The sequence below is a fragment of the Anguilla rostrata genome, chromosome 9 (genome assembly GCF_018555375.3).
Source record: "Anguilla rostrata isolate EN2019 chromosome 9, ASM1855537v3, whole genome shotgun sequence".
Lineage (NCBI taxonomy): Eukaryota > Metazoa > Chordata > Actinopteri > Anguilliformes > Anguillidae > Anguilla > Anguilla rostrata.
The window spans coordinates 28,893,417-29,099,422 of record NC_057941.1 but is presented as its reverse complement, the minus strand read 5'-3'; the positions used below and the strand labels follow the sequence as shown (position 1 = coordinate 29,099,422).

The 206,006-nt window shown below is 41.3% G+C and overlaps 5 protein-coding genes and 3 long non-coding RNA genes across 10 annotated transcripts; 4 read left to right on the top strand and 4 right to left on the bottom strand.

The window, feature by feature from the left end:
* The first annotated feature begins 318 nt into the window (after window positions 1-318).
* On the top strand, window positions 319-18,787 carry LOC135263524 (RAC-beta serine/threonine-protein kinase-like). The gene is made up of 14 exons (XM_064351653.1): window positions 319-727; window positions 4,239-4,428; window positions 4,925-5,053; window positions 6,437-6,548; window positions 7,828-7,978; window positions 9,636-9,767; window positions 10,183-10,248; window positions 10,792-10,860; window positions 11,138-11,260; window positions 11,626-11,754; window positions 12,271-12,485; window positions 12,876-12,963; window positions 14,469-14,571; window positions 15,010-18,787. Exons 2-14 carry the CDS (start codon window positions 4,383-4,385, stop codon window positions 15,087-15,089), a joined length of 1,443 nt encoding a protein of 480 aa, XP_064207723.1. The 5' UTR covers window positions 319-727; window positions 4,239-4,382; the 3' UTR covers window positions 15,090-18,787.
* Window positions 18,788-19,725: 938 nt separating this feature from the next.
* Window positions 19,726-25,965, bottom strand: si:ch211-266i6.3 (cytoskeleton-associated protein 2). Of its 2 annotated transcripts, none has more exons than XM_064351651.1 (7): window positions 25,787-25,965; window positions 24,159-24,271; window positions 23,161-24,044; window positions 22,619-22,985; window positions 22,150-22,210; window positions 21,652-21,925; window positions 19,726-20,983 (listed from the first exon to the last, which is right to left on the bottom strand). In XM_064351651.1, exons 1-7 carry the CDS (start codon window positions 25,815-25,817, stop codon window positions 20,701-20,703), a joined length of 2,013 nt encoding a protein of 670 aa, XP_064207721.1. In that variant the 5' UTR covers window positions 25,818-25,965; the 3' UTR covers window positions 19,726-20,700. The 2 variants fall into 2 exon arrangements, with proteins under 2 accessions (XP_064207721.1, XP_064207722.1); XM_064351652.1 differs by lacking the exon at window positions 25,787-25,965 and adding an exon at window positions 25,076-25,375.
* A 124-nt stretch (window positions 25,966-26,089) lies between these two features.
* On the top strand, window positions 26,090-35,923 carry LOC135263526 (NHL repeat-containing protein 3-like). Of its 2 annotated transcripts, none has more exons than XM_064351661.1 (7): window positions 26,090-26,221; window positions 28,533-28,688; window positions 31,059-31,209; window positions 31,771-31,971; window positions 32,297-32,388; window positions 33,054-33,166; window positions 34,351-35,923. In XM_064351661.1, the coding sequence occupies exons 1-7, from the start codon at window positions 26,213-26,215 to the stop codon at window positions 34,595-34,597; spliced, it is 969 nt and encodes a 322-aa protein (XP_064207731.1). In that variant the 5' UTR covers window positions 26,090-26,212; the 3' UTR covers window positions 34,598-35,923. The 2 variants fall into 2 exon arrangements, with proteins under 2 accessions (XP_064207731.1, XP_064207730.1); XM_064351660.1 differs by lacking the exon at window positions 26,090-26,221 and adding an exon at window positions 28,024-28,204.
* A 10,850-nt stretch (window positions 35,924-46,773) lies between these two features.
* On the bottom strand, window positions 46,774-90,098 carry LOC135263521 (LHFPL tetraspan subfamily member 6 protein-like). The gene is made up of 4 exons (XM_064351648.1): window positions 89,702-90,098; window positions 88,438-88,962; window positions 52,041-52,139; window positions 46,774-47,653 (listed from the first exon to the last, which is right to left on the bottom strand). Exons 2-4 carry the CDS (start codon window positions 88,820-88,822, stop codon window positions 47,535-47,537), a joined length of 603 nt encoding a protein of 200 aa, XP_064207718.1. The 5' UTR covers window positions 88,823-88,962; window positions 89,702-90,098; the 3' UTR covers window positions 46,774-47,534.
* On the top strand, window positions 90,095-114,584 carry LOC135263522 (uncharacterized). The gene is made up of 3 exons (XR_010332483.1): window positions 90,095-90,233; window positions 112,169-112,240; window positions 112,982-114,584. It is a non-coding gene; the product is annotated as an uncharacterized LOC135263522 (long non-coding RNA).
* A 1,447-nt stretch (window positions 114,585-116,031) lies between these two features.
* Window positions 116,032-118,057, top strand: LOC135262405 (uncharacterized). Its single transcript, XR_010332216.1, has 3 exons — window positions 116,032-116,304; window positions 116,534-116,626; window positions 116,947-118,057. It is a non-coding gene; the product is annotated as an uncharacterized LOC135262405 (long non-coding RNA).
* A 39,587-nt stretch (window positions 118,058-157,644) lies between these two features.
* On the bottom strand, window positions 157,645-157,984 carry LOC135262404 (uncharacterized). Its single transcript, XR_010332215.1, has 2 exons — window positions 157,783-157,984; window positions 157,645-157,747 (listed from the first exon to the last, which is right to left on the bottom strand). It is a non-coding gene; the product is annotated as an uncharacterized LOC135262404 (long non-coding RNA).
* A 681-nt stretch (window positions 157,985-158,665) lies between these two features.
* On the bottom strand, window positions 158,666-205,466 carry LOC135263520 (forkhead box protein O1-A-like). Its single transcript, XM_064351647.1, has 4 exons — window positions 204,465-205,466; window positions 164,920-165,111; window positions 163,474-164,748; window positions 158,666-162,549 (listed from the first exon to the last, which is right to left on the bottom strand). The coding sequence occupies exons 1-3, from the start codon at window positions 205,047-205,049 to the stop codon at window positions 163,513-163,515; spliced, it is 2,013 nt and encodes a 670-aa protein (XP_064207717.1). The 5' UTR covers window positions 205,050-205,466; the 3' UTR covers window positions 158,666-162,549; window positions 163,474-163,512.
* Window positions 205,467-206,006: the final 540 nt, after the last annotated feature.

Here is a 206,006-nt window from a genome sequence, read left to right as displayed (position 1 = left end):
AGCTTGCGGAATATAAAAATGTATCTGTGCCGCTACCTAGAGGAAGAAGCGATGCGAAGAGTCACAACTTGGTGGACTTTTTGCCCTTGAGTTCCTCTTTTTGGGAGTGTGAGACATATTTTCATGAATTATTCATTAGCAATTTCTACGTCGTCAATAAAATTTTCTGATACGACAATATGTTGCGGATACCCGGCCTATGTTGGGATCCATAGCCTTGCAAACTAGCATGTCCACCTTGTTGTATAGTGCAACATCTTTGGCCACAATCAAATCCAGAGTGTCTACAATTATTACGTCATTTCCGTCTGGGGCTCCTGCGGAGTTCCTTTTTGAATGTTAGGCATTGAACTGGGCCTGCTCATCATACTAACTGCAATGGTGACACGGGAGAGGGGAGTGAAGGAGTAGTTCAAGAGAGGCGAAAACAATTATAGCATCTATACAGGAAAAAACTCTACATTGTTGTCGGACATCTTATTTGAGAATCAACAGAACCACAGTTAAAAGGGAGACGGGAGTAATTAACCGATTGGCGAGCAAGATATATACTATATGCAAACACACGGCAGTGGACAGAAAAACAGGCACAGCGGGCACTTGCTTGTTGTCTTTTTGGGACTGTTCGATTACTGCAGGGTTCAGTATACCAGTTTGGAGAACAAAATAACGACCAACGCCTACTGAGTGTGTAGCAGAGCTCAGTGGATTCCCTAGGATCCCAAAGGTAAGGGGCGCCTTGAACTGTGGCCGCAGAATTTCGTTAGTGAAATTGGCACGCTAGCTGGCTAACGTTAGCTACGTTGCGCGAGGAAAGTGACTGCGGATCCTTGGTGCTGTTATTTATTGTCGTGTGTGGAAATGTGTGCGTATTAACCTTTGAATTACCGTGGATTTAGAGTAGGATGTTGAGGAAGAACGAGTGCATTCAGTTTATTTTTAAATGATAGCTAATCTATGACAAGAGATTTACCACTAGTTAACTAGCTAGCTGGTATGTGTAACTAGCTATATTATTGATGGTGTTAAAAAGGGGGAGGTAGCGCAAGCAGGCAGTATTTTAGGCGAACATTTGAAGGCTAACGCTAGCTTGTTGCTGCTGCTGCTTGTTAACTTTGAGTAGACTAAAGACTAGTTTATTTATACTAGTTAGTTTCGTGCTCGTGTTTATATTTTAGTACGCAAACCCAATGTCTAACCTCCCCCTCCCCCACCGGCCCGGGTTCTCTCAAATAACAACAGTAACCTTTGGCATAGGTGCGATTATCGACCTGGGTCACTGTTCTCTGCGAATGCGCAGTCCGTTCATTAGTTAACGTTAGAGCTAGCATGCTACGTGCATGGCTAACTCCAAAGTAAGTACAAAAAAGCTCCAAACTAAGAACGTTAGCTAGCTGACGTTAGCGAATGCATTCACTGTTGCACGCTATGCATTAACGTTTGCTAACTTATATTGCAAGCCATTTTTATTCATCGTTGTATTCGTTGGTGCTAGCCGTGCACCTTTACTTAATGACTTTAGTTATCCAACTAACGTCAATATAGCAGTATAGCTAGCTAACAAAGCTGCAAAACAAACATCCATCCAGTTCATTAGGTTGCTAACGTCAGTGAACTCGATGCCCTGAAGTAAACACGTGTTTGCTTAGACTGAAAAGCAGTGTTATGTAACAACAGGTAGCTAATAGCCATTAGACTAATTAGGACGTCAACCATGTTTAAAGAACCCCGCGTACTAACAAATTGACTGATTTTAACTCCAATTGTGTAGCTACTTAGTGATCGCTTCATGAATTCATTCAGTTAGGGGTGACCAACCATATATTTGCAAGTATATATCCGTGATATCACAGGTTAATATGTTATTCCAAGTCTAAGTAATTGCCCTTTTTAGTTTGTAGATTCCGTCCGAATGCATAATTACAAACTCTGTAAACAGCTTGATCGTGTAAGACCAGAGACACGGTTCTTTCACGCCGACCCTGCATCTCGGCTTGGTGTTTTTAAAACATTCCTGTACCATTCAATTATGACAATAAAACTCAATGTTAGAAGTTGAATGTTTATTCACCGCAATGTCTTTGCAGCTGCCGTAGCTCATAGCTATTTCATCCTGTTTATCTTGCAGCCCCAATCCAATCAGTCAACATACTGGTTACTACAAAACCACACTGATATTCTGGCTGACAATTACTAATTTATTTGACAGCTAGACATTACAATACATTAATTCAGCAGAATAATCTTGTCTTGCTGTATAGGAGAACAACTAGGTGTGCACCTGATTCATTTGAGCAATTATGTCATACGCAGCTAGCCGCTTTCCCAGACCAGTGAGAAAACATGCAATATTGCTATACCATATTTCAAGTTAACTGTTCTTGATTAGTATAGCTGTCTGTGTGCATCCAAATACACCATCCATAACCGTCATTAGCTAGCTAGTTTTCAAGGTGGGTACGGATAGATAGTAACATTGTGCCTTATGGGCTGCATTGGTGCTTGTGTAGTTCCACATAGTAGCCCTAACAACACAGAGGGAGTAGACAAAACAATTATTTGTTCATCTCAAAGGCATACATATCCTAGTTATAAGGATTAGCTCAGTGTCTCTTGGATGTGCACAGTGTCATGCTTCACCAAATCAGAAGATTAGAAGATCTGTCTGTATCACTCCCTAGCTATGTGCCATTACTGTATGTGTAAGTACATCCACATTTTGGCTTTTGTCAGCTTCTCTTATCCAGAGAGACTTGCACTGCTTAAATTCTTTTTCTTTTTTTCATGGAATCCATTTATACAGCTGGAAATATACTGAAGCTGTGCAGGTTAAGTACCTTTCTCAGGGGTACGATGGCAGTGCCCCACCTGTGAATCGACCCTATCGTGGTGTTTTTATGTCAGAGAGAGAGAGTGTGTTCTTCGTTTTGCAGTTGTGCAATGGCCAGGCTGATCATAAGGTGCGGATTTAGCCTGGTATAATCCAGTGCCCCAAGCATCGGAGTGGCCTGGGCTGGGGGGACCCGGTTGGGCACTCCCTCCTCCTGACCCCGGGGACGAGATGGTGCACTCAGGGAACGAGAACGGCCACAGGGAAGCACACTGGACATTTCACATAGAAATGGGGAATGGCCTAAGAATGTGGGATAGGGAAGACTGCAGTGACTACGGGGGAAGAGGCAGGGGAGCATGTTACATTCGTATAGCACTGAGGCTGACTGGACTGGCATCTACACCTAGCCAGTGTGAAATGTATATATGCAGCTGAACAGGGGATCAAAGCTACTGCTGAGAACTTCTTCATTTGTCTGTTGTTCAAAACTGTCATTAAAAAAATCCTTTCTTATAATGATCAGCATTTGCTAAAATACAATTGTTTTTACTTGATCCAACCATTTAAAATGTGTATGCTTATGAATGATATCTAAACAACTCATTGAAGTTGAATGGTTCGCAGTGCACAGCCTATTTCTGCTCAGTTCCCTGTCAGAGAAGCTCAGAAAAGCAGTAGTGTGCTACCTCAGCGGTTTGAGCAGTGGAAGTTATATTGGTGTTAATTTGACTGATGTCAAAACAGCATGTTCCTATGTCGACGCGTTCAGATGCCATTGGGGTCAGCTGATCTTTTGCTGGACTTGAACCTGTTGCAGCCCTGTTGGTACCAAGTCTGTTACAAAGCTGAAGGCAAATCTCAGGGAGAGCGCAGCCTCAGACGCCCCGAAAAGATCCTGCTAACAACCCCTGAACCTCTCCGCCCCCTTTTTGTCCCACCAGGGCAGATTGCTGGTTATAACTGCCTTTTGTGATGGTCCTGCCCCTGCCTCTTCATGTTCTTTCAATGAGTCTGCTTGTAGCTGCTGAACAGCTGAAAATGCCATTCTCATATTGCCTCCTCTGTAGGTGTTTCCCATCAATCAGGATTCTGCCTAAACACATAAAAAACACATGGTCTGCAGGTTCTTGTTTAAACCTAAAATACAGCATGTACTTAGACTAAAGAAATCAGGTGAGGTGAGTTAACTGTGTGGTCGACTGCTTTAATTGATCAATGTGCTGAGTAAAAACAAAAACCAACAGACCCTGCAGCACTTCAGGACCTGGGTTGGCCACCCCTGCCCTAGCCACTGTCATCAGCTTTACGTGCTGTGCATGCGTGCATGTGCGTCTCAACACTTATGCAGTTACCTGTAACAGCTGTTGTTTTTCTCTTTCTCTCACCCCCCCCCCCCCCACTCCAGGTGTTGTCAGGTATTGTCAGCTGTGTCTGCCACCTGACCCTCCCCTCTCCTTGCCCCTTGCTTCACAGCTGCTCCGCCTCCCTCCTCCCATAGCCCCTCCCCTCCCCCTCCCCTTCCCCGACCCCTACGACTTCCCGCCCCAGCATGAACGAGGTCAGCGTCGTCAGAGAGGGATGGCTCCACAAGAGGGGTGAGGATGGAATCGCCTGTTTGTGCGACCTGGCTTTTAGGGTTGTGCTTGGTGTTCTCTGGAATGATCACTATGTATCCTGGGATGGGATTGCTCTACTTCTGAATGCCAAAAGATTTCTTAACTTTGAACATTTTCAGTTTTCATTTAAAAGTCAGTTAATTGTTTTTTTTTTAGTTTTTGAAATTGGTACTCTTCTCATCAGTATCCCAGGGCACTGTGCAGTTAAAAGCAGGTAGCAGAAAGCACAGGCCAGGCACAAATGCATCAACTCTATAAAGTTTATAAATTTTTTCCATTGGTTTTGGGGGGAAAAAAAACCAAGAAACGCATCTCATTTCTACTCTTAAAACCATCACAACAGCAGTGAGTGAATGTGAGTCTTTGTGTGTTTGAGTGCATCTGTCTTGTCTATGTGCGAGCACATGCATGTGGGTGCACACTTCTGTGTTCTCGCTATGAAAAGGCCTTATTAACCCCAGTGTTCCTGTTGTAGGTGAATACATTAAGACCTGGAGGCCTCGTTACTTCATCCTGAAGAGCGATGGCTCCTTCATCGGCTACAAAGAGAAGCCGGAGACATCCGACCTCAGCCTGCCTCCTCTTAACAATTTCTCCGTGGCAGGTCAGTCCATCTGTGGCAGTCAGGGGCTCAGCTAATGGCTGGCCTGCGCACATATTTAATCCTCATGTTTCTACTTAAATTTATTGTGATGGTAATCTCATTTTGGTGTAGCGTGATTTGTTTTTGGAAGTTATCGTTTCCACACGTGGCAAATTTGCAATTGTGATACACTCTCATCAGGTGTTTCACCACTTCACATCATAGACAATGAATTTGCAGTGAACCGCGGGCGCTTGAAGGAGGGAAACTAGGAAATAACTCTTGAGATGATTTTTAAAATGAGAACATTGTTTACATGCCAAATGACTGCTGTTTGCTTGCATTCTAATGAAACTCCTCTGAAATTTCTCCTAATAACCTCAAGCTCTTGCCCTCATATGTTCAAATCTCTCAAACGGACAGTCTGATCACTGCATGATTGACTGTTCCATCTTAGGGTACCTCCAAAATGTTGTGATATTAAAGTCCTTTAAAGTCCATTACCGGACCTGTACAAGGGCTTTCGATACAGCTGGCTACACCCTTTTAATTAAGCGATTAAGGCATGTTGGCTTAGGGCAGGGATTTCAAACACAAATCCTGGAGGACTGCTGTCTACTGCTTTTCAATGTTTTCCTGCACTTAAGCGCTCAATTTAAGTCATTGATTGACTCTGAGTCTGCCCACCTTTTTCCAAGACCTAAATTAGCTGCTACCTGAAATAAATCACAAAAACCAGCTGAGACTGCAGCCCTCCATTACTGGAGACCCCTGAGCCCCCTTAGGGTCTGCAGCATCAAACTGATTTTCCACTTACCTATCTCGCATAACTGAATGTGTGTATATAGATGGACTTGGGTCCCTACAGATGGGGGTCCCTCAAGGCTTCACCCTTGGTCCAACATTATTTATTATTTATAAACATTATTTATTATTTATTATATTGTTATCAACAGTCCCGCTTAAGCTTTACATAATTCCAATTATAATATCCACTTGTGTGCAGATGGCATCATTTTTAGACACCGTAATGTGCATTGATTTTCTTTACTGTGCATGTTAGCTGTGTGTATTTGCAAGTCACCATTTTTTCTTTTTCCTTTTTTTTTCTTTGCTGGTGGTAAAACAAGGTCTTAATACATTCGTATGAATGTGTTGTAGTGGGTTTGAAATACTGTGGTTTCCTTTGGGAGGACATTCGTACATGTATAGACTGTTGATTCTAAAATTGTAAACAAAAACAAAAATAGCAGATTAGAGTGAGGATGCAGATGTACTGTACATACACTTTTCATATTAGGGGGGGCAGAGTTTTTCCCAGCCATGTTCAGTAGTAATCTGTGTGTATCTTTGGAGCTCTGTCTTGCTCATTATCCCGCTCTGGGTGTTTGTGTCCCACCTCAGAGTGCCAGCTAATGAAGACAGAGCGACCGAGGCCCAACACCTTTGTCATCCGCTGCCTGCAGTGGACCACCGTCATCGAGCGCACCTTCCACGTGGAGAACAATGAGGAGAGGTGGGCAGGGACGAGCCAGAGCTGCGCATGCTTAAATGCCCGTACTTCTTATGTAATCCAGGTTGTTCACAGGTCTGTAGGGTTGCCACCTGCAGATCAACCTGAACTTGATTGTAGTTTACAGCTCGACCTGTTGAGTGTATTATAAGTTGATACTGATTTAATAATTGTATTTTTATTTTTTATTTTTTGCAACAAGATTTATTTTATTTTATTTTAGGGCATTTGCCCTACTTTATTACTTTATTTAATTTTTATTAAGGACAATGAGCTGAGTTAGCTATTTGTTAGTAGAAGAAAAATATACTGGGTGCTCTCTGGTAAACCAGAGTATGCGAAAAAATATATATAGTATAGTAGGTGCTCTTAGAACATAGGGAACAAACGGATTACATTACATTACATTACAGGCATTTGGCAGACGCTCTTATCCAGAGCGATGTACAACAAAGTGTATAACCATAACCAGGAACAAGTATGACGAAACCCCTAGAGAGAAGTACCGGTCCAAGTACAGGGAACAACCGCATAGTTCAACTTGGACCCTGATGGTTAAACTGATTAACACTAACAACGAGAACGGCAACAACGCAATCTATGGAAAAATAAAAATAAATAAATATACAAGTAGTCGTTAAGACAGGCGCATCAACTAAGTCACCTATGAAACAGCTGCCTAGTTACAACCCTAATAAGTCAAGTTAATAAGTTAAGTAATAAGTTAATAAGTCCAAAAAGAACTAAAAAGCGTTCTAGGTACTCATAGTAATCCAAAGAGGAGAGCAGGAAAAAGGTAAAGTTAAAAAGCATTTATTATAATGGCTAAATGATCTCTACCTTGTTTTTCCATTGGATACACTGTCTACATAGGTAAGGCCTCACCTGTTTGCCACATATGCCCTGATGAATATCGGTTCTCGATCGAAATATGTTGGCTTTTTAGTGTATTTAGCCATTATAATAAAGGCTTTTTAACTTTACCCTTTTCCTGCTCTCCTCATTGGATTACTATATGAGTGCCTAGAATGCTCTTTAGTTCTTTTTGGACTTATTTTTCTTTTGGCTATTTGTTAATTTACCCTGAGTCCTCTGGCTTGCATATTCAGAAATATTCTGTCCAAACACTAGTGGCCTCCAGAGACATTTAGAATCTGAACATCAGAATTTACTGATGGGAAAAAAAAAGCCACACATCCATACAGCTGGGTGTTGGCTGGGTCTTCCGTACTCCTGTCGCCGAGGGTCTGAGCTTCTCTCTCTCTCCTGACCTCTCTCTCAGGGAGGAGTGGATGCGGGCGATCCAGGCGGTGACGAATGGCCTGAAGACACGGGAGGAGGAGGAGCCCATGGACATTAAGTTCGGCTCGCCCAGCGACTGCAGCGGCATGGAGGAGATGGAGGTGGCCATGTCCAAGTCTCGCTCCAAAGTGGTCAGTGCCCTTTGACCTCCCTTTCTCTGTTGGCCTGCTTCCTCTGAGCCGTTGTGATTACTTAAAGGGGCGGTTCACCCAAAAATGAAATGACGTTATGTTTCAACTTATGTAACCATTGAGCGTTTCACTGGGATTCGATGAGTTTTCTATATATCCACTGCAGCTCACCTGTTACAATGGATACAACAATGTCTTAAACCGGTGTTGGGACTGCGCCACAGAATACTGGCTTGCTTTGGTTGGGGTGTTTGTGTGGATATACAGTCAGTTAGCTTTCTTCAGTAGAAAGTAGTTTTTGATGAAACCGTGCACTAAATGGTCTGTGCATGTTCGGGAGTAACCGTGTCATCATATATTTGCCAAGAGACGTTGCTGTTGAGTTTTTTTATGTTAATTTTGACGCGTTAAACACCCCAAAAACCGTATCAGGTTGAGCTGCAGCAGATATATATTAAACTCGTCAAATCTCAGTGAAACTATCTGGATGGATAGCTGGCATGACACTGGGTAAGTGGAAACATAACTTTATTTAATTTTTGGGTGAACTGCCCCTTTAAATAATTTTGGTTGCCTCCCAAAAAGTGGTTTGGCTTGTACTGCTTTTGCCAGGTTTATACTGGCGAGGTATAAGCCTGGCAAGTAAGGATAGTGTAACTTGGATGCAAGTATGCAAGTTTTTACCGTAGTGGCAAAAGAAGCAATTTTCATCATCTTGTTAATCAAAATCAAAATGCAACTGATATAACTGACATATTAGGAAAATACTCACCGAGAACACTCATATTACCAGCGAACGCCCCATACTGGTCCTTGTATGGAGAATGAGTGATAAATGTACAACAACCTGATGGCAGACCATGGATTTAGGAATTGACAATATTGGAAATTAAGGTAGAATGTTTGCTTTCCAGGAAGGAATTTATGTTCCAATTTTGCTCACGCAATCACACAATGCAGCTACAGTATGTTCTTTGTGCAATGTCTCATGCACATGCAAGAATTGTTGTGAGGGTAGATTCAGTAAGGTATTTATTAAAGAAATTGTGACAGATGCGAGTGGTCTTACGTAAGACTGATATAACATTTTGTGAGCTTTATCGTGTTGCTGCTAATGTTCACAATAGAGCCGTGGTGAAGGATTTCTTTAATTTTACTGGGTCCTGACCCGACAAACTGGAGGAAAGTCTTACTCAGAAAATTGACTCTGTCTCCTGTTCACCCGTGACCGACCTGACGTGGAAAAATGCCGGAACATTTGCCGGTTAAGATGCGTGTGCGAAAGGACTTTTTATTGCTTTGGACGGCCGTTGACAAATTCCTTTTCTTTGGCTTGGGCCCTGAGGAGGCTGGTGGCTCTGCGGGAGCAGGTTGTTTGCTCGCTCTGTGTCACTGCTCGTACCACTGACCATTCGCTCCACCGAGATGGAGAGGCTTCAGCACGTGCCGAAATGTATCACTCGCACTGATGGCCTTCTCTTTTTAAGCATTTACGCTCTAACGGCTATTCAAAATACAAATTCAGGAGACCGAAACGCAAGTTTTGCTTGCTGACTCTCATTCTCTGGTAGATGCAGATTTATCATGGTCACTTACATTGATTGAGATATTTGATTGATTGAAAAATGTGCATACTCTTTCCCCCCCTCCCCCCTAGACGATGAGCGACTTTGACTACCTGAAGCTCCTGGGGAAGGGCACCTTTGGAAAGGTGATCCTGGTGAAGGAGAAGGCCACGGGGATGTACTACGCCATGAAGATCCTGCGCAAGGAGGTCATCATTGCAAAGGTATGGATGCGCCATGTTCTGTGATATGCCGAAATGACAGGCTGAAACCTGGGTGTTATGGCAGAGTTTGTTTATATGGTTCATGTTTTATTATAGGTGTACATTAGCACATGTAAAATCTCCAGTCAGGCAGGAGTCTCAAACTCCGGTCCTGGAGTGCTCAGACTTCTGCAGGTTTAGGCCTTGGGAACACGGTATGCGGACCCTTGAGCCAATCGGTGATTTAAATTTAGCGCTTAAGTGTGGAAACGTGTCCAAAGTCAGCAGACGCTGCTCTCCAGGACCTGAGTCTGCGGTCCTATATGAGGTCCAGTTGTGCTCGGATGAAGCCAGCTGTCACCCGCTAAAGCTGGTTGGCTCGTTTTTTGATATCTGACCTCTGACCTTCTCTGTGACCGCGTGTGGTTCTCCACAGGACGAGGTGGCCCATACAGTGACAGAAAGCAGGGTCCTGCAGAACACCAGGCACCCCTTCCTCACGGTGAGCCCCTATTCCACCACCACCCTACCGCCCTATCTTTGTCTACCTTTCCCTTAGGTTTAGATATTAATCTGTGATTTATTTTACAAAATGAGTTCCTTCAGCACAGATAATACACACAACACTAGAGGCAATATAAATTATACATACCACATGCTGCACACACACTTCAAACAACGCATTGTGGGATATTAAAATGAATTTTAAGACTCTTCTTACTATAACGGCTTACAAATGTTGTAATAAGGTATATTCCTGCTATACAAAGTGTAATCTTAATATGTCATGGCATAAGAGAAGAGAATTCTTATATATAACTGCTGTAATCATCTGTGTTTGATGAACCTGCCTTGTCAAAGGTATAGTTCCCTGATGCTTGTTGGAATAAAGCATTATATATGGCGATCATCTCTCCGACCTGATAATTGCTTTTCCACGACAGAACATAAAGCTCTATAAATTCACTGTTGTACATTTTTCACTCTTGTAATGACAAGGGTATTGGTGATGATGGTGATTTTATTTTGTCTCTTGCATATACAGACACTAAAACATGCTTTTCAAACGCATGATCGGCTGTGCTTTGTGATGGAATACGCCAATGGAGGAGAGGTAAGTGCTGCAGAACTCAAATTCCCATAGTCACTCACATGCACATACACACACACACACACACACACCCATACATGGTTTCCTGATTGAAAATCCTCATCTCGCTCCAAATTTTCCCCTCTCCTTCTCTCTCTTGCTGGCTTTCCCTCTTCCCCCTTCTCTCCTTCAATCTCTTCTCTTTCCCTTCTGTTCCATCTCACGCTCTTGCTCTCACTCTCTCCATCTCTCCCCTCCTGCTCTCGCTCCCTTTCTTTTTCCGCCACCTCTCTTTCCCCAGCTGTTTTTCCACCTTTCCCGGGAGCGTGTGTTCACGGAGGACCGGGCCCGTTTCTATGGCGCCGAGATCGTGTCGGCATTGGAGTACCTGCACTCGCGGGACGTGGTGTACAGGGATCTGAAGGTGCTAAATTCTTCTGTTGCTCTGCACGAGCATGCATAGGAATGCATAAGCATATGAAAGAGGACATAAGCAAGCATAAGCATGCATTGGAATGCATAAGCATATGAAACAAGACATACGTAAGCATAAGAATACATAAGCATACACAGGAATACATAGCAACAAGAATGCAGTTCCATTCATGGAGGGCTGGTGTATATGAAAGTTTTCGTTTGCACAAATTCTCCTGTTCCATATGGCTGTGTACACCAATGGCTGTTTATTTGTACTTTATTCCTCAGTACAATGTTTGTGATGACAACAGCTGTCATTAATGAGCATATAAATCATTAAATGAATAATCTCTCTCTCTCACTCTCTCTCAGCTGGAGAACCTCATGCTGGATAAAGACGGCCATATTAAGATCACAGATTTCGGCCTGTGTAAAGAGGGCATCACTGATGGTGCCACCATGAAGACCTTCTGTGGCACACCTGAGTACCTGGCACCTGAGGTACAGTTACAGAGCAAACACATTAGGAAGAGAGGTCACATTGGGGTAAAAAGGGGTTTCGAAGTAAAGGGCTTTTCAGGAAGAATCTGAACCAGGGGGGAGGATGTGCAGTTGCTACTGGATGGAAGGAGTTCAGTTGGTGCTGGTGGGAAGGTATTCATTTGGTACTGGATGGAAGGTGTTCATTTGGTGCTTTATGGAAGGTGTTCATTTGGTGCTGGATGGAAGGTGTTCATTTGGTGCTGGATAGAAGGTGTTCATTTGGTGCTGGATGGAAGGTGTTCATTTGTTGCTGGTGGGAAGGTGTACAATAGCTGCTGGATGGAAGGTGTTCAGTAGCTGCTGGAGGGAAGGTGTACAGTAGCTGCTGGAGGGAAGATGTTCAGTAGGTGTGGATTGGAGTTTGGAGTTAAAACTGCAGACACTATTTCCCTCCAGGACTGGAGTTTGTTGTCCCTGTCTGCATCTTTACCCCTGGCCCTGTTAAACATCCTCACGCCTCTCTCTCTGTCGCAGGTGCTGGAGGATAACGACTATGGGCGGGCGGTGGACTGGTGGGGGCTGGGCGTGGTCATGTACGAGATGATGTGCGGCCGGCTGCCTTTCTACAACCAGGACCACGAGCGGCTGTTCGAGCTCATCCTGATGGAGGAGATCCGCTTCCCCCGAAACCTCTCCCCAGAGGCCAAGGCCCTGCTGGCCGGCCTGCTCAAGAAGGACCCCAAGCAGAGGTGAGAGAGAATGCGCTGGATCTCGCTCGCCCGCACTCCCTGCTGGTGGTGTTCAGGAGCTGTGCTCTGTTTCTCTTATCCAGAGAAACTTACCCACGTGGGAAAACATCAATATTAGTCTCAGGAATAAAGTGTGATATCATAAAAAAACTACAGAACTGCATTAATAATCAACAAGTGATATGTTAGCACTGATCGTTTGTAACAACAGAAATTGCCATGGGACAGATGAACTAACAGCGCTGTACACAAAGCATTATCCCCAAAAGGAAAAGCAAAGAATGAACGACAGGATGTGTGAAGGGGTCAGGGGAGCCATGGTCCAGTCTGCAGTGGGGGGGGGAGGATTTAGGGTTTGCAGACGGTGACCCGTGTGTCCTCCTCCTGCAGGCTCGGAGGGGGTCCTGACGATGCCAAAGACGTGATGACACACAAGTTCTTCACCGCCATCAACTGGCAGGATGTTCTGCAGAGAAAGGTGAGGAACGCAGGGTGGACCGGGCTGGTGGTGTTGCTTCATAGTGCTGCTATAGTCATAAAAAATATTTTATTGCAATATACTTCTAATATATTCCATTGCTGTAAGCCCTCACTGTGTCCATAAAGTTGAGCAGATGAGCACAGGTGTGTGAAGGAGAAAGCGCTCAAGGTTCTGTTCTTCCTTACTGTTCCTTAGTTTTACAGCTATTGTCAGAACTGACTTGAGCTTACATTAAGGAAAATATATATTTGAATTGTTGCGTCCAGATTCCTTGTAAATTAGCAGGAGTCTTTCATTCATTCATATAGTTTATTGCAAGTTAACATAGTACCACTTCAACTCGTTACAAGCAAGTTGATGTAACTGATGTACCTCATACAGAGATTATAGCTATTGCCAATTTCCAACTCCTGTCCCTAGTTAGGCTTTTAATAAGAAAAAAGAAATACAAAAACATACAATTATACAACATTATTTAAAGAAGAAAAAAAATCAAATCATGAAGTAATTAAACATGCATACAGCTCTGATTTTGCTTCAGCCAGCCTTTAACATTTTTATTTAAAACTTTAATATCTTGAGTTAAGTTTATCTCAGTTGGCAGCATATTCCACAATTGAGAGCCCTTTATGGAAAAAGCTGACTGCCCAAAGGAGGTCTTATGGCGTGCGATTTTACAATTGCCACTTGCTGTGCCCCTAGCGATCCTACTACTATTTTGCCTGCTTATTAACTTGCATAAAATATCAAGTTTTGTAAACATTTATAAATCAATTTAACGTACAAAAATTAAGAAATTATCAAAACTGAGCAAATTATACTGCTTCAATATGTGACAGTGATGCCATCTCATGGGTTTTTTATCCATTATTTTTAAGGCTTGGTTATACTAAGATGCAATAGGCTTAATTGTAGCCAAAGATGCTTGGCTCCACTCTAACACAATAAGACGTGTGAAAAAGTCATTGCATGCATATACAGCTGTGCTGCTTTAATTGGTATATGGTGTCTAATTAGTTTGAAGCAATTTAGATTGCTTTTTACTGTCTTTGAAATCTTTTTGACGTGTTTGTCAAATTTGAGTTTGGGGTCTAGAACTATACCTAAAAATTTGAATTCATTCATCTCATTTTCCTCTCCCTGTATTGTCACTCTGAGTTTTTCTGATTGTAGTGTTTTTTTGATGGAAAAGCACATGGAGACTGTCTTTTTCAGGTTCAGAGTGAGCTTATTTCAGTAAAGCCGCTGATATACCCCATTCATATATGAAGATAATATCTCAGTTGCCTCACTTGATGTCTTAGCTGATGCATATATGACTGTATCGTCTGCATAAAGCTGACAACCAGCCCCTGGACAACTTTCAGACAGGTCGTTGATGTAAAGGCTGAAGATCAACGGGCCCAGGATTGAGCCTTGAGGAGAGAGGAGTTGTGGGACATGGAGTTTTCAGGCCGCGTTGGCGTCATGCTGTCTGACCCGTCTGTCTTTCCCTCCTCCAGCTGATCCCGCCCTTCAAGCCCCAGGTGACCTCAGAGACGGACACGCGCTACTTTGATGACGAGTTCACAGCACAGACCATCACCGTCACGCCGCCAGACAAGTGTGAGTGCGCACGCATACGTACATACTTGCAGCCACGAGCCACCCCCACTGCGGCCATTTTTAAACTTGGTTGTCAAGCTGTCCAGGAACGAAAGATTTAAGTGAATATTTTCGTGTTTCAGAGCTCTTTCATTTAGCTTCATAGTTTAGAAGCTGTTCTTCGTTTTATTTTATGTATACCTGACTGTTTGTCTGCCTTTCTCTATTTTATTTATTTATTTATTTTCACAATCCATGCACTATAACATAAAATTGAATTTGGGTTGTCAATTGCATACAGGCTTTTAAATTTTTGTGGGCAGTAACTAGTGAGCCAGGCACTGCAGGTGGCTCTGCTTGAGTTTTTTGGACTGCGTGTTTCTGTACGGGTGTGTGTATGGGCATGTGTGTGAGCATTAGTGACGAGCCAGGCGGATCTGCTGTGTCCTTGTGTTACAGATGACAGCCTGGACTGTGAGGACCCGGATCAGAGGACACACTTCCCCCAGTTCTCCTACTCCGCCAGCATACGGGAGTGACGCTGTCTCTCACAAAGCACTCTTGTACACTCGCACTCACACCAAGACACAAAAGCAGGGCAAACAGGGCAGACACAGACGGAAGCAGAACCCGCAGGCCGACAGACAGCCAACCTCATCCGGGAGCGAAGTGCCTTGACTGGCAGCTGTCACTCTGCTCTGCCCCGCCCACAGTCCCGCCCACAGACCCAGCTTTCACACTACACCCACAGCACACATAGGAGCCATAGCACTTGAACACACACGCCTACACTCGTCCTCCCAGAGACTGCAGGAGGAAAAACCCTTCTTTAAAGCAAAAAAAAAAAACTTTAATTCTTGTTTTTAACAAAAAAAAGAAAGAAATGAAAAAAAGTATTTTTAAATTGTTTTTCCCTCTGATTGTTATGGTTTTAAAAGCCATATTTCTGCAATTTTTATAAGTGCTCTTTCTGGAAATAGCTGTTACCAATAGTATTGATCTGTTGTGAATGACAGGTTGAGAGAAAAGGGAGGGGCTAGAAGAACGAGAGGGGGAACATGGTGGCCATTTCTCTTCCCACTGTGTGTGCATGCGTGTGTGTGTGAAAGAGCGCAAGTGTGTGCTTGTGTGTGTGTTTCATATACTCTGTGTGTAAGAACAAGAGTATGTATGCGTGCGTCTGTTTTTGATTTTGTCCATCAGTTAATCTTGAGGGGGACACGGCCACACAGATGTGTGTAGTTCGCTTTATTGGAGGTGGAAAAAAGTCCTTTAAATTTGCTGGGAGCTTTGTGCTAGGAATCATCTTGTTGAATTGTTTCTGTGTTTGCCCACAGACAGCAAAGTGGTCAGTTAACATACAGTGCCTTCTGAAAGTATTCAGACCCATTCTCTTTTTCCACATTTTGTTACGTTACAGCCTTATAAAATGGATTAAATTGATTTATCATCAATCTACACACAATACCCCATAATGACAAAGCAAAAACAGGTTTTTAGAATTTTTAGCAAATGTATTAAAAATAAAAAACAAATCACATTTACATAAGTATTCAGACCCTTTACTCAGTACTTAGTTGAGGCACCTTTGGCAGCGATTACAGCTTCGAGTCTTCTTGGGTATGACACTACAAGCTTGGCACACCTGTATTTGGGGTATTTCTCCCATTCTTCTCTGCAGATCCTCTCAAGCTCTGTCAAGTTGGATGGTGAGTGTTGCTGCACAGCTATTTTTCGGTCTCCAGAGATTTTCGATCGGGTTCAAGTCAGTACTCTGGCTGGGCCACTCAAGGACATTCACATACTTGTCCCAAAGCCACTCCTGCGTTGTCTTGGCTGTGTGCTTAGGCTCAGTGTCCTGTTGGAAGGTGAACCTTTGCCCCAGTCTGAGGTCCTGAGCGCTCTGGCGCAGGTTTTCATCGAGGATTTCTCTGTACATTGCTCCGTTCATCTTTCCCTCGATCCTGACTAGTCTCCCAGCTCCTGCTGCTGAAAAACATCCCCACAGCATGATGCTGCCACCACCATGCTTCACCGTAGGGATGGTAATGGCAAGGTGATGAGCGGTGCCTGGTTTCCTCCAGACGTGACACTTGGCATTGTGGCCAAAGAGTTCAATCTTGGTTTCATCAGACCAGATAATCTTGTTTCTCATGGTCTGAGAGTCCTTTAGGTGACTTTTGGTGAACTCCAAGCAGACTGTCATGTGCCTTTTACTGAGTGGCTTCCTTCTGGCCTGATTGGTGGAGTGCTGCAGAGATGGTTGTCCTTCTGGAAGGTTCTCCCATCTCCACAGAGGAACTCTGGAGCTCTGTCAGAGTGGCCATTGGGTTCTTGGTCACCTCCCAGACCAAGGCCCCTCTCCCCCGATTGCTCAGTTTGGCCGGGTGGCCAGTTCTAGGAAGAGTCCTGGTGGTTCCAAACTTCTTCCATTTAAGAATGATGAAGGTCACTGTGTTCTTCAATGCTGCAGAAATTTGTTGTACCCTTCCCCAGCTCTACCTCGACACAGTCCTGTCTCTGAGGTCTACGGACAATTCCTTCGACTTCATGGCTTGGTTTTTTCTCTGACATGCACTTTCAACTGTGGGACCTTACATAGACAGGTGTGTGCCTTTCCAAATCATGTTCAATCAATTGAATTTACCACAGGTGAACTCCAATCAAGTTGTAGAAACATCTCAAGTGTGATCAATGGAAACAGGATGCACCTGAGCTCAATTTTGAGTGTCATAGCAAAGGGTCTGAATACTTATGTAATTGTGATATTTCTGTTTTTTATTTTTAATAAATTTGCAGATATTTCTAAAAACCTGTTTTCGCTTTGTCATTATGGGGTATTGTGTGTAGATTGATGAGAATAAAAATTAATTTAATTCGTTTTATAGTAAGGCTGTAACGTAACAAAATGTGGAAAAAGTGAAGGGGTCTGAATACTTTCCGAAGGCACTGTACTTTACTTGGTGTCCAGCTTCAGTGAAATAATGCGATGAGATCACAGATGTTACTTTTATAATGATCATCAACATCATGACTCAATGGTGGAATGTTCTATGAAATCATGTTTTCACTACACATTTGGCTACGAAGGTGTGAAAGTTGTTTAATCTTTCTTTGACGCACCTCTGGGCGTGGTCACTGACGTGTAGTTTTTATTTTTAAAATTTTTGCCTTTTGAAAATGGGCAGAAATCTTAATGAACATTCTAATATTTTTTTCATAATTTTGTTTTGTTTTGATTGTCTTGTTTCCTCCCCCCCGTTCCACACCCCCCGCCTGCCTGAACTCGTCTCCTCCTCCCATTGAAACTTTGGATGAAAAGATTTAGACTCATTTAAAAAATATATAGAATATATTAAAACCATATTTTTTGTTTTGAGTTTTTATTTTTATGCCATCCCTGTGTTATCATTTATTTCACATTTGGTTGCATCAGTACGTATGTGAGACTGTGTGTAAGCGTGTGTGTGTTTACAGACGGGGAGGAGAGAATGTGTGTCAGGTGATGGAGGTGTTATGTGACACAGCCCATGGGAATGGGCAAAAATGTCTGGAAGAAAAGAGGAAAACTGCACGTGTCTGGCAGACATGCGCAAGAACATAAAATGGGAACCTTTGTGTCATCTCAGGAATATGCCGGAACATTTTCCCCCTGTCCTGTTACCACAGCAATTCGGGTGCGGCAAAAGTGGGAACGGGGCGCCTCTGACCTTCAGCCACCTTGTGCAGCAGGTTCCTGCCCGAGCTCAGTCCTTGGACCTCTCTGGGAATGCAGAATCACCATACGGTGCGACTGAGAAATATTATGTGTCAGTTTCTAGAAAGGCCACCAGGTGGTGCCAAACCCGTCGTGAAAGGAGCTCATGCCTTGATCTTTGGCTGTCTTCAGTTCTTCTGTCACCAAACTCTGGATGAGAAGAATTGACAGAAAAACCATGAAGCAAATCAATTTCTTAGTGTAATGTGAATACAAAATGGATTGAAGCAGATCTGCTTTTTCTTATAGCTTTATTATATAGAATTGTTTTATGTGACATTCAGCCATTACAATTTCTCCCTGTACTTTATTTTTTTTTTTTTTGGGGGGGGGGGGGGGTGGTCATCATCGAGGGAGTACTTGTGGAAGATGCTTGCAAGCATTAAGTTTTACTGTAGCTGGTATCTTTCCTGTAACATGGCAAATGTAGACATTGCTATTATGGGGATGATTTACCAAGTAAAAATATTCATAGACTGGTTTGTGTGTGGTTACTTTTAAAATGGTCTCATTGTTCTACATATTCTTCATGATTTTCCTCAGCCACATTTACTTAATTGGAGTGTTATTCTGTGGATAGATGATGCGTGTGCTTCTCAGCTTAACGTTAGGTACCAAATCAACAAATTCAAATAGGAGTTGAAATAACTTTTTTAAAGGAGTAGCAAGTTAGCGCATATAAAAAACGTGCACACAATTTTGCATAGTTGTCTGATGTAATGAAATATGTGAACATGCTACAAAACAATTTCAGTTTGTTGTGACCAATGAACTGGGTGTTACGGCTGCTTGTTCATTTTAACAGCTGACTGCTCAATGTGATTTCGAAGCAAAAGAAGTTGAATTTGAATCGATGGTGATGGGAAGTCACCTGAATTTGCACAGGGGCGTTGAACCTGTCAAAATCGCAAGTAGCTCAGACAAATACTCTGCACAGCATAGGAAAGTGATAAACGAACAAGAAACTGGTTAGCTTGAAGGCCAGTCATTCAAATAATTTGGACAAGCTTTAATATTTGAACCATTGTCATGTAGAGTCAAATTCATATTGCCGCAATGTACTGACCACAGCTTAACCAAATAGGCAAATCTAGGACTGCTAACAGTCTCATTCCTGAGGCAACATCCTGTGAGTCACTCATTTGAATTTCATTATTTCCATCGTGGTATGAAAATAATGAAGCACAAATGAGTGACTCCATCTTAGCACAAGCGTCTATAATCACCAGCCACTTCATTAGGTACACCTGCTCATTAACGCAAATAACTTTTGATAACTTTTTTCATTAAACCATTAAAGTTTTGTTCCCTCAGGATCCCTTTATCTAATATTAAATCTAAAGCCTAATCACAGTTTAAAAAGACAATTAGAAACCAACATGCAAAACATTTACAATAAAACCTCACAAAAGTAGAAGCTGGGTTGAACATTTTATTAGTACAAATGTAGCTTACTGCTGACAGGTTCACCGATAATCTTTTTAAGTGTCTCTCATATGCAGCACTGAATGCACTTACATGCAAACTGGAAATATTTTGCACTTCCAGACATCCTTCAACAGAAGAGGGGGACTACCCTTCACTTTACATACACACATCTCCAAACATTAAAATAGTATGGCTTAGCTTACACAAGTTAAAATACATTGTGAAAAAGAAAATGGCAAAAACACAACTTCAACAGTAAAGAACTGAAAAGAACAGGCGAGCAGGTGGCAAGATCACAGTGGAAAACAAAAAAGATGCATCAGAGAAAATTTATAACGCACAAAATGTAACATTTTATGTACTTTCAAAAGGTAGTGCCATCCCCCATCAGGCCAACGCCATTTTGCAAGTAACAAGTCATGGATTCCGTCAATCAGACAATAAAACAAGATGTATGCGGTTAGTGAATATAAACATCTTGATGGACCAACCTACATTTAAAATCCTGCATGTTAATGACAAAAATTCAGCTCGAGGGCAATTTTTAAAAAAGCATTCCACTCATGGGTTCTACAAATATTTTGTGGTTTGATTGCTTATTCAAATAATTATATTACTATAGTAGTGGTGGTTAGTTGTCCAGATAATGGCTGACACAATGATGTCAGTGTAAAGCAATGAGAGAATTGTGTTGGAGTATTATAGTTCATGAATTAGTGGGAAAGTTGAAACACACACAAGGTCACGGAGCACGAATGCTGACAAGATCCAATTTGCACACTATGCTGTAGTTATGCTTTATTATTATTATTATTATTATTATTATTATTATTAATGAATGAATGAATAAACATTTTATGAAAGTGCCACTTTTTTTCCATGCATAACGTCTTCACCCCTTGTTAACATCACTTTTAGAAGCCCGCACACATGCACACGCGCACACGCGCACGCGCACACACGCTTCAGAACCTCCCCTGGCCCTCTGGCTGGTCGGGCAGGTCCTCCAGCAGGGCGGGGTTCTTCCTGTAGATGTAGGCGTTGGCGTCGTCATCCAGCCGGACGAGTTCGGCCAGCGACGCCACGCAGGGGTCGTGGTCCGCCAGCATCCCCGGCAGCCGGCCGGACTCGCGCTGGATCCGGACCGAGCGCCGCACTGGCGTCAGGAACTTCAGGTCTTTGATGGCGCTTCTACGCTTCCCCCCGCTGCCCGACGCCGCCGCCTCGCTCTGGATCCGCTGCTTCATGCTGCGCGGCAGAGAGAAGACAGGAGAGAAAGAGGGACAGAGGAATGGAAAAACGGATTGAGAAAACAGCTAAAGCGGTAGAGTCCCTGAGGCAGTCGGTTTTATTGCACGTGTATTGGAGTTTGAGTGTTTGCATATGAATATCCCATAAAAAAAGACGCAATGTGCAAAGATGGGCAGTTAAAAATCCTTTGCACAGGATGCCTTTACCTTTGGGTTCTCTCATAAACCTCCTTCCCTCTACAAAATGTAAAAATGGTTTCCCCATGACCATATGATTTTTAAGACCCACTCATTTTGGCCAAAACTTGCAGGTAACACGAATACTGCTTAGTAAAAACATTTATAACTTACAATGGAATTCACATGATGACATTACTGTGTCCTGCTGGATAGCAACTTCTTACCAAGTTAATTTATTTACACACAAAGTAACGGCCCACGCAGTTTTTCCCCCAGTGCTTACCGACATGCATAGATGCGTTGTTTGAATATGTACACAGGGGACTTAACATCAAAAGCAGCCTGCCCATGCCCACACTGCCAATTCCAGTTATGAAAGACAGTCAAAGAAACAGGGCAGAGCTCCTTCTGGAATGGGTTTATAAAAACTTCAGAATGTTCCAGCAGGCCGGTATAACCCTTTCACTGAACACCTGTCAGTCTCACCTCTGCAGGTAGGGCGTGGTCTTCACGCTGTACCTCACCACCGACGCTCCCTCCGGTGCGGTTTCACTCTGATCCTCCTCATCGTCGTCCATCTCATCCGCGCACTCCATTTTCACGCTTTTCTTCACCGAGCTCTTTCCTTCGGCCTTCACTTCCTCTGTTCCATGCATCTCGCTTTCCAAATCGGCTTCCTCTTTACTCGTCTCTGCCAGCGTATCCATCTGGTTATCCATCTCCAAAATCCTTCCTTCACCATCTCCTTGGACCTGTGCATCTTAAAAAGCAACAACATTTTAAGGCATTAGCAAGCAAGTGGTAATCCAGTCGCACGAGTCTCCAAAATGGTCTTATTTTAATGAAAATCCTCAAATCTAAAATGCCCTCAAACGCATTCCAAAAACTTGGTTTGCTTTTTACACATTTTTATCCAAACTAATCCATCAATAGGTTGTTACTCGGAGTTAAGTCCTGAGGCAAACACATGTAGCTAAAGCTTACCGTTCTCGCTGGATGAGGGACCCTGCATGGCTTCCATGACTTTGCAAAGATTAACAACCACCTGAAGAGAAGAGACAGCCTCGATTACCATAAGGCTGGCATGGCCAAGCCTTTGAGCTTTTTGGGCCAAACAACAATCTTGGCAATGACCTGTGCGCCAAAGTAACCACAACTCCCAGATCAAACCTTTATCATTTTTCAGCATTATGTACATTTCAAAGTGTATCTGCACCATACAGAACAGACTTGCACAATCAGTTATAGATGCATGAACATAACCTCAGACAATGATCACCATTTTCACCAGTGTATTAACATGGGGATGGTGGGAAGGGGGGAAAAAAACAACACATCTAAATTAGCTTAATGGGGCTGGCATTTGAGTCACACCCCCAAAGGACCCCTTCCCTACCATAAAGCCTTATTAGAAGTTTACTGCTAAAATAAGATTACAAGAAATCGCTCTTACGTCAGTCATTCTGATTTCTGGATCCACTGGCAGGTCCATTTCTGAGTTCTCCAGCAAGTCCAGGGTAGTGTTCATAATGTCTGAGCTGGAAAAGGGAGCAGTCTCGGGTGCTCCTTTAGGGTCAGATTCAGGCTTCGCATCTGCTTCAGGGCTGGATTCGGGCTGTTGTACCAGGGGAATTTCCGGATCGGAATCCCGTTGAGTGACGGGTTCCGTTTCTGGATTGTCTCCGGCCTCGGTGACTGCTTCAGGTTTTGGTAATGATTTAGAAGGAGCTGCTCTTGAAACGGTCTGTGGCAGAGCCGATGCAATCGGTGGCCTTTTCAGAGTTTTTCCCTTGGATGCAAGCCACTCGGCCAGCTTTGCCCTAAAGAAGTGTGACAAAAAGTGACACGTTACACAAAAAAACATTAATTAATGACTGAAAAATACATCATTTAAGCCTTATTCCAACACTTCAAGAATTAATAACAACATAGATGTACATTTGTTTCCCCATCCATACAAAATAAAAAACAAAATGGTTGTTAAAATTCACTCACTTCCTTTCATCCGCAGTCTCTATAGCCATCCTGTACTGGCTCAAAGAGCGGCTAGCTGGAGGTTTAGGGGCTTTGTTGTCAGTTGCTGCCACCACCAGCTTTGCCTTGGATTCGCTGACCTGCGGCATCTCCTTCTTCTTTGCGGTTACAGTGGACCTGCTGGAGCCAGGATGGGCTGCGGCTTCAGGCCCTGAAGTCTGTCTGGCTGGAGGAGCCATCACGCGGCTTTTGGCCAGCTTCCCAGGAGCAGACTGCAGCCGAGCCCTTGAGTTGGTTACTCTGGGAGCGGTAGCGCTCGGTGCCGGTTTGGCCGCAGGTGCGGGCGCGTTACTGGACACGCTCTTGGACCTGGAGTTCTGAGCTGCAGACGCCTTCAACGTGGAAAGCCTGGGTACTACAGCGGGCGTTTTCCCTCTCATTCCAATCGCAGCCTGGGGCTTACTGCTGCCTTTCGGCTGAGACTGCTTCGTCATGGCAGCCGTGGGCTCCGCCTCTCCGCTGCCCCCTGTCGGCTTCCTGAAAGAGTTGACTTTGGACTGGATAACCCTGCCTTTGTAAGCACCAAGGAGGGGTTTGGGTGGCACGGAGGCTGGGGGCTTAGCCACCTCCGCCGCTAGCTTCCTCTGCTGGAGAGCGTGCTGGGATAGAAAGGCCTGGCTGAGAGTCTGGCGCCTCTTCACAGCATCCCCTTTACCTGAAGGTTGCGTCTTCGCCTCCTGCACAGTCTGGGTCGTGGGCTTCTTCAGCTCTTCTCCCAAATTCTCACCATTTTTATCATTTTTGGATCTCAGAGGGGCAGTTGAGCCCGCCGTTGTTTTTTTGTGCACTTTCTTTGTCACAGACACGCTGTGCCCGCTTGCCGGTTTTGTGTTCTCTTTGTTGTTCTGTGTAACAACAGAAAAGTATGAGAAGAACTTCAATAATAAATAGGCCTGAATAAATAAATTAAATATTTAAATTTAAGGGAAACTAGTCAAGGAACAAAGCAAACTACTTACCCTTTTAGTTCCCACAGCCATTTGAATTACAGGGTCCATTGCTTTGTTTTCAATATCTAAAGGAATAGTTTTCTTTTTGGCTGCGTGGGACTCCATGTTTTTATGCCTTGGCTCTATAGGAGGAGGATCAAGTAGGTTAAAACTTCCGTTTACCTGATGCCACAATAGCTCAGCCAAATGATTGAAAATGAAACATTTAAATGCTTTAAGTTGCTGGTTATTTGTAGCCAATGAATAGATCTGCACACATTGTTGTCTCTGCACATACACTTGCTTATAAGGCTACTTATAAGCAAACGCAATGGTTCCCAAACTGGGTCATGGGAAACCACTCACCATTGTATGCTGTTTTTGTTCCACCCACAACTGCAATCCCAGAATTATAACCAGGTGTTCATTTTTCTAAATTAGGTGCTGTTCATGTTTGTAGGGATTATTTACCCTCTTAAGCCACAAGCTATGCATGCCATAAAGTCCCATGTTCACATTGTGCTTATTGAGCTATACTGCAAACAATTACATAAAAAGAGGTAACAAAATTATTAACTAATCAAAATAAAAGGGGAAATAATCCATTTAAGAATGAAAAGCACCAAATTAAGAAAAATTAACATCTTATTAAAATCCTGGCTTCGTAATTATGGGCGGAATAAAAATAGTCATACAGAGGTCCCGCAGGATCTAGTTTGGGAACCACTGAACTAACGTAACAATGTAAAGTACTCTGTAGGGAAGGGAAGTCGGGAACATATAAGAAATTTTGTAGTCTAGCTCATTGGGAACATCGCACAGCTAGCAACGCCTAGCTAGCAAAAGTTAGCCATAATAACATTACCGTTGTATTACATCATTGTTTTTGTCGCGAGATCCGGAAATTACGTTAACATTAAGTTATCCAGCTAACGTCAGCTACTTACTTTCTTGCTCTGTAAAACGCACCCGATTTACCAATAAATAAATGCCAAAAACATAACTTGCTAGACTATGTGACAACGGTAACCTGCGAATACGGATCTAAGTTAGCTTGCTAGTTAGTTAAATAGATTGCGATACATTCGCCAGGTTAATTAACTATGGTCAATAAAACAATCACCGCGTGACAGAAATCACACGAAAGTAAACATTAGTTAGCTATCGATAGACTAGCTAGTATAACTAGATTGTGTTAGCTATCGCAAATATCTAATGTTAAATTAATTAGACATCGCGAAGACAGCAAACGAATAAATGAATTAGCTACTCTAGCTATTCTACCCAAACCAATAAGCAAGCACGCAGCCGCTTTGAAACGAGCTAGCAACTAGACTACTGCCGTCTGGGATCAACTAAGTTAGCTTACTAGCTTACGTCTGGATAACCCTTTCTTCAATCACAACAACAAAAGCTAAACAACATTGTCTGTGTAGCGAGTCTTATCCGCTAGCCACCTTCTATTCGCCAACTAGTCTGATATTATGACTATTACAACTTGATAACCGTTTTCAAAGCAGAGAAGTAGCAATGTCATGGGTAGGTAAATTAAAGTTAGTTAGCGAATGTTAATTCGATCTGAGCAAACGCTGGCTAGCCAACTTTTATCGCCAATACAGGCTATCTGTCGTTAGCTAGATAACGTTTCGTAACTTTACCTGTGGTGCTGCAAGAAACTTCAGAAGACATGTCTGTACGGTAACGTCAGTTCGTGGCACGGCTGTTTCCCAAATAATCATCAAAAGCATCTACACTCAGTAGGCTATATCAAACCGTTTCCTAGCTAGGTCACAAGGACACGTTTTTCAAAAAACAGCCTTTGACTTTGGCGCTAGAGACTCTTCGTCAATCCCAATTGGCTCTGTCTGTTCCCGATGAACTCGAATGAGCCAATAGGAATGTCCGCCTGAAGAACACATCGCTCAAAACTGACTACAGCCTTTTTTTTGGCTACTGCAGCTGTAACAGCAAAGAGGCGTGAATCCCGAGGCGAAATTTCGAACCAAAATAGCATTCTTGACTTTCCCGTTTCAACGTTTTGACTGTTTGCCTTCTGTGTGGTTGTGGTGGGCAATGCTGTATGTATGTTTGAGGTTAGTGGTAACTTAGCTGCCAATTTGCGCTTTAGTCCTGGCAAAGCTCTTGTAGGATCTAAACGGCTGTAGAGTGTGTATATCCTCCTTGGATTACTGCCATAGACTGTATAAAATTACAGCCTTGGATCACTGTGTCTCGGCTCAGTACCTCGTTGACCTTTTTTTTGAAATAACACCAATGAAGAGCAGTTGAAGCCACTCCCAGTTTTTACGAGAAGTAGTCAATGCAGTGCACGCTGTGATCAATTGGTAAATCCGTTTTTGCTTCAGTAAAACCTGTATTGGCAGTTGTATGCATTGTGAAGGCAATTTCCATCTCTACAATTTGGACATGCTTTTCAAGGTCCACACTGTTATTGGAAGTGGAAGTAGGCCTAATTATTTTATTACAGTGACTAAAGGGATATTCTCCCAAAAAATCCATAGTGGTCAAAATACTCCAATTCCCCATTTAATCTACTAGGGTTTCTTTCAGTAATAATACAATACAATATATTATCACTGCAAACAAGTATTCCTCTGAAAGGGTGTGAGAGTACAGTCCACTTCTGTCATGGCCCATATAAAGTCTACATCAATTCTGATTTTCCTATATGTGAGAAATGGATAAGGCTTGAGCTGTATGCCCTATACATGAGCTTTTTGCTACCATCGCCAAGTGATTTGTGGCAGGAAAATGCAGACATGCTGTATGGGAAATACTGAAGAAGATAGCTGATGTTGTTGAAAGAGGTGTGATTGCAAGGTCAGAGAAGGCTGATTTAACAGCGAAACACTGTCTGGTGTACATGGATTAATTTAAATTCAGATTACCTACTAGTGCATGAAGATATTTTAGAGGAATATAGGGGTTTAGAGAGCAGAAATTAGACATTTGTAAGTAAAGTGACTGTGGGCATAACCATGTTTGAACTTACTAATGCCATCAATAAGGCAGAAGACTAATCCTCAGGTCAGGATTTACGATGCTATGAGATGTTCAAACATGTCTCAATGGACCCACTAACACTTGTGTTAAAGGCGTTTATGAAGATATGGGCTGAGGGCTATATCCCAAGTGTACGTGTGGAAAGAAGCACTATTTATCTCAGCTATTAAGCCTGGACATAACCCAACTGATTCCTGTAGCTGTATGCCTAATGTACTGACCTCTATGGAATGGATGAGTGAAGGGAAGCTGGCACATTTTTTGTAGAGTAGAGAGCTATTGGAACCATGCCGTAATGGCTTCCAGAAAGGAAGGTCAACAATGTTGATGCATTAGTGAGACTTGATAAGGATGGATTTTAAAAAGACACAGGCTATGAAGGAGGTCTTGATAGTGGTCTTCTATGTACTGCCTATTTTCTTCACCATGTCATTCTTACAGAATGAGAATGTTGTGTTCAATATACAGGAAGGGTTTAATTATTAGGTTAAATCTAATTGAGACCAGTGGTTCTTTTATGCGACTCAGGGCTCAAAAGGAGTCACAGGTCCCTGAAAGGTGATCTTGACAGTTTTTGTTTGTTTTTTTGCATAATATCCTAAAATTTTGTTCACCCCAAGTCCTTACTTCAAACGATAATACTGTCAGTTAACTTATACCTATAGTAAATATGGGTTAACTAAGGATGTTTTCTCTTTTTTTTCTTCTTTTTTTTTTACAATCCACGAACGATTTATATAAACATTTTAAGTGAAAAAAATCGAGATATGCAAAATCCTGTTGTTACCCCACTACTAATTTAAAATTTTCATAATGAAACACCAGAGAGCGCTGTTTTTCGTTTTGCGTGTCCTTGGGTGTCACGTGATAAAAATAGGAAGTGCAGTGACAGTGACAGTCTTCTGAGATATTATTGGTACTGTGCGTGCTGGCAGTAGCACGGAATTGAAACCATTCAAGTTTCCTTCATGAAAAGAAAAGGTTTCATCGCAGTTACAATGGGTATATTATTTTTACTAATGGCGGTGTTGTATAGCACTATCAGTTCTCAGGTGAGTTGTGTTCTACATTAATTGCAACGAGATCCGCGTTCTAGCCGGATCTAAGAACATATAATGTTACAAGCTATCTTATTGTCTATGAGGGACAATTTCTCCATTGTGCTGATCACGAGAATGTATAAAACGTAGCGATACACGAAGCATTCCTGCTTGATTATAAAACAGCAGCTCCGGTAGACTGAAAATGTGTATTTACTCTGTACAGGAAGAAAAAACTTCAAATTGAGATAACGATATAGGCCTAGCATTGTGGATTGTGTCACAAACCCTATGTGGGACAAATTCATTGTCTGTGCAATATCCTTCTTTTTTCTTCCAGCTGTCTGACGCTTCTGGGCTTAAAACAGATTATCGCTTGTTGGGAAGAACGCTGTACAAACTTGATATATCCTGGCCCAAGTACACGGAGCATTTCACGGGCGATGTGTTCGGGGTCGCTGTAAATCAGCTGGCTGGTTTGGTGTATGTAGCACAGGTAAGCTGGCTGGTAGTGTGTGTTTGCAAGACGTACTGTAAAATGAAGATACAGCAGGCGAAGGTGTGGAATGCATTGACTTCCATTTTAGTTTGTGTAAATAAGTTAATCAAGTAAAACAAATCACACATACAGACACGTAACACCAATATTATGCCAGGGAAACAGGAGAGAAGTCACAGGAGAGAAAATAGGTTACAAAACAACAGCTCTATCCCAAATTAATCTCCAATTTTTTATGCATAACTAGCTACAGTATGCATAACTTCACAATTTTTCAGAAGCCAATTAGAATCAAAATATTATTTTAAATCTTTTTTGAATGAGAAAGAGAGGTTTGGAATGACAAAATGTACATTTATTTATATAGGCTAATACTTAGCTAAAAGAAAAATAAGATTTATTACAAAAAAATACCATAATCGAAGAAGCTAAAGCGGACATTATTAAAAGTAAAGGAGAAATCAGTATATGCAAGAGTCAGACCGTAACTTCACAGTGTAGGTACCATACCAAAATAAATGCTAAGCAGCTTCTGGGCTATCAATACTAAAATAACAGCATGTGTTGCTATCATTTCTAAGTGTTTTAATCATTCCCTAGTTTTTTTAAAGAGCACATTTATCTGGATAAAATCTATGTATCAATTTCTAATATATATATAACACTTTATTGATTATAAAACCATTCCAGTATGAAATTACATATAGCACAGAAACTATTTCCATTTGGAAAGCTTTAATATTTCTGTTTTGTTTTTTTCCAATTAGAGGAGAAGCATTGTTTACCTACAGCAGATTCACAAGGATCTAATAGGAGATTAGGCGGTACAGAATGTGTGCTCTTGAACAGCATAAGAACTCATGCAAGGATTGCATCAGCCACGATAGCAAAGTCTTTCTGAGTTACAGAAATTCCAAATGAAAAAGTTGCACAACAAAAAGAATATAATTTTTAAACAAATAATAAAAAAAAAGATTTGTTTTTATATAAAATATTCTTATTGTTCCAAGTCTAAGAGGACTTCCATTTTAGTTAGACAACAAACACTAGGAAGCATCTGCATCATGACTGCGTTATTATTTTTTTCAATCAATAAGACGGTCACCATGCACTTTTTATAGACAGCACTCTGTGGTGTTTGACTTAAGTCGTAACATTTTCTCCCTTATTCAACTATACAGTAACAGCACATTGTCTCGTGCCCTTCTATGAGTGGCTGAATAAATTGGCTGTAGATAATATTATGTCACTTATTTCAGTAATATGTGAAGTCACTGTTAAAAAATATTTTAATTGCTTTGGCTAAGTGAATCTAATTCATTCTGCTGGTTTCTAGTTTTAAATTATCCCTAACAAGGAAATTCCCTTCCTGGATGTCTGAAATACCAGAAGAAACATTTAGCTTTGTTAAATTTCTTCTTAGCCTTCTTTGCATTCACTGAGCTTTATGAAGATGTATTCAATAATAATTTTGTTGTGGCGGGTTCAAATCCACACAACCTTATGTACAAGTACACATTGACCAAGGACTAGGTTTTTTATCATTTGATACCAGAAAGAAGCCAGCAGGTCTAGGTTTAAGTACAACAATGAAGAAGCCAACACAAAACTTTCTGGCTTTCAGGGATATCACAGAGCAATCAGGCATTCAGGCACATCATGGTCTCCTACAGATACTGCACAGGAAGTGTCTCAGTGATTTTCCAGTTAGAGCACAAAAGGGTGCATGAAAACAGTAATGGAAGTTAGAGTCTGTTGAATCAAACTCCCAAATAATAGTTTATTTTATTACCTTCCTAATTCTTAAAGTGCATATACATTCACAATATGAATGGGGTCAGGATGGAAAATGTATTTTAATACAAATCGAAAAAACATAAAAAAATATATTGTCAAAATGGAGGTATACTGTAGGTTGTAGGTTTCTTTGCAGGCAGCAAGAGGTATAAACCATGAAACAAGCAAACCCAAATAAAATACACGGAAGTACTATTTGTTTTAAAATGATTCATGTTTAGTTGAAGGGAATTGACATAACCTCCTCCAGAGAATGAGATATTAAACTTGGGTCCTAACTCAATGTGGTCGTGAAAAATTCCATCATACATACCGCAAAGAGAAGGGGTTCCCAGCATGCTGAAAAAAATTCTCAAACTGGTTTTCTCACCCTGACTGCCTAATCATACCCCAGTATATTTGGCAAAATAATTTCCCCCCTCTCCATGTAAGATAATGTAAGATGAACAATGCCACTTCACTGCAAAGAGCTCTTGAGATCCTGAGATGAAAAATGCTGTATGCAGCAATTATTATTATTATTATTATTATTAGATGTGTTCATATTGATGGCCTGTTTTTCTGTCACAGCGGGGAGACAACATTCCCAAAGTGCTGGTGTTCACCACAGACGGAGACTTCATCCAGGCCTGGAACACCACCACCCTGGAGATGCCTCACGGGATCTTTCTGGCCAATGCCTCCAAGAGCCCGTCCGTGTGGATTACAGACGTGGGGAACGGTGAGTGCGGGAGGTGCCCTGAACCGGGCGGTGATGCTTAGAGAACCGCTGCGTGACTGGGGTGCCGAGTCCGCTGACCCCTTTAAGAACGCATCATGCACAGTTCCGACGTTCCAGAAAAGTTGACAGTTACATTTTGTTTTCCAAAAGGTTGCTGCAAGAAAATTGTTGTGAGTGATTAGCCTCTAAAGCAAAACAGTCTCATGAGGATTCACAGAGAAACTGAATTGTATTGAAACTCCATTGTTTGATTTCACCAGCTGTTTGACTGTCATCTTGATCATGTCGTAATATGCAGAAATGAAATTCATTATCAGGATATCGCAATATATTATTAAAAAATCACTGATGAAAAATATATGTGTTATATATTCAGTAGATCCACATATATAAGGAATTGTTGCTCTTTATCATTTTTCTGCTTGGTTTTTATTGCCAAATGTATTGTAGCTGTAAAAACATCACTGGAACACAGTAAGTCTGCCCCTAATCAGATTTGAGGTGGAATGTTACACCGTGTTGTCGTGGGCGATGGTGAGGTCATTTTCCCCTGTGACACAGGGCCGTATGGACACACCATAAAGCAGTATTCCCCCTCTGGGAAGCTGCTGCGGGTGCTGGGCTCAGCGGGTAAGGCCGGCTCCGGGATCAACCCCCTGCAGTTCGACCAGCCGGCCGAGATCTTCGTCCACAGCTCCGGGGAGATCTACATCGTCGACGGTGACGGCGGCATGAACAACAGACTCGTTAAGCTGTCCAAAGGTACGAGTGCGTGCAAGCTACTCGCAGCTGTGCTAACAGTCTGTTCTTAGTTTAGCATGCTTTTAGCCTCTTCAGTACAGCATCTTCATCCCTGACCCAGGTGGACTGCTGCATCTGCTGCATAATTTTCCGGGACAATCCACTGGGCTTGCTTGACTCACTTCATCATGCACTTGTACATTGAAGTGCATGTGCAAATGAATATTTCATATCCATGTATTTGAAATGACTAACCAACCTGTACTTATGGGACATCTTAAGCAGACCCTGTGTCCTTGCTGTGTGTGATGTGTGCACCCTCTGGTTGACAGCCTTCTCTGTGCAGACCTGCAGGTGCTCTGGATGCATGGGGAGAAGGGGTCCGGCATGGCGCAGTTCTACATCCCGCACAGCGTAGCCGTGGATAACTACCAGAGGGTAAGTCTGCACAGATCAGGAATATGTGAAGCAGAGCTTGTGCCTCCATGGTGACGGTCTGCACTTGTTCCATATATCCCAGTTCTGATTTTTTAAAAAGATCTTAGAAGTTTGCTAAGGACAGACTATCCATTCCATGTTTTCATTTTCATAAGTTATGAGTTGTTTGTGCGGAGCCCCATACTCTTTAAACTCCGGACTCAAGATTTGACTTTTTGATTCTGAGACCACAACAGCCCAACAGATTTTCCAAAACTCAGTAATTCACACTGAACAAAACGTCCATAAATGTTCTTAAACCATGTAATCCGCTGCTGTTTTTATAAGACTGCAGTTATCGAGCACCACTGGTGTCTGTGGTGGAAAAATGCTCTCCGTCTGGGTGTTTCCAAAGGAAGAATGTGTGATTTACTGATTGTTGATTGAAAAGTCCCTTCCTGGGGGCCTCCAGTGGCGTAGCCCATAGAGTGCTTTCCACATGCTCATTGCGAGCCGCGCCGTCGGCGGTTCGAGTCCGACCGCCGACCTTTGTCGCATGCCTCTCCCTCTCTCTCCTTCTAGTTCTTCCTGTCTTTCTACACTATCCTGTCTAATAAAGCTGAATAAAAGCCCACCCCCCCCCAAAAAAAACAAAGTCCCTTCCTGCATGTGCTGTGGATCCCCAGGTGTGGGTGGCCGACCGGGGGAACAAGCGGATCCAGGTGTTCAACTCGGTGACAGGTGACTGGCTGGGGTCCTGGGGCAGCTGTTTCACGGAGGACGCCCCATATTCTGTCAGGTGGGGAAATATAGTCACGCGATACACAAGTAATCATAAATAACTAAACCGAAATAACTGAGAAGTAGATGTTCTGTCAGGACCACTGTCATCAAGTAGAACTTTATTGACAATAAAGGCAATACAGTTATGTTTGGCGGTATGGCTCTGTTCTGGAGCTCTCCCGCCAACCACGCAGCCCGCGTGGATAAGGCCGGGAGGCCAGCAGCCAAACCCCCCCTTAGGGGGTACACACAGAACAGATCCAGCAGCAAGCAGTTTTTAACACATATGAATGGAGCAAATGCAATTTCTTAACATATAAGGATGGAGCAATACAACTTCTTAACACATAGGAATGGAGAATGCAAATTCTTGACGCATGGGGATGGAGCTGGGGTGGTGGAGGGGATTTACGAAGCAACGTGCAGCGCTTGCATGCAGGAGGAGCAGCCGAATGAGTAGAGGGAGCCTGTTTAAGTAGACCGCCCTGTTAGTGAATGTACTGTGATAGGCGAACATCACTCAGCTGAGCCATCAGCTGATTCGGCCGGAGCGCTTGACTCTCGTGACCTGCCAGAACTACGCGATGCTCCATTTTTGGAATGCTCATTGTTCGTACCACAGTGAGGAGCGTAGATCTTACGCATTGGGCTGACATCTGTATAGATACAGAGTGGGCTTATATTTGTAAAAAAAGATTCCATTATATTACAGGCATTTAGCAGACACTCTAATCCAGAGCAATTTACACAACCTTTTTTTACATAGCATTTACGTTATACAGCTGGATATATACTGAAGCAATGCAGGTTAAGTACCTTGCTCAAGGGTACAACAGCAGTGTCTTACCGGGGAATTGAACCTGAGACCTTTAAGACCAACTCCTTGCCCATTATACTACATTGCCGGCCCTTTACACTCCTTTAAAAGATTGCACTCCTTTAAAAGTGGTAATATCATATTATGAAACAGGATTAGCTAGTTCTGGTTAGAATGAAAATGGAGACGGAAATAAACCCTTTTGTCTGTGCTCGGTGCAAATGTTCTCAGCCTTGCCTTTGTATGCGATGAATACTGAGGTCATCTGTATCTCTAATCACAGAATTACATTGTATTCTCATCTTTATATCTGCTGTTTTTTTTTTACCTCTCTCCGTCTCTCTCTCCCCTTCCCCCTCTCCCTTTCTTTATTCCCCCCATAGACTGACGCCGGACCAGAAGTACTTTGTGGTGGTGCAACTGAACACCAATCAGATCACTCTGCTGGAAGCCCCGCCCGTGGGTGCGATTGGACAGTGCAAGGTGGTCAGTGTCATCCAGCTGGCTGAGGACATCAAGCCCCACCTGGTGGACCTGGACTTGAAAACGGGGGCTCTGTACGTGGCTGAGATTGGGGCTCAGCAGGCCCAGAAGTTCACCCCATTCACCCTGGGCGGCGGTAACCTGTAACTGGACTTTTTGGGGATTGGGGGTGGGGGAAGGGTACTTCTAGACCGGTGGAGTTCCTCTTTTTTTCTTACAAGGTAAAATAATAAAGCTTTCGGCTCTTCACGGGCACTCTACCTCCACATGGGGCTCAACAATCACAATGAAAAAAGAGACGCTTACATAGCAGACGATTCCATCTTGATTACTTATTACTTATTATTTTTCGAGACATACAAGACATACACAATCATACAGTGACATCACAATCATCGTGTCCTTCTTTCATCCCTTTTATCCCTTTTATTTGTCCTGGTGCACTTTATCATATCTAAAGTACTGACAGAGTACATCATGGAGCCTGTGGACAGACCTATGAGATTCACCAGGGGAAAAGGTTAAAATGGCTTGAGATGCCATAGAATGTACCATGGAATGAGTGATTGAGTTTCCAGCCTAGAAATGAAGGTTCAAAAGCCTGAATTTCCAATGGGCAATTCCTCCTGTCAGTCTTACTTGAATAGCACAGTCAGACAGAGGTGTTTCTGCTGTTCAGATCTTGGTTTGAATGGTGTTGATTTGTGAAAGAAATTGCTGCTGTCTAGATTCTAGGTTTTGAACGTCACTGGGTCGTCAGGCTGGTAAGTCTCAGCTTGTGTGTGCAGTGCATCTGTCTGTATATTATGCCTATATATGTGACACAGAGTCTGGAAGATCTGTTCTTGGTACAGGACTAATGTGCTTCAGTGTACTGTGGGTGGAACGTGAGTGTGTATTTTAGAAATACAAGATTGGTCAAAAAGTTGAAGAAATTTTAATTATTTTATTTTGAAATTATTTGGCCTCAAATATATTTAAAATGTTTGGTGTTTGGATGGTGCTGTTTTTATTCTCAGTAATATCTCAGTATCTATGTCTTATCATATCTATGGTTTAAATGGAATATGAGACTTGACTGCATGTAAGTTCGGTGTCCTTTTTAAATGACTCTTAGTCATCATTGAATAGTAGTTGTGAAAAGTTTATAATTATTTTGTTGACTAGTACAGATGTAGCCTAGTTGATAATACATCCTTCCTAATATGTGTATATATTGTAAATGATAAAGCCATATGAATTAATGAGCTGTAGCTATTTCTACTGTGATTGTGCTGAAATTTCCTCTTGATGTGTCTTTGATCTGAAATAGGTGTGCTCATCTTTGTTTTTTCTATGAATTATACACATGCACAAATGATTTTGTATTGGATTTGTAATGATCCTGAGAGTTTCTGAAAATGCCTTCTTTCATTGTCATCCCTTATAATGTGCGACTGTCATTCTTTAACTATATTAAATAATGAAAGGGAAGTGTGTGCAGTTCTGTTTTTGCCACTAGGTGGCAACAATGACATGGAATAACTTCCCAACGCCCAATGGAACGCCTGTGTCTTGTCATGACAATGATTCATTTAAAAACTCAAAAAAATATTTATGGGTCAGGCTGTTTAATTTATGGCAGTTTAAGAGTGCTGCAAGTTTCTTCTTTTTAGGCAGTTTTTGAACTGAAATATTCTGACAGCGTTGCTTGTGAACCTGTTTTCAAGCCTGCACTGCAAATTCCATGCAGTGTTCTAGAAAGAGGGACTGCACTTACGGAAATTCAATCAGCTGCAATACATTGTAAATATGTGGACTGCGTTTGAAACTATAATGATATATCATCATGTATTTCACATGTATCATTAACATTTCCAAAAGAGGAAATGCTGTACACAGTGCACGAGTAGGGTTACCACTAGCCTCAAGGTTGTGAGATGAGTTCACCCCCATGTCGCAGAGATCCAGAGATGGAGGTCTCCTGTAGCCGATGTGCAGGGGGATTTCCTCACCAGAGAAAACCGGTTCAGCCAAGACAGGAAACTGTTGTGCTATGACACCTCTCCCAAAACCACAGCCTGATACAGGTGCAGGCTGTCAGGTCCTAGTCTTTTTTCAGATTTTATAAAAATGTGGACAGAGCAATTATACACTGTGTGTGTGTGTATGTATATGTTTGTATGTATTTATATATATATATATATATATATATATATATATATACACAGTATATACACTGCTCAATTATGTAGGTATGAACTAATGCATATAGGGAAGTGTAATGATTATTACTTGTTTAATACAAGTGCAAATTATTGATTCATTTTTGTTTTATGTTGATATGACATTTATGAAATATTACATTTATTATGCCAAGAAGATACATTGCATAAATTGTCAAACTCTGTTTATAAATGCAGTGTTTCCATAATTTATGCCAGTTACCATGTAAAGAATTGAAAGAATGAAATATCTAACAAATATCGAAATATCTAACAAAAAGAATGGAGAATGTACATGGTCAATCTTTCCAGTTGGTTATAATTTTATTAGACTTGTGAATAGCAAGCTGTTAAAGCAAACCCCAAAATGATTTTTGTCAGTGTTTCCCCTATGCATGAAGGGCTTTCTGTTGTATAATGGCAAAAAAATAAATTGGAATAATCAGTGAGTAGTTTTGATGGTTTCATGGTTTGTAATTTAATATGCGTTCTAGAGGAAGAGGGCTTTTTCTGTAACAGGCATTGCCTATTAATGGAGGTGTGAGCAAGCCTCTAATTGTACAAAAAAATGGAGTGTGTTACCTGTTGTGTAACTGGAATCTGCACTGCTTCTCTCCCAGACCAAGTTACATAAACGGTGCATACTTAGGAATGAAGATAATGCTTAACAAGTGAGCAGAATGCAGATGATCAGAATGCAGATGCATTATTGATGTGATTTGGTGTGTGAATTAAGATTTAATATGATGGAAAGAGATCTGAAACATCACGCTCGCTTTGGAAGGAAATTCAAATGATTCAAGCAGCCAATAGCAATTAATCACCAGGATCTGAAAACTGTCCTTTCGTAAAGTATGCAGCAGTGGTTCTTACCGAATTTTACTTTTTTTTTTCTTATTGCAATTAAATACAGAAGTACCATGAGATCTATAGTAAGACTACCACCATTCCATTCCTAACTCATAATTCTCTGTATTTTAATCAGCTAGCATGCGAGTGATGTATTACAGAAGATATATGCAAACAGAAATTTACATATCCAATTAGCGTGACCCACTTCTTTCCTTGGCATCTCTAACACTGCGGCCACTTTTAAGCCTTATGTGTGGTTTGTGAAATACTGCCACACCTCTATTTGGTATTTTAGTGCATTGATTTTATATGTCTTACTCAATCTTTACTCTCTGTTTGCATCCTAATGCTTACCTTTTATCTCATCCTGACAGATTACAGAGAAACCAAAGGTAGACATTGTCACCTACTGCTGTAGTTCATTTAACCCCCACCCTCCACACACACATTCAGTGTTTAACTGATAATAACATATGATGTTCACATGTGCACATGCATGCAAACATACACATTTACAGTAAGAATGGTGAGGGTAAGGATACATTTGACACTCTTGCCTGAAAGCAGGCTATCGACTAATAAATTGATCAAAGCCCACTCGCGTACACACACACACACACACACTCATTATAACCGCCTATCCCCCATTGTTCCTCTATAAGTTGACTGTAAGTGGAAACGAAATTAGATCACACTGACTCAGAACAACCATGGTCTAAATACACTGAGGACATTGTGTGCCAGACCATAGAGGGCTGACGGTAGAGCCTGTCCTTTTTCTCATGAGTGCATAGCTAGCCATGCACTGCACTGCAGATTCACGGAAACAAGGACTGGCTAAAAACTATAGACTGGTCATAATGGCAATACAATGTTTTCCCAAAGAAACAACATTCCAGAATGACAAGCTAATTGGAATAATTGGCATTTTTTCAGTCTAGATTCATTTATGTAGATGTACATATTTGGGTAATATAATGGATAGAAATACCAAGAATCATTTTACAACTTCATACGGTCTTAAAACTGTAAAAATATAGATGTCATGCCATCTTAATATGTAAATCCACCTCTTTTACCCCTATTTTATTTTTATTTTTAAAAGAAAAGTTCCATACAATGTTAATTTTATGCAAATTTATGCTGCTGCTGCCACAGGAATTAGTTTGTGCTGGCTTGGCATCGATTGAACAATGTTACTACAGGGGTGCAGAAGGCGGGCCAATCTGTTTCGGGGTTTCATGCAAGCTTTTGTATTTTAGTTAATTAACCTAATCATTTATCCGAACCAACATTTCAACAAGTCATGAGCCGCAGCAGCAAACTCCACATGCGCTTGGTGGAAACGCTTTACTGCGGTTTGATACCAGCACTGGTGTATACAACTTTGGAACAAAGCAGCGCACACACTGGGTCCTGTCTTACTGTAATCTACCACACCCCTGCTATTAACCAGCTAATGAACGGGGGTATACTCCTCTCTCTCCTGTTCTTAATCTGCAAGGTTCCATCAAGATCACATATCTACCTCGTCAGCTTGTCCTGCTTAACACAAGAGACTTCCTAATTCCCTGATCAGCGCAGAGACCCAGTGCATCTTCAAATATGTTTAAAAACTGATAAGATTTCACACTCTTAGCATCTTCTCCTGTGAGCTCACCTATATTTCTCAGGTAGACAAAGAAGATTTTTTTTCAGTGCATCTGTGGCTGCTAGGAGGAGAGGCTTGGTAGGAATGTTTTATGTTTTTTCTTACTTTGAGAGGTCTTTTTTTTCTCTCCATGAAAAATGTTTAATTAGAAAATAGATTATATTGTGATCAGGATAATTGTTTTGATATGAATACCTTCACCTTAGACCAGGGGTTCCCAGTCCTAGTCCTGCAGCTGCAGGGTCTGCTGTGTCTCAGACCATCACTGGTAATAATAATATATTTTATTTATGAAGCACTACAAGGAAAACTTTATACAGCCGGCATTCAGTTAACTTCCCTCACCTAAATTCTTAGGTCTAAAATGTTCACTTGGGTCTAAATGTTCCAGCCAAATTTTTTAGTTTATGTTTTTGAACCGGTATTTAAGTGCTTTCGCATTTGTCTTCCTTTCATTTGTTCTTGAAGTCTTCATTTTCAGCAAGCAGCTTAATGTTGGTGACGCTGTGTCCATACATGCATTTCTTAGTGTGCATTCATGTCCTTGTCTTCTCCTAATCAGAGTGATTAAAAAGCATGTAGGCTATATATACAGTATGCATTTCAACCCTAATGTGGCCTTAGATAACATGTAATTTTTAGTGTGTAATTCAGAACAATTAACAGTTCATTGCATTGAGAATGGCAAATATGGCTGGAATGGAGACCAGCATGCATGGAAGGACCACAGGACTGAGTGCATGAACCTCTGCCTAAGAGTGAATCATTCAGAATTGGCAGCTTGTTATATTTACAAAATTGTGGTTGGAACCACAAGTAGCATTCACAGGGCGGACCCAGGATCAAATATGAGAATGCCTGCCCAAGAAGATTTCTTTGTCTGTTGAAAGTGGATCATATCACTCCAGCTCTCAGATCTTTACACTGGCTTCCTGTCTGTCAAAGAAATGATTTCAAAATACTACTGTTGGTTTATAAAGCACTGATCTTCTGCTACGTTATGAACCATCCAGACCTCTCAGATCATCTGGGACAGGTCTGCTTTCTGTCCCCAGATTCAAAACTAAACATGGAGAAGCAGCGTTCAGTTTTCATGCACCACATGGGAACAAACTTCCAGAAATCTGTAGGTCTGCTGCAACTCTCAGATTCTTTTAAATCAAGGCTGAAGACTTTTCTGTTTGCCCCTGCCTTTCACTAAACCAAATTTGCGGCTTTTGATTCATTTCTTGCACTGCACTGTAACTTTTATTACTTGATTTTATGCATTCTATATATTCTATTTTCATCTTTATTTTTATCTTATTTTTATCAAGTAGGGTTTTAATTTCAACTCTTTAATAATGTCCTTTTATAATGTGTTTCTTTTGCACTTTGTCTTAATGCTTTTAATGTTTTATGTAAAGCACTTTGAATTGCCTTGTTGTTGAAATGTGCTATACCAATAAACTTGCCTTGCCTTGTTGCTGAAATGCCAGGGTTTCAATATGCTTTACCCGTTGTGTGTTTGAATTTATGTACATTATTTATATGGAATATGCAAAGCACTGAGCATAATTTTTTCCTTTTGACAGCTGTGTCAAAAAAAGTATTATTGCATGGTAACATTTTTAGACTGGGCCATTAACTGTGTGGTGAATATACCAATACGTGTTATACAATGCCCTGATTTCTCTGTGCAGGTCTACCATGTCTCTGTTTGATGCGTGTTGTTTGTCTCTTGCATCTTGAAAAAAAGTCAAAGACAAACTGTAACAAAAAAATAACATAATTTGGGACTAAAAAGATTGGAGGAGGAGTTTGTTCTTATTTGAGCATCCAAGTTTTTGATAATTCAACCCTGGGGAATTTCAGACAGCTGTCTTCAGGGGCTGAAGCCATTGAATAATGAATGTGGGCCTGAAAAGAGGTCTTTTGTTAGATCTGAATCTGACAACGAGAAAAGGATGTTTGAGCTCCAAATCTTCTTACCTTCGTCCCAGACAAGAGAACAAACTTCCCCACATAAATTTAACTTTCAGGGCCTCAATAAGCAAATCTGCATGTAAAACAAATGTTTCAAAAAAGGAAACTTGAACTGCATCAGATTTATTTATTTATTTGTTTGTTTATTTATTTATTTATTTCAGTTTCAGGCATTATATTACTTCTGCTCACAGATAAATTTGCCCTTTGAAACGTATCTCTCTAAGCAGACCTAATCTGAGGTTCTAATCTTGCGTGGTGATAGATACACTTCCCGTCTTCAGCGGGCGAACAGGCAGTGTTTACCGCCAGAGCCCCTGGGGTTGTCAGCGCTGTGGATTGAAGGTACAGGCAGGAGCAGAACTCAAAGCCGAGATGAGGCGTCGATAAAAAAAAAAAAGTAAAAAAAGAGCAGCGGGGGATTCGTGCCGCTGGCGGCAGGCCTGCCTCTCGCGCCCGCCTTCCTCAGAACGCCGTTCAAAGGAGACGATCCGGGACGAGGCTCAGGCAGATCAGAGCCGCTGAGCTGGAGATCACTGCTTCTTTTTTTAACGCTTTCTTTTTATTATATCGGTTTCATCATTTGGTAGCATACCTCACAGTTCTATTGCGTTTTCTTTTCTAATTGAAACTTTTTTTCCACACACCAACCAACATGATCATAATGACATATAAAGGAAAATAAAGAAAATTTGAACACATCAAGACAGAAAAGCAGAAAAAAGAAAACATTAAGAAAGAAATAAAGAAGTGTACACATATAGCTGTGGCTCTGTGCTTTGTTAAACCCCTAATGTTTCACAGATTGGTTATGGTACCTCATGCCACACTTGTATATTATGGGCAACAAGCAATCTGATTAATAGAAACATTACAGTCATCTTGTCAGGTGTTCAGAAGAAGGAGGTAAGGATGGAGAGGAAAGGGGGTTTGGCATGCACTAATGAATTTCAGAGGGAATTTTAGGACCTCCCAATATGTTCCCAAACTCTGGACACAACTCACGGCCCACCTGTACTCCATGCTTTCCTTTTTAATGTTGTTTCTCACAAAAGAAACATGCAGAGTAAAATTACACGACCATCCCCCATCCAATATCTTCCTGAGAACTGTCAGAAAAACGGTTGAAGTGTTATAATTTTTTGACATAATACCAGTGTCTTGGATGAAGTTTTTTACATATTTTGCAGTGAAATTTTTTTTTGTTGAAAAATATAATTTATTTTATTTTTTATTGAATGTCCCTTGTAGTGTAGGTTTCAACATAGTAGAATATATGGTTCATGAGAGCAGTATAGGTAAAATGTCAACCATATATTGCATCACTACATTACTGAGTGCAATGTTTATTTATTTTTAAATAAGGCATGCAGATTGGAATTTGACTAAATAGCTTTTTTGAGATCAGTTAGATTCATTTGTCACTCATGGCTTGTCGTGACACGCTTGGGAGATGGCTTACCAGCGCTCTGCATTTTTTAGTTCCCACCTGACTGTTCGAAAGCAACAAGAACATTTAACCCTGTTGGATCTCGATTGATAAGCAAAGTAACACAGTGAAGCACAGAAAACATCCAATACTATCTTTTTTTTTTTTTTTTAATTAAAAGTCAGTGAAATAGTAGCTGAGCTGCGCAATTAACTGCACTGGAAGACTGCACTGATTGCAGCTGGTACAAGCAATCCGTTATTGGGCGATATGGTCAGGGAGAGCCTGCTGACTAAAGCCCCTCACCCATTGCTTGAAGCCACATCCAATTTGTCACCTAATCATTCCCTGTATCTGATTCACTACAAAATCCTTTGCATGGCCTCCCCACATTGATTCTCCAGGTGTTCATTGTAAAAGTGAATTTTTCATAATACATAATACATAATCTCTCAGCGGGACTCCTGGCTCCTGTCAGTGCTGGCATGGTCCACATTCCTTTATGGTCTATAGAATGCACTGCTACCCTAACAAGGGGTCTAGCTGTCTGCCCACCCAGAAGGCCATCAGCAGCACATATTTCTGTACGCACAACATTTGGAGGGCTGCTTGATGACACCCGTGGTCACCAATCCCATAGGCACAGTTGTCATGCTGTTACTGTATTCGTTTTTTACAGAGCAATTTTCCCACAAGCAAGTGAGAAAACATTTGGCTGCAAAATAACATTATGGACAGGTTTTGTACAGGTTGTATATGGGACAGGGGAATCTAGCCCACATTAAACACATCCCTTACATTATACGCACACTGAGAGATCCCTCTTGCAGCCCACCACCTTTATAGCAAAAAAGGACATAGCATATGGACACTACAGTACACAGAATGGGTTGCATTGCAAACATGATATGAAGTGGTCACCTAAAGCAACAGCAATTATATACATCATATACACTACATTTCCAAAAGTATGTGGACACCCCTTCTAATTAGGTTTTGGTTATTTCAGTCACACACATTGCTAACAGGTGCATAAAATCATGCACATCGCCATGCAATCTCTATTGACAAACACTGGTAGTAGAATGGGTTGTACTGAAGAGCTCAGTTATGCCATCTTTCCAACAAGTCAGTTTCAAAGTTGAAAAAGCCTCGTGAGGAAAGACATAAAGACATTTAAGCTCACATATATTTATTTTGAACTAATGCACACAAAACAATGTGCAAGGGAACTGTTCACACAGAGCTACGGTTGGCCAACATATAAGGGAGACATCTGTTTCTCTGCCTGTGGATGAGATCACATCCTGTCCTGAGTTCCTTGTAACCCAGCAATCCCCAGGCATGGAATTGAACACAGTTCCTTCTGTACTCATATGGACACAGGCAAGAGAGTCTACAAGGAATCAAATCACAAAGCATGGCTTCACTAATGTGTATGTTTTGTGTATTCATGGTAGGGTATTGTATTTTGCTTTACAAATTGTAAATAAATAATGGTACATCACTGTTTAGAGTAAATTACTTATTCTCATTTGTAAAAGTGTTCAGTTTGCAGGGTAAAAGTGTTGCATATTTACACTGCCTGATAAGACTGGCTCGCCTTACCTCAGAAAGTTCACTGCCAACATCTACCTTCACCAGAAGCTGTTATCAGTAGGACTTCACCATATGTGGCATTGATTTTCTGTTCGTTTCAATACGGTCGGAGCACAGTACCGATGTCAGCTTTCTTCCTTAATGAAGGGTTCAGTCCGTTTAGAGTTTGTTGTAGTATTAGGGTCTCTGGCTCTCTAGCCAGTGCTTCAGAAGACAGCAAGTCGGAGAACAAGTCGTTGACTCTCCCCATGAACATCCCCATAATATTCCATCAAGGCGGGTACTACTGTCAATCGGATGACATCCATTTCACACATACTCTGACAAGGCCATGCTTGGGTTTGCCCTGTGATTAATTGAAAAATCTGTTGTGCCGTATGTTAACTTTTGTCTTACCACGAGCCATGGCAGGAGACCAGTACACATACACTCAACAACCTCCCATTAGATACCGATTAAACTACGCGCTGCATGAAATTTTTTTATCGCATCCCAGGAAAACCGTTTCAAAAAACCTTGGCCCGAAATGTGTCATAGTGTCTCGGGCAATTCGGCTGGACGAAATAACTGTTGTGATACCGAATAAAATAAAAGATGAGAGTGCGAGCCTGGTGCATTAAACATAGGAAGGGAGAGCCATCATACAGACAGAAAAATGAGGTGGAGAGGTTCAGACACAAAGCTCCATAGGTTTAATGTCCTGGTTTTAAAAAGTTTGTTCATGCGAATTACTATATAGACCTACTATCACACACCGCCAACCTGTGATTTGTAATGCATAAAATAGGCCTATATATAAATACACTCATATCCTTAATAGAGTACACTAGTAGGGGAGAGCGGGGTATGTTGTCACACTTTTCACTCTTTCTTACATTGACTGGGCACAATACATAACAATGGTATAAATGTCATACCAAATGAAAGAAAGAAGTCTTGGGTACATATTTTGTATTCATTACATTTTCATATCTTATTTCAGTACAAAGTTGTAGACAGTTAAAAACAGTGTGCACACTTGTGACAACTTGCCCCATCAGCGGGTAAGTTGTCACACTATGTCGGGTAAATTGTCACATTGGATTATCAACAAATAAAAACACAACTACTTAATTGTGAATTGTGAATATTGATTTTTTAAATTTCAAATTCAAAACCAAATTCAACATTATTAACCACTGTTGTTTCTACTTCTTCTGTGGGAACCTTCTGACAATACCGGGTCAGAGTACGGTAATTTATGCCAAAATCCCTCGCTGTACTCCTGATTGATTTCTTTTGCAACTTCACCTGCCTCACTGTCTTTAACATTATATCAGGTGGTGTGTTGCCATTCTCTGTCTTTCTTTCATAATTTCTAACCATCTTTCTTCCTTCCTTCCTTCCTTCTGAAGTTTCTCTCTCTGGGGATTAATAAAGTTTATCTATTCTATTATTCTATTCCTTCCTTCCTTCCTTCAACTCATTCTTTCTTTCCTTCTTTCTTTCAAAATATCACAATATCACAGTGTTTTTTGAGAATGTTCTATGTGCCTATTTATATTGGGGTAAGTTGTCACATGTGACAACTTGCCCCAAAGTCATTGAGACAACTTGCCCCAAACTGACATGTGTGCTAATGTTGGCTAAATCTCAAGGTTAGCTCAACATAGGACTGCAGCTAAAGTATCAAAAGACACTTTAATGTCTCCTCTACTCAGTACAAAAATATAATTTTGAACATTCATACCTAACAAAGTTTTATTACATAAAATGTAAACTGTCATTTCTTTACTTTTGAAGGTGAAAAATAAGAAAATTGAGCTCACCTCAGAATAGAGTGACTTTGACCACATGTGAACAGGATTTTGACCATAGAACATGTTGTCACACAAAGTAGCTATTTAATTTTTGAAATAGCGCCTTTTCTGTTGGACGTATGAACAATGTGACAACTTACCCATGTGACAACTTACCCCATTCTCCCCTACTAGTACACAGGATATACTATTCGTAAGAAAACTGTTTAACCCTGGGACTTTTCGGTTAGTTGCAGGTATTTCTCCACCTACCTGATGATTAATTATATCCGTCCCTTTCGTTCCAGTGCAGGTAATATCGCAGAGCATGCCGGTGTCAGTCGAGGAAACCGCCGATTGGAAATTTCGGAACGCCATCGCAGACGCATTTATCAGCAGCTGCGTACCGGCATCTGGTGACAGCTTTTCAACCTTGCTGTAAATCACAGGGGCTCGATTGGACTTCCAGGCTGCAAAGACTTCATCGCTGTAATTTATAGTCATGCCTCCAATTACATGAATTGGATTGACTGTAGTTTTAGCCTGTTAGTCATCGATAAAAATGCACTGCATGATTAATAGCTCCCAAATAAATCAGTAATTATGCATATGGCGCTTCCCTACCATTGCGCGATTTGATTCTCGGGAAACCAAGTGGGAAGTCTGAGGTTCAAAATCAATCATGAAACTGCTACAATAATGACTGTGAGGAATAATCACAGAGGAATTAGAGGTATCACAACATTAGATGTTTCTGAGCGGTCTATACACCAAGTGATACGCATCACATTCCAGTCATATTAGACCTATGTCTCCAACGAGTACATTAGGGCATCATACATATATGGTTTCAATGAACAGTATTTATTTACAAACACAGTCAAATAAAACATTCATTTTTTTATGCTGTTTTATACAAAAGGATTTGCTAATAATATACAACACACAATATCATACACAAAATGGGAAATGGCCTAAAACATCCGATATACTGATGTTTCTCTTTGAAATGGGCTCTTTCCTCTTTTTGTAAAGAGGTCCATTATAATAACAATTACTGGACTGTGCAAAACATGGATATTATTGCATTGCATCCAAGTAATAGTTGTTGCATTTATAGTGGTGACAGGTCAGACAAAAGAAAAAATATAAATAAAAAACATCACAATAACAAAGCAAACACCAAGACTATCTCTCAAGACCTGAATCTTTTTTTCTCATCTTTGCAAACGTGTCTGTTCTGTTGTCAGAATGTCAGTGAGCAGGATATCAGAAGAGCAGAACTTACTGAAAAACAATAGATATATTGACCAATAATGTGAGAAGAACAGAAAGATCGGTCCTTTAAAAAGCATGTGTCCAGGTGTAAAGGGTCTCGAGGTGGACAGAACGTTGCAGTCAGTCAAAAGCAGGAGCCTGACGAGCACACTCGACATCAACAATGAGGCATGATGGGAAAAGGCAGACACACTGCCCCCTCTTCCCGCTCTCTTCCTCCATCTCTATACCTGCTGCTGGCCTGTCCTTTGGTGGTCATAATGGCTGTCCTCTTGGACCATCCCTGGTGGTCATCACATCGTTTGTGACGGCCACTTTGGTTCCTGCTCTAGTAGGGGTACTGTTTCTGCTTCTTACCGGCAAAACAAGCCAGCCAGGTGCACACTAACATGGCTGCCAGCGCTCCTGCTCCTGTGCAGTAGTAGGCCCATCCAATCTCACAGGAGCCTGCAGGCAGAAAGATGCAGAGAATACATAGATGGCAGGGTTGCTTAAACAAAGCCAGCTTTGTCTACTATTTATTATTTAGTCAATTTGCAGGGATTCTTAGTCCAGAGTGAATTACAGTTTAAGCGTATTCAGCTAGGGTTGATAAAACAACAATGCAAAAAATAAACTTAAATAAACTCTTAGCAAGTATAAACTTTATTGACCGTGCTTTTGATTTAACCATGCTTTGGATTGTTATGCATTTGTGTGTGCGCATGTGCATATGTGTGTGTGTGTGTGTGTGTGTTTGCCTGCACGTGTGTGTGTCTGTGTTTGTGGGTATTTTTGTATTAAAATACATCAAAATGTATTTTAATACAAAATACCCCAGAAGTAAATGTTTCAGAATAAACAGAAAAATACTAGTTTTAAAACATTTATCAAGACACAGTATCTTGTTAATGTAAATATTTTTGAAAAAAAATATATTTTTAGTAGTAAAAGGCATAGGACCACATGATTTTTTCATGTAGCTTTTTGGTAAACCCCAGGTTTAGTAAAAGACCTCACTAACTCCCTTCATGCCATGTCAAGTCTTGTAAAGCTTGTACATACAATGGTCTACAAGCAAGCAATAATGAAGCACTTCCTAACTGTAATGAAACAAGGCTTTATGACTTGGAAGGGAAATAATACTGATCAGGGCCAATTTTGCCATTACCACAGAAAGAGTCTCAGTTTGTCAGGAACAAGAACATGAATTATGAAGTGAAAACAATCCACCTCCATCTGGATATGAGAGCCAGAGCCAGGAGCTAGATGCGTGAGATCTGATATGCCTACTTATCTGATTCCTGTAGTCATCTGTGCATTTTTACATAACATGGGCACTGTTGCCAACACAACACAGTAGTTTCTCTGTTTGGTTTATTGTACAAGTGCATAATTTTCAATAAACCAATAAAATGACCAGTGAAAAAAGGATTGTTGAAACCCATTTAGTCCAAGTATTAGTTTTCACACACATCAGACCACACATTCACTTGTTTTCCACTGTTCAACTGATCATAAAATGACAAAAATAACATACCGGTTTGAATGTTTTTTATGATTTCCCATGATGACATACGAACAAGTATGTTGAGTGTAAAAGTAAAGAGCTGTGAGCTTTTGCATCAATTTCATTCACAAGCTTTTGTCATATGTTTACTGTTTTAGTCACCACTCCCCCCTTTTTGCATGTATATGCACCCCCACATTCCATTGTATTAGTTCTGGTTGTGCTTAGGTAGTGTACAACTGGAAACTGTAAAGGGGCTTTCAACAACAGGGTTCACACACAGGTACTGACAACAGAATATAAGTTGACAGGAATTAATTTAAGCATTTTCTAAACACCATCATAACTTACCTGAATATGACAAGGGTTCTGGGCTGAATTTATGAGCTTTCTACTAGTTCCCACTGGCCAGACTGAAGTGCTTGAAACATATTTGCTCCAAGCAATTTCTAACGTTTTTGTAGTCTACTCCTTGAAAACATGCTAAATGAAACATGGCAAATCCCAAGTCACAATTTTATGACTAGCTACATAATTTGCATACAATTCAAGAGTTTTGAAAGAATTCTGAGAGACCACAGATTTTTTTCCAGTTTTCCCAAATTGGTTAATTTTTTTTAAATATTCCCTCTAGTAAAATTGTGAAGCATTGTGTGACAACCTTTTTGTTAATGGCAAAAGATTTAATGGAATAAAGATTTATTGATCAGTTGATCCCCAGGGATGTTTTACAGCTGCTATACACAAAAACAAGTATAGTTCTTCCTTGTTTGTAATAATGGAGTCACATACAATTGCCATTCAAGTGTAGTTTCCCAGTAATTGTTTTGATATTTAAATAGTTTAAACTTGCTTGTGTGAGGAAATGTCAGGTAATGTTCTCTGTCTTTGACATAATGGCAGTACTTCAAAAACACTTCATTTCTATGGTTTATTAAGGAGAGGCCTGTGCAAATAACATGGTAATTTTTCATTCACATGATTGCACTGAGTTTCATACAGGAAATGAGTCCTGTATTGATATTGGCTCATTGGCTCGTGTGAATCATAACATTCAAGGTCATGTAAATGCAAGTAAAACACTACATTTAGTCCAATAGTTAATCAAGCTAAGACTCATACATGAAAAAGCAAAAATACGATGAGAGTGCTTTGTTGTTTGTCAACAATAGAAAAATAGAAAAATGCTTCTTAAGTATAACATTTGTAGCCTAGAGGAAAGGCAAAATTGTATAAGTTTTGTTGGTCTTGGCCCGGGGGTGGTGGTGGCTGAGTCAAACCTTCCAAACAATTTACGTACCATCCATCAAAGCAAGAGGGATATATGTTTCCAAAATTGCTCTATTTCGTAAGACATTTGCTGATACTCGCTGCTGATACTGATAAGAGGACATTCCAAATGCTGGAGCTGCCACTGAAAATTTACAAGGGAATATCACTCCAATCTGATGTGTCATCATAACTTACTTGTAACTCAATTGTTTGGCTGATTTATGTATTTCATGCTGTTAAAAAATTGGTGTAAGGCCAACAAAATCAACTGATTTAATACCACTTTTTATCATTTTCTGGTTTTAACTGTCTCGCCTGGTCAGTATTTACTGCTTACGACAATGACATAAACAAAGTCCTGAGACAGAAGAGTTCATTTTCTACCAGTTATTTTGTCAAGCCACTCAAGTTTGTATTTAGCCTTCTCCATCCAAAACCCTGCCTGAAAGTAGCTGGTCTGTGCATGTGTCAGGAGGCAAATAATGTCAACATGTCGCCGTCCATCACGGTTGTGACTAGAAAACAGATATCTGTATTCAACTGCGTATCTCAACTGTGAATGAAAGCAAATAAATGCACAACAAGACAAAAAATATTGCTCAAGATGGACCTTCTTTCCCATGATGCAGGACTTTGGGTGACTGTGAAAGCAAAAATCTTTCTAAGCCATAAAATACCGGGTTTCCCCTTCTGTTTTATGGAAAGATAAGAAATGGTAATCAAATGTAATGGGCTTGACTGCAAACCTGCACGATTAGCACTGATCAGCTGGTACAGTATAGTAGGGGATTACACAGTGTATGAGAATCAGGGCTCAGGCCAGTTCCATTTCAATTTAGTCAATTCAGAAATTGAAATGAAAAACAGAATTAATAATAAAAAATCCCCATAGAAAATTCATTTAATATCAATCCTGATGGAAATACCATCTCCACATTTATCACATTTCTGTAATATGACTGGGCTTCGCAGTAAACATTAATATTTGCTTAAGATTTGATTTTGGGTTTGACACGGGAGTCAGGTAAATACAACATCTCTTTGGCTGCTAGATTTATTGCACCAAAAGACTGCTTCCCACTATAAGCACCATTCTTGCAAGATTCCATAACAAGTCATAAAAGGAAACAAGTTGGTGGCAGAAGTTTCTAGCGATGCTGCTTTGAAACGCTCTGCGTTCCCCAGGCCATGATTCAGCCCATGTGAAAGTGCACAAACCAAACCAGCCCTAGCGTGAAGGCTACCTCTCTGACGACCGTACAGGAATCTCACAATGCATGTCTAAACTGGGTTGCTATTTGCTTTTAATATCAGCTCAGGGCTTCAGAAATTCCATTAGACATTTGCCAAGTGACTCTGACCACAGTCACCAGCATTCCACCGGCACACTATGATATACAGGGGAAAGGTTAAAGAACTTCCTCAGTATTCATTACACAGTGTGGCAGCCACACTTCACCCACGAGTGCCATCATACTACCCTTCTTTCTCCTTAACATATAAGCTTTCTCAACCAGAAGCCCTTAAGACCTCCCTGGTGTGACATGGCACACGTGCATTGCACAATGCGATAGCGCTTTTCTTTGAGTTAAGCACAGATCTCCAAATTTTACACTGAAGTGCGAGGTTTGCTTCGGTATACTGCGCGGCAAAGTGCGAGACGCGCACGGCCCAGGCAACGCACACACAGCGTCCACAAGCAGCCCGCCGGCAGCCCACCGTCGGCACAGCTGCGAATCTGCCGGCGTTTAGCAAATCAGCACTAGGGTTGTGGAGAAGCAGTCGAAATGAAGATCAGTGTAAAATAAAATAAGAACAAATAAGCAGAAGAATGCTGCTGCTACGCTCAGGCCAGAGTAGTGTAGATTTACAAAGCACAGGAGGAATGAAGGCTGGAACCAACAGTGGTCCAATAGGGGCGAAATGCAGTTAAGGATTAAGATTTGCTTTTTTGTTGAGGCAAGTAGAGTGCTCAGGCAGGATCTGCTCAGGTGCAATGCACAGTGTTTGTGCAGAGGTGCGGGGGCTGTTCTGGCACAGGGCTCTGGGGAGATCACGGTCTTCGGTCCTTACCCAGTTCAAACTGATCCGAGCTGTTGCTGCAGGTCTGCCGGACCTCCTCGCTGTCCCATCCCAGGGGGTACAGAGCGCACCCTGATCCAATTAGCAAAGCTGTAAAAACAAAGGGAGCACACCGTTCAACACATATGAAGCAGTAAACATCATGCACGAGACATAGAAACCTGCCAATGGTCTCATGCTGGCAAATTCAGAGCTGCACTTAAACAGAAGAACCTCTGAGATATGAACAACGAAATGGAGATTGTACAGTAACTCGCAACTTTTGAAAGTGATGTGAAGATACACCAAATAAAAAAATTTGGCTCCTTTATTGATTGTAAATGTTTACATCTCTGTAGCCTGATTTTATAAAGAGGTTACTCTCCCATTGTGGCGATAACTGGCCAGCTCATAACACTAAGGTTTGTATCTGTGAAGTTCTGCTGTATTTAACAACCATTGCGGAGTGCTCCAAATATGAATGGAGATGGTTGCAAATTGTGCCATCTGACTGTATCAGTCAGATATTAATATTTTTAATTATTTTATTAATAAGTGCTCTGGGCTTATTAAGGAACATTAACTATCCTCTGCGTGTCGAGCTCCATGTTGGGCAACAGCGATGACTTAAGAGAATCTTTAATCCTATACTGGCTCATGTTCCCATCCCAAGGGGGAATGGGTGGTATTTTACGACATTATGAACTGTGACACTGTGCCCCTTTGAGGGGAAACACAGAGTGGCACTATACATTCTGCTAGTTTCAAAATGGCCTTTAAATGAAAGTGCTTGATTGCATTCGTGTCTCATCTTGCTTTTAAAATGTAGCAACAGGTGATAAGGAAATTATATTATTATAAAAATTTCTTTTTTGAGAAAGCAGGTCTTCAAAATTCCAGTACTCCAGCATCACTGAAATTCATTCTCCATGAGGTTTCTGACAAAGGTGTCTACCCAATTTGCATGTTTTGCCATTTAGAAAAGAGGCCAAGAATGAGTTATACTGTCATTTAGTGACATCTAGCAATAAATCCATCACTCCTGACAGTTGAGAAGGCAGAACAGTTGAGAATACTGCACTTACTATACTGCCGATCTACTGTGTTTATTAGAATTCAAATTTTATTATAAGTCAAAGTTAGGGACAAATGTTGATTGAATGTAAACCTCGCTTTGATGAATGTTTCTTCAGCGTTCACTCTAATGGTGCATTCATTGCTATCTGAGCCTCATACAAAAAATGTGCACGAACAGAACAGCCCATTAAATCTTAGGAAACTGCCAAGGATATAAACAGAAAAGCAAAGCAATAACAGGAATTACTGCTAGCTCTTCGTGCCTCTGTGCTGTTTAGAACTGTGCAGGCTTACCTTTTCAAAATCTTACAGGACTACAAAATATCAAAGAGCTAGACAAACTATTTCCCCCAGATTTTTGATATACGAATCTCTGTATAACTGGCATGTTTTACCATCTAGAATTTGGATGCAGACCCAGCACCCACAAAGAAGTGGCGGAACCAAAGATTTCCCACTGAGGTGGGAATGTGAGGAGGCGATGATACCGCTTTCCCACGCCCATCTCTGCCTGTACAGGCTCATGACACCCTCCCCAGCATGAGCCAACAGGTCAAAGGTCAGGGTCCCAGAGACACTCTACTGTCCGTATTGCAGTTCTGCTTCAGTCAACCCCCGCAACATCCCTTCATTAGCAAGCCTAATTTGTGTTGCACTAATTACACCAGGAGGCAAAGTATTTAAGCGGTGTTCTACAGAATTAAAACACACTGCTTGCCTTTGGCCAGTCAGTCCTGCACACTGGGCATCTACTCTCTTTCTCAGTCCTAATTCAGCATTTATTCATTACATTTATGCACTTGGCAGACATTTTAGTCCAAATCAGCTTACAAGGCCATGTGGGGAAAAACCAGCAACTGCACCCGTACAATCACCAGAACAGAGTCCACTGTAACACATTGGAAATGTACTGCAAGGTTGATCAGACTCATGCCAAAACACAAGTGGGTGAAATGAGATATCAAGTGTGTGAATGCTTGACTCCACAGGCTGACAACAAGGGCTGCACATGCCTTGGCATCTGAACAGGTTCAGAGTGATAATTTTAGAAACCATGTAAACTAGACTGATCACCACTCACAAGAATAGGGGTGGTCATGTGTCCTGTATTAGACAGGAGGTCCCCTATTTCTGTTAAAGAGGGTAACACCCCCATATCCATCCCACATTATACATAACAACCCCCCACCCCAAACAATGTCATCACATCTCCACCAGCAACAATATAACAATATTGAATCTGATGACCTTAGCCTGCCTCTGTTAGGTTGTGTCCATTAATTTAGCAAGAGAATCTTGGCAACCCTACACAGCTCCACACTGCTAAGGAGAGTGGATAAATCCAGCTCGCAGTTACACTTTCTATGTTCACAGAGAACCTGTGGAGATATCATTTTTGAACAGTGAGTGAGACTGTGCACATCCTTCTGGACGCATTTATTGCTTTCTGTTTGTTGGGAGCCCAGCTGCACAGTAGAGGAAGGGAGCTTTTTCTGATCCCCGCAGGTGGGGTGAAGGGAGGTGCTGGCCCGTTGTGTTTACAGGACTTCCAGGTACAGAGGGAAAAAAGACTTGTACTCAGCCAGAAAAGCTACAGTGGCCACAAGTTGCCCACTAACAGCCAGCCAGTAGCTCAGCTGACCGACTGCCAGAATTGTGTAAATCAGGGCTATGAGGCCCACTGGAGCTCAGTTCAGTCGAGGCAGCGATGATAATCAGCTGGCAGACTGGCAACTGTCACAGACAGTCCTCTGATTGGTGCTTGCTTGCTGTGCTATATAATTATTAACATTCACATTAAACACATTTTTTTGGTTCTTTCTAATATGCACTTACTTTGACATGTTACTGAGCTCTATGCATTTAGTCGTAAACACGTACAACTAACTGAGTATTTTACACGCAGCAGAAAGGTGATTTTCCCTCACTTATTCCACACCTTATCTTGCTTTGTGACTGGATGAGCACTGCTTGCCGCAGAGTGTATAATGAACACAAAAGCAGTTGCCACTTCTGCATACTGGCCAATGGGCAGCTGCTACATTTGGCGTACGAAGGACTGAAACATTCCAGGTTACATAATGCGATCACATGCACCCAGTCCAATATTCCGCTTATTTTGTAGCTGGCAGTTTGGAGCAGAGGAGCTATGGTTCTGTAATGCCATAACAGCGAAGATTACACACAATCAGAGATTTGCTTTCAAGTCCTCAGTAAATTTGATTGATACAGAGGTATGTAGTTTGGTGGGTACGACACAAGTTTGGGGTGTGACTGTGTGATAGGTTTCCACCCAGTGCCTCTGGCGAGATAGAGGAAGGAGGAGAGGGAGGGAGGGAGGGAGGGAGGGGAGACACAAAGGGGCCATATCTGGACATGCTGCTGTAAAACACAGTGGAACAGAGCCACCTGTAAACCTCCCGCCCACACTGAAATGCACAGTCCTGATTTAACACAAACTGGGCTAATTTCTCCCCCATAACCACTCTACCCCAATCACAGAATTCTTCACTGTAACATGTGGGTGATACAATCCTTATTGAAATGCAATATACAGCAATATACTGATATAATGCTATAATAACATGTATTATAATGATTAGATATGGCATCAGAGCAAACATATAAATACATTTATCATCGTATGTTCCAAAACTTCCATGTATTTATGACATACTTCAATCTAGTCCTTTGCCTTAAGTAATTTCCAGATGATGACTACACACCGCTAAATGTTTCTTTTAGCATAGCATTCACATGGTCTCAGATAAGGTGACTGAACTCAGGAAATGAATCACTTCTCCCTCAGGCCACGGGAGAGGCCATATATGACCCAGCTCGAAGGAATGCGATTAAGAAAATGCCTAAATAAAAACAGGTTGCAGGGTGGCGGTTTTATACGTCTAAAACGGTTCGGTTCCTCGCTGAATAAAACAGATTGCACAAGCCTGACAGAAAGCATTCTAAGTCTACAAATGAAACAGAGATAAGAAACTGTATCGCTATATGAAATCAAAAGAGCCAAAAGCAAGGAAGACACTGGCAGAAAGAGTTCAAGCATTCATCAGGAACATCACATTATAAATGCTCTCATTTTTTGGTCAGCCCCCCAAGCTGTAATCTATGCAGTGACAGTGGCTATGACTGCACACCCCTTCTTCTGAATGTATCCATTAAATGCAGTCTTACTGCATGCTACTGTAAATAAATCATAGCTGCTTTCTTAACCAAGTTATACTTAGCAGGCATCAGCCAAGGTGCTATAGTTAGTTAAAATTAGTATGTGATTGTGTAAAAAAAAACACAATTCAAGTGCTGGTTATTTTCTGGGAATTTTCAGGCATGAATCCATAATGACCTGAGCACTCTCGCCAAATAAGGATTAAATCATGTCAGAATTCTGGGTAAATGACTTTGTATTTTTAGTTTCATTTTCCCACAATAGTTTGTACTGTTCAATTTCCCATCACAAGAAAAAACATCTACACCTCACTGTGTGCACAGCTCCAATATAATGGCTAGATGCTGAACACAGTTATTGCTTTAAGGGCCACTGCACTGGCCTGCCTGTTGAGCTGTGCCTCCCGACTGAATCTGAAATGTCAGCCTAGCACGGTCCACAAAGCAATACCACTTTCAGCAGGGGGACGCACTCTTCCCATCACACTGAAAGATGGTAATAGTAGAGCCAGTGGCTGGAACAAACGCTTTATCCAAACAGTACGATGTCTTTACTTTTCTCTTTAGGCTCCATTTGATCATCCGGCATCTCTCCCTGCCACTGCCCCCCCCCCCCCTCTCGTATACATGCCAGAATTCCTTTCCCTGTCCCAGCCATTCCAGGAATGCCTGTGTCTTTTCTCATTATTATTTTTTTGAACAAAATGTGAACAGGAGCCCAGAAAATCCCTTATATGAAGTGCTACGCCCTTCAGGAATGACATTCAGAGAGGAGAAATGGGGGGGGGGGGAGAATAAGCCAGCTGGGCCTTTGCGATGGAAGAAAGGAGAAGCGTGAAAGGGTCAGCCGCGGGCGGCTCAGTTCAGCTCCGGTCCTTTGGGCGTGAGCAGAATGCCGTAGGAGAGAGCTGAGAAAAGCGGGAAATAAAACAAAACCGCAGAGGAAGCGCCAGAGAGTGCCACAAGATACGGCCATATACTGCAGATATATTTGGAATGCCTCAATATATTCATGTGTACTGAATAATAAGCACTCCAAACAAACATACAATATATGCTAATTTATTGGCATTTTTGCTGAATAATACATTGCAATGGCTATATTCATATTCCATTGAGAGCAAAGTGGAAATAACTGTTGTAGTCTGCAATGTATTTAACATGGATACATCTCTCAATACAAAGTGCATTATATCGAACATTTCAAGTAACAGCTTCCTATTTCACAGGTCAGTGTGAAATGCTGAAAATGTTATGAAAACAAACAGAAATTTGAGACTGCCAATATGATGGATCTCCATAGATGTCAGAATATATTCTCCTTGCGTGAGGGTGATGGGCTCTCCAGGATCAGCGACGTGTACCCCCATTTATGATCATGGCATCCCCATTTTACATCTTGGTCTTAGAGTGTGCACATGCAAATGATGGGCACACCCTCCGACCAAGGGAGATAAACACAACTGAGCATGTTTCTTGGCCTTGTTCATATGAACCCACACCCTGAACTGGCCAAAGGAGGATGGGCTACCCCTGCTTAGTCTGGTTACTCCCAAACTTTCTTCCTACATTCCTTACAGGGCTTACGTTCTCTGCCACTGACAAGCATACGGAGACAAATTCTTAGTGAAATGTGTTATATAAATAATATTTGATTGACCGATTGATTGAAGTGTGATTTTTCATTTGCATTTGTCTGAGTGTTTCAAGTGTGGGGAACTCATTTGTTAACAGAATTCAAAGCAATTCTGACTCCAATCTGCACGGCCAAACACTGTTATCAATCACGCTTTCTAAAACGATTTCAGGAAGCGCTTTAAAACTACGGTCTCACAAACTCACAATAGACTCTGACCTCATCGCTACAGCATACAAACCACTAGCCACTTCTAGGGAATTTGTATGTAGATCACATGCATGGAAAAAACCCTGACCCGAAACCTTAATCCTATTTAAAACTCAATCCATAAACCCCTTGGCCTTAAGCACTTTAGCTTAAGGATTTTTTTGTAGTATCAGTGAAAAAAATAAGAAGAAAAAAAACTTTCCCAAGTTGGCTCCCCAGACTCAAGCTAATCAGCAGCTTCCATCCACTCCTATAAATCAGACTATATGGGTCAGCGTTCCCCCAATCACAGCCCTGGCCAGGAAATCAAAGCACCTGCCTTCAATCTAATTAATAATCATGGATATTCAGTATCTCACCTATAGATGGGTCCAGGCCCCTTTAAGGTGCAGTGGAAATGATTTATTCCATCTCATTTTTGTTTAATACTAGCCAATAGTATTATTTTTGGGGCATATTTGTGGCACAGTCACTGATGAAGACCACTTCTTGAAGAACTCTATTTGCTTATGTTTAATGAGGAACAGTGTCTAAGGCGATGTGTGCATGGAACTCTGAAGGAAAAACATAATCAACAAAAGGCAACTATGGTTGTTAAAATGCATATTCCTAGATTGCGATATCCATGCATTACTTAGAAAGAACTGGTGAGGAGCTCTGATTGCACATTTCAATCTTGGCAAGCACGCTCATTATACCTGGCAAGTGGCAATGCATATTTGTCAACAAAATGGTGCAAAGAGCACCATAGTTAGATGAATCATCCTTCCCCATGTTCTTGACAAACGAACAAGTGCACGTGTGGTGTGCATATAAAGAAGGTCACAGGTCTGAGAGCTGAGTGGTTCCAACAGTGAAGGGTTCTTCTGGTTCCTTAATGATGTGGGGTGCATTTTCCGGCACAGTTTGTGTGCACTCATCCCTAATGGTACAGCATCTATTTCAAAGCCCTTATCCACAGAGCACATGCAGTCACCCAATGACTTGCTGAGCATGACAACAATCTTCTCCATATGCATGGCGTTCTCAGTCATCAGGTCTGAACCAAATCAAGGATTTATGTGAAATTCTGGAATGCCACTCTATCAACAAGACATGAGATACGTCATTTTCTCATCGAGTCCCATCTCCTACTGCAAATTTCCAAACACTGGTAGAATCTATGCCACAGTAAATATAGGGTGTTATGGTGGCCTGTGGTGGCTCAATGCACTACAAACTGACTTCATATAGGTGTTTCCAACTATCTGGCCCCTAGCAGTATACAGTATATTCCATTTCTGTAAATTAACAGGTCAGGTTTAAAGGAATGGTTAATGAATACAATAACATTAAGAATCAATTATTATTTTGCTTTGCTTTTATTATTGTTAACATGGCCACCACTGCTGCATTGTCTCCATTAGAAACACTGAAATATAATTTCTTGAGTCTCTTTTAATATATTCTAGAAATCACTTGAGGTCGTCACAAGAGCAAATTTAAATCTGGCCTGCACATTATGACAGATTAATTCACCCAAACACCACACCCCTGGATGGACATTAGGCCCTGCATCTATTTTATATGCTAAATTATGTACACATATGCGTGAATGATGGGAAGTCTCGTTGTGTAATCTCATAAATTGTCCTCCTAAGACTGACCCTGTGTCCAGTAGGGGGCGGGGAAGCAGAAGGCACATACATCCCCTGGGATTTTTTCCAGCAGACTCTTTAAAAATTTCACATCATTAGCACACAGCCATCAACACCAGGAATAATAAATGACATGACATCACTGTACTGGGTTACAAAAGAGGAGCTCCACAAATCATGCAGTATGTTGGTAACAAGCTAAACCATGGCAATAGCAATTCATGTTTTCAGGCTACTTCCTGGATGATACCCTTAGGGAGCCAGGGAGTAGAAAGCCTTCACCAATGATCTTTGGGTTCATTGTATTGGTCGTTGCCAACATACTCTGTAAGAAGTGGAGCCCCACTCTGTTTTCTGTAAAGTGTAGCTAAAGAGTGGACATGGCTATCTTTTTGTATTTTATAATCCCTGACCCCAAAAAATGTGAGTCCTCCATACTGTTTCTCTCAGACCCCAAGTGGGCCCTGTCCTCGGTAGCCTGTGATCCTGGCTTACAACAGGACACCCACAGGGGAGCCCCCCTCCCCTCTCCTTTCATCCTGTGTTCCCGTCCAACCCCCAAGCCCAGCAACCCTGCAGAAGCTCAGCATCCCACAGAGCAGGGGGTACAGGAGAGACAGCTGTACCACTTCAGGATCCACATCACCTGTCGGCTCGAAAGAGAACGAGAGACTGAAATCTGCTTCCTTGGGAGGGGGCATCCGGAAGATGGCAGCCTACTTGATGTTTTGGGAGCCAAAACAGGAGGTCTCTGCAGGGGGAGGGAGACAAGACTTCCCCCGAAGTCATGGAGTCTTCATGTTTTACAGGAACTTCTTGCCTGTGTAACTAACCAATCCTGCTACACAAACATGCCACCCGTCCCAACACCCCCCCCACCCCCCCACCCCACACACACTGTGACACACACACATGCAAGAGAGTACAACAAACTGACCCCACCTCACGCATAAACACACAGAGGGCAGTCAAACATTCTGATCTCACCTCACACACACAAGGGAGTCTAAAAACTGATCCTACCGATGAGGAAGCTTCAAGACTGGAGAAGGTAAAATCAGACAGAACGCAGCGACACACTCACACAGATTTACTGAAACTCCTCATATTACAGGAGTCAGAAGAGTATGCATGTTTGAACAGTACAAAAGGGGTAATTCCCCAGAGGCTAGAGCTAAGATTTGGGCTTTCGTGAATTGTATGAGGGCAAATTAGCAAAACACCAATACTGGCCCAGATAAACAAATCAGCCAGATGCCATCGGGAACACAGCCGAACAATGAACTAATTAGATGCTCCTACATATATGCCAAATCTCTCTCCCCCCACAATGAGACATTTCCCCTCAGACAGTATGAAACATTTGAGAAAGTGGAGCTTCATCACCTACAGAAGTTAATTCATGCACTTTATCTTCCCTCACCCCCCCCCCCACCCCACCCCCTCCCCCACCATCATTAAAGCACCAATGGGAGACCATGAAGAAACATTTTTAAAGGAATAGTTCCATCATATAGTATATTGGGAACTGCAATTCCCACAACCAGAATTCTCAAAGAGACTTCACAGATGTAATACTTTAAGAGAGATTTCTGGGATAGGGGGATGGCATCTGAAAAAAGGCCCATGTGACTGGATTCTTTCAATGTCTGGGTCTTTCACCTTGTCTACAAGTATTGTGCTTGCTGCCTTAAGCCCCTTTCACACATGAAACCTACAACTTTGCTGGGTTCAATTATCTGAGTTAGATAGTAGTTTTATCCATTCACACATAGGTCTCCTGTAAAGACAAATTCTGTGTTGAGTCTGTTCACACAATATGACTGTTCCGAAAAGGCCAGGCAGTATCTCTATACCCTCAGAAGCAATGCAGAACAAATAATGTTATGTTAGTTCATCTTTAAATCAGCCAGATATTTCACTGAATAAGAGTTCTGGCAAAGAAGTGATAGTTTGAAGCTAACATGGTAACATCTTTAGTCAATATAGCTCAGTCATATGATCCGAAACAGCTAACATTAGATTAAAGCTAATCCTATCTGTTTATTTTCAGTTATTTTGAGAAGCAGCTGGACATTGTGAGAGCACTTGTAGCCTTTTTTGTTGTAGCCTTATCACCAGTCAGTGACTCCCAGAGCTGGAGTTGGGAACCAGGCCATATATTACAGTGAAGGGAGAAATAGCGCTTTGGTTGTTATTAAACAGCTTTGAAGTCATCTATCACTCTGATCTCTTTCATGGCTAACTGCATCCAAAGGTCTATTTGTTCTCTCCCTCCTCCCCGGGCCCAGAGGAACTCCTGAACCTCTGGAAAGGGGGCAACGAAGCGCGTTCCTGGCGACCCAGATGGTCCTGCCAGCACTGTGTCATGGAGAGAGACAGGCCACGGGGTAGCTGCCAGGAAGAGCAGCAGGGATTCCTCTCTCAAGACAAGATGCAGGCTTACAAAGCCCCTGTATTTTGTGCAGACACACACACACACACACACATATACACACACATAAGCCATACACACACACACTGTAAGCATGCACACATTCAAAAAAGAGCACACAAAAACACACAAGACACACACAAGCACATACACACGAACTAGGCACACACACACAGACACATGCACATTCACACACACAAACCAGGCACACACACACACACACACACACACCAGACATATAGCCTCCTCTACTTATGTACTATCACAAAAAATTCGAAAAGCAGCACAAAACATTCCTTTTTAATTTGCCTTTTAATTGATTCCTCTATTCTGCTCTGTTTTATTGCTTATTCACATTTTATTTTTCATTTTAATATTTTATTGTTCTTCATTTTACATTTAATTATTTATTAATTTTTCATTTAAATATTTTATGACTATTTTATTTTTTATTCCCTTTCTTAATCTTGTTTTATGTTTGTAACTTGTATAATTGACTATGATCATTGTGCTTTCCCTGTCTTCCTTAGCTTTTATTATTCCTGTTAAGCACTTAAGCTGCATTCTGCATGAAAGGTGCTACACAAATAAAGCTGCTATTATTATTATTATTATTATTATTATTATTATTATTATTATTATTATTATTATTATTATTATTATTATTATCATAGTAGCCATCAACAGTGATCTGACAGGTTTAAAGGTCAGGGCTAGCTGAAGACAGGTTTGTCCTGGGTCAGCCCCACCAATCTTGTTGAGGTTTTACACGATAGACTTACAAGCTCTTCCTAAAGCAAAAAATTTTGGAGCTGGGTTTGCAAGAACTGTAGAAGTTCTCAAACTGTGAAACCACCAGAGAGGCAAGGTGAGGTAACTGGGCTGGAACCTCAACTAGAACAATCACCACAGATCTCTTCCTTCCTCTGACTGTGTGGAAAAAACAGAAACCTCAAATCAAGATTTATACAGGGAGGACAAAAGGATCTGTGGCCCCATCATAAAGCACTGGAGTCAATGTGAATTGTGACTCTGTTTTTCTGGACACGACTCTGTGTCAGCTCACTGGATTGCCTTCTTCACACAGGGAGTAAGGTGACACCTCCACACACCTGCCCTGAGAGTTTGCTACCCAGCCAGCCATCTTACCTTTTATACTGAAACTGTACTGACACACAATTTCCTGTATGTGTCCTACTTGATTTCCATGGCTTTTTAAATCTATTGAGTGCAGATTCCTTGTTCATTACTCCTTTTGTCAAGAGGGATTTGAGTATCCAGTCGATACGGTATCTGACATTTCAACCCCTTATATTTTCTCCCAACAGTTTACCCTGAAGGATTGATTGAGACATGTGTACAACTTAACACATGAAATAAGACACTGCAATTAAGACAGAATGCCTAGAGCCAAAAAAGAAGAAAAAAAGGCAACACCCACCTTTGGTCCTTTTATTTTTAGCCTTACTGACAGAACATTGAAAAGACCCTTCTTAGCTGATCTGAGCTGCATCCCTGGCTTGCAGGGTGCTAGAAGTTTGAGTAGTAGTCAGGGATTAAGACATATTGGGCTTTAAAGGTGAGCAGTAACACATTAAAAGGAATTATTAAAACTACAGGAAGTTGCAAACAAAGTGGTCAGTGTGGTTTGGTTACAGGTGGTCAGGAATAGAGTGACGCCTATCTTTGTACATCACACCTCACTGTTAAACATCTCAAATACCCAGCAAACTACACAAGGTCACTATGCCAATCATAGTTCAACAGGCGATACCGATTTACCACCAAAATACCAAGCATAATAAGGGGGTTTTTCAGCTCTTATGGGCTGGTTTAACTGGCAATGTCAAATTAGTTCCCTCTCGCAAGGATTCTTCCCTGAATTTGGTTTCTTATATGTAATGCTGATGCCTTTGAAAACCACTGAACCATCTGCACACGTTGACTTAGTTCTAAGAGAGTAACGCAGCCATTTCTTTAGTTAAATTCCATTGAAAACTCATTTTTGTTGAAAACGAATTGGGGAGGGAGAAACGTAAAATCTGTTTCGCAAACTTGCATCACAAAACTTGCAGCCGTCAAAAGTGTTCGGCCTGCGGGGGCTTAGCTTTATGATCTACGCTGACTCCGAGTGTTCTTTTTTTAACCACAGTTTGAAAAATCCCATGCAGCTGACTGAAAGGTACTTTAATACACAATGTTATTTAAGTCCTAAAACTGCCACCCAGCCGGATTCATATTTTCACTCCTGCCAAATGTTCTGAAAAATTCTCAGCACCTTCAAAAAGCAATGCTGTTACACATATTCTTTTGACTGTGAGTACAAAGTTTGTGACAGGGCTTTGTGAACACCAGTATTAATGATACTGAACATTTGTGACAACAGAAGGAAATCATTTCTGCAGTTTGATTCACGTCAACAATATCTTTACTTTCCCTTAATGCCTTTTGAAGTATATAAAAAGTCTGTTTCCTGAAAGCGTTAAGAGTGCTTCATTCCAACTGTGCAAAATTTATGTTATGTAATTAGCTTGTCTGTCTATTTTTCAAACACTTGTTTAGATTGAACATTGCATTCTAGACTAGCCTACTTGGCTTGTTATGACAAGATAACAGACAGTCTATTGCTCATGTTATAAAAATTTCTGCAAGTGAAATGGCATACTAATTACCATCATACAGCTGGGTGTATGAAACAATTGGGGGTAATAACATATAGCTACTGTACCATTTTGGGATTTGGTTTCTTTGTATCCAAGTATATTTCAGGGATCATCCACACTTAGTTTTCATCTATAACTGGAAATTTGTGTGTTCTTTCTGTGGTAGTTAATCTTAAGGTCCACTTGTTTGGTGCTATTTGTTTTACACTTGGAAAGCCTAAAACATAACCTTCATTGTACTGATAACCAGACTTCTTGGCCTCTGTCTAAGGGAGTTAATGTAAACGGCATATCCTGTGTCAGTTTTCACTTTAGCTAGAGTAAGTTAGAAATTATTCTTTACTGAGTAGACTACAAGTTCCAGTCATAACATTTTTTCTGTTTATATAGATTTTGAAAATTCTGTACCGTCAAGAAGAAGCTGGAGTATTGAGAGAGTGCTATACTAGAATGTGTACAGCTATGTACTGCATCTTTGCTGTTTTCAAGCTAGCTGCAACCCTTGTCAAAAGTGACTTCTGAATCTTAGCATCATTATCCAAGTCAATACCTAAATAGCCACTGAAGAAACCTGGATAAGAACCCAAGGGATACAACAGCAATGTTCTATCTAGGATTTGAAGTCTGACTTCCCAAATCACCAAGCAATATTCATACATTAAAGGTAGAAAATGGCAAAAGGAGAGACTAGAAAAACTCATCAAATCCCCAAAGCAAAGTGATTATTTTGTGAGCTTCTTTTAAAGCTTCTTACAAGCTTCTTTGTCATCCTCCAACATTTCAATCTCGAGGAACTGTTACACTGCACAATTTATCCCCCATAAATGAAAACTAACGAGTTGTAAATTACAAAATTTCATCAAGTTATAAAAAAGAGAATAAAAAAAAAAAAAATGGTAATCTGCTCCTCTCCTACTTCAGTTATGCGATCAGATTCAAGATTCAAGGGTACTGCCCGAAGCCTAGAGGAAACCTGTTTGAAAACTCTTTTCTGATCAGTCTAATGGTTCATAAATTATACAGAGATCACTGGCAAATCCTCAATTACTCCTACTCCTCACTCACTGGTGCCACTTAACAGTCTACCTGAGTTTGAAACACAGCAATGGGTAGAACTATAGTGTTACTGAGGGAGCATATAAAATGTTTTGGTGTCTGTTTGATCAGGTCTTGAGCAATAAAGCCCATCTCTTTTATCCTCCATGTTTCAATGTTTTTTGCAAAACTTACAAAAAAAAACCCTGGAAATTTCAGTCCAACAAAAATTCCTTGTCTGAGGAAACTCCATCATGTTCAAGAGTGGAATTTATGCACAACATTCGGGAGGAAGGAGGGAAATTCAGGGGAATGTGGACAATAAGATGGAAGTGTTAAAAGAAGTACGAGAGGGAGCTTAGAAAAATTTAATTGCTGTGTTGTTGGCTTTTTCCACCAGCCAACAGTACAAGACTACTCCACTGTGTCTTTTTTTGCTTGTGTAATTGCATATTTGAGTGCTGTTCTTTATAAGTACAACACAAGTATGACTCTTTACCCCATGTTTACTGTATGGAGCATGTTTACAACGCTTACATAATTACCAAGTATTGAATATCTCCACTGGAGCCAGGAGCTTGACCATCATTTTAACATTGCCAATGTGGAAAAGTACAGAAACACCGCTTGCCGATCCCAAGGTCATCACAGTAAGGGGAATGCATTGTCAGAAGACCTAACAGTTTAGACCTGTGTGAAGGATCCCAGTGAAATTCACAGAAAATGCTTTGTAAAATGTGGGTTAAATGTGGAACAGCACGGTCTCTAATTGCTGTTCTCCCACCTGCAAAACTCCAGGGTTGACAAGGGGGGAAAGCACTGGCAACAAACAAACAAGCAAGCAAACAAGCAAGCAAAACAAGCAAGCTCAGACAGGCATCAGCAGCTGCACGCTTTCATCTGAGCAGTGACAGCCAGACTGGGAAAGCACATCAAAGACTTTCCAAAGGGTTAAAAAAAAAGAGAACGGGAACAGCGAAGGGGGTGGGGATGAATATTTATAAGAAACTATGAGGCTTGTAGAAGTAACAAATAATTAATTATTCTCAAAGGGGGCATCCTGATTAAAATGGGGCTCAGAGGCCCTGGGGTAGGCCTGAGTTGATTTTCTGAGTGAAAAGACTGAAAAAATAGCAGGATGCAGTTATTGTTATTGTTTTTGAGATGCACTCAAAAACAATAACAATGGACAATGGACCATCTGAAGGGTTTTTTGTGCAAATATTAATTGGGGAGCAGCATAATCATGGCCAGCTAAGAAACACTGTCAGTCTGAGATGAGAGAGAGAGAGAGAGAGAGAGAGAGAGAGAGAGATGTGGAGACAGGTATAGAGGACAGGATAGAGGCAGGAAAACAGAGGCAATAAGAGCAACAGTAGAGCAGAGGGAGGATAAGAGAAGGAGAGAGGCAGAAGAGAGTGATAGAGAGAAAGAGGGCTAGAGATACAGTGAGAGGGAGGGAGATGGAGCAGATTTCATGCCATTGGTACTACTGAGACTACAGCTCTCTGCTGATGGTTAGACTGTGGTCATACTGCCTACCTGAAAGGTCACACAGCACACTCCTCCACAAGCACTTTGATTCCTCATTTATTCTCCAGTAGACAGACCTGTTTTTATCCAAAGTCACTGAAAATGATCATAATCACTGCAAATATGTCATAAATCATTCCCTGGGTTGCTCTTGTAGCACAAAACATAACACTTGTGCATTTGAAGAAGGTGAAAAGGATTTTGGGGCGATAGGGAACGAGTCCTGTCAATCGAGGCCAAAACCAGCGCAGACTCAGAAACGCCGGTCACATTAGACCACAAGGACTCTATTCAAATAGGCGAAATCGATCCTACAGCTTAGGGATCTTGACAGCCATGTTCCCCGAACAAAAATAAAATATCACACACCAGAGGGGATGGAATAGTTTCTAAACAGCTGCATTATGCCAATGCTGGTTCACGCCTATATCCAGCTACAATAAAATGCCTCCGCCAAGGACACAGCTGCTTGTCTTTAAAAAAAAAAAAAAAAATAAGGGTAGAGGTCGCCACAAAATCCTGCACACAGGTCCTCTGAAGCCTGAGATTCTCTTTCTATAAATACAGAAAGGCTGAGATTCTGATGGTTCTGTGTTAAAGTTGAGCCATGACCCAGTTTCTCTCCACCTCCCCACCGCACCCCCCCACCCCCAATGCATAGCGCGTGCCTCTGGCTCTCAGCACGAGGCTGGGCTGAGGAACAGGTCCCTCCGCTCGGTCTCCAGGCTGTTGTCTATCTGCTGTTTGGCTGCGAGCAACTGTTTCCTGTGACCATATGGCAGAATGCCCCCCCCCCACCTCAGGCAACAGCTCTTTCCCTGTCTCCATATGGCAGGCTACCCCCTCCACCCATCCTCACAGAGGAGAGGGAAACAGCGTTCCATTTTTCTCCTCACCATCTTAGCTTCCCTGCTCAGCACCACAAGCATCACAGGCTTCTTTATTAGCTGGTACCATCACCAGTATCTGAATCAGGAATTTTCTAGAACTTCAGCTGGCTTTCCATTAAAGCCTGGATAATGCAGCTTCCCAGCTTTCTCACATCACAGTTCCACTCATTGTGGTCCTTCACCAGACAGAAAGAAACATTATAATTTTTGACTTGGACTAGTTTTCCACTGGCCTCCCACCTGTTCACCACACTTTGAGAACAGTGACGATGGGAGGAGTCACCAATAACAGTTCAGCAAATGGTACTGTCTGGAATGATGAAAGAAATTTCAGTGATGGTTGACAGTTTACAGATGACCAATCAATGGTCTAAGAGTACTGTTAGCCCTGACTATCAGTTTCTGTTGGGTCTTCTTGGCACCTAGCCAACAGCATGTACAGTACAGTACATAGTCCTGGCTGCAGCCAGTGGAATGATGAGGTGATGCCATCTTCCTGGGGTTTTGTGGCTGAATACAGTTTTTAATGTAGCAGTAATGACTGTCTCTGGGCTGGAGTGAAATGAATTTGACCTGTCAAATCCAGGTATCCAGTCACTCCATTACACTCCTTTCTGCTGCTCTTACCTCCTGTTCACCTGACTGATCTTCATGATCTAACATAACTCTGAACTCTAAACGGAGGCATCTCTTGCGTGAGAAATGAGTGCTTAATGACACTGGCATGAAGAAGTGCCAGAGCTCTTGATATTTTTACACTCCCTATGGTTTCTTAATTACATTGACAGTCTGCCTGCCATATTTAGCCACTTCAGCTGGTATCGCCAGGGCAGTGCCCCAAATTTGCACACGTGCGCTCGCTTTCTCTGTCCTCTCTCACCCTCCCTCTCTCTCACGAGTGCCATGAGTGACGGGAGAAAGCAGAGGTGTCGTATCCAGTAGGACCCAGTGTATCAGAGCAGAAGTGCTGGTCTAGGATCTGTATTGCCTTTAGCGCTCGCAACAGATAAGAGTTAGGATGTGGACCGGGAAATCTGACTCTAGATCAGCACTTCTTTCTTTTATGAAAACCAGCCCTGTTCTAGGATCAATTCTACATTTTAGATCGCTGTAATACAATATATATATTTCTCTTTAGATGTTTTGCTTTCTGCTTCAGGTACTATTTCTGTGTGCTTATACTAGGCTTCATGACACAAGGAATGAATTTTCTGAAATTTCAGCAATGAATGAGAATCCCTGCAGGTCACTGAGAAACATGAAAAAAACGAAATACATTTTTGCTGTAGCTTCAAAGTTCATCAAAGGTTATGCTGGCAGCAGACAACAGCGATACAGGATGACTGACATGTCGCGGCAACTGAATCATGTCTTGCCGTGGAAAAGGCAATTCATAAAACGCACTGACGATTTGTGAAGACATCTTGTTCTGATAATGGCAGATTTTCCACTCCATCAAAATATATGAAACTGAAAGTGATTTTGACCCTAATTTCCTGCGGGTCGTTAACCAATTATCTCCAGATGGATGACTGAGTTGGTCTTACACGCTGTAGTCCATGAGACCTCTGGAAGATGACCCACATTAGTTTCAGCTGTTAATAAAACCACCTCCATTTTAGCTTAGAATTAAGGAACACCAATTTGCAACCAAGCTAGAGCTGACAGTTTAAGGATTTAAAATTGTGCTGAGATCACATGAAAGCGTTTGGCTTAATACTGAATAGAGATATAGAAGGGAAATATAGATTATAAGGGAGCAGCCTTTATCGATGAAGCATATTGCTTCTAGAAAATAAATGTAAACATACTTTTATATATATGTAAGATGGGTCTTCATAGTGTAAGTAACTGGATTTTCTCTCCAGCCAATGAATTGTAATATTTCAGGCTGCATAATTATAAAAAAACAAGACTTTCTGACTCTTCTGGGTTGCAGTTCCAAAATGTGGCTAATGTGCAGCATTTTGGATACCAAAATTACTGACTTCACAATTCTAATTTTCTAACATTCCTCCTTCACTTGAAACTTCACAGGATAGAAAAGCGAGTCAACAGATATCACAAAACAGTTATCCCAAGGGAGGTTTTAAAAAAGCCTCAGTGGCTATTTGTACCCTGTTTGACCACTTTGAACATAGTTTTAAAAGTTTTATTCTATATTAGTTAGCTGTTAATTTTCATAGGGATGCATTAGTGCCAGCTTCAGGGAGATATGCTGAATGCATTTTTAAAAATAGTTATGGGTCTACCCTGGCTTGCTTACTTTATGTTCACATTTACCTGACTTTATGAAACAACAGCTGAACAGTATTACTACTCAATGCTATACCATGCTATACCAGTTGCTTTAGAGCAAAACTGTACTCAATAAAACACAACAATAATAAAACTATACGTCTTCAAACAGCCTTATTTTCTGAGTCACGGTATTGCATAACTCCTTTCTCTCTTTGGTCTCTTACTCCCACTCTCTCAGTGTGAGGAGTCCATCTTCACATCTGATAGGTGACTGGGGGGTGTCTTTCTGCAGATTTCAATCTTCTTTTTTCCACCTGGCCAAACTCACACAGCCAATGCGGGCCCCTGAAGGGGGAGATGTGTAATTTAACTTGTCACAAACGCAGGAGATTCCAAGCGTACCTGCTATAGCAAGCGCCGCATCATATGTTCCACACTGGGCTTCTCTCAGTCTCACACTCCCTCCCTCTCTTTCTTTCCTCGTCCTGTCTCTTTCCCTCTTCACACCTCTACCTTATCCGCCCACTCTGTTAACAAAACGCAAAAAAAAAAAAAAACCTACTTCATCACCATCCGTCAGTGTGACTGCAGGGTTTACAGTCTCGGACAAGAAACTGACAAAAACCAGCAACGTCTCAATAACCTCTCCAAACCTGTGAAGTGACAAAGCGACAAAGAAATGGCAGCATTGTTGAGGCTTGCAGTCACCTTGCCGTACAACTGTTTTCACAGCAACCACCTGGCCCTGGAGGAGAACGGAAAATAAACATGTCACCTATTGGCAACCGGCAAGACTCAACTTTTATGCTAATCGCGTTCGGTTTTACATTTTTTTTCTTCATTGCTGTCATCTTGGTATGTACAAGGCTGGCTGAAACACAGATTGTCGAAGCCAGTGCCAGATAAGAAGGGAAGTGATCCAAACACAGCTCCTGTCCTGAATTTGTGAACCCTGTCCCTTTCTCTGATTCTGGACCCGCGCTGTGAGCCTGTATTTGCTGGCGAGTCACGACCCCGTTGTGTGCGCTCAGGCCGGCAGAGTTCCGCGGTAAACAAAAGAAGATGAAACGAACAAACAAGCTGGTGACTCTCAAACAGGTTGAGCGTGTGTGCGTGTGTGTGTGTGTGTGTGTTTGTGTGTGCAAGGGTACCTTTGGAGAGGGAAGACAGAGAGATACTGACTTTCAGACCCCACCCCCCTCCAGATCTCATAACCCCACGAGTGAAGGTGAGTGCATGTGGGTGCCTGGCTGCGTCTGAAAGCTGTGCCGTTCATCTGATCTACAGTGCATGGACAGGCAAAAGCAACACTGCAGAAATCTCACCTTGTCAATTAGCAGTCACTTCAGTATAGAGAAATGCCAAAGGAATGAGGGAAGTGACGGCCATTCTGACTGGGCCTCCACGTGTGTGTGTGTGTGTGTGTGTGTGTGTATAGTACCACATCTGTTTAAGCTCTAGTCACTGCACATGAGAGCTCTGGGACTGTTGCTCCCATGTTTCCTCCATCCAAATTCAACAGAGGGGAATTTGACACCCCACCCCCACTCTTCACCAGCCTTGAAGGGAAGGGGTCTGCAGAAATGGGCTGGATCACAGCTGACATTGCAGAGAGAGGTAGAGAGGTGCATCCTGGGTACTTCAGTCACAAATGTGTAAGTGTGATTTGGAGTTGCATGTGTTCAGGCTAAAGAAAGTGAAGACTGGTTCTTCTGTCCGCACAGACACACGCACACACACACACACCACACGCACACAGCCACATTGGTACACAGACAGATGTTATACACAGACGTACATAATACACAGATGATTCATGCATTTTTTCAATACAAAATTGTTCTGTCGAAAACAAGTACCATCCATTATTCTCCAGGTCCTATCAAATTTGTCTTATCAACACCAAATCAAACAGATCACCTTCATCAACCTCCACGCGGAAAGAAAAGCAATTAAACAGCTGCTCCACACAGCTGTGCTTCCCACACACTTTAAATCCCACGGATAAGGAATCGGATGTCACATCTGGAAGACGCACAGCTGCTCTTCATTTGTGAATCATCAGCCACCTCTGAACTGCAGACATTCTGTCCTCCCCCAGAACAGATCGAACGCACCGAGGCCGGGCTCGGCTGCGTCCTACTGTCCCCGTCAAACAGCTGCTCGCATGCAGCCAGAGGGCAAGAAACCCAACTCTGTCTGCCATTAGGAGACAGAGAGGAGCCCGGTGGTGAAGCACTACAGTGTGGCAACAGATTCGGAGACAAAAATACGCAGACCTGTCCCCTCGCATACTGATGCATAGCAAAATGTTCCGTGATAAATCAACTCCAATAGTCTTTTTTTCATTTTTATTAGGGTCCCTCAACTCTATAAAGTCTTGCCTAAGGAGCCCAGGCTTGCTAGTTCAGTCGCTGCTTTTAACTCCATTCTTTAGACAGGCTTTTCATTGAATGTTCTTCTTTCTGTTCAGATTTCATATGCATTGTCTATTTATTGATCTATCTCTTTTATACTCCCATATATTTATGTAAATGTGTGTTGTTTTGTTGTCAGCTTTGTACTCTGTTTTAAATTGCTTCACTTATCCTACTCTTGTGAAGCACTTTGTAAACTTCGATTTAAGAAAAGTATTTTCTTATAATATAAATAATATTATTCCTTTTACACAGTACATTTGATCCTTCTTGTGCATGTAAACTCAAAAAATAATGAATTGTTTCATTGTGTGCCTGTCTCAAACGTGTGACAGATGTGCCTCCCTGAGCTCAGAGGACAGATCTCTTCCAAATGTCAGTACTGCTCTGAAAACCTACCATGCACTCAAACCTGAAACCTACACAGTAAAATACTCAGCTTTAATCTAAATATAACAGAGTTTATATGAGTCCAAAAGAGATGAACTGGACTCTGTAAGAGTAATGTACCCTATAGAGTTTATTTAGCATTGAAAACATTTCACCGTGCACTGCTTGCAAGCCTGGTTATATGTGTCTGAGCCCGGACATCTATGCCATGCACCTCTGGTCCTGTCCCTGCAAGCTTGCATGCATGCATCTCTCCATGTATCTGCCTTTTGCATTCAAAAGTGCTTTCGCGGCCACCAGCTCCTCATCCACCGCCTGAGCTTTAAACGTCACAACAACCTCACGCCGGCCTCACTTCATAACTTAGGCACATTGTCTAGGAAAGATCCTGTTTGGTGTTATCTAGAACCGCACAACAAAAAAGCCTTTGTGTTTTCGGGAAAGAATTTGGCAAGAGTCAGGCAGGACTACAAAGTTAATCCACGTGGCGGCTGGCAAAGCTGTTGGCTAAACGCTGTTAATCCTTCTGAAAACTAGACGCAGAAAAACAGACAAATGAACAGGCGAGAAAATGAACCCTGGAGCTGAGGAAAAAAAGATGAACTTTTAACATGAGAAACTAAGCCGTAACATTGCAGGGCTCCTGTGGACCCCAGAAAAAAAATTAAAATCTGGCCCGCACCCAAACTGACATATCCTAGTAACATATTTCAACTTGAGTCCTCCCCTGATAGCACTGACACAACGGTGTTCTCTGACAGTCAGTCCTATTTAAAGTGATCTGCGTCTGACTTTTTTTGGGCGCTGTATAAAAGCTCGCTTAAACACTGACGTGCCACACATTGAGAAGGCTTCACTGAATGCCTCCTTTTCTAACACAGATGTCTTTTCTCCAGAAAGCAAAATTGTATTAGAGTCAGACAAATCACATTATCAAGAGCAGGTCGCTGTCTCACAATTTTACAGTCTGTCAGTTCAAATCTCTCTCCTTCTTTTCCATACAGAGTGGAAAACTGGGTTGACTGTCCTTTGAGATCAGAAGCTGCTTTTGACTGGAAAGACAAAAATGCCTCTCTATTACTTTCCTATTGCAACCATATAAATCAACAACAAACATACAACACTTAAAGGAAGGGATGGAGGGCATCTAAAAGAGAAATGGAAAAATATATATATTTAGATCTCCCACAACAGTGTACAGAATAAAACCTTAATACAGGCAGAAACTGTGAGTTTTGCCTGATGTCTTTTTCTCAGCTGTCAGGTTTAAAGAGTGAATGACCAGTCAATAAACACAGCGCCTGGTGCACACACAATTCTTTAAGATTGTGTGCTTTATTACCTCTTTATTGACACAGCCATCAGCGCTGAAGGCTTTTCCGCACCATAAGCTGGCCAGGCCGAGGCAGCACCACTAATAAAGCTGGTCTAGATCCCCCACCCCACCCCACCGCCCACCCCGCCCTGTTTCTGCAGGCCCTCTCACTGTACCCTCAGAGTGAGGCCAGGCCAGGACTGCTGCTACAAGGCAAGGATTCTCATTGGCTGAACCCAAGCAAAGTACCATTCGCCCTTCAATGCCACACAATACAATGTCCAGTGTTAATTCAACCTCACAGTCTACAGCAGAGTCCAAATGGGATCAAATATAGACCTACTCAATCAGGGAAAAATATAGTGTGCATATAGGTGATTTGAAGAAAATATTCACCCACAATGAAAAAAAATGCATTTTAATTATCTGTAGAGAGTAACAGAGACCAAGTGTGCAATACGGACGGAGTGTAGCACAGTGGGTAAGGAACTGGGCTTGTAACCGAAAGGTCGCAGGTTCGATTCCCGGGTAGGACACTGCCGTTGTACCCTTGAGCAAGGTACTTAACCGAAATTGCTTCAGTATATATCCAGCTGTATAAATGGATACAATGTAAAATGCTATGTAAAATTTGTGTAAGTCGCTCTGGATAAAAGCGTCTGCTAAATGCCTGTAATGTAATGTAATATATGTAATGAACAACTTTATAAGACACGTGCTCAAATTATACCCATTGATGTGGGTGAGAAGAATAGAAATTATTTTAATATATAATGTATAGTGCATTGACACTCATGCAACTTGTGATTTCAAAATCAATCATTTACATGTGCAGATACTTGCCCGTGTCAATCAAGCAAGACAACGTAGCAATACGTTGATCTGTTAAACATTTGAAACTGAGCACTTTGCGACAAGCTCCCATAGTTCATTGCAAATTCATTGCAGGTGAGGTGAATAAAATGTTTATGCAATGCGGATAGATTGCTGGGCTACGCACGTTCCATTTCCAGAACGGTTAGCGCACAATGCCAGGCTGTGGAGGACAGCCGCTGCCCGGGCTAACAGATCTGTGCTCTGCATGGCACGGGCATCCCAGCCTGTCCCCCAGCCATCCAGCCCTTATCTGTGCATGTCAGCTGATGAGGGACACTGCAGTCATCAAAGCCCTGTGCAGCCTGCCTGGTGTGGACAACAGCCATTACTCTCCTCACCCAATCATACTGGAGTACTGAGAGAGAGAGAGAGAGAGGGAGGGAGAGGGAGAGAGAGAGAGAGAGAGAGAGAGAGAGAGAGAGAGAGAGAGAGAGATGGGAGAGAGAGAGAGAGAGAGAGAGAGAGAGAGAGAGAGAGAGGAGAAAATGGGGCAGGGAGGGAGGGCAGAGAACGGGGAGGGAAAGAAAAGGGGGCAGAAAACTTGAAAGGAGAGAGGGGATGCAGAGGGAGAGAAGAGAGAAAGACAGGCACATACAAAGAGACAGAAATGAGGAAGAGCAAGAGAGAAAATGGTACATTCTTTTCACTCTAGAAAGACTTCCAAACACAGTATATCTTGTCTTTTTGTGTCCATTCTCCCATTGTTTTTGAGAGGCATCTGAAACAGATGACCATAATGAATGTGATACTGTATAATGTGATTTCCTTTCTCCTTCTGAAGGGGTTCATTTCCCACTGCCTTAAAGAACACTGCAATGTGGACTAACAATCTTTCAAGGTTTCCCATGAAATAACCTCAAAATCAGCAGAAAATCACACTGAAGAAGGCTTCATGAATATAAAGCATTTTTCACAATAAGTATGTCAATATGTACCCAATAAATTCGTTTTTTTGCAATTTCAGACTGACCTGCCAACACAGTCCATCATTTTGAAGAGGGTCATTTATAAATAACTGCATACTTCCCATCAGTACATAAATTATACGACCTTGAATATGCACAACAAAATAGAAACTACATGAGAACACTATAAAACCTAATGCTTATATTTTAGATATATGGTGAATTCTAATGAGTACATTGGCAGGCATCCATCACTTTGGAATTTTGGCATTTGCCTCCCTGTCAAGTAGCATCTTAACAGAGACACACTGGTGATCTTGCGGACTCTACAACATACAGATAATACAAAATGTTTTATGAAGAAATATCTTAAACAGAGTCCAAGATATAAAAAAGAAAACTAAAAAGGAAAAAGACTCTGAAGGAGAAGATAGTTTTCCCACTAGTTTTCAACAAAGATTTCCTTTACAAAGTCACACACCACCGAATTATCCAGCACAGCTGGAGTGATTATCGCATGTTTACTTAACACACTTGGTGGTGCTGAGTGCTTTAGACAAAAAGGCACAGCTGGAGGTCCAGGCCCTCCCAAGGATCCTCTTTGGACCTGTTTACCCACAGTCTTGTGTGTGGAAGAAAGTTTTTCAAACAACGGGCATGGTTTAGTCTCAAAGCTAGTTTCTCCACAGTCTATCAAAACTGTCTATCTATGACCCTGCAACAAAGCATGAAAGAGGCTTGAGGCCCAGCATTGGGAGGTGGCGACTACAGAATGTAGTCGCCAGAATATTCAGAATGTTCTGGAACACCTCTCCGCAACTGGATCCGGTTACCCTAGGCCACCCTGGCCGGGCCACGGCGCTGCCTCACAGATTTCGTTCGTGAGCTTTCAGGAACAAAAGGAATAGTACTGGGTCAGGCCAGGGAGTGCTGGGTCAGCCATAATTGAGTGCCCAAAAGCCTCCTTAACTATTCTGCAACAGCGATCCACTGTTCCCTGGACCTGGACAAAGACACCAGGCACAAAAGCAGGTGAAAGATAACTGGGAAGGAAGATAACTGTAGACACTGGACTGCACTGTGCAGTGATCTTTTCCTTTCTGAAACTCGTCTTTGGCCAGGGACTGACTCTATCTGAGTCAGTTCCTGGACAAAGTAAAATCGAGCGTGCTCATCCATTGCAGGGCGACGTACACTAGCATATGCCATCAAAATCCGTCACACACAATCACTGCACATTCAGATGGTAGACGTTATCTAGTGATCATAAGAAAGCAAATTTTGTTACATATAACCACTGTTTAATGGATGTTTTTCCCTTCAGCAGGACTGTACTGACAATACTGGGTAGCCAGGACAAGGTTAGGAGAAAGGGGGAAGACAGGACAATGAGCAGCTCTGCAGGGATAAACTGCCCAGCAGCTAGAGACACAAACAAAGGCACTACACACTGAAAGTTTCTCTCAGGTTCTAGGCAAATATATACTCTGAAAATATCTTATGTCTTTATCTCTATTACCTTTGTACTTCCTCTCTTACTCTTTCTCTGTCCCCCTCTCTCAATCTGTCTCTCTTACTCTCTCTTTCACTTTTTCTCTCTCTCCCTCTGAACCCCAACCTCCCCTCTCTTCCCTGTGCTTTCACTCTCTCTTTCTCAAAAACAAACTACACCCCTGGCATCTCGAGGCAGACCCTGAAATCTGGCTCCGTGATCTTTGCAGCTGTTACAAGCAGCCTGCGTTACAGGCCACTGCTTCCACGGAAACACCGTTCCGGTCTACTGAGAGACCACCTCACTTAAATTCAGGCCATGATTTTTTTATGGAAACAGAGCATGAAGGATTTGGCATTCTCCACATTCATTTCTCCCATACCGTGAATTAAACAACCCCTTTCATGTTTTTTTTCTTTTTTTTACTATTGTGTAAATACTCCACACTAAATCATTATTTTCTTAATCCGAAGATTCCACGAGGTTCCAATGATGCCAAAATTCCAGAATTCAAGAACTTCTCACACAGCTGAGGCTACTGTTTGACACAGTGCGTTACAGAATCACAGTTGCAATGCAAATTCTTTTTCACTGCTTGTTGTCCAAATAATTGGCAAAAACAAATTTACACTTCACGAGTTGGGAATGCTTTAAATAGAATAAATAGAAAGTAGAAATTTCACTCACAAATGAACAGAAATGATAAGTATCGTACTTGATTTCATCTTCGATGGTAAGTTAATTACATACACATAAAAATGTTTTTCAAGATTCCCCTGGTTTCATATTCAGAGTCAATCCAGTTCTCAGAGAAGTCTATGTGACCCCTACATCAACCCTGACAGTCATAACGGCCAACTACAAAGAGGGAGGGGGAGTAGAAACCCCCTCTTCAGAAAGGATTACCAGGGAGAAACAAAATCCCCTGATAAGCAGGCCCCCACATTCTCCTCACAGGTACAGAACTAAGAGTGTCTCATTCACACAGCACTCTCCATAAGCCCAGGAAGGATTTAACCTTATCAATCAGGAATCGCAATACCTTGTTATTAGATAATGCCAAATACTAACATTTGTCATAAGGAAGCATTCACTTGATAACAGTTTCTCATAATTCAATAAAAGACATCTTTTGTCCCATTAAGTGTGGCTTTGAAAATGGGCTTAATGTAATTCTTCACATTACTTAAAGGATCACACTGGTAATTTTCATATTTTCAGTAACATCAACTAGACAGAAACTGATAAACCCTTATGTTTCTGTGTAGCTCTCAATGAATTTATCATACAGACAATTATTATCCATCTAGCCAACACCAATTTACCGATATAACTCATACAACTCCATGGTTGTCCAAAAAAGTATTAAAACATGTCAAAGAGACGTACTGTTTGGTCAGCATAATTCACCATTATGGAGAACCTGGTTTTTGTACTTATTACAGAAACAACTGTATAAAGTGACAACACTTGCTTTATCGACATGTGGAAAGTAGTTTGGCACAGCACCAAAATACTGAAAATAGTCCCCATCAAAATGAAAAGGTTCCTGCATTTTTGAAGTAAATTTTGGAAAAACAACACTAGCCATATTTTTAGTGATAATAGGTTGCATTTTTCTGAAAATAATTTTTTTTCTTTCTTAGTTGCATTTAATGACTTCAGCACAGAACTGAAATGAATGGCTTCCCTGGTTCAATGCTAAATGGAGTAGGAGAATGTCAAAAAGTCCCAAGAGTTGGAAAGAAACATTTTTGCTTTTGGTATTTTCATAGAATATGTTGATGATAATAAAAAATGAAAAGTACCAGTGTTATCCTTTAAATTTTATTTAAACACAGAAACAATAAGGAGCTTCAAGCACTAGTTTTCATTTCTGGCTTTGTTTTCTCAGAGAGGTGAATTGAGCATTGGGAGTGCTGTTGGTCTAGACCACTGCATCAGTGAAAAACAGCACATCTCTCGACAACAGCCCTCTGGGAGGTAGTCCCCAAATATGGCCATGGCAGCCATTCAGGGGCTCTGAAGCTGGTGCTGAAGAGGGTGAGATCAGCAACACCCCTCTCCCTAAAAAGACAACATCAGCAGGGATCGGGGCAGGACAGGCCCACCTCTCAGCCTATCAGCTGGGCACACCTTCCCCCAAAGAAACGCTGGAGGCATCTTCTTAAATAATGCCTAAGCCCTTTCTGTTCCTCAGTGAAAGGGCTTAGGCCCACCAAAAATTCTAGATAAACACGTTATACGAATACACAGCCTTTTCATTTAGAGAGTAAGAATTTTTTTAGAAGGCAGCAGATTCTAATCAGTTTCACAAAAAGACAGATATTCTAAATATCTAAGGTGGCTCTACAATAAATGAAACGATGTGTACAAAAAGTATTGTATGTTTGTGGGTACACTGCCAAAGAATTTGTTTGGCAAACTTTTTTTTTTAAATCTAGAGCATTTTTCACATTATGGAAAAGTCCTGCAACCGCCCAGCCCTCCCCCCACCCCATCCTCCTTAGGTCTGGAAGCAGTTGGTAGAGAGCCGCACAATGGAGATCACAGCTGAATGAACAGACAGGATTGTGTTATAATGCACAGTGGCTGTGTGGAAGGAAACGTGGGAGGGGTGGGGGGTGGGGGCGGCATTTTCTCTGTGCATTCCACAGCGTTCCCAGCATTTCCAGCATTCCAAAGCCACACAAAGGATGTCCTGACATGCAAGAATGGGCAAAAATCACCACAATGTGTGTTGTTACAAAATAAAAAATACATTATATTTATGTATTATATAAATGCACTACATATGAAATATGCACATGCAAATACACACTTAAAATTGAAGTGTTTGAAACACAGAACTGTCCTTGCTGACATGTCCATACAAACCAGGTACAGACACTCAGACCCGCACACACAACTACCATCTGCACACACACACACACATACACACACGCACACACACATGCAAACACACAGGAAGACAGACACACAAAACACAGACAGACAGGTAAACATAAAGAAGCATACATAAACAAACACCCCCACACAATGGAGCACACTGGTGCTACACAACTACCCACACTGATGCATAAAGACACACATTCATACCCTCCACATTCACTCAGGGATATACAGGCTGCACTTCACTGGGGAGCCATGGAGTACCTAACCCCCCTCCCCAGGATGTACAGTAGCCGTCTCTATCACCAGGCACCACAGAAACCCTGACCTTGCGCCACCTTCCCCCTGTCCCTCCACCTCTCTTCCCCAGCATGTCCTGGTCAGTGCAGGTCAGTTAAAAATGAGACTCCCTTCTCAGCCTGCCCTTAGCACAGACTCCACCAATTTCTTCAGCCCATAAAGATACTTCCTCTTCTCCCAGCATTATGAGAAATCAGCAGTACCTCTCGCAGTCTAACGCGCCTCCATATTTTAGTCTGAGCTGTGGTTTTAAATCACGACGCTTCAGAGCCCAGAGGGACCGTGTGACATGACTTAATGAACGGGCCTGCCAAACAAACAGGTGGCCCTCACAGCCCAGCTGATGATGCTGCACTGCACTGTACGTCAGTGCTCAAAATGACCCGCCCCTCCTGAGTCTCAGAATGCTTTGATAGTCACTGGAAATAGACAGATGGTATAAGCCTTCAGTGTTTCACATGCATGCTAATCAACTCCAGCGCTGGCTCTTCCATGCCCTGTCAACCCTGAAAGAAATGGAATATACAGCAATACAATGATATGTAACTGAAGTATATGCAGGGATCTACTGAGTTAAAAATATATTACAGTAACAAGATATTTGACAATAACACAATATTTGGGCGAATATTAAATCATTTCCCCTTTCAGATCTTCACTTATACCTATATCTGAATATAATGCAATATATTGTAAATATAATGAGTTTATAATGATAAATATTTTCCACAGTAATTCCATTCTTATCTGGGTATATTTTATTTCAATATTTTCAATTATTTTTTACTGAAATATATATCTCTGAAATATATGTAGTAGTACTACTACTATTTTCACACAGTCACATATATAAAGGATATTTAATATATATATATTATTTAAAATACTCTTTTGTTAAATAAATCTAGCATGTTTTTTTCAAAAACACCATATATCAACAGCATATTTCAGTGTAAATTCCATTCCATTTCTGTATATCCGGCTCAAATGCCAGATACTATGTGTGAGGTCAGCTTGAGTCACGTCACTAACCGCTTCTAACGTACTGCGGAAGGTTGCGACACCGCAAGATTGCCTGACCTCTGGTTTCCCAGGGATGACCTAAAACAGCTGCTGCGGGTCTGAAGGTGCTGAACTGTGACCAGAGAACAGGAAGTGGGGTGTCAGCAGGGTTATAACACAGGAGGGGTTCGAGCCGAATGCAGGGGACCAGTGCAATCAGTGCGCCTGATTAAAGCCAACCCCACTGGGTTGCCCAAGGCTGGCATCTCAGTTGGCCTCCATTAGTTTATTAATCTGCCCGACACACAGTTTAACTCATACAGTGTCATACAGTCACTGAGACCCATTCCCACAGCTGGGATTAGCCTCAAAGGAGTGCACAGATAGTGCCCTTCTCGCGGGTACAAACAGCAGTTTCAGTTAGTGATACAATTTCACTATCATTCTGAAAGCATGTTGCCACTCCACTGTGTTGCCTGGCTAGTCCTCTGAATGCCTGGACTTTCCTGATAAGAGGTGTGACTCTCTCTCTCTCTCTCTCTCCTCCCTCTCTCTCTCTCTCTCTCCCCTCTCTCACTCTCTCTCTCTCTCCCCTCTCTCTCTCTCTCTCCCCTCTCTCTCTCTCTCTCTCTCTCTCTCTCACTCTCTCTCTCTCTGTCTCTGTCCATCTCTCTCTCCCCTCTCAAGCCCATGTCTGTTTCTTAACACTCATGAAAAGAGCAGCGGCAGGCACAGCATCCACTTCGCCTCGCCGGTCAGGAATGTGACCCAAACGAGGCGGCTCACCGGCTCAGCAGTCAAAGCCCTTTTTCACAGCCACACAATGAGCTGGTTATGCATCATGCTGACCAGCGTCCCCCCGTTAATGACAGAGAGACCGAGGCAAGGCGGGGCCGTGCTTCTGTCCCCTCCAGGATACGGCGAGGGAGGGGAGCAATCCCCCTCTCCAGTCACAGCAGCGTTTAAAAATGAACCTGTTACAGGTGCCGTTCCCCTGACACTCGGAAGAGCTGGGAGCAGGCTTTTCAAATGGATGGAAAAACTGAGATGAAAGCGATGCATTGATAATGCAGCACTTAACCCCGTCTCAAAGGCAGAGGTCGACAAGCCAGCGTTAATTTATCTTCGGAGCAGAAACAAGTTTAGGAAAGCACCCTCCCTTTCATGTTGTTTATCTTAGCACGGAGAACACCACCCACCTGCTGGCATACTTTCCTGTCAGGAGCTCTGATCAGAAAGGAGAGGAGATATTCTGGCTAAGAGGGTATCTGCCTGATAGCACAAAGTAGAGAAAAGAGGGCTGAAATGGATGAGGTTGGACTGAAATGACTCCCCTGCCTGTTCTTTTGTTGCTTTCCACAGCCCCCAGAGTTTCCACCCCATGTTCTGCTCCTGTCTGTAGGCCCAGTCTCATCACATCCTACTCTGTGGGTCACCGAGCACTGCCAGAGTGCATTTCAGCCTCCTACACACACACACACACGCACACACATACTCTCACACACACTCTCTCTCTCTCTCTCTCTCTCTCTCTGATAAAACATTGACGCTGCCACGAAAAAGACCCTAATGACAGAATGAAATTGGAACCGTCACAACATGAGATGTAAGACAGAAGAGGATTACAAGATGAAGACGGCTCTTTGACTGAGGACAGCACAGAAGGGGAACAAACAGACATGGAGAGGAGAAGTGCTTTTTAAATGTAGGATAAAAATCTGGCTTTGAACACAGCGTTGCACAGTCCGTGTGCAAAGTGAGCAGCATGGGACAGGCACACACGAACAGCACAAAGGACATGAATGTGCGGGCACACACACGAGCGCACACATACACACACCCACACACACAATAAGGCACATGCATATGCATGCACACACACACGCACATACACACACACACAGGGGCTGACAGAGTGAGAGGAAGGGAGGGAGGGTGAAGGAGAAGATTGTGCTGGGTGAGGGGAAGATGTGGGAGAGGAGAAACAGAAAGCTTGAAAATGAAAGAGACAGACGAGAAATCAAGCGCACAAGTAGGCAACAGACTGGAAAAAAAGAGCTGAGATATGACAACAAACAAAAATGAAAAAACCCCACATTCCATTGGATTCCTGACAGTACCAGATACCTCACAAGCACAGTGATAGGTTAACCAAGAAATATAGGGAGAAAGAGAAGGGAAGATATGGAGAGAAGGAAAGAAAGAGAACGATAGGAAAGACTGAGGAAAGAAGAATGGGAGAGGGAAGATACAGCAGGAAATAGAGGGAGAAGAGAGAGAGAGACCATTGTGTCCCGACTGTGCCCTGCATTGCTGGCAGCAACATCTTTGTGTGTAATTGTGTTCAGAAGCATTCAAAAGGGTTTACATTCTTAATGATAAAAAGCACATTCAATAGATTGAAATACCTTGAGATCATCTGAGGTGGTGATTAAACTAGGGGTGTTTTTCCTGAGAAACAAAAAGCCCTTTGGAAATACTGGGCACATTTCTCTTCAATTAGCTATCTGTCTTCCAGAATCAGTACTTGAATATAAATAGTAAAGAAATCCTTAATGCATAAAGAGAACGTCACATCAAAGCTTCTTGAACTTTCCCAGCGTCTTGAGTGGATACTGTTCATTTGACAGCTGTGACCCCTATGGCAGTGCACACAATCCACGTAAAAATTATTATCATTGTGTAAAATGAGAAACACATACTCTCGCTTTCACATGAGACAAAACAGATGTAAAAATGTTCGCTCTGATCAAACGCTGACTCTGTCACAATAAAGACCCTGATGACAGAATGAAAAAGGAACCATCAAAATGAAAAAAAAAAGTTTTAAAAAAAATGTAAAGATGTCAGAGGATAGAAGTGATGTCAAAGTGAAGTCAAGTGAACTTCACCGAAGACCTCATGCTCTTCAGTGGTGTGGTGAAGGCCTGCGCACAGGCTGGCAGTGAGAAAGCAGGAGGGAGGGAGTGGCTGTTGCTAAACAGGTGCAAACAGGCTTTATCACCGGCCATCTAAATCTGGGGTCAGTGTGACAGGAAGGAAGGGACAGCTCTCTGATTACTGTTGGTGATTTGTACCCACCTGCCATCCCAATTCATACATACAAACACACACACACACACACACACACACATAAACATGTACACATAAGCATATAAACACACACTCATGATACAAATACGCACCCAGACCCACACTAATGCTGAATTTCTTTCTTGATACCCCTGCACCCATATGCATGTCCGATGACCTGAGATCTTCTGTCAGACTCTTTTCATTCACTCTGTCCATGTTCACCTGTATTGTGTGAATAAAACCTTCTCCTTCTTTTTATGAACCTATATGTATACACTTCTGCTCAAATTGCCTAAATTTCTCTGACGTCATCATTTATAGTTGACCTGGTATTATTCTGCTGGTCTTCATCAGTTTTATGTGCAAACAAAAAGGTTTAGGCAACAAGCAGCCAATTCCAATAAGAATCACAACCAATATTTAGATGGGTTATATGCAGAGGACAATTTACCCAAAGGCGTTCAGTAAAATATACCATAGGTAGTACTAATAAACCCATGAGTTCAGCATTAGTTGAGCCAAGATACCATCTTAGTCTGTTTCCAGGTGGAACCACTTGGAGTCAGTACAGAGAGAATGCACATTCGCCTAGCCTGACTCAATCCCAGCATGCCTGACCGGGTACATCCTCTCACAGGAGCCAGCGCCAGATAACCTTTGACCCCAGTGCTACTGAGGGACAGACCAGGGAAGGGTCTAGTTGAAAACCCAGTTAATCTTCCAGTGGCCTTTCTTTGCCGACAGAGCTTAGCACATCCTGGACGTTTTCTTATCCAGAAATGTCAGGCTTTGGATTATCTTGCCTGTTTTCCCAACAGTCGCAGCCTCTCTTAAATGTACACTGCTAGGGCCAATGGAGGACTGTTTGTCCATTTTACCTATATATGATAATTTTACATGTACAAGGGGCATATCTGTGTCAATTGTTATGAGTGCAGGAAAGTGAGCTCATTTCACACAAAAAAACTTCCTGTGAAACTAGTACACTTACAGTACCTGTTTGATCCAAACAGGTCTATCCCACTACTGGTCATGTTATTCAGCCAGAAAAACCAAGCGGATCTAAAGGATCTGAACTAAATAAATGAGAAGACTCAGATGGCACTTTGACTTCAGGAAGCCTACTGGGTCCTCCTGACCCCTTAAGAGCAAGAATATGTTTCAATGGAAACATTGATTTGGGTACACGCAAACTAGCACTAGATAATTAGGATGAGGGCACCTCCAGTCCACTGGACCTTGTATTTCAAGGTGACTTTCTGCCACCTTCTCTGTTTCCCTCATTCTACATCATGTTTCTCACTACTGTTCTCTCCTGTTTCTTTTTCTCTTTCTATCCAGTCAGCTGCTCAGTGTTGTTTTTCTTGGCTGTCCCTTTGATCCCTCATCCACACTATATTCATCAAGGCTAGCCAACAAGTACTGAAGAACATCCGAGAGACCAAGATATCAAGAATAGGTGTTATTTGGAAATACGCACGATGGAAGCAATTCCGTAGATCTGTTATTGACTGACATCGTATGCATTGGTATTCTGAATGAGATTTCACCTTTCAGTGACCTCATCTTCAGCCTCCAAGCCAAACAAGACGCTTTTGTTCGCCCCTTCTAGTGCTAAAATATACTCTCTTGTCTGGTTTTTATAGTATTTATAATTTTTTAACCATTGATAAATGTGACACATTTTTGTTTACTGCTCAAATGTTTTGCATCAGTGATAATATTTGCAGGTGGTACTGTAATACTTTAATGGCCCTTAAAGCTTGTTGACACCAATTGGTGTCCTGCAGGTTCAGGTTTTTTTTTCTTCATTCTGCAAACTCTCTACAGCACCAGTTGCCTACCAGCTAGCTCCCGCTCATCTCCCACACACAGCGTGTCAGCACCACAACAGAGCACCACATCTTCCCCCTCTGGAGGCTGAGGTTGGCATCAAAAACACAAGAACACGCAGGTAAAAATGTTAACACCCTGTCATCAGGAAACCAACTTCCACAGCACCGCTAACAGATAAGCGGCAAAGTGTTGTCTGTTCTCATTTGCTTCCCTTCCACTGCAGCTACGCCGCGACTGGGTAATAGCAGAGTTTGTGAGTGTCTCGAGTTAATAAGAGGGCATTAAACCCTCACAAGGCTCCGACTGCCTGAGTTCCCAACAACACCATGTCAACAGCACAGCTTTCTTCAACCGTGACAGCACACACTTTTAAATCCATTTAAGGAGACGTTAAGGATACACGCCTGCTTTCAGCGAGTGAAACATGACCGGCTCAGCTCCGTGCAGATATCCACGGTGTTTGCGGAAAGGGTGTTTACTGAGCAGGCAGCTGGGAGAACTATATGGACACTGCACACTAGTGATATCAAGCTCCAGTCCAGTCCTGAAGATATTGCGGTGTCTGTGGGTTTCTGCTTACTTGCCAATCAAACAATGTGTGGACTATTCAGCCAATCAAAAACTGAAATTACACTTGGTAAAAACACATAGAAAGCCAGCATAAACAGTGGCAGTCTGGGACTGCAGGTTGAGATCCCTGCTTTTCAGGGAAGGTGTTTGAAATCTGGAATTTGAATTGCCACAATTCAGAATACTCAGTGTTCGAGAGAGTGGGCATTGCTTTGTACAGTAAAATCTGACCAAATTTCTGGATCTAGGAAGAGAATGGGAGGGTGTCAGTGGAGATGATAAGGACATAATGCCATAATTCCAGCAGGTGCAGACAGTGAGAGGAGGTGACTAAGCACCAATATACATTTGATTGAATTTTCATAGCATATGTCCAATTTCCTGCATATTTCCAATATTCCAAAAATCCCATGTGTCACATCATACAATTATGGTCTGACGACACAAGCGTAAGTTTCATTTCAACTCTGGGGGAGACACAATGCTGGACCACCTACTCTCATGATACATTCACACAACTAGTCTTACAATTAATTCATATGAAAATATAGGGGTTGACGTGTATCCCTGAACATGGGTCAAAGCCACCTGTGGAGGCAGTCCAGCTAGTGATGTGGTTGTGTATCCATCCAGAGTCTTTTTATGACAGAATATTCCTCCCATGCAAGGCAAGATTCTGGCTGCAGGATACAGGAATGTAGGCGAGAGAGACAAAATTGAAACAACTTCACTTTAAAGCCTGTGACACAAAAGGAGGGGCGGAAGGAGAGAGAAGGAAAGGAAGACTGTGCTCTCTGACTTACCCCCGACGAACTGGATGCCTCCAGCAGCACGACCAATGGCGCGAGAGATGAGGTCGGAGACGCAGCAGCCAATGAGGGCAGTGAGTGCCACCAGCAGCAGGAGGCCGCAGCCCACGCCCGTCACCACCGTGCAGATGCGCCACTCCAGGCTGGGAATGCCCTGGAACGAGGCGTAGCGACCGCACTGCTCCAGCATCACGGTGGTCTGCCGCACCTCGTCCCGGACCGGGTATGAGCAGCGCCGGAAGGTACCAAAGGACACCGGCTTGTCCATCTGCGAGCCCAGCAGCCAGTAGGGCATGAAGAACCCTACACACGAGGCCGCCGCGCATACGAAGGAAAGCAGTGCCCACACAATGCCCGTGCACGTCAGGCTCGACGCCATGGCACAGATCTGGCCTTCGTAAGTCCCTGCTATTTCACAGCCCCGATTAATTAATCGATTAATCACTCCACCTGTTAGGCCTATAGCTTATCCACAACAACTAACATCATGATCCTCACGGCGTCCCCGAAGTCGATGTCCTGTGGGGACAGAAATTCGAGTCAACGGATTACCACAGACAGATATGAATGAAGCACAGTCAGTGTACAGTAAAATTAAGTAGGCTACATCGAATATTCACTACTAACAATGCGCATGCCATCATAAATTGCAAGCAAATGTACAGTGCAATCAAATGAACGTCAACCAAGTCAAAATTACATAACATGTTAATTAGTCTGTTAGGCCACATAGCCTAATTTATAATGAAAAACATGACCTCTGAATGTTCCGTATTAAACCAGCAGAACATTGGGTATGTAATTAACTATTGATGTAACATTGTTAACCTGTATAAAGCCAAAATAAAATGACTGGGGAACCTTAAAGTTTTTGTTGATGATGGACACATTTGGAACTTGAAAACAGTACATTTTCAAAAGCGGTTGTATGCTAAATTGACTGCTTCCGTCAGGAAATCCAGTTCAGTTAAAAGCATGTGTAGTAACATAAATGAATATTAAGTCATACATTACGGTAGTTAATCATTAATCGTTTTTTGTTTTAGATTTGCGATACATACAACGATACTACAAAAACTTTGAACTGATTTTTGTTCAGTTCTTATGTGAGTTTTACAAATAACCGGCAACCGTTTACACAGGAATTACCTCCATCTCACCCTCAGGCTGCTATATAAACTTTACGCAAGCATGTGTGCGGTGGACTATTACATTTCTTTTATCTATTGAAGCGACATGAACGGGTATGAAAACTTACGCGCTTTGACTGATGCTGACGTTCGTTTACCTTTCGATAGTAAAGGTCCGTTTTTGTTTTTTTTATAACCACAAGAAAGTTTAAAAATCCATGGCCATTAAAAAAAAAAAAAAAGCCCAACAAACTGGATACGACGTGCGCTATCAAAAACAAGCCATACAAAAAGAGCTCTCAATTCCTGTCACTTTCTGTCAGCTCTGCGCTCGTATTTGTTCCATTCAAACTCCCCGTGTCCAGTCAGCGATGTCACAAATGTGATTTTCCGTGAGCGTTTGACAGTCAACGAGCACAAGTAGCCTATCTCCTTTGGCTATGACCCCCAAGAAAAAAAGGGTCTACATTCCTCTGCCTTAATGGAATGGGGAGGTCTGTGTGCCACATTTTGCGAAGGGACAGTCAGCCGGAAAGAAATCTCCACCCAGGGGCTGGACTGCTTGATCGCGGTCTTCTCGCTGACAGACGCTGTAGTGGGTGTACACACTCCGCCTGGCTGTTGAGGGCTTCGCCAGTTCTACCGCAAAATAATGTGCAGGTTTGTGGGTTTACTTTACATCGCACTTTGCGAAGTCCCCGCTTGGCAATCTACACTGTTCAAAACAAAGCATAGAAGACAAAGTAGCTACTGTACATTGATACGTTTAATTCCAGTAAGGCTGCAGCTTCTTTATATTTCTATATTATTGTCAAAGTAACTGCAGTACCTTGTCGTGAATTTTATATTCAGTTTAACTTGGACTCACGGCTGGGGGTGGCTGATGATTAATTCAAAGCCTATATCGGCAATGATTAAGTTAACTCTTTGGTGGTACCATATTTGTTTCAAAATATATTTGCATGCCAATATTTGCGTGTATATACGCAGACTGAAAAACAGGTCGTTTATCAACAGCTCATTTAAGTTTTTCCATTTCATTTTATAATTTTCTTGAAAAAGATGACAGCATTCAACAAATGAAAACTCCAAACTATTATAAGTTTCTATGTAATTGGGAACTGGTCATCAAGGAAGGAGTGTGCTGGAAGGACCAATGAAGATGTTCAGTACTAAAATCAGTCTAACTTTTATTTAACCTCATTGAGAGATATGGTTTCATTCTGGGTTTGTTTCCTGTCTCGTTGTGTAATAGCGACTCCTCTGGTCGATCAAGTCCCTGCAGCCTCAGTTGTGTCAGCTCCGTAGTTATCTGGAGTAAGCAGCAACACAGCGCGATGGTGCATCTTCCAAACAGCGTGCATCTTCCAAACAGACAGAGGGCTTTAACAATTCTGGTTACATTATCAATCATATTTTGGATAAGACCGTCTGCTCAATGGCTGTGAAGTGAAGTAAGGACAGGCATAAAGAATTAAGAAAAATTTGTCAAAACGATGTTTTGCTTTTCCAGATAAAACTATACAAATTACAAGGTACTGGAAAACTGTAAACAGCAATGTTTTTTTTTTTTTTTTTTGTCCAAGGGCACTTCTGTACCTGGGTGAAGCAGCAGGTAAATCGAGGTATTTTGAGGATACAGGTCATGCGTGGTTCTTTTGGGTGGAACAGAGATGGTGTGTCCTTGAGCAGTTTTACTTAATCTAATTTGTTTCAACAGAATTCCACCTGCACCATTAGCAAATGTTAGAAAATGTTCCATATTAATGTATGAGATTTAGACATTGCAATCAATTCAGTTCAACTGGGACAAAGCCAACTGAAATAAGTCAATATTGTAATTGTGGTTAAAGTGTAGACTGAACCCAGTATTTGAATGATGCATGTAATCTGTGATTCAGAAGGATAATTTAGCCTGATTTATTCAAAGATGAAAGACAGGGTTTTATATTAGGTACTGTGTAATACAAACAATACAGCCCTCCGTTTGTAAAGAACTTAGTATATCATTTTTCCCTCTGGTTTATTTCTTCATACAAGCAATTCAAGATTCAAAGATGCCTCTTCATCCCTTTCTCTGCTTTCTTTTTTATTGACAGATTGCATTTTCAACTTCTATTGTGGCAGCTACACACATTAAAATATTTAACAGAGCTGGACTGCTGCTCACGCTCACAAAGAATTAAGAGGAGTTAATCCTTAATATGGCTGTTTGGCCCTCTCCATATTAATAAGAATTTTTAAGTGCCTGGTAGCAGATTTTAGGAAAGTTATTTTAAAAACAAAATTACAATAATAAAAATTTGTCGTGATTTTGCTGTCAATGCATCATAAAGTATAAGACTGAACAGTTTTCGGTTGAGTTAGCAAATGTTCCTTATTACGGATTTTATAACAGAATGGCCTGGTCACAAATATGCCTACAGTGCTTTTTTGTCCTAGGTGTAAAGCCTTCCCCACTTCAGCTTCCCAATGCATTTTTACACACTACACGGCAAATACTGGTAGCTAACTCAGCTTCGCAAAATAATTATTTTGGGAGCAGCAATAAAAAATGTAAAAGTTCATGAATGCGTTTTTTTCACCCTTGCATCCCTTGTGTATTTCTCAACTTCCTATTGCCACCAGCAGTGTACATGTAATTTGGATTGGATAAACCAAGCACAAAAATAAAATAACTGTAATCATTCCAGGATACTCTATCCAATATGCATAATCAAATTACGGTGACTTTTCTAAATACTAATATTACATTTTGGATTACTTCGATGTACAATAAACGCACACACCACATGTGCATACATGTATGCAAAAATACACACGAGGATACCACATGTACGCACTCTAACACCACACACATGCAATCACACACGAGACATCACATGTACACCACTGTACACAGGAGGATGAAAAGTTTATGCTTTGAAAAAAAGTGTATGCTTTGTCGACACATTAAAAAAACACAAGAAATCAGTCTTGTCAGAAGCATACAAACTAATTTATGTTGTTATCACATTTAGTCTTGAATATACTTGGCTAAAGAAACTGGTAACCCATCAGATTATGTTTCTAATAAAATTTTCAGTCATGTAATTTGTTTTGTATTTGACTGTAGTTTTTTTTTAGCCCACCTGTGCCTTATCGCCGGAGTACGGTGACGGAACGCTCGCTGCGCTCAGATTCTCTGAGAATTCCACAGTGCGTCAAAGGTGACTTTCACGGTCTCTCCAGCTTGCACTCGCTAATGCTTATCTCACTGCACACACTGAGGCTGACAGAGAAGCCACATTGAGCAGAATGAGTTGTGCCCCTGGGACCGAATGGCAGCCGTAAACCGCGTGTAGGTGGTGTTGTTTTTAAGTGAGCCATTAAACCAGTTCATCAATCATTTTATTTTGTACATCAATGGGTGCCCGAAATGTAGATTAATACAGTACCTTCTTGGTGGCAGAGGCTTTAATGCCATAAGGCATGATTTATCTTAAATCCTGGAAGTTATATTAAATGTGAATGACAGAAACACTTTAAAACACATTACACTGGAATTTATGTTCAGTGTGAACTGTGAACATAATCATTGTTTTCTCTTTTCAGGATATAAGGATGTATATATAGGATATAAACGCATTCAGTTTTCACCAAAAGATTAAAAAACATTGTGTTTTCAAGAAATTTTATAGTAAAGGGCATCGTACACCTTCTCATATAATGAATAGGGAATCAAATAACACAAATAGCTTGCACTATTTGCTTCCTATAACTGAACAAACTGTTTCCCTTTTCTTAATACAAATTGAAGGGCAGGTTTAATGAGTAGGCTACAGCTTACAGTAAATAACCCTTTGCTGCTGCTTATTATTTTAGCCACAACACTTGGCCTCTGACCTACCAAGAGTTTTGTTGTGTAATTCAGTATTTCACTATTGTGATGATATTGCAGGAAAGGTTTCCTTCTGACAACTCTTCCATGCAGTTTGTGACTGTGTAAGCAATGCTGTACAGCGAACCGGTGTATAACTACTCCGGTGTCAGCTAAACATTTCTGCAGGTCCTTTGCAGGGATATGTGGGTTTTGCTTTGAATACTTGACCAGTCTTGAGCCGATTTTTCTCATTCAGGTCTCGCCTTGACTTCTTAATGATGTTTCTGATGTTCAGTGTAAATTCCAAGATGGAAGCATTTCGATATCTTATATAAGTCTTCCCCTGCTTTGTAAGAGTCAGTTGTCTTGAGTTTCAAGTCCTCAGTCAGCTGCCTAGAGGAGGTTGCTGAGAGTAAACTTGACACTCTTGAGAGGTCAGAAGGGTCAGATCATTTATTAAGCTCTGGAATTGTCTTTACCTGGCTCAATTTAAGGCCAAATGAGTCAATCAAGTTTTGAGACAGGAATTAATGGATCAACTGGAACGGTGCCTCGACTTTTGCACATGCCACATTTGTTTTATTTTTAGTAGCTATACAATTTATGAAATAAATAGTAATCATGCATTAAAATGAGCAAAAATGTGTCATGTTTAAGTTTGAACCCTGCAGAGGTTGCGTTTTTTCATTCAGAGATACAGAAAAACATAAAGTTTCGACCAGCTGTGCCCAAACATGTGTATGTCATTGTATAGTTAAGGTGACTCTATAATGCCTGATTTTAGTATTATTATTTTTTGTAACTTTGTCCTCAAAAAAAAAAAATTCTGTAAGGGATGCACAGAAATGAAGAGGGGGCACACCTCTGTTTCAATTTGCATTTATAAATGATTACAGCCCCAGGTGTTTTGCTCATTGTCTGTTTAACATGGTCCGTGAAAACCTTACTGAGCTGAACTGAATCTGTATTCAGGTGGGAAGTTAATGAATTACCTGAACAATGCACACATTCAAAAGAGGATTCTCAAAGCAATCAACAGAAACTGCTTTTTAAGTCATTTTTTAGGAATTGCATTATGGGTATCTTGCAGATAAATAATTTGCTTTGAAATGAATTGCAAATGAAAGATATAAGCCTTATAGTTTGGAACATTTTTTTGATTAACAGTTGAAAAGTGTTTAAAATATGTTTTTTTCTGTCAGCAAAATCAGTTGCTCTCACATTCAGTCCTGGTATGCATTCAAGGTTTATAGCTTATGAAGGTAAACTGGAGGAAAATACAAGAAAAATGGTTTATGGTAGTTTAATACATGCATACATACATGCATACATACATACCAATATGAAGTGTCTTAGTAGGGTGTTGGGCCACTATGCGACACCAAAAAGGCTTAAATGCGCCTTGACGTAGATCCTGCTAGTCTCTGGAACTGTACTGTAGGGAGGAACACCATCTTCCAAAAGATATTTCTTCATTTGGTGTTTTGATGACAGTGGTGGAGAGCGCTGTCTAACAGGTTTGTCCAAAATCTCGCATTTGGTGTTCAGTTGGGTTGAGCTTTGGTGACTGCAAAGGCCATTGCATATAATTCACATAATTTTCATACTCATCAAGCCATTCAGTGACCCCTCGTGCCCTGTGGATTGGGGCATTGTCATCCTGGAAGGGACCACTCCCATCAGGATAGAAATGTTTCATCATACGTTAAGGTGATCACTCAGAATAACTTTGTATTGATTTACAGTGACCCTTCCCTCTATGAGGACAAGTGGACCCAAACCATGCCAGGAAAATTCCCCCCCCCCGCCTCCCCCCCATAGCTGTACAATCCCATCTACTTTGGGAATAAATGACATGTTCATAAAAATATTTGTAATTGATAAAAGTTTCCACTGTTATTGTAGCAAGAGAAACCAGTCAAGAGAAAAGGTCGCTCATGTGGTATTTGAATAGAATATGTAGTCGAAATCAAATGTTTTTCTTCTATTTACTTCACAGTCACGGTAGCCTACTGCAGCCTATGCTTAAGAGATGAATGATGACTAATGTAGACACTAGCCTACAGCATAGCGTTTCCCTGGATGAATGAACTGGAGGAGGAGGGTACGGGGATGAACGAGGGAGCGGAGAGACGTGGTAATAACATGGGTGCCTTCGCGAGCAGACAGCACTGGCACCGGATGGTGATAATTATGCGGCGCTGGAGGAGGGTGAGTCTAGCAAAGTAGCGCAGAAACAGTTGCAGAGGAGCGTTCGTCAGATGAACGTCAAATCCATTCATCATGCGTGGAGCCCTTTAGTTCAATCAGTGTAACTGTGATCCAGGTATTTGCACTGACAAAAAAACAAGCAAATGTCTATTCACTTACAGCCTATTTTGTAGTCTTTAAAGACAATGAATGTTACCTTATTCAACATTGTGAGTTAAAATGTAGGCTACTTTCTGTGCTTTGGTTAATGTACCTAAAATGTAAAACAATGGCTAAAATGTATTAACCAAACTCAAGTGTAACTAATGTTCTGTACTTACCCAGTTTGTGTTATTATAATACTCACAAATTAAATGTCACTATATCCTAGAAACTAATTTAGGTTATCGTCCACTGATAATTTTCTTTGCACCATAGAATAAGAAATAGGAATGGGTCCAGTTGAGCAGTCCTGCCCCAACCACCAAGAGGTTTTATATGCAAGCTTCTTATGTAGGCCATAGGCCTTTAATGTAAAAATTCACAAAAAATATCAACATGTATTTTTTGCCTACAACCAGTGTACAACATAAGTAATTAATTACTTGACAAGAGTGTGCTTCTGCAATTCACACATCATATGTGCTCTGATACTTTTCATTATCTTTACAATTTCAAAATCAACCATATTTACACATGCAGGTACTTCTGTCAATCAAGCAAATGAGCAAATCAATGTAATGACTTTTAAACCTTTTCCTGAAAATGTGTACACAACATTATCCATTTTTCCTGTCTTTGAAGCTCTCATAGTTTAATGCACAGTCATTGTTTATGATTTATGTGAATGGGTGGTAAAATGCTGGATGAGAATTGTTTTAGAACGACAGATAGGAACATCAATTTTTCCAAGCATGACAATATTGTAAAATGGTTTGCTTTATAATGTACAGATTGAACTAAGTGCAGTGATGTTTTCCTTTAAGGCTAGCAGATAAGGTTAATTTGAACAAAACAGGGAATGTAATGTTGGCAGCCATTTAGCACTGGTTCTCAGATGACCAATGTTGTTTGTGCATTCCAAGATTGTGGAAGGAAAGGCCTGTTTTTGCCATTACTGTGGAAGTGACCTTGTTAACAGGAGGTGGGAGGATAGGTGGATGGCTGGGATAGGCATTGGCTGACAACAGTAATGTGCAATTGCTAATTTCGTGTTTCGCTAACACTGTGAGGACCTTTCCGACAAGAACGCGGCGAAGTGTTAGCAGCAGGAGCCAGGGATACTAAGGCCGAGAGCATCAGAAATCCGCTGAAAGGTAGAGGGAGAGAAAGAGGAAAACTGACAGAAAACAGGTAGCTGCCATTATGAGCTCATATTTTTGTTTGTGTTGGCAGGAGAGCTTACCAACTTGCTTTTTCTGTGGTCTCGGAGTCAGTATGGGGTGGCTGTTGTGTTTCTAGAATGTAAGTCACCGTTTAATGGTAACGTTACAATCTGACCTGATTAATGTTTCCTGAATCAAACTTATCTGCTAGGTCAGCACAAGGCTATTCCTCGTCTCGTTTTAAGCAAAGAGAAAAATATAAATACAATATTTTTAACTGAAGGAAAAGTTAGGTGACTTTGTAACCCACACATCACAGGCACCAATATTGTTCTTTACAGGGATGGGAAACAATACCCAAAAAAGCAAAGCAAAGTAGCAGGCAATAACATACTAGCATTAAAATGGTAGGTAGCATGGTGAGGGCACAGTAGATAGTGCAAAACCACATGACAGAAAATACAAAAGAGAAGGTATTATGGTATTTTATATGAACTACCATACATAAACGCGAATATGTCCACACCCCTGGTTCTTAGGCACTGCTGGTTTTTTGTGCCTTCTTTTGGCATAAACTTTACTGTGGATGAACAGACAGTGACAGTACAGTGGCTGGATGGAGCGAAATAGGTTTTTTTACTCTCTGGTTTAGCAGTGTTTATATGCCAACCTAAAAGCAATGGCTTTTATTTGTCAGCTAATGGGCTTACTTGTTCCCATTCAGAGGTGCCCCTTCTGCCAAAGTGGGGGTCTCACTCTTGCGCATTTACCGCTAATGTGCTGAGACGAATTACAGAAAGGTTTTTGACGATCAGCGAAGAGGAAATCAGCGCACATTTCAGCAGGGCTGCACAGATGGACAGCCTCATGTGCTTTCAGTTACACACCTCCCTTGTCCCTTACGTAGGGTGTGAGTGCCATTGAAAAACAGGGACAGAGAATAGTTAGTGTCTCCCCCTTACATAATTTCCTCAGCCTTCATGACATTGTGCCATTTAGCAGATGCTGTTATCCAGAGGGACTTACACACTTTAACGTTTTTATACATGCAATGTATTTCTTACTTAATTTACTTATTAAAGCCATTTAGAGTTTATTACTTTGCTCAAGGGTACGATGGCAACATCCCAATTGGTAATCAAACCTGCAATCCGAGTTGCAAGCCTGGCTTCCAAACCATCATACCACACTGCTGCTTCACAAAGCATTAGAACATAGAACACCCACTTATGTGGACGGCTGCTACGTGAACCCGCTAGGGCTATACATACCCCACCTGCAATTGATTTTGTTTGCTGAACTTCTCGACTGCTGTCATTTCTTGTACAGAACTTGGCTATGAGTAGATGTGCACGGTCAGTAAAGGAACACTTGACATTCTATTTTCACTAATAATTACATTTTGCACAGTGTTTGCAGTTACAGTAACATGTATGGCCAAGAGAGGTGAGGCATTTACCCTTTGAACCAATAAGGAACATCACCATTAACAGTGGCACACCCTCCACTGTTGATTTGGGAGGGTGCAGATGAGTAGGTATCAGCTCGCCTCCAAAGAATGTGATGTCAGTCAGCGCTTCTTATCATGCTGCAGTTTGCAAGTCAGGCCCTCGCAGACCAGAGTCGGAGGAAGACATTTCATGTGCAACTCAACAGGAGTACTTGCGAGCACCCAATCAACCATAAGGGCTTGCTGGTGCACCATGAGACGCTGTCATTTTGGCTGAATGAAGCCCTCCCATCCCTAGACAATGCAAGAGCCAGCAGTGCATCACCTTCTGGGTCTGCTGACCACAGTGGGCACTGGCACAGTCAGGATTGGATGATTAGATAAACACCTTGATCAAGTTAAAAGAGTGTGTCATTTATAACGTACACATGGCTTGGTCCTTAAGCAGTTCTGCTGGGCTTTCTTGTCCTGCACTCCTGTGCATTTAGATATATTTATTTGAGGATCAAATCAAAGGGATGTCTAGGCCTGTTAAAGAGCTGTTGGATGGATGAGTTCTTGAATATTGGCTCAAGGCAGTCGTTGAGATTAATGTTCTCTCTTTTGCTGACGGATTTTGCATTAGGTAGGTTATAGCGATCATTATATCCTCCCTTTGCTCTCTGTGAGTGAGTTTGAGAAATAGCTACAGTTCCTTGCTTTAGTATTCTCCTTCATTCTTACACTCACACTCTCTCGCTCACGCGAATACATATGCTCGCACGCATGCATGCATACAAATGCATATGTACACACACACCCACACGCCTGTTTTTGTTTGTTTCCATGTTGTAAATGCAGTCTTTCACTCTTGACAGAATACACAGTTTGGTACTAAATCAACTAAGATAAAGTACATTTTACACTGATAGAACATATTTCTTTATGGACTCATATTCAACACTGTTAGTAAAGTGTAGGTAGAAATATATATACACCGATCAGCCACAACATTAAAACCACCTGCCTAATATTGTGTAGGGCCCCCTCCTGCCGCCAAAACAACTCTGACCCGTCGAGAGTTTTAAAATCATGTGGAAATAATTCACCCTCTAACAATATCTTAGCTTTTTATAGCCCTGTAGCAACTAATAATGTAATAAACTACCAATAGTGTAATAACTCCCAATAATGTAATCCATTTCAAATTTTTTATGTTAGAAAAACCAATAATGTAATAAGTAGTAATAGTAGTAGTAGTAGTAGTAATGTATTTTATTGATCCCCGGGGGAATTTGCACTGTTGCAGCATCAAAGACAACAAAGTAACACAATCAGATACAAATATACAATAGATACAAAATATCAGATACAAATATATACAGAAATCCAAATATACCAGAGGACACCTTCAGAGGTGGAATCCATGCCTCGATGGGTCAGAGCTGTTTTGGCGGCATGAGGGGGACCTACACAATATTAGGTAGGTGGTTTTAATGTTGTGGCTGATTGGTGTATATATATATATATATATACATACTGTATGTATACATATATATATATATATATACACTCTGTCACTATACCATTTATGCAGCTGCACATAGTAGAGGGAATATTGGTTACTCAATCTATTGTGACTAATACAAAAATATAGCATTGTTATTATGAATGACAGAGAGAGTAATCTAATGTATTTAACTACAGATGTGGTATCATAGAGACCTTAAAAAATGAATTTTCCATTTTCCCTGTCACTGAAACTCTTTAGGGTAGGAAAATAAGATCTTATTGCCCATTCGGGAAATAATATTGAAGAACCATTTGGGAAATCATATTGAAGGAAGCACTGTGAAATGAGAGCTGACGTGCAAGGAATGAAATACTCTGAAAGGGTGAGCCTACTGTAGAAGGATTCAGCTGAATAATCTCCTTTGTTAAAAAAAGAAAGAAAAAAGAACAGTAATCAGGCTGGTGAGAAGTAAAGCAGCTGAACCAAGTGTCAAATCCACTGAAGAAAAAAACCAAAGAAGACTCAGGAGGAGATGCAAAATGATACCGTGTCCCCGCAGAACAGTGGTTTTGATTGTTTGGCCTTCCGAGGGGGCGGCGACTTTGCCGGCATCACAGATTACATTAGCCGCAGGCCTCAGTGCGTCATACCGCGGGGCTGGACCGAGATGCTCAGCGCCTGAGTCACAGCCTCCTGTGACCCAGAGGCCCCTGTGTGACTCACTCATTCAGAGGGAGAGCTTCCCACTCTGCCCCTGAGTGCTCCGTTATGGAGCAAGCTCTGGCCACCACTGGCATCTCACAATCAAACCGGCTTCCCAGATTGAGATTGCAGCCAGCTGCTCTTTATGTTGAGGAGAAATGGGCTGCAATGTGAAGGACGCCGGAAAGAACACAACAAGCAATCGGCAGATTGCATGATGGAAACCAGCCTGAAGTGTTCTAGAAATGTTCTTCTTCCCTGGCTGTAGTAACGGTCATTTAAACCTGCAGTGAAGCTATCTAAATGCTTAACATTGCTAAGAACTGTAAACAAAACATGGAATGTATAGTACAGTAAATGATAGGCCATCGATAACAAGCACAAAATAGCACTGTACTTTGGTTCTTTTCCAGCAGTGCATTTACCTAATCACACTAATTATGTGTAACTAACATATTGCACTTAATATGCTGTGAGTGACTCTCATGGGTGATTTTCTTTAAATTATACACCATGTTTAATTGGTGCTCCGACCATGTGGTAACATACTATTTTGTAAAATTGAATATCTATGATTTATAATGTGTCAAATTTATAGTATTGTGGTTTGAGTCTGATATTTAAAAACATATTTCTTCTGAAAACAAAAATGCAGTCAGTTTAGACACAGACCTGTCTGTATAGCTTAGGCACTGATTTGTTAGACACTGATTTGTGTGTACAGTTTAGGCACAGACCTGTGTGTGGAGATTAGGCACCAACCTGTGTCTATAGGTTAGGCACAGATTGTGTATGTAGTTTAGGCACCGACCCATGTGTATAGTTTAGGCACAGATTGTGTATTTAGTTTAGGCACAGATTTGTATGTATGGTTTAGGCATAGACCTGAGTGTATAGTTTAGACAGATTTATGTGTATAGTTTAGGCACAGTCTTGCATCTGTAGTTTTGGCGCAGAATTGTGTGAGTAGTTTAGACACAAATCTGTGTGGATAGTTTAGGCACAGAACTGTGTGTATAGTTTAGGCACAAATCGGTGTGTATAGTTTAGGCACAGATCAGTGTATTAGACACATTTGATAATTAAATGCTGCAGTGCTTCTCTTGCTCTTATGTTTCCACAGATGAAAATAAGCAGCTTAAATGAGGACATGTTATCCTCAGTGGTTTGTGCAGTGAAATATTTAATAGATAGATGTGATAAATACAAGGACAGGAATACGTATCAGCACCATTGCCATGTAGAGTGTGTGCATGCGTGAGTGTGTGGGTGCGATTTCTGTCAGAACTTCACGGGAGAGCATCGAAAGAACAGGATAATAAAGGTATATATACAGTATCTGTCCTTTCTTTTGAAAAAGGAAATGTGAAAAAGAAAAAAGAAACAGGATTAAGACAGAAGGGAAGATAGAGGCTTTCCCAGATAAACATGAAGGTCAGCTGGAAACTGAGATAACAAAACACTACACCTTCTTTAGGTTGTGTAGAGATGCACTCACATTCACCTGGATCCACAACACACCCACACACACCAGTGCCTGTGTCTGCAGTCTCCGACAAAACAAGATGGGTGACGCAGAAAGAGTGAGAGCTGGGTCCTCTGCTTTACTGAAATTTCTGAAAATTTCTCTCTCTCTCTCTCTCTCTCTAAATAAAATAACAAATGACAATTCATCATAATTCATTAACCTTATGAGTCATAGCTGTTCCTCAGGCAGTGGCAGGTAGCTACATACTGTGCAGCCAAATTTTGGCAGCACTTTTCCTCTCCCTGGAGAATTATAATTTTCTGTGATTCAGAGAGGTTTGGGAAGTTTGGAACTTGTTTTGGGTGTTTGGGGAGGAAACTCTAATGTTTCTGTATTTCTCATATTTAGTGAGGAAATGCAGCTGTCTCAATTTGCTCTTTGTTGCGGTGGGAGCACAGCCTTTCCTCCCTCCCTGGGCAGCCAGGTTTTTCACTGTGGTCAGATAGTGTGCCACAGTGTATTCTCGGTTCAGGGCCAAATAACATCCCAATTTGCTTAGATTCTTTTGTTTGAGTTTCCCAATGTGTAAAGTAATTTTGTTTTTGTTGTGCCATGGTTTACCTGATTCTCTCTCTTTCTATCTCTCTCTCTCACTCTCTCACACACAGACACACATGCACACACACTTACCCACACTCACACATATGCGCGCACACACACACACACGCGCGCGCGTGCACGCACACACACACACACACACACACACACACACCATCCCTTCCCTCTGCCTTGTTTTTGCACTGCAAAGGGCCAGAGAACAGCTTCTCAGAGACACAGCACAGCCAGTGTCCTTCACAGCAGTACTGCGTCTCTGAGATGCTGTTCTCTGAAGTTCAATGAGCACGGGGAGAGAGCGGTTAAAGCACAATTCCTTGTCCCTGAATATCCCCTCTTTGATATATTTTGACAAGAATCCGGAAAGATCAGAAGAAAAACGATGTCTCTGAAATGCAAGACGAATACGTGCCCAACTGCTCAGCTGCAAATTTGAAAGTATGGCCCTTTTCATGTTTCAGGTTTTGTGATCTGTCATCAATTATTGATGGCATGAATCTGACCACTTAGTTCTTGTTAGTCTGCGAAGATAGGCATCTCTTCCAGCCACAGACCATAATAATAATTCAGGTGGTCGTATCCAGCAAGCCAAACAAGATCAAGATCATTTTACAAGCTTTAGGTACATCCCTTGGAAGCTAAAACTTTAAAGACCCAGTTTCATTTCAAGGCACTGCTTGGTCGCAGCTGTGCATATTATGTATTTTATTTGACATTTATTTAACCTGGTAGACCAACTAAGAACTCAGTTCTCTTTTTCTATGATGATCTGGGGAATCAAAGTGAGTGGGGAAGGCAAGGGATTGTGTAGCCAGTCAGATGTAACAATACGCCTAGGTATTAGAAGTATGGCATCAGTTTAAATGGGAATTTGACCTGGAGTTTTCATATTTTTTTGACACAAGTGAACATTTTTCTTTAAATCTTAGTATATTTCCTTCATGATTCAACATTTTTTTAAGAAGCATTAGTTTCTGAAAGTATGTACTGAGGAGCTGAATATTTTTTTTGATTATACAGTATAGTTTGTCTGCAAAAAGTACTACTGCAAATAGCCAATAAAGAAATAGTTGGGGGTTTGATAAAAATAGCTGGTTGCATTGTGATGTGTACAGCAAGTGTTGTACTGCATAACTATATATGACTACCCATTACAGACGTGGAATATACTGCAATTTACAGTATTATAAATATGTGAGTTTTAAATAAAAAAAACAATGTAAATAACGTAATGGTAAGAATATTTAGCTATATCTGAAAATGGCAATAATTTATATTTTTCTTATGCTGTATATTGTGAAGTGTTTCAATATGTCTCATGATCTTCTATGTATTTTATTTTAATGTTGCTGTATATTCTATATATTATTTGTTTAAAGGACTAACTAGCACAGTATGCCTCCAAAATTGTTGCCAAACATTGAGGTGTTGATACAGTTTGACTAGGTAAAAACTTCACTTGGCACTCTGCTAATGTAGTTTTACATATTAAGAGGTACAAAAAAACCTTCTGTGAGGAGTCCATTTTGATAGCTATTGTGCTCTCTCTTTGAGCTGTTCCTTTGGACAGATGAGGCATCCTAGCAGTGGGCCTGCTGCTTGCTTCAATAAGGTTATCTATAAAGGCACACATCACACTTTTTAGCACACATGTAGCTGCTGTTACGCTTATATTTTAAGAAAAAGAAAAATGTGTTGATTGAGTTGGCATCCAGCCCAGATCAAGAGCTTTGTGGTGAGGAGAACAAAAACAGCATTAGATTTCAGAATAATTAATGGGAGTAATCAAAAGTAGTGCATGGGTGAGATTATTCTTATCACACAATGTACATCTCTGGATCTTACTCAGACAGCATGTAAATAACACTTTTTTTCACAGCAACTCACTTCTCTGTCCTCAAATTCAATGAGGGTGTGGGCTAGAGCAACTTCTGTCTTCGTCTACAATGTTGCAAATATTTGGGACAGCTGACTATGTCATTGCAGATAATGCCCCCCAAATTGCAGTCCCTGAATAAGGTTGTGAACATGCTCCCGTAGACTACCCAATTTGGTAAATTTGGTCTCATTGAGATATCTGAATATAACAAACAGAATGCATTATTAAGCAAAAATGTCAATATACTGGGTTGTATTGGAAAATATATTTTGAGTGCCTCCATATGTTCAAAAGTATAATTCAATTCATTATCATATATTTTTCAATATACGGGTATGCCAATATATTTTCAGTGCATATCTTTACTCTGATGCACATCTGCCAGGCTCCTGTGCCTAATGGCACTAATCTGAAGCAAGATAATATGGGAAATGACAGATACAGTATGATGCTGAATATCTGAGGTGCCTTTCCTCAGTCAGGATTAATTCAAGTATACTCACTATCACAAAATGGTGAACTGTGAACAGAAATCTGAATCAATTTCTTGCTTGGAAGACCTGGTATCTCAGGAATATTGGTACCTGGTATCTGAGAATAACCGCCGCAGACATTAATTGTGAAGGGGCAGAAATTGTTCATAATTGAGTCCAAATGCTGCAGGAACATTTGATCATTCAGACTTGGTTTTACTTCTCAATCTAAGCTATTTGTATGTGATTTGGAGCTGCAGTAATCCTGAGTAAAATCTGCAATGGCCCTATATCCAAAAATTGTTCAGCCTGTGTGTAAAATCTGCTGCGTGTCTCATAAAATGCACAGTACTCTCCTAAATCGCTCCACTATTAACAACATATTTTGAAGACTGAAAGCATTTTTCATTCAGTGTAGTAAAAAGAGGAATGGAGAAGCAATAAGCTATTCCATCAAATTTTAATTTTAATTCAGATTTTCTTTATAAACATGACCTTTTCAAAGCAATCATTTATATAAAATACAAATCACAATCACAGCCAATCATGTGAGTGTTCAAAAGACTTAAGAGACTCACATATGGCTGATCTTACCATATCACATTCTATGGGTGAGTAATGTGGCCAAACCCATACTGGGGGAATGCAGGGGGACAAAGTGCTTTTGATTGGCGTTTGCTCTTTCAGTAATGACCACATGACGCTGAGCATGTCTTGTCCCCTGTGCAGAGGAATTCTCTGTGGTTGTCTGGACATGTGCTGGGGGAATTGGCTTTGTGTTTCTGGCTGATAACTGGATGTCACTTTGACTTGCAAGTTCACATGCAGTTGGTCACACAAACACACACACACTCACACACACATAAAAAAGCTGAGCAAACTTCACAGGGAGGATTTTATTTATTTCCTACATATTTAACTTTTTCCTTGACTACAATGCAATGTTGTATGTAGGCCATGTCTGTTTGTGTATGTAAATATCTAAATTAATATCTAAATGTGAATATTTGTATGTTTTTCTATTTGTACATAGTTGTTTTATTTCGCTGCTTGATTGGTCTGATGTGCGTCTGATCTGCCTGTCCATGCCAACACGGCCTTCGCACAGTTCTGTGAATCATTTATACAATAAAACCTACATAATGCTGCCATAAACATATTATAAAAACTGTCATAACCAGCCATTACAGCACAACCTATGACAAATACTGTTGTAATGACAGAAGCAAATTGTATGAGATAGATTTCAGAATAATTTACAATATGATAAACTGCTGAATAACTCATTCTGAATAATTCAATGTCCTGGTTTATGGATGTGTTCTACAGTCTGGTGTTGAATCTATTGTGGTTCCCCTAATTCACAATGCAGGGTGCGATGAGCATCAGAGAATGAACATATTTGTGGGTGAAAAACATTTTTAAAATTATGGCTATATACATTATGGCTTGGTTTTGAGACCAGACACAAGCAGTAATGCCATTTTCAAAACTGGTAGATGTTGTGCCATGCTTATGACAGTATAATCTATGCTTTTGGGTATACTGTTGAAGTGAAGTCTTACCTGTGTTTTTTCAAAAAATTGTTTTCTGCATTGACTTTCAATCTCATTATTTGCGTATTTCAGTATAGTTAATCTTGCTGCACACAAGTCTTGACAACCCATTCTTCACATTAACTACACAACTACGTGTATAGAAGCGAAAGCTATCATCATAAAAAAAGTGTCATGGCTCAACTAATCTCAATTATAAGAAGTTTGAGTTAACTGTTGCCCACAGGCAAGGAGGCAGGGCTCTAAAAAATTTACTGTCCATCTAAAATTTGATGACTTTCAAGGATTTCTTTCCTGTCTTCTTCCTATCTTCCTCCTATCTTTCAACCTTATTATTTTACTCGCTGATATTTCATGATGTGATTTATCAGGCTCAGGCAAATGGAGAGCATACATGAGTCATGAGAACTGAGCTTTTGCAAGCTTTTATGGATAACACCAGACTGCTAAAACGGGACTTACAGATAACATCTGGTTTAGCGTGTACAAATGTATTATTAGCTTAAAAGGTACGTTAGGAGTTTCTGGGTAGCTCATCCTGGTAAGGTTCTGTTCTAGTGTGGATGACACATTTAAATGTGTTTCTGTCTTTCTTAAATTATGGTATCAAAATGTGATGGAAGTTAGGGGGAGATAGTGCAGTTACTTTGAAACAGAGAAAATTGTGAGTTTGTGGTTTGAGAGTGATTGAAATAAGAGATACCAGTCAGAACTTCATTTATGTGATATTTTAAGTTTGGTCATAATGAAAAATATTTAATATAATCTGATGTGTGGAAGTAAATATCAGTAGCTTCCCATAAAATACATGTTGGGATGCAAACAAAGTACAAAGACAAATTGTAGGAATGTACTGTAGCTGCCATTGTGAACAAAAAGCTTAAAAACTCAATAGAGAGACCGAATGAGAGGGAAAGAGAGTGAGAGAGGCAGAGGGACAGGACAAAATTACGGTCAGAGAGACAGAGAGGGGGAGAGAGGGAGGAAAAGATTGGGGGTCCTGCATGTTCTGATAGATTTCTTTCCCTAAGGAAGGCTGTTGCCATGGTCACCATTGTGTCCTGGATCCTCACCTCTATGAAAGAACAAACTTGGCCTGCAGGTTTTCTTCCTTCATTTTACACTCCTGTCTTCCTTGCCTTTGGCTTCCTGTGCTTTCATTAGTCCATCTATTACTCCTTGCCTTCCTTGTGTTTGTGTCTGAAAACATACAACTGTCTCATGCATATTTGTTTTCAGCTTAATAACAAAAACCAAAATACCTCCATTAATAGTCATGTATGTGGTAACTGTGGACACATTGGTATAATTATCTAATTGGTATTCTGTCATTATTCACATTCGCAATTTTTTAAATTATTTTTTTGGCAGGCGCATTCATAAAATAACTTTTTAAAGAGGCAGATGTGGGCTATTCTAATTTACCTGCATGCCACCTTCTGAAGAGCACATGTCCAATCAGGTCTTCCTTCTGAGGCAGCAAATAAGGACAGAGCTGCCCTCTCCTGTTTATCTGATGATACTACGATTAACCGCGCTGTGCCACTAAGTACTGGCTTGCCTTGAGGTTTTATGTTCAATACTGTAACGGAGCGAACCCTCCGTTCCTGCTAGGACAGAATTTTTTATATTATTTTTTTAAATGTTCGCGTTTTAACTATCTGCTTATGGTAGCGATTGTTTGGTGCGCTTTCATTGCCGGTTTGTCAACTCAAACACGCTACTGTACATCTGCTCACCACCATAATATACTGCAAATAACTTAAATATACACATCTGGGTTCAAACATTAAACTGCTTTATTTTAACGTACCATGTTCAATAAACACAATGTTAAGAGTTTCTACCAACCGTGGATTCCGCTTGTTCCATTTTCAAACAGCCATGACGTAATACGAATGTCACGATTCTGAGCATTTTTATTGGAAGTCCTGGACAAGACTAATTGGCTATTTTAGATGGGGGGAGACTATAAAGTGCATTCGTAATATTTTATCATATGCAATTAGATATGGAATTATTAGATATAAAGTAGCAATGGATAATATATGTATAATGATTTCTATATATATTTAGGACCCCCTTGAAAACGAGATGGTACATCTCAAGGGGTTATTCCTAATAAAGAATTTTCTAATAATAATATATAAAAATATATACTGTAATTTCTTATGAGATAATTGAATATTGTATATAAATGGTATAGTCCGTATACAACAATGTAGCGTGTATATAAGCAGGTAATTTTGGTCTCAGTAGAGGCTGGCAGGAGGTGGGTGTAATTGGTTGAGGGGAATTGAATGAGTATAATTGTTGTGCTGATTCTTTTATTTTGTCGGGGGCGCTTTATTTTTTTATTTGCAGATAAAACACCCCACTTGGGTTGCACAAGTTTGAATCTCAGCTCTAAAGTTTATTGTAAAATCTGCCGACCGACCGTCCTTGTAACAAGTACAAAACAGTGAAATGAAGCATCATCAAATCACAATTTTTAAAAGTACATTTTTAGCAAACGGACCCATATTTAAAGGTCTTCATTGCCGTGGAGAAACCTTCCTGAATTGCAGGATTCTCACTTTTGTCCATTCTCAGTATTTTCAAGGATTGTACTTCACAAGAGTAAATACTTATTAATCATATATGGCCACTGGCTGTCACACAGTCTGATGTTCATGTTCTATGCTTCTTAAAATTGCTCACCTCTTCTCTATGGAGCTTTGGGTAAAGAGTGAATACTGGTGCATCGCTGCACTTATAAATAAGTGGGTACTACTTAATACACGCTGCACATAATAAACCGGTTAATCTCTGCATATAATGCAAGCACTGGGGCATTATTGATCAGAAAAATAAATTTCAGTTTGTAAACCAGGTTTTGTTGATTAGTGTCTCCCTTAATTGAGCACGTTTTCCGGAGGTCGGTGGCAGATAAAATGTATTCAGATTATGTTTATTCAATTCAATTTAATTAATTTCCATTCAATTTTATTCAATTCATTTATTGCCACATATTTGCTTTGGAGGCAGGATAAAAATATACACAGTGCACCTAACACAGCAAATACATACATACAGTGATTTGGGGGGTTTTCAAGACCAAGCTTGATATGGTGCTAAATACTATCTAGTTGTACTGTAGGTAAACTGAGCTCTTGGTACACTTTAGTGCTTGGAAAATTGTGAGCATTGTTGAACGGAATAGCCTGTTTTCATCATCATGTTATGTTACGTTACGTTATGTTATGTTATAATCTGACTCACAGGTGCACTTTTTGACATAAATTATGACCCGTGCCAATTTTGGTTCATAAATGTAATACAAATTATGCAGTTATGAAAGGGAAGGGCCATCCTTTCTTATGGACCTAGAGAAGAAATTGGTCCTGGTTGTGATAATACCCTCTCCTCTGCCATCTCTCCACAGAAAAGTGTTTATAGTCAACCAAGATGGCATTATGCATTCCATTTCCTGACCCCATATCTTGAGACCGCCTGAGGAGACCTACAGTATCACAGCTGGCCAATGTCCTACAAGTTCCTCTCCACAAACCAAAGCAAATTCAAAGATACTTACACAGGATTGTTTTAATGAGTAGTGCATTTGCAGAAATCAACAATCTCTCCTTCTCTACACCCTAGAAAGTTGGGGCTGCAATTTCACTCTTCGTCACAAGGTGGTGGGTAACTCCATGGTGTCGCATAGGAGCAAGTGAAAGTCTACATACTTACTTACTTAAGCCCTTTGCTCCTCTAGGGAGCATAGGCCATTGACAAATGTCCTCCACTTAAATTGGTTGTTGGCAGTTCTTTTGAGATCTCCCCAGTTGAGCCCACTCCCAGACATTTCTGCCTGGACACCTCTTCTCCAGCTGTTCTTGGGGCGACCTCTTTTCCTTGTTCCTTGGGGGTTCCATTTCAGGGCTTGTCGGATGATGTTTGTGGCAGGTTTTCTGAGGGTGTGTCCAATCCAACTCCACTTTCTCCCTCGAATTTGTAAGTCAGCGGGATCCTGGCTTGTTCTTTTCCACAGGTCCACATTACTTACTTTGTCTCTCCACCAGATGTTTAGTATTCTCCTGAGGCAGGTGTTAATGAATGTTTGCAGCCTGTTTGTTGTGTGTTTTGTTGTTCTCCATGTCTTTGATCCATACAGCATCACCTGCTTCACGTTAAAGATGTGTATTTTGGTGTTGATTGAGATGCCTTTTGAGCTCCAGATCTTCCTGAGCATGTTAAACACCACCCTAGCCTTATTGATCCTGCTTTTTATGTCGGCTTCTGTCCCTCCAGTGGTGTCCAGAACACTGCCTAGGTACGTGAATGCTTCTTCCTCCTCTAGGGCAGTGTTGTGCATGAGGATAGAGTTGCTGGTTTTGGAGTGGATCTTCATCACCTGTGTCTTTGCTGTATTGGGTGTATCCGTCTTCTCCTGCATTTGTATCTGTGTGTGTGAAAGGAGAGCTATGTCATCCGCAAAGTCAAGGTCATCCAACTGCTCCCACATTGTCCACTGAATCCCATTTCTCTTCTCTTCTCTTCTACATGGTCATGTTTTAACATACTGCAGATGTTCCACTGAAACAATAAAAGTTTAGGAAGAACATAGGTTTAATTTTTTTCAAAGCAAGTAATTACATATCTGTACATGAAAAAAAACTGAATTCTTTCTTTTGTTTTTGGCTTTTTAATTTTTTGACACCCTAGAAAGTTGGGGCTGCAATTTCACTCTTCGTCACAAGGTGGTGGGTATAGCTCAGAAATGAAGGAACTTTAAGTTTTTTTCAATTGGATAACTTCACGGTGTCGCACAGGAGCAAATGAAAGTCTACATGGTCATGTTTTAACATACTGCAGATGTTCCACTGAAACAATACAAGTTTAGGAAGAACATAGGTTAAAAAAATTTCAAAGCAAGTAATTACATATCTGTACTTAAAAAAAAACTGAATTCTGTCTTGTGTTTTTGGCTTTTTAATTTTACGATAAATGCAGACTGACTCAGAGTGGATGGATACCTCTGGTTATGACTCAGAAAGACAAGGATATGATTCACGGTGTGGGGCTTTGCTGTGACTGTGGTCCAAACTTCTGAGTTAAGGGTCTCAAAAACAAGATGAATGCCAAGACTGTAGCTGCAGATTTAATGTGTGATTTAACCTAAATGCAGTGAAAATGCTGAATTATAAAGAAGTCATTGAGGAATGGCATGAAAAAGTATTGTGACCTCTGTAAACGGTATCTGTGTGATAAATTTAAGACATTATGCAGCTACTGTGGCATTTGCTACTGTTATGGAGCAGTGCACACGTGTGACCCTCTCTGCAAAAATATTCTTTGATTCTGTTAGATGGGTGTTGTTAGCAGTGTAGTCATTTAGTTGACCACATCATTCGGATGATTTGTTAAACTGAGGTCCTGACTCACTTTTTTAAAGATCCCATTGCACTTTTATAAGGAGTATTTGTGTTAAGCCTAGTGTATTGATCAAATTCCCACAAAACCAGCCCTCTCCATCTGGCCACACAATCATAGCGAACATATGATTCACTACATATTTTTTTGCTTTTTCTACCACTTACCCAGCTCGTACCTGCAGAAGAAAATTGGGGTAAAACCTACTGGCTCAACTGGACTAAACTGTCACTTGTCTGTGAGGTGAGGTGTTTCCATTTTATCTAAATGCTTCGTAGGGGTACAAAAAAATCCAGAAGAGTGGGAAAGACAAGCAAACAATTCCGATTTATTTGCAGAGCGGTTTTTGTTAGTTAATTCCTCCATTTACTGAGTAAGCTTAAGTTAGGTGGCAGGCAAAATTTATTTTGAAATTAAATTTCATTCAGTTCCACCCATCCATCCATTTTTTACATTTCTTACTCCTGGTCAGGAGGCTGGAGCCTATCCCATCAGACACATTTCACATGTGGTGAAAGGCAGGACAGGTCCCCAATCCACCACAGGGCCCAAACATCATTCACTCACACATTCATACCCCAAGAACAATTTAAACTCTCTAATTAGCCTAACCCGCATATCGGACTGTGGGAGGAAACCTGAAAACCCGGAGGAAACCCACGTGGATACGGGGAGAACATGCTAACTCCATACAGGAAGGCCCTTGACCAAAATTCAAAACTCTGTACCCCCTTGCTACAAACTGCACCACTTTGCCTCTCTCCATAAATTCCATCCCATTTATTTCCATTTTATTTAATTCAATTTTATTCCATTCCATTCCAAATTTATCTGTCTTATCTGAAGCTGCTAACCCCAGGAATTTGGGACAGGGGGGTGGACAGAATTTCTTGTGCCTCAAAAGCAGTGTGGGAAATGAGTAAATTATTTTGGTTTGGTTTGATTGTGTTCTCCATTCTCTTCTCTTTTCCAACATGTACACAGATCCCACACTATCACTGAGAGGGCATGAAATCATGAAATCCACCAGAGAACTGCACCTCTGACCTGAGTTATCTTAATAACATTGTATGCACAGTACACACTGACAGCTTTTGCATTTTAATCCATAGAGCCTTGGTCAATAAGATGACAGAAATGCTTTGTAGTTTTCTCAAATTTCTTCTTTGACTTGGTCCCCTGGAACGTGGCTGGCTGTGGGAATCGAAGGCACAGCTAGACATTTTTGAGGACGTGTGCTGCTCTGGATTATATCTGGTCCTGAGAACATGGCCTGGACTGCCATTGCTCATGAGAAGAAGAAACATTAAAAACAAACACTCTTATCACAGTATCTTGCTAATCATTGGAGTATTCATGTGAATGAGGCTCAGTGAGAAATTAGATGCGCTGCCTGTTTTAGTAAAGTTCTGCTTCTCTGTTTTCAACACCCAGCAAGGAGGAACCTTCAGGTATCATCACCAGTTTGTCTTCTCTTATGTTCTCGCATGTACAGTATATGAGTCCTCCACCAACAAGAGGTTGATAGCCTTTTTGTCAAGCAGTTATCCTAAATGCACCATCCCAAACATCTATGTTGATAAAATAAATTCCACTAAATGAGCACAGATGATAATTGTGCTAATTATTTGTAATCTCCCAGTTCTGATCTACACTTTTTGTTGAAGGCTGGTACTGAGTCTAGTGGAAGGATTGTCATGGCAGGTCCGTAGTGGACACTTGCATTGAATAAAACATCCTGACAGCCTTAAGACATTTGTGAGATGGTTGTCTGAAACATGTTTTATTTTTGAGTTGATCAGGGTTGTAATACCATTGAGAATTCTCTGCAATGTCATTGGACAAATTTTGACAAATTGGTGGTTTGTTGTTTTGTCTGTACTGTGTGTGCCTGCAGAGCCATTTTACAATATTTCTTTGTAAGCCATTATATTTTATTGTAGGTTCTGTGGTTTCTGACATCACAACTTTCAAGCCACCAGATCATGTCATCTAGACTCTTGCTATTTCCAGTGATTAATGAGTCTGCCTTCAAACCCTTTCTTCTCAATAATGCCTTGAGCTCTGTCGGCACAATGGTGTTTGGTATGATATCTATCTCCATTACCACAAGTCTTGGATAAAAATGGATGCATTTTGAATAGTACTCTTCACAGGATACCATCTGTTTTTAACATGGTTCTAGGGTGCATTTTATTGACAGAGAAGAACCATGCTCCATAACCACGCTCCTAATATGCTCCATGTACTGCATTTTCTGGCTTGACAATGTTTAAAATTTTTATTGATAGCTGGCCACCAGTTTGTCAAGTTTAGGGAAATGACATGCCCAAAAAGTAGTTCAAGTATGAGCTCTACAAGTGAAATGTACTGAATTCGTGAGCAAGCTTTCAATTATGTCTTTTTACGGTGTTTCTAACATATACCTTGCATTGTAAGATACCAATTCAGTAACATTGTTAAAATCAACCTGCATCTAAGGAATAATTCATGGCAGTAAGGTACAGCAAAGTAAAGTAAAAGAAAAACATTTATATCAGTTGTAATGGAGTTTCCGTGAGGAACAAATAAAATATGCAAAGCATAATTGTCTGTTCCATCTGTTGATTGGTCTGTGGTCACGGGTATGCTATCAGTATTGATCAGTTCTTTAAATTCGATTTGATACAAAGCAGCAGTTTAGACACATACTTCTGGAATTGCCCTGCCGGTTCGTTTAAAAATGCACATAACATGGGATTATCTACTTTTTACACTGGAATATGTGCAGCTGAATGTTTCCCTGTTGACGGGTGATTCCACTCCAATGATCTTTTAGGTTGTTTGATTATTGTTCTGTCATTTTCTTTTTTGAGATTTTTTTTGTGGTTAACCTGCAAGTTGCACAAAATAAATGAAATCCATCTGTTTGTAGTGTACCATCTGGATACAGTCACACATTTTCTCTCAAATATCTGCTTTTCATAGTTTGTGAATTTCATGTTCCTTCATATATCATCGTCACTCTCATTCCTTTCACTTTCTCCATATTAGATTAACTGATTGCATTCATGAACATCACAATTAGCTGCTTGATTATATAAACAGTCATTTGACTGTGCCATTTAAGTGCCTTCAGCGACCCCTGAAGGATGGCCATTGAAATGCCTGTTAAATCACTGCAGGTCACGTGATAGAAATAAACTCCTGCAATATACAGTGAGCTCCATTATGTTTGGAACAAACATGTATTTCTTGACTTGGCTCTGTACTCACCTTTGGATTTGCAATCACACACTTCACATATGGTTAAAGCACAGATCCTCAGCTTTAATTCACCATTTCAGTTGTCAGAGCATATTTTGCCAAGTACTCTGCTGATATTTTTATGCATTATAAAGCAATGGTATGTCCTATTAGCATGGCTCTATGATTTGGTTGCTCCATACAACCCATTCTTGCAAGATAATACCAGCGCTGGCACTTTTGGTATAAAAAGTGCTGTAATTTCTACATGGTGAAAACAAAGTGAATTAAAAATATCCTTAAATAAAAGCTGAGAATGTTCAGTTTAATCACGTGAATTTTTTGATTGCAAATCTGAAATGTTGGAGTACAAAGCCAAATCAATAAAAAATATGTCTTTGTCCCAAACATTATATGAAATTTATTAGAAGGATAAACCCCTTGAGATGAACCATCTCGCTTTCAAGGGGGTCCTTATAGAGCTCACTGTAGGAGTGAAATTGCATTAGTTTATCTAAATCTCAGTCAGAATAACTGAGTGTAACAAAAACCAACGTACACCCTGGCCTGGAGTTTCCTGACGTACCTGTTGTACTGGGTTATAGCAAATGAGTCAGCGATTCCACATTACAGAAAAACTGTATTTAATGAGTGATGAGCAAGCCATTTGAACTCCAGTCTACTTTCTTGCTTTGATTCTCCACACAGCTGTTATTTTGGCAGTCTCCTATATTTCCCAGAGTGCACTTCACTCAGTTGAGTGCAGTGTATTGAACCAGGCACTCGCAGTTGTAGTGCTGAACTACAAATGGCACAGCCATAGCAAGAGCATCGCAGCCTGAAGAGGAAGAAGGTGCCTTTGCTCAGCAGAAAGAGACCTAGGCTGCAGTCCTCTGTGCATCCCAGCCCCCTCACCCTCTCCTCGTTTACAGGAATAATGGGGGTCGAATGGCCGCAGTTCCAGGAACACGTTGATTTGGAAGGTGCATCACGGAGCCACACTCCACTTAGAAAAGGGAGATATCCCAAGATGCTCTGGAGTATTTATTGTGCTGAGAACTGTCTCAGGTCTCTCTTCACTGGTAATTCATGTCATTTATTTCAGTTGAAAAATCTTTAGAAGTTGTCTGGTGTTTGTAGATACCGCTGACTGCATATCACATGCCGGTCACTCTTAGATATACTTTTGCACTATTTTGCATTAGTGTTTAACTTATGTTAATGTTCTTGAAGTCAATGAATTTGTTTAAATCAGTTGCCTGTAATCCTGGTCTATGAGAGCCACAACAAGTTTTGTTTTTTGTCTTGGAGACCACAGGGATTTTTGTTTTTCATCTTGGGCAGCCACAGGGATTTTTGTTTTTCTCCTTAAAATCAGCAACCAGTTCAGACCCAAGGAACAAGGTGAGTTAACTGTGTAATCGATTACTTTAATGAATTAATTTAATACTAAAGTAACAACAAAAACAAGCAGACAATGTGGCTGTCCAGAACGAGGGTTTACTACTGCTATCATCATGTGTGTTATTTACCCTGATGGTAAATACCTAACTGCCATTTAACTATTGACAGTAACCATTTCATTGAACAATTGCCAGCAACAGCCTATAATTCCTGTACCCAAAGATCTTCTTTACCCAACAGGAAAAACTTATTTCTGAAAATAAATGACAATGTGACTCCTTCAGTGGGCCCCTATTTGACAAACACTCATCCCACTCCAGGTGCTCTTTGACCTTTCCTTGACACCAGGCTTGGACCAACACTCTGGTACAGTTACCCCGCCCTCCACACCTCTGGCCTGCTTCTCAAGCGACTCCAGAGCCAAGATGTCTGCGCACTAGCAGAAAGCAGAGACACGAAGATTCCAAATGCACCGCAGGCCAAATATCTCACAGCTTGCAGTTGTATTTGGAATGGCACTTATTGGTGTTATTTATCAGCATTGCCAACAGGTCTGTGCTGAATTCTCACATTTACGCTACACAGCAAGGAGCTCCATCTTTTCTACAGGCTCAGCCCTAGTGACAAAATTACTGACACAGAGTCAGTCACCCCCCCCCACAAACCAATATTGATATCAAAGAATACAATGATAGTATAGAGGTACAAAGATATCAGACAGTGCTAGTATCATATCTAGCTTCTCTCAACATAAAGTTACCAAAGCGTTGATATCAGGATTAATAGTTGATACATATCTTGACATCAACGAAGCAGCAGTGAACTTCTTATCCACCATAAATACCATAAATGATGGCAATCACTCACATAAGGCTTTGTAATCAGAGTATGAAACTATGATCAAATTCGAATTTGATGACAACAAATGGCATTGTATTTTTGATATCAGGCCAAGTTATGTGCATTCAGTATCAAGATGCTGAATGCACTTGTTCTTGTTCAGGTCTTGATATTACAGTGTGTTGATGTTTCGACACCAAAAGCAAATGTATCACAACTTTCCAACGTTGAGATGAAAGGAGCAATGCTAGTTTTGAAGATAAACATACAAAGGAGTGCTGTTATACATTTTAAAGGTCTAGAATAAAGTCTTATGGCTGAACCTATTTAAGGTCTACAACAATAACATCACTGTAGGTTGCCAGTACCATTACCATCAGGCTAGCACTTGCTTGAACCCTGGCCTTTAGTTTGTGTCTCTGCCAGCAGGCTCATGAACAAAGTGACCAATGCGGTAGAAAACAGAGGAAGTGAATAATAAAATACGACTAATTTCTTATTGCTCACAACCTTGGGGTCACTCTGAAACAAAACATATGCTGATATGCTCATGTAGCAATGTTGCCATGCCAAGTGTTTTGTTTTTATTTCTCATCATTACATTACATTACATTACAGGCATTTAGCAGACGCTCTTATCCAGAGCGACTTACACAACTTTTACTTAGCACTTTACATTGTATCCATTTATACAGCTGGATATATACTGAAGCAATGCAGGTTAAGTACCTTGCTCAAGGGTACAACGGCAGTGTCCTTACCCGGGATTCGAACCTGCGACCTTTCGGTTACAAGCGCAGTTCCTTACCCACTGCGCCACACTCCGTCCGTCAGATATGCTTCCAGACCATTAGGTGGCTATGAATAGGAAAACACATTTCCAGCTGTGTGAATTCAGAACAATGACTTCATGGAACACATTTCTTAGAGTAAACCTGAGATGTTTCTTTTTTAGAGATAAAAGAGGTGTTAAACTTGTCAGAGTGGGACTTCACTATTATATTCTGACTGAAAATGGAAATGTGAAGAAATTCCTGAGCCATTCATTGCAAGATGCAATGGCATCTAAGCAGCATTATTGCAGTCAGTCTGCTACTGGCCCAAGCGAATCTGGCTGGACTTTGCATGCAAAGAAGAGAGTTTGGCATTGCACATTGTGCGTTATTATTTAATGTGCGCACAGCAAGATTATTATACAATTATGAATTAAACCAGTACTATTATTCCATACTAATAGCTTGTTTGTGTATTTCTCATGTATGGCAAATTTGCCACATCTCCAAGATGTGCATGTGATAGGTGCATTTTTCCTGTTTTGCCGTGCTGAATTTAAACTGAATATTTATTATAAAAAGTTACGAAATTTGTATTCAGGTACTATATCTGATAATTTTGTCTGCACCACTGGCTATGGATTTAATGATACTTTGTCTCACAAGGCACACATGTTTACACAAATAAAAAAGTTCTTTAAATTGATACATATCTTGACATCAACGAAGCAGCAGTGAACTTCTTATCCACCATAAATACCATAAATGATGGCAATCACTCACATAAGGCTTTGTAATCAGAGTATGAAACTATGATCAAATTCGAATTTGATGACAACAAATGGCATTGTATTTTTGATCTCAGGCCAAGTTATGTGCATTCAGTATCAAGATGCTGAATGCACTTGTTCTTGTTCAGGTCTTGATATTACAGTGTGTTGATGTTTCGACACCAAAAGCAAATGTATCACAACTTTCCAACGTTGAGATGAAAGGAGCAATGCTAGTTTTGAAGATAAACATACAAAGGAGTGCTGTTATACATTTTAAAGGTCTAGAATAAAGTCTTATGGCTAAACCTATTTAAGGTCTACAACAATAACATCACTGTAGGTTGCCAGTACCATTACCATCAGGCTAGCACTTGCTTGAATTTACACAAATAAAAAAGTTATTTAAATTGATTCGGTTTATTTTTAAACGGACACATACCATGTCAGCTGTCCAGGGGCCGTGGCACATGCACAGCTACGTGTACACCGGTCTGAAAAACAACATAAATCCTTTTCAGGGCCCTCAAATTGGGGCTGAATTATCGCAGAACTCAATCCAATTTTGTTCAGAGAACAGGTTGTTCACTGGATAATCAATAAGCACAAGTGACCAATGAGCTGCCATAGAGCCGGGCTTCTCCCACCCCGCGCGGATAGAATTATCGTTCAGACGTGGTGCTAATCAATTTGAGGAGGCATAAGGTGCTACACACCCCTTTAAATCTCAGCCGAAATTATCTCAGGGACACAAGCTTCTTGCTGTTTGCTAAAAAAGGTATCTAGAAGAAAAGAGTTGTAAGCATGATCTGGTTTATTAAGGTAACCATACAAGGGTGTTCGCCAGACTGCCGAATGACAGGTTTCCTGGCATAATTAAGCTAAATTAGATCAGGGATTTATGTTTTCCATTTGAACTTTCCTACTTTGGATAGCAGACCAATGAGAAGTCCTCAAATAATAGTAATTGATTTAATTTGTCTTTTAAAACTACATATACAAGTATGTTCCCATTTATAAATGTGCTAATTTTTATTTGGCCTGAATTCTGTTCCACAAAGTATTTCTGTCCCTGTTATTTTATTGCAAAGCCTGGTTCTCGAGAGCCCCTGGGTCAGAAAGTTCATTGTTACTAAGCACTTAATTCATCAATTAAAGCAGTTGATTACATAATTAACTGACTTTGCCTGGTTTCTTGGGTCTGAATTGATTGCAGATTTTAAGGTGAAAATATAAACCAGCAGACCCTGTGGCTCTCCTGGACCAAGGCTGTAGACCCCTGATGCTGGCTTGAATGAAAGCTATTGTTCTCGAAAGGAAGCTATTGCTATATCTCTTGCTGCTGCACCTCTGATCTCCCGAAAGGTGGGGCTAGTTGTGCTCCTCTGGGGCCCCCTGGCTCCATCGCCGAGACTCTGCCGGCTTGGATGAAGGTACTGCCTGCCTGGCACTGGTCCCCTGTGGGACCACTGGATGCTCGCCTGGCAGTCTCTGCCCAGATAACGCCCACCTCTCACTCTCAGCATTTGTGCCAGGACCAGGCTTGGACTGTGGGATGAGCTGAAGCTGCCAGATCATTCACAGATGAAGAAAGTCTGCAAGTCTGCGCTTTTTAACCTCTCACCTGCCACTCAAGCACGGCCTGTTGATTTAATGACCTCTTAATCCACCTCTTTTTTTCTCTCATGATGAACAGTAACAAGCAAGGCAGCATTGCCTCACTATTAGGGTGGCCAATATTCTCTAGGTCAAATACGGGACAGCATGCATTAGTGAAGGTGTTAGGGTGTGGTTATTTATCAACTCGATTACATTTGCACCACTTGGAACCTGTATAGCAACTGAAATATGGTAGGTTATTCACATTAGCGTAACCTAGCATTTTTCAGCCATCTGGTTTGTTTTTCATTGTACTTCATGGTAATCCATCAATGGCAAACAAAATTCACAGAATATAGAGAAATATGGGGCAAAGGGCATCCTGTATGCAACAAACAATTTTTGGCTGAAAGACAGGATATCTAGCTAATATGTGACTGCTGGCAACCCCACTAACTACACGAGTCCTACATCCTAATCCTGCCTCGTCACTCACTGTGGACTATAATTATGGTTGGGACTGGGAGTTTATTACGTAAGTCACAGAACTCTTCACACTTTTATTCAAAGCTAAGATGCTGAATAGCAGTGGTTTGCTAATCAAAAAGATGAAACTCGTGATGTTTACATGGGTTGCATGATTCAAGTGAGAAAATTGAAACTTCCTGTAAATAATTTGCATTGACATTCATTAGATTCAACACAGCACCTGTTGAAAGAACTGCACTAATTGTACGTGACGTTGTTTAACATCTGTAAAAAATCTGTTCAGTACATATTTAAACAGGCTACATTTGAAGAAGTAGTGAGTCACAGAAACAGTATTAACTCATTAGGTTTCTCATGGGCTCTAAGAGTTTGTAAATGGCCTCCCAATGACAAATATCGATAAATTACGATCAGAATGGTGGAGGCATAGATTGCTTTGCATGTGGCACAGAGGAATTTACCATGCAAAATGAGGAGAGAAACCTGTATTACATATGAAATAAATGAAATGAAAATTAAATTTTAAATATGTATGTACTGTATTTTGAGGTACAGCTAGCCAGTACCATTCCTGACACCGTTCTCCGTATTCAGAAGGCTGTACCTCCTTCCCTCTCTTTCATTCTAAGCTGATCGTGTGTGTGTGTGTGGGGGGGGGGGGGGTTGTCGGGGGTCAGGGCAATAAACACAGACAGACATGAATCCAGAATGATAGAAGTAAACTTTTTCAATGTTTTTTTCAACAGCATTTTTTATATCCTGTGAAAACACGGAATATCAAGGCCGTGTCCTGCCTGTTTTCATTGAATTCGACCCCACCCCCAATCCAAACTCCAACCTTCTGTATGAGCCTGATGTTAAACAAGATAGCACCCAGCATGCAGGCCATCAGACTGTACATCATTACACTCATAATCACCCTTTTCCCAGCCAAAACAGGCCATGTGGCCCAGATGGCAAGGCTTTATCTGTATTTGAGTGGGATCTCCTCCAGCAGGCCTGGCCTCTGACCATTAATCACCGCTCGCTCTTTTATAGCTCATCGTCGGGATCATCTCACCCACCGCCGTGTGAATAGAATGGGGAAGAACAGAATAAAAATCTTTATTGTCCATTGCATTCACAGAAAATAGAAATTTTCCTTTGGCACTCCGGCTTGCATTGTAAAATATAAAAAAAGAAGACATGGACTAACGTATAGCATAGACATGGTGATTAGACACAATATGGTCCGTATGCAATTCTAATTCAATGGGCTCTTGTCAAGGCTTGATGTGGCTCTGAATATAGGCAATGACTTTTAATGTATGGAAGGGTGTTTTGCCAGATGCTGGTCTTGCATTTCATTGCTTTTAGTTGCTTTTCTCCCCTTTCGGAATGTCCAATCATTATATTGGCACTCATAACTGGACCCTCTGAGTTTGATTTGGAACTTACCGTAACACAATGCAGGTCATTTTTAAATTCTTCATTTTCTACAAATGGTTTAGTTGTAATGACGAGATGTCCAAATTTTCTTTCCACTGATATTTGCCATGTAGTGTATTAAAGAGAACATAAACTACAGTTGATGTGACAAAATTTGTCAAGGATTTGAATATATGATGTGGCCTGACACAGTAAACCATCCCTCAATAGACACATAAGTGTGTAATTAAGAACAATTAAGAGATTGTCACCACTTGGGAGCGTTTAAAAGGAGTTTCAGTTTTAAAGCCCCCTGGTGTAGAGAATGGGTCCTGTGTTTTCTCACAGACTGAGAGCCAATGAGCCGCTCATTATGGACACAGAAGAGCCCCCAGAGTTCACGTCCTGGCACGTGAGTCGTCATCACACCGCTCTTAATTCTATTTAAAACATATGACCAGCTTACTGACCACCCGTACAGCAGACAGCCCACAGGGAGAACATGCAAACTCCACACAGAAAGGCTCCCAGGCCGGATTCAAACCCATTACCTTTTTGCTTTTAAGTCTAATTTTAAATCAAGTCATTATATGTAGTACTTGGTTGCAAATCCTTCATTTGCAGCCCATAGACATCACCAGACATGGGTCTTCCCTGTTGATGCTTTGCCGGGCTTGTACTGCAGCATCTCCATTTCTGTGTTTGGTTCGGGATTAAATATAGTCACAAGTCAAGTTTCTTTTTTTCTTTTTGAAGTATATACATTTGTGGGCCATCTGGTTGGAGTAGGGGGTGGACCAGTCAGGAACTGGCTGGGAGCATTCTCACCAACAATTATGCTTTTATGTCATCAGGCCGAATTCTTAGTCATGCTGTCCTTTCATTGCCAAAGAAATGCCTGGCAGCTTCCCTTAGCTATATATAATAATATTTCTATTTTAGAAAAAAGTGTTGATATAGCATGCAGGCTATTAATAAACACATCAGCTGATGTTTGATACAAGATCCCAACACAAAGGTTTTTCAGAGGGGTCAGAGGACAGGGTGGAGTTGGGGGGGGGGGATTTTCAGTTATAAGACAGTGTTCAATCTATCCCATGTGGCCCCTGGCCAACTTTTATCCAAGACCTTGGTGGAATTCCCGGAGAATCCCTCTGAAAATGCTCAATGACACATGTCACATGGCACGCATCACATGTCTGCACAAGGAAGAGGAATCATCGATGAACTGTCCTGCTCCAGACACTCTCTGTCTCTGCTGGACATTGCTTGCACAACAAAAACGTATTAAGTATTGTGCAAAAATATACTGTGACGCACTGAATTATACATTTTTACATGTGGAGGTACTCCAAATGTATTTCCAATACATGACAATATATTGTCATTTTTGCTTAGTAATACATTCTGTTGGCTATAGTAATTTCAACAAATGGTTTCATATCTCAGTTTTAAGTATTGATATAATAGATATTGGTAGGACACCCTTCCATTGTCACAAATAATGACATATCAAGAATGCCAATATATTGTATCTATATATGGGGGGAAATATATTTTGTTGCAGAAGGGATTCTCCGCGTTTGGGCATCTCATGTATTACAGCTGTTTTCATACAAGGGTAAGGCCCATATTTAAATAAATTGGAAACACATGCAACTGCCCTTAATGCTCGGCGAACCTTTAGGGATTTTTATGGCTGTGTAAATCCTGCATTTTCTTGCCGCTCGGGTAAACTCACTTCACATGTTGCTGTAGATTAAAGAGGCATGCTCTAAGCTTCAGGCCCACGTCCAGGCTCCTCGGCGTCCAGGTCACTGAGTTCAAAACTGCCTCTCGTGAAGTTTCTCATGGAGTTATTTTTTATTTTTTAAAGTGTTCATTAAGCCACAAGAAAAAAACGTAAAATTTATGGTAGATAATACATAAACAGTTACTGAAATGATTTGCTAAAGGAATTCTCATGAAATCAGTTTTCACTACTTGATGGTCTTTTTGATCTTTTTTTACAATCAAAACTAGCAATACTTAAAATCAATCATTTGCTTTATTTCCACAGTCCTTGTGGGTTGGTATGGTTTGAGGATGTTAATTGACATTTAACAACAAACAAAATTATCTTACCTTCCAATGGCTCTATGGACACAGCACTTTCCTCCCCTGCGCTTCGCAGTCGTTTGGATCGTCACAAATACAGATCGCGCTGAGAAATGGACATTTTATGACATCCTCTAAAGACTCACAAGATTACCTTTAGAAATCTTTGGGAGCTTGGTTTGGTTTCTTCATGGTTTCTTCAACTCTTATGTCATGCAGTATTTTGTACCCAACCAACCAACTATGCACTCCTCCCTCAGTTGAGTATGTTTCCAGCTGTGACAATGGCAGGCCACTTGGGCCACTGTGTGCTTACTAGTGTACAGACACTGAACTAACCTACCGCCAACATTCGTGTGCCATTATGCATGCATCAGTGTCATACATCACTCACCACACATGACCAATTGACAGAGTTTCATTTTATCACCTCATATTCATTTATCGAGAGTTCCAAGTTAGCAGTGACATGGTGTGTGCAACATGGTCAGAAATAACTATGCTGTTGTGAAGGAGAGCTCAGTCTGAGGCCATGATTAGAGCATCTATCATCTGTGAAACTGCAATGTTGAATTCCTGCATGAATACAGACTCGGGAAAGTGGAGAGTTGATATACTGTAGTATATTGTAATATGCTTCAGTCCCTGTAGTTCACCATCCATCTTTTTCATTCAGAAACTATTCTTCAGTGGTGTAAATGTTATGAATTACAGGCTAAGGCATTAAAGTACATCCAAAACTTCACTCCAAAATAAATAAATAAATAAATAAATAAGTGTCAGACCAAAATTATATGACTAGTTACAAAAATTAAAGAGAAACTTTGTTTTGCAAGTCAGACTGGTTTGAACCACAGAAAGGACCACAAGAACCCTATAAAGTAATTTCCTCTTCTGCAAGGGTCCCAGATGACTTCTGGGCTAAGGATAAGTCTTGTCTCCTTTATGGATCTTCAGATGCTACTTGGGTATGCTCCATCTCACCAGATCCAATAAAAATGTTAGGAACTTATATACAGATAAGGAGTCCTGTTGTTGTTTTTCTTTCTGTAGTTTTTTATTTTTTTATTTTAAACAGAGTCTTGAAAACGCTTACAGAAAAATGTAACAGATATAGAGACTCCCTCATGGAAATTGAATATATCCTAATATATTGAAATAGATACTGTAATATATTGAAATAAAACACAATATCAAGGTATTATTAATGCATCACAACATTGTTTATGGCATTGTACCCAGTAACGGTCATTACAGCACAATGGCACTGGAACCAGAAATAAGGCAACATTGACCCACACACACAACGCTGACTCCACAGACACACCAGCAACGAGTACAGCAATGTCAAATAAAGTTTCTCTAACAGTACTCAACATTGCCCTCAGTATGCTCAAAGAAAGTCAGGGAGAGTTGCGCAGTCAATCACTGCTTATCTGCCGCCTGTTGTCAGCTCCTGTTCCCATCCACACTCGCACAAGCAATCTTGTTTGCATGAGAACAAGAATCAACTTCAGTAGTCGCTTCTTGTTTTGAACTGGACTCTTTACTGCTAGTGCTAGTTGGCGCTCTCGTTCATAATGTACTAAATGTGAATTTGACCGTATTAACCAATGAAATGAGCAGTGACAATTATTTTGCTGTAATGTGAACAGAGAAATGTGAACTAGGGTCTCTAGTGAACATTTGTTCAATGCATCAGGACAAAAAAGAACAGGAGATTCCATCACCAAATAAGTCACTGCTGATAAACAGCATACTTTATGAAAGACGGGACTAATGGTTACAAGGACATGCTTCAGAGGTTGAAAAGTACAAAAAAGCCCCCCAACCTTGCCTGACAGCTGAGACATCTGTGATAAAGACTTCAGTCAGATGGGAAATAGGTGATAGATCAACCAGGAGTGTGCCGGACTTTGTGCTGTGATGTTGTGAAATTCACAAGCTTTTGTGACAGAGCACATGAAACACAGTCTGGTTTATCTGTATTCCAAGGCAGCTGTTATTGATAGGTTTTTTTTTCATCCTCATTGTTTGGTGGTGTTTGGTTTGTTGCACATAAATATGTGTCTGAATGAAGGACAAAAATTGTGAGATGAACCATAGACCTACTATACTATATAAACACAATGCATTATTAAATAGTAATAATGCATTGGGTTTGTATGGTAGGTGAATAGTGAATATTGGCTCATGTTAGCAAACATTTGCTAAGATCATCAAACTTGTTCTATTAGACACAAAAGCTTGCTAACATAAGTTCAGGAAGTCAGGGGTCTGAGGGCGCTGCAACACCCCCTGTTGGTTAGTAGGCTACTGTAATAATGAGAGATGTGATATAGAAATTATGTTGTCGGTCACTGATTCTTAACATTTTAGTCATACTCTGCTGGTACTCATATGAGCAAAATATACTGTAGAAATCCCAGTATGGCATACCAGTCCGTTCTGGAACTTCCCAGTTTTGAGCCAAGATCAAGTTGAAAGGGCAACTCCTTTGCAGCTGCCACATTTACAGAAATATACAGTTGGGTCAAGAGTTGTTTAACAAGTCGTTTAACAAGTGGTAATCTACCATTTTACCAGCAGTTTGTAAATGGCATCAAGTGGCTCAGAATTCTAAATTTGATAAATGTCAGCTGCTGTCAGAATTCTACTCTCTTAAACAGTGCAATTAGCCACTCTCCAAGGGGAGAGGTAGCTGTGCTAACCCCTGCACTAAAAATGAATTAATTAGTGCGTCGTGACTTTTTACAGTTATCATGCACAAAACATTTTCCCACGTCCCTGCTTGCTAATGGCATTTAACAGTTCGAAGAGGTGGTTCACATAAAAAAAAGTAAACTAAAATGATTGCCAACGGGGAGATGGCAAAAGAGCAAGCATGCTGACAATTATTTGGCTGTGCTAATTCATGCTAAGGAATGTAATATCTTTTCCAAATATAAAAAAATTACAGTTATGGGCTGTGCCTCAAAGGGTGTGGGGTTAGTCTCTGAAAGATTTCTTCTGATTTTTCAGCCTCATGATAGCCTGATTTATTGGCATTGACACTTCTTTGGTCCTCATGTTGAGAGATAACAGGCTCCGAATGCAAATGCCACACCTAGAATCAACTCTGTTAGCTTTCATTTGCATGGACTAATAATGCAAAGATACACAGCTGGCCAAGAAATAGCTCAGCAGCCAAATGTCAAATTACTTTTGGCCTCCTAAAATGAAGGGAACGAGGTATAAAAGGGCAGTAATTCCTACACAGATCACTCGATATGGATGTGAATACCCTGAAATTAAAGTTGACAGTCTGCACTTTGCCTCATGTTCATTGTTACTTTTCAAATCCAGTATGCTGCAGTACAAAGCCAAAATAACCACTGTGTCATTGCCCAAACAGTTACGAACTGCACTGTATGTAACTGGACAAAATAATATACAATAGAAGGAACATCTTCAGTGTAGCAATCCAAATGGTTACTCCTGTTCCTATGTACTGATTCTATTCAAAAGTTATTGCATTGCATTAGTTTAATTTATACTTTTATTTATTTATTTATTTTTACAGAATGAAGATTGCCCGCTACTGGGCCGCCAACACCACATTTGAAGCAGCTTCATTTTGCTTAGTGCTCTAACAAAGCTCACACGTGCTTATGCATTACCATCTGGTGTTATAACCAAACTGCTGACAGTCTTAGCAGGCCACTCCAAACTGACGTGGTGACCTCCCGGTAAGCTCATGTGAGGGCTCCATGTGGTTGCCACGTTTATTGTCCTCCAGGCATGTTAGCAAAGTGTATGTGCTAAGTTAACATTGTGCAGATTCCTAGAACGCAGTCAGTACAAGTTGCATAACCTCTATTTTAATTGTTACTTTGTTTAGTTTCAGTGAATGAATTTTAGAATGAATACATTTTATAATAATATGAATCACCGAATGCAAGACAGAACATAACTGAACTTGGAACAATTTGCACAGTTTGCGCTTTGAGCGTAACATCTGTCGACTGGTAGCTAACTTTATCAGCCAGTCACATATTCATGAATATCACATTAACCATTTGGAAAGTTTGGCAGCAAGCAGGCTTATATTTTATACTTTACTTCTACCTTTCACTCATTGCTATCTTAACAAAGGGGCATTTCATAGCATTTCAGGAGTAAATGTGGTAAAGACACATTCCACATTTTTCTAGAACTGAAAATGAAATGTTAAGACAACTCAGAAATTGAAAAATTGAGTGGAAAGGGTTTTTAAAACACTGCTAAATTCTCCCAAAGAGTAAAGTATATGAGGATACAGCATGAGAGACAAGAACAATGAGATGGTCAACCACAGTCCATACATAAGCGTATGTAAGTAAGTGAGACACAGAGATGAAGAAATAATGGAAAAGACAAATGCTTTTCTTAAAGGAAAATCTCTAAAGGACCAGAGAGAATGCATGACTACAGTATTATTAGACCATGAGCAATTCAACATTCAGCCAATTACTGAACACAGTGTGTTCCACATATCTCGTCTCTCTTTATTTTTTGTAGGAGGCAGTTTGCATATATAGTGCAATAATTATGCCATGCAATGCTAATAGCAATGCCGATTAAAGGTCTGCAATTTTAGTGATGATGTGTTATGAATCTCATTGTTGGCAGAGCAGCCATATGCTGTCAATCACGTTGATGAAATGGATGGAGCAATCAATGATCTTGTATTTTGCAGAGGCCGGACAGTTCACCATCTACATTGCCTTTAATTAACAACCGATCCTCATCTGCCTTGCCTATTATGGGCTGCTATAGTGCTAGTTCAGGAAATGGTGGAAGGACAGCTGTGCCAAAAGTAGGCTAATAGGCTTTTGCTTAGAAAATTGTATACTTGCTAGCTGGGCCACATCTCAACAGTAAAGTCTATCTAATTTCACACTGCCATCTGAGCAGTACAATCCTAAATGTAGTGCTCCTCTCTGTGAGAGCAGTCTAGTTCATGCTCACTCTGTTTCTCCAGGGGCACCCTAACCTGAGATCAAAGGACAGAACTGTTCTTGTTTCATTAGATGCTCGTTCTGACACTGGTACCAGGAGGATGATGAGGAGAGATGCGAGGTAATGGCTAACAGAACAGTTATTTTTTTCAGGGCCACATAGAATAAATAATTCCATAAATACGGAAAACAACAAGAAGAGAAGATCTCGAGGCCCAGAGATCCTCTCCATCGTATTTTTAAAGAAAATGTACTGTAGATGTGCATAATTCTTGTCAGCTCAATTTTCAGAGCAGTGCTCCAGAAACAATGCTGATGTAGACAGAAAAGACACTGAGCGGCTTGTGAATTTGAAAAAAATAAATGAATACATATGGAGCCAGCTTGCTAAGGAGCAGGTGACCAGCTTGGTTACTCAGTAACCCTGGAGCTGCAGTCAACAAGTCACCTTTAACCCACTGCCCCCTCACCTCCATGTGAACAACTCATGCTCATTACATATACACACGTGCCCTATAACACCTGCTGGAGAGAGGGAGAGAGAGAGAGAGAGAGAGAGAGAGAGAAAGAAAGAGATCTCTCTCTCACACACACACACACACACACACACACAAAATACAAGCACAAGCACAAATTCAAAAAATTATTTTTGGTCCCCTAGAATTGGAAAATCACAAACCTCGGCCATATTCCAAGCTCTGAATATCAGTCCTTGCAGTCTTTAAGGTAGTATATCACCCAGAAACAAAAAATAGTATCTAATAGTGACCGCATATCTCCACTAGTAATACTCAGAAAGTGCAAAGTTTAGTCATGTGAAATGCAGGTCACAACAATTATTCTGATGGATTTTTTTGGTTCCTCTTTAGGTTGCGCTAGTTCCTCCTGCCACAGCAGGCACTGTAATACCTTGATAGTCTACATGACTGAAAGGGTTCGGAATGTAGCAGGAAGCCCAAATCCATAGAAATAGCAATACTGACCAGCAACCCAGAAGGACTGAAAGTGTTAATTACAGTGACTCATAAATAACAGAAGAAGGGAGTGGCTGGAATGAAAAAAACTGCTCCTAGTATGACATCACTGTTCTCACACACCCTACACACACGGTCTCTTCCATGCAGATTAGTGAAGGCGGTGGTGTTGGAATAGTGGCTCGAGTTAACAGAGAACCAGATGGAACCACTTCAAACCTTAAAGAGATGCAGCCATGCCTCGTTTTTTTGGGAATGTGACAAAACGCAATCCAAGAAAACTGCAGTGGCCAGGCCCTGTGGAGCAGTAGAGGATGAGAGAGTGAAAAGACTCGAGGAGGAAAAAGTAGTAAAGGACAGGTTTGTATGCCAGAGTGCTACCCAGACATGCTGAACGCAGTGATTCATCTCATTTTTATCTACTGCACTTTAGGGGTTCAAGCAGGGAAGTTGCTGCATCCCTGTTGCTACTGTAATGTTTCTTCTTGTTTAACATCTTTCCATTTTATTAATTGCTATAATTTCTAGACAGTACCATGACAACTTAGTACACTGCCTGGCCGTTTGGATTTTTTTGGACAGTGCCCACTGTACAAGTCTCTGGAGGCAGTGTTATGATCTGGGGTTGCTTCAATTGGTCAGGTCTAGGCTCAGCAATGTTATGTGGCAGTAAAATGAAGTCAGCTGAGTAAGTGAATGTAATGAATGACCAGGTTCTCCCATCAATGGATTTTTTATTCCCTGATGGCACGTGCATATTCCAAGACGACAATGCCAAGATTCATCGGGCTCGGATTGTGAAAGAGTGGTTCTGGGAGCATAAGGAATCATTTTCACACATGAATTGGCCACCAGAATCCTGACCTTAAATCCCTTAAAAGTCTTTGGGATGTGCTGGAGAAGACTTTATGGAGTGCACCACAACAACACGAAAAACTCAATGCAACTAGACAGAATCCAGTGCCATGAATGAGACAGAGGAGAAAGTCAGAAAGTATAAGTCCTGCCACCCACTAACTCAATCAGCTGGTTTCACTGAGTAGTTCTACCTCCTGGCTGAAGAACTGTGCTAATTATCAGATCCAGGTGATTGGAACAAAATATTGGGGAGGACTTTTACTTTCTGACCCTGGGGTTTCCACCTAATGCAGAGGGCTGACACTACAACTATTAATTTTCTTGTTTTTGTGTACTTTCTGGTGTTCTCATTGTTTTGGAATAGTTGTGTCCAGAAAGTTGGTGTCTGTCTGTGTGTGTGTGGAAGGGGGGGTGGGGGGTGGTTCCACCTAAGGGTGGGTGTGTGTGTCAACAATGCTGATAAATATTTTATCTGATCAAGCCATAAACCTCAACTGTTAACTGGTTATATCAATAAAATGACTGGGGAACTGAAATATATATAAGGAAACATATCACAACATATCAGATTTTACAGGGAAATGTTATTTATTATCCCTTGCAATAATACTGTACCATCCTGATAAAAATGTTGTTCACATTTACTTTCATCTGACAGATTGGGTTGGTCACTTTAATTTCCTTCCTCATGCTTTATCTTCAACACCACTGAAATGTGTTTGTATTGGTCTATTAATAGCATATAAACACAGATCCCGTATCAAAACTGTAGGATCATTGAAAAACTACTCTCTAAATTGTAAGTGCCTTTTTCAACATGCACGATCACAATTTGGACCTCAGATCCTACTTCACACTCACATCACACAAGTTGAGGGTACATTTTTATACTGTTGCTACTTGCTACTATCTCTGGCTATTATTTATATTGTCATTGTACATGTTCTTTTTTTCTTAGTATATGAGGTTAATTTAAAAATATTTCTTTGTATTTTTTTGTTTGTTTGTTTTACTGCATGTGCTCTCTCAAAAAACCAAGAAAACTGCAAAACACAGAAAACAAAGAAAATCCAAGAATCCAAAAACACGTAAAAACGGAACGTGGAAAGAGACACACAGGGAGCTACTCTCAGGAGGAAACACGCAGGGCAGAAACAATCAGAAGCACACACAGGATCCAGCACCCGAGTCAGGGAAGACAAGCACTTAAATAGACAAGACACTGACGAGACACAGCAGGGCACAATGCACAATCAGGCCACAGAGAGGGAAGGGAAAACGAGACAACCAAAAAACAATAATTGAATAATTGAAAACAATAATACAATTAAACAGGGCAAATGAACAGAACTAATAACTGAAGTGCCGCCATCTGGCGGGCCAAAAAGGGAAACGCAGACAAACCACAGAACCATGACAGTCTGACTGAGACACTTTGACATCCAAAGTAGGACATTAAAACGTACAACTAGGATTCTGAAGAACATTGACTTGTTACTTGAATCATGTGTCCTGCTGATGAAGTTTGATAATATCATCATCTGTCTCAACATACACAGAGAACAGTGCTGTTTTCATGGTTCTGTGAATGGCATGAACATGGGTGTGCTTGTTTTTTTTTTTAACTTTTTAGTGTACATGCACTGAAATTGTGATTAACTGTCTATAGATTTTTTTGTGAATAGATTTTACTTGGGTTACTCCATGTTACCATTCTGTGTTATAATGTATATGTCATCATGGCATGTTTGCCATTGTACAGTGTTTTTGTTTTTATATGTTTTTCCAATGTTTTTGACAGCTAAGCTTTTTCCTAACAAAACAGTGGAAGGCAAACAACCAAAGCATTTGAACTGACTGCACATAGACCATAACAATGTACTATCAAGGAATATGCAGTGTTGTTTTGAGTTACAATGTAACCGTGGCAGAAAGCTTAGAGAAACCTTCTCCCCAAGGTCCTTTCCTGTCATTCAGTTTAAAGATCTCAGTTTTCTTCCTGAAAGAATTTTTGGCACCAACAGAATCAGTAGTAACACTTACAAAATGACTTAGTGGCAAAAACAAACCCCTTTCACAATTCTGCCACTCGGAACACACACAAAGGAAAACAAAGGAATAAAACAAAACAGGAAATTTCAGCAGGAATAGACCTGCTTTTTTCCACATTACGTAAAATGCTTCTCCATAAAAAGAAAAGAAAAACACCTTCACCTACAGGTACTGCAGCCAATCCACTGGGAACAGGAATTCATCTGTCAAACGCTGATTACAAGCATCACAGTGTGCCTTCAGTTGAATCATGTTTTAGTGCCAAGTTAAGGCAAAAGACCTACATCTACACCAGCCCTTTTCCGATAAGATAGATAGACCCCTGAAATAAAGCAACAGAAGCCCGAGAAAACCTTTCAGACGTTAAACTGCTTTAACCCTGTCAGGACAAAGACAGTTTTGTCATAGTCAGCTAATGTCATATACCAGTTTCAGACTAGCAAAGTCAAGGTCAGAGAGGAGGGGCAATCACATTCCTGGAGGGGCTGGGCTATATAAAGAATTTTGTTGTTTTGTTTATCCATAGATTAGGGCAAATCAAAATCTTTAATATAGGCATAATTATAGTCTTATTTTTTATAAATAAATTTCTATAGCTTTTCATAATCAATTTTCATAAATAATTAGGCTAATGTAATAATTAATAGAAACTGAAATCACCTTCATAGCCCAATACAGTCCTGCCCTTCATCCTGAGCTTTCAATGTTTTCTGTATATTTTTTTTAAAAGGTGTCCAGTTAAAAGGAGAATATTGTTAGGAGAATTATGTACTAATCTATGTAAAACGTTGTCCTGGGTAAAACTGAGACTCATTCAAACAGTCATCATTTTTCAGGCAGAGGAAGGTCACAATTGTGTTTCCTTACCCGTATATCAGAGGAACGTGTTGTGTCTGTATTCATTTATGATCTGCTGTTTGGCCCATTCCATACTGGTATTACTGTTAAAGACCATTACATAAATGCAATATAGTGCAATACATTATCAATATGTGGACTTTTTGGAAAAATAAATAAAATAAAAATAAATAACATATTTCACAGTAATGTATGTTTTTAATTATATTTCAATATCTTAAAGTGGAAATAATTGTACAGAGAGATAGAGAAAGTGCTTTAAGTCCACCACTTCTGTGTGAGGGCACGGGATGTCGCAGGTGCTACTGAATAGGGAACTAAAAGCTACTCACACAAGTGAACTAGCCACAAGGTCTAGGAAGACTGAGGAATGGAGAGCAAACTCAACAGAAAGGTCCCACGGGAAATCTCCTGAAAGGAGTCACCACCACAAACAGAAAGTCTAAGGTGGTCTGCCGGCAACTTTGTGCCCTAAAAACAGACCTATACAAACCTTAATAAAGAGACCGTTGTGGAATATTTTGAACGAAGTCTAAAATACTGAGACAAACTCTTTTGAAGGTTTTTTTTCTATACCTTACCAGCTCTATGAAAACAGGAGTTTACACAGAAGCCCCGACTGAAAGTCAGCCGGAGATTATATAGGTGATCCAAATTAAGCCAAAAGTGGCAAGAACGCAGAATAGGTGTGTAAATTAACCTTTATTTGACTAATTAAAGATGGCCAGTACAACCCAAACCATGACATTCTGTCTGAAGGAAAATGAAACATACTGTAAAAAATGGCCACCTGAGGAATAGAGTGGGATTTGCAGGCTTTATCAGATCACAAAACATAGCAGGAGAGGGCAAGGTCAGAGCTGTGCCTCATCCAGGGATTTAAGCTTTGTGCACAGACTAGAAGATAATTAAAACAATACTTACGGTACTATGATTCATCAACTTCCATTACCCATCTATTGCTCAGCTGACAAAAGAATATTGACAATAAAATATTGCACAGAGGCTTGAAATTCTGTGAACTGAGACTTCAATTCCCGGAACCTGGTAACAGGAAATGGACTCTCTTTTCAATACACCTATAATTATATCCAGGTACTTCAGGACATCGGTGCCCTTTATTGTAAATCTCTAATGGTTTCCAGCACAGGCAGAATGGCTGTGGTCTAATGAAGAGGCTGTCAATCCTTTGTGGACACTTGTCAGAGGGGATCCTGATTTAGAAAACCAGACAAAACCAGTCTGCATTTCTCATGACACGTGTCCTTTGTGATTCTCTCATGGCTGCAAATGCAAAATGCATAAATCCTAAGTTTCTCTTTTTTTTTTTAAACAAAGAGAGCAGCCAGTCCACCATTTTGTATGCTTTGCTTTCATTCAGACAGAGAGGGAACAGATAGAGTAAGGATCATTACTGGGAAGATGTCATGGTGGGAGACCAAACCCCTGGCTGCACAGGGGCACTCCTATGTGATTTGACAATCAACACTCTACGGACTCTGCAGACTCTACGGACTTCACTTTTGCATGTCGCTTTGGATAAAAGCGTCTGCTAAATAAGTGTAATGGACTGTGCTACACATCTTACCAGTTTCACCTCATTTCTGTAAAAAAATTCTGTTCATTTTCAGTTTTTTCTGTTTCATGTTTCATTCTGTTTCATTCCAATTTCACCACAATTGACCAAAAGTATGTGGACACCTGACATCCAACATCTCATCCAACATTTTGAGCATTAATATGGAGTTGGTCCACCCTTTGCTGCTGTAACAACCTCCACTCTTCTGGGAAGGTTTTCCAGTAGATTTGGAACATGGCTGCGGGGATTTGCAAGGGCCAGATTTGAATAACTAGACCATAGCCTTTTATGCCTATCTGAGAAATTCCATAGACATGAGATTATAAACACAACAAAGTAGTTGCCACAAGCATGATTTTTCTCTGAATCTTCCTTGTCTTTATAATGATCAAATAGCAATGTAATCTGGCAGCAAAAATACGCTGTAAGGTCAAAGGATTCATTATCAAGTAGCACACTATTGACCTTTTCCCACATTTAATTAGCTAATCTGTTTCCCTCTCATTTTCTGCCTTATTAACCTTTCAATATAATCATGGATCAATTAATCTTTTGATTGTGGAGCTCCTTATTCTAAAGTGGTACCAGTTTTTCATACTTTGTTGAGACAGATGCATATCTTAGAAGCCCACAATCAGTATTCTAAAAATCTCAAACCAAATAAGCAACTCATTCTGTTAATTCTTGTGACTTGTTTTCTTTGTAAAAAAAAAAACTTAAAAACTTGTCTTTCATTTGAATTAATCTGCTACTATATCATCAGGGCCACCTTAAACTGCTGATTTTATTTGCTGGTGTTGTCATTTTTGATGATGTGGTGGAACTAATGGCCAATAACACACCTGACTGCAATTTAATTAACCAAGGTTAAAATCACTTATGTCAAGTGGTTCTGCTTTCCCCTGTTTTTAAGAAAGCATGGCAAGCTGCTGCCTAGTTTGCATGAATCATGAGGTTCTTTTGCAGTTGCGCTTAGTGAAAGCCTTAAGTTTCATTGCTCATATTTCAAGGTTTTGTTTGAACGCCTTTGGTTTGCAAAGCAGTTGATGGCTTGTGCTTAACTACACTGTAAAGTCAAAATATTTTACCTCCTTTGCAGCATTATGAGATGACTTACAAGCCTTGGACATATATGTATAGTAGCAGTCCTTGGTATAGGCAATACTGGCAAATTCTTAGGGCGGAAACTTGTTATGGGTGGCACAGTACGTATGGCTTGTTCTCTTCATTCTCCTCTGTTGCATTAGTCCTTGATTTTGTATATCTTTTTAGTTTTTTTGTGCATCGTTTCTGAACTTGCAGCACATTTCCTTTTTACAACTGCTTTGGCATTTTGCAGCTGTTTATTCTCTTGCAGCAAGTTTTGTTGGGACAAATGGAGAAAAGGTCACCAGATCTGTCTAAATTAGACACAGCAGCAAGATAGCTTCAGTCAACCCAAGAGGCACCAGGGAAACATAGGAAGATTAACATAAACATGACAGACAGACAGGAGTAAGATCAAAACCACATCCCAGAACTTCTACATCCATAACCCTTCAAACTGGACTTCAAAGACAGAAACCAAATCTTTAGTGCACAGTCATACCTCTTGTCTTCACAGTTAAAACACCACCATTCAGACATCTATGTTTTGTCCTTCCATTTATTTACTTCATAAGTCTCTGTGAAATCATGTCTCGTGGGTTGCCAACAGTACCGTTATCCAGGATCTACTGTTTTACAGCAAAATGGTTCCATATGTTTTTTTTTGTTTTTGTTTTTGTAGTATATTGAAGAATAACCTCCAAAATTCAGTTTTTTGCAACTTTGTTGTAATTATGCGATTGTTAGCATCCAGCTGCCTCAAATCTGGCCATATAACTGTGCATATCTCATAACTCCTCTATCTGGGCAGTAGTAGCACATGGAGCTGGAGCGTATGAAGGAATAATAAAAATGTCTTAATTCCCCACTTTTACCATTTATTACATTTGGGAAAAAACCAGATGTCAGTGCATCAGGTGATGAGCGCAACAAAAAAAATCATCCCACTTCCGTGGTCACATGCCCCGCGGCTTTGGGTGCATGAGCTGATTATGCTTTTAGATCATTTCAGACCACTCAACAGTAGCTAACGTGCCCTCGTCCAACTCCTTCTTCTCCTGGTGCTCCTTCACCACATCCCCAAACCCCCTCCCCCATTGTTCAACCTCATGATTCATTACTGATGCACCTTTGTGTACACAATAGGAATAAAAGATCATGGAAAAGAGGACGCAGTGTGGCCCTATTAAACTAATTAGAGTGAGCCTTTTCAAAATGAGCTTCTTGCTGCAGTAAAGAGAGCAGCAATTGCAGCCTTTATCCTCCATACTGCTCTCAATAGCACTCTTTACCTTCCCTCTTGTTCTCTCTTCTTATCAATTAGCAGGGCTCTATTATGAACCACTCCATTAGCCTCTGATTCTCAAAAGTAGACTCAGTTTAATTCAATTTCTGAAATATGGACTTTCCTATTGATGCCTCTGAAAAGATTTTTTTTCTCTGTCTTCTCAAATCGATGAGAAAAAAAATGAAATGGGGGAAGGAGGCATCCTGCATTCTGTTGTTAGAAAAAAGCGGACTGCTTTCACTCGATCTCAAATGACTATGATTATAAAAAATATGTTCCCTTATTTTTGCCTCACCCCCACCAAAATATGTCTTCCTATTCCCAGGGGTTGGATCTTTTCTTCAGCTTGCTTAAAAATTGCAACAACGAACCACAGAGGTCCGCTAGTGGACAGTTGAGTCAGGATGAGGATCAAAAAACCTGTTGGAGAATAACTGCCACCACTGGCGAATGTCGATTTACAAAATTCTGGCCTTCCAGCAGTCGTTTATGATAGGTGCTGGTTTGCTGATCTCACTCTTATACATGGGCGTAATTGGATCTTTTGCTTTAACAAATTTACACCAAACTCTGCCAACACTTGGAAAAGCAAACACTGTGGGATATAGACAATATATCATATGTATGAGCAATTGTATTGATTGTATTGTAAGTTATGTCTTTTCACTTCACCCATCAGAATACACTTGCTGCCTTTTGAGTTGTAATTTTTGGATTGTGGCATGTCTTTAATCTTCAAGAAAAGCTAGTCCAGTTTTTTATTTTTATGTGATAGTGACAACAACCAAAATGTCATATTTTTAGCTGAAATAAAGACATGCAGGCAGGCTAATTTGAGACTATAAATTGCCCATAGGTATGAGTGTGTGAGTGAATGGTGTGTCCTGCGATAGATTGGCAGCCTATGCAGGGTGCATTCCTGCCTCTTGCCAACTGCATGCTGGGATAGGCTCCAGAACCCCCCGCGACCCTGGCCAAAATTATCTATACCCGCAAATGGATGGAGATTTCTGTATATTTGCCAGTATATTCCATTTGTACAATGAATAACCTCTTTGGTCTCATGCATTTATTTTGAGGCTGCACCTTTAATTTATGTATTCAGAGCACTACTTCAGTCACATATCCTCTTCACTGAATATAACCTAAATTAATAGAAAGTGTATAGTTCAGCATGACTACCATGCATGGGATGGTTAAGATGTAAGTTATGTGAGATGTCTTTTACATTCAAATCCCACAAACATCTAAACTTGTTCAACCACTTCAGAAAAATACTCTTGATCAAACTTATGTTGGTAACGCTAGATTAGGAATGTTACATTGAGTAGTAAACATTATTATAGCTAAATGGATTTGAGGTAGAAATGATTATGTATAAATATAAGATGAAGTGTTTAAATGAGAATCTCAGTTGTCAGGGCTGTGATTGTGCCTTGGGGAATCTGTGAAGCTGCACATAGCTAGTCATAGCATCACCTGTGGAGGGAGGGAGGAATTTGGTCAACAGGTTACCCCCTACATGGTTCAACAGTAATACTTCTGCTCAAACCAGGGCCTGCAAACTACCCACATCACCTATCCTTCAGAGGATTTCAGTATGACTGAGGACTTGTGCTAGTGTGTGTACAGTCTTCATAGAGTAACAGGTTCAGTGTAATCTCAACTGTGATGGAGTACTTTTAAAAGTGACAGAATATATTTAATCTTGGTCATACTTCATTTAAATGGTGCGGTACACCCCTCAATGGCTCCACAGTATTGTCTGTCCCTTATAGGTCCAGTGTTAATTCCTTGCTAGTTGAATTAACACTGGACATTTTACTGAGCAGAAGTATCTGTGTTGGGCCATTTGAAATGTTAGTTTGGGGGGAAATTCAGTAGATTAGGTACAGTACAGCAAGAAAAACGTGCTTGGGCTGAAGCCTCATACTTTCCACCATTGACTGGCCTAGAACAATGAACAAGTCTTGACTGGAATACGGAGGGAACAGCTAGAGGTTTCATTATTTACTCATGAGGGATCAGTGATTATAGTTAGTTACAATGACCAAATAAAATCTCTCCCATTCTGTCACTGAAGAATTAAGAATTAAGTCTTAACTTCCCACGGGTAAAGCACCGATCATGTGATTAGGACTGTGTATCCTCAAATACATTTCATGCCCAAATCATTTCGTTTTTTTCCTATGAGAACTTATACTTCGCACGCACATCAAACACACACACACACACACCCACACACCTCTACCTTTAATTGAATGCTTGACATAAGTTATGTTCACCTTGGGGCAAGTAGCTCTGCCTCTATGCACATTTCTAGCCAAATGTGTAATAAATGAGTCACTTCATTATCGGTGAGCGGCAGTTTTATTTTATTTTACAGTAAGTTTCATACAGAATACTGAATATAGCCTCAAGTTATATTGTCAAATGAAAACTGTAGTTCTGTGACGCCTAGTATTCTTGTTATAAACTAATAAAAGTGAAATGCTCAATTCATTCATGCGTTAAGCCTTTCTGATCCTACAGGGGTGTAGCATGCATTTTCAACAAAGAAAATCCAAAGAATTGTTTGCTATCTTCCTTTCCAGATTATAGAACCCTTCTCAGCAGTCTTCTGTTGTTTGCTCAGGTGGTTGTTGGGGGGTGGGGGTGGGGGGGGGGGGTGCAGTATCTAGGATCAAATCTTCCCTGTCCATATTTTAACTACTTCCGTTATGAGCTAAACTGGCAAAACTCCAGATTAGGGGCTCATATAACCATAAAGCATATCGGAATTGGAGTGCTAATCTAGGATCAGGTTTCTCCTGTCTATATCCAAACATTTTCCATTATAAAAGTCAAAGCTGATTCTGGGGCAACACTCCTATTCTCATGAATACGGGCCCACTCTTATTAAGTCCAGCGTGCATTAACCAAGGATCAATTTATAGTCAGGTGCCCTCCAGGGGGAGGCATGGATCCTGGACAAACCAGGCCTGTGGGCACTGTTTATGAGAACCAGCTGAGACTGTTGGGGTCTGCATGAATCTGGTTTCCACAGAGTTTGCCAAGCAGGGAAACATGAATCACCACAAGTTCCCTGATCTAGGGGGAAAAAAATACACCAAAATTGTTACAAAACACGAAAAGCCTCTACCAATCAAAACTGTAGAGACGTTCTTTGCTTTGCAGGTGGCCCAAACCATTTTGTATGCATACATACAGAAAACAAGGAAAGCAATCAATATTATATAACTTATTATTCAGTTACTACTGGGAGGTAAACTGTACACTGTGCAGATGCAATACATACAGACATGTTCTGATGTTTCTGAAAAAATACTTTTTTTCGTTTCTTCAAATGCCAGTTGTATGGCATGTGATATTTGGCAGCCCAGAACAGCGCACAATACTGTACAGTAAGTGTGGTCTGATAAAAGCACTGTAAAACATAAATATAACCTTTGAATTATACTCATCAAGTACTATATATCCTGGCATCCTGTTGGCCTTTTTTATTGCTACAACATAATGCCTGGACACTGGTTTTGATGAACTACTCCCAAATCATTTTCAGATTGAGCACATTATAATTTTGTTCCTCTTGTGAAGAAGTCTGGACTTAATCTTTTATTTCCCACATGCGGAACTTTATATTTGGCTATACTGAATTTAATTTGGCAGGTTTCCACCCAGGATTCTGTTTAAACCTTGGATCATAACAGTCATAACAGTCTCCTTATGTCATGACCCCGTTAGCTTCCATTAAATGGCAATAAGGATAGGGCTCTATGAACCAAATCCAGACCAGAGCGGATGTGCATTTTCCACGTGTTTGTGTCTCACTTTTTCAGTGGTGAGTTACATGTAAAATGCACTAAAGCACAGGGCTGGATTCAGCCCTATATGTGCAGCCATGATTCAAAGGACCAATTAACTGAAACATCACACACCACAAATAAAACCACTACACCACACACTGGTCCCTCTGCACTATCTATGGCTCTGTTAAAGAGAACAAACTCACAAACAGAAAACAAGCTTATAACACAATACAAAAAAAAGAATACACATATATACTCTACATAAATATTCTAAATACAGCTGGGTTCTGTTGTGGCTCCAGAGGTGCCTGCAGAGGTGCTTTCCTCGACTGAAGCGAGTGGGACACAGCCATAGGGTCTCTGAACTGGGGCAGTCCTCACAAATAGCAATAAATTAATGAATTAATGGCACCATAAACCGAAGCACCCATGCAAGCATACCGGTAGATGACTTCATCATCCCTTATCGCAATATCTGCTCACCCATTTTCAATAACGTAACTGTGCAGGGTATCAGCCATAGCTTTACTCTTATAAAGCAATGATACTCCTTTATGTTTACCATTATAAACCTCTTCCTTCACTTTCCCATTCCTACTGCAGCATAGAAAAATGCTTAGGACAATAGTTTTGCCTTTCAAAGAGTTGTTTTTCAACCCTTATTTCTTTTTTTTTTACTTTAGCACATGACTCTAGGACCTGAGGGTAGTTGGGTTTCTCCGTGTTTCCTTGTTCCTTAGCCTACCCTATTTCTCCTTGTCCGCTGCACAGAATGTCAGAAGCAGATGAGTGGATAAGCCAAACAGTACAGAACTAAAGAAATGGGATTTTAGTTATAATTTCCCTGGTCACAGGACACCTGAAAAAAAACTAATGCAAATTATGAAAACAAAAATATAGCAAATTCTACCATAATTAAAAAAAAAATTTAATTTATTGCTCAGTTTCATTTTATCTGGGACTGAACAATATCCAGTTACCCCTCCATTCTTGAATTATTTTTTCTTTTATTATTATTATTGTTATTATTATTATTATTATTATTATTACTATTATTATTATTATTATTATTGTTGTCTATAGGTGTTTTTGAAGTAGGTGTATTATTAAAAAGGTGTTGTATGTCCTACAATAACAGCTCAGAATTTTTAAAGGAAATCCAGGATGTCAGTCAGGATGTGCAGTCAAATTCCATTCTCTTCATCTTTGAACATTCTACAAGAACTATTGCGTCAAAGTATGTCATTTCCTGTAAAATGATTCCTCTCCATTGTTAAGAAGGCTTTCCTTGTACCCATCTAAAATCAACTTCCTTTTGTCTGCACTAGGTTACAGTGACAATAGGGTTGAAATTCCTTCTACAAGTATCCTGCCCCACTTTGATTCCTCTGAGCTGTCGAATGAAATATTATTTGGGTTCCCCATTGTAATGTGATTCTATATTGTGATCCAAAAAGCATTTCTGGTATGCTTTCAAGACGAGTTATGGCATCCACACATGTACAAAAGCCCAAAGCAAGTTTCTTCATGTATTCAATGCTACGATAGTCAAGCGTGCAAGCAAAGAGTGATATATTCTTTGTTTACTATGCTTATTCAGGAGGCATGAATGAGCATAGTAAAAATAGAACTGATAGCCTGAGAACATTAAAAATAATTGAAAAGGATAGCTACAAATTTTGACATTTTTTTTCTGTTTCCAGATCTGTTCTTGTCAGACATGTATCATGCTGTTCTTGTGTTTTTTATTTAAAATTACATTTAATCCCTTTCCTTTCACATGCATTTCCCAGAAAAATAGCCGCATGAATCCAATTGCATTGATGTTACTCGCAGGTGAAATCCGGCCAGTAGTAAAAGTGCATGGAAAGGAACATTGATGCCAATCTGCCCCTATTTTGCTCTTTTAACTTATGTGCTTGTCTTGCCACCTTTTTATTTATTTATTTATTTGCAGGAACAATCAGCAGACCAGCCCCAGACTGGAAGTGCATGCCTCTGCACATGGCTGCACAAATTAGGGCCACTGCTACAGCCCGGCTCCTTAATTCCCTGGCGCGATGCCTCAGCTGGTCCCCGGCATTAAGAGCAGGCTTTCACCCACTGTGCAACCCCACGAGGACCCGCCAGGGCTTATTGACTTAAAGCGCTCTCCATTAAGGCAGAAACAATGACAGAAATATAGATCAGTCCAATGAGCACATCTGAGGCTGCCCAAGGAGCATTGCCCCCCCCCCCCCCTTTAGGATGATTAAGTTCCCAGGAAATTAGGGGTGGGGGCAGAGGAAGGCGGAGGGGTGGCTGTCAATAACATTTAGACAATAATACGAGAACATCAGACTGTGTGCTATGCTGGCCTGACCTTGTTTTCTCGGTGCTGATCAGGGTCCTGTGTACATCATTGTGGCTTAATGGCTTAACAAGGTCTACTCTGCGGTTACCATGGAGGGCTGAGTATGCCAGTGGTGGAAAAGCAGGGTTTCAGGACAAATCTTTAATGTATGGAGCGCTGTCAATCAAATGAGCTGTGTCTCCACGGCAACATGCATTGATTGGTTAAAACCAGGTAATTACCGATATTTAATTGAAGCATTTTTCTGTTTTTGGAGGCATGAAACCGCACTGTGCTATCACCAGTGTACAAATCCAGTTGAGCAAAAAGTCGGACATCAAACAGGGCTGTGTTCGACATAAGGTGACGGGGCATCTTTGGCAAATCAACAAAACACATTTTTGGTCAAGAATAACCAGACTTACAGTAAGGTACAATATTATTGACCACTCATTCACCATTGGAAATTCAATTGGAATTGGCTGTTATGGTCAAACGAGACCAAAATTCTGCTTTGTGGCCATGCACACCAGTGGTGGGTTTGATGTCAAAAGAAGGATGCTTTTGGTGAAAAGAACGTCATACTGGTTGTGAAATATGGTGGTGCATTTTTGTTGTTTTGTGATGGCGTCATTTTGCATCTGCGGGTACTTGAGCTTTTGTTAAGTCGATGGAATCAAGAAGTTGCCCCAGGAAGCGAAAATCTGGCCACTCATGGATCATTGCACAACACAATGACCCAAACCATATCTCAGATTAATCAAATGGGGAATTAGTGATTTGAATTGAGGAGGGCAGACCAAAGGATCTTAAAATCTAGTGAAATATTCAAAATCTTTTCAATCTGGTCACTAATCTCTTCAAACACTATAGAAGACCACTTTGTACTGTTATCCCTCATGAAGGGAGGTTCCTCGAAATACTGGAAAAAGAGATGTCAATAATTTTGATACCAGTCTTTTTTGGACAGAATTATAACGGTTCCAATCATTTGAGTCCTGACTGTATTTTACTATACAAATGCAAAGCTGCATTCAGATGAATACGAGGGCCCCTAATTCTTTTCCACTAACTTGTGCTGCCATGGCAACAGTGCACTGCTGAAAAAGCATTTGCTAATTCGGCCTATGGTTTCTCATCTGGTTTTCAAGGCTGATGGTGTTTACCATAAGCACCATCAGCACAGGTATCTAAGCATCAGTCAGCTCTTTGGGAGAAACTAGGCTACTGTCTGCTGTTCCATGGCAAAACTAAATGTTCAGCTCAAGCTCTATGATTTATCATTTGAATTTTATTTTCACAGCTCTTGGTAATGGAATATACCTCAAAGAATTGTAAATCTGAGGACTTTTTGGAATATATAATTTTAAGTATATTTAAAGTGTATATATCTGAGTATACTATATTTACAGTATAAGTATATTATAATGGAACATATAATATATAACATGAAGTATGTTTTCAATATATAGAAATATATTCTCATTGCATAAGGGATGATAGACTTAATTATTTCTAGCAATCAAATGTCTAATACTAAGGTCTGCCACCCCTTATATCAACATACACTGCCTGCTGTCCAGAAATACCCCATGGCAGAAACACAGGGAAATGGTTGGCTACCATTCATTTAATAATGAACTGGATCAGAAAGCCCCTATACAAACAACAGAAAAAGGACAGCAGCCTCAGTCAGCCATGCCATAATGACCAGCCGGGTCTGAAAATAGAAAGTGATAGAGCTTGCTTGACACCCCCTTTCACTCTAATAGAGCTGTAAATGTTACCAGCTCCACCCATTTCCAAACAACCCAACACTCTTATGTCCAATATATCTTGTAGCACGTTAACCATCCTTAACCAGCCCTCCCCCTGCCCCAGCCATCACCCAATCAGAGAGCAGGGACGAGGCCCCGGAGATGCCATCCCTGGAAACAACAACAAATTAAGGATTTTATTGTCAACTGCCTACCTCTTGCTAAATGGATCTCCGTGCACTCAGGTGATCAATTAAGACAAGATTAATTGAGTGTGAAACCAGCAGCATCTGGTAATGTGCCTATTAGTCAGAGAGGAAAGGAAGGAGAGTGATAGGGAAGGAGGTGATGAGAGCAGCCCTTGAGCATGGGAGGAGCCTGCTAGCTGTCATTCTAAATTAAATTTATCCTTTTACTTTTTATTTCATTGTCTATGGTTTGTATTTCACCATATTTTATAGTGTCGTGGAAAAATTAACGGCACATTTTTCTCAAATTAAAATACAAAAAAATCCATGGATTTTTTTTTCCAGCTTGAAGACTTTGGCCTGTGATTCATTCATTTTGCCTGTCTGTCTGTGGAAGATAAGGTCATCAGAGCAGCGAAGAATCTTTCCAACGAGGAAGCGTGCACTTATCTTTTCATGCTCTATCAATTCATCACATTTAGATAAGACAATGAGGGGAAGGGCCCCTTTCTCTGTAAAGGGGGAGACGTACCTTTCTTAAGCAAAAGCATTAGTAGGGCTATTATGCCCAAAATAAACAGTCACAGTGCACAAGTTGACAAAATTGCACAAAGGTTCCATAACCTGCGGTAGCCCTCTTATCCTTAATCACCAAGGTTACACCACATCCGGACTCTCATTAAGAGCAGACTTTAGCCCCGTTTGACTGCCAGCACCACTCTCAAAGTTGCACCATTGCTGATAAGTGGCTATCAGTATAGTTGCAAATGGCTCTCTGATGTGTCTGTCTGACTTTGACTTGTGCCTTCAGCTTTAGTGCAACTGATTTCATTCTCTCACAATGGGGCCCCGGCCATTCAGAATCACTGGAAATCAGTTATTTGCAATCAAAACTGCTTGACCTCAATATCATTATCATAATCATAATCTGAGGTTGCTCTTTGGGTGATGGGCTCAGGTACATTTATGGTATGTGTAGCATGGATTACCTTTTATTTTCTTTTTACCCCTCACTGAATAGAATATACTGAAATATATTGTTAATATACAGACTGTTTGGGTAATATAACAATTTTTTAATAGCCAGAACTATATACTGTGAAGTGTTTCAATATGTCAATTATATATTTATATCAGTATGTTTTCAAACTAATTAAATTCCAAATGAAATTTATCAAGAAGAATGTAATCAATGCCAGAAAAATCCCCTCTGCAAAAATAGTTTTGGCAGAAGTACATATCATGGGTTGATGCACATTTAAAAAAATAAGGGGCTGGTTGAGTCAGCTGAAAGCAAGTCTGTGGTCAAACACTTGTCAAAAGGTTGTACGGCTATGTTTTGCGTGTTTTATTTATTTTGTAAGAAACACCAATTACATCAGGGCCCTGAGGATTACTGAGTTAACTGGATAACTGCACCCAAGCCAAACCCGGAACCCTCTCAAATCTGGAACATGGACTGAAGTAAAAAAAAACCTGTTCAGGGTTTTACTCAGCACAGTTATCCAGCTAACTCAGTAATCCTGCTTTGTGAAACATGGCCCAGGTGTGAACGTAATCCTTAATGATGTGGTGCATCTTGTTGCTGTAAATTACTGTTCAGTTACACATGGCATCAAAGCCTGTTGAGGTAGATTGTAACAATGTCACTGCATTTATAATGCAAGCTACACGTATAAAGAATATCAGGAAGTCCTCAAAGGCTTGATGTCAAATTGTATTTATCCTGCAATGCCCTACATTGTGGCATTGCCAAGTGGCATTTGGCCAAGTAATGTTCAGAACAGAACATTCCTAATGCTATGTATGTTTCTTTCAAACAGCACAATTCCTTGAGACTGTTACGGTTTTTGACCCCAAGCAAGTTTGCACACTCAACTTGACAAAACTCCCTCCCCTCAATTCCAGGATTTGTTGAGAACCGTTCTTTCAAACAAATCAATTACTAATTCTCTGCACAAGAAAATGGCATTGGGGGAGTTCTGGAGTCCCCAAAGTCAAAAAGGACAAATTCTTCAACCAAAAGACCCCAACTCCTGACCCATCACCATCACCATTACTCTCCTTCAGTGAAATTTGCAACAATGAAATTTGCACTGCATATACATAATATTTGCATTTGTTTTTGGTTTCTGAGAAATAGATGTTACCTGTCAAATTACAGGATTCAGATGTTTAATGGACAGGATTCCTATGGGTAAAGCTCATTAGGCAATAATTTGTTGCCTATTTACCCAATTTGATTTATCTACAGTTAAGAATAGATGAGGGTATAGTTAGGTCGTAATATGTAAATCCATAAATCCATATAATTTAAAGAGGGTGTACATTATTTTTCAAATCACTAAAATTTTAAGCATTGTCATTTTATTTCAGTAGATATAACCATAATCGAAGAAAGTATGTTTTTGTTATATAAAGGAATGCTCTCCAGTGTAGTCCAAATTTCTTCAAACCACATTCATGGATTTTTCATAGCACATTATTGGTTCAGAGCATGAGACCTGGTCCTCACACACATGAAATATCTGACCGTGAGTATTTCATAAGTGGAGGCAGAGATGTGCAGCTGCAGTCCCTCAGGATCTCTGCCATCAGCGTGCTTCCCCTCTGCTGTCTCATGGAGAGGAGTCACAAGATCTGTGGCTCAGCACCACCCAGCTTGTGCCAGCTGTGCCAACCTCTCCTTCCTCCAGTCTCATGACAACCAGTCACGCGACTTCCAACTCAAAATCCTTTCTTTTTTCACTCTGCAACTATTGTGTTAATGTTGAATAGGTTTCTGTGTTTGTTTGTTTGTTTGTTTTAAGGATCATTTTATTACAGGCTCTCAAGAAGAGGAATGCTACTAATACGCAGAATTGCACTGCTATTGTATCAATAAAAAAATGGTACACTCAGTGCCCCACCCAAAATAAATGAAATTGCTAATTATATGTTACTTCTTGTAGTTATACATTATAAAAGAAATGAAATTTGATTTGAAATGGATTCAAAGTCCACAAGAGACAGCCATTTTTCATGCTAACATTTTAATCATCCTGACATTTCTGAACATTTAAAAATGCTAGAAACCACAACCCTGAATATGCTTTCTATGAGTAGAATATTGCCACAGTAATTAAAACTGAGCTGAGTGTGTTGAGCAGAGGCAGATATTTAAGTAATTGTGGTGCTAATTAAAGGATCATACAGGAATGTGATTGCGCTCTTTGGGGTTATTCAGAGTTCCTCCCTGCTCTCCCTTCCCTCCGCTTCCCAACAAGAGAGTAATTAAATGCTGCACATGAGAGGCTCAACAGAGATCTTTAGTTCACAACTCGCTGAGGTAAGTGGCCACAAGGCCTGGAGGGCAAATATGATGCTGTAAAGGCTGAGGTTTGTGAAGCTTTTTTTGGAAGGACTGGGAAAACACTGCTGTCCATTCAAACCCTGCACATGACCCAACAGTGGTGGAAAAAAAACAACCACAAGGCCACATTGTATTGGGCCATAGCCTAATCATATTACTGTGAGACCAGCTAAATGTACAGTATGAATTTTAAAAGGCCGATAACCTTTCAACATGTGGTTTAAGTGAATTTTAAAGGGGGTGCGAACACTTTTGAATTTTTAAAATTCTTTTCTTTTAGATCAGCTCATACTGGTTACGTGCAAATTAGTACAGTATGATACTATTTACCAGAGTTTAAAGGAGTAATAGGTTATTTGAAACCCCATCTAGTGTCCGCAAAGAAGAATTGCAATCCTAACCCAAAGTATGATACCATCTTAGTCACTTTTGATCGAAACTTCGCCCCCATAAGCGGTTGCCAGGTTCTCTCATAACTTGTATTATTGTTTGCATTAGGGGCACAGCGCTGAACATAGTGTGACAGGAAGCTCTGCTATAGTAGCACCAAAAATGACAATCACTGAGTCTTACATCAAGTAATGAATGATGTATTTATATAGCAACTTTGTAGTATATTATAGCAATACATTAGCTACATAGATAGTTAGTGATATGATTTGTCTCATGTGGGCTATCTGTGTGCGGTGTTGCATGATATGTATATATACTAACATTAGCTATGACAGAATTATTACAACGTAAATGTAATAATAGCTTGACTACTAACGTTAGCATTCTTCATTGTTTATGCAGCTTGGAAAATCCTTTTCTAGTTCCTTCGGCTTAGCTGACTCAGGTGGAACCGTGTACTCACCAACAGAATCATCCATTTCTTTAGAGTAACTCTAACTGGCACGCAGCTGCATATTTCATCTGCGAGAAAACGATGCTCAGGAGCATTGTTGGAGGCAATAACCCCAGTATCTAATGTCCCTGACAGACATAAACATAACACAGCTTATGGGCCATAAAATCTATTTGAAATTACAAATTCATAGTCAATATAATCTTTTTTGACGAAAAGCAATACTTTTACTTGATTTATTTCTGCAAGCTCTGTGGATGTCTTTTTTGAACAACAAACAAATGAGTTACTGTGAGACCTAAATAAATGACAAATATAAATATTGCTATCAGTAATACAGTATTGAGTGATTTCAAAATATTTCACATTTGATTTCAGTTTGAAAAAAAAATTTAAGCTGTGGAGTTTTACCCATTATCTCACTATGTGACTTTAAGGTGTAAATAATACTGCTATGCATCATCAAAAACGACATCAAAGGGCTGATTTTGAGATGCTCTGACCAGTTCCAAGTGTCTGGCTGAAAGCAGACAGGGTCTTGTTCCAGCACATGCACACTGGTTGCCGCACACTGGTTGCCACACATGCTAGATAATCATCATCTCACCTGGTGCACCTGTAACCTGTCATTACCTGCCAAAAAATAGCAGGCCTGCATTGTGATCCGATCTGCAAACGTAGCCTCCTTCTGGAAAAGGGACAGAGAAGGAGAACACAGGTGACCTCTGCTCTCGCCAAACGTGTAACTCAAGCAGGGGCCCACTAATCAGGTTGTCCATTCGAAACTGTTTCAATAAATCACGCAAAGAGAATTGCAAAGAGAAAATTCTAGAACAGAGACAGGTTGTCCTGCACGGCCTGGTTATCATCATTTTTCTTACCTGCCCACATTCATCAGGGTCTAACCCAGGGGCCTCCTGAAGTACTCAGTCAAGGTTCTGACCTTTTAATCTCTCTTTTTCACTGTCAGTAAAAGAATGTCTTTGAGGCGGGCTAAATTTTACAAATAAGTTCATACATGCTCTCTGAAAAATCAGTCATACAGGTTAATTATAAAACAACACGAGAAGAGAGCTAAAAGTTTATATGTATATTTTATCAATATCTGTTTCAATTTGATTCTTTACCAATAAATGTTATCCAGCTTGAGTGCTTAAAATACTGTTCACAGTTCATGGCCTGGCTTTAATTCTAGTTTGTCTACATTTTGTTATATATGCATTGAAGGAAATTAATATAACGTGAAGAGAAATGTATCTAATTGTTTCAAAATGTATTGCAGTAATTGTCCCTGTGGATTTTTGGACCTGTTTGGCAAATTACTAAGATTTACTTTATTTTTATGTTTTATCGTCTTAGATTTAATAAAACTATTCCAAGTATAATTTATATCTTATATATCAAAAAAAATTGAAAACATTTTAAGCCAATTTACAGATAACATAAAAATTGCCAGAAACCTCATTTAAAACCATGTTTATTAATTTTCCTAGAGTCTGACATAAAATCCATACATAATAGTATAAATCAAAACAACTACTGTATGCTTATTTTCCTCTCGTGGACTTTATATATTATTGTTCCTCATACAGACATTAAATAAATATCATGATATCTGTGTTGTACTCTGAAAACCACAGAGTGTTTGCATGCATTGCAGGCAGAACTAATCTGAAGGGGAAGCTACTAACAGATGTGGAGGACTTGTGACTGGAGAACTGAGCACATGGATCTGCTTTCCCTTGGCTATGCAACGTAATTCTCTTGTACACACACATCCAGGCACACACACACACACACACACACCCAGGCACACACTCATACACACGTGCACATGCAACCATGCAGGCTACATCCTTAATATCCGCTTGGTATTTCTCAATCAACTTCCCATTTATTTAATTTCATTTATGGTTTTGTCTTTTCAGAATCTGTCATGTATATTCATCCTTATTTTCACTCTCCATGCTCACATCTGATAATACTTCTCAATTAACAAAAACACAGCAAATGGCGATGAGCCAACGTGCTGTTAAAATAAGTTTACAGACGGACGCTAGTTTTTAATAACCTTAATCAATCAAGATATTGGCTCAGTAAAAATCAGCAAACTCTGGGTGAAAAAGCCGAGGGGAAAAACCTCAGGTGTTCACCTCCATGACAACTGGAATGTCATCGGTTTAATGGCCAGGGGGGACAAGGCTGCTGCAATGGTTCAGTGAACTGACCTGAACTGAGGAGGCTCAAATCTGTCTTTAAGTATACGCACATAGTGCCCTATTCAGACTTACACACATGCTGAAGTGTTTTTGCCAACTTAAAGTTACACATGTTTCCTAAGCAGATACACACCTTGGACACAAATGCTTGGACACATATTCAATATTGGGTTTGAGCTGTTACTCGACAGAGTAAATTGGCTAAGGTTATGTAGCCTACAGGACCATGCCCAGGCCAATAGGGTGAAAGAAATATTGACCCTGAAATTGCACTTACACAGCATATCAAGTATCTCCAACTACACAACACAAATAAGATTTATATATAGCCTGGCTACATTTTAGTCAGCTAGAAAACTTTAACTTTTTGACAAAATGTAGCCAGGTTTCACCTGAATGCCTGAACAGTGTTTCACCAACTGTTCACCACAAATATTTTCAGGACCTTTCAGTTACAAAACAAAGCATAAGCTGATTCAGCAAAGTTGTTTGTGACTCAACTTTACAGTTGAATGCACAAGTGGGCTGGTGAGCTTTATCAATGCGAAAATCAACAGCATCTGAATCCAATGATTTGACAGGTGATAATAATGGTCTGACATGTACTTTTCTTTAGTACCTGTAACAGCAGGAGGGACTGGTTCAAAGACACCAGCACTGCAAAATGGCAGAGAGTAAAAACCTCATTTTTAAGCCTAATTTTAAGGAACTAGAGTTGTCTGTGCAGCTAGTGTCTAAGCAACTATTCCATTATGTTTGGTTCACATTCCTTAAGCATGGACCTTCATTTAAGGTGGGCCACGTTTGAGGAGGTGGTGTGGTCAGTGGGGCCATGCAAGCAGGAAGGGGACGGCTTAAGATATAAATGGAGGGAAGTACAGACTGCTGTTAAAAATAAGCTTGCCAGGCACAAGTCATTAGAGGGTGGAGCAAGTACTAGATATGCACGTACAGTACAAAATATTACTTTACAAAATGTGTGCTTCTTTGTTACTAATTTTGAAGAGTGTATTTTTTTCCAGTTGAATAGATGAAAAGTCAAATTTACAGAATTCTAAGCTGAATTAAATCGTTTTGGAATTGAACAATGACAATATAATGCACATTTTAATTAATCATTAGACATATATATGACTCAATATCCATTCTACATGAAATATAAATATTTTAACCTACTTGCAGTAGCTTCACTTTCTATGCTACAGTCTACTGTGGAGCAGATTTACTAAAGGATTTTGCCTGCTTTTCAAATACAACTTTACTAAGTAAGCTTTTCAAAATGGGAGCAGTAGGTCACAAGTGCTATTAGAATGTGATCTGTGGGGCTTAGGGTGCCTTTTGCTACAGTTAAATCTTCATACAAATTACTACCTATGAATTTGAGGCATGTTGGAGCATGCTCTGTTAGAAATTTGAAAAAGTAGTATGGTAACCCTTGGGCCATTTTCAAAAGTTGTGAGAAAAATGTGAATAACTTGATTCATGCCAAAGATTGTTGTTGGAGGTTGTGTGTGTATGTGTGAAGTGATACCACAAATGTTTCACAGAAAGTTGCTTTCCTAGGCCTCATCTTTTTGTACAATACACTTGCCTTTTTGTGCAATGTGTCTAATTTATTTACAAATCTGATATTTGTCACATTTGAGGACTGTGGTCTAAACACAGTCAAAGTGACAGATTAATTGGACTTGTTTGAATGAGATCTGGAGGTCAGCGTAAGGCTCCATAGTAAACTAATCTAAATGTAAATGCTTCAGTATGTTCATTCTCCTCTTGTCAACACTGACAAACAACATCAACAAGATCATACAAAACACTGAGTCGAAATGCATAAAATCAGACATGCAGAGCATTAAAAATGAAATGTGCATGTTGGCAAGACGCGTGGCACCGTTCATAGAGCAGTCATTGTGAACTTTCAACCATACGCGATTCCCCTTACACAGGCGGTGGTTTTGATCCATGCCATGTAACTTTCTCAGCTGTTGTTCCTTGTTTGTTAAAGGCCAGAGTGGGTTTACTCGCCTTCACTCTTCTTCTTTTTTTACAATGAAACATATGGTTTTTTTATCACAATGCAATGTCCTTGCTTTGATAATAAATAATGATATAGTATAAATATATTTTTGAATAATTAGCTGATGTCGCTTATTGGGTCAGACTGGTTCTAAAAACGAGGACTATAAATAGGCAGCCATGTCAGAATTCAGCCTTTCTGAGTGATGTCACGAGGAAAGCTGTCACAGAATGGGATGGAGGAAGCTGGGTAAAAAGGTAGGGAAAACAGAATGAGGAGAGTTCAGGAATGGAGATCCACTGACACTTGGAGTGAACCCTCCTCCAGCTCTGTGTCCTCACATGGCACCAACCTGCGATCTCCTCTCCAGGGGAGAACACGCGGACTGTATACGCACTTGGCTGAGCTCCACACCCGTAGAGCCACATTCCAGGGCAGCCTGCTTGCTGAGGTCCTCAATGGGAAGACGTGTCCTCCAACGCTCCCTGTGCTCAGCCAGTCTTCAAACTTTTTTTAAAGGTCTGATGGGCCACACTCTGCCAAAAGCCTAAAAGCCTAAATTTAAAACACTCATGTTCTCTTTCTGCCTGTATCTCTCTTCCTCTGACACTCACTCTCATTCTGTATCTCTCTTGATTACATAATCCAAGCCCTCGCCTGATCTGCTTGATCTACAGCCTTTCCCCGAAAGCATTGCATACTGTATTTTGAGTCTCCCACTGTAGTCAGCTAAAAAATTAATTAAATTTGTCCTGAACAGGAAATCAGAAATCAGCCGTAATCCGCTGGGATGAGACGGTCATAAATGCAAAACCAGTGTCTCCCTGTGGAGGCACTCTCTTGGGCTGTTCTACATGTCAAAGGAGACTGCAGATGCTCATTGGATTGTACATTTCCATAGTATGTGGCCAGAAAGTGCTGAAGATATGAGCAGAAATACACAGACGTAAGGAAGAACAAGGAGAACTCACAAACAGAAAAGTAAACAGATACTATACAAGTGCTGAAATAGGGAGAAATGATAACATAAAAGGGGGTCTTATCCCCCTGTGGGTTGCCATTGGTTTACTAGAACAGAGGGCATGTCCTCTTACTGCACGGGTGAACAACGAGGGTTGGATCCATTTCAGGACTTCATGCCAAAGTCTCTCTTTACTCTTTCTTCAACTTGATTATTTATTTGATCTGAATTTGATAACATCATGATCTACAGCTGCAGATTACATACGTCGCCTTGGTGAAAACATTTTACTGTGGTCTGATACATGATTAAACCAGCATTGGCGTATTGTCACAGATTACTTGTTGGAAGAAAAACCAGCCAGCATGCACACTGGCCCTCCAGAACTGAAGTTCACGCCAGTCCAGGGGGAATCATGAGCACTGGGAGCTCACATGCCAGGCCAGATGCATTTCCCTTCATTTTCCTGATGCCATCTTCCCAGAGATAACAATTTTGTCTGTTTGTGCTGAACACTGACACAAGTTTAGGATTTTTCTCCAGAAAAACCATGTCTCTGGGGATATAATTTGAGGGGGGTGAGAACCAACTTGTTCTTGTTTATTTACCAGTAACATGACCACAATCCCTGTTTCTGATCTAATCTTTTGGAGGTAGCTCTCTTTTCCATTGCCACCACTTCACACACTCATCTGTTTGTCCAGCCGTAGCTTTGGCTCACAACTTAGTGGCCATCAAAGAGAACTGGAATTGAGTACCCCAAGGAAATAAAATTTTGAAAACTGAAACCATCCCACAGCCCCAAATATATATTTGTCTACATGTTAATGTAGTGGAGTTCAGAGGTGTCTTAGCATGTTAGTGTCAGCTACAGATTGTGACATCACCTTTGAGAAGCACATGAGAGGGTGATTATTTCCCTTGGCTGGGGACCTTGGTCTTTAGCTCAGTGGGCTCAAAAGTTTATCTTGTGTGGAACAGCTGGTGATCGACCGCGTTTAAAACCTGCAGCAGACCTACCCGCTACACAAAGGCAAGAGCACAGGGGAGGATTTACTGGTAATCCTACAATAAGGTGTGTCCACCAGGCACTTCAGTTGAGAGAAAAAGCCCTAGTACTTAGATTAGATGACGTAATCGATGACGTCGATGCTGAAAATGCATCGACATCAATATTTTAAACCGACGCATCATTTTTTTTTTTTTTTTTAATGAATTTACCTTTTTGATTTCTAAAACGCTTCAATTCATTATAACTAATGTTTTTCTTCAATATCACTACGTAATTGCTACATAACGTCAGTCGTTTTTGGCTCCAGTTTTTGGTCGGCTCCAGTCAACGCTACAATTTTTTAAAAATCATGGCGGCTGCAGCAGAGTCCGGTTGCGAAAGAGGTTCAGAGGTTCTGAAAATAGCTGTGCGTAATACCACACGTGTTGTTTATGGCGTTGTCACCCTTTTTAGTACAGTCTGGCTTGATTGACAATTCATTTATTCAGTAGGTGAGAGTATTTTTCTAACAATGTATAACATATCTAATTTTGCTTTTGGAATAGCGTTTTTTTGGTCAGCGTAACCAAACATTTTCTTATCATCGCATTCACTTACGCATTCACTCTGTGGTAGCAGTAAAAGACGCTGCACCTAACAAAACGTTGTCAACGATTTCTCGTAATTTCTTGGAAAATACTATTGAGGACTTCTGGGCATAGCTAAGCCATATGTTTGCTGATAGACCTATCTGACATCGTTTTCTGGAGCAAAAAAGAAGCGGATAGAACGGTCATTGATTTACTATCTCTGTCTCTATCTACTGAACATAGATAAAATTTCATCATTGCTATGTAAGTATCAAAATATTTTGGTTATATACGTTATTTTTTAAATTTAGTGTCTTTAAATAGGTCAGTGGTATTATATAATGTGAATATTTCACGCTGTAATGTAAGTGTTAGTTAGTAGTGAAAAGTTTCCAAGAAAAGAGCTAGCCTAATCTAAGTCCAGACATTCTTACATTAGAACACACATGTCTATCAGACATTTGATTCCAATATTTGAGTTGGACTTTGAGCTGGACACCATTGTCTCTTACACTCTAAACATGTTGCACTTTGTTTAATATGCAGACCTAACTTTTTTACTTTGATAAGGGGTTTAATAGAAACTTGGATTTATTTTGGAGTTGCACTATTGACTTAAATAATAAGCCCTCTTTTTTTTTTTTTTTTTTTAACATGTTGGAGTTGCCAGTTTAAACCTACAGTTTTGCACTTTAATATGTAAACCTTTGTTTTGTGCTGCATTATACAATTACACATACAGTTTGTTGTTGTCAAAATAAAATGAACTTAAATTAAATGGTCAATTTGATTTTTTTGGAGGAAAATTAATCGTTTTAATCAGCTAATCGGTAAAATAGTCGATAGATTAATCAAAAAAAAAAATAGTCTTTAGTGGCAGCCCTAGAGCAGACACTTTAGTTAATCTATTTTTAATACTTTTTGGCCAACATTGTTGTTAGCCTACTAGAGGCATGTATACTCACATGAGAGGTCTTGCTCTCACCCTCAAAACGAACATGGTAATCTACTAATCTTAGTTTCTGTTATGTGGCTCATGCTTCTGATTTCTCTTTGCTTGGGATGGTCCCAGCCCTCATTGAATCTGATTGGTTGGTAGAACTCAGTGACACTGAGTGACAAGTGACACTGACAGGCTGTTCTCTTCAGTCAAAGGCTGCAGCCCAACTACAAATGTGCAGTGGGCATATTACTCAAAACAGCTGAAAGCCAGGAAAAGGGCCACATTAGGAAAGTGTGAGAGAAAGAAATGACATATTGCACCCCACATTGCACATCAAACAGGAGAGAGGCCAGATCTTAAAACAAGGAAAGAGACAGGGACGACTTATTTCTTAGGTAACATAATTTATGTACAATTATGGCTTCATTACAGCAAATGCTAAAGATTGTTGTTGCACACATTTTCCTTTCTGAGCTGTTTATTTTTGTATTACATCATACTGTAATGTTAGGCACTTGAACCTCAGTGAGCAGTTTAAGAGAGCATTGACGTATAACTGTAAGGTTTTCTCTGGGTCACGCTGTTAAGCAGTGATCATTCATAAGTCTGTTAGTGCTCTCCAGCAGGCTTCATTTCTGGCCCATTTCAATAACAACACAAACCAGCTGGTGAATATATAGATCTATATTATTCATTGTAAGATTTTAATTAGTTTCTTTTGTAATTCAATCACTCACCAATCAACATCACTGTAATTGCGTTCTCTTCTTGACTGTAAATCACATGATAAAAATCTAATTATTTACTGTACATGTAACAGCTTTTTAATAGAATAACCAACATATTACTCTCATACTCCATTCACAAGACTAGGTTATAAAATCTTTAAAGATTAAGAAGTGCAATTTTATAATTTTCAGGAGTCTAAAAATTGGTCCATTGATTCAATGTCTACTTAAAACTGTCCACCGCATCTTTTGTTTTATTGTTTATGACTTTAAGCATCATATTCTCTTTTTTACTGTTTAAAATGTTTTTTTAAACTGCAGCTAAATACAAGAATAACAGTGTTGGTTTACCAAAAAAGCAGAGCATTAAATCATTGCATCACCTAATATCTATATACTTCATTTTTAACTTATACAACTATTTTAAACAAATACATCTGGGACATCAAACAACTCAACACCTCTATATTACAAGACTTTTCATCATCAATAAAAACAAAACATAATGGTATGAGAATGCATAGGTGAGATTCACAATTCACAAAAAAACACTCCAACACTTACCAATTAATATACAGTGTATATATATATATATATATATATATATATATATATATATATATATATATATATATGACTTTGCAAAGGACCCATAATGTTTAAGATGACAAATTTAGAAATAAATGAACACTGTGCACTTTGGAACCAACAAAGAAATTAAATTGCAAATCCATAAATTTCCTCACAACATTAACATACAACATATGGTACTGTACAACAGCGCAAATATAAAAAAATGTGTCATTCCCCAGCTATAAAAAGGCATTATTAAATGGCATAACTGTAAGATCTGTATGCTTTCATGAATAATGTCAATAATATTTATGTAAACTGTAAACCTTTACTTCATATAAAAAATGTTACAGACTTAAATTAATCCCATCAAAGAGTTTATGGTAATGGTGGTTAGATGTCTGTGTAGTCATATATGTAATACGTGTGTGTGTGTGTGTGTGTGTGTGTATATGTATACACACACATCGGCATATGGCACAGGACATCCATGCATTAATCTGTATGTACTGAGCATACATATAAATTCCAGTCAACATATGCTGAGTCTGAGTTCTTTTTAAAGAATGCAGGAAAAAAAACTGTTTACATGCAATGTAAATGCACCTCGTAAATTTGGTAACACTGTCCAATAATCAACATAAAAAATAGCCAAACTAAGCACACTGACTGAATTTAGCATCCATTTTCTGCATGAATCCTCACATTACCCCACCTCTACCGAGAACACCTAATGCACAGAGCACCATGATGGCCACAGAGAAAGAGACAGTGGAGAGAGGGAAAAGGGGAGGAAGAAGGGGTGACAGAGCATGGGAAGGAGGAAGGAAGGGAGAGGTACAAGCAGACAAAGAGGGGGAAAAATAAGGGAGCTGAGAGGGGCTGCCATCTGAGCTTAATCAGATCTGAAAGGCATCCCTTTTCCTTTTCTCAATGATTGTCTACATTGGCACGGCAAAAATTTTGGAAATCGCAGACTAACGATTCATCAAACAGGACTGGTATGGATAAGTAACGGCTGTTATCCAAACGTGTGTTCAACAAGGTGAATGTTAGCTAATGCTATTCAACGTTCACAAACGTACAAAAACATTTTTATATTCCCCACAAACATTAGCTAACAGTCTGAAAAGCAAATAGCAAAGCAAAATGGGTGACAGGGAAGATCCCAAATGAGCAAGTATGTCAACATTCATTTAGCTGTAATGATTCATTTTACTAAATGTAATATTTTTCCCTAACTTTTAAAAACAACCTACAATTCTCCTCCAAGTGCTTGTGTCCAGCTTAATTAAATCAATGTCAATGGTGAACAAAATAGAATGTGGAATTTATAATAGTCCAACAGTTACTGTTAAAAGGGAATGTAGTTTGACGCAAATGTTTGCCTTGTTGAACGCACGCCAGACCTAATCTTGGAGTAACTTGTATACGATGGTTTCCATCCACTCTCTTGATCAAGTAAGGTTGAAAACATGTAAGTTCCACAATTTTCTGCTGAAAAACATTTAACACAAAGCAGGTTTGCCTCACTACCATTTACTTTGACATTAAAAGGGCAAACCATCCCTCGTTAGACATTAAAAGCGTCTAATTCAAAACAATGATTTGGATTTATAATTAAGGAATTATAGCATGGAATTTAAACCAGCAAATGGAGGGACACTCCAGCACTAAGGAAGAGAACTGCTGCTGTGGAGGGCCAAGACAGCCAACGGGTTTCAACAATTCCCCCACATACCAGAGACCCAATCTCTGATATTCAGAGCAAACGCTGCTTTCAATGCGGAAAACAACAACTCTAAAGAATACAGGGCTGGAAAACCAGGAGAAAGAAAAATACATTTTAAAAAATGCACTGTATATAATCTGCATCTGAAACACATATATGCACATATATAGTATATGCATTAAACACAGAAAAACATATATGTATGTCTATGTTTAAAACTATGTTTCATCCATGTACAAGCACAGTAATATCAAGCAAATATCAAGCTTGCTAACAGCCTCGTTAAAAAGCACCTTCAATAGGAGAAAAATCCAACTCGAAATGGAACTTTCATTTTTCAATACTTTTTTCTGTTTTCCAAATAAAACCCAAATTGCTTGTCCTGATTCTTTTTTTGTCACAGTTCTGTAAACTTGCCGTACAAGAACAACATACTACTCAATGCAGTATACCTAAAAATACAGTGAGAATTTTAAAAAATAAACACCAAAAATGTGTGGTGATGAACAGATAAATGTCCTGAGAGTCACTACAGACTCATTCATATCTTCCACATCCTGCTTTGACTGATCCTGTCCACACTGTAGTATTTACTGTACGTGCCACCATAGCCTAAACATACGTGCTAGTTTACTTTCCCGGCAGAACGGATTATTTTCACACAGAACGGAATTTTATTTGTACTGTGCTGGTACATTATGACATATCTGAATCACTGCTGAAGGACATCACTCGTGTTGACTTAAAGGGCTTAAACAAAACACACACACGAAAAAAAAAAATGGAACAGCGGGTTTCCTTCAAACTTGTTTGGAGCACACGTGTGCATGTGTTTGTGTGTGCAATGCCCGTGTCCGATGCTCCTGCAGTTGCAAACCAAAGGTTATGTAGGCACTTTTTGTAGAAAGAGCATGTATTACTGATATCCAAAAGGCAACGTAAATAAACTCAAACTATGATGGTCACGCAAAGTGTTTGGCACTTGTTCACAATGAGAGTTCCAAAGGCAGTAGATGTTTGAAAAAATATATAAAGCAGCACATAACCTGAACACAATGCGCAACATATCCGGGACAGGAAAAGTCCACACGCTGCCAAATCTGACAAGATCCTTCTGTTTAAAAAAAAATCATGACTCAAGGTAGAGGAGGAGAATGGTTTCTTTGGATTGCTTTTTTCCATTTTCCTGATGAAAGTCCAGCTGAGTGTGAGGTGTTTTCTTTTATAGATATAACCTGTAAAAAACAAGAGAAAATGTCAACATCTGTACAAGTTGTTTTCAATAAAGAGTGTCACAAATACAGCCTTAAAGCCTGTATTGTGTAACAAGATTAACATTTCTATTTGAATTTCACCGTGAGTTTACCATGGAGTTTTAAAAACAATCACACTGACTTGTGCCCAAAACACCAGCCAAGACAGGTATTTCTAAATAGTTTTAATAAAGAAATGTTTTGTCAAGTGCTTTCGACAAAGTACACATGCTGTAGACAAAGACTACTTAAAAGAACTATCGGACATGAATTTATCTATAGGTCACCAAAAGTATGCCACGCAGTATATTTTCTGTGATTAACCAACTGTCCCCATTTCCCTTGGTATGCATTCAGAGCAGTAATTTCACATTTCCTTGTAACCATAGGCAAATCACTATGGCTGTGCAGTTTAACTAACTGACAACTTCCACCTTCAGGTCACATGAATTCAAGCTAATGCAATATAACTATATAACTATAACTATAATAAGTCAGATAGTCAACATTTAAGAAATCTATCCCTGTAATAAAAATATGAATTTTCCCATTCTTCTAGTTTGGGCCAAAAACAAGCTACCTGAGCCTCTTTTAAACTTCACTGTTAAAGACAGTGGACACAGCCATTTCCTTGTTCCCCTTGCCTCAATCTCCTAAAGTCATTATGGTCGTGTCTATGATCTCAATGCGATGTTGGTGAAGGGCTTGGTAGGAATTGTATTTTTCCCAAGGGCAACAGAAATTTATAAAGGTGATAAAGGTACCATTTACAAATTAAGCTATATTTGGTGACATTGCTACAACAATAAATGTATGTATAAAGCAGTGTGGTGAGGAAATTGGAGTGAATGAATGGGTGTGGAAGTGTGGAAGTGAGACCCCCACACAGGGAGGGGCTTTCCTTGCCTGCCGCATGCTTGCACGTCCACATCTGTCACGGGGCCCCTACCCCGAGACCCAGCTGTGTGTGGTGGTCTTGACACCATGGGGGAACCCCTGGGGGGTGACAGAGGGGTCGAAGTTGAAGTCCAGGGAGTCTCCATCCATGAGCGCGTCGTGCAGGACGGACTCCACGTCACACTCGAAGCGCTCGATGGACATGTCATCCAGGTCGCTAGGCAGCCGGTCAGGGTGCAGCAGGTGGGAGTGGTGATGGGGGTGAGGCTGCTGGGGCGGGCCAGGGGGACGACAGTATCCGTTGCTGTGGAGGGCGCGGTATCCGGGAGGGGCGGCCAGGTGGGGCTGGTGGGCGTGGGGGGGGAGGTGCAGGTGGGACTTGGTGGCGGAGGCCAGGCGTGCGGGCACTCCAGCACGGGTCATGCCCCCCAAGGAGAGGAGCGTGTGGCCGTTCACGGTGGTGGTGGTGGGCGGGGCTTGGCCTTGGAGCATGTGAGGATGCTGGTGGGGGTGCTGGCTCATCATCTTGCCCCCGTGTCCCAGCTGGGCCTGCTGGCCGCTGTAGGTGGGAATCATGCGGCCCCCGCTGGACTGGGGAGCGACCGTCTCCACCGATGGCATGAGTTCGGCACTGGGGTCGCCGTCTATAAGGAGCTCCTTGAGGAGCCCTGCGGGGCAGCTGTACTGGCCCAGGTAGGAGCTGAACCCAGACTTGCTCTCAGGCAGGGCCTGCATGGGCATGGGAGACATGGCGTTCACCCCTGCCTGCCCGTACAGACACTTTCGGTAGTCCTGTTGCGGGGGCTGTTGGGAGACCATATTTGGAGATCTGTAGGGTGGGTACCCCGGGCTGGCCTGCATCATAGAGGATGGGGAGGACTGGGCGGAGCCATTGCTGGCTCCACCCCCACCCCCTGCCCCAACCTGGGCATTGTTGGGTGAGAGGAGGTTGAGGTTATCGAGAAGGCTCTCCATGGCATTCTCTGAGCCGTGACGGCCCATCGATCCGGCAGCCTCTGAGAGGCTTGGCAGGGTGGCGGCCATTTTGCCTCCCGACCCACCAGGGTAGACCAGGTGCACATCAGGGTCCACCAGGTCATCCTGCTCGGGCATGAAGGGCGAGAGACGGCCGCTCAGGGTGCTGGCGTTTGAGCTGGTTCGTGGCCGGAAACTGGTCCAGGCATCAAAGTCGTCGTTGCTGTGGGAGTTGGGGCTGCCAGGCCACTTGGAATACTGGGAGCCAGGGCTGTCTGCTCCGCCGTCCACCCCACCCTGAAGAGACACCTGCGAGGGCAGAAGGGGTAGCAATGAGATGAAATTGACTTCTAAGAACCAACTAAAAGACTTGATTCTCCACAGCAAAACGCATTTGGTTCAGATCAGTGACTCACTTAAACCAGTTACTTTGAGCAATATATTGGTATTTGAACAGAGGGGGTGGCGTGCCGGTTGTACCTTTTTCTTGGCGGCCCGCCCTCGGCTTTTAGGGAACTTGCTGTTGTTGTCCATGGAGGCGGCCCGACGGCGGGGGGACTTCCCGCTCTTGCCTCCCTCTGGGTTGAGCATCCACCATGAGCTCTTCCCCGTGCCCTCGTTCTGCACCCGGACAAACCGGCTGTGCAGGGACAGGTTGTGTCTGATGGAATTCTGTGATGCAAAGAGAGGGAGAGGGAGGGCAAGGTCAATGTATTTGAAATATATACTATATAACCATGCTGCACATATGTCATGTTATGCTACATTAAGTTAATTGTTCAGACACCCGTAATCTCCCTTTTCGAGCCCAGACAGAATCAGATGTTTCTAAGAATATTTCCTTACAAAAAAAAATCTTTCCAGAGGAACTTTGTGGTATGGCCAACCACAATAATACAACCAAGTCCAAGACAGTACAAGCGGTCTAGCACTGATAAACAAAACAGGGAAGGAGAACCAACTCAACCTGCAGCCCAAATGGCAGCATATGGAAAATAATGCTCATATACACACACATTAGGGGTGTAGCGGTACACAAACATCTTAGTTGGTTCAGTTTTGATTTCATGTTCAGGTACGTTTTTGGAACAGCAAAAAATATGAAATACAAAATAAAAAATCACTTTTTATTTATTATGAAAATGTAAACAGTGGCTAAATATCCATAATTTCCTGCTGAACAAAATAAGGCACATTAACACTAAGTCCCTAGGGGGAACTCAGAGTTTTGAAATTAAGTTCCGCACAAAAAGCAAGTTCTGCAAGTGAATTAAAGCAAGATTGCGATTGTTTGGTTTGTTATAAATATGTGTACTGTTACACCCTAAACAGTTAAATCCAAAAGTAAGTTTTCATTTAACTGTACAATAAATACCTACTACATGGATATATAAAACATGTATAATGATTACTCAAATGTCAGTGAACAGGATTTAGAGAAACATTACTGTGTTTCTACAGTATGGGAAAAAGTGTGTGCAGATTTATTTTCTCCATTGAGGCCAATGTGACACATTCTGGTTGGCTGGGCACATGTGGCCCATATTGCCCATATGTGGCCATAAGCCTTGAGTAACACTGGTGTACGCTATGAGACAATCATCCAATGTACGTATCACACCAAGCCTTTTCCAGGAAACTAAATGGGCTCGTGTGGCCTAAAGCATAGCGATTGTTTGATTTCTTGAGCCGAATCCAAATCTTTTCTTAAGCTGTCACAGAGAGAAATGTGGGTGTGTGCGTCAGGGGGCATCTCAGGCCACGCAACGCTAACGTTGCCAACAATAAAAACCAATTTCCCCAAGCAGGAAAACATTTGTGGAGTGCGTTACATAAACGCCAGGACAGGGAGTTACACACTAGGGGGTTTAAATTGGGATAAATGGTGGAGACATGGCCTATTGAGTTCAGAGGGAAAAAAGCAATTTGTCATTTTTTTTATGAAGGAGACGTTTGAGCACAATCAAAATAAACAACTTGAGACTCACAATATGCCGAATGTATATACACACACATCCTCCACTAATGATATTTGTCTACCCAGCCTTTTTCACTTGTACCCTGACTACAATTCCCTTGGAAAAATAGAAGGGGCAGTTCAGGTGGGGGGGGGGGGGTAGAGGGTGGCTTTATTTAAATATTTATTTAAGTATTTGCCATGTCACATACAATACTATATTAATGGTGCACTTGTAAGTCCAAGACCAAATAATACTTACTTTTCTTACACAACAAAGCTTCATTGAGAAATTATCAAAATGAATTGACTGCCCATACTGGAAGTAGATCACAGCTATGGACAGTATAATTCTGGCAGGTGTAAATGTTCACAAACATTCAGCTAAAAACAGACAAAACAAGAGAGCACTGAACATCACTTGTGCATTTCTAAATAAATCAATTAAAGATAACCAGTCCAATTACAACAGCAATAGAGTTCAAGAAGTTCTTGGGTGCAAAAGCCCATAACAGCATAAGACCCTTACAGCAACTGCACAGAAATGGTAAATAAAAATTAAAACAAAAAAGTTCTTTCAAAATTTCAATTCATTTTTGTTAAATACAACAGATACAAGGAGCCCTACTGCAAAAACCCTATAACTATGTACTGACCACAGTTGACCAGGTTCTTTTCTCACCCAAATTCTGAAATCCTAGCCAGAAAAGCGCTGTCAGACCTGGACCCCATTTTTGTATCTTAGCAGTGAATAAACCATACCATAGCATCATATATAAATACATAAAATACCTATAAAAACACTAAACAAGTGGCAGTCTACATGGTCCATAAACATAGCTTAAAATAGGTCAAAATGAAAATTAAACCCAATGAAAAGTTGTCTGCAAAATTTTATAGCTACATTGACAAGAAAAATATGAAAGGAAAAGCAAGCCATATCTGTTATACTAAAGACTGTGATTTAACTATACATGTAGCCTATATTATTATTTTATGAAGCCTATACAGGACTTTGGTGTCTTTGTCTCTAACAGGTTACAATTATAAGTATATTAGAGATATATCAAGCACTCAATCCCCAATTCTTTCCTCTTATTCTTTGCACTTGGTTTCTATGAATCAACCATATTAATCATCTTATTTTTCCAAGAGAACTAACAATGCGAGAATGAGAAATGTCCTAGGTGGAGCTGCTGACTGTCTTGGTAATGCTGTGATGTCAACTGCATATTAATCAAAACCTTAAAAATCACAATGTGCGACAAAAACAATAAGCAATCATCCCCAGTGAGGCTTTTGTGCCTTTCTGGTAACAGCACTGAAACATCATCCTTTTCAAATCTCTTATCAACAAAACAAACAGGTGACTCAAGGTGTTCGCGTGTGAGTGTATGCGTTGTGTATCTACAGCTGGGGCCATCATAAATTCACCTAATCCCTCCTCACAACAGTCACACTCAGGCTTCCTGTTCAACACATAGTTTAGCATCCACCACCCATTACCAACCCTGTACTGTTCCACCCTAACCCTCAAACATATAAAAAAGGGAGAAAATAAGAGGGAACAAAGAAAGTATTCTTCAAATTCTCACTTAGCATAGAGAGGTAAGGAGGAAAACATCCCACACAAAGAATGTAGACAGGGAAAATGCCTTTTTACCCTGTGAGAATATTGTAGGCCCTTCCTGGGACAGTAAGAGATCCCCAAGGTTTCCCTCCAAAAACTGGAACCAAAACAACACATCGACGGGCCATTGTGCGTTTTTCCTGCTGCTATGCACGTGCCACCTCTCTGCACAGCTTGAGTCTCACAAACACAGAAAACGAGAACCAAAACAATTTTTTTTCTCAGAATCTCACCAAAACAAATTAAGCTACATAAACGTTTTTCCCTCCTACAGACATGTTAGCAGCTAAATCCATATTCACTGTATAATTCACCAATGAAGCATTTTACAATAAATCTCCACAAAACAGAACATGGTGGGTCTGTTTCATTGATATCTGAAATATGGAAACACTGTATAAGAGTTTGCTTGCTATAATTAAAAGAAACCTGATACAGCCCATACTATGAAGCAATGTACTTCCAGCAAGGGCATAATCGCCGGGGGGACTCAGACGTGGTAACCGCTTCAAGAATCATACCGTAACTGGCCAGTACAACCGCCAAAATAAAATGTTATGATGAATAAAAAATATTTGCCAATATAAATTATCAGGAAAGATCTCTGTTTTCCCGTTTTAACGCCCATTAGTGAGGAAACCAAAAATACTTGGCTTTCCATCCCCTCTACATTCTAAAACTTGGTTTCCACCCACACAAGCTCTGTTTGTGAAGGGAGATGTAGAGAAGTTTCAACTGTAGCAGTCATCATTGCAGGTGAAGAAAGGGAGAGAGCTGAAATGGATAATGATACGCCATTGAATGTGATCAATTAGTATTTTGATGTGCTGCTGCAATAAATGTAATCTAGCTATGATGAGGACAAGTTTCATTCCAGGTCTTTTAATGTGTATAAAAATTGACAACAAGTGATAGTGATTATTTTTGTTTGTTAGCTTGCTTGTCATGTAGCTCAGTTAACAGGGAGCATTAATAATGGTTAGAAACGAGCTGGCTGTGTTGACCATAGACCGCAAAAAGCACAGTCTATTTTCTCTCATAAATTATAGAACAGTCACAAGATATAAGGCTTTATTTTCAATCTAAGGGAGTATAAGGGATTTATTTTGCTTAATAAGACTGTATGGAAGAAAGGCAGCTCCAAGTACTTGAAAGTACACATTCGCAGGCCAGTTTGGAGCCCGTACAGAAGACATGCATGCAGTGCTCCAGTAACCTCTGGCAGAGTTGAAAACCACATCTCTCTGACTCGTAAACACAAGCATTAAAAATTTGATTTATATACTTTTGATTCATTGGGATATCTTGTAAAACCACAGAACATTTTCAGACAGTGATTACGGTTGCCTGCAATGTTCATGCCTGCAACTTTCATTCCGTGTATGTATTATAGACTTCACAGTTGCATTCAAGTTTCCAAGCATTTACAAATCCTCAGAGTAAAAATGCCTGTCCCTCTGAGACACAGGCAAATCAAACTCTCCAACCCTTCCCCTTCTCCCTAGCTTTCACTCTAGGTTAGTCCTGAGCACAGAGTAAAAAAATTCAAATGAAGTCGGTTCCCAACAGAAAAAAGTACCACCAAAATGTAACATTGAAAAAGATGAGGATTAAAGATGAGGACCTGATAGGTCGACGAGTGCAGAAATTAAGTACTTCAGTACCGGAGTCCATTGTGTGACTCACTTCCTCACTTCTGTGATCTCCAGTGTGCATATTGGCAGTGCCTGGCTGCCTACAGCCAAGAAGGGCCCAGTCCTGTGCTGGAACACCCTGGGCTCGGCACCCGAGGAGCAGGTACCGCAGTAACACTTGGCGGACACCAAGCAACTTCTGGAAGCATCACATGTTATTATAGGCTGGGGTACTGTGTTCCACCTTTGACATAAGACAAGGGAGTCATTAGTGCACGTGCAGCCTCGAGTTCCAGGTTCTTCTCCACTGTAAAGCTGGAGAAAGCCGTGTGGTTCAGAGCCATAAAACCACCCACTTTCTAGGACATAGCATTGAGAAATACATATTAAAATCCCATCCACTGAAAACAGAGAAACAATTATCCTCTGTACTTTCTCTGTTTACACCCCATTTTCTTTTTACGCCCCTCTTTAGCCAAGAGGAGGAGAGTGGATAGACAACCAGTGTTTAGGCAGAACACAAGATGAATGAAAAAGTTTAATTTTGGCAGAGACAAAAATGAAGAAGGACAGAAAGGGAAAGGAAGAATTCCCTTTGTTTCCAAAAAGCCTCTTATTAAAGAAAATTAACACAGACCACAAGCTTCCTCCACAAGAACGCACACACCCTCTGCGCCTTCCTCCACCAGGGAAAGGGGGAGTCAGAGAGGAGGAACAAATCCATGAAGTCACACACTCTGGGAGTCTGCTCAACTCCGCCGTACTTTACAGGAGAGGAGCAACAGTGGAGAGCGCTTTACTTGGTTATCCTACAGTGTTCTGTACAGGCATGGAATGCTCTTTTTCAGAGGTTGCAGACCTGTCCATGCAGAGTCACAGTATTCAGTTGTGTGGTACTGTAACTAGACAATTTTCATTTATTTATCCTGGACTTACCAGTCCAACTAGCCTACTTGGGTAAAAAATGTATTTATCAGAAGATGCTTTATCAAAATCTTTATACTTCTGTTGGCTACTGATATCGGATTGCATTAAATTCAAAACCTTGGTGCAAGCCTATTGACCAGCTAAAGGGACTGCTTAATCAAATGTTATTTGATGAAACGCTGATTCATTATTGATTATAAACGGACCTTCTGTCCCACTTGTGTAAGACGCTCCGGATAAGAGCATTTGTTACGTGATCGTAATGTAATGTCATGGGTCAGCAAGTGTTTCACAGGCACAGTCATTTGGTCTAGACATGATCTATACAAGAAGCATGGTGCTGTGACAGACACAGGTTGTGACAGACACAGAAAAGATTTTTTTCTTCTTCTTTTTCTTTTTTTTTTTAAAGCCAACCAGGGAATTTCCGAAAACAAGTGGCTGAGTCTGCAACTTCCCAGAGTCAGTGAATATGTGACGGCAGAACCGCAGAGTTCTGCAGAGTCGTAATTACGCTCACAGATGGTCAAACCATTCAACCATCACAACACTACCCTGATGTGTGCATTATGCGACTGCTGCATTAAACACTATTACTTAGTCACCTCAGTACTGAGGGAAATTAAATTCACCCATTCATCAACAGGGATGGTAGCCAGCAGGACTTATGGAGAGGATTCTTGTGGCCTGTCTGGATGCACTTGGGACAGAAAGGCCCATAACAATCACTTCAGTGTGATTATAAGGTCTGTACGCCACAGCACCTTGCTGTGATAACACCAGTATTTAACATGCAATGGTTTCATTTCAGTCAACCGAACAAGGACATTCACCATGCTAATCCAGCCATTTACACCAGCCAGGGCCAGCTTCAAGACAAGAAAAATGTCAAATATACTGATATGGTGTTGTACTGAGCATTCAGCTACAGGGTGCTGTTTTCCTAGCTGGTGACTGGGTGACTGTATACAGTGTGACATCGATGCCAGTTATACCCAGCAACAAACATTCTCCAAAATGTTGCAGATCCTCACAAAAACTTCAGAGCGAACAGTGCATTCAAGGCAAAGATGCAGCAATGCATCTTTGCATTTTACGCAATGGTGTGATCAGCTGAACATGACATGCATATTAGTCAGAAGTTGATGCTTGTAACTATAAGATATTGTAACCATGGCTGCCTGGCCAGAATGTTTTGTTTTAATACAATTTAATTTAGTTGCGTTCAAGATGTAGGCAGCTAAGTTTTGTGAAAGTACAGTAACTGGAAGATCTTCTAATTTTTGCTTTACACTGGAGTAGAGAGTAACATGGAAGAGAAAGAGTCCACAAGTGCAAACTAGTGCACATTTAAATGTGCAGTGGCACGATTCACTGGGTAATTCCCATACAAGGCGGTAATCTTGTGCCCTCTGTTCCCAACAGCACATGACTATGACCATGGAGGTGGTCATTCACTGGTATTAACAGAAGTGGTCGGGTTTATTAAGGCGATGGCACTTTTCACCTGTTCGTACTCAGGGATGTGATTTGTCAGAAAATCAGACCATGCTGATTTAAGAACCTACATGTCGGTGTGTTCCAATAGTTTTTGGCTTTATTGCTGAACATTCTCTCATGCAGGTAGCGAACAGTGCAAAAGATTTGTGTGTGTGTGCTTACGATACTCCAACACGCAAGGCTCTGGCTGATACACTTGGGGTCTGAAAATCAGTATTGTCCGATTAATCAGGAGTAATCAGGAAAAAGTCAAATAAAAAGTCATATATCCAAATGTAATCATGGTGACAGTAACACCAAGGGGGTCGACATGAAAGCAGCTGAAGAGTGAAAAAAGAAAAGCACTCAAGTCACAAACGCTTCCTACTGTGCCGTGCAGCACCGCTGAACGCCCTGCTGTCATCTTCCAACCCAGAGTTTATAGCGAATAGCGTAAGCGTGTGGTGGTGGCGTGGCAAGACAAGAGCGCCTCTAATGAACTGCGACTCCGTTTGCGCGTTAGCGAAAGTGCTGGCGTGGCATCCGAGCTCGACGGCCAACGGCCTCTGAGGGAGAGCGCTAGCGCCGTTTGCCAAACACAGTGCTACGGTGTTCACACAGTGAACCGTTATGTTACAGAATAGAATAGCTTTTAATGCTGCTTTAATGTACTTGGGACTGGAAAAGCTAGCTTTGCTTTCTGTCTCACAGCTCTGTGCAGGAACATTCCCTAACACTGCAACCAACCATTCGATGCAAAGAGTATATTATAACCACAGTCTTATACTGACAGACCAATATTATGATTTTGATGCAAAATCATTACTCACAGCCATGGACTTCAGTGGGCCATATGGATACAAGGGCTCATTAAGATAAATGCCACTTCGGGCTAGCAAGTAGAGTATCCTGCTCATGCACTGGCCCTCAGTGTAATAGCACCTCCTTCATTGTGGTAGAAAATCCTGGCTGAGTCAGAGCAGACTGTGGCCAACAGCCCTGAAGGGCTGCACATAATTGGCTGTAACCTGCACAGGCTTTAGAGCACATACATCCTGGATGGGCAAAAAAACTACTATGCAGAGGTTTTTTTTTTAACTGGTTCAAAATGCCACTTTATAAGAGTCAAACAGTCATTTCCAGTGAAAAATGTCATTTTTAACCACATCTCTTTTTTTTTTTTTATTGTGCCCACTGCTGCTTGTGTGTCCATCCAGCATGCATCTCCTCTGAAGAGTATGCAGTCAGGGTGCGCTAGCCTACAGCCAATCCTGTTTTCATTTTTCATGGGGAATGGCTGTTGGACCCACATAAAACAACTGCAATATACTGTGACAGTCTTGGAATAAAAATCTTCCCTGGCTGTAGAATTCAGATGAAAAGCAAGCGTATGCTTTCTGACTGACACCGGGCATAATTAAGAGCATTTTAATTAAGCATTACCACATACCATACAGAGAGGTAAGGGCATGAATAATGAAAGTGCTCATTAAAATCGATGATTGAACTCGACTGAAGGAATATGGTCATGATAACCAGTGCTTGGCATGTATCCCTTGGGTATTACTGCAGAGAAGTAAAATCTCACATCTACAATTTGTTTTGATTAGTTCCTCCAAACATGTTCGTCATGACCCATTCTGAATGAATACATAAACTTGACACTGAAATGCAAAAAAAGCAGCTTTAATTTCATGTTTGACTAAAACCTATAGTTGCATTTACATGCATATACAGTATATTTCTCAACCCATGAATAACCACCCTTTCACTCAATATGAATTATTGAATTATTAAGTATGAAAAAAGGTCAGAACCTCCTTTACACAGACACAGAGACAAACAGACACATACATACACACACACGCACACACCATAAACCCAGACACTGATATCAGAACACTCTCTAACAGGCCTACAGAGAGCAAAGCTTTTCCTAACATGACAGCCAGGAAGTCCACAGCTTAGCCAAGAATGAGGAAGTGGCCAGATGAAACGACTGACAGAGGAGGCAGAGCTTACTTCCTGTCAGACAGGAAGAGTGGTTAGGAGGGGAAGAAGGGGGAAAGAGCTGGAAGGCTGACGGCAAAGAGTTTACAGCTGGGACAGGTCTACCCCTTCGTCCAGGCTCCCTGGGTTTGGCTCTGGGGCTAATAACAGTGGCGTTTGCGTTCTAGTGATTGCGCATGGTACAGTGTATAGTGATACAGCATGTTAATACGCCCCCAAGGAAGGCTGATGGCACCCTAGGCGGCCGTCCTTGTCATCGCCTACACCTAGAATCAACCCTGGATTGCAGCTTCCCTACTGATATTAATCAATCAGTCTGGTCTGGATCCTAGTTACTACATATATAGTAAGAGTAAGTTACATAAATGTCTTCTGGACAGATGAGACCAAGATTCACTTGTATCGGAGCAATAGCAAGAGCAAAGTCTGGAGGCTGAAATGAACAGCCCAAAATCCAAAGCCCCCCCTCCTCATCTATGAAACATGGGGGTGTTATGGTGTGGTCGTGTATGGCTCCCACAGATACTGGCGTCGTTGATGTACCTGCTGGTAGCCGCAGCAGAATTAATTTGGAAGTGTACAGAAGCATCTTATCTGCTCAAGTTCAAGCAAATGCCTCTAAACTCATTGAAGGTACTTCATCCTACAGCAAGACAATGATCCCAGATTCAAAGTAACAAAGGAGGGTCTCAAAGCCAAAAAAAAAAAATTCTTGACTGACATTCATCCATCCTGAATCCAATTTAACATTTAACAGTTTCTTAAGAGGAAAATTAAGGCAACTAGCCCCCGAAACATGCAGGAGCTGAAGATGGCTGCAGTACAGACCTGGCAGAGCATCACCAGAGAAGATACTCAGCACCTGGTGAATTCTATGATTCACAGACTTCAAGAAGTCATGACATGCAAAGGGTAAGCAACAAAGTACTAAACATGACTGTCGTGAGTTTGGGGTGCAGTTCTGTTTTTTGGCCTCCCGGCCTGATTATTACCTTGGATGCACCTGTTTCCAATTATTCCTCCCTATGCCGTGATTTTGGCCACCTGCGTCAGGCAAGGCTATGTAAGACACTGTCTGACTTTCAGTCCTTGCTTCAGTGTCAACTTATCTTCTCATTGAGACGGTAAGGTATTTCAGAGCCTGTTTAAAAAACCTCCTGTTCTCTCGCTTCTCAAGAAGTGTTTCCCCCTCTGGGCTTCGTGCCGGTAGACCATTAGGGCTTTACCTTTTCATTTTCCTAAGCTTAGGTTCTTGGGTATCTCGGTGTTCGACCCCCAAGTTTTCCTTTTTGTTTTGGGTCTGAGCTGCGACTCAGTTACGTTGGGTTTCCCTGGTTTATATCCCAACTATTTTTCGTTCCTGAGCTGTGCTCAGTGTTTTTGTTTCTCTGTTTCTCGCCCTTGTTCTCACAGGGTTGTTTTTTGATTGGCCGTTTTTTAAGGCTTTTTTTAAGACAGGGAGTTTGAGTTTGAGTTTTCACTCCTGTCAGTCTGTTTTATTTTTTCCCATCCTCGTTTCCTCTAGCCTCAGTGGCTTATCTCCTCGGGGATAAGCTTTTCGATTCCCTGTTCAGTTGCGTGTGGTCCTCCGACACTCCCCCCTCCCTCACAATGACTACTTTCATTTACATAACATTAATATGTCCCAAACATAATGGTGCCCTAAAATAGGGAGGCTATGTATAAAAAGTGCTGTAATTTTCTACATGGTGAAACCAAAGTGTATAAAAATGCACTTAAAAAAAGCTGTGTGCACTTGTGTATTATTTGATTACAAATCTAAAATTTACTGTACATAGGAAATAGGAAAAGATAAAATCCAATGAAAACACAAATCTTTCAGATGTTACATTAGCCTTGCTCACCCAAAGACTGTCTTTCAGATTAAATTTGTTAAATTGTTTAACTGTTAACCAGAGAGAAAAGGGGTGGAAAACAGCTACTTAATGCTAAAACGGTCCGGGAGTGTAACAACAGAATGGTGTTCTTCCTCTGGTGGAGATACAGAGTTTAACTCTGGATCTAGCTGTAGCTGTGTTTGTGCATGTGACAGAGGGAAGGAAAGAGCAAAAAGCGAGAGAGAGAGAGAGAGAGAGAGAGAAGGGGGGAGTGGGAGGGCACAAAGGAGAGCTCTGAGTGATTTTTTTCTCACTAGTAGACAGGGTCACCGAGTTTACTCCGAGCACTGAACATGGCTTCCCCACAGATGCGGACAGACAGATGCAAACAGGCCAGGGGGTGGAGGGAAGGGGAGGGGAGGGGAGGGGCGGGGTGAGGGGGGAGAGAGGCCTACAGACGTGACGTTTGCAGGCTGTCTGGCTCATAGAGACACAGCCTGCTCTGCGGGTGTCTGCCCGCTCCAGGGCTGACATCGCTAATGAAAGTCTCCTGGATCCACTAGCCTGGGCTTGTCACAGCACAGGCTGCCAACAGGCCTTACCCATGACTGCTCATATTTCCCCCCAAACCACCACCAAGGGGGGGAAAGCCTCCAGCTCTGAGAAAACACTGTGCTTTCGGGCCTGCCCGTCTTTTACGCTCATTCGTTCGCTCTTTTTCATTCTCATTTTGGAAGAGTCGCTTTTTTCACTTCAAGAGTGAAACATGCAAAGCAGGAAATTACTCACTCTTAAGTGGAGTTGGTAAAGTCTGAAGTATTTGAAGTTATTGGCTCCCCCCTCTGCCCCCCCCCCTCCCTTAATCATAGCTCACAACACTGAACCTTGACATTTCGAAAAAAGTAAATGAGAAGAAGAGAAACTGTATTTTTCCACCCCAATTTCCTGTCTTTGCTCACAGAAGTGTGCATCATGGGGACATTTCTGAATGACTGTCTTTTGCATGTGTGCATCTGAGTTTGTGACTTGAGTGACTCTGAGTTTGTGTGAACGAGACTTGTGTGTGTATGATTATATATGTCGATACACATGAATGCACGTCCGTTCGCTTCTGTTTCTGAACGACTGTGCACGCGCTTGTGTGTGTATGCATGTGCACGTGAGCATGTGCACGTTTGTATATGCATGCACGCGTGTCTGCGTGTACACGCGTGGCTGCCGTTGCGCGCGTCCCTGTGCCTGACCTCCGGAGGTCACGTGCAGTGGGGCCTGCTGGGCAGCAGAGGACACAGCGGGCTGTAGCTCTGGCGTGCTTCCCCCCCCCCCCCTTCCCCTTCTCCTCATCGCCCCAGACGGGCTCAGAGGCAGGAGCCAGTCTGCAGACCGTGCTGCACGCAAACCCGATCGCACGTCAACCGAAACCCCACCCCCCACCTTCAGCAGTCAGTTTGAGTAAGCTGAGGTCGAACCTGAAAACCACCATAGACCTTTCTCTTAGACCTGCCGCCCCCTCTCTGAAAATCCTTGCTCTTTGGTGAAGAGTGTATCTGGGTCACCACTTTCGCCAGCCCTTGGAGGCATCACGGTAATGTAATAACGGTCTTTAACCTCTTGCCCTTTCACCCTCTCACACACTGAGGAGGAGTCCGGAGGAGGTGGAGTGCAGCGAGCGGTTCCTCGCAACCTGAACTCTGAAAGAGCAGCCTATGTAAAGGACAGCAGAGCAATGCAAAAAATATATAAATTAGGTGCGGTCCCCTTTTCCCCAGACCGAATCTGCCCCCAGCTTCTTTGACAAAATCACACCTGAAAGGATGTTCATTCTGACTCAGCCTGTCTATCCTGTAGCTTGCGTACGTCTCTAGAAAACGGACACTCAGCAAATATGGAAAGGGAAAGAGACCCAGAGCTATGTGGCTAACAGGAGGTTAAAGTCATTACAAGTCTCACTGTCTCAGCAGGCCTTAGAGAGCCGAAGTACAGCTTCAGTGTCAGGTCACAGCACTTTTAAATGTACCCTGTCTGTAGGCTGTATGTGCAAAATCTTTAATGTCTTAAAAGTGTGATACAAGTCACTCATCCATTGTTTGCTTTATGTGAACTTCAGGCTCTTTTAATGCTGGATACGGTATGGTACACATCTACAGATATAATGTTTTATGTGCTATATTATACAAGAAAATAACATCATAATTGGGGGGGGTCACAAGTGCTTGTTGACATTTGTCAGCTTGAAGGAGACACTCAACCATGAAGTGCTTCTCAAAACAACCCAGGGCCCTACACACAGGTGCCCCAACGGCTGCAAGCACAGCACGCCCAAGTACAAGTCTGTTTCTTTGTCCGTTAAGTCTGTGTTTACGCCTGTTGGGCTGCCCTACGCACCGCCGGTGATGAGAGGTTATATTTAGGAGAGCAGTTGCTGTTAGTCTCGCCACTCCATCTCTGTCAACAAGTCCGCGGCTGTGACCCCCATCTGTATCCTGTCTCAGGGGGTTACTCCTCTGCATCGCCTCTGGCCCCGCCCCAGTCCTCCCCGAGCCACGCCTTCACCTCCACACTGCCCCTTTCAGCGAGCTGACAGCGCAAACGTCTACCTGCAAATAAGGCAGGCTTAATTTCAATAACAGCGCGCAGTTTTCTGGAGTCCCGAGACTGCAAATGAAAGCTGGCATTCAGCAGGAGCCAGAGAGAAGTGAGTCAGGCTGGGAGGGCCAAGGCTGCCATTAGAGAAAGCAGAATGAGTGCTTAAGAGCACTCCTTCTGCTTAAAAGCAGAAAACATGGCTCTCTCTCTCTTTCTCTCTCTCTCTCTCTCTCTCCCCTCTCTCACTCTCTCTCTCTCTCTCCCCTCTCTCTCTCTCTCTCTCTTTCAGTCCACTGGTCGTGATTGGCTCAGCACCTCAGATTACCACTGCCTAACTGCAGGTAACCAGTAGTGATCGGCTCCTTTGCTCGCCACTGCATAAACACAGGTTACCAGTTGCCTGTTGATCAATGGAATCTATCTTACTGTGCAGAACTGTGTACTGATGTGAACTCTATTACCATGGAAAAAAAGAACCATCTGTGCTTTTCTATGAATGAAAATCTCTTCAATATCAGGCTATAGATAATGGCCCATGCTCAAAGGCACTGAAAGCACAGTGGAGTACCAACCCTCAGAATGATTCAACTCAAAATGTGGCCAACCGCCCCCCCCACCCCCCGCCCCCACCCCCCTGGGCCAAACTCCCCACCCGACCCCCACACTCACACAGCCAAGCCTGTGCACAGGTGCTGCTGCACTGTGACAAGTGAAGCTTGCCTTTCTCGGTAACTGCAGAGAGCCAGAGTGAATAAACAAGACGCTGACAGGCAGGTGCGTTCTGGGTAAGACGGTCTGCTGGTCAACAGACAGACAAAGAGCACTGAGCAGGCGCCACGTGTCAAAACAGCATAAGTAGCACCTCTCTCTCTCTATCTCTCTCTCTGTCTCTACAAAAGAGTTAATAAAGGCATAAAATGGAGGTGTAATGCAAATGTAGAGAGTTCTCATCCATCAGTAGAGGGAAAAGCAACTCAGGGCTGAACCCAGTCTACACCCAATTCACCCAGATGCTGGTTTGCAGATGCAGACTTTGGGCTGGGATGGAGGAAAGAGAAAAAATGAGAAATGGGTGACAGAATTTGCAATGATACGCTCACAATGACAGATTCAATAAGCTAACCACTTCCTGCCGTGCACTTCCTGCATCTCTTCTTACCCCACACTTCACACCGGCCTCTAACTGGGTGGGAGGGGGAGAAACAGAGGTAGAGCTAGAAAAACAGAAAGGAGGAGAGCGAACGGAAGAGTGACTAAGTGAGTGAAAGAGAGAGAGCGAGGGGATAGCGAGAGGGAGCGAGGGAGAAGAGAGTGCGACGGGGGGGGAGGCGTTCGCGTGGCCGTAGAGACGCAGCCTCTGCAGCCTCAGCAGACCGGCTGGAGCCGTGTCAGCGTGACAGGCATGCCACGGACGAGAGAGGAGCCCCGGGGAGCAGGGTCTGGCGCTGGGCCTGAGGCAGGGGGGCGGAGTCTGGAAGGCATCGCTGTGCTCAGCTGCGCGAGCGCCTCCCGACCAATGAATCTCTCTGCCGGGACTGACACCTGGGTCAGATACTTCCCCTGAAACATTCTAATCACTTCAGACACCAGTAACAGTTCCACACTAACATTCCTGACAACAATCTTTGAAAAAAGTCTTTTTTTCACCCAATACGCACAATAAAGAAAGAAACAGCCATTTGTTATGCTTTTGGTTCGTAATATGCTTTCAGACTTTGCCAGCATCTGAAGGGTTAAAGTCTTTTTAGCCCTGCCAGTTTGAGGGTTTTAGTCCTGCGTGGTAAGCCACTGCATCTGCTTTAGTAACCCCCAAGGGGGAAATTCACGCTCTTACCAACAGCAGACATCCACAGACATCACCAACACACAGGCATCTGGCAGGGATGCCACACTCCAGTCCTCCAGGGCTGCAGTGCCTTACTAATTAAAAGACAGATCATTAAAGTTATTGGTAGGCTAAAGGGTCTTGTTTCCAAAGCCTAAATTGGCAGCTGATTGAAAGAAAACTATAAAAACCTTCAAAATACTGGGCGACGACAACAAATGACCCCTGCATTAGAGCACCCAATCAGGGCTTTGATTTACCCAGTACAGTATACATTGCAAGGATAACCCATGAAGACATTCTGTTTGGTTTAATCAAGTCAAAAGCTTAAAATAAACCCCCTATGATAGCAGCAGATTAAACAATCAGTTTCCAAACCTCTGCTCTGATAAAAGCACATTTCATACAATGGTGACTCAGCAGAGTTAATCCCTGCCTCGATGGCACAATGTTGTTCTGTTCTAGCCTGCCCTGCTTAAGCCATATGTGTGGACAGTGCAGAGTTTGAGCAAATCTCCCTTTAAGAAATGTAATGAAAGGCTAAATATCTGCATGGAAGGACGCCAGGAGCCAACGCAAACCCTGCTGCCGTTTTCCACTTACTGTGTTTGCTGTTTGATAAGTTATCGTGATCAACGGTGTGTGATATTTACTGCCCTACTTTTAAAAAGGTCAATTAATAAATTTGTCATAAATACAGTGATGAGAGGCAAAAGGTAAAACCTAGACGTTCCCCTTTAATGCCACTTCTTATTCTAAAGTCAAGCGGTTTTATTCATAAATGATTCATATTCTCATCAATTATCAACATATCAGTGTAGAAACAAGGTGAAGTCCTACTCTGTGGAAATGAAGCCAGCTAGGTGTTATCTATCTTAACATGAATGAACGATTTAACTTTCTGAGATCTATAAGCTTCTTTGAATTATTTATATGTAATTAACAATGTAATAGATATGTTATAGCCCTAAATGCTTTATTAAACAATGATAGATGAGAAGAGTTTCAAGGACTGCACACTGTAAAATACCATCTAATCAATCAGATTATAAAAGATCATAACAGACTATTTCAGTTTATCCATCAGTTTACAAACTTACTGTCCCTCACTCTCTCCATCTCTTTCCATCTGTCTCTCTCAGCCCCCACCATGAGTGAACTGGATCATAACTGATCACAGACGCACCATGGTCCACAGCAGGCACAAAGAAGCCCCTTTGTCACACACTGACGTCAAGTCCCAATAATTTGATTTAGGACAGCAGAGAGCCGCTCGCTCGGTGGAAGGAGGGGAGAAGAGAACTCAAAAAAGAACACATAATTAGCAACTTTAAAACAGCATTTGTGAGCACATCCCACAATCCAATTTCAGTGTACAAGAGGGGACCATTGTGCCCCCAAACCAAATTTTTACGGAGATATCACTCCACTATAATTTTGTCTATTTCACTGAGATACAGAGACACACAAACACTGGATATACTGACATAATAGCAATGTCCCTCACACCAAGGATCTAAACTTTAAGACCTCATTTGTGACCTTCAGTTTTTCAGTGGATTTTTTCCCTCTAACAACATACAGGAACATCTTTCTGCCAATCCCAACTGTGGTACATGTGTGCTTATAATATACTTTTATTTTTTTTTTAAACAACTTTTTTGTTTCAAACTCTATTACTTGTACAATTCTTTATAAAATACAAAAAAAAAACCAATGATGGTAATGGAATTGAAGCTGGAATGGAATTGCCTCTGCTAGCAACAACTGAGCCTGAATGATCCAAAGCCACAATTTGGAAAATTCATTTTAAGAGGGGTTTAAATGCCATTTTGTAATAGCTGCACCAGTAAATGATCTAATTCACGTTGTTACATAATCTAAAAAAAAATCCATAATTTAAATTACATAAAACTACTTACAGAGGCTTAATGTCATTAATGGTTAAGCCAGTCTTCCTTGAATAAAACCATTATTACTCTAATTTCAAGAAAAGAAAATGGTCGTCCTTATGTGACTGAGGTAGACACACACCACACCTTATTACGATTCTAGAATATATGATATCCCATTCATTTTCATCTAAACTTTAAATTATTAAATGATAGAAAAGCAGAATACATGCAATATCAATGTATGATGAATCCCACCACCAAAGGTTTCTGAACATTAATCCTGTTTGGCCCGGAGCTGCACATACAATAAAGAAAACTGAACGCACTAAGAATTAAGCCGTATTGTAATCTTGACTGTTTTTGATTTGTGCATTTTCTTCCCTGCTTCACACCACATTTTCCTTCCCCTTGCTCCGAGTATTGAAAGGAGCAGGCTTGTTTTTGTGGAATGTGAGTGGCATGCTTCCAACACAGGCCCTGTGGCCTGGCCGACCTCAGGACTTCCTCTCCGGAGTTTCAGCAGTTCAGGAGAGACTAGCAGGGCAATGGGAGGGGGAGGAGGGGGGGGTTTCACTCTTTTGCTTTTTTGTTTTTGTGCCCATATCTGAAAAATCTCTCCCTCTCACATTCAAGAAGGCCGCATCAGAGACGGGAAAGATACAAAAGGAACTTTAAATCTACCCAGGTGTTATTTATCTGCGAAATGTTTAAGCCAGTAAACTTGGGCACATTTTTTGTCAGAACAGCGCTAGGTTTACACAAGCAAGCGTTGCAATGACAAGGTGGGCAACTCAAAAAGGGAACATGTCATTGCCATTCAAAGTGGCGCGCTGGCACCCACTGGTTTGCCTTTGATGCGGATAAACATGCTCATGTCAGACACATATCTGAGATTATGTGAAGTAAACTGATATACAGTAAGCAGGGGGGCTGAAAGTAACAAGAGGCACACATGTACTGGAAAACCAGACTGCAGTCCAAAGTAGAGACTACTAGGTGCTAATCACTGCATTCTTCTTTGTGTGTGTGTGTTTATGTGTGTGTGTGTGCGTGCGTGTATGTGTGTGTGAGTGCGTGTGTGTGTGACTGTATGTGTGTGTGAGTGCGTGTGTGACTGTATTGAGTGCGTGGGTGTGTGTGTGTTTTCATACTCCCTGAAACCTCAGAGTCACTGTATCAGGTCCACCAGGGGCAAAAGACCGGGCGATGGAGCCAAGTGCAGCACTATTAGCAGACTTCCTCCCTCCATTGTATGTGCACAGGAAGTGCTGGCCTGTGCTGATACGGCCGACCCCCCACCTGCCAGCCGCTCGTATGCAAAACACTGGAGCCGCCAGCCCCAGAGGGGCGGCACGGAGGGAAATCAGAGGATTTACACAACTCACAAATCCTACGCTTCCTAATCATAGCACCCGGGCTCGAGTAAGCAAAACAAGAGAGAATGAAGAGCGGTACAAAACATCTTATGGAGAATGTTACCACAGCATTTTCTCAGTTCCTTGACAACAATATCCAAGTTCCAATATCCATGTTTTATTGGGGTTTTTTTACACCCATTTCACTGGTCTTCATGCTGTGTACTATTATGACCTATGTATATGCTACAGTGTGTTAAATCTCTTTTTTTCTGACTGTTAGTCTGTGAGATTGAATATATCTTAGGTTTTCACATGTTTTCACCAGTGAATAAAGGTACAGTGGTCACCCAGTGAGCTTCCACTGAGCTTTAAAGCAGTAAAGGGTCAAGCTGTACCACAGCCACCTCACCCTGGCTCACTCTGGGATAAAGGCCCAGTGTCTCTCTCCTGTAACCCCAAGTCCACACACACACACACACACACACACACACACAGTGTCTGTGTAGCACAGCCTGGGCAGGGCTATGACTGCTGGATCTGTTGCCCAGAACCCCTTCAGAAACATACAAACACACATAACACAGGCATTTACTCGCACGCACGCACAGTCGCATGCACACACACACAGACCCTCTGTCTCATGGTCTAGAAGAAATTTTGGGAGGTTCCAGCTCTTCTCACCAGTGACACAACACCACACAAAAAACTAAACTAAACTAAATATGACTGAGCATAATTTAACACCATGCGCACAAAAGTTCTTCAGGGGATCCACATAGAGCTGGTCCTGTGGCACCCTGTTTTGCGTGTTACGGCAAGTATCTTTATGCTGCCACTGATTTTACTGTAACTTCATCCCTCTCTGCCTCCAATGGGGGTTCCTCCAGCCATGATAAATACACCTGCTCCAAGTTGCTTTGGCTGCAAAAGCATCTTCTAAATGACAAAAAAGGCACTCTTAGGATTAGTCAGTCTTCTCCTTCATTGTTTGCAGTGGGCTATCTTGTTAGCGCAGCAGTCTGGAGACCCGTGGGGCAGCGAGGGATTATGCTATTCTGTCCTGGGCACAGTGAGACAGCCGGGATGCCAGAGATTCCAGTTTGCCAGGGACCCCCTCACCATACCGCAGGAGAGACCAGCGTGCCAGGGACCCCCTCACCATACCGCAGGAGAGACCAGCGTGCCAGGGACCCCCTCACCATACCGCAGGAGAGACCAGCGTGCCAGGGACCCCCTCACCATACCGCAGGAGAGACCAGCGTGCCAGGGACCCCCTCATCATACTGAGGGGGGGGGGGCCCAGCATGCCAGGGACCCCCCTCACCATACCGCAGGAGAGACCAGCGTGCCAGGGACCCCCTCACCATACCACAGGAGAGACCAGGGTGCCAGGGACCCCCTCATCATACCGCAGGAGAGACCAGGGTGCCTCTCTGCACCGCGGCCAATCAGCTGACCTCTCCTCTTCTCCACCCTCACCCTACCTGCCAGCCCTCCAGCCCAGCCTCTCCTACAACTTCTGCCAAAACTCCTAGCTCCTCCCCCATCAGCCCTCACAGATATGAGTGGCACTCTTCTAACCCTCCCTTTTCCGTTTAGCATTTACACGGCACCCTTGCCCTCTCTCCCTCTCTGACATGTACACAGTAACATGTTCGGTTTTAAATCAACTCTTACAGAGTACTTTTAAATCTAATAGATTACATGTGGTGCCTATTGGACTCACATGAACTCTGTTAGTGTTGAATTAACACTGGACATTTTACAGTGTAACATACTGGGGCCTGATCACAGCCAGGCCTGCATGGCCCCCATACACAGAGCCAGTAAAAAGAGATTTTTGCCACTCCATTCACTTCTTATCAAGATCAAATAAACCCAACCCCATGAGGGGGAGACAGAGGCTCAACCTTAATCTGCTGGTGAGGCCACCAGGCCCTGTGTGGTTCTGCCTTTAGGCCCAAAGAGCTCGCCAGAGTGACCAGCAGTAGGACATCCTCTGCATTGCAAGTAGTACAGAAGGAATACATTCAGGTAAGTAGTACATTCCAAGTTTGAGGCAGTGTCTGAGGTATAGCATCTCTCTCACTCTCACAAACATACACACAAACACACACACACACTTAAACACACAAAAACTAATGCACAGACATACAAACACACATACACGCACACACAGCGCACAGATCAGAAATTAGCTACTATACACACTACAGCACAGCATTACAGCAGAGATATGGATTTCCTTTAGCAGAGTCAGCGATAAAGGAAGGTTTCTATGGAAAGAAATTTGTGAACCAATTTTTTTATCGTTCTTAGTATTTTTTATTACAGTTATTTTATTTATATTTTACTGTTCAATTTTGTCTTCTTATGTCTGATTTACTTCTGTAATTTTTTTCTGTAAAGCACATTGAATGGGTACTCAAGTGTTTGAAATGTGCTATATAAATAAAGTTTATGATATTCTATCATATTCCTCAGGGTAACAGTAATCAGAATGTTACCCAATCTTTCTCTATCTCTAAACTTACATGTCCCTCCCCTCCCAGTCCATGGCTTATGGACATGCCCTGCAGCAACAGGACAATGATTCAGGCTGCGAAACGAAAATGGAGGAAAGCCAGCACCCCTACAGACCAGTCCACCTGCAAAGCTCTCCTCTCGACCTTCTCCTGCAGCGTTACGTCTGCTAAAGTCCCCTTTTTCAATCCGAAATTCAAGCCTAGGCAAACTGTTTTCCACCTCCTCTTCACTTTTCTGCCCCCCCCCCCCCATCACCTCCTCCTCTCTGCAAATGACTTTGCAGACAACTTCAGCAGGAAGACTGCAGACATCCACAGCTCTTTTGAGAAGCCACAGCCCTCCCCTCACTCCACTTTCCTACCATCTCACTCTACCCACTCACTCTGCTCCTCTTACCTACCTTATCTTTGCAAGTTTTCTCCCTCTATCAACATCCCATTTTTGGCATATTGCACCAGCTGACATCACATTGACTAACTGCCTGTTCCCTGGACCCCATTCCCTCACCCCATCTTTTATCTGAACTGCTATTCTCCTATTCATTTCTTCCATGGTCAACTCATCACTGCACACAGGCAATGTGCCCACAGCCTTCAAGGACAGCCAGGTCAGTCTACATCCTTCCATTGCCCAGTATTAATCAATCAGTCTCTCTATTGCTCTAACCAATTCTCTTACTTCCAGTTACAGGATAACCTTCTCGACGCCTTGTAGACGGCCAAGGCTGGTCACTCCACACAACACACACTGCCTTTCTCTCCATCACTGAAGCACTTCTGTCAGCTAGAGCATCTTTCCTCCCTTCTGTTCCAATTCTACTGGGATACTCTGCCACTTTTCAGGGGCGACATAGCTCAGGAGGTAAGAGCGATTGTCTGGCAGTCGGAGGGTTGCCGGTTCAAACCCCACCCTGGGCATGTCGAAGTGTCCTTGAGCAAGACACCTAACCCCTAACTGCTCTGGCGAATGAGAGGCATCAATTGTAAAGCGCTTTGGATAAAAGCGCTATATAAATGCAGTCCATTTACCATTTACTTTCAACACCATAGACCATACCCCTCACCACCCCTACCCCCACCCTGACCATACTTATGATCTGGGTTACTGCTCTTAAGTGGACTAAGTCCTACAGTACATTTTGATATGGTCTTTTATGGTTTCCTGGCATAGTGGCTTGTTTCATGACCAAGACCTACCTACAGGAGTCCCCCAAGGCTCTATACTTGGTCCCACCTCTTTTCGCCTTACGTTACATTAGATTACATGCATTTAGCTGATGCTCTTGTACATGGTATTTTACAATGTATGAGAATATAAGTGCATTCAGCTGATGCATTTGTGTAATCGTGCCAAACCTGACAATGTTACATGTACACTCACTCTTCTGGGCATGTTGTTATAGCCAGGTCTGGCACTTTAGCTCATATTATGGTGAACATACTTATGTCTCTTCTGGATAGTAAGTGCCTCTGGATAAGAGTGTCTGCTAAATGAATGAAATAAATAAGCAAGGTGTCTTTGAGCACCAAGACCAAAAACACTTCAGAGGAAGAGCCAGAAATTACATCATAGAACGCTGCTAAATATAGCCCTGTGCAGTCTGAGACCAACGTCAAAGCAGCCTTGTCTAAAACACAAATAGAGAGAGAGAGAGAGATTCAGAAAAGCCTTCAGGGTCCATCAAGGTAATCTGAAACTTACTTAATCGTAATAATGCCGAGTCCTTTCAACACCCAGCCCCCTCATATGTATATTTTGGAAAATGTGAGAAATAATAGCACCTCTCACTGTTATTAGATGATAATTGTAGGTTAAAAGCTTGGTACAGCCTTACATTAGAAGGTCAAATATTCTCCACTATTCCAGATAATTAGATTGTTAATAGGCTAAATTTTAAGGTTTAGGTTTGGGGTTTTGCATAAGGTCAACAGGTCAGTTATGCGTACATTTACAGTGGGGATTTGGGACTCATTTTAAATTCAGAGAAGTTTCAATAAGACTAAGTATATCATACCCATTTATTTTCAGGCAACATATTATGCATGATGTGAGTCTTTCAGTCTGTATCACTGAAATTTTAAGTGAAAAAATCCCTTGAGGGAAATGATTGGTTTTTTTCTATTTCAATGAGAACATACTATTTACACCGCTGTACCAACCAGTATATAAAAGATTTCATCTGAAGGCCGTTACGTTTAATGCGTTTAACGCACATAAAAGAAAACTCTGCTTGTCAAAGGCACTTGCACAGGAAAGAGTAGCGCAGGATTTGTGGCGTTTGCAGCCCAGTGCAAGTGGGAGGGGCCCCAGGTCACAGTCCGCTGAGAAAAACGGCAGGTGCCAGTAAGGCGGCAGGCGAGGTGATGCCCTGCGGGCTGATGGCGCCCCGGCCCTGGGGAGTCATCGCTCCATCTGGGACGAGGGTGGGGGGGGGGGGGCGCACAGCCAGGGCAAACGGCTGGAACGCCCAGCTGGCGCAGTCAGACAGGGGGGATAAATAACCTCAGTGTGGGGTGGGGTGGAGTGGGGTGGGGGTACAGGAAGTGACAGGGCTGCCTGGGAGGCCCTGATCTGGGGGTGGAGGAGTGTTATCACCAGGCTTAAAAAACAGCACCCACCCACCCAGCCTGTTATTACTACCTCAGTTATCATTACAAAATATTATCACTATTATCAGTCAGAATTGGGTTTTTTTCACCATATATATATTTTTATATATATATATATATATATATAATTTTTTTTTCCACTACTGGGAATTCACAATAGTATCTGTAAGCAGGGATGGGCAGAATTTCCAACACATTACTTTAAATAAGGGTTGCGGGTTTCTACTACTTTTTTGTATGTTTCCTACGTCTGCACCACCGCAAAGCAACCTACAGCTCCACCATTTTGACTGTAGTTAAGAAACATGTTTATGTGGGAGGTATGTGATGAGTTTCAATGTATTTTCACCCTTCACTGCATCATCCCACATAATCACGCAGAACAGAGCACGCACATGCTCAGAAACATGTCCAGGCAGCCTCTGCTTCTTTATCACCCGACAGTGCACCAGCTGAGCTGCACAGTCATCATGCTAAAGGGCTGCAATACATACGCAGCTGATGCTGGCAGACTGCAGGCCCCATACAGACCAGCGGAGGCGCTCTTGCGCAGTGAGGCAGGGGTTTACTCTGCACAACTAAAACCCTTCCATCCCACGGCGATTCCACAGCCAATTGGACACCAGCCTGTGGGGCCACTTGCCACCTTTGGTGCCAGTTGGTTGAAGATATCACGTAAAGAAATGACAGACAAGGGGTGCTCCGAAACATGAAAACGTGCATACACGCGGCACACTTTCACCCCCGAAAGAGAGAGGGTCTAGAGGAGAGCAGACGTCTGTGACACCAGATAAGAATACGCTCCCACTTCACCTGCCCTTAAAGCCACTGACCCTGACAGACATAGGCTCAAGCTGAAGTCGTAGCCATGACAACCGTAACACAAATGTATATGCCTTCTGATTCCACTACTACATCCCATATTAACAAACCTACATATTTCTGGTACTTTGTTGTACGGTCACTGGCTGATAGGGATGGGTTTTTTCAGGGGAACAAAGCAACAACATCAGCAACAACTTCATGACACTGATGAAGAGAATACAAGAGAATAGCCAGGAACTTAAAAAAACCTAGAACACAAAATGAATGATTAAATGCTTCTAAAGTGCTGAGTTTTTTATGCGTTCTTACCACCCACTTGGAAGCTCCTGGCACATAAAAGAATGTGTGATTCATATAGGCAAAAATTAACATTATGGAATTTTGCTTGAAGACATATATTCAGAATTATTAATGTGAATTTTATTAGACGTGCCTGCTGTTCAGTCTGTGTTTAAGACTTTTTACCCTAGTTATTTATATACATGTACATGCACATAGCAAAGCAGCAGACAATGAAGTCGTTAAGGAAGGAGACAGGCAGTATACGTAAATGCTATCAGTGGTATTATTCTACCTATTGCCAAAATCAGAACAAAAGCATGTTTTTTCTTTTAATTAAGGCACTTCTTATAAACAATTTTCTAACTAATATTACAGCAAGTGTTCCGGCATTATCTATTCACATATTTCAGTCCTTTCACCACAATGCAAGGCAAGTTCTCTTTCTGTGAGTCTGACACAGGCAGGAATATGAATGTGAGTAAGAGTGAGAGAATGTAAGAATGCATAGGGCAGAGTGTTTGAGTGTATGCTATATCAAGACTGGATGCACACATGTGTACAAATCCTTTGGTGACTGCATACTTAAGGCTCACACTTATGCTCATGGACATACACAAATGCACACGCACACACACACCCAAATGACCTCAAAACAGGTATCCCATGGTGCTGTGGGTCTAAGGTGGAGACTAAGATCAGCCAGTGGCAATACCCAGCCATGGCCCCTGGCGTCCACAAAGGAGGAGAACATTCCCCCTGCTCCCTCCTTCCTCCGGGCCTGCTGCATTTCAGGGTGGCGATGTCAACAAACGGCGCTATTTTCCAGCCACTCAGCAGGAAATGCATCACAGTACATTGTGGAGATGGGGCTCCTGTTTTTACAGGAAGGAGTAAAAATAACTCAAGCAGTTATGACATGGCACAGCTGCTGTTATCGGTCTTGCCCATTTCAAGAAAAAGAAGCCATGTTGACGCGGGCGAGGATGCTCATAAACTTTAGTACAGTTCAACCAATTATGTTTGACTGTATGCATTCCAGTGTGAGTGTGCGAGAGAGAGTTTGCGCATCTGTGCTGAAGGTTGGAAACCCAATGGGGGCCAAAAGAAAGAGGCATGAGAGGCCTACACCTATACAACTCCCCCCTCCAGCACTGCCCCCCTCCAGCCTTGCCTGTGCCAATTCCTGTGAATGGAATTGTCCCCTCCTATTCTACCCACTGGTTAATTGAAACGAATCACAGACCAGGGTGGTTCACACGTGAACTCATTACAAACTAACGGTTAAGTTTTTCAATTAATTACTCAGACTGGACATCCTATTGTCTGTTCGGGACCGCAAACCGGACCTGGACAAATAATCTGACCGGACATTCCCATCAAAAACCAGGAATCTGACAACCCTAACTCTATATTGTATCCATATCTGTATCATTGTCATAACAAGAAAGATTAAACAAATGATGAACAATGCAATCGATGCGTCGATTGGTCAATGTATGGAGCGGAAGGAACAGCCTTCTCCAACTCTCTGTCCAAAGAATCTTAAATACATAGTCACCTGATTGAGGACATATCGGATATTAAACTGACTTCCTATGTGCTGCATGCAAGAAGCCAAGACCGGACTTCGTTTCTGACGCTCACTTCCTGGTCTCGGTATGAGACTTTGCTTTCTACCACCAACAATATTTCCCCCACACGAGCATGTAATAGTAACTCACCTATGTCAGGTAAAATTAGCAGAGGAAAACACAGAACAAAGGCCCTCCCATACGTGAAAAAAACATTTTCTGTCTGAAATATAGGACATCCGGGCTCATAGGGGACTGTTTGGCAAATGCCAACCCAACTCACTTCCATCACCACAGTCATTCCAGCACTAACTGGATGAGTCAGATATGATGTCCTCCATTTGGAGCTGTGCTCCCATCTCGCAGCACCCAGGAGGACAAACAGACAGACGGATAAACAGAAAGAGAGCAAAGTAAACCTTCTGTTCTCCCAGTTCCTCCTGAAAGAGAAGAATCAATGCACACACCCCCATACTCCCCACCCCATATCTTCGCATTCTACAAATGCTTTTAAAGGTCTTGTACGAGCTTGTCTGTCCTACTTCACTTGGCACCCCACCGTGCCTTGTCTCTTTCAGAATCACATAGCATTATTTGAAGTGAGCTGCCACCACAGCAAAGCCAAGTCAGTGTGCAGTGCTGCTCAGCTACCCGAACTGGTAGGTTTTGTACACACGCCCTTCAAGTAAAAGAAAGTACAGCCACACAGTGAAGTTCGATTAGGTGCTGACAAACTGTGCCTACACAAACGCAAGAGAAGAAAGTCACACACTCCTCTAGTCTAGCCACATATCATTTCACCAACATTCTAATATTCAATGCTCTCCCGAAGGTCGAGTAATGTGGGCACATTGTACATGGTCAGACGAGCAGAATGTTTGACTTTCTCTTCTTTTTTCTAAGCACCTTTTGTCTTCTCCTTTCAACAGCACGAAAACAGGACTGGAAAACCAACCAAAGCAAAAAAAAAAATGTTCTGCTTCCTCGACGACAGTTGTTGAGTCCATGGCAGGAGGCTGAGTGATAGCCTCCACTGTTGAAGCATGAGAGGAGAAGAGGATGCTGGGAAATGAGCTCATGGCTCTGGAATGGAGGATGTTTGACGCTTTTCCCCAATCCCGGGCTGAACTGATTGAAGTGTTTGCGTCGTCTCCTGTTATTGTCAAGCAGTCCCAGGAACATTTCATTGACTGACCACCTAAAAATAATTTGCATGCCCAACCCCCAATGGATGTTAAGAGGAAAATTTACCTCGAAGAATTTAGAACATATTTAAGACCACAAAGAGAATTTTTGTTTGTTTTTCCCCAGTGAAGTTCCTTCATAATGAGCTGACGTACCCTCACACCTTACTCTTCTCAACATTGTTGTAATTAAGTGCAAACTAGTTTTGCAGCCTACCACTGATGCACATTCAGTGGATAGTAGGCCATCAAGTCAGAGCATTCGATATATTGTGCCCTCCGGAACTGATGGCACCCTTTGCAAAGCTGAGCAAAAAATTTTTTTAATTATGAAAATTTGGTTTTTTATCAGCTTGATCTTGCACTTAAATAAAGAAATAAATAGTTTTCTCAGAAAACATGAATGTCACAATTATTGGCATCCCTAGAAATTCATATGAACGCAGTCTATTACAAGTATATTGTCATTTATATTTAACATTTTCTTAAGTTCATCCGAGTCTTCAGGAACTGATCATCCACAACTTTCTGTTTCACTGGGGTATAAATATAAGTTAACACACATGCCAAACTCATGTTGGCATGGCATGTCCATCAGCATGGGGGAGGTCAGAGAAGACACAAATGAAATGAGACAAAACATTGTTGACCATAACAAATCAGGTAGGCCTAATGGTTATTTAAAAAACTCCTCAATGCCTGGAAATACCCATCTCCACTATAAGGGGAACAATTAAGAAGTTAAGAAAAACAAATGGAGCTGTGATGAACCTGCCTGGAAGAGGATGCAAGAATATTTTGCCCCACAAACTATGTGAAGGGTGGTTTGAGAGCAAAACAATCCTCCAAGAAATCACAGTTGGAAAATTGCTGAAGTTGGCTGCATTGTAGGGTCGCCAGTTCCCGTTGTGAAGCATGGTGGTGGATATGCAACACTGTGGGGCTGCTTTGCTTCCAGAGACTCTAGGAATGTTGTTGAGATCCATGGCATCATGGGTACTTTCAAGTACCATGAGAATTCAGACCAAAATCTGTCGGACTCTTCCAGGAGCTCTTCGGACCCACTTCTTTTTCAGAATAAAAATGATTGTTCAAAATGTTTCTTTCTGGGCAACGTTATCACAATAATATTATAGAACATTTAATCCTACTTACAGTAATGCTGGATATTTACAAAAAATTAAGCATTTGTAGTATACAGTGACCACATGACCACATGAATATGGTAGGTTATGATTTGAGGTTGGCAACCCTTGTCTCAAAAAGAGAGAGGGAGACTTTCTAAAAAGAGAGGCAAAAGAGCAAAAAACTGTCAAACACACATGCCCATCTGAGAACTCACAGCACCACCTTCAAACGAATGCCAAGTATTTTATGTCAACAAGAATCTGACAACACTTTAGAGAGTAAGAAAAATCAAAAGTTGAAGATAACCCTGCCAAAAAAAGCTATGTTTGTGCATGCTAGGAATTCCCTCATGCTTAGGGACTACAATGACTGTTAAGCAGAGCGATGAAAACACTTATTACAGCACATGCCACCACACTCCCGTTAATGTTTTGGCCATCTGTCTTGTTTGGCTGTGTGGTCTGGAAATTGGCCCTGTTCCTTTCTCTCATATATTTACATGTACATGTTTTTTACATTTTAGCCATTTAGTAGACACTCTAATCCAGATCAACTTACACAACATTTCTTTTCATTTATAGAGCTGGATATTGCAGATTACTTAGAGTGATGTGCGAAGTTGTAGGCACTCCTGGTCAAATTGTTTGTCTTTTAATTTTTTTCAAAAGGCAACCTCTTCAAGGAAAAAACTGAAACATAATACATTTTATATATGAAGACATATTTATGAAATTTTGCTGAATTTAACAGATTGAAAAGAATTTAACAGTAAGTGTGGCATTTGCAAAAGGTCAGGCACCCTGTCACTCAGTTCCTAGTAACACCTCCAGAAATTACAGCTTCCAAACATTTCTTGTAGCCAGCTTTTCTTGTAACAGACTTTCTGGAAATATCCAAAGGACTTTCATATTTAGTTGAATTCTTCCTTTCACCCACCCAATATTTCCTTGCCACTGGCTGCCACATATCCCCAAAGCATTATTGATCCACCCAATGTTTAACTGTTGGCAAGGTGTTATTTTCTTCAAATGCTTCCCCTGTTTTTCTCCAAATGTATCTTTGGTGGCCGTGGCCAAAGAGTTCAAATTTAGTTTCATCAGTCCACTTTGCTCCAAAAAGTCTCTGGCTTATCTAAGTGTTGTGTTGCATACTTCAGACATTGACTTTTGCAATGAGATTGCAGGAAAGGTTTCCTTCTGAATCTTCCACGCAAATTTGTTTCTGCAAGCAACACAGCACAGTGGACCAGTGCACCACTACTCTGGTGTCATCTAAACCTTTCTGCAGTTTCTTTGCAATTATATGTTGGTTTTGCCATGCATAACTGACCAATCTGTGAGCAGTTCAGATCTAGCCTTGATATCCCCTTAACCTAAATTTTTATTTCAGTGGAAATTCCACACTGGAAACATTTAGATATCTTCTCATAGATTTCCCCTGCTTTGTAGGAGTCAATTATATTTATTTTCAAGTCCTCAGACAGCTGCTTAGACGGGCTCATGGTTGTTGGGACTAAGCATGACACTCAGAGAGTTCAGAAAGGTCAAAGCATTTACTAAGCTGTGGAGTTATCTTTATCTGGCTTAATTTCAGGCCTAATGAGTCAATCAAGTTTTGAGACCTCAAAAAGTCAACTTGAAAGGTGCCTACACTTTTGCACATGCAATATTTACGGTTTCTTTTTTTTTCAAATGGTTAAATTCAGCAAATAAATAGAAAGTGTGCACTAAAATGTACATAAATATGACATGTTTAGATTTGTACCCCTTTTTTGTATTGTATTATATATGTCTGTCAGGGTATACAGCCGCTTAGGGAAAGCCAACAGTTTTGGCCAACACCAAAACTTCTGCCATTGTTTGTAAATGTTCTTCTGCTCTGATCCTGGTTAAGCAGGTCAGATTGCGTCTCATCACCATTCTTTCACTACAAAAAGGCATCCAAACACGAGCGTGACTTGCTCTTGTTCGGGAAGCTAAACTGTTCTTCGTGGCGTGTGGGGTCCAGCAGGCTGTTCAAAGAGAAATGAACGCCACGGGTTCTTGCCTGTCCCCCCCCACATCTGTTTTTTATCAACGGAGAGAAAAGATTAAGTCAAAGGTCCTTTACAGCAGCTCGGAGGGAATGTCAGAAACAAATGCAGATATATATCTTTTCAAAAGCTTCTTTTTTCAGCTCTGTTTATCGGTCAGCCCGAGCAGCCGACTGTTGGTTGTTAGCGAGGTTTCAAACACAGGGCTCACATGACATCCACAGTCTGCTGGATTCCCTGTCTCTACTGCATAGCACCTTGGAGTTCCCCTGACTGACAAGTGGTTGCAGACCCTGGCCTGATGCATCGTGGGAGCAGAAAATGTTTTTTTTTTTTTTCAGCAGTAAATGATTTTTTTTTTCAGCAGTAAATGATTTGTTACGTAACACATTTAATAATTGTCACCTTATCTGAACTCCAATACGTCTTTGCCGCCTTGCAGCGGCCAGGGAAACACGAGTAGGACAGGAATCCTGGCAAGTCTGACTAAAGAATGCTCTGACTGCTAAAAATAATGGCAAAACAATTATTTCAGTGAGTGATTCACCCGCTGAAGACACACGAAGGTTAAGACCTGTAAGAACCCTTGTTTGGCAGGGGGGGGGGAGGAATGGGGGGAAGTGGGTTCTGAGAAATGCAATTTCAGTCCAAATGCACATGCCACTTTTTTACAGGCAATAACATGTTGTGAAGGAAAGTTCTCTGGCACGGAGGTTACGCCCGGTCAGTCCCTGGAAAAAAATAAAAATAAAAACACTGATGCTCCTCTCTGCTGTGATCCAAGTACCAGCAGGAAAAGTTTTCATGGCTAGATCTGATCGTGTTTGGCTGGCGTGTAGCTTTCTTCTGTTTAGAGCGGACCTGCAAAATGTGCTGTTGCATCGCTTTGTTCCGTTACTAGGGCAACATGTGAAAAGTGCGTTTATCTAGAGACTGGAGCCACAAAGGTGAGAGCAAAGCGCATAAAAAAAGAACCCTTATCACCTGTCCCTGTATGGTCCTCATAAACACTGCTTTGTTATCATATGGTGAGTGCATACTAAATGTGTATGTTCTGCATGTGTGTGTGTGTGCACATGCGCGTGTGTGAGGAACTTAAGTTGAGCTCACGCTTGACCTCTCCTTGGGGTCACCGCACCCCAGCCTAGTCGCAGGAGTCAATGAGTGCTTTTGAATGCCAATAACCTGCAAGTCACTCCCTTCCACCCCCTGATTGTGTCTGTTTGTACTCCCTGGCCCACCACGTCCCATGTTCCAGAAAGCCGGCAGTATGTACAAACTCTGTTTGTTTTGTGATGTCCTTGTCAGGCACAATTCTTTGCTCTGAAGCTCAGAACTATTGGGGGGGGGGTGTGCGTGTGGAATTGCTGGGCCAGAGGAATTGATCCAGTACTTCAAAGAGCACCCCCCTAATAGCGATTGTTTGCTAGGATTGAGGCCGATGGCAAAATATTTGCGGTGACGCAGGGAAACAGAAACTAGGTACACTGGGGTAATCCAGTAAAACCACAGCGACTACAGTCACACCATGGGTGTACCCTGCATGCTTGCGTAGACGTACTGTAAGTGATATCACGTGGATCTCCATCGATACAGACCATCCGGATAACATTACCATTGGCTCCACTGCATTTTCAAATGTATCCATTTTGATTATCCCTCTTACCTAAAACAACACCTAATACCATACATATCTTCATACTCTCTTAGACATACTCAGCAACCTTTCTTTTTTGTTCCCAAAACTAATAAAGAAATTGGCGGACGTGCCTTTAAATTCAAAGCTTCTTCTGACTGGAACAATCTGCCCAATACCATAAGAACAATCAATTCATGTCAGCTCTTTAAGAACTCATTATTACCCTTTCTTAAATCATCATGCTGCTGCTTTTAATGGGAATGTCTTCTTGCCCCTTTAATACTGAACGGCTTTTGCTTGTCAATTCACTCTGTTACTATTATTATTATTATTATTATTATTATTATTACTACTGCATTATATGTTTTGTGATATCTACTTCTTACTTATTTTGTGTGGGTGTTGTGGGTTTATGGGAATGACGTGTGGTCGGGTTGGTAAATGAGAGCCTTTATGTATGTTGTATGTGATAGTGTCTGTTGTATTGAATTGTATGTTTTGTGTTGGACCCCCTCGAAAACGAGATGATTAATCTCAAGGGGCTATCCGCTAATAAACTTTATTATTTAAAGTCAGGAAACCAGACGGCCCACATTCTGTCCAGTTTTTCTTTATTCTCTTCAGACAAGATTTGAGAAACTCATTAGGAAACCTACATAAACTTATTAGGCCAACAAAAGGAACCTCTTTTTACAACAAAAAAACAAGGCACTTTTGAGGCAGATACAGAATGAAGACAAAACGAATGGATATCGGAGTAAATCAGCACATTCACACTCAGATAACTCACAGTCATCATCACTTTTTACAAAGGTTGGTGCTCTGGTCGAATATTCCCACAAAATTGACTCTTTACAACTGACTACCTAATCATCCCTTCATCTGACTGGCTACACAGACCCCTCAATTCCATGAACCCTGCCCACATTGACTCCCTGGTTCTCAACTTACCTACCAAAGTTTAAAAAAAACATATTTCTGGCTGCTGGGTGGCACATTCAAGTAAGAAAAAAAATATTATTTATATTTATATTATTTATTTATTATTTTTTAATTTTTTAAAAGCATATTTTTCAACCCTCCCACACACGAGCACTACTGCATCACTCTGACTTAAAGCCTGCCGATCCCTGTGCCGCAGGCTCCAGCAACGGCTAGGCCCAGACGCACCCACGAAAGACAGAGCGAGGTACAGAGACTTGAACAGCATATTACACACACGTGGATATTTGCAGCAAAATTCCTGGGTGATCTGAACATTCCTCACTTTTCAGGAAGGGCAAATAAAAACATAATAAACCCGGTTTTAGTGAAGCATAAATGCACTTAATGGCTTTAATGTCCATCCATCTCAAAGTCTGACATACGTTTTTCCATCTCCTACTTAGTTCCGCAACAGTTTACTTGCCAATAGGCAGCTGCATTCACCTTTTCTCAAATCCTGCATTAAAAGACGCCCACACAATGATGCCATTTCAGTTATTTCAGTCAAGCATACACTCGTGCATACATCCCTTCACCAAATTGGGAAAAATATTTTCCACAATTTCAATATTACAAGGCTATTGTTTAGGTTCCCAAACACAGATAATTGAAGATATTAGAAATAGCTTTAGATCGGGATTTGTCCAGAGTAGCTTGAAAGTGGGCCCATAATTTAGACTACAAGTACTGTCCCAGTAAAGCAGCCCTGTAGCCCTGGGAAACAGAAGCACAGTATCTGCCAGGACAGCCATTACTCCAGTACTCCAGTATTCAAAGACGCACACAAGACAGGACCCAACCTTCAATTTCCTTTTTGTGTTGTGACTTTGCCATTTGGAATGCACTACAGCAAAAAAAACCTCACCCTCTCCATCATCCCCCCGCTACCCCTCACTGCTCTGTGCAGCACCAGGCAGACTCCCCCACAACACGGCCACAGACTGGCTGGAGACAAAGAACCCAAATGGCCTCTGGCCTGCTCACACACCCAGGACCGAATGGGAGAAGCATGCCACCCTGAGCGGGCACGGTTCCCAGGAGGTCACCGAAAATCTGGCCGAAAGAGACAATACTCCAGAACAGCACACACATTCCATACACGGACAGAGAGAGACAGAGAAAAAGAGACAGAGAGGACGATATAGAAAGAGTGAGGGAGGCAGAGAGAGCGAGAGAGGGTGTGAGGCACACAGATGGGGATTTGAGTGCACGACTCCGACCTGAGTCACACTCGAGATGCGGAAAATGTCACTTGCGACTTGACTAAGACTTCGCTGAATTTGACTCTGGCCATGACGCAAACTTGACTTTAATGACCAACTTACAAAATGAGTCTGCATTTATAAAAGGGAACAAAATATTTATTTTACAAAATTTGAATAATTTCCAATTAATGTTCCATCATAAATTGTTTTTGGGGTACGTCCTACAGTTGTCCGCTCAATGTCATGGTAACCTAAGGATTTTTGATGCCATTTATGGGTCTTGTGTCTATAACACCAGGTAGAATGGCAAATAAGCCGCTGCAAGTCATCACAACACTTAATTAACTTTTTCACAAGTCAGGTGAGACAATGACACAGAATAAAAAAGAGAGAGGGAGAGTGAAAGAGAGGCTGAAGGAAAGCAAGTGAGAAAAAGAGAATGAAGAGGGAATTAAAAAAGGGGCAAAGGGCTGAATCGTGAGTAGCAGGCAGAGGTACTTGTAGTGAAGCAGACCATGAAAGAAAGTTAAATAAGTTAAGTTTCCATGCATAGCGTCTGATATGTTCACGTGTTGTTTTTGGGAGGTGGTAAAAGTCCCTCTTGCTATCTTTCTCAATCTCTCTTTGAGACAGTCAAGGCATGCACCAGACTGCTATTAAGCCTCGGATCCCGCCAAGTAACAACGTCAGTTCTGAGACACCACAGAAAAATCCTTTGACTGCAAAGAATGGCGACTCCATTGCGTCACTACAGACATTATGGTGTCGAGCGTGCGTAAACTGTGACAAGCACCTTGTAAAAACACCTCTCCGGTATCCCTGCCTTCTCTGTAATGACAAGTACTCCAAGATCATTTTGGAACCACTGTGAAAGTTACTAGATCCGACTTCCTATAAGTATCAATTAATTCCTATCAAGTCACTAACATTAAAGAAATGATGTATCCAGGTATGTAAGTTATGCAGGCTAACACATAATTTCTAAAGTCTTGGATAGTATGTGTCACCGATGTAGTACATCACTGAAAAAGCCACAGACAAACTTTTTTTTACCAGACACCACAAGACCTCTCAGGATACAGAAGCTATCTTAAAATCAGGAGCCAAACTACTATACCTCAAGTCCCATGATCCGCTGTGGTCATGATAGCAATCCACCAGCACTACATACTTCCAATTACTAGCAGCATCTTAACAAGATCTCTGACAACAAAGCTCTCCTCTCTGATTAGCAAAGACACTGAAGCACCCTGACAGCTGCAGAGATTCAAGAAAAAGAAAATATCTTTTTACGACTTTCCCCTCACACATGTCTTCTGGCCCAATGCACTCGTAAAAAGCATGGTAATGTCTTGCCCTGATGCACAAATATATCAAGAAGCAAATGTTTCATCCACCTGGGCCTACTTAAGAAAAACAGCTGTGTGGAAACACTTGGAATTGGCCATGAAAATCATACGGTCATGCTGATTTTCAGTTGCATGTGCGTAGCAGAAACATATAGGGGCTTCAGGTCTTGTGTTTTGCGTTAGGCAGTTAAAGGGTAAAAAGGCTTTCATCAACTTTTCTCCATCTCTCTCCTAGTAAACCTACATTTTTTTTTCAGACACTTCTTCCCCATAATGTGGGTGTTACGCTCCTGACACATTCATAACGGTAAAGTAATTACCGAGATTGAAATAATGCCAGTGTAGGATGACAACGATAGACTTTTTCAGCATTCTGTGCGGAGCAGGGCTGTTATTGGTCAGTCGTGGGAGTAAAAACCTCCTCTCCTCCGCACTCTTCATTCACAGCACATTCTCAACTGTTACTAAAACTCTGAATGAGCCGCGGCGAGAAAGTCCCTGACATGCATTAATCAAAGCACTCCAGCAGAGATAATTATCCTCTTAATGGAATTCACGCCTACCCATAAATCCCATTCTCTCCTAAGACCTGTCACGTTTTGGTCTCTGTTCAGTACAATTACTTGTAAAGGATTATTTTATGTTTCTAGTTATAATTACCAAGTACGTGCAGCCAATATGTTATTATTTACACATTGCATCCAAACATCTTATCAGACCCTTAACTCTAACTGAAAATGAAGCTGCAGGAGCCCAGTTTAGGTGTACAGTAGCCTTAAGCACATGGAATGCAACATGTTGTGAACCCACCAAGGGGTCGTCTCATCCTTAAAAAATATTTCAGTGAAAACCACCTCAGGCCATTTTCCAGTTCAGACAAATGAGCTGATAAAAGACAGTGCACAAACCCAGGGCAAGGGACTGCAATCAGAGCCTTGACTTTGACTTCACTGCGCCATTTTAATTTGCCCAAGTTCTTCATTTTGATGCACAGTGTAATGAGAGCGCACACTATGGTCGTGAATCAAGGTAGCACTGCAGGTGGCTGTGCGCAAGGTGTCATTGTAACTAAACTGGCTTGAAATCAAAACAAAGGCCTGTGCAGAAAATATTCCCAGAAGCATCTTCATCCTCATGCACAAAGGTGGGCCTGCTCAAATCTGGTCTCACAAGCACAAGGGTGTCCAATCTTATTCGAAAAGGGCCGGTGTGGGCGCAGTTTCTCATTTTAACCTCGCACTATGACACCCGATTCAGCTAATTAACTTATCGCGGTCTTCGATCGAGACCATGATAAATACGATTCTGGTGCCTTACTGCTGGGCTAAATAAAAAAACTTGCACCCACAACGGCTCTTTTGAGCTAAGCAAATGGCAACCGTAACCGCACACTGCTAACGCACGCACAGAGCGGGAGGACGAAAAATCTGGTTTCGCGCTGGCGCAGAGGAGTCGGGGCTTTTTCTCACTGCCGAATGAGAGACAGAAAGGTAGGCAGCCAGGACATGTCGCCTCAGCTCTCATCTCACGAGCTGCCAGAAGCCGGCGTGGAAAAACCCTGCTGCAAGAGACGGCGAACGCCAGGGCCAGCCCCTGCCGAGGAGCCCCGCTTTGATCCACGCGCCGTTCAGGCAGTCGCACAAAATCCCCCATTTTCAGAAGAAAACCACAAACTTGTATAACCTTTTCAGTTTCACGATCATTTTAACAATCTCTCCACAAAAGTGGGACATTGCGGAAATATAACCAAATATGTACGCAATATTGTATAATAGCAAATTTAGACGAACTTTCATAACCAGACAGGCAAAAACTTGCTTGTGAAAAATTCCCAGTGAAATTTCTCATTTTAAAACCCTTTTTCATGCAAGTACCTCATTGCTTGCTATAACTCATCATATAATGAGATATAGCCAACAGGAAGCACTGCATATACATGTAACATAACATCTTGTGATATTCTAAATGGTTGTGGACATCCCAGGTGCAGAGTGATACAAAACTGGCTAATTAAATCCTCTCACATTCCAGTGGCATGTCTTTGTGTTCATGCTAAGCAGATCATATTGTGTCCTGTCGGTTTTTCTTTCTTGATTCTCACCATGGCTGATGTTCAACAGGTTGAACCTAATCATCTGAGTCCAGCTAGCTTCCTGACTAATGAGATGTGGCACTTAAGTCAGTGTCATTCATTTTATTAATACCCCAAAAACATGTACAAAACTGTAAAACATTCATTTGATATTCAATAAATGAGCACAGAATCTACACACTGATGCAAAAAACAAGTGTGACTGATTAGCACTGAATCCAGCAACCACAAATGCTGCATGAGACATTCAAGCTTCAATCATTTTTTAATCAATCATACAGTTTTTCTAACTGATTAGATAAACTGCTTTTCTCACCAAATGTTGGCATTGCCTTCAGAGTCTTGTCAAACAGATACAGATTAAGAACATTTATTTTGTTCTAAATAAAGTTGCTACTCCATCTAGGTTCATATCAACTACATATTTCAGTGTTTGGTTACTGATCATCGCAGCTGTTTACACACTGTTACCCAATTTCAGCTACATTAATCTAACAGCACCTCTGTGCATATGTTGACAGGACAAAGGGGAATGGAAATGGCATAATTTCTCTCACATGCTGGTAACTGGCCAATATACTCTCCTATATTGTCACCTTATGCAGTTTAGTAAAGCAAGAATCATGCAAGTAAATATGCAATCTAAAATGACACTCTCACCACAGTTATGCCCCCATGTGTTCGGCTGCAGATCTTCAACATTGATTAATGGAGAAAGATAACTGCCAGAGATACACATAATACTGTACGTACATGAGCGCAGGGAATAACAATAACTCAAGGGCAATGGCACACAAGTATGCAAAATAGACGGTACCCTTACGGGTCTGAAACGAAACAACCGAGCATACTGGGACATCGCGCGCAATTACGCACCAATGCGCACGATCCACAGTGGCGGCAGCATTTGCAGGTAGCCTACTCCCACTTCACCTCCGGCCGCCAAGTTCCAGACAAGTGCGTTTGCCGCAACTGCGACAGACCAGAGTATTTATCCATCGGTTACGTTCCTGCTACATTTTAAAATAAACGATACCATAACCCTCTCGATCACTGTTGTTTTTAAAACAGCGAGAAAGCATATGAAAACAACATACATGTTTCATACAGCAGAAAGCTGATGCTCTTACATAATAGCGGTTGCTTCGGCGATACATAAACAAACGAAAATCAACTGTAAAGCACAGCGTGCCATGTTTATGTCTCCCACTGCTAATATTTTCTCTTCACCTGTAAGGTCATTTTAGGTAATACCATAGCTGACGCTTGCTTCGTTGTACTGTATACACAATCCTCGTTAAAATGCATGAAACCATAAAGCAATTAAGCGGTTTCTGCAAATAAACAAAGCAACGAAAACTTTATCTCGGGATGGTATGCTAATGTTATAAAGCTATTCCCTGAGACTGCATTTGGACTGAGCGGTATTCCCTCTGGGAACCGTGTCGCACAGCTCTTACCTTCCAACCAGCAGAGCTGTTGCTGTCACCCTTGTCCTTAAAATAAGGTACGCTCTTCACCATCCAGTCGTAGATCTGTGACAAGGTCAGCCGCTTCTCCGGGGAGTTCTCTATCGCCTTGGTAATGAGATCAGCGTAAGACATATTTCCCCAGGCATTACGACGAGATGAGCTGCTCTTCCTCTGAGCTGCGGCGGCGGCGACCGAGGAAGTTGTGCCAATGGGAGAAGACAGCGGTGGCACCTGTTGCTGGTGCGGGATCTGGGGGCTGGGGAGCTGCTGTTGCCGCTGCTGATGCTGTGTCTGTTGGTGGATGCAGTTCTCCCGGCACTGAAAATCATTGCACAATGCCAGAGTTTTCTGTTCTGGGTAGTCTTCGGTCTCTTCTAACAAACTCAGGTTATTGATGAAATCGACATTTGCCCCCGGCTCCTGCTTCATAGAGGGTACCGGCGAGGATGTATTAGAGTTCGCGGGGTCGTTAAATTCTGGACGAGGAAGGGGCCAGGTACATGAACGGGGCCGTGAAAGCGGCTCAAAATCCGGGTCGATCTCTACCAATTGTTGCTGCGATGCTTCTGCCATGTTGCAAGCAAAAGTAAGAGAAGTAAGAAATAAAACGGTCACATATGCCTTCGATTATTCATAAAAAACTGAAATGTAAAGAAATGGAAAAAACAACTTAGCTACTGCGTGAACTTCTAGCCGTCTAGCTACCTTTCTGCATAGCTACTTAGCGGCATAAGCAACAACAGTTCTACTGTCCAAACAAGACATACGAGGCGAGACACCGGTGAGTGTATTTAAATAACTTCGCTCTAACAGCCAACTAAATAAAGCAGATCCTTTCGAACTATCGTATCTTTCAGTAGTTTTGTTTGCCGCCGTTGTTTTACAGTCCAGTTTTAGCAAGTACACCAGCGGTGTTCACTTCGTACCATGTCTGTCACCGGCAGACGTAGTTTGTTGGACGCCAATCTGAGTTATAAGGTGCTAGGACGACCAGTAGGCAGTAAAACAGCTAGTTCCACCCACACTTTGAATGGCATTCTTCGACCGCCAATGATAGCCGTGTATCGAAAAGTAAACAGCGTCCTGCTTTTTTACAACTACCTTTTTCAGATTCACTCCTCGGGTAAACTGTATCAACTATATCAATTTGCTTGCTAACAAGTTTGTAGAGATCGGAATTCTTAGGGGATTGTTTCAATAAAAAAAAGACACGCGCGCTTTCTGGCAAACAAATATGAAAGCGATAAATTAAAACAGATCAGGTATATGAACTTTCTGACATCTGAGCTGTTAGTTTGTTTGAATCAGAACCAAGAGGAAACGCGAAATACGACGTGTTATGGGGCCGAGATTCTTTTTTTATAGCTGTAATGGCCGTTTCAGCAACTGTCACCGCATCCGCAATACTGCAAAGGCATGACACACACTACTTTAAATGTATTCACAGGTCAGCTAATTGTTTATACTTTTAATTACATATCTTACAGTCACATCTGAAATCAATGACGATTAATCTTCCATTTATGTTTT

Bases quoted from the DNA above. Each gene is read 5' to 3' on its own strand.
- LOC135263524 (XM_064351653.1), top strand. From the start codon at position 4,383: ATGAACGAGGTCAGCGTCGTCAGAGAGGGATGGCTCCACAAGAGGG. The intron at 10,861-11,137 runs GTAAGTGCTGCA...CTCTTTCCCCAG, and splicing joins AATACGCCAATGGAGGAGAG to CTGTTTTTCCACCTTTCCCG. The intron at 11,755-12,270 runs GTACAGTTACAG...TCTCTGTCGCAG, and splicing joins CTGAGTACCTGGCACCTGAG to GTGCTGGAGGATAACGACTA.
- si:ch211-266i6.3 (XM_064351651.1), bottom strand. From the start codon at position 25,817: ATGTCTTCTGAAGTTTCTTGCAGCACCACAG. The intron at 22,211-22,618 runs GTAAGAGCGATT...TCTTCTCTTCAG, and splicing joins CAGAAATCAGAATGACTGAC to GTGGTTGTTAATCTTTGCAA. The intron at 20,984-21,651 runs GTGAGACTGACA...TCTGCCGCGCAG, and splicing joins ACCACGCCCTACCTGCAGAG to CATGAAGCAGCGGATCCAGA.
- LOC135263526 (XM_064351660.1), top strand. From the start codon at position 28,121: ATGAAAAGAAAAGGTTTCATCGCAGTTACAATGGGTATATTATTTTTA. The intron at 31,210-31,770 runs GTGAGTGCGGGA...CCTGTGACACAG, and splicing joins GATTACAGACGTGGGGAACG to GGCCGTATGGACACACCATA. The intron at 33,167-34,350 runs GTGGGGAAATAT...TTCCCCCCATAG, and splicing joins GACGCCCCATATTCTGTCAG to ACTGACGCCGGACCAGAAGT.
- LOC135263521 (XM_064351648.1), bottom strand. From the start codon at position 88,822: ATGGCGTCGAGCCTGACGTGCACGGGCATTGTGTGGGCACTGCTTTCC. The intron at 52,140-88,437 runs GTAAGTCAGAGA...TTGTTTTTACAG, and splicing joins AGGCATCCAGTTCGTCGGGG to CTTTGCTAATTGGATCAGGG. The intron at 47,654-52,040 runs GTAAGGACCGAA...TTCTGCCTGCAG, and splicing joins CTCGGATCAGTTTGAACTGG to GCTCCTGTGAGATTGGATGG.
- LOC135263520 (XM_064351647.1), bottom strand. From the start codon at position 205,049: ATGGCAGAAGCATCGCAGCAACAATTGGTAGAGATCGACCCGGATTTT. The intron at 165,112-204,464 runs GTAAGAGCTGTG...TTTGCATCACAG, and splicing joins ACAGCTCTGCTGGTTGGAAG to AATTCCATCAGACACAACCT. The intron at 164,749-164,919 runs GTACAACCGGCA...CTGCCCTCGCAG, and splicing joins GGCGGGCCGCCAAGAAAAAG to GTGTCTCTTCAGGGTGGGGT.